This window comes from Chionomys nivalis, chromosome 1 (assembly GCF_950005125.1).
Source record: "Chionomys nivalis chromosome 1, mChiNiv1.1, whole genome shotgun sequence".
Classification (NCBI taxonomy): domain Eukaryota; kingdom Metazoa; phylum Chordata; class Mammalia; order Rodentia; family Cricetidae; genus Chionomys; species Chionomys nivalis.
Window position 1 is genome coordinate 116,690,900 of NC_080086.1, and position 288,358 is coordinate 116,979,257.

Sequence of the window (288,358 nt, forward strand, 5' to 3'; positions counted from 1 at the left end):
TAAACAATGCTTTCAAGTTTATGCAATTTTAAGTGTAAAAATCCACTTTGTACTCTGTTGAAATGTTGAACTCTGGTTTCTTGATGTCTCTCCATCAGCGCCTCGCAAATTTGAATTTTCTATAGGACCTTTTTAGAAAGAAAGAAAAAGTACTTGTGGTCTCCAATATTCCCTAACTCTGGCTCTAAACTCCTAACAAGAGTCATTAAGCCAAAGCCAGACGTACATTAAAAACACTTAATAACTAAGGTATAAGACCAATAAAATTCAAATTAAAAACATCAATTCACTCTGTTTAGGAATGTTATTCTATTGAACTTAGATTGTCACTATTGATTTTGGAGGAGATATATGAGCCCACGTCAGATTCTTTAATTTTGTGTGTATGTGGGCTTCAGTAATTCAGACAATACCTGTGAGCTTAAGTATGCTATTAATTATTCCAAGGTTTTGCTCACAAACTTAACGTAAATAGACCAAAATTTTCCAAACACTGTTAACAAACCATCTTCAAGTGTCAACTTTCATTAAGTGTTGAGTGATTACTCTGTGATGGTGTCTTACATTGAAAGACGACTCTCATCACACTGTTGTTGCAATGTTTACTAAATTAATGCTGACTGCCAGAAATTCACCTCGCTTCATGTGTCTGGCTGTGCTGATGGCAAAGACATCCAGATAATGCCTGGTGCCATTCTCTGAAAGGTGAGACCTGCAGATGATTTGTAGAGTTCGGAAGTTCCTATGCGGGACACGTGCAGTCTGATGTCTGCTATGCTTAGAATGAAGAAATGCCACGGTACATGCGTGAGGGACTGCTGTTGGCTCAACTCCTCCACCACATTTCTACCTGGGATATTTTCATTAAAGCACCTTCTTGAAGGTATTTGGTGTCCAATTGGTCACAACGACCAAACACAAAATGTAGCCAGGCAAGGCAGCGTGTTCCTGCAACTCCAGCGTTCAGGTTCTCCGGTCCTGTCTAAGCTGACCCAGGAGTTAAACGTTCACCTCACGGCTGTTGCAGCTCCTGAGAACAGCAATCTTTAGCATGGCTCATGGCATGCCTAGAAACAGATCACCACCCATAATACAGATTTTTAAATCCATTATGGAATAGTTGGATCTGAAATTTTGTTTCCCATTTGAGGAACTTGAAGCACAAGTGCTAGTGTCCCGGCATCCAGCAGGCAGGACCTGCTCTTTCAGTGATTCTCCACTGTTAAATTTTGCTGCTGGGATCATCCTCAAATTCATACAGAGGCTCTGTTTCCAGTCCTTTTCCACTGGACCATAAGCATAAACCACTATTTGTTCATGCTGTACCCATACACATAAACTACTGCTTCTCAACACCCCATTTGACCCAAGGTCCATGAACAGTTTCCATGCATCCACACTGACTTGCTCTGTAAAAGTTAGGCTTCCTGTCCTCTGGGAAGAGACAAACAATTGGATTCCACAGAATCTCCTTGTCCCAAATCGGTGATGACGTCCAGGTTCCCAGTTCATGCTTTTCTCACCAATGAACTGCTTCATTTGGGTTGCATGTGAAGAAGTTAAAGATTCTGATGTTGTTCAGATGCTTATAGAAGAAAGGTGATGAATAAAAATGAATGAAAGCCCCAAACCAGTGTCTTCATTAAGATCTGTGTTACTGGTCTTAGCACATTTTAGAGACAGACTCTTGTTCATAGCTCGGGCTGGACTCAAATTCTCCATCCTACTGTTTCCAACTCCTGAGTGCTTTATTAAGATTTAATATTTGACAAGAGTTGAGACAGAAGATTACAGACTTGAAGCCAGCCTTGGCTAGACAGCAAATGTTGACTTAAAAAGAAAAAAATAAAGAAATCAATATTGAATAATATTAGGACCTCATATTTCATGGATAATAAAGGTCACAGTAATAACACTTCTGATAATATATAATTTTAGATTAACTCCTTTGACATCTGAGGTCAGCTTAAAAGGCAATTATTTGGGGCATTTTGTTTTTCATTATGGGACTCTAAAATATACTTATTAATTCAACAAATACTTATGTAATAGTAAAGACAAACTTTACAAGTTAGCATTTTATTTTGGCAAAAACTGCAGTATTTGTTATTTGATAAAAAAAATCTCAATTTAGAAATTGTTACATATTTTGGAAGCAGAATTCTTTGTGGTGAGAGAACTCAACTGTGTGGACCCTTGAGTTACACACAGACTATGCACTTGCTGATAGTAGTTCTCAAGGAATACTTACTCCCCACCAGCACAGATGGCATAGATAAAGTTTCTATGTGTGTTTTTTCAATCGAGTAAATTGAGTGCATCCATGGCAAACCAGACTAGCCCCTTAAAGATTTAGCTAATTGTTCTAAATAGCAAGTTAAATAATTAATGCTCCTTAAATGACACTATTTAAATTAGAATATCTCAGACTTGGAAAAATATGTTGATTAGTCTTGCAACCGCCTTTTCATGGAATTGCTCCAAAACGAATGGATTATTAAAATCCAGCAAACTATTTGAAAGGGGAATAAAACCCTCTCCAAGGATTAGTGCCTGTGGGCCCTAGAGGTGACTGCTGTTTTGACCATGCACGTTACAGATGGGGCTGTTCCTCCAATATCTATAAACGATTCTGAACTTAACTGTGACTCAACAACATGGGAATGCATCACCCAGGGAAAGCTGGGATTTGCAGCAAGTTGACAGACAAGGTCACCACTTTTACCAAGCAATCTTGTCTTTGGGGTTGAGGAGCCTCTAAGCTTGCATGTGGGGCCTTCTTAGAGGAGAACTGAGGAAAAAAATTAGACTTTTCTAGAATTTCAATCTTAAAATATTTTGTACTTTAAGAGAAAAATAACCAAAACTTCCTAATTCTGAACAAAGAAGGGTAATTTAAAAATCACTACCACTCTACCTCAAACCACTTAAAATTTGGTGGGTTGTGTGTGCATGCATAAGTGTGTGTATGTGTGTGTGTGTGTGTGTGTGTGTGTGTGTGTGCATGTTGAAGGGGTAGGGGATAATAGACATGTTGGGAGAGTTTCCCTTCAATAATAGACTGTCAGAGAATAAGCTTTCTGATTTAAAATCAGACTATAGAAAAGTATTTGATTTCTCAAAAGTCTCTTTCACTGCAGTATGCCACAGGTTCACCTATAGCAATAGGCAGAAACTACAACAAAAGCTACAACAGCTTGCTCTCTCTCTCTCTCTCTCTCTCTCTCTCTCTCTCTCTCTCTCTCTGACACACACACACACACACACACACACACACACACACCCCAGAACCATTTCTCAGTCACAGACTGGTTCTTGGGAGGAAAAGACTCCTCTATGAGAGCTGTGGTTTATCCCATTCCTTAAAAACTAAATATAACTTTTTAAGACAGAAAAAGACTAAATTAGCACTTAGTTAAGGCATTAGAAGAATGCAAATGAAGAAAAGAAGAATCTTTGCAAACTGAGTGCAAAAAAGTATTAGGGAAGTATACATTTAACTCCATCAACTGGTAAGTAACAGGAAGCTTTTCCTCTGGGTTTTGACCTCTTTGGTCTCTCCATCTATATGTTTCACACCTCTCCCAGGTCGTCCTGTGTGAGGACAGCACCTATGATGTCTTTGGCAGACAGTAATGAGAAACACACCCTCTGCATCATTGTGTCTTGTGGCAAACAATGGCCCACCAAGAGAAATCAGAGAATATGATGTCTGCCTGAGGAGAAGGCCAAGCAACCCATACAGTCGAGGAAGAGGGGTTTCTTGCCCCACCTCTTTGATGTCACCATCCAATTTGTTGACAAGTTATTGAAAGCTTTTCCATTGCTTGTAACATTATGTGGTGGGAATTAGGTTCTCATGGGTTAGGATAGTGGAAAGTGAGGTTTTTGAGACCTTGCTCAACACAGTTTAAAGGAGGCAAACTCTGAATGAGGTTACCTGTTTGTTGTGGCCTTTAAGACTGCTTTGGTCCCTTAAGTGCCAGAATTCTCTCTGTATGAAATGTAGTTTCCTCAACGTTTTGGTCTCAAGAGACTAAAGAACTAAGTCAACAGATGCAATGTGATCCACTCCACCAAAGCTCATCATGGATACCCACAACATGACTTTAACACTGAATGGGCAAATATTTCCCCACATTCTGACCACTGCTAGTGTTTGTCCCCTCACATGTGCCCATTGTGAGGCATAAAGAGCCAGGGTGCCTCCATTTCCTCCTCCAACTCTCCCCATATCTCCTCCATCATATCACCCTCCAAACTTCCTATTTTCTTTTTTTCCTCAAGAAAAAAGTTTGCTTTAGAGAATAAGGTCAAAATTACACCATGATGTTTAGAGGTAGAGCCCTCAGGAGATGACTAGAATTGATAAAATTGACAGGGAGGAGCCCTATGATTGACTACTGATGGCACTGTGTGAAGAAAGAGCGAGTACTTAGGAAGTAGTTATGGAATACAACATTTGACCAGCACATATAACATTTTGGTTCCATCCCCAGCAGATGCATAAATAAGAAATCAAGAAAAAGAAAGAAAAGAAAGAGAGCACTGGGCTGTGAGATCAAATGATAAACACATGAACAGCCTTTCTTACCATATGATAACTTGTGCCATCAGAGGCATGTAAGCGTGTGCCTCCCAGCTGCTTACTAAAGAAGAAGGAGAAAAAAATAAGATGGAGAATGTTGAGAAGGAGGAGGAGATTAAGAAAGATGAGTATAGATATAAGATTATAGATAAAATCATAATAAACCCAAAGGACTATAAAGGCAAAATTGTTTCCAAGAATCTCAGAAACTTTCCCCAACTACTCCATAGATTATCCTCAATCCCAGAACATCATTCAAGCGAGTCCAGAAGTGGCTAGTGCCACTGCTCTGTATTGAGCATATGACAGACCTTGACTCTAATTCTATAGCCACACAGAATGTCAAGGCATGACTTTGTGGGAACTTCTGGCAAGATTTCAAAGAAAAGTCAGGGAGCCCAGATATAGGTCTCTTAGGATGTAACTGCCAGTGAGGTCACCCAATGGGACAAAGTTTATTAGAGCCAAGGAAGCCACTGAAAACCAGAAATACAGAACCACCAACATGCAACACCACCATGAAAGAGCCATAATCAATAGACTAAACAGAAATGTCTGAAGGCCAGCAAATCCACAGGATTATTGCAGACTTGGAACACAACCCTATACCAGCACACAATGGATGCAGATCATCCTATTTTCACAGGCTCACAGATAATAAGAAGTTCATATTTTCATCCTAAATGAGACTGGAATTTGTACTTATGAATTAGTGCTGGAAGGCCTTAAGATTTTGGAACAACCTACTTTGCACCATTGCTGTGTCCAAGAAGAATGTCAGTGTCAAAAAGGTAAAAGTCATAGAAACAATAGAAAAAAACACTAAGACAACAAATCATTCTTTTAATGTTCTCTCCTTTTGTTCCCAATCTTCTGGCTCTCTTATAAGCTCTGTGAACTTTCTGTAAATCATCTTTCACAAGGTTTTCCTTCAGTCCATTATCAGATGGTACCTCTTTGTCTCCAGTCTCTCTTCTCCTGTACTACTGATACCCATAGTGTTTACTTTCCATTCTGTTTCAGTGTAAATTGATGCAACAACGTCCATCTTGGTCCTCGTATCCATAATCACACTTCCCTACTATCCAGCTTCTACAAAGTTGCCAGAAAAATTTTCAGATTAAATCTTACCAATTGATCTTTACTTCAAAGCATTCCAGGCTTTCCATGATCCACAACACACAGTTCCTTGGCCAGGTATAAAATAATTTTATGGTCTGTCTCCTGCCTAATGTCTCAAAACCTACTTCCTACGGCCCCCAACAAATGTCTTATGATCTCAACACACAGAATTATCTGAACCTCCAAAATGCCCAATCATCTCTCTGCATCCTCTGTCCATTCTCCTCGGCCTCACTGGTCCCATAGGCCTTCACTGATGTAGGTGGGTCTTCTTTCTATGTGTTGCTTTCATTGGTTAATTAATAAAGATACTGCTTGGTCTGATAGGTCAGAACATAGGTGGGTGGAGTAGACAGAACAGAATGCTGGGAAGAAGGGAAATGAGTCAGATGCCATAGCTCTCCTCTCCGAGATGGACGCAAGTTAGAATCTTCCTGGTAAGCCACCACCTCGTGGTGCTAAACACATTAATAGAAATGGGTTAATCAAGATATGAGAGTTAGCCAAGAAGAGGGTAGATATAATGGGCCAGGCAGTGTTTAAAAGAATACAGTTTTCATGTAATTATTTTGGGTAAAGCTAGCCGGTGGCTGGGAGCCGGGTGGTGGGAAGTGGCCTGCAGCTCTTTCTACACTTCACTGACAAGGAAATAGCTGGAAACTGGCCAGATGGGATAGCATGGCCAAATGGTGGCATAGGACCCTTCAGGAGTCATAAATATTTTATTCTTTCAGAGAAAAAACAGGGAAATTAATAGGGACCCAGAGCTATTGACTGGCAGCAGCCCTGGTACTCAAAGGGCAATGGCTGCAAATAGAGATCACCTACCTAGAAACCTTTCCTTACCTACTAGACAGAGTTGACCAAAGTGTTGTTGCTTACAACTGAGCTCAGTTGTTTTTAATTATTTGTTTGCTTGTTTGTTTGTTTTTGCATGGCATGGGAAACCTAAACAGGAACTCTTATGTTTGTATTCTCTTTTCTTTTGCTTAGAGAGTTGTAGGCTTTACTTGCTTTTGATTAGAGCTGTGTCTCCTACCTAACTCAAGTAGATGCCCTAGCCAAGTCCATCTGCAACTCCTTGAATCTGATCTCATTTCTATCATTGCTGGACCCATGACCCTGACACCATTCATTTCAGATAAGATTGTGTTCCTTTCTGATTTTCTTTTGTACCCACTACTTATCTCTATTATAACAGTCTTTTGTAGTATAATAGATTCATCACAATTTACCATAAGTATCCTCTGAATTAATGATTTATTGTAGGACTCACTGCTATGAAACTCTAATTGAAGCTGAGGAAAAGCAAATCTTGAAAGCAAGGGTAGAAAGTCATAAAACTAGTCAATAGCTAATTTCCTTGTAGTTATAAATGTGAGTAGACCCAGTGGATCATTAAAGGAAATTCAAGATTCTTTCAGAGTGGGACCACAAAGGAAGAGCATATGGAGATGGACACAGAAGCTGTCTGTTTACAAAGAAGTTACCTTGGATGTCTGCACTATTCATGGGTTCTTCAGCAAGATAGTGAACCTGTGACTATGGTGAATAAATGCTGGACGATGGACAGAGGAAGAATAAGTTGGAGAACCTCAGAATCTCAGCATCTCTCTCTCCCTACATTCAATGGTGCCAACCTTCTGAGAGTAATGATCTCTGCTTCATTCCAGCCAATCAAATCTCCATTTATTCTTTTGGAAAGCCAGTAGATAAAGCTACCCTGGGAAATAACAGTTCCCAGCTTTAGCCATATTCAGCTAACATCTTTTCTGGCAAGTCCTGCTCTAGACTATGAGAGCAGATGACAGGAAATGTGATTTGTGTGGTTTATTTGTGCCTATGATATGGGAAGCAATGAATGTGTGAGCAGTGTGCAGAGTGTTTATGTGGCTGTTACAGATTTGTGTCTATAATCATTCTCAGAGCATAGGTAGCTAGGGTGTTATACATTGTAGGACTCAAAATTTCTCATGTAACAAGAAGGAATTTCAGTGACTTCAAAAATATGAAACACTTTACTGTGGTAAGCAAATTGAATTAATTTCTTATACCCATCTATTTGTTTGTAATTTTTTAAAAAAATGGAGATTGTTTCTTTAAAGTAAATTTTACCTTTCTACTTTATGCTATTAGCACTCATAATTTTTTTAGCGATTGGTTTTAGAATGGCCACTCAATTTTGTTTGTTTTCTGTTTATTGCTTCTGATGTTTTCAGGGTACTGACAGTAACACCTACAGTGAAGAATCATATTATGTGAACAGGTTTATTCTGAGGATAACTGTCCTTGTCATAAGTTAAAATGAGCAAGAAAGTCTGACCCAAAAATGCCAAAGTTCCTCCTTGTCCGTCTTACATCAGAGAAAGAAATGCAAGTTTCTCCATCAATCAAAAGAATAGAGCAATTTCAGATATGAAGAGCTTTTACTGGATAGATTCCAGAAGCATGGGGGACAGGAAATGATGCAAACATCCCATCTGGGGCTGAGCACTCCAAAGACTCTTATTGTTTGCAGTTTGATAACTCTGATAAAACTTGGGCAATACACTGATATGGATATTGTAAACTGTCATTAGGAATCATTTTATTTCTGTATTCCCTTGGAAGAAGAATAGTAGTTGATTACCTCAGGGGACATACCTATCCAACCTAAGGAAGAAGAGGTGGAAAGATTGTGAAAGTCAGAGATGGTAGATATCTTCACTGAAACTTTGTTTTCCAGACACAACAGGCCAAATGCTCATATGAGTTCACAGAGACTATACAGCATTCTCCAGATCTGTACTCCAAGTCAGACAAAATCCTAGCCTAGAGAGGGAAGGATGGAGCAAAATTTCACCGCAAGCCAATAATCTGTTGGCATTGCTGTTGAGTGAGGGCAAGTCAATTTTCTTTAATGGAATGGAATTTGGTACATCAGTCACATCCCAAGGAAGAGCCACAAACAGGACTTCATGATTTTTGCTGTTGTTTGTTTTATTTTATTGTAATTTATTTGTTGCTGTTTATTTTGAGAGGAATAAATTGATAAATTGTATGAATGAGTAAAGATATATAGAAAAATCTGGGAGTACCTGATAGTAGCAAATAAATATGACCAAAATATACTGCATTAAATTTTCAAAGAATAAAGAAAACCATTTTTAGAAGGGCTTTGAGAGGGAATGATAATATAGCTATAACCCACACACTCAAGGATGATGGAGAATGGAAATTTCAAGATCAACCTGAATTACATAATGAGACTCTCTCAAAGTAAATCTGCATAAAAATTTCTGAGTTGATTTCAATTCACTATATCTTGAAATTAGAATTTATAAATTGTGATTCTAAAGAAAATCAGTGGAATATTTAGGGATAATGGAGAATTTCTAGAGAAGCTACTTCATGTTTTTATTTGGTCAGAGATGTCTCATGCTCACCCACTTCAAAACACAGACATCCTCTTCCTGATACTTTAGTTCTTTCTCAAGGAGAAGCCAAATGTCAGGCTCCCTATTTGACCATGATGAGATCTCCATTTGGCTAACACAAGAAGTGTGTATGACATTAATTTACATTGGGGCAACATGTGTAGGGGCCCAGCCTCGATGGGGTTCATTACACACCAGGGTAGAGGCATGTAGATTAGAAAGATTAGATAGGCCAGGCAGTGGTGGTGCATGCCTTTAATCCCAGCACCTGGGAGGCAGAGGCAGGCGGATCTCTGTGAGTTCGAGACCAGCCTGGTCTACAAGAGCTAGTGCCAGGACAGGCTCCAAAAAACCACAGAGAAACCCTGTCTCAAAAAACCAAAGAAAAAAAAAGAAAGAAAGAAAGATTAGATAGGAGTAACAACAGAGATATGAAAAGATACAGAGACATAGGATAGAACTAGGAGGGCTATCCAGTCAATACTGAATACACTCTTATATTATTTTCTATATGCTTATATACCCCAATCCAAAAAGGTGGGAAGAAGGCAAAAGACTGCTTTAACATGACACAAAGAACAAACAGAGTAATTAATTGCTTCAATACTTGAAATATTAAGCAACTATATCCTTTAGTTAAGTATCCCTTCGTTTAGGAAAGACATCAGAGTGAACGTTACTATTTGCTACATTTACTGTTGAAAAAGAAATTCAAGACAAAAGATTTGTTCGCTCCCGGAGGGATTAACATGACTGGAAGTTACTATCTAAACTGTCAAGTTAACTAAAAAGCTGTACTGTTTTTCTTTTAATAAAAGATGTAACACAAGACACTGTGCAAGTCAAAAGTATAATCAAAAACCAACAATCATTTGCCAGTACCAAGAACAAACCACAGGAAGATGAAGGATTGAAGTGAGGAAGGGGCAGGAAAGGAGGCCACAGTCATATTACAATATGTTCTTGGGTCAGTCCTTTTGAGTAAAGTCATCTGGAATCTGTTGGAGCCCATGTGGGTCCAACACAGATTCCCTAACTGGACTGGAACGGAGTCGCACGGAATAATCAGACACAGCTTACACGGTCATCCTTCAAGGGCAAGATCTCTCTGCAAAGCCCTCCCATTTATTCTCCAAACACCTTGTATATCATCACATAAAATGAGCGGGAAAACACATTAGGCTGTATCCTAGGTAACCAGGTGAATGGGCTTTTAGTCATGTCCGCATCTACCTGTATGCTAGCAATCAGGTAGGCCATGAATTAGCATCTCTATAAGACATCCTCCAAATTACAAGGAAGGAAGCACCAAAACTCCTAACTCTTGAGTCATCAGCTTCAGCCAACATCTCTTCTCAGGTAATCTACATTTGTAACAAAAGAAACTAGGAGCAGCACATCCTGGCTATTGTTAAACAGAGACAGCTTGTCTGCAGAGTTCCTGGCCACCTCAGACCTGGTTAATGGCTCTTGTGCCATACAGAAATATGGGCCTACAGAATCCCTTCTCCTCACACCTCATTTCCTTGACTTCTTTATTACCCAGATCAGTAAGATGTGGTATTGGGTACATTCTTGCTAGATTGATTCTTAGGAGAAACCAGTGTTTCTTCTTTAGTACAATTTGTAAATTTTAAGGACAGATTACAAGCCAGGGAGTCAAAATGGGGGAACGCACAGACAGCTGGCCTGAGCTCATGGAAACGCGTGGACTCTGGACTAACAGAGAGCCTCCATGAGACTGACCTAGGCCTTGTGCATGTGTGTGACAATGGTGTAGCTTGTTCTATTTATAAGGCTCCTGAAAGTGAGATCAGGACCTGTCCCTGGTGCTTAGCTGGCTTTTGAGAGCCTGTTTCCCATGCTGGATTGACACAAGGGGAGAAGCTTGATCACACCTCAACTTGATGAGCCAAGCTTTGTTCAAGCCCATGGGAAGCCTGTCCCTTTCTGAATGGAGAGGGAGAAGGAGTGGATAGGGGGAGTGGTGGTGGCAAATGGGGAGGGGAGGAAGAAGGGAAACTGTGGTGGGTATATAAAATAAATGAAAAAAGTTATTTCAACAAAAAAAATGCACAAGTTAAAAAAAGAGAATTTTAAAGAATAAATGTTTAAATTAGAATACTCTAAACTCATTGCTTGGCTGTAAGCAAACTACTCCCCGCAGTTCCCCACGGCCCGCCCCAGTTTGCCCATGTCACGCTGCCACAGCAAATCAGTGATTTGGCTTACTTACAATGAGGTCAGTGAAGATTAAGAGAAAAAGTCATCTAAACCCCATTCTCTGGCATCCTGCAGGAGATAACCATTGCTAGAGCGGACAAAGTTCACTTCCTTTTGTCTGCTCCTTATCCTGAAGTTCTTTTCTGGAAAATGTGGGTCTACTTCTAGGCTGACGTTGTCTTTATCTCACGGGTAAAGTGACAGCCAAGTGCTCAGGAAGGAGGTGCTGGGCATGTCCTGGCATAATTATTGCGGGGTGCCCCTTCACCTCCAGAACTGTGCTGGTTTATACAGTGAGTTAGTTGTTAATTTGAAAGCCTCACTCTGAAAGCTGGCATTGAAGTTGAGCTATTTCAGCTAAGTCAGAGTCACAGAAAATAGAAACACACAGCTGCAATGCAGGTAACTTGGCCATAGTGAGGTTGGAATGATTCATCAGATCTCTCTGCCAGAAAAAAAAACTGAAGGATCCCATCCTCCCAGGTTCATGAGACCTCAGAAAGAGGACAGGGACACAGCCCAGTGAAGTGACCCAGGAAGCCATTTACAGCCAGCTGCTTCCTATTCTTCCTGTGGAATACCTTGTTTTCCAGAGCAGTCCTGGCCCTGATCAGGGAGTATAGGCATTAAAGCCACTGTTTCTGTTGTGCTTTGTTGTCCCTTTAAGGGACAAGCCACGCCCACTCTGACCTGCCCGCACCATCTTGGCTCTCCTTCTTCTGTTTCTTCAGCATGGCCGCGCTCTCTCTGGCTCTCTCTCTCTCTCTCTCTCTCTCTCTCTCTCTCTCTCTCTCCCTCCCTCCCTCCCTCCCTCCCTCCTTCCCCCCTTTTCTCCCCTTTTAATAAATGCTTTTATGGCTACTTTCTGTGTCCATGGGTCTGCTCACAAGCGCCACGCATTGGGAATTCTGCCGCATGGCTTCCCTCTGCCGCCGCTCGGGTGCCGGACCCTGGAGCCGGCACCCGGCACCGCTGGGGACCCGCCAGAGCTTGCTGCTCCGTGAGCCCCCCGGGGGACTCCCCCACATTGTTTTAGGAATAAGATTGGTGCCGTGACTCGGATGATTCATGCACCCCGGACTTCCACCCGGGGACAGAGTTCCGGCTTTAGGCGCTGTCCGGGACTCTGAGCTCCCTCCCGGGGCAGGATCAGGACCCGAGGACCTTCTCTACACGACCCACGTGTTCCATCTGCCTGGACGCAGCTCCTCCAAACAACACCGGCTTCTAATCGTGAGTGCCCCCATTTTGGCCAGCTTAACCATCTTTTTTAACCCAAGGGATTGACCGTTGAGCTCCCGGCAACCCTTTGCGGTTTCTAGAGATGGGGGGAACCTCCAACCGCGGGCCTTCAGGGCCTCGGTTTTTCCCTTCGCTGGCATTCAATTCGGCTTGTCTCCTGTGCTAAGCCTGTGCCTGGGAAGGCATGGCCTTAGCCTGGCCCTCAGCTCACCCGCGCCTGGAGGCCCGGGGTCTCCAGAAGTTCTCCCTCTTTTTTTTCTTCTCGTTTCATTCCTTTTCTTCCTTCTTTTCGTCGTAACTGCCGCTACGGTGCGGCACGCTGTTATGGTGCAGCCTGACCTTGGCTAAATTCGACTCAGCCAGGTTCTAGCATCCCCCTTTGAAATCGGACGCCTTTTCACAGGGCCTGGGTGTTTGTGCCATCTACATCTCGCCTTAACGGGGAGCCGTTCCCCTTGTAGGCTTGAGATGCCACGGTTTTTTGCTGGTGTTTTCACGGCCTTGACCATGGGAGCCAAGCCATCCAGACCTATCACTCCGGCCTCATGCTTTAATGCCTTACATTTATCAGTCTCTGTCCAAATAAGTGGCCCCATTAAAACCATAGACAGCCGTTTTTCGGTTCCAGCCTTTTGCCCCTCCCCACTGCAGCTTTTGTTATGGCATGGCTGCTCTCCAAGAGCAGACTACACGCGGCAGTCGCCATCTTGGCTGAGGGCCAGATGGGTCAGGTGACTTTTTCCCTCTCTCTACCTTTTTACAAATGTAAATCTTACCTGTTGAGAGCCAGTGTGGTCAAGCTCAGACCCAGCTTTCCAAACAAATTCTATACTATAGTTATACCTGATAAACAGCTCTCAACTGCTCAAAGATCTGGAGAATGTGATATTTAAGTATTTAATTATTAAAAACTTCTCACAACAACAAAAAGAGACAGGTTGGCTCCTAGCAGCAGCTCTCTGCTCCCTCCAAAGAAGACAAAAGACAGACACGCGCAGAACAACGTCCTTCTGCATTTCGCTTCAACTGCAGAGCGCTGACCATTGGGCAAACCTGCCTTTCATCTAAAGTAAAGACCTCCAGACGTGGACGAAATCGCTGGAATCGACAGCCTAGCTGCTCAGGTCAAGCCTGACAGGCCCTGCACTAAACAGCAAAGGTCAAATACAACCTTCAGCAACCACGGAGGACCCCCCAAAAAAGAGTAGCTCTGGGTGCCAATCAAGTAAGTTCTCTGTCATTTTTTAATCAGTAACTCAAGTAAAATCTTATCCTTCTCAAAGATCTCTGACAAGAAATCCATCTTAAACAGGTCAGATACCCCCTCAATTCCCTGGTCCTAGAATTTTTTTTTCTTAATTTAACTTTGTTTTTGTTCTGCCAATACCTTAGGGACACCAGACAATTCTCATGCCACAGACACCAGTCAAAGGCAAAGAGACCAGCCATGCCAGGATGCGACCAGCACCCAGCCTTCTCTCGCACCCCCCCCCCAAAGACGACGCCCACAATCAGCCGGAAGCAGTCTTGAGAGTTCGCCGCCCCAGTTCCTTTGGGCTGTGGTGTCTCGTCTCCTGCTTTTTATTATAAAGAAGACCTGGGAATGTTGTGCTTTGCTGTCCCTTTAAGGGACAAGCCACGCCCACTCTGACCTGCCCACGCCATCTGACCTCTGACCTGCCCGCACCATCTTGGCTCTCCTTCTGTTTCTTCAGCATGGCCGCGCTCTCTCTGGCTCTCTCTCTCTCTCTCTCTCTCTCTCTCTCTCCCTCCCTCCCTCCCTCCTTCCCCCCTTTTCTCCCCTTTTAATAAATGCTTTTATGGCTACTTTCTGTGTCCATGGGTCTGCTCACAACCGCCGCGCATTGGGAATTCTGCCGCATGGCTTCCCTCTGCCGTCACCGGACCCTGGAGCCGGCACCCGGCACCGCTGGGGACCCGCCAGAGCTTGCTGCTCCGTGAGCCCCCCAGGGGACTCCCCCACATTGTTTTAGGAATAAGAGTTTCTGTGTTTAAATGTTACCACTTGCTGTCTGTGGAGTCCAGTTCACATTCTTCTAACCTCCATTAGCCTCAGTCTTTCCAGCCACAAGATGAGAATAATAAGAGCTGTCTGCCAGGGTTGGAAAAAGGACAACTCACATTTAGCCTGAGATCTAATACAAAGTTGGCAACAAATAAATAGAAGCTATTTTTATAAACTATATGTAAATCCTGGCCAGTTGCACAGAAACAACTCCCTATTTCTATCTGACAGGCTCTTACTCTCATACAATACCTTAAAAGCAAAAGCTTCTATTCTTAGTCAGTATTGTGTATAGTGCCCAGTGTTGCACAGTGGGAGGCAGGAGACCCCTCTTTCAGTACTTTCCTGATCTCAATGACACAGTCAAGGCTCCCTGTCCCTGTCATTGCCAGGGAATGCTGAAGTGCTCACAGGGGAGGGGGGTGGCTATAAGGCCAAGAAAAAAGGCTCTGTGAGGAACTCCAATAAAGTATCTTTTCAAAGTAGGAAATTTTCAGTTCTTTTATTTTATATGCAATAGTCATACACAATGAGCATCTTCTTGTTTTTATTGAAAATAGATTCTTTTTTTATACAATATATCTGGATTAGAGTTTCCCCTCCCTACTCCCAGTTCCTCCCCACTTCCCCTTCCTTCCATATCTACTCCCTTTCTGTCTCTCATTAGAAAAGAACAGGCTTCTAAGAGATAACACCAAACATGACAAAACAAAACATAAGATAAAACAAAAATTATCATATTAAAGTTGAACCTGGCTACCCAACAGTCTCAAAAGCAGGCATTAGTGTCAAAGACCCACTAGTTCTAATAGTCATAGTTCCACAAAAACTATTAAAGCTAATAGCTATATTATATATGCAGAGAACCTGTGCTTGCTGCTTCAGTCTCTGTGGGCTTACATGTGTCTTCCTTAGCTGATTCAGAGAAACTTATTCTCCTGGTGTCTTCCATCCCCTCTGAATTTTAACAATTTCTCTGTCTCCTCTTCCACAGGATTTGCTGGAGGATTTGCTGGAAACCTCCAATTTAGAATATCTCTCTGCAGAATGTCTGTCTGTGGATCTCTGCATCTGTTCCCTTCTTTTGCAGAAGGAAGCCTCTGATAATGACTGAATAAGACATTGACTTATTATTAAAAATAATTTTATTGATTTTTTTAGAGCAGCTGTGTTTGTTTGTAGCCTGTGTCTCTGGGCTATCTAGTCTCCAGTTCTTGGTTACATAAGCAGTGTTGCCTATCAGTTTCTTCTCATGGAGGGGCCTTAAGTAAAATCAGACACTGGCTGGCTCCTCCCACAAGTTCTGTGCCACCATTACCATAGCATATTTTGCAGGCAGGACAGATAGTAGGTCAAAGGATTTTTACTGAGTTGGATTCCACATTTCTATTTCAATAGCCTGCAGAATATCTTCCTGCAACAAGTAGACTAGAATGTAAAGGTAAGGGCTCCAGGTAGGTGGGTGCTTGGCTTCTCCATGTTCAATGGGTTGTGTGTATGCTGTCCTCAGTTGGCATAAACCAACTCCTTTGTTTTAGCACCAACCAGTGTTGGTAGGGTGTAGTAGGTTGTTCTTTTATTCCTGGCTGCCCAGACCCAAATAATCACACAGAAACTATATTAATTACAACAGTTTAAACTATTAGCTCAGGATTCTTATTAACTAACTCTTTCATCTTAAATTAACTCATTTCTATCAATGTGTGTATTGCCATGAGTCTGTGGCCTACTGGTAAGGTTCCTGTGTGTCCTTCTTCTTCGGCACCTACAAGGCATCTCTTTAACTCTGCATTCTCTCCCTCTTCCTCCCTCCCTCCCTCCCTCCCTCCCTCCCTCCATATATATATATATATATATATATATATATGTGTGTGTGTGTGTGTGTGTGTGTGTGTATGTGTGTTTAGATTTCCTGCCATTGGCCAAAATAGCTTCTTTATTAACCAATGACAATAAAATATATTCACAGCATACAAAGGGGAATCCCACATCACTTGGGAATTTCCATGGCCAATAACTCAAGTAAGTACAACCCAGTTCTGCTACTGGAGGCACTACCTGGTGACGAAAGATGGCCTGTTGAGTCTCTGTATCCCCCATGAGTAGGAACTGTCATTAGGATCACCTTCACAAATTGCAACATTTCCACATCACTCCCCTAGGTTTCCACATCACTCCCCAAGTGCCACATAGTTACAGCTGTCTCTCTCTCCTCAATTCTCCCTCCATCCCACCCCTAGCAGATCCCTCCCACTCCTGTCCTCACTCACTCACAGTCCACCCATTAAATCTATTCTCTGCTCCCTTCCCCATGTGATCAGTGTGTCACCTTAGACACTTACCTTTACCCAACCTTTTTCCATCAATGGATTGCAGATTTTTTTTATATGGACCATCATCCTTTAATCTCTAGGGTGAAGTCTACTTAACCATGATAGATGATCTTTTTGATGTGTTTTTGGATTCGGTGTACAAGTATTTTACAGAATATATTTGCATGTGTGTTTGAAAGAGAAATTGGTCTGTAATTCTCTTTCTTTGTTGAGCCATTATGTGGTTTGTGTATCAAGGTAAGTGTGGTCTCATAAAATAATTGGATGATTCTGTTACAATTTTGTAGAAAATTTGAGCATTGGTGTTGATAATTTGGGAATTGGTATTAATTCTTCTTTGAATGTCTAGTAGAATTTTTTTCCAAGACCATCTGGGCCTGGGCTTTTTTGTGGTTTATAAACCTTTAATGATAACTTTTATTTCACTAGGGGTTATAGGTCTATTTAAATTGTTCATTTCAAAGTGATTTAAATTTCGTAAGTGGTACTTATTGAGAAAATTATGTATTTTTTTAGACTTTCCAATTTAATGGACTATAGGTTTTTTTCTTTTTTTATTTTCTATTTATTTATTTATTAAATATTTCTGCCTCCTCCCTGTCACCGCCTCCCATTTCCTTCCCTCTCCCCCAATCAAGTCCCCAGTCAAGAACAATGGCACTGGGTTTTGATCCTACTGCACGTTCTGGCTTTGTGGAAGCCTAGGCAATTTGAATGCTCACCTTACTAGACCTGGAAGGAGGTGGGAGGTCCTTGGACTATAGGTTTTTAAAGGATTTTTTTGGTTTCTCTGCATTTCCTCAGTGTCTGTTGTTATTTTTGTTTCTAATTTTTATTAGTTCAGATATTCTTTCTCCATGTTTCAGATAGGGGTTTTTCTATCTTGCTGATTTTCTCAAAGAACTATTTGTTCCATTAATACTTTGTATTTTTTCTTAGTTTCTATTTTATTGATTTCAACTTTCAATTTTATTATTCCTTGCCTTCTGCTTCACTTTAGTGCTTACTTCTTTTTGTTTTAGAGCTTTGGGTTTTGCATTTGTTGAAATAAGATATCCCATTTTTTTAAATGTAAGTGCTTATTGCTAAGAAATTTTCCCATACCGTATTTTCATGGTGTCCTATAAGTTTGGGTGTGCTATGTATAAATTTACATTCAATTCTAGAAAGTCTTTAATTATTTTCTTATTTTCGTCTTGACCCATTTTTCATTCTGTAGAGAATTGTCAGAATAAACCTTCTTCTCAGAACTTACTCCAAACTGACAATATATGTAGACACAAAGCAAGTCTCAACAGATAAAAGACCACCACAGATTAAAGCTGTACATCAACAACAACAGACTGACTTTGTGCCTTAAAATGGGGCTGTGAGCATGGCTCGTGCTAAACAGACCTCCACCCCACCATGCTGAACTAGGCAGAGCCAAAAAGAAAAGCAACCTTAGTCTTAGTAAGGACACTTAGAATTTTAAGAAGCACTCTGGTCAGAAAATAATTATAGATATGCAATAAAGACAAATCCAGATGAAAAAAACCTCTAAATGGATCACAGTGTGTTTTAAAAACGTACACAGGCTTGGAATAGAGGAGAAAAAGAGTATAGAATGTTATGAAAGAAAATAAATGGTTTATTAAAAAAAAACAACAAAGTCTTTAAGGAGAATACAGTCATAGATTAAAGGAGTAAAGATAAATAAATATAAAAAGTAGTAGAGTAAAAACAAATAGGCCACGTAAAGATGAAATATACACAGAGAGTCTGGATTATGTATATTATTGTGTTTCCTTTGAATTTTTTGATGGTGAAGGAGCTAAGAGAGACATTTCATTGTATGAGCTGCTAAGATAAAGCAACATAAAGGTATCTTGACTTTCAAATTTGGGTCTAAGGATTTGTTGATTTGTAAAAGAGGTTCGGTTTTTGTTTCCAAAGAAGATGAGAACCTGTGGAATTATTTCAAATTAATGTGGTTTGATGGACCAAGAAAGGTTGCCATGAACACCCCCAAAAATACTTTGCCCAACAAAAAGCAGGAAGCAGTTTGAAGAGAACTACACCCGAATTCCCAAATATTGTTTATAAATGTTTGTTTATAAATATTTTAAGGAGATATGATAGAGAGATGAATATTTTGCATTGGTATGAATCTTGGTTTATTGATACAAATTTAAGGTCAATTTTGTTACACATTTATTGCTGCTCTTGATTAAGGTATTGTGATTGTGCAGCTCCTTTAAAAATGCAATGTATAATTAAGAAATATAGGTCAGTAGAGAGTCATCTATAATAGTCAAGCTTGTAGTCATGTTAGTTAGGTTTTCTAGATATATAAAGATATATTTCAGTTAGATAGGTATTCTTCAAATCTTTCCGAGACCTTCAGACTATGGCATTTAAAATGTTTTAAGAACTTAGACTTTTCATGACAATGAGACACATCTGCTCCTGGCATCTGCTCCTAGTAGCAACAATCACTTTTTTCTGTGTCCTGCAGAATGTCTGTTGGACTTTTTCATGAAGCAGGAACTCCGAAGGATAGTCTCACCTTTAGGCAAGTTCAGCAGTCATTTCACTGCAAGTCCTGCATGTCCAGTTTATACAGCATTACATCAAACAGCCCAGGCAAGAGCAGTTTCTTGCCCAAATGGCTAACAAACTCCATAAGGAGCCTTTTTGATATCCATCTTCCTATTGAATGGATGCCTGCTAGAGTTGGGAGTTGGGATATAGGGATGAGTGAAGGGATAGAGATTAGAAGGGATGATCTGTAGGACCCACAGATGTGAGCAGTGGGGAAGGAGGATGCAGATGGTGATCTGGTGTATCACTAAGGCAAGACTGAGGGATTTGATCCAAGGGAACAGATATAGCACATCATTATTCTTAGTCCTGAAGTGTAAAAAAAAAAAATAATAGAAAGTAAGCCAAGTATAATTGACTTACAGGGTCCATCACAGTGGTGACAATTGATTTTAGTGCTTTCATAAAAGAAAATGCTTCCCCAAGAAATTGATACATTTTGAATATATGAGTAAGCTGGTATATTTAATTGAGGCTGCATATATATTGAAAACATTTTAAGCAAGGGGCTGCTGGAGGTATAAGTGGGTATAAGAACTAGATATGCTGGAAAACTAAAAACACATGCATCTATCACTTTATTCCATTATATCACCACGAAGTAAAGACTGCCATGTTTTTCATTCATGTTCTCAAAGCAAGTGTCCCACATCACCTCCCCTTTTCTGTTTAAGTAAAAAAGGAGATTTTAATTTTAACATAGTAAAATTACTCCAGTGTTGCAAATGAGACTTTGGGTGATTGCCCAGGTAACCAGTTGTCTCTGTCATTTGTTGAACATTTTGGAAGTTGCTTGATTGCACTTTCTGCTTACTCAAATAACATCATTTCCCTTTTCAGGTCTTTGATGAGATCAAAGACTAGATAGTCATAGTTACTTTCCTCATATGACATGACCAAGTTATTTATAATACAAGACTTAGACTCCTTAGTATAGGATAATTATTAAAACATTTATCACATTTTCTTGCTTGATATTGTATATGTTGTTTGTAATTCTAATTTTTATACTTGATGTTTGTTCTTATTGCATATAATTTTGTATTAGGCTTAGCACCCTCTTATTTAGACAAAAGGGGGAAGTGCTGTAGGAAATCCTTCAGCCAGTACCCTATAAGTTACTTACCCACTTGGGTGTGGCCTCTTACACTATAAATGCCGATGTAAAATGTGTGCTCCCTCTCTCTTTCAGCTGCCAGATTTGGTTGATGTTCCCTGTTTGAGCAGAGGATTGTGATCTGTAAGCTTAGCCCTAAATAAATAACCCTTTATTATACTCAATAATGAGCTAGTGTGGAACTTCTTTTTAGCATCCTCTTCACATTGTGGAGAATTTTCATCTACCCTGAATTTTTAATGAACTTCCCATGGTTCCTACCCTTCCCACTGTTATATGGATGTCCCTCTCAGTTCTGCTTACTGTGAAGGCTTGACATGTCAAGGATGAACTGTCCTAGAGGTCTGTCTCAAATGCATTTACTTTGACTCTATTATTAAAGGAGACTAAGACTTTCCATGAGATATTCTGAAAATCATGAATTTCAAGATCCATTTTGTTTACTCACAAGAACACCAAATCCCCCAGTAAGTTGAAAAGAACACCTTACTCTGCTTATCACTAGCAATTGTAGTAACACATTTTGTTGATATGAAGTTTCCTGTACAATCTGTTTTTCAGAGTAGTCAAGGACAAGCTAGAGAAGGCAAATTTTCACTCTATATGCATAAGTTTGCCTTGGCCTCTGCCTAGTGGCCCATGCCTTTAAAATCAGGACAGCCTGTGGGAGGCAGAGGTAGGTGGATCTCTGTGAGTTCACAGCCACCCTGGTCTAAATAATGAGTTCCAGGACAGCCAAAGATATATAATGAGACCCTGTCTTAAAAACCCTCCCAAAAAGTTTTGCCTTGAAATCCTCAGGACTTCAGTAGAGAATAAGTACAAAGAGGAAGTGCAGGTCAGTGGAGCCACATGCTATCATTTCAAGGGTCCATGCATGTATGGAAGTCAAAAACTATGTATCTGAAACTGTTCATATGCTTTTTTATCTCATAAAAAGTATGAAATTTCCATAAGACATTTGTTTTCAGCTAGGCATAGTAGCACATGAATACAAAGCAATACTTGCATGGTAAGAAGCAGGATGACCAAGAATTCAAGGTTATCCTTGGCCACATAATGTGTTTAAGACCAATTGGAGCTACATAAGATACTTGCACTAAAACAAAAGCAAAGCAAATGCTAGGTATGAAGCTTAGTTGGTAGAGTGCTTGCAGATCATGCATGAAACCCAAACTTAGTTCCAGCACTGCATAAAACTAGGTATAGTAGTGCACACTTGTGACCCAGCATTGCAGAGGTCAGGAAGATCAGAGCAGAAAGTCATCCTTGGCTGCATGAAAAGTTCAAGATCAGCATTACAACATAAGACACTTTCAAAAACGACAACAGCAAAACTTTATTCTCAAGGCGATGGACCAGCTGCCCCTCTTTTTCATCATGACAACTCTGAGGAAAATATCATACATCCCTATGAGGCTTTCTCACAGCATGGACACCTGCTATCATTCTGTCTTACTGTAAGTGTTCACACTTCTGTCTCAGAGAAAAAGAAACTGACTTCTAGATAACTGCAAATATCCTGAGATATCACGATAGTGACAAAGCTATGAACAGAGCTTGGGTCTGAAAATACTAGCATATTGCTTTTCCTTTGCAATAGAGTCCAAGGCTTGAGTTCAAAATTATAATTCTTACCACCTCCCCATACTGCCTACTTTACCAGTGCTGTTTCTCAGTCTCCATACCAGAATCGAATGAAATTTCCCTTTCCAGGTTCAGCACTTATTGCTTGCACCCATATGAGCCCCTGCTGGGAGGCTAACAGGTACAGTTGTGTGGTATATACTGCTCAGTTCAACAGACTTCATTCTTATCACAACTTACGCAACAGTCCTGTCTCAGTGTGGAAAAGCTATGCCATGAACCACCAATCATGTGTGGCTATTGGAGAGTTAGTATAATTACATAACATGTAGTATAACACATCAATATACTATTACATATTAATATACTAATAATATATTAATATCACTATACTAACAATGTATATTAATATTCTAGTACATATTAATGCATTATTACAAATATAACTTCCTTTTGTACATAATCTTTTATATGTTTATCATCCAAAACACACATAGAATATCACTTAAAAAGACTAATGTCTAAAAAGCCAGTATATGATAATAATTAAAATAATACTCTTATTTTTATAGTAATATTATGAAGTAGAAAGAAATTTGTGTCTTTATTAAGCGGAAACAGAAAATAAATTTTTTTGTATATTTTTTAATATTCATTTATTTATTATGTATATTATATTCTGTCTGTGTGCATGCCTGCAGGCCAGAAGAGGGCACCAGACCCCATTACAGATGGTTGTGAGCCACTATGTGGTTGCTGGGAATTGAACTCAGGACCTTTGGAAGAGCAGGCAATGCTCTTAACCTCTGAGCCATCTCTCCAGCCCCCAGAAAACAAATTTTTAAACAGGAAATAAATGTCTTTGGTCAATTTATAATGTTGTCATTTTTAAAAAACTGCTCAATGATATTTTTCTTCTTGGGATAGTAATATAATTAGCTAATAGTATTAGTTAAAAAACTGAGAATATCTGAAAAATCAATCTCCAACATTACCATGCCAATGTGTGAGTAAGTTTCACTTGGGCTTTGAAAAACAATAGTAGGAAAAAACAGTTACAATTACAGAGCATGGACAATGGTGTCCTACAAATGTTTCAGTACTGGAGACAAATCACTAGTTAAAATGGTCTCAATTATTTATAGCTCTATTTACAGCCCCCTTTACGTTATGGTATTGAATCATTATCATCACAATGTACACCCTGCTCCCCTTTAACCTTGAATCTAGTACAGATTTGTTACTTCATTGTGACCTAATAGGCTACAGCAAGACTGATGATGTGACAATTTGGAGTCTTTTGGAATACCATAATGTGAATAAAACCAAACCAGCTTGATAGCTGACACAGAGTAATTTTCAGTCGAGCTAAAACCATTATGGACCAACCAGACCTCCAAAGAGCCACAGTCGACTGTAAACATGCAAATGAACTTGGCTAAGCCTCAAAATACTCAGCCCAATTGAGACCAAATTGCATATCCCTACAGCAGTGAATTATTTTAAGTCGTTATTTTAAGACATAATATTTGTGGGTGGCTATTACATACTAAATCTGTCTCAATAAAAAGTGAAAACATTATCATATGCTCTTTATATTTTGTCTTCTTTTGCTGGAAGAGTCCCTGGTAGAAATTCTCCTACCCCATTTTCAGTTCTACTTAGAGAATCATGTCCACTGTGTAGCTTCTCAAAGCCTTAGGTCGGCTTTGTCTCCAGCCAGAGACACAGGGTAGTTCACCAAAGGACCCCCAGAAATGCTGTTTTCACATGACAATGCAGAAAGAAGAAAACGGTCTTGGAAATTAGTGATCAGATGTATTTGTAAGCATTGTAAATTCTGACCTATGACAGACCTCTTTTGATGAGGCATTAGATACAGTTCTGTTTAGCCACCCAAGTGCCAGAACTAAATCTGCCTGAAGAAACTGCTTTAGTCCCAAAGTTCAACAGGGCAGAGCAATGTCTACAGATTCACTACTGTTATTTGAGGCCAGTGACACTGTAGCACTGTTTAAAATCTAAGAGACATCTTAAAAGATGATTCCTAAGGTAATCATCACAATCACAGTTATGATAGCCTTACATTTATAAATTTCTTCCTCACTAAGAAATCTCTATAGAAGCCTGGGCAACCTGGAGAAGGCACCGTCTATAAAGTGTCCTTTGCAAGAAGGAGGAACTAGCAAATGTGATCCAGAAAGGGCTCTTTATGAGACAGAGTGACAGGCAGGAAAGTGATGACAGAGTGAAAATGATGAAGGTTGAGCAAGAAATTTACAGCGGGGAAAATGAGATTTGTTTTCTTCAGGGTTCAAAGTTCAAATCTCAGTAATATAGAATTTAATTTAGGTTTATCACCATTTCCCATCTGATTCCTCTTTACATTAGAGGAGGTTTTTCTCTTCTGCTGGCAATAATAGTTCCAGACACTGCTGTCACAAACGCGACTCCCCTTCTATGAATGTCATGCATAGGCTTTGTTACCACTCTATGAGAAAAATGCAAGTCTGTGCAGTTGCTTCAGGGAGTGAGCCATGTCTATTTACATCCTTAAAAACATTCCAGTCCTTCCAAAAGCACTGATGGAGCACAGAACAAAAGCCAACAGTTGTGATAAAATGCAAATGACTAACTTCATCTTTTAAAAAGAAAGAAATTACCATACTGCTACGCCAGTAGGGCAGCTCTTTCCCCCAAACCTCATGGCTGGAGACTCTGCAGCCTGTGTGAACTCAGGAACCACCTACCTCCATGCCAGCCCTGACTCTCTGAGCCTTTTTCTTCTGACTGGACTTCCTTCCTGTTATGTCACCTACTGACTTGAAGAATCACTGTCTACTAGGGACACCACAGCCACTACACTTGCCGAAGACCCAGACTGAAAATTAGTGATCAAAGAATAGAACACCAACCCACAAGATGAAAACAGATGAATACACCAAGAAACATTTTAAACATCATTACTCTGGATGCCTAGATCTCAGTGTGAAAACACAAACACAGTCGGAACAACATTTCTCCTCTAGAAGCCAGAAACCCTATTGCAATAGGCTCTGAGGAAAGCAATTCAAATGAAGCCCAAGACAAGGACTTCAGAGTAGCCATGATGAATATGTTCAAGAGCCTTACAAGGAACTGGACAGATGCCTTAATGAAGACTGTGAAAACACAAACAGTAAAACGGAATAATGAAAGCAATACAACACAAGAAAGCAGAATTTAACAAAGAAATAGAATCACTAAAGAAAACCCAAACTGAAATAAAACTAAAAATGAAGAACTTAAGATGTCAAACAAAAACCTTACAGGTAAGACTCACTAAAAGAATAATAGCTGTAGAAGAGAGGATTTCAGATCTTAACAACAACCTAGAAGAAATAGATATCCCAGTCAAAGAAAATGGGAAATACTTTTTAAGTCCAGGCACAAGATATTTAGGAAATCCAGGAAACTATAAAAAGATCAAACCTAAGAATAATAGGTATAGTGGTTAAAGAAGGAACTCAGGTCAAATGTCAGAAAATATTTTTAACAAAATCATAGAAGAAAATTTCTTCAACATAAAGAACAAGATTCATCAAGCATACAGAAGACAAAATAGACAGGATCAGAAAAGGAAGTTCCAAGAACATATAACAATTAAAACATTAAATGTACAGAATGAAGAAAGAACACTTACAGCTGCAGGGGAAAAAGACCAAGACACTTACAAAGGCAGGCCTATAAGAATAACATGTTACTTCTCAGTGGCAATTCTGAAAACCAGGAGGACCTGTAATGATACTCTACAAGCTATGAAAGACCACAAATGCCAGCCCAGACTACTGTACTGAGCAAAAGTATCAATCACAATTGATGAAGAAGGAGGAGGAGAAGAAGGAAGTGGAGGAAGAGGAGGAGGAGGAGGAAGAGAAAAAGAGAACATTCTACAATAAAATCAAATTCAAGCAATTTTTTAATCTACCAATCCAGCTCTACAGAAGGTATTAGAAGGAAAACTTCAATGTAAAGAAGTTAACTCAAGTTAACTCAATGTAAAGAAATACACTCAAGATGACACAAGAAATAAATTATTCAAGAATAGTCAATCAAAAGGTAGGGGATCCCACACAACAGTAAAATAATAGGAATCAGTAACACTGCTCATTAACTCTCACTGTTAATGATCTCAATTCCCACCCACCTTTCCCGAAATCACAGACTGACAGATTAAAAAGGAAAACATGAGCCATCTTTTTGCTGCATCCAAGAAACACATCTACCATGAAAGATAGATATCACGTTATTGTAAATGGATACAAAAAGGTATTCCAAGCAAATGAACCCAAGCAACTCCACTAAAATCAGGAACAAGAAAAAGTTGTTCACTCTTGTAATATTAAGTTGGGGGCATCACCCCAGCCCCTGGCATTCATTCTTGGGGCACTAATGGAGCAAAAAGCTCCATTTTAGGCCCCCTCCCCTGGGAGTTGCTTTGGGCTGGACTCCACCTCCAGGAAAGCTCACTAAATGCAGACCCTTCCCCAGGGAGGGTCAGGACCACTCTCAGAGGCTATTTAGGCTCCTGTAACTGTGGTTTCGGGTTTTGTGTGTGCTCTCCCTCTCTGTCTATTTCTCGCCATGCTCCCGGCCACCCGAGAGCACAACATTCATTAAACGTGGGCATTTTTGATTCAGTCTAATTTGGTTTTATTGGAGTTCTATGCACCAGTGGAGAGGCTCTTCTTAACATTTTTTCCTAACAACTCTCTTCATATATATTCAATATAGTAATTAAGTCTTAGCTAAACCAATAAGTAACTGGCGGGGATCAAAGGGGTACAAATTGTAAAGGAAGACATCAAAGTATCTTTATTTGCAAACAATATGATTTTATAGATGAAAGACCCTAAGGATTTCACAAAGAAACTTCTATCATTGATAAACATTTTCAGCATCATAACAAATTAACACACAAAAAAGCAGTAGCCTTTCTAAATACAAATGACAAAGATGTGGAGAAATAAATCAAAGAAACAGTGCCTTTGATAATAGCCTAAAAAAAAATCTTGAGATAACTCTCACCAATAAAATAAAAGGCTTTTTTAATAAAAACTTTAAGACATTGAAGAAAGAAATTGAAAACACTCAAAAAGATGGAAAGAACCCCCATACTCATGGATCAATATAATTCATATTGTGAAAAAGGCCATCCTACAAAAACAATCTGCAGGTTCAATGCAATTCCCATTAAAATTTCAACATTGAAAAAATAATCTTCAAATTCATATGGAAACACAAAAGAAATGATAGTTAAATCAATCCTGAATAATAAAAAAATTTCTGGAGGCATCACCAACCCAGATTTTCCTAGCACCCTTGCTGATTTGTGTGATAAAATAATATACTCTTAAGTAAATACAGAAACTGAATCTCTGACTCCAATCATACACGATTGTTAAAACCAAATAAGTCAAAGGCTAAAAGCTATAGAAGAAAAATTATAAAACATTTTAGAAAAAAAACAAAAAACCCTAGGAGACTATTTTTATGACTTGAGACATGACTAACTACCCAGCTGTAATTATTGTATTACAGAGCTATAGTAATAAAATCATTGTGCTATTTGTAATTGACACTCACTGGCAAAGGGAAATCAGTCTCCTCTAATAGAGTGTCACTGTGTGTGTGTCAATCCCACTCCAGGGCAGGTCCTTGCCCAGGGGTAGTTGGCCAGCACAAAGAAACATGCTGGGGATTTTTTTGTTTTGCTATGACATATTTTGTCTTATTGGTTTTTTGGTTTTTTTTGGGGGGGGGGGTTTTTTGTTGTTGTTTTTTTGATGTTCACTTTTTATTTTGTTATCTTTTTTTTTTGAAAAAGAGATAAACATAAAACATGATTGACTATCAGTACCATAGTAATATAAGACATATTGTTTAGGAATAACTTTAAAATATTAAGATGTCTGTGTAACAGAGTAACATTTTCTAAAATAACATCAAAGAAATCTTTTAAGAACATGGGGAACACCCTTAGTATGGGCTAGAGAGATGGCTCAGTGGCTAAGAGCACTGCCTGCTTGTCTAAAGGTCCTGAGTTCAATTCTCATTACAACCATCTGTAATGAGATCTGGTCCCCTCTTCTGGCCTGCAGGCATGCATGTAGGCAGAATATGGTATACACAATAAATAAATAACTTTTTAGAAAAAAAAGAACATGGAGAACGCACAATAATCCTAGGTAGGAAAATAATATGGTAAAACTGCTAATCAACATAACTTCTAATAAACTTTTATAAGAATTCTCTTTCAAGGAGTCGAATAAATTAACTCTAAAATTCTTTCTTAATGATAAAATTAGGCCTGATTCTCTTGTAAGAACTAAGCTAGAGTATTTCTTATGATTTATTAAAGTTTATTTTAAGTTTTTAGTAATTAGGACATTGTAGAATGCTAATTTCAATAATATAGATGTACTAGGACACACAGACCCACACAAAAGTTGTTTGAATTATAAGAAGACAACCTTATAAATTAGAAAATGGTCTATTAAATAAATATTCCTAGCACCATTGCTGATTTGTGTGATAAAATAATATACTCTTAAGTAAATACAGAAACTGAATCTCTGACTCCAATCATACACGGTTGTTAAAACCAAATAAGTCAAAGGCTAAAAGCTATAGAAGAAAAATTATAAAACATTTTAGAAAAAAAAACAAAAAACCCTAGGAGACTATTTTTATGACTTGAGACATGACTAACTACCCAGCTGACTCTCTGGAATGTCAAGCCAGTGTAAAATGTCACTTAGCACAAAACTACTACTCACCAAGTTCCTATAAATTCCTAAACATCAAAAATTAAATGACAAACTTTGAGTGACAACATTAACTTTTATAAATAAAGTGAACGAGAAGCACAAAATTCAGATTAATGGCACCTCTGTGCATTCGGTTGAAAAAATTGATAAAAAAGGTGCAATCAACTCAACACAGCAGAGTTGGTCATCTCTTGTGTCTTCACCTCACACTGTTTATTGTTGTGAAAAATAAGTTATTTATGTTATTATGTATATTATTTTTACATTGTCACTGCAATATAACATTTAAAAATCAAATCTCAATTTTAACAATATTTCAATTCATTATACAAAAACTGACTTAGTCCTAACTGTATACCACTGAAGATCTAAGTAGAGGTTCCTGGCTAGTGGGAGCTGTGGCAGATACAGTTTCATGTCACTGAAGTTATTCAGACATACTTTAAAATAAACCCAAGTCTGAAATGACTGAATTGTATTCTGCAACTAAAAGATGATAATTGAATGAGATATTGAGTAAAGTTTCTAAACTGTTCTTAGTCAAAATTGTTAATAGTAGAGGGCCCATATTGATACTGCTATAACTTGTTATCTCAAAATTAGAGTCATTTAACTGGAAGCAAGATCATAGCCACTCTGCCTAAATTGTTTGCCTCTATTTTTCTCAGGAAACAGAGACAGAAGGAAGGATACGATGTGTGTGTGTGTGTGTGTGTGTGTGTGTGTGTAATAATTTTCATGAGACAAAGTTTGGTGTATGCAAACACAGTATTGAAGGAAACTCTAGCAGGCAGTAAGTTGTAGACATGATCTTTGAGACAAGTATTCTTGTAGTCTCCATAGACTCTGTGTTGAAAGTAGAAAGCCACTTTACTTTTACCAAATATTTCTCAAACCCCTTATTCCTGAACCTGAAAATTCCACTGCAAATATTAAGGGCGTCACCCATTAGGATCACCTAAAATTACAAGTGTAGTCTTGATAAATTTATTAGTGCCAGTTGCCCAAAAAGGAAGGATAGTTTTCAGAGTCTGGAAAGAAAAGACAAGAGAAGCCAGAAGACTATGCATGGCTGGTGGACACCGTGACATGTGACACTCGTGACTGAGGTCACAGGGCAAATTATCTCCGCAGAGAACCCCATATCACACATGCCTCCCACCTGCAGAGACCTAGTGCTGGCTAACCCACCTCCCTGAAGTGTGCATAGTGCTTATTCATGTTTTTAATCAAGTAAGAAAGAGCATCGATGACTAGAGCCCAGGTGTGTGGTTTCTATCAGGTGTGTCACAGGAATACTATGATGTCAAACACTGAAGGTAGGTCCCATCTGCCTCCTGTCTTCCCTTCTTAGAGCTGTGTCATATGGCTGTCCTTTGCGGGGAGGGTCAATTGCATTAATGAGAGGAAGACAGTGGTGGCTAGCAGGGACCCTTGAGCAGTAAAATATTGTGAATTACTCTAAACATGCACCAAGGTTCTATTGGCTCGTTCTTGGGTAAAGGAATAAAAACTAGAGGTCTTGAAGGATAAGGGAGAAATCACTACTGACACACGTTAATTTTTCTTGCCTGCAAATGACAAAAAAAAAAAATTAAGAAAAAAAGCATCCCTTGGTGGGTCATGTGACTTCGCCTATTTTTCTGGCAGATCTCTCTTGTCGGGCAGTGTGGAGGAGGTTTTCGCTGCCCGTGCAGGAAGAAAACAGGTGGATGGATAAATAATCATGGCCTTGCTCCTGGTCTCCTTGCTGGCACTGTTGGGCTCAGGAACTGGATGTCATCACTGGCTCTGTCATTGCTCTAACAGGGTCTTCCTCTGCCAAGACAGCAAGGTGACGGAGATTCCATCCGACCTCCCCCGGAACGCCATTGAACTGTGAGTATCGCCGCGGGGACAGCTGTGTGGCTGCCATTTGTTCATCGAGTACTATTGTTATTTTCCTATTAGACTGATATCTTCCGGGCTGAAATATTTTTGACCCGACCAAAAGCCACAATAAAACAAACTCCCCCAGCCAGACAGCCAGACGCTTCTGTCCTACGCCTTTCCAAGGCGCTTTGGTGAGAGTTTATATTGGCATTTGTCAGGGAAGGCCAGTGTGGAAAGCTGAATCTGGAGGGAAACAGGGACAGTTCGGGGGACACATTTACTCCTAATCGCTGCACTCCCTAGAGAAGAAGGAAAAGTAAAAAGTAACAGAAAGTAGAAAACTTAGGAGACCTTCACCTGGAGATAGGAAGAACTTGTTGAAGCCAGCTGTACACACACCGTTCATTTCAAGGAAAGGCACCCAGGACTGTGGCTTTGAAGACAGTAGCAGATAGTACTGGAGTTCTGGGGTTACAGGGTTGTTTTTAATAGAACAAAAGGGGGAGCTTGGGGAGTGTGGAAACAGTCTGAAGAAAAGAAGAAAAATAGCTCAAAGGGAGAAAGAAAGCAGGATAATAAACTCAGCAGGGAAAATGATGCCCAACTCTAGATTTTTGCTGAAATTTATTTAAATTTCATTTAAATATTAATTAAAACTAAATTTCATTTATTTAATTTATTTAAATATTAAATAAAAAGTATTTAAATGGGATGTAGACATTCTCCTAGAGTTGGGCAAGAACTGAGACGTATCTCACCCTGTCTGTACCCTTTGCAATTTGGAATCCAGTGACCACTAAAGAAATTTTCAAACTCTTACTGCGTATCAAAAAGGAGCCAGGGCATATAAACCAGAGGATCAAGCCCACCCACTCAGTGTGTTCTCTCCTGGAACCCCAGACCTGGGCTGTGTGGTTGTCCAGGTACTGAGAAGCGAAAGTGTAACTCAGATGGCAAACAGACTCAGGTTTTCCAATCCAAGCCAGGACTGTGAATCTCAGATGATCTTCTTAGGATAATGTTTGGAATTTATCACTCTCCGGTGACCTCTTGAGTCTACAGCAACTGTGCAAAAGCAGTGGCTCAAAGAGAAAACATTGCCCAGCTCTGTGTTTTGGCTACACTACCCAGATGAGGCAGTTCTTCTTGATTACATTGAAGGATATGCTGTGCGCAGAGAGTCCTATGTATGAGGTCAGTCTAAAACAGGGAAGTCAATGCACCCTTAGCCCCACGAATTATCTGTACCCCAGGCTTTAGGTGTTTACCCCTTCCCTAAGCCTCTGCTTCCTATTTCTAAAGTGATTTTAACACTTGCTCTGGTGACTGTGACGTGTGACATGCGATTCTTTCCTTTCCACACTAATTCGCCTTTCTCTGGGTCTCCTCTACTTCTCCCTGTGACCCTATGAACCAAGCAATGGCATCCAAGTTTTGAAGCAAATATCCTCTATAGATTGAACTGTTGAGTAGTATGCCACTACCCTATGAACTCCCTTCCATGCCTGATGGTCTTCCATCTGCAATTTCTTCCTAAGTAGAGGGATTTTTTTTCCATCCTACATAGAAAAAGTTGGATAACAATAAAAATACAAGAAAGGAAAAAGGAGAAGGAAAGAAGGAAAGGAGAGACTGGGGGAAATGTATGTGTACAATGCACAAGGACCAGCAAGATGACTTTTCTCTTACACTAATGCATCAATGACTAAAGTACATCCATGTTCAAGAACATTTCATAGCTGAGACAAAAGCATGAGGTATTTATCTTCCAGAAAAGTGAGAGAACATTAGATGGAATAGCAGAAAAAGTTTTACGCTTGATTCTGGACAGCCCTACTTAGATATATACAATAGAGGAAATACATAAAACTGAAAGGGACAAAAGAAATGCTTGCTGATTGTTGGCATTCCCTATCACTGTCCCAGAGGAATGAGCCCGGTCCTTTGAAAGCTCTGGGGATCTATTCTCTCTGGAGGCCTTAGGTCAGAATGTACTAAGTAGGATAGCAATCTTCTTTACAAAGCGTGCTAATAAAAAGAAGATAAAACACAAAAATTATTTGAGGAGTGTGTGTGTGTGTGTGTGCATGCTTGCGTGTGTACAGAAGAGAAGATAAAACATCAAGAACTGACATTCCAATTGAATAAACAATTGTTTTGTTCTTCCTTATAGGGATAGATTTAGGGTAAACTGGAGTTTTGGCTAAAGAGGCGAAGTTGTGGGTTCTGTTTGGTATTTTTCATTCACCTTGTAGTGTTCTGAGTTAATTAATGATGTCAGTGACAGTCATGTCGGCTAAGGGTGGGTCGACCAGCTGAGCTTCACTGACTACAATGGCTTGACCCATCACCATGGAAAAGCTGCATTGCTCACCTAGAGAAAAACACCCGTGTTCCTCCATGTGTTTTTATCCTGCCTTCCAACCTCGTTTGCATCAGTTTCGCTTCATTTGGCGTATGCGCCACCACCACCAAAGATTACTGCTCTCATATGACATGCACATGCTTGTATAAACGGATGCGATCAGAAGTGCCACTGACAGACACGTGGATTGCATTTTCCAATCAGTTCCTGCTGCTTGCTTTATGCTTTGCATGTAGTGTTTCGCTGAAAACTCGCAACGGAAATTCAAGGGAGGCCCTGTTGTCGTTTTCAGAAGCACAGAGACATTGGACAGCTTCAGCAAAACCCCCAGTGCTGTTCCTTTGTGACAGAGCTAAGAACCAAGTTTAAGTCTGCTTTTGCATGCCCTCTGCATATTGTGAGAAACGTGTATCTTCTGACTCCTTCCTGTTCTTCTGGGGGGTAAAAAAATACCAACATGCTGTTCTTAGAGTCTGGACTAGAAGCCAGCTCTATGGGTCATTCAGCCTCTTTGGCAGCCATTTCACTCAAGTGTGGTGGCATAAAAGCAGACACAGACAGCAGGTAAATGAATGAAATTGTCCTCACAAAACATTTTTGTGCACACACTGAAATTTAAAGTTTATGTCATTTTTACAGTACAAAATCTTTTGTGGCTTTTCCAAATCCGTACATAAAAAGGGGAGGGGGGTAAAAAGATTTCTAGTTCATGGTCCTTAGAAAAGCAATCACAACAGTGTTGTTTTGGTTATATGATGACCGATTTGTCCCAATCTAGGTTGTTTGCTGCCCACTCTTGCTTCAACTGAGAGTTTCTTCTGAGTTGAGAGAATAAATTGGAATGTAAGTGGTCTAGGAACTTGAAGCATGTCACCACAGAGAAAACATTAAACTAGGCAGGGAGGGTCAAGAGTCGAGCCACACAGAGTGGGAATTAAAGGGTCATCTTTTAACTGATTCCGGCAAGTCAACAATGATAGAATATTAGTGTCTCCACTCTGAGAGACCTGAGATTAAACGTGAGCGGTGCCAATAACTTCTTACTCTATCATCTTGTGCCACTGGCTGTATGATAGAAATTACAGTGTATGCCTGACTCACAGAATTGCTCTGGGACTACATGAGACAATCCCAGTAACAAACGGCAACATGTCTCCAGTGCTGTTCTTGTGAATATTGGTGATATTAGCAAGTGTAAAATATTAGACAAAACTCACTTTCAAGCACAGGACTCTTGTGAAGATCAAGCCACTAGAGAAGGATGGGAATAATTTGGAAAACTGATTGATTTTCATAGCTAGTCTGTAACCTCCCTTTTGCTTAGCAGTGGTCTCATTCCAGTGGGTACGGCACTTAAACTTCATACGCTGAGTAGGAAAAAAATAAGCATTTCTACAGGCTGTTGGCATTTGTCAAGCACTGGGAAAGCAGGTTCATTCTGCTCATCCTGAAAACAATCATGATTTCTGACTTATCCCAGAATCTGCTTCAGTTGGACGCAGCCCTCAAACCCAGAAAAAGTCTCAGATAATCTTTCATTCTTCCTGGAGTTGAAATTCCTGGGGAAAAGGTAAACACTTAGTCTAGGTTCAAAAATTTTCAATCTAGGAGACACTCTGAATAGAATCATTTTCTTTGACACAGCCAGAGGACTGTGGTAGCTAAATGTAGTTCACTGACATTATACCTGGCTGAGGGAATGTCAGACTGGGCTCCTGTTGCAAACTGCCTGTCTTGAACTCTCTCCTCACAGTGTCCCATAACTGGTTGCAATCTCATTTGCCTAGAACTTACTTCTAATTCTCTAATTATCCTTTTTAATTATTATTCTTTTTCTTTACCTTGGATTCCTTGTATGGCTGCTTGTTCTCCACACCTACAGCCCTAGGTTATTATTTTTTTAATTAGGAGCAGGTTTTTCTGGCTTAGTCTTTGCTTGGCAAACCTTAGCTCTCAGGGATATTTCAGTGTTCCATGAGAGGGATGTCTTTGCCATGCCAATGAGTTTTGATATCCAAATAAAAGAGTTCTTGATGTTTTCAAACACAATTATGGAGCTTTTTCCCCCCCCTAGGAGCATGCTTGGGGATTAAGATCCTATAAAAGACAGATACTTTGGGAAAAAGTAGTCTATTCAACTGCCAGGGCCGGAAAGAATTCCTTCTTAAGCGTGAACCATAAGCAGGACTCCTGGCTCCTGACTCAGTACTAAAAGAGATGAGCCCTTGAATGGATTTTCATTGTGTTATATCAAAGAAATGGCAGTTGGAAGATGTCTGTTCTTATAGAAGGTAGTTCTAATATACACATTGTAACCATGTGGGAAACAGCCATTACCTCTTACAAGTTACTAGTTTCGAGCTAGTCTTATCATTTTATATTCTACTGCTCCTAGCAAACACCCTCCTAGCATTGCCCTCATCTTTACCTTTGATTGAAGCACTAGCTCTCCAGAGTCTGGTTTTTTTGTTTCTTCATTTACCCCTCTCTAATATAATAAAACCTTCTTTCCCCAAACCAGCCTGCTCAATTGTCATTTCCTCTGCAAAATGCCACCATCATCATGTTATGGGGCCCTATTTCAAAAATAATTCAATAGCTCAATAGCTTCCCTTGCTGACATTTCTCCTCATCCTTTGGTGGAGGAGTGCATTCCACAGGGTTTCTCTCAAACCGCATCTTTACCTCTCTGTCTTTATATTGACTCTTCAATTTGCCCCCAGTTTCTTCTTGACCTCTTGCTGCGTACACTGGTTACCATGGCCACACTTGAAGTTTGTGTCTTTCATGAACTCATCTATTGCTACTCACTCTTTATTTAATCCTCCTTCATCTGAACCCGGGCACAGCTCATTTCACACTTAATCTTGCTTTGTGTTTAATTTTTCATGTGTATCTTATTTCTTCAACAGCAGTGAAAATTTCCCTTATGCTACTCATTGTGCCTGGTTCAATGCAATGTACACCCTGGGTCTTCAATTATGTGTTGAACAAATGATTTAATAAATCAGGCAGAATTACATCTGTTTATTTGCTCTGCTCCTTATATTTTATATAAAGATTTCTATAAAAGATGATTATAGCTCTTTCCTGCAGTGAACTACAATAGCATTTGCTGCTGTTCTTGGTATTTGTTTTATGAAAACGTCTGTATATCACTCTGGAATCTGTTAATTTATTCAGAAAAAGCAAAACAAGTCACCTAAGTTAAAAGTTTAATATTCTGTACACTAGATATGCCGCTTACTATTTTTTACTTAAGTCAACAGCGTCTGTCTCTCTATACCTATGAATATTGAAAAGATGAAAAAAAAATCCCTAAACAAAATCACTTTCAACCAGATGGAAATATTCCAAGAAAAATATATTTTATCAAATAGTACCAGATCTCAAACATGGAATATTATTCCTTATATATTTTTTAATTGTAGCTCTGTCTGGTTATCAAAAATCCAAGAACTCTCTGTGCAGACTGTCCTGGATGCCCAGTGCAGACCCACCCACTGCCTTTCTTTGTTTAGATGACTCTGTGAGAGAAACAAGCTGTTCTGTGTTCATACTAATGCATGGACAAGACTTCCTCATAAAAAAAAAACAAACCAGTACCCACTTTAGCAAAATTGTCTATGCCAATGTTTGAAATTTAATTGGGCTGCAGGAGAGAGGTTTATATTCCCTACAGAGGAATCAGGGGGAAATGACTAAAGGAATAGCTATAGAATATAGCACCTTGAAAGAGTAGAAATCACATTCCAAGGAAAAAAAAATCTTTTAAAGCAGAAGATGAACTCTACCCTGAGAATTGGCTAAGAGCTATAATTTACAGAGTCATTATCAGCAATTGAAGAATAGGGGTTTGATAGCACAGAACTTCACTTGCTGCATGAGGATAAAATGCCGCTACTTTACCTAGGGGTACCTGCTTCCGTTCCTCAACAAGTCTTCTACTGAAGAAGCCTACATCTAAAAAAAGGACATATCATGCAAGAAGATAGGAAATTCATTTAACTTTTGATTATTTTTCTTCAAGCCACTTAATTGATTTATCCAGTCACTATAGTTGATTGTACTGTACTTTTATTTTAGCTATTAGATTTAGACTCTCCAATTTAGATTTATTTAGACTAGATTCCAGGTTACATATCCCTACAAGGTCAACTAAGAAAAAGAGTAATTATTTTTAATTGCCTAGGATCTGATTATAATAAGATTTCAATGTTTGCTCCTGATCTGACCTCTCCCTGAAATATCTGAAAGCAAGCTTTCTGTCTCTGACCTGAACATGCCATTACCTTGTTCTTTAGTATGGAATATGCCACTGATCTGCAACTCTTCAAAAGATACAAACGGATATACAAAGGATACACACACACACACACACACACACACTATTTTAAATAAAGCAGCTAAGCCTTGCCATGGAACTTAAACTCAGTAATATTTTTAGTATTAGGAGTGTTTGACTTCATTCTCTCTTAATTGTTCTCTGAAACCTCTTCCATCAATCAGTATCATAACACCCTCACACAGACTCCTGTTCCAGCAGTTTCAAGAAATGTACAACATCTCCATAATGCCACACTTGATGAAAACCTCCACAAAATAGAAACCCTGTGCCGGGCAGTGGTGACGCATGCCTTTAATCCCAACACTCAGGAGGCAGAGGCAGGTGGCTCTCTGTGAGATCAAGGCCAGTCTAGACTACAGAACTAGGTCGAGGACATCCAGGGCTACACAGAGAAACCCTGTCCCCAAGAAACAAAACAAAACAACAACAAGAAAAAAGAAAGAGAGATGGGGGAGGGAGGGATAAAGAGAGGGAGAGAGAGAGAGAGAGAGAGAGAGAACCCATAACCTCCATTAAGCATCAATGAAATAAAAGGATCGACTGGTTAAACAGACAATGCTAAGGAGATTGATGGAAGAGTGGTATAGAATGACTCTCAGTTTCCTCCAGTTCTGAAAAGCTTTCATTTTACAAATTCCATTCAGGCACCAAACTTGCCAAAACTGATAGGATTTTCTTAGTCCTCAGATTCCAAAAGCTGGGTAATAATTCTAGTTATTGGACTCAGTAGGTGAGAATTCCCTTGGGCTTAACAGACAGTTTTGTTATGTGAGAAGCAGTGTGGAGAAGACCCACACAGGCACCTAGATTGTTGTTACAGCCTGACAGAGATTTCGAACAAGAATTTGCTAAGAATCTCAGCTCTAGCAGTGACTTTGTGCCTAAATAAACAAAGACTGAACTTTGCTGAGCATGACATTCCTCTAATGCCCTCTTGGAGTAAGACTGCATAAAAAAGAGAGGCCTCTGTCAGGGAAGGTCACAGTCTGGAATTCCAGACTTATCAGGAGTGGCTTTCCCTGTTCTATCACCTCTATGAAAGTCGGTAAGATCTGACTCCCCAAAACAGGACTGCAACCCTACGAGACAGTGTGCCCTGTACTTGTGTTCTTCTTTACCTCATACTTGTCTGCCAGTTACTCTCTGAGCCCTCCTTTCCTGGGTCCCTGTACTTAGCTCTATTTTACCTTTTGTGATTCAGCTCTCAAATTCAGGGCAAAAAGCCAGACATATTTTAGCATCAAGTCAACACTCCTGTTTCCTCTCTCATCTTTTCTGACCTCAGCCCTCTTATGTCAATTTTCTCTTCTCTAGCCCTCAAATAAATCTTCCATTTCCCTACTCAAATGTAATTATTTTCTCTCACTAAATATACTCTTCTACTTCAGTATTACATAATTTTGAAAGCACAAGAAAGTGGTTCATTTTCACATGTTTTTAACAGCAAATATTTGTTGATCATATGTGTGGGAGACACTTCTTACTTGGGAAAGCAATCATAAGAGGCATCCCTTCTCCTATGAAGTTTTTTTAAAAAGCAAGTAACAACAGTAACAGTTTTCTTCACTCTTACCCACAACAATCAAATCCCCCTCAGAAGAGTCATTGCAGAAACCACTAACTTGATGCTTCATTGTATGTTGCTCTATGTGAGGTGAAAGGACAGCCCATGAGAACTAGAAGAAATGGGTGCAGGGAAACTCAGCAAGAATAGGGCTGTAGCCTAGCACAGAAAGAAAGCCAAGGAGATCTATCTACATCTTTCTTGCTGACCACCCCAAGGCTGACTTCAGGAGCTGTCTAGGGCCACTTCTCAAATGCCCATTGTTTAAAAAGCTGGAAAATGTTTTCTCTGTTTTATGTATAGTAAAAAGGAGAACACAGAAAGAAATAAAATATAATAACAAATGAATACCAGCAAATTAATGATAGGATTTAACTGGAATGTGTTCAGATATTAATTACATTTGACTTTAAGGTTTCAAATTATGAAAACTCCAGGGAGCCTCTGAGCTTGGATGAGAGAGACTGACAAAAAAAATTGGAAGGAGCATGAGGATGAGAGGAGTGAGCTGTTGCATTTCTTTTTCCAAATTCATAGTTTTCCCCAAATCTACTGGGTTCCTAAATGCTATTATGTGTCTGTTGGGTAAAAGTTTGCCTGTCAGTGAACTGCATATGCCAGATCCACTCCACCTCCACTGCCTCCACCACCACCAACATGGTATATGAATGCATTCTCTTCAGAGCTGGTAATGACACTGAACTTGCCTAACAAAAAAAGCAATACACCTTCATAACATAAAGGGGCTCTAGTAAAGGGTCACTGGGTGTGCTGAATGCATGAGGACTTTCTCTTTCTTCTCAGTTTTAAACTCTTTTGTATGGTTGTATTAGCTTTAGACTAGAAAACAAAATTAAACACAAAATAGTCACTTTCCATCTTCAGACCACAGCATGAACTGTATCCATAACCAAACCTAAGCTATTGCCACTCCTATATGCCTGCTATTGCTAGTTTTTCATCAGGTCAGGAAAAAGAACCATTATGGGTAAACAGTTGAGGCATTTCTTTAAGTCTGCATACTGGGAAAGGGAGCAAATCATGCACCAAGAATCACTGGCTTAAGTTAGAAAACAGAGACAGCCATAAAAAAATATGAGTGTCATGATAGGCAAGGGGTCATCTGGAAACCTGCCTGTCATGGCCACACTCCTTATCACACCCCTGAGCATGAGAAGCGGTGGAGCTCCTTCAAGAAGAACACACAGTCTTAGAAAGGCATCTCGTTCCCCCAAACAAATACTAGAGACGAGCGAAAGAAGAACAAACAGTTCTGATAACCAGATAGGAAGCAGCTCCTGGGAGCAGCTTGATTCTGGAGAGAGAAGAACAAGAGTGGCGAAAAGTATTATCATCGCAGCAGAAGACCCAGCTGGGTCATTAAGGTCTAGGCTCATGTTGGTCAGATTCCCTGGAGAAAATCTTTCAGACACCTGCGGGCAGGTGAAACCCTTATTGTCAGCATTCTGAAGGACAAGAAAGGGCTTTGGGGGCGGGGGTGTAACTAAGCATCTGCATTCATAACTGGTACCCATAAATGCACAAACTCTATTTATGTTCTTCTAAAGAATGTCTTTGGCAACTGAACTGCTAGCTTGTACCCATAATTCCAGCTACACCAGAGGTTGAGACAGAATTGCCATCCTGGGGAATGTAGAGAGATTCAGTCTCAAATTTTTTCTTTTTTTTTTTTTTTTTTTTTTTCTTTTATTTATTTTTTTATTCTTTTTTAATTAAAATTTCCACCTGCTCCCCGTTTCCCATTTCCCTCCCCTCCTCCCAAATATTGCCCCCTCCCCCCACTCCCCTCCCCCTATCCCCACTCCTCTTCTCCTCCCCCCACACCATTCCCCCTCCCTCTCGATACTGAAGAGCAGTCCAAATTCTCTGCCCTGCGGGAAGACGAAGGTCTTCTATCTACGTCCAGGAAGGTGAGCTTCTAAACAGGCTAAGCTCCCACAAAGCCAGTTCATGTATTAGGATTGAAACCTAGTGCCATTGTCCTTGGCTTCTCATCAGTCTTCATTGACCGCCATGCTCAGAGAGTCCGGAATCAACCCATGCTTATTCAGTCCCAGACCAGCTGGCCTTGGTGGGCTCCTAATAAATCAGTTCCACTGTCACAGTGGGTGGGTGCATCCCTCGTGGTCCTGATTTTTTGCTCTTGTTCTCCCTCCTTCTGCTCCTCATTTGGACCTTAAGAGCTCAGACCGTTGCTCCAAATTGAGAATCTGTCTCTACCTCGATCCATCGCCAGATGAAGGTTCTAAGGTGATATGCAAGAAATTCATCAGTATAGGATAGGGTCATTTCAGGTTCCCTCTCCTTAGTTGCCCAAGGAGTTTCAAATTTTTTCTTAATTTCAATGCTGGAGCAGACATTCTTAATTCTGGACTCTCTGCTGTGCATCTGTATTCTCTGTGGTAAACTCATTCATAGCGTTACATTCAAAATTTTTGTGCCATGCTCAGCTGCTTTATGGAGCCACAGGCATGGAAAATTAATCTATAGCCTGAACACCTTCACTTGGATCCCTCATTGGAGTTTCAAAATGAACAAGTAGAAAGCAGTGAACTAACCAAACTCCTTCCCCCAAGGTCCTCACAGACCCTTGTGGGCACGCTTTTCTTTACTACCCTCCAGTTCCCAAACAACCAACATGGAGACTTAATACTACTTATAAATGGTCACTGAAAGCTGTGCTTATTACTAACTAGCTCTTACAACTTAAATTAACCCATTTCTATTAATCTACGTATTACCATGTGGCTCATGTCTTTACCTATCCTCCAGAATGCCTTGCTCACTGCTTCTCCTGACAACTCGAGTGACTCTGTCCTTTTCTCAGCATTCTCTCTGCCCCCCAGATCCTGCCTAGCTGTTGGTCAATCAATTTTCCATTAACAATGAGAGTGACATATTTTCACAATGTACAAAAGGAATATTCCTCAGCAGAATCTCCTCTCCCTGTGTCACCAAGTCCAATCTCTAGTATCAGCTCATCACCTGGTGCTAGTGATTCAGTCCCTGAAGCATGGCTGTAAAGTTGACACTTCCCCTTAGTGCACCACCATCAGAGCTCCAGCCATCATCACTTTCATCTGGACTAAGCTCCCGGAAAAATCTCCCACCACTCCTCATTCTCTGGTTTCAGGTGAGTCCAGGCTCCATCCCCAGCGTTGACAGCAAGAGAGGCTTTTTAAATCAGCACAGAAGAGAGATGCTTAGGATTTCTCTTAGAGTTAAATTTATTCAGCCCACGTTTCATAACATCTGATGATGACTGACATTTTTCTAGCTGTCGGAGAGCCAACAGAAGGAAGAAAACAAAATTCTCTCTCTTGTAGAGATCACATGTTTTGACATGAGTACAAAGTCACCCCTGAACTGGCTCTGTATGCCTCTTCCATAGCCCAATGCCCCTCATGCACTCTTTCTGATCACCAATAATTCCAGACTCCATAGACCCACTTTGAATCCAAGCTTGTACTCCTTAGCTTCTTACCTTCCTTTCCTCTTGGCCAAGAATGTTTTTCCTGCTTCTCTTAGCAATTTCTCACCTTCCTACTCTACCCCAATGCTACTCCCAAAAACAGTGGTTCCAAATGTTGTGACCCTTTAATATAGTTCCTCATGTTACACTGGCATGGACCATAAAAGTATTTCCATTGCTATTTCATAGCTGTAATTTTGCTACTGTTATGAATCATGATGTAAATATCTGATATGCAGGATAGTTGATGTGCAGAACTCCCACACACACTGTGAAAATGATATTCTCCACAACTTCTGGCCCTAAAGGGTCTTTCCTGACCACTCCACCACAGCTGTATCCCGCACAGCTCTGGCCTGTGAGCCTCGCTGACTTTTCATAAACTAACTGCAATTTGAATGCTTCTTTTTTCCCTTGTCTCCCACTATTCCTACCCCTAGAAACTAGAACTGAAGTTGAACGATGGCAAGAGTTGCTGCCATGCTTGATAGTTTCTGGCATAGAACAGAAGCTTAATATGCTCGTGATTTGAATGAATAAGTCAAAGACTCCTTCAAACAAAGAATCCAACGGATGAAATGTAACCAGTATCTGCTGTGTCCCAGTGAGTGGCTAACCTCTAACAGTGTCTTACTTTACATCACCACTCTCTCCAGATTGGAAGGGAGAAGCACAGAATCAATCAGCTAGCCCCAAGACATCCTGCTTCTTTGTGTCACAACCCAAACTGGCATCGGACACAGCAGGTTTTAAAACACCTTTGTACTAAGCATGAAAGAAATACAAATGGCCTCCCAATCTCCTGAACTCAAAAAGAGAAAGTCTGAAGTCTTTATTTGAGGACTTATATATGTTCAAGTCTAGAGGTATTTTCATCTAAAATGCATATGTTGTGCTGTTTCCAGCATTCAGCAATCTCTTTGAGTGTTAGCTCTGCCCCCCCACCACCACTGCATCCCCACTATACCCAGCCCTGATAGGTACTCAAAAACTACCCAGTAAAGACAGGAAAAGGAAAATGAAGAATTATTCAATGAGATCATGACTGTATAGAATAAGGAATGAAAGGTAAATGTTATAGACATTTCCTCCAGCAATAAAATGCAAAAATAATCAGTAGTAGTTCAATGTTAAAGAGTTGTTTGAGCAATATATCTATAACTGTGAATGATGCAATTGGCAACTTTCTTTTGGCCTTTAGGCTTTCATATGATCGCAGATCCCAGAAGAATGAACTTTTGGCAGGTGGGGTAGAAAATCATGCCTAATTTTCTGCATGCATGCAGACTTCTGCTGGAAGCAAACACTGAGCAACGGACAGGGGTTGGAGGAGCCTCAGGATCATGGGAGCTGCTCTTTAAAAATTCCACATACAATTAAATGAAACACAACTCTCCACCATTTAGGAGGAAATCATATTGATCTAACATAATGTCATCACCTCCTTTCTAAGACTTATTTCTGGATTTGGGAATAGCACCTCTATTTTATCATTTGAGCTGTGATTTTAAGATCTTGGCCATAGTTGTTCCCATAGCTCACCAATCACCATGTCATCACAATTTGAGAGGTGTCAAGTTCAGTTGTCCCCAAAATATCATCTCCACAATTTGTCATAATATCATCATTAATGAATTCTCAAACCTTAAAGATTTCTCAAATTTCTATAGCTCTATGATTGAAATATAAAACTATAAAGTCATCAAAAGTGTGTGTGTGCAAGTGTGCATGCACATGTGCACGTGTACATGCGAATGTGCTCCTATATATGAATGCACTACAAAGGAAATCAGAGAGCAATTTCAGGTGTCATTCTTCAGGTTCTGGACACCTTGGTATTTTGGTGGTTGTGGCAGTTTTGTTGTTATTTTTTGTTTTTTGTTTGTTGGTTGGCTTTATAGCATCATTGATTTGGAGCTTGATAATTTGTCTAAGCTAGCTGGCCAGCAATTCCCAGGGATCTACCCATGTCTGCCTCCTGTGTACTGACATTCCAAATACAGACCATGAACCCTCGCTTCTTTATATGGGTTCTAGAGATTGATCTAGGGTCATCACACTTGTGCAGCAAACATTTTACCAGCTAAGCTTTTTCCCTGGCTTAATAATGCTAAAAGCTCTAAACCTGTAAGACCCCACACACATTTTTGTTTGTTTTGCTAGATAGTCTTTCTATTTAGTTCCAACTGGCTACCCTGGTATTTGTTACATAGCCCAGTCTATGGCCTCTGACATGTAACAATTCACCTGCCTCAACCTTCCAACTGCTGCGATTGGAAGCATGTATGATCACAGCCTACTAAAGTCAACTCCGTATCATTTTTCAAAGGGAGCTTTTCAAAACCCTAGTTTTGGGAAACATTCTATAGGAAGTAAATCTGTTGAAGTTTTTCTAAATTCAGGTTGGTTTTGAAAATGTTGCATGCTGTGCCTCTAATTCTAGACATTCACATGCACATAACTCTCAAAGGAAGTCCAACTCAACTCTTAAGTGGTTCATAGAGCACACTTCAAGATGCTGTAATAGTGATGTAGCTAACCAAGAATATGCTTGGCCAAATGAGCTCCCATGTGTCCTCAGAGGAACTGAGGGCTTGACACAGGTAGTTTGTAGGTGGCAATGGAAACTGATGGCAGCCACTATGGAAAACATTATGGAGGTTTCTCAAAGCACTAAAAGTAGAACTACCACATGACCCAACTATACCATCTGTGTATACCAAAGAGCTCAAATGCCTACTACAGAGATCTGTGTATATTAGTGTTTATTGCCTCACTGGTCACAATAGCAAAGATAGGGCATATAACCAGATGTCCACCCACATTCCTGGTTATGAAAACACCAACACAATGGAATTTCATTCATTCATAAAGGAAAACATCATCACATGCTGGGAGATGGATGGAACTGGAAATCACGCTGTTAAGCAAAATAAAACAGGCACAGAAAAAAAATAGAAATGTTTAATCTTATGTACATATTGTAGACTTCAATTTATAGATATAAATTTGTGTATATATACATACATATATGCAGGTAGATAATAGATAGATGGATGGTTAGACAGACAGATAGATAGATAGGTAGATAGGTAGATACAGTGTGGTCACAACACTAGAGAGGAGACCATAAGAGAGAAATAAAAGGCCTTAAGGAAGAAGGTAGGACAAGAGCAGATAATGAACTTTATGTGGCATAAAAACACTACTGAAGATCTGGAAAGAGACCACCCTGAAGAGACCATTAAACAGACCATGGGAGAAGGAAATGAGAATCAATAAGAACAACCTAAGTCTGAACATGCCATAATGAAACCCACTGCTTTGTATTTTTATATATAAACATAAAGTTTAATTTCAAAAAGAGATAGGAAGAATGTCAAGTCAGATAAAGGGAGCTGAATTTTACCCATGCACTCTGTATACCCATGTATAAATACCACGATGACTTTTATTACTAGGTACAATTAATTCTTGTTAGCTAGAACAGTATCTGTCATAGAAGGTAGTCATGTAACACTGGTTGAATGTGTGTGTGTGTGTGTGTGTGTGCAACTACACACATGTATTTAGATCATAAAACTAGGAGGACCCTAAGAGTAAGAGGTTTTAAGGAGGGAAAATGAAAATGGAAAGGTGATTATACAATGCAAAGCAGGTGGTTGTACCAATCTCCCCTACCTTCATTTTCTGTTTTGTTTCAGACTGTTTTATTTATTGTGACAGGGTCTCTAACTCTACCATATACCTGCTTAGGGCTCTCAATGTAGCACAGGATAGTCTCAAACGTGCTACTGTTCTCCTGAATATCAGAATTACAGGATTTTCTATGCCCAGCATCCAAAATCCTTTTTAAAATTCCATATGGAACAAGTCTTTTCCTTTGCAAACCTACTTTGTTTAACAAATCAGAGCACTTTTCAGTAGATTAACTTGACATTGCATGTGCAACTTCCCTCCCCTTGTTTTAAGATTGAAAAATACAGTCCCATGCAATGAGACGACTTAGTTGAGGTCAGGCAGATCACTGCAAATTGATCCTCTATTCCCAAAGTTAAAACCTTTAAGTATGATGTACTCAAATTCTGTGGAGGACCTGATGACTGTACCTTCCTTCCTCCATAAAACAGTCTCTTGCTACAACCTGTACCCTTTACTTCCCCAAATCAAGAACACCTTACAGATATTATAACCATTAACATTTCTTAGCATTTCATTGCCATCCTGCATTACTTTTGCCTCATTTTTAAGAGAAAGCTTTGAGATGCAGTTTAGACAGTAGGAAGTTCACCCAGTTAACAGGTGTATTTCAGTGATTATTAGTATACAGTTGTACAGGTATGTACAACCATAACCATGGTAGAGAATAAGATTTTGGTTTCCTTTTGCAGTGCAGAGGATCCATCCCAGGACACAAAAATCCAAGATGAATGTTGTACAATTGACCTACTTCTCCAGACCCTAAAGCACTTTTATTACCTCCAAGGGTGATACAGGCCATTCTTTTCTTCACCCTCAGCCCAAAGTTAATCAGCATATGTCTCTATATGTTTCTCCTTTCTGGACTCTTATGCAAGTAGAATCACATGTCCTCTTTTGATGTTTGCATCTTTCACTTAATAGTAATTTCAAGGTTCATTTAAGATGTTGAACTTCACTAATTGTAGACAGAGTGAATATTTCTAACAATCCTCTGGGGAATGAATTCCTCTACAAACAAATTCATTCAATCATGGCTCCTTCCAAGAATATTCGTGCAGAACCCAGAAGGTCTCCTCTCAATTACCTTGCAACTGCCTTCCAACTGTCTCCTGCAAAACCTATCAGCCTCCATCAGAATTTCAACAATGCACAAATCTTCCTGAGACTCTGAGTCCACCATTCGTGAAGCCGAGCTCATTGTGGAAGGTAAGATAATCACTCGAGATTTCCTCTCTCTGACTCTGCTTACATGGAACACTACCCCAAGGACTTATCCAGACTGTCAAGATCTCACTAGTTCTCGGTCATGCCCAAAGGAAGATTGAGTAAAAGTTGCCCCGAACAGCCTCAGCAACAGGAAGTTAGCAATATGATGAGAAATCCTAAAGTCCTGCAGCTTCAACTTAGACCTAAACAGAGCTATACAGGAACAATCTAAACTCTTTACCTCTCTGAGGTGGGAAGGGGAAGGAAGCAGTGTTCCTGGTTCATATTTCATGTGTTTGTGTGTGTGTGCATGTTGCATTGAATTATCATAATTTTTGAAGATACATTTTCTCACTTAATTCTTGCCTTTAGGGTCAATTCCAGGGACCCTAAATGGTTTGTTACTATTACAAAATTTTTCTTAGATTTCATCACGGGGTAGACCAGCTAGTCTCCTTGCACTGTCATGCTTGAGGTCAATCCTACTACTCTTTCCAATCAATAAAGCAAAGAAAGTGTGTGTTTTGACAGAAAGCAAAGCAGGAAGGAACCAAGATCAATCATCCCTGGCATTCCTGGTGTTCCTTTGAACAAAAGAGCAGTTGGGCAAGCAAGAAGGAACTAAAGCATTATTACAATCAAGCTATTAATCCCATTTCTTACTTTAATCTTTCCATATACATTCCTAGTTTTCAATAATTCTAGAATATATCTTTTTTGTTTTACTCACTCTTTAGTTTTTAATTCTATCAGTACAGAAAAACACATATATTCAATGACATATATATATGCAAGCAGAGATATTTTCTATGTAAATATATCACACATAATGGCTATACCAATAGTGATATGGATTACTATTATTAAAATATGTACACAGATGACAGAAAATATATTTATCATATAAATCTTATGTGAATTTGTAAAATATGATTAGTTATGAACAAGAAAGCATTTTAGGGCATATTTTTTCTTTAGATACGGTGCTTTCAAATTTCATATTCAAAAGTTTGAATGAAAGCATCATTTTAATTTAATTGTTACCTTGCTATGGAGAAACTCTTTCTTCTTTTAATAGAAAAAAATTCTTTTCTCACACACTACATACTAATTATAATTTCCCCTCCCTCTACTCCTCCTAGTTTCTCCCCACTTCCCCTCCCCTCTGGATCTACTCCCTTTTTGGTTCTCATAAAAAAAAAAGGAAAAGGCTTCTATGAAATAACAACCAAACATGACAAAATAAAATATGATAATATGAAGCAAAACTTCCATATCATAGTTAGACATGGCAATCCAACAGAAAGAAAAGAGCCTGAAGAGCAGGAAATAGAGTCAGAGACTCATTCATTCTCTCAGTCAGGAGTCCCATAAAAATGCTAAGCTAATAGCTATACTATATATCCAGAGGACCTATGTAGACCTATGCAGGCTTTATACTTGCTGTTTCAATCTCTGCGAACTAGCATATGCTTTACTTAGTTGGTTCAGAGGGCCATGTTCTCCTAATATTCTCCAGCTCCCCTACTTCTTACAAATTTTCTACTTCTGCAGGATTCTCTGATCTCTAGGGGGTGGGGAATGATAGATACCTCCAATTCAGTCTATCTATCTATCTATCTATCTATCTATCTATCTATCTATCTATCTCTGCATAATATATGGTGGAGGGTTTTTGCATCTGTTCCCATCTGCTGCAGAAGAAAGCCTTTTTGATGATGCCTGGATAAGGCATTCATCCATAAGTATGGCAGAATATCATTAAGAATCATTTTGTTGATTTACTTTTTATACCAGTCCTGTTTGGTTCTGACCTAGGTCACTGGGCTATCCAGCCTCTGGTTTTGGGTTACCCAAGCAGTGTCAGGTGTGGGTCCCTTCTCATGGAATGGACCTTAAGGCAAGTCAGACATCTACTCCTTGAAATCTATGAATGTGATCCCAATGAAGGTTTCTACTAATTGGGGACACTAAGTCTCAACTGGCCATCTCTTGTAGCCAGGCAAGACTTCCTGTAGAGGGACTAGGCTGCATTTAATTGAGTTGTTCACCAAAGTGGTCTCATAGAAATCCCCAAACACCCCAGACTGATGCTAAGACAGAGGGTTGCTTTCTACAAACTGACAGTAGGGTCCTGTTGCTGAGGACAACATCCACACCACTCATTTAACATGAGAGGCGGAACTGGTATCTACATGGAGCCTTCACCCCTGTGTTCTGGTCTCTTTGGTGAGGAAATACTCTGCAAGCTATCAAAAGAGAAATGTGAACAGCATCCCAACTACAAAACCTTTAGTGTACAATCTGTCCTTCCTGCAGAATGTAACAATGCAATAGTGGCACAAAACTTGCAGGACCCACATCCTAAACACTAGTATGGTCTACAGTAATTTTTCTGTCTCCAATAAAATAAGACCAGTAATTTGTCTTCTTGGCAGACCTAACAGTTTCTTAAACACTGTGTGAGTTGAACATGCAGAAATGGGATTACAACCAAAAAGATGCTTTCAAGGGCTGTTTCAGTCAGTTAGAACAAAGTAAAGGAAGAGATTTGTTTTTTCCTGAGAAGGACAGAGATAAAAGGACTTTCCTCCTGTGTGTTTACAATGCTGACCATTTGGCTGAAGAAATTCTATCAGAAAAGAAAATACAGATGTACCAAAAAGAAACAAGTCAAAATTTATATCAAAATCTAAGTTCAGCGAATCGTTGAGATTATAATATATATATACACCATCCAAGAACCCAAACTCGAGGCAATACATCTTTTCTGAAAATTTTCAATGGGCACAGCCATTTTATGGATGACCAATGACACAAAGACTGATGAACAGGCCATTTAAATGCAACTGAAGAAAATAGAGACTCATCAAAACATGAGCACATGACAAGTCAAGGCTGTTCAAGTTATTGTGTGATCAAGAGAGGATAAGCCAGAAAATAATAGAGTCCTGCAGTTCTTTGGAAGAAGCACACACATAAACATAGCATAAGCAAATCTGTAATGAAGTGAGATCAGGGTTGGAAATAAAGGGATTTAAATATCTGACAGTGAGGAGCTCTGTATCTGAAGATCTGGTGGAATATTAATAAAGAAACAGTTTTGCTTCTGAAGGAAATATACCCTCTGAATTATCAGTTTCTTCCCAGAAATCTCTCTTGCCCAGACCTAGGGCAGAGATGGGGAAAAATGAAGCATTTCTATTCTATATCTTTAAGGATTTTCCAGCATGAAAGAATGTGGTTCTCTTTTAATACTTTTTAGAGGTTTATGTAGAAAGAATGAAGGTAATATTCAGAGTAATGTAACAGTGTGATAAATGTATTTTTAAAAAAATTATATGACTAAATTTATAATAATTTAGGCCCTGCCTCAGTTTGCAACTGGCTTGAGTCACCACATAACTTTCAATAAAAATTTCAACTTTCATTCATATTTCAACTGTCTATAGAAATTGACTGAGATTTTACTGTATCTAGAAAAACTTCAATTGTGAAGCCACAGGTTTCTGAAATACAGTATATTTTCAGATACACTGTTGAGTTAATCAGCCTTTTACATGTAATAGTAAATCAATCTCAATGAAATGTAGAAAATTCCCCCAAAGTAACTTGAATGCACTATTTTGTTTGTCCACTCTCACCTCTTCTTTCTGCTTAAGCAAAGAACAGAATAATAAGTTGAAGAATTAACATGGAAAAATTAATATCAAGGACTAGAGAGATTGCTCAGCAGTTAAGACCTCATACCATTCTTGAAGAAGACTAGAGTTTAGCTTACAGTACCCATTATGTGACCTTACAACTACCCATAACTCCACTTTCAGGGAATCTAATACCCCTTGACCCCAGAAGCACTCATTTGTGTGTACACACAAACATACACATAATGCATAATTAAAACTTATTTTTAAACTCTTTTTAAAGTTCAAAATAAATATACTGACAAAAGAAATAAATATAAAGAAAATGCTATAACTATCCTGCCTTCATTTATTGTATTTCTCCAGCTCTGCCTCCGAGGCAAGCAGTCCAGATCCGCTAAGATCTGCAACCCATTTCATTTTCTGTTTATGTCACTCTGTTAAGTTGTCTCCCTTCCAATAATCATTACAGTGTAAGTGGCACTCCAGGGGAAATCAATTACTTTTGACTAAATAGAAAAGACTGTACCTCCCTGGAATCGTAATTGGTGTTTTTGTTTGTTTTGCTGTTCTTTGAACCTTGCAACAACCACACTCTTGTTTTCACCAAAGTTGAGTACTTTGCCTGCTGCAACCTCCAGGGAAGGCTTGCCAGCATTCAGAAACTCCTCCCTCAAGGGCAGAATAATTAGAACCACTTAGTACAAGTGAATTTTCCAGCAACTGGCTAAACATTCTTTTTTTCATGATTTAAGGAAAAATCCCTTTAAGCCCCCAAGGGGATAGTGTCTTTTTCTCTCCACTAAAAAAAATGTACAATGACAGAATGTGTTAAGGTTTGGAAGAATTTCAGAGAGGAAGATTCCCCATGCTTCCTTTCTATTTGTCTGAGGAATGCCAAGTGCTAAACAAGTCTGAAATCACAGGAGATTATTCTGAATGGGGATAATTAACCACTCACAGTGAATTGATGAGTTGTATTGAATTGGATGCTACTAAAGTGAATTTTAAGTGTGTATTTATGAACTGACAGGTGTCCACTGTGAGGATAGAAGAAGGTGTAGTAGTCTGAATGAGAAATGTTCCCCCAAAATCAGATATTTGAATACTTGATCCCCAGTTGGTGACACTGTTTGAGGGGGTTATGGGACTTTTCAGATGCTGGGCCATGCTGGAGAAAGTACATCACTGGGGTCTGGGTGGACTTTGGGAATATAGCTCTGCTCCACTTCTAGGTTGCATTCTCGTCTTCCTGTGTAAAGAGATATGATCAGACAGCACTTCCAACCTGTTGCAATGCCTTCTCCTGCCACTACTGATTTTTCCTCTGGATCCATAAACCAAAATAAACTCTTCCTTTTGGGAGTAGTTTTCAGTCATGGAGTTTTATGGCAGAAACATAGGAGAGAAGGCTAGAGTGTTGTCTATTGACTATATAATCAAGGCCAGAAGTTGGAATGGTCAGAGTGTCAGACTTCTAGGACCTTGAGGAAAATGATTTCAAGTGACTTGATCAAGGACACACAGGAAAGCAGGGGAATAGCTGAGCCTGTGGACCTGGTGATACAAGCAAGTCATTGTTCTCAATCATACTGAGAACACACTGTGTGCCAGGCTCAGCTCCAAGTACTGGAACCTGTCATCCTAAGTAGTCACAGTGACCCATAGGACAGGACTCTCTGCTACCCTGTTTTCAGCAGAAGAAACTGAAGCATGAAACATTCAAGTAACCAATTCATACACGAGGGGCAACCAGGATGCGAAGCCAGTAACAAAGACATAAAGACGTTTCTCTTAAACTTCCAAAGGCATGATGGGCAGTAGAGGAGGAGTTTGGAGCTCGGCAACTTAAAAATTCAGGATTTATTACAAAAGAAAATACTAAGACTTGAATGAAAAGGAAAAACAAAAGAAATTATTTTCCCTACTTGAAAACTTGAATTTAGAAACTTTTCCAATCTCTTGGACTTAACTTTTTAAAATATCCAGATTTCTCATATAAATTTACTGCAGTTTTGCCTGGTTGGAACTGCTAGCTCATGCTGTCCATGGTCTTTTAGCTTGCATTGGGTTCCCATTTCTGGAGATAGCATAAATAAAAGCTTCTAGGAATAATACATAATCTCTTATTTGTATTTATCCATTATTTTCAAAACAACTTTATAATAATCCAGTGTTCAGTTGTTGTTCAGGTTCAGAGACATTATCAATGTTGAACACTATAATATATATTATCTAATATGCATCATATACTATATACTAATATTATACATGATATATAAGCAATTAATATATTGTCTCTATATCATGTGGTATCCAACATTGATATGTGTGTGTATATCTCCCACATCAACAATACCCAGATATTCTGTGGACCAGTGACTTGTCTTGTACACGTGGACAGGAGAGACTTATGATGTGTGATCATATTGGATTAGAATGTAATATGGTATCACCTAGTTTTTCAGAAGGGTGGGAAATATCTGGAAACTCTTAAATACCTAACCACCAGTGAGGACTGACTGGGTGTCTCCACTGAGCCTTTACTGAGTCTTCCACATAGAGGGCACTCATCCATCTGCCAGAATCAGAACTAATCAATTGACTCTGGTCATTGACTATACTTAGTCTGAAGGTGCAAGCTCCTTAGAGTTATAAGCACATTGAAATTATTCCTTGATAAGTTGTTTGCCATCCTTTATTGATGAGTAGGGTTTTCTGGCCAGGTGGTGGCAAAAGGAAGGCAAGAGACAGCTCAGAGTCATCAGATGTTAGTAATGGAATGTGAACAAAGAAGATACTGTTTCAAGAACAGCTCCAGCTCTGTCCTCAGCAGTCCAATGAGAGGTGATGCTGCTTTCTAGGTTGAGCAAGGAATAGATTGGTAAGAAGAGAGGTAAGAAGAGAAGGAGAAGGAAAAGTACAAAAGTATAGCCTGGGACACAAATTTGAGATGTGTTTGAATATCACTGGACAGTCAGGAGTCAGTTGAAGGATCTAGGATGATGGATGTGTTCAAACCATTATCTTGGATAAGGGTAAAAATTAGGACTACGTAGGAGTTAATAATTAGTTTTTGTGATCTAGAGTTTCCAAATATTTCCCATCATTCTGAAAAACTTCGTGATATCATATTACATTCTAATCCAATATCATTACTCATCATAATTCTTCCAAGATTAAGGAGTCTCCTGTCCACTTGTGTAAGTTACTACCGAATCTTGACCTGTAAGCCATGTGCAATGTACATCTAAAAGTAGATACCCACACTTTGAAGGTTAACCCCAAAGTAACAAGATAGTGCAATGCTTCCCAGGACAGGTATCGTTGGTTAAGAAGCTAGGAAGACAACCAATGCTACTTTATGCCTCCTGTCTTCCGTGAGTATTAGTTCCAGTTTTTCCTCTTTATATGAATGTACAATGAGATATCCTTGAAAGTATTATTTCTGTTATTTCCCAAGCTTCCCTTGCTTTTCCTTTTAACTTTATTTATTCTTTGAAAATTCCTTTAATATATATAATGTGTCTTGGTAATATGCAAACCTTCTATCCCTACTTCTAACTATTTCTGGCTCATTTGTTTTATCTCCCTCCAAACTTCACGTCTTCCATATAGATAAATAGGTAGGTAGATAGATAGATAGATAGATAGATAGATAGATAGATAGAGGAAGATGAAGTGTGTGTGTGTGTTATTATGGTTATATGGTATTATAATTGTGGTCACTAAGGGAAAACCACAACGTTCCAAGAAAAATAATCTTACCAAGTATAAGGTTTTTTTGTTTGTTTTTTGTTTTGGTTTTTGAGACAGGGTTTCTCTGTAGCTATGGGGCTTCTCCTGGAACTTTGCAGACCAAGGTGGCCTCAAACTCACAAAGATCCTCCTGCCTCTGCCTCTCTAGTGCTTGGATTAAAGGCATACACCACCACAGCCCAGCCCTAGTATGAGTTCTTAATGAATACATCAAACATACATAAAACACTCATTTCATATTTTATTCCTTGTACTCTTTATAATTAACTTCTCTTGTAGTTTCTTATCTGTGCTCTTTTATATAATCAGATATTTTAATTATGTTGCCACTAGCACTCTTTTTCACCCAAGACTAGTTATTTTCTGCCTTTTAAGGATGCTTCTACCACACTTGTCCAAACAAATCTTCAGTTTGTTTCTCAGACAGCTCCACAGAAGTGGGCCATTTTTTCTTCTGTTGAATCAAGAAGCAGAAATATTAGACAAAGACCTCCTCGTGACAAAGGTCACGTACCAGTTTTGTATGGAGCAGCAAGATCCAGACACTATGAGGTGTGCCTCAGGACACAGAAGCATCATCATCATCTTAGTACAATGAGTCCATGGATGGACCAGAAAGCCTAAGTAAGGTTCCAGCACCAAATGTATGCTGTTGGATAAATGAGGAAAATCATGGACATCTTTGGGCCTGAAGTTGTTTCTCTGTAAAGTGATGAAACTGAATATACTGATCCCTTATGTCCCTTCATCCATGCAAAACAGAAGGAGAATTGGAGCACTGGGAATAAACTCTGACTGAGGAAATCATTCAGTCATTTAATGTTGGAACCAGCCGCCTATTTAGTCCATCAGCCTTCCCAGTTTACCACTTCCAGAGACCCTTTAGACCTTTGCCATTTGTGACTCTAGAAACCCTAAGTGGATCGTAAGCAGCTGGCTTATCTCCCCAGCCTCTTTCCTTCTGACTCTTTGTAACTAAGTAGCACTGAGAATAAGCTAGCAGAACCATTGTGTTTTTATTGACAGTTTGCCCTTCAGCTCTTGCTCTGGGAAGAGGAAGTACACCAGGTTAATTGACCTCATTACCTTTCCACAGTTTCTAATCTTTGGGTCTGTTAGTAACTGACATTTATCCACACCACTGCTGCAATGGTCAAGACTGGGAAATGAGGGCCACTTCCCGTGCAAGTGTATAACCACTCCTTGCTTCTCTTATCTAAATGCAACCTAGGAGACCAACAGATTTTCAGATTTAGGTCATTAATGACTTTAAAACTCTTTGAAAAATTCAACCTTATTTTCTAAAGAAATAAGTATACAAAGATTAGTTGGTACCAATTCACTCATTTATTCAAAAATATGTATTGATTGCTAATTATACACCCAATACTGTTCTATATTCTGAAAAAAATGAAGAAAAACAAAACAAGAAGGGACAATGGTTTCTCTGGAGTCTATGTTCTTCATCAGATGACTTGAAAGTACTGTCTGTCTAATTTTCTAGGCGGTGTTATACCCACTGCAAGAAATGAACAGAGAAAAGAAATAGGTAGCTCCAGAGTAGTAGATAACATTGACTAGGAGACACCTCCTAAAAAAAAAAAAAAGGAATTCACTAATGCCCTAAAGGTTAAAAAATAAAGCATGTAAAAACAAGAGAGAAGAGTATTCCAGGAGAAAAAGAAATCCAAGCTATTGATGAGACACGAGCATGTCTGTATGTACAAGGAGTCTGTATGTACAAAGATTAGAACTGAGAAGTGAAGGGACACATTAAGGCCAGAGAGCAACAGGTTTCATACAGTTAAGAGCTTATAGACTCTTACACAGTCACAAGGTATTCTTTACAAATGCTATCATTCCTGAGCTTTACAGTATTACCATAAGGGTTGCATATAGGACAGACAAGGACGAGAAAAGGGAGAGGAGCTGTGTATAGGGGAAATAAGCTCAATGTAAAACACATACTTGTATGGAATCTTTAAAAGCAGATAGAGGAGAGTAAGTTGTGGAGGCCCACACTGGTGATTCTACCACTTGAGAAATAGAAACAAAGAGATCGCTATTAGTTTAAGGCCAGACTGGGTTACATACTAAGTTCTGAGCTACCTTGAGCTACAGAGTGAGGCCGTGTCTCAAAAAGATAATAATAAAAATTTTAAAAAATACAGATGAAGGAGGCCAAGACAGAAACTGAAAGGCCTTTTAGGAAGGTCTTAAAATAATCCATCAATTAAAGAGAATAGATTTCAGGAAGTCAGTAGCAGAAAAAAAAATGGTAAGAAATAGTCTGTGTTTGGGCAAAGTTTAAAAGTAGCAACAACAACCTGATGATAAGTGTGGGATATGAGGGGAAAAAAAACATGACTATAGAGTTATGAACCTGAACACTTAGGAAAATAGAAATCTATTTCCCAGGATTAAGAAGAATCGAGGACAGTGGTTCTCAATCTTTCTAATGTTGCAACCCTTGATACAGTTTCTCGTGTTGTGCTGACCTACAGTATAATTATTTTTATTGCTAGTTCATATATGTGATCTTGCTACTGTTATGAATTGTAATGTAAATGACTGTGTCTTCTGGTGGTCTTATGTGATCCCTGTGAATGGGTCCTTCGTCCCCTCCCCAAAAGAGTTCACAACCCACAGACTAAGAATCACTGATCTAGGAGAAATGGGGCCGTATGGGAAAAATTCATGGAAAGATTTCACATTGCAGAAGACAGAGCATCAGGTCTATTAAAAAAATAACTCTATAAGCCAAAGATTATTATGGCTTGAATATTTAACTTTCCTCCTTGTCATCTGATACTACCCACACTAAACTTGCTTATCACTTGCACATAGAACACTAACAATAAAAATTTACAGTTAAAAATGTTCAAGAAAGTCTGAACAGTTGTATTATGCTCCACTAGAAGTTTTATCCCTGCCTCCTAATAGCTAAGCAACTTTCTTCAAGCTCCAAACTTATGCCATGTGCCCTGGCCCACCTAGTGATAGTACAGAAACGACCTGAAACTTGCTGGGCCTGCTCCTTTCGGCACCAGCATTCCATGCTCTTCCTCCTTACTTGCCCCCTCCCTTGCAACAGCTGTCTCCCTCCTCACCTGCTTTTCCAGGGATCAACTGTGGAGGGAGGACTCGGACACCTGAATCTTACAAGTGACACATGATTCCTCCCCCATCAATCATTACAGATACAATGAAGACAGTAGACTCCATATGACTCAAGTAAGTCAGTTTCTTCATGCCCTGAATAGTGTGTGTAGGCTGGGGAAGGGCGCTGTGCACAGATGCCATGGCATGCATATGGAGGTCAGAAGGCAATAGGATCTCTGTGCTTTCCTTCTGTGTACCAAAGCTGCTGGCCTCTATGCTTCTGAGTGTTCCTTTGTCTTCCCATCCCATCTTCTGATGCAAGCACTGAGATTACAAAGCTCAAACTTTTATCCAGATCTTCACGAGGTCACAGGGATTCAAACTCAGGTCCTTGTACTTGCACAGCAACAACTTTTACCCAGGGAGTCACCTCCCCAGCCCTACTCTGAATTTTTTTAAAATCTGAAATTGAAAGGTAGAGAAAAAAATTAAATAAAAATAGAAAGACCAATAAAGACCTTTATTACAATTCTCAGGCATGTACATAATTGTGAACCAGACAATTAGACACACACACACACACACACACACACACATATATATATATATATATATACTCTTCATTTTAGAGTAGAAGCTGAGAATTGGAACCAAGATTCGGCAAATTCAAGAACAGAATGCAAAAGGGGACCTTTTCCTTTCACAGGAATGGCTTCTTCATCAAAAGAACCTTTTAGGTCTCAGGTCTCTTATGTGCATTCTAACTGATAGTGCAACGCCATGCAAGCCCTGCATCAGAAAGGGGAAGTTGTGATTCCAAAATGTTCTTCTGAAGATCAATGTCCAAGACAGATTTAACAGGGAGAAACTGGTAGAAATGGAGACAACAAAGAAGCCTCTCTATCTAGGAAGTCATGAGACAAACAAGACTTGAACAGAGTAAAATTAGGAACAGAGAAGCTGGCTGAGTCCAAGACAAATACCCAAGGAAGCAGTTGTCTGGTTTCTGGATGGTGAGAGTTGACAGTAAGAGGAAAGTCAATGGAGACCCCAACTATTGCAATGACAGAAACTAATGAACTGCTTCAAAAGCTTATTGTCACCCCCTGGTTCCATTCTTCAAAGTAGCTAGAGCCATCTCCCACCCAAACTCCAGGACAATGACAGTTCTGTTAGCCAAATCAATGGGGGTCCAGTTCACTCCCCTGCAAGCCAGGAAAATGCCCAAGTGGGTCTGCCAATCTGCTTCTAGCAAGCTCTTTCTTTCTTGAAGGCACAAAGGGAAATGCTTAGGGCATGCTTTAGGCAAAGCACATTTTATCTCAAAACTGAGAAGCAAAAAAAGTTCACCTCTCATGCCACCCAACATCTCTGACTCTTTAGTTATGAGCAATTTCAGTGGCATGCATGTCGCCTGGCTGAAGAGACACTGGGAGGGAAAACACAACAGGGGACTTGATGGAAGTTCTTTGGAGGGCAATTTTCTTGAATAAATAAATAACTGGGAAAACATCACCTTCAAGAGAAAGGTGTTTATTTTGGTCCTCATCTTGAAGGGATGAGACAGATAGAAGTTGCTTCCTCATGGGAATTTTTCTTAAGAAAAAAACTTATTAAAAATGAAAGACATGTAGACTTTGTTGTGGTCCCAAGCCCTCTTCTAACAGACTCCAAGATAGCGGAATTGATGTTTCTATGCATGAGGCTCTTAGGAGCTTTTTTCACATGCATGGTAGAATTGGAGATGACTTTAGTCAGTCTTTGGTACCCAAGCACCTTGGCCAGGAAGTGAAAGCCTCTGAAAAAGTCTAGATGATAAAGGACAGTAAATAAATGATTGGCCGCTCCCCTGCACCCTGCCTAACCCCAGAGATGCCCATGACTGCAAGTTTTTTAAGCTAGGAAGACAGTCATGATTTCTGCTCCTAACAGATCTTTCAGCTTAACAATAGATAACCATTTCCAAAGCAATTTGGCATTATCTCATTTGGTTTTAATAATGGCTAAAGTAGAGATTATTATTCTGTACCGACAAGAATGCTGGAAGTCAGAAAAGTTAAATGATTGGGTCCTATGTACGTATATACTTCAAAAACAATAAAGCAGATTGAATCCAAAGGTTTCTTTAAGAAACTAAAACCAGACAGGCAATGGTGGCACATGCCTTTAGTTCCAGCACTTGGGAGGCAGAGGCAGGCATATTTCTGTGAGTTGGAGGCCAGCCTGCTATACAAAGTGAGCTCCAGGGCCTCCAGGACAGACATAGAAACCCTGTCTCAAAATACCAAAAATAAAATAAATAAATATAAAAATAAAATCCTATCATGGAAATCTGTCAGTGGTGAGTGACACACAGTAACTGCTCAGAAAACAGCAGCATCTGGTGCCCAAACACGTGGACCTTCCTGAACACCTAGAACCTGAGACAAATTTCATATTTTAAGGTAATGCCTCTTTAAAAGCGTGACTGTGCTCATCTTCTCCCTCCTTCTGCTCTTCAACTGGACCTTAGGGGCTCAGTCCGTTGTTCTGATGAGGGACTTTGTCTCTATCTCCATCCATTGCCTGACGAAGACTCTATGGTGATATTCGAGATAATCATCAGTGTAATAGTGGGGCAAGGCCAGTTCAGGCATCCACTACTCTGCTGCCCAAGGACCTAGATGGGGACATCCCTGTGGACACCTGGGATCCCCTCTAGAGCCAAGTCTCTTGCCAACCCTAAAATAGCTCCCTTAATGTAGATGTCTTCTTCCCTGCTCCTATATCTGTCTTTCCTCCGTCTCCACCCTCCCATTCTCCCAAACACTCTCCAGTCTTTCCCTTCTCTTTCCCACTTCCTACACCCCCCCCAATCCCCTTGCTCCCAAATTTTGCCTGGCAATCTTGTTTGCTTCCGATTTCCAGGAGGATCTATATATTTTTGGGGGGGGGGGGGATTGACCTTGTTATTTGGCTTCTCTAGGCTTGTCAACTATAGGCTTAATGTCCTCTGTTTATGGCTAGAGTCCACTAATGAGTGAGTACATTCCATATTCATCATTTTGGGTCTGGGTTATCTCCCTCAGGATAGTGTTTTCTATTTCCATTCATTTGCATGCAAAATTCAAAATGTCATTTATTTTTTTACCGCTGAGTAGTACTCTAATGTGTATATGTTCCACACTTTCTTTATCCATTCTTCCATTGAGGGACATCTAGGTTGTTTCCAGGATCTGGCAATTACAAATAATGCTGCTATGAACATAGTTGAACAAATGCTTTTGTAGTATGATTGGGCATCTCTTGGGTATATTCCCAACAGTGGTATTGCTGGATCCTGAGGTAGATTGATTCGTAATTTCCTGAGAAACTGCCACACTGATTTCCAAAGTGGTTGCACAAGATTGCATTCCCACCAGCAATGGATGAGTGTTCCCCTTGCTCCACATCCTCTCCAGCATAGGCTTTCAGGGGTTGTTCCACCCACTGAGACAGTGTGCCTGTTCTAATGGGAGCTCACCAAATCCAGCTGGACTGAAAGTGAATGAGTATGCAATCAAACCAGACTCTCTGTATGTGGCTGAAAATCGGGGCTGACTGAGAAGCCATTGATAAAGGCACTGGAACTTGTTTCTACTGCATGTACTGGCTATTTGGGACCCTAGTCTATTTGTCTATTTGGATGTAAAACTTCCTAGGAATGGATGGGAGGGAGGCTTGGACTTCTCACAGGGCAGGGTTCCCCGCCCTCTCTTAAGGAGGGAGGGGGAGGGAGGAAGGTGAGTAGGGGAGCAGGAGGGGAGTAAGAGGAGGGGAGGAAGTGTAAATTTTTTGAATGGAAAAAATAAAAAAAAAAAGGATGACTGTGGAATGCAGAATGGTGAGAGACATCATCTGGAAGTCTGGAAGTCTCAAAGAGATTCCTGGCTCCTAGAAACGAATTAAGCAAGAAGAGAAACCCCAAACCCATCACCATCCACTTTGTAGGCTACAGTGTAGCTCACTGGTATATTTTAAAACTTGACTAACTTACATTAAAGTGATACTGGTTCAGAATTTAAAGAGTAGAAGAAAAGCGCCAAGACCATCGAGGTGTGCTCTGCACCCATGTTCAGCAGCTATCGTGATAGCCCTTTGTAAAAGCCCTGGATGGTGTGCATGCTAGATGGGCTGTGTGTCTCGGAGAGTGGTGCTCAACGGCGTTTTATAAGAATCCAAAGTGTAACTTGTAGGTCCCCAAGCTAGGATTTGATGCGAGCAGCATGTCTGCTCTGAACAGCTCCTCTCCTAAGCACAGAACAAGATCTCCTTGGGGATCATTAGAGCACAGTGGGTGTGACAGAACCCACCAAAGCCAGGTGGATTCCAAGATGCACATAACTGTCATAACATGTACATATTCTTCCCTTCCTTCTTTGTAAGCACCCACCAACCACAAAAAGACAATCTTGGCTAAGGCTAGAGACTAAAATCCATCAGTTTCATCAAGAGGAAATTCATGTAACCCCCATTTTGATTCACAATGAATTTTTACCACCCTGCTAACTTCGGAGATGAGATTTGTATCTAGACGGCCGACCTATAATCACTTTCTTCTCTATTTGAGAGCTAGCACTGAGCTCCCTGTGTGCCCATTCTATCCATTTGCACGATATGGTAGTGCTCTGCCATTTAACCCTGACAATGACATATAATGTGGGCAACAGTAGTAGCCCAGCCTGCAGATATGAAGACTGAGGTGCAAGCTGTGCCAGCTACAGGTGTGAGGTCTAAGATTGGTGGTTCTTTTGGGCTTTAGATTCATTTTTATACATGGGCCCACTCATTTTATGTTAGTTACATCTTAAGATGATAACAGATGCACAGAAAGTGAAGTCCAGAGTGATAGATTTTACCTAAATATCACTTGCAATCTATTATAAATGTTTATAAAATGTTTGCACAAGAATCCTATAAGATAATTCAGTATTCAAAGATTTGGTCAAACTAAGCAAAAACAATCAGTGATTTGAAAGTTGAAAAAACAAAACTGGAACAAAATTGTGCAGGTGTGAAATAAATTACATCAATGGGATTGAAAGGGAAATTAAAACGAAACTTGTAGTGTGAAGTTTTTAGAAAAGAAACGATGATTTAATCTGAATCACTAAAACAAACAACAAAACACCAGGTGCTTCTTTTTCTCAACACTGGGCCAAACTGTGCCTTATTTGCTAATAGAACACTCCGAGCTAGTCATGTATGCAACCTGAGTTTTCTAACATGCCACCAGCATAACACCAACAAATAATTCTATAATAGTAAATCAAATACCTAGGACTCCTCTTTCTCTTCTCTGGTCCCCAGCAATGGCAAACATTATCTGATCTTCAGATGGTCCCATGAAAGTCCTGGATTGGGTTCATATGCCCAGATGTATTCTTACATCGTTTCAATCCAGGAAGCTACTTCACGTGATGCTCAGTCCTGCAGGCTGAGATGAGGACTGGAAGAAACACCTTGTCTCCCATTTGGTCCCTCTGGGCTGTCCACACACGGAAGCGCTCCTACTTTGACTGTGTCAGAAACATGTCCGTCCTCTCCCTACAGCCTCTAATAACCACCCTGAAACTCCCTCATGCCTTGAAAATGGCATTCTCCTTGCTGCTGGGGAAGGAGATATCTCCCTCAGTTTTCACTCAGTTGACAGAAGCCCACAGCCTGAGAGTGGATAGACGCCTTCCCAGCTCTTTGTTTTCCCTCCGGTGCTCCATACACAGATCTTAGGCCCAGAGGGATTCTAGCTCATCTGTCAAATTCATATTTTCAAAGAGAATTTCCAAAACAGTCTGTGCCTCACCCTGGTCCTTAGTTCAGGGAGAAGGGTTGCCACGTGATTAAATTATGGCACTGCTTCTGCACATTTCTCTACAATGAGACTGAAGTGCTCCTTTGTGTTGGGTTTTCTGTTGCTTTGCTGTAAGTAGTGAGCATCACCATGGTGCAAAGCCAAGCCTATGAAACAGACAAGAAAGTTAATATGTGACCAGATGAAGTCACCAGGAAAGCACTCCTTTCCAAGAATTATCACACAAGATAAACCGCAACGGCAGAGACAGAAGCACAAATGGGAAGAAACCGAAAAACAGAAAGATAAACAGAAATGAGAAAATCAAAATAGTGTTCCATGCCATCACCACTCTAACGCCCCACTACACAATGAGTAGACCCTTGATGCCATTGCATTTCTTTCTTCCCCTTCAGTTTCTTTTCCCAGGGCTTTCAATAAGACACCTCACTGATCTGAAATACAAGCCTACTCTGGGACTCCTACGGGTCCTCAGCAGAAACACAAGAATCTGCTAGATTTTATGAGTCAGGCTGAGCTACAGAGAAGCACAAAGTGAAATAATTATTTACTTATCTACTCACTTTCCTCTGTTACTGTCTTGCCAATAAGTTATTATGGTGTGGCCACTCCGTGGAGCCATGAAAGCGTGCACAAATGAAAGGTGTAGAGATGAGGTGATGGATTCCATGGAGGGAAAGGGTTGTTCTGATTCATAGAGAGCTGAGCTCTAACCTGGAAGAATGGACACTTGACACTTGAACTTCAGAGCTGGATGTTCTTCGACTGACCCAGAGGTTAGTTTAAATATAAAGCTGAGGTAGACATTTGCTTTGAATGCTTTTTTCTTGTCATTTTTATTGTCTTTCATTGTATATTTTGTCTACTTAAGAGCAGGCAGCCTGTAAACTCTGCCATTGCTCCAGTTATCTTCACTAGCATTTCTAGGGAGCTCATGCAGGGCCAAGGCCATGTTTGCACAGGCAAGCAGAGGGGAGCGGGTTCTTTCCCCTCCCCAAAGTTCTACTTTCCTCGCATCAATGTTTCCATCTTAACACGAAGTTGCACAGAAATAGAACAATAAGGGCAACTCCCCCCACCCCCTGTCTTCTCGTGGCCTTCTTATTGTGTCAACAAAATAGATAGTGTACAGAATTTGAATTAAACCCATGAGTCTAAGGAAAATAGTGGGAAAATGTGGGCACATAAAAAGGTATTATTGTGACAGACAAGGTGGCTCAGCAGTAAAGACACTGTTGACAAGCCTGAAAACCTACCCCAGAAGCCACACTAGAAGGAGTTAACTGACTGTCAAGATGACCTCTGATCTCCATATGAACACTCTGTAGATGCATGCCCACACCCAAATGCACACCTCCCCTTTTCTGTGAAGGCATTATGTTTCCAGACTCATTCTACTACCCCCAAGCTTTACACAGGTCCTAAGGACTAAAACTCGGGTTGACTCTGAGAGACACGGAACTGAAAGCCTCACTTGCATTCTCTTCAAACAATTAGTGCCTTCATGGGAAGACCCATTTTAGCCCCATTCACAGAGAGGAAAACTGAGGCTCAGATTTCACAGAGCTTCTAAGCAGCACCGAGATCTTAATCTGTCTAATGTTAAAACCCACATTCTCCTCATGGCCATTAAGCCTGTTAGCTCACTGTTTCTCTGTCTCACTCCCTTTCTTCCCATCTTGCTTAAAATGTTCAGTATCCCTCCTTATCCTCTTCCACTAGGAACAAAGTTCAAATTTTCCCAGCATGGCCCAGTTGTGATCCCAATCATCTCAGTGAGTGTCTTCACAGTTTGGTTCACATATCAGACTCCATTCTCATGAAGTTCTCACTCAACCCATCCTCAGCCTCCTCACAATGATTTGCCTAAAAATAAGGGTCAAGAATCACCTTCTTGGCAGAGCTGGTAAGAGATACCCTGTCTCTTTCCACAGGAGCCTTTGCTCCTTCCTTGCTTCCCTAATTGCAGCATAGTGATCCTGCAGCACAGCATAGGCTGCTCAACAGTATCCCAGCTTCAGATTGCATCAGCTACCACCGCTCTTACCTAGTGTTCTAGCTTCAGAAGACACTAGCTACCACCACTCTTCACTCATGGTGCTGTATATAACAAGAAATTGAAAATTTTGATTGTCTCTTTAAATTGAGATACTTGAGAATAGCAATTTTGTTCTGGTCATTGTTAAAGCCTGGATACTCAACATCATGACAGGCATAAACCATGGCCTCCCTAAACTGGGAGCTACAGCAGACACAACTAATGCTTCAACAAGGCCAGTGGGAGGACCCAACCTCCTCCACATCCGTGTGGTTTACAGCACAGCAACTTGCAGTAGGGTTGTGTTTCTAGAAGTATGTGCTCCCAGGTTTGAACCCAAGCTCTATCACTAACAATTCCTGAAATTACGTGCCTTCCAAGGGACGTTTCTCCTGTGATTAGCTCAGCTTCTCTCCAACAGCTTCATATTTGTTTGACTTGAGTCCCATATTTTAAGTATTCTAGCATATTATATAATCTGCAGAAATTAGAATCATGTTGGCCCTGCTCACTCTTTCCACATCTGTTGTAGTATCTGCGACACAGAAGGTGCTAAGTAAGTGTGTGTTAAGTGATCTTGATCTTGGAGGATAATCAGCTTCGAGGGTGCTTGTGTTCTGTGTGCATAAAGTGCTAGGATTAGAATCAGTGTTCAGAATATTGTAGACCCATAAACAAGAAATATACAGCGATAGCCATCTCTCTCCTTCCTCCAGGTCTCCTATTGTTTTTAAAAATTGTTTTTATTGAGCTATATATTTTTCTCCATTTCCCTCCTTTTTTCCCCTCCCCTTTCACTCTCTCCCATGATCCCCATGATTCCAATTTAATTAGGAGATCTTGATCTTCTTCTACTTCCCATGTAGATTAGATTCATGTATGTCTCTTATGGCCCTTTACGTTGCCTAGGTTCTCTGGGATTGTGTGTAGGCTGGTTTTTCTTTGCTTTATGCCTAAAAGCCACTTTTGAATGAGTACATCTGATATTTGTCTTTCTGAGTCTGAGTTATCATACTCAATATGATGTTTTCTATATCCATCCATTTGCCCACAAATTTCAGGATGTCATTATTTTTTTTAAGCTCTGTAGTACTCCATTGTGTAAATGTACCATGTTTTCCTTATCCATTCTTCGGTTGAGGGCCATTTAAGTTGTTTCCAGGTTCTGGCTATGACAACCAATGCTGCTATGAACATAGTTGAGCACATGTACTTGTGGTACAATTGAGCATCCTTTGGATATATACCCAAAAGTGGTATTGCTGGGTCTTGAAGTAGGTTGTTTACTAATTTTCTAAGAAATCACCATACTGATATCCAAAGTGGCTATACCAATTTGCACCCCCACAGCAACGAGGGAGTGTTCACTTTACCCCACATCCTCTCAAGCATAAGTTGTCATCAGTGTTTTTGATCTTGGCCATTCCTACAGGTGTAAGATGGAATCTCAGAGTCATTTTGATTTGCATTTCTCTGATGGCTAAGGATGCTAAGCACTTCCTTAAGTGTCCTTCAGCCATTTTAGATTCATCTATTGAAAGTTTTCTGTTTAAATCTGTACCCCATTTTTTATTGGAATGTTTGTTATTTTGATGACCAATTTCTTGAGAACTTAGTATATTTTGGAGATCAGCTCTCTGTCCAATGTGGGGTTGGTGAATATCTTTCCCATTCTGTAGGCTGTCGTTTTGTCTTGTTGACCATGTCCTTTGCTTCACAGAAGCTTCTTAGTTTCAGGAGGTCCCATTTATTAACTGATTCTCTCTGCTTTCATTGTGTCTCATAAATTTGGGTATGTTGTGTGGTCATTTTCATTAAATTTTAGGTAATCTTTGATTTCTTGTATCTTCATATGCATCTCTTTCATTGGGTTGGGAAAATTTTTTGATGATTTTGTTGAACAGATTTTCTGTGTTTTGAGTTGTACTTTTCCTTCTTCTATTCCTATTATTCTTAGGTTTGGTCTTTTCATGGTGTCCCATATTTCCTGGATATTTTATTTTGAGCTTTTGTTAAATTTAATATTTTCTTTAACCAATGAGCTTATTTACTCTGTCTTCAGCTCTTGTTATTCTCCCTTTCATATCTTGTATTCTGCTGTTTATGCTTGCATCTGTGCTTCCTGATCATTTTTTCATATTTTCCATTTTCAGAATTCCCTCAGTTCATGTTTTCTTTATTGTCTCTATTTTGGCGTTCAAGTTGTGAATAATTTCTTTCATCTGTTTAATTGCTTTTTCTTGTTTTTCTTTAAGGTATATGTTGATTTCTTCCAATTTTTTGTTGATCGTTTCCTCCATTTCTTTGAAGGAATTTTTCATTTCCTCTTTAAAGGCATCAAACATTCTCCTAAGTTTATCTTTTAGGTCATTTTCTTCTTCTTCCTCTATATTGGGGTGTTCAAGTCTTGCCATTGTAGAACCACTAGTTTTTATTGGTGTTGTGCTGCTCTTTGTGGTGTTGAGTGTGCTTTTAACTTGTCTACCCATTTTTTTTCTCTGATTGGTGTAGTTGGGGCTGTATCTCTGGTGATCAGTCTTTCAGGTGCCAGTGGATCCAAGGCTTAGATGGTTGTTCCTCATGGTGCAGTTAGGGCCATGGTTCCAGTCACTCTGAAGGTCACTCAGCACTCTTGGACCTTGCTCTGCAATCCCAGAGGTCGTTCAGGCCTGGTCTCAGGGAGGTAGCTTGCTTGGGGCTGCTCCCACTGAGGTTGCTGCCTTGTGCCTGCTCTAGCAAAGGTCATTAGCTCAGGTCTCCTGTAGAGGTCTCTGGCTAGGGACTGTTCCTGTAGATGTCCCTGGCTTGGGTCTCCTCCTACAGAGGTCTCTGGCTTGGGTTCAGTCCTGCAGAGGTCTTTGTCTCGGGCCTGCTTCCTAGGCAGTCACTCCCTCATACCTGATCCTGCAGAGACCACTTGCAAGGGCCTACTCCAGCAGAGGTCACTGGCTTGGGCCTGCTCCATCAGAGGTCCCTGATTCAGACCCAGTCCCACAGAGGTCTCTGGCTCAGGCCAACTTCCTCGGTGGTCACTCTCTTGTACCTGATCCTGTGGAAGTCCCTGCCTCGGGTCTGCTCTGGAGGTTGCTGGCAGAGGTCACTGGCTCTGGTCTGTTCCCACATATGTCCCTTGTTTCTCTAATACGTTCACTAACTTTAAATAGCCACATAGTGCCCATGCTATTCTACATTTTCTTCCTCTAGCAAGCCAAAGTTTCTCTGTTATAGGAGCTGAGGAGGCTGCTTTCTACACATAGATTCTAGGAATGGCCCTGCATTGGAACATTCTCTGTGGATAATAATCAGCCTGAGCTTTCAGTCAAATCAGCAGAGTTCTCACCCTGCTTTACAATATCAAGCAATGCTTTCTGTGTGACTCCTGTCTTTCAAATGATCCATTTTTCTTCATGTTGCATTCATTTTATCATAATTAATACTTGTAACAATTGTACAGTCATTACTGTAACAATATTTAGCTCTCTAAACCTAACATGGATTCATCATTCCCTCCCACCAAAAAGTTAATGTTTTTATTTTAATTCAGGGTGCTGCCTCAGTCTCTCAAGGTGTGAGAGTGAGAGGAATCACTTCAACATCAGACATCTTGAGAAATACAAAAGTAGAACAGTGAATATCGAGACTGTGCTCTATCACATATTCTGGGACATTTCACCTGCTTCTTCTGGGTGCAATGGCAACCCCACAAAGACTCCTATTCTCTTTTTGTTTTTTACTGAGACCAAAAACATTTAACCCACTCTATGTCACATAATTATTATGTACTTACTATAAGGTATTAATGAGCCAAAGTCTGAAGAAAATACTCTAAGCTAACACAAAAGCCTTCTCATTCATTGTGTGTGTGTGTATGTCTTGCATGAAATACTCTACCAAAAGCTGAGAAGACATTTTTAAACAAAGAAAAGCATAGCAGGCTTGTTCTGACATGTTAAGTGATGTCAGGAGACTGGTGCCCTGGTTTAGAATCAACGAGGGAGTACACAGGGCTCTGCAGGAGACAGAGGCAGTTTTCCCCAATCACCACATTTGGTGTTTCAATAACAACCATCTCTGTGACATGGAACTTAGTTGTCAAAGATTCTGTAAGTGTGGGTGGAAATGGGGAGATGCTGGGGTTCTGTGTATTGTCAGAAGCCATCTTCTGATAAGAAAGGAGGAGAGAGAAAAGAGCTACTTACTGGAGAACGAGTCTGCCATGAGACAGGCATCAGAGAACAGCTCTCTGGCAGATCAGGACACCAGCATGAATAAAAAAACCTAGAAAGAGGTACTGGGGTTCTACCTGAAGATCAGAAAAGCAAAGCAGCCAAGCCACTAGAGAGTTCTTACCTCTGAGGAATCATCAGACTGAAAGAGGTCAAGTTCTTGTCTCATCCCACCTTATATTCATCTCTAGTGTTAGAATTAAAGAAAAGTGTGTGACTTCCTAGTACTGTGACTGAAGGTGTGAGCCACAACCTCCTGGATCTGTCTCTACATTGATCGTGCGTAGCCCAAGGTAGTTTTGAACTCACAAAGATCAATCTGTCTCTGTCTCCCAAATCCTGGGATTAAAGGTGTGTGACACCACTGCCTGGCCTCAAGTGGCTTAGTTTTACCTTCTAGTCTTCAGGCAACCTTTATTTATAAAACATAATAAAATATCACTATAATGGTGTGACTTGGGAACTAGAAAAAGTCCACAGCTGACTCGGGTCTCCTTGTTTAATCATTCTGTGTATAAACAGGATGGTAAGGCTCAGTGGAGACAACATCAGGAACTTGAGGATCAGAGATGAATGGGTGGACACATGCAAGGCTTTTTGCGTGTGATCAGCAGAGGTAGTGCTTTCTGCCACACACCTGTCATCTATAGTTGCCCAGAAGCCAAGACTTCCCTCTGGGTGTTCAGAGTCCCTCCTTAGATCCTGCTCAGAAAACATCTGAAATGCCACTGCCAAGGTAGAAAACCCAAAACTGTATTTCTGCTGAGGCTATTCAATGCTATAAAGTAGTTTCTTGAAGGAAAAGACATGGACGAAACAATGTTCATGGGTTTAAATTACAGGGAAAAACTGCATTAGGATACAAGAAAAACAAAAATAGCCTCAAAGCGTTTCTGACTTAAAGCTTCCCCTCCCGCCTAATCTGCTGAGTTAACCGCCCTGTTCCCCTTGTCTATAGATGTGCAGTTCCCCAGCACAGAACATGAGAGATTGCCAGATTATCTGTTTACATAGTGACTCATCCACTTAAAATCCAGGAGAGAAGAATTCATGGGAGTTCCAGAATGTAGCCTTCCAGGGTACATCCTTTAACCCCCAATGAGGACCAGGCTCTCGGGGATCCTCATGAGAACATCTGCAGAGATTCCCATGCCAAGTTCTGCTATTGGGATAAACGATGCATTGAAATGGTTTAGGCCTGATAGAACTGACTCCGAGAACAAAGATACTGACAGGCGGAAGCCTCCCCAAGGTCAATGGCAGCCAGTGCTTGTAGTGAAAGGGTGAAAAACACCCTTCCCAGCATCTCTACCTTCACAGACTTTGCCTTAACTCCTCCCCTTGCGGTTCTAATATGACCTGCTAACTGCTCCCTTTCTTTCCTCTTCACACACCTCAGGACTTTTCATCTCTACGCTACTGTTCTCAGCTAACAGGGTATTTGGGACTCAGTCCAGGAATAAAGGTTCTCAGAACTGGATCTCAAGTAGCCCATTTTGCATTAATGCTCCATCCAAATAAATATGCAATACCATCCCACCAGCACATCCTGTATACACATAAATAAAGCATCACCTGCAACAATGGAAGCATGTGGGACAGCAAGGAATAGACTAACCCTTTACTCCATGACTAATGAGGATTCTCGATGCCCAGAGGAAAAATGAAACAACAAGGAGTGTTTAGCTCTAGTGGAGTTATCTAATATTCTCTTTGATTGGTCTATTGTTTCTGCCTAAAGATTCCAAAGATAGGCACTTCTCAATGTGACCAGTCTATCTTTCTAGCATTGCCATTTTGTTCTGAAAACCTTAAACGGAGAGAATAGCATATTAATCCCATTATACCAAAGGCTAATGGTGATGAATAAATGGCTACTCTTATTTCACTACAACCTCCACCTACCACTATGCGGTAATATTTTAAAGCAAGTCCAAGGCATCGTTAGCTCAACTATGAATATTTCTCTGTGTATTCTGGTAGGACAAAATGACATTTCTCTTTCCGAACCTTACGTTCTATTTAACACACATATATATTCTTCAGAAGCTCCTCGGGCATCCCTTCATGTAGTCCGGTGAATGGAAACCTAGAGATTAGGATGGATTTTTTTTTACTCTTTGCTGATCTCCAGAATACCAATAAAAGAAAAGTTCAAACACATAGCCAAAGTGTCCACCTCATGTATATGAACAGTGGCACCATGATGGCATGTATAAGCGCATCTAACTATCACAGTATTTTGGAAGCAGAGTAAATTGCTCTCTTCCCTCAGTGTCCTTTTCCATACGTTGGGGGTAATACAATCTGCTCCATGGGTTTCACACAAACCCTGTGAGAATCCCACAGGGTGATCCATGTGGAGTCACTGTAAATACAGTACACCATTCGATTGTAAGAAACAATTACTGAGCGGGAAAGGCACTGCAGAAGCAGCACTCAACAGGAATGTGTAAAGAAGATGGAGACTTCACTGCCAGCTCAACTGCCATGGTTTCTGGTGCCTCCTGTGAAAGCTCATAATGGAGACATGCTGAGGGGCCCTGGAGGGCACCGCTGCAGAGCAATGTCAGGAGAGGCTTCCTCAGTATGATCTCAATCAATAAGCCTGTCATCCAAGGCAATACAGCCTTCCTCCTCTGCTATTCAGTTACAAAAGACACCTGAAAAGCTGTACTTTTTCACCTTTGTTGAGACCTGAACAGAGAAACGAACCACTGTGTTCTTTCCCCGTAGAGGAAAGAAAAAAAAATCTAATAATAATACTTTTCTCAGCTGGCCTGATAAATGAAGGGATCAGCTGAACTGTGTGTAAATGATTATTCTTTTGTGAAGGGGAGAAAAAAAAACTGTGATCCATCTGAATTCAAAAACCAAATGCATTTTAAAGGCAAAAACACCAGGTGAGAAGAATGGACAGTGGAATTCAACACAAAGCTTTCTCTCACAGGGCTCCCCATAAAAAGCCCAAGAGGCAGAGTGACTGCTGGGAGGGAATAAAATAAGTTAGTTATACAATGGCACTTTGTCTGCAGAGACACACGAGTTTTCTCCCAACACTCAGAACATGAGTTCTGACGCATCCTAACAGCTCATTGAGGACACGATGGGGACAACTGAACTGATCAGGACAAAGGCTTTCTGCCTGTATGCAACATGGCTATAAACACATACAGAGACATGTTACATTTGTTATTATTAATTTTAAAATAATAATAACACTGTGGGGTCAGTCGTTGGAATATACAAGTTTGATCTCAGCACTCAAGACAGATCTCTGCTAGTTTGAGGCCAAACTGATCTACATGTAGAGTTCTGGGATGGTCAGGGACACATAAGAACTTGTCTCAAAAATCATCATCATCAACATCATCGTTATCAAATGTCACTATGTATTCATAAGGGAAGCATAGCAAGTGGCCTTCTTAACCAAAGTGGCTTAACACACAACATGCTTATAATAAGTTCCTTCATTAGTGAAGCCTCCATTTCTTTCTGGGTTTCTTCTACTCAATCTATTGCTAGAATTCTGAACAGCCTAGACAGGGGTTCAGAAACACTGTCCTTTGCTAAGTAGTCACTGGCCAGCAACATTCCTAAAACGTGGAAGTGTGACAGCAAGCACACTGTGCAGTGTGACACACTCTGAGTGTTTTAGTAGCTGTGGTTAGGACTGTTAAACTGGAGTGTTGTGTGCTGTGACAAATGGACTAAGGCATCTGTGAACCCTTTCTGTGAATTCTTGTCCTGTACAAAATCTTCTCCTAGTTGTTCTAATGGTAAGACCCTTGAGACTCCAAGCTGAAATCCTAGTGAACAGTATAACTATGCAATCAATCAACAACTGAAAAGATGTTGGGCTGCTACCGATCCCACTGTGTTTGAAATGTGTGAACTAATTGCCTTCTCTGTGGTATGGATGAGTGTTGTGTCTCTGCTCAGAAACAAGCCTTTTGCAATGTGGGTATTCTGAAAAGGAAGTCTTATCAAGGAGCTTGTTGTGTGCAACAGTATATTAAATGATCAAGAGAAACAGCATTAAGGTCAGACTGCAATTCAAATCCTGTGATTACCACTTTGTGGAGCGGATCTGCACTGTGTCTTTTGGCTCATCTGTGAACTGAGGAAGAAAGTCATCCTACCTTATCTGGTAATTCAGATGATGATGTAAGCTTATGAAAAGGTAAAGTCCTTAAAACAATGCTTGGCATAAAGAATGATGTTGATGTTAGCTGCCATGTTGCAGAAATGATGCATTATTACAAAGAGCATGAATAAAAATGGGGATTTGTAGGCAGAGACAACTCGTTCATTCCCAGCTGCCCAGACTCAGATAATCACACAGAAACTATGTCAATTACAACACTGCTTGGTGTATTAGCTCAGGCTTCTTATTAACTAACTCTTACATCTTAAATTGACCCATTTCTATCCATCTGTGTATCAGCACAAGGCTGTGGCTTACTGGTAAGGATCTGGCATCTGTCTCCTTCAGCAGCTACATGGTGTCACTCTGATTTTGCTTACTCTCTCTGTGTATCTCTTCCAGCCTGGCTATATTCTGCCCTGCTACAGGCCAAAGCAATTCTTTATTAACCAATGGTAATAAAACATATTCATAGCATACAGAGGGGAATCCCACATCATTCATCTCCACTTTTCTGCTTAAATAAAAAGGAAGGTTTTTAACTTTAACATAGTAAAATTACATATCCAAAACAGGTATCAACCAAGAATTGCAGTTAAAATATTTCTTTATGAGAATAAAGTTTTATATCTAATTTATCATTTATTAAAACTAAGGAAAACTATAACTATCTGTCTTCAACTCCAACAAAGACCCCAGAAATATATAATATAACCTAACTAAACAGGAAGTACATTGTAAGCAACTTCCAAAACTCTAGAATTGACAAAGATATCTTGCTGCCTGGACAGTCATCAAAAGTTCTTTTGTAACATTGGGACATCCATCTTCAGCCTATAGACCCATAATATCTGGAATACTTTTCCATGAAACAGGAAATTTGAAAGACTGTTCAGTTACTTTCTTCTGTGTCCTGCAGAATGTCTGGGAAACTCTTTCATGAAGCATGTACGCTTAAGGACTGTCTCACCTTCTTTAGACAAGTTCAGCAGTCATTTTTCCATGGATCCTGCATGTCCAGTTTATACAGCATACCATCAAGCAGAACAGGCAAGAGCAGTTTCTTGCCAAAATGGCTAGCAAGTTCCATAAGGAGTCTTTTCAATGCCCATCACCCTTTTGAAGGAATTGGTACTGCCAGAAGCAGATGTGCCTCACTGTCGAGAAAAGTCTATGTTCTTAAAACATTTTAAATTCCATATTCTGTACGTCTTTGAAATTGAAATTAAATATTATCTAACTGAAATATATCTCTGTATATCTAGAAAACCTAACTAATATAATTTAACATTTGACTATTATAGATAACTATTAATCTGAAATTTTAAATTATACATTACATTTTTAAATGAGCTGCATAAACAGAATACCTTAAACAAGAGTAGAAATATACACACAGCATAATTGACCTCAAATTTGTATCAATAAACTAAAGTACATACCAGTGCAAAGGATTTATCTCTATAAGATATCCCCCTTATTTTTATTTTTAGAAACTGACCATAAACACTTGTAATCAACCTCCTTTAAATAAAAACAAACATTTATAAACAATAATTTTGAGAATTTGAATGTTGATTTCTCCAAACTTCTTCCTGCTGTTTGTTGGGTGAAGTATTTTTAGGGTTCATGGATACTTTGGGGGGGGGCTTGTTCTATCAGACCACATTAGCCTGAAAGAAATTCACCAGTTCTCACCTTCTGTGGAAACAAAAGCAGAACCTCTTTTCTACAGCAACATATCCTTAGACCCAAAATTTGAAGTCGAGATACCTTTATGTTGGTTCAGCTTAGCAGCCCCCAGAATCAAATGTTTCTCTGCAGTCAAAATATTCAAAGGAAACACAATAATAAACACAATCCAGACTCTCTGTGTATATTCCATCTTACAGGGCATATTTTCTTTACTCATTTAATGTGACTGTACTCTTTTATATTACTTTTACTGTCTCTTTAAAGGCTTTGCTTCTTTTTATAATTTTCTATACTCTTTTTCTTCTCTCTTCCAAGACTATGTGCATTTTTTAAAACATGCTGTGTCTCATTTAGAGGTCTTTTATGTCTGAATCTGCTCAATTGTGTATCTGAAATCCTTTTATGACAAGGAGTATTTTAAAATGGTAAGCAGTGTGGTTGTGGCAGCCCTGGATGCTGCCTCTACCTCTCTTGGCCTTTCAATATGGTAGAGGTACATTTACCATCCTCTCTGGGACTGCTGGGTGGGAGCCATACTCACCATCTTACCTCTGGGAAGCATTGTGGGACACATAAACTCTTTTTGTCTGAGTAAAAGCTAAATCTGCCATGCAGCATGCTGCTTGGCCTGGAAATGTCTCCCTTTCTGGCAGGGGGAATCCACAATGCTTTTCTGTCTGTCCATGCGTAGCAGACCTGATCCAGCAGTTTGACCAGGCAGGGGTGCAGAGCAACAGTGGTGCTCTCAGCTACTTTCCTTCTAACCCCAAGTGGGTATGCAAGCACCTGGACCCCAAGTGTGTGGTTAACCATGTGGGTTAGCTCCAAAGATATGGGCACCTTTCATAGATGGGATTTCTTGTTCATTTCCTGGCTGCTCAGACCCGAATAAGCCTCTAGCCCTCTGTCTACCTTAGAATCAGATATGAAGGTACCAAAGCTCTAAGGTGGGGTTGAGCATTCAGAGTGAAACATATGAAAGAAGGAAAAGAATAAAAGACAGGTGAGATTCACAACTCATATGTGTGTGTGTAAGTGTGTGTGTGTGTGTGTGTGTGTGTGTATTTCTATTAACCAGAACTCTTCAGGAAAATAGAATCAATGGGAGGGATAGATAGGTGAAAGACAGATAAATAAAAAATAGATGACAGGTGATAGATGGATAGATGATAAATAGATACATGGATGGATAGATAGATAGATAGATAGATAGATAGATAGATAGATAGATAGATTAGATAGATACATATGTATGTAATGTAATATATATTTGCTGATAGAGATCAGTGTTTATTCTGAGAAATTGACTTGCATGATCATAAAGATTGAGAAATCCCATAAAGATTAGAGAAATCTCTCTAAGCAAGAGACCCAGGAGAAAACTCACAGTGTAATAATTTCTGTACCAATTAACCAACGGAATTGATTAAGAAAATTCCAGTCTACATTTAACACCAATGTTACAGTTCAAATAGGGCAGCAAGGGAGCAAAGATTTGACTTCATCTTGCTCTAACTCTTGGTTCTGTTCAACAGATTGGATGGTGTCCACCACAACAGAAAGAGAAATTCCACTCTACTGAATCAGATGCTAATCTTATTTCCAAACACTTTCGTAGAGCACACTCTGAAATAATGTTTCCTGATACAGTCAAATTGACTCATTAAATTAGCCATCACAGTATTGATGCACCCAGGTAAAGAATATGTTCTGAAAACAGATTTCATTGCACTTCTGAAAGCTGCGGTGATGGAGAGGAAAGAGTTCCGGCATTAGAGTCAGAAATAACCTGCCCGAAACTTATCTGTGCTGCTCAGAAATAGTATAAACTTGTGGAAGTCACATGGTCCCCTTCAGCCTCATCCCTTCATCTATAAAAATTTAGGCTAGTTGTTCTTACTTGGTATGGTTATTTTTAAAATGATTAGAAAAATGAGCCTATAAAGACTCCTTCTAGATCTTGACACACAGCAGATTCCTAACAAAAGGTAGTCATTATTAATAATTTTGTGATTAGCCATTGTCAATCTTCTCATCTTATAATCAGATGGCTTCTTTTTTTAACCATTAAAGACAGATCAATTATTCCCCAGTGTTTCCTAAACACCTATAATTTTCAAAACACCAGATGAGTGAAACACAGAGTCTGTCTCTTGGGGCTAATTATAATGAAACAAAACAGTCAGGTCAGCAAATAATCGTAGCAATGAAATAAGCACTATCAGATGGGTATGTGCAGGACAGTAAGTGGGCTTGCTCTGGGAAGAGAAAGGCTCAGGAGAGCCTGAGGAGGCCAGAGGCCTCTGCCTAGAGGAAATAAAAATGACAATGAATTATCTCAGATGAACAGAGAAAAGTCCCATGAGGTCCAGGAAGGAAGGTCATTTCAAGCTGAGGGGACAGCATGAGAGAAAAAGGCAGAGATATGAATACATGGTACATTCCAGAAGCAGCGGCTGCTTCAGAGGAAACCAGACGCTCAAAGGGGAAAACCGGCAGACAAGTCATACAGGATGTATTTATAGCCACCATCTTGGAGAATGAACTCCATTGCACAGCTAATGTGCACTGAGTCTCTCTCAGTGATGTGAGATTTTGTCCTCTCAGAGTAGCCACTGTGGAAAATGAACAGTGCTCTCTCGCATCTCAGAACACGTAGATGAGGCTGGTAAAGGATGGCTTCTTGCAGCCCTGTTTAGGGAGAGAGGCTACCCGCAGGCCCCACGGAAGTGTGCGAAGTCCGGAAGACAAGTCCCAGTTTTACACAGGCTGCCTTGTGGGAGCTCAGCAGTGTGAGGTGACCCAGAGGATGGGAAGCTCTGTGTTAGAGAGATGTGAGGTTCATTAGCCAAGGTTGAAGTTTGGTGACTCAACTACACCAAGGCGTTTCTCTAGAGGGAAGAGAAACTAGTGGGCGAAGTCTGGGTAGGCGCTGCTGCTGTAACCATAGCGTCCACAATATTTCTGCGCAAGCCTGAGGTTTGGTAGAGCTTAGTAAGATGCTCCTACAATAAGAAGTACCCGCAAAGCAGGATGACAGGAAACGTGGGGTTTTCCTTTCCTTCACTGATTTCATTTTGCACCTCTAAATTCTGAATGGCATGTCAGTCCTCAGCCTAACAGGAAAGCTGATTCACTTGAGCCTGGGAACTCTGTCTTTCCTCCTTGGTTATACTCCCCTACATTCTAACTGCCACTGTTTGGGGCCAACTGCAGGATCCCGGCCCCTGTCGAACTGGCTTACGCTTCCTCTACATCTAGTTACATCTCCCCTCTGCCCTTAAGATATCACCATATCATTTAACATGATAACCTGCCTCCTGTTAGAGGCTTTCCAGGCTTGGGAGTTCAGGAAGGAGAGGTACACACTCAGGCTTTTGTCTCCACACAGGATGCCAGCTACCCAGTAAAACTAGGATCTATCCCTGGTGAGTGAGTTAGTTTATTGGAGCCCATTCCCTATGGTGGGATGCCATGCTCAACCTTAATGCAGAAGATCTTGCTCCAACTTAATGTGCCAAACTTCATTGCCTTCCCATACCAGTTGGGAGGAGTGGATGTGGGTGTATGGGGACAGGATAGAACTGCAGATGGAAAGTAAAATGAAATTTTAAAAATTAGTACAAAAGATGCCAGCTCCCAAGAGTCTACTCTTTGGTCTTCTCTCTAGCTGGTCAGAAAGCAGAGTGAACAGCAAATGCTCATTACGGAGTAGGAACCTGTAATCCAGAATTTTATACCCACTTAATATCACTAACTTTCCAGCTAGATCTCTCTGCTCACTTGGGAATGGGCAGGAAACCTTAGCTTGCCATGGGCTCCCCTGCTGAGTTGGCATTGCTCATCTTCAGTGTATCCAGTAAACCAGGCATTGTGAAGTGAGGTCAACACATCCAGGTGACCTTCTTACAGCGAGTGCTTTGTCTGTCTGCCTAGTGGCCTTGAGTCAGCATCTCCCAGCCATCTGGAATGGGAGTGCAGCTCACAAGGACAGAGGTACATTGTTCTAGAAGACCCAATGTATCAGTGCTAAGACTAAGATGGGCTGTTTGAGAGATGGACCAAGGCCAGCTGAGTCTGCCTTCTGAGGAAGCAGAGGTCTGCCTACTTTTCCCTATTTAACTATTTTCCATTTATTTTTGTTCCAGCCTCCTGGCTCTTAAAGATATAATATTATATGAATTTAAGTAATGTGTGTGTGAATAATGTAGCAGACACAGAGAGACACACCCATGCACATATATATATATATATATATATATATGGAGAGAGAGAGAGAGAGAGAGAGAGAGAGAGAGAGAGAGAGAGAGAGAGAGAGATCCTCGTGGTTGTCAGTCTAGTATATAAAGTAACTTTTTTCTGGGACAGTAAAAGTAAGATCTCAGTGGTGAATGTGGTGGTGGCCAGTAATGGAGAAAGCTGGGGAGGCGGCTGCCATCAGAGCACCACTGAGACATGTACATACATGTGATGTAGGCAGAAACTTCCGACCTTCAACACGGGCCTTCATGCTGTCTTCAGGGATGATCCTTACAATTTGAGAAGTCAGTTACACTCCTGAAAAGCACCCCATCTATGTGCTTTGCGTCGTGTTTCAATGTCATTAGCCCCTGACATTTTCCACTTGCCCTCACTTGTCCAGAATTGATTGCTGTAACATCTTTCTCCAGAGACGTTGCTCCTACCGATTTCCTAACTGGAAACATTTAATCTGACACCTGACGTGGGTTTTCTTCACATTAATTTTTGCATATTAATTGGCACATTATTGTCACTCTCCACTTGCCCCAAACAGTGCTTTGAAAGCAGATCTTTTCCACTGCATGTGTGTTCTGTACCTCACAGACAGAACACAGTGTGTACTAGAAGGGGTGTCCCTTCAGGCTGGATAGTGGGGGGGGGGGGCTGAAGCCATCCAGCAAGGGGAAAGCTGTTCCATTCTCTCTCTACCATGGTCTATGGCAGGACAGTCAAGGGGAGGTCAAGAAGAACAAACCGAAGATACTTTGTCCCTCATTGCTTCCTTGTCCTTCCCCAGTCCGTCACACATTGTACACCTTTTGAAACAAAGTGTTGTCCAAACTGCTTTTTCCTTATTAAGTTTGAAATCAACCTGCTTCTGTTGAGATTCTAGCTGGACTGGAATTCAAAGAGAACACTGAGCAGAAATACTTTCTCGTCTTTAAGCTTTGGCCATTTTCTGTGTAAAACCCTTGATGGGTACTAAAAAGAGAGAGAGAGAGAGAGAGAGAGAGAGAGAGAGAGAGAGAGAGAGAGAGAGAACACCAGCCTTTCTCAGAACAACTTTCTGCGGTGAACTGTTTTGAACTCTAACCAAACTGGAGGACTGCGATTGTTCTGTCCCCGTGCACAGCAATTCTGTCTGAACTGGAGAAACAACGACCTGCCAGATTCTAGGGTACCCGTTAATCTGATCAGCCTACCACACCAGAGGAAAGCAACTTGCCACCCTCAATACCACCTTTTCTTGGAGGGGTCATTAAGCCCGTGGGGCATTTTTACAAAGATTAAATTTACTCTACTCTTCTCCAGCTAGAGGTTGCCTATATAATGACCTTTCCCGCTTCCCTGTCCAGCATGATTACTGATCTTATCATCTTTCCCCGGCCTCTAACAAACTGAAATTGCAAGTGAGTTCTCTCAATGTCTTGTTAAGGAACAAGGAAAGTCACAGCCCACACATTCTCAATCCCCCCCTGTCTTCAGACTTTGGAGAATCTGGTCAAGACTCAGTCCCACTAGAAAGCAGCAAGCAAGTTGCTGGCCTGACTCTTGGCTCTAGGCTCTAGGCTCATCTCTAGTCTGCATTTCTTCTTGGGCACAGCATTTTCTTAGCCTTGTCAGGAACTTCATGTGAAGCAACTAATCATATTGAGGCTGGTATTTCAGTAAAATCAAGAGAATCAAGGGCAGATGCTTAGGCATTTCAGCCAGGCCCTCTTTATTTAACAAGATATGGAAGAGGGCCACTGTTGAGGAGCCAGCAACAGAGCTGTGTAAAGCCACCATCCCCTAAAGCGACCTTTGTGCTGAGATCCACCTTTGTGCAGCCCCTGTCTTTGATCTGGGCTGAGCCCTACCACTCCTTTCCACACCTGGCTCCACAAAGCTAACTTGAGAGTTCCTGGCATTAAGAAAAGCAGTGGGGGGTGGGGCTCTCTTTGTTTCTTCCTTCTCATAGGAAATGATCCCTTTGTTTCTCCATCTAGTTTTGTGAGAATTTGCCAATGCTACTTGCCTGTCAGTCAGAATTAGCTTATAATCCTCTCATTTCCACACAAGAAAGAATATGGCAACATTTCTATATCCAGCCTTTCTCACATATCCTCAGAGGTTCCCATTTCCTCCCCCAGGAAAATCCAGTTATTTATACAGAGCATTTTCTCCCAGTAGGGTAATATTGCCTCCAAGAAGGCAAATTTGATCCATGACTTACAGGGATAGTGTGTGTGTGTGGGGGGGGTCTTATTCATTTAGGTATGAATAACATATAGTATGTAAATAAACATAAAACATATCTATAATATTAACTTTTCATAAAGGCAACTGGGGGGAGATTAAAAAAGACTTGTTGCCTACAAAGACTCTTTAGGGAAGCAATAATCAAATTCATTCCATGCTAACACTTGTGTAGAGACAGTTTCCCCAATGTTTCTTAGAATCATGTAGCCACCTGCTCACAGAACACTGGTCACTGTGCTAGTTTCTACTAGCGCCCATACAATACAACATTATAAACTAGGTAGACTGAAAACAACAGAAAGTCATTCTCTCATGGTTCTGGAAGCTGAAAGTCCTCTTTGGAATTCTGCTAGAGAACATTGGTTCCACATCTTTTTCTCATCATCTGGTGACAGCCAACAACCTTATCTCTCATTGTTTCACTTTACCCTCTCTTCTTCCCTGGTAAGTCTCTGTTTTCATGTGATTGTTCCCTTCCTGTTTCTATTTTATTCTCTTAAAACCACCAGTCATATTGGATCAGGACCACCCTCATCTCATGTGACCTAGTCTTAAGTTCTTACTTCAAAATCAGGTCAATTTATTTCAACACACCCCTTTAAAAGGGATGTATGTCAGCCCCAGTAGATTCCCCGCATAGAGCTTATAGATGCTAGTCACACGTATAAATGTTGCTGATCCTTCTCTTGTCTAACACTCCCAGTAGTCAAAGGAATAGGCAAGTGCTGGTTCTGACTTCCATGTGAGGTGGCACAGAATGCCATGGCTGTTATACTCATGTGAGTTTATGTACATGTGTATCATTCCCCCCTCTTAAATACAGAAAACATCAGTCTTTCCTTTTAATCCATTCTTCTTCTGGCCCATTCACTCTCAGGTTTTCTTGACTATTAAAATGTCAAAACCCAATATCTCTGACCTGGTATCTATCTATACCCTTCAGACCTTGAAGCCTCATCTTATTGGCTTCCACCACTCCCAAATGTTTCCTTGACATTTCCTTCTTCATTGTTCCTTTACAAGAGGTAAACTCTACTGGTCCTTTAGGATGCAACTCAAACATCACTTCACCTAGTAAACCCTCTTTTCCTCCTCCCTCCTTCCTTCCTTCTTTCCTTCCTCCTTCCTCGCTTCCAAATCCAAATCTAGTGTCCAATCCTCATTATTTTTATAATACTTTATACTTATTTCTACCAATGCTTTTTTCATGTTTCTTAAAAATTATTTTACACATGTGTCCTCCACTAACCCATGAACTTTTAGGACAAAAATACACCTTTTTCTGTGTACAAATGCTCCTTGGTGAGACTGTATTCTGATAAACCTATTCCTAGTTAATAATCTGTCCTACCAAATATTATACCTTAGCCTAACATATTTAAATATGCTTATAATACTTATACTAGCCTAAAGTTTGGGGGATCATCTAACACAAATCTATTGAATAGTTTACTAAGTATGGAATACCAGTATTTACCCTCAAGCAGTGATTCCATGATGATGACCAGCAATACAAGTATCACACCACAAATTGCTAACTTTGGAAAAGATCAAAATTCAAAAATCAAAGTACAGTTTCTACTAAGCACTCTTGTATATTATTATACTACTTTTTTAAACCATAAAAATAACCAGTGCAACTGAAGGTCATTATGAACTCATCATATTGAGTAAATAAAATATAAATTCACTTAAAATTTTGAATTTCAAAAACCCACTAAATTTTTTTTGCACATTCACTTGTATGTTGGTGTGTGTATGTGTGGACAAATGTGCACATGAATGTGTAGACCCAGAGTTTACCATAACTGTCTTTCCCCGTTATTCATAGAGTTTTGGTTTGTTTTGGTTTGACTTGGTTTACTATTTTGTTTGTATTGTTTGATTGATTTATGGAAGATTTCCCACGGAACATGGAGCTTACCAATTTGACTAATTTCAGTTGCAAGCTTAACCTGTGTCTACCTCTCTAGTCTTGGGATTATAGCAGCTTCTCCTCTGTGCAGTTATACACTTATTCTGGGGTTACAAATTCCCATCCTCATCCTCATGCTTTCTGCTACAAGTGCTTTATCCACTGAGGCATTTCTTCAGCACAAAATTAATATTTAAAATATTTCAGATTCATACATGCTTATATCTTGGCCTTATACCTAAAAACACACACAAAAAAAACAAAATTGAGAAATTCTATGGTGAGCTCAATAGAATAATTAGAATTACAGAGAAAAGAATTAATAAGCATAAAAACATGTTGACAGGAATTATTCAGTCCTCACTGTATTTTGGTAAAAACATCAGTCATCAGGTTTAAGTCAGCAAAACCCAAACAAGAAAAAGTGAAAGAAACCCATACCTAGAAAAATAGAACTGGAGAAAATAAAATAAAATTTACCAAGAGAAGAAAAAAACATTTCATATAGGAAAATGACACCAATGAATGACTTTCTTATAAAAATCAGTTCACTGGAAAGAAGTGAAAAATTTTATAATTCATTAATAATAATAATAATAATTAACAATAATAATAAAATTCATATACCAGTAAGTTCATTATCTAGTTGTAAGCAATTTAGTGCTTTAGAGTACTCACAAAGGTTTTCAATCTATCCAGTAGCTAAGTCCTGAGCATTTCTATCTAATCCCCCCAAAGAAGCCCACTACTCATCATTCTCCACCCTACCCTACCCCAATTCCCTCTGAGTTCCTCCAACCACAGATTTGCTTTTGCTTTATTGTTAACATTTCATGTAAATATAGTCATTTGACGTGCAATCTGTTGTGATTCTTTCATCTTCCAAATACTCTTGCAAGATTTTTTGTTGTATCATTTTGTCACTAATTTATTCTTCATGGCCACATCTATTATCTTCCACCAAAAGAGTGTGTTTCATTTTGTCTATCTACCTACCCAGCAATGGCCATTTAGATTCTTTTTTTTTTTTTCAATAATCAGGATTGATATTTCTGGGGGGCCTGTGTTTGTGTCTGTGTGTGTGTGTATCTGCTTTCAGGTTTTTGAAGTATGAGTTGATCAGAGAAACATGTCTTCAAATCTTTTACCCATTTTAATCTTTTATCCACTTCAAGTTGATATTTACAAATGATCCAAGATAAAGGTTGAAATTACTTCTCAGAGATGGTCTTGTCCAGTTGTCCAATTCCAGTTGATTGACTACTATGATGACATGTCTCAACATCCTTGTCAAAACAAGTCTACATCGGCCTCTGATCTCTCCATGTAATTTTACCCATTCATGTGTTTATCTTTGTATCAGTTGCTCGTGGTCTTTGTTGCTATGGCTTCATTTGAGTTTTGAAATCAGCAAGTATTGATCCTCCACATCTGTTCTTCATTTACAAGTTTATGTTGGCCGTTGTTTCCCCTTGCATTTCTGAATAAGTTGCCAGTCTCTGTAAATAACATACCTGGAATTTTGACAAGAATTCTATGGAAACTATAGATTAATTTGGGTATTATTGCTATTTTAAAGATAACTAACTCTTACACTTCCAACACAGTGATGCCTTTCCATTTATTCGGGTCTTCACTATTTCTCTCATCAATGTGTAACAGTTTTACTGACTATAAATTTAATACCAATGTGATTAAATTTATTAAGTATTTTATGCTTTTATATTCTGTGGTAAATGAAGTTGGTTTTCCCCTTACCTTTTAATGTGCTTATCACCATCATATAAAAATACCCTTGTTTTTTTGTGTGATAATTTCATATTGTACAACCTCGTTAAACATATTTATTAGTTCTAAAATTTCATAACTACCAATTCCTTAAAATTTTCTGTATTAAAGATCATGTTATCTACAAATAGATGCCATTTTAATATTTTTCAGTGTGGGTTGTTTTATTTTCATCACACTACTATTATATATGGAGCCTTCAGCATAGTTTTAAACTGAAATGATCAAAGTGGAAATCCTTGTCATGTTCCTGATCATAGGTAGAAAGCTTGCAGCCTTCAGCATTGCAAATACTTAGAGCTTCATGCTTGAATATATGACTTTTATCAAGAGTATTCATCAGATATCTTGAGAATCTTTGTTGCTGCTATTTTTTTTTTTTGAGTCAGGATCTTGTTACTAAGTAGCCCAAGCTGGGCTAGAACTATCAATTCTTCTTTCTCCACCTCCCAAATACTTTACCTGTGGCATGCATCACCATGCCTGGCATTGCTGTTTTTCTTTATTATAAAGTAGTGTATTTTTTAAAAAAATGTTTTTCAACATCTGTTGAGACAATAATATTTTGTCTTCTTTTAGTGGGGCATTGCACATTTATATTCATATGTCAAACCAATCTTGAATTTGTGGAATAAACTACATTAATCATGTTATATAATCTATTTTATATGTTGATGAATTTGGTTTTCCTGTCCCAGTTAACACAACCTGGTCGTGATCTCCCTATGTAGTCAAGAATAACTTTGATCCCTTGATCCTCCTGTCTCGACCTCCTGAATGATAGAATGACAGAGATGTATCACCATGTTCCATTCATGTCTTGCTAGGGATTAGACCAAGAGCTTCTTGTATGCTAAGCACATTACCAAATGAGTTACATCCCAGCCTAGTTTCTAGTATTTTAGTTACAATTTTTGCAACTACTGCCCTACAGGTATTCATGTATGATTCTCTTTCCTTATATAATATTTCCTGATATTACAATTAGAGTAATCATCATCTCATAGAACTAGTTCAGAACTATCCACTTCTTCTCCACACACTGGCATGTTCATCCTACAGCTCATGGACCACACACACCTGAAAATACCTATGAATGCATCTGAACATGACTATAGACACCATCATGTCACAGATCAAAAGCCTAGACACCCTCATTAGAATCTTTCCTAAATATTCAGTGCAAATCTTCCATGAATCTGGGTGTGGTATAAACACAGACAATCCTAACAACTGAGAAGAGCAGAGCAGGATAATTGTGAGTTCTTAGCCAACCTCTGCTGGATGGTGAGACTATATTTCAGAAAAATGAAACAATGCAAAATTATTATTGAAGTCATCTGGTTTAGGGATGTTCTTTGTGAGAAGTTTTTCAATTTTCTATTGCTAACTTAGACTCTATATAGTAAACCTTTTCAAATTTTTCTCATTTCTTCTGTTTGGATCTTTCTAAGAGTTTCTGTCTCTCCTAGATCACCTTTTTGTTAGAATGTGGTATGCAGCCTTCATTTCCAATGCCTTTTATTCTAATTTTGCTATTTTAAGTCAACTGTCTTTTCTTATTCGTTCTGTCCAAAATTTGGTCCAATTATCAAGTCATATTGGGCTTTTCAAAGAATCACCTTTAAGTTTTAGTATATTTTTCTATTTCCCCTTTTATATATTTATGTTGTAATTCTTATTCCTATTTATTGTTTTTTTACTTTTCTTTCTTCCTTAAGGTAAAAGTCTAGATTGTTGAGTTCTTTTTTATTGTTTTCCTTTTAATTATTCCTTTTTAATATCTTATTTTTAATAATCACTATTTTGTCTCATGTAGGTCTAGCTAACTTCTTATATAGCCAAGGATAACCTTGAACTTCTGAACCTCCGGCCTCCATCTCCCTATTGCTGGGTTTTCAGGTGTGCACAAACATGCCTGGCTTTATGTGATACTGGTATTGGACCCATAACTTCTTTCATACCAGGAAAACACTCTATCAATTTACCCTACAAAAAAAGAATGTATAGTTGCAAATTCACTCAAAACATTGTTTTCATTACACCCCATATATTTTAGTGTGTTGTGGTTTGAGTTTCATATAAAGAACAATGTTTTTAAGTTCCAAAAGATATCATTCAAGACTAGAGATGAGGAGCTGGGTGTGGTGGCATGTGCATGGAAGCGCTGCACTTAGGTGTGAGAAGCAGGGGAAAAGCAAGTATGTGGGCAGCCTGGGGCACATACATAGTGATCTGGAGGTCAGCGAAGAAACATTCTCAGAAAAAAGTAAACAATTGTTGCATAGCAATCCTGAAGAGAATTTGTCACCCAGATGACACGTCATACCAAAAACAAACTTAGAATATTGACAATAAAGTAAAAGCAACAGAAGTGGTAAATATCTAAAGTACCTGGGAAAATATAACGGTTCTTCTTTCCTCTTTCTGCATTCTTTAAATATGTATGAAGCTGTTGAAAGTAAAAATCAAAGCCATGCCTGATGGTATTTTCAATGTCTGTAAATTAAATGCACGTGGCAATTATAACATGAAGGGAGGAGGCAAAACAGACTAGAAGGTAGAAGACTTCTGCATTCCTATTGAATTCATAAAATATTCATTCTAAGTAGATTCTGAAATTTTAAGTGTGAATATTTTAAAACAACCACTTAAAAATTTATGCAATATGTATCCAAATACAAGCTGAAGAAAAACTCAAATAGTACAAAAGGAAGAACAGAGTAATAAAAACTAGAGGAAACAGAAAACAGATTAGAAATAGTCCACCCAAATCTAAATATATTAATAATTATCTCATATGTAAGTTCATCATAAGCTATTCAAAGCTACAAAACTCAACTGCATGTTTTCTAAAATGAATCTATTCTGAACTATTTATAAGTAGGGTAAATAAAATAATTTAAAAAAGGTCAAAGAAATACTAATCAAAGTAAGGATGAAGGTGCTATATGAACATTATATGAATCAGACTTTAGAACAAGGAACATTGCCACGAATAAAGAGAGACATTGTAAGGAAGCAAGAACATCAAAGATATGAACAAAGTATTGAACAAATTTACAACTACATTTGGAATTTTTAACATTTCTCTAAAAAAAATGAAAAAGGCAAGTACAGAAGTAGACAGAAAATCAGTAAGAATATCAAAGAATGAACATTAACAGACAAGTGGCCCTTACTGGTATCTTAACCTCATTTTATGAAGGCAGCATTGTTCAACTATGCAAACCAGTGCCAGCACAGCAAGAAGGAAAAGATAGGCATCTCTCCTGAACACACATGTAATTTTGTTATTGCTCACCAGCAAATCAAACTCCACAGTGTGTAACAAAACTATGCACAGTGACCAAAGAAAGTTTATTATGGAGTATAAGAATGTGTGACTATTAGGAAATAAAGTGTTATAATCTAAAGAAAGAAGCTAGAAGAATAAAGAAGAAATGTTAATATATTAATTAATATTGAAACCATATATTTCTACCAATGAACTAACAGTCAACAAACTAGAAAGAGAAGGAAACTTCTCGATTATTTGTTCATATTTTTTTCTTAATAGACTTGGTCCACCATAGCTGAGAAGCTATTGACTGCCAATTCTGGCTGGGTAAGAATAACCATTTTTCTTTGGGATTGTGTCCACTGGTAGATTTTCCATATTCCAGTAGTTAGCTGCACATACATGACCATACAGGCAGCATTAATTATATACAATGATATTACATAGCTATCTAGATAGATAGATAGATAGATAGATAGATAGATAGATAGATAGATAGATAGATTATATGTGTAACATGAAATTGAGAAGGGAATATTCCAGCTGCTCTCCTCTTATGTCCTGCCTACTCTCACTATCTCCGCTGCATCCCTACAAATCTCTTCAAAGGAAGCTTCTTTAATTTGATAAGAATACCTACAAAAAATACCACCAGCAGTAATACAAAATTGAGGAAAAATCTCACCCTGGTGAATAGAATAAGAGCGAAGATGCCCCCTGTGGTGTTTTGAATGAACATGCCCCCCCCCCCAAAGGGAGTGGCACTATTAGGAGATGTGGCCCTGCTAGAGTAAGTGTGTCACTGTTGGGGTGGGCCTTGAGGCTTTCTGTACTCAGGATAACACACAGTGTAACTGTCAGTTGAATTCCTGTTGCCTGCAAGATGTTGCACTCTCAACCCCAGAACCTCATCTGCCTATATGCTACCATGCTTTCAAGACGTAGTGGTATGGACTGAACATTGGAAACTGTAGATGTGTCACCTTCAGTTAACTGTTTTCTTTTATAAGAGTTGTCATGGTCATGGTGTCTCTCACAGCAATAGAAATCCTGACTAAGAAACCACTCTCACTACCACTATTGTGATGCACCAGCATCCCTCGCTGGTGCAATGAGACAATACAGACAAAGAGGATTCATCCCATTCTTATTAGAAGAGAAGAACAGTAAGAAATATATTTCCTCTGTTCATATGTACTATGACAACTACTTATGAGAAGACCCTGGTGACATTTATTTTAAAGTCAGTGAACTGAGTTTTAATAAAGTTGCAGGATTAAAATAAACATGTGAAAACACATTTTATTTCTAAGTTAGTGATGGGTGATTAGAAAACAAAAATAAATTTAACACAAGTTAGAGATGGTAAAATAAAATTAATAATTAGGTACAAACCTAAAACTCGACGCAAAAAGCTACAAAATGGTGAGAGAAATAAAAGAAAATTGAGAATATAGTAAATTTTTAATCCAAATTTTGAAAGTTCACTGTAGTTACAAAGCCAATTTTCTCCAAATTAATCTGCAGATTAACACCAAAATCACAGCAGGATATTTTTGTACAGAATAGCATATTAAATGCAAGGAAATTAAAATAGCCACAATAATTCTGAGAAAGATGAACAAAAATAACTTATACTGAGTCATACTAAGACTTAACATAAAAGATGTAATAAAAAGGTGCATACCAAGAGATGCACACATAGGTCAAACGGATTAGGAACACTCCGTGGAACTAATGGAAAGGCACACTCAATGCCCAAGAAAGGATTTGAGGACAGGAGAGATAGTTTGGAAGAGTAACTGCTGCTCTTCCAGATGACAGGTTTGGCTCCTAGCACCCACATTAGGCAGCTCACAACTGATTATACCTCCAACTCCAGGAGATACAATGTGTACTTCTGGCCTCCTCAGTCACCTGCACATACAAGCAAGCATGAGAATCTTCTCTCCCGCCTCTCCCAACAAAATTTACATGAGAAGGTTTGGGTCAGAAATATGAAAGCACATTCAAAACTTAAATGAAAGAAAATAAGAAAAAATTGTAAAAGTAAGGGGAAAGGCTGGGCATTTTACTCAGTATGACACAATAATGATGAATGAGTGTGTTTGCACATCAGTAATCACTAGAGAATGAATTAGAGCTGTGATGTAATATGGCTGCACATATAGATAGGACAGCTAAAAATGCAAACGAATTGATGCTTCTCTGTGAATTATTTGTTGGGGAGGGAGGAGTTGTCTGAAGCTGCTCATTTGTTCCCGACCACTCGCACTCAAAATAATCACACAGAAACTTTATTATTTAAAACGCTGCTTGGCCAATTGCTTAAGCATATTGCTAGCTAGCTCTTATATATTAAAGTAACAATTTCCATTATTTTCTATCTTATCAAGAGGCACGTGGTTTACCAGTAAAGTTCCTAGGCATCTGTCTCCTTTGGTGTTGACTACATAGTGTCTTACTGACTCTGCCTACTTTCTTCCAGCATTCAGTTTAGTTTTCCCACCTAGCTATATTCTGCCCTATCACAGGCCAACACAGCTTCTTTAATCATTAACCAATAAAAGCAACACATATGTAGAACTTTCCACACCACTTCTCCAATTCTGTTCAAATAAAAAGGAAGGTTTTAACTTTAACATAGTAAAATTACATATAACAAAGCAGGTATCAAGCAAGAATTACAGTTACAATATTTATATCTACTTTATCTTTTATCACAACTAAGGAAAACTATAATTATATCTATCTATTCTTCAACTCTAGCAAAGACCCCAAATGGATTATAATATTATGTAAGTTAACAAGAAGTGCATTGTAAGCAACTTCTAAAACTCTAGAATTGACAGAGACATCTTGCTGCCTGGATAGTCACCGAAAGTTTTCCTGTAACATTGGGGCATCCAATCTTCATCCTACAAGCCCATAGTATCTGGCATACTTTTCCAAGAATTAAGAAATTTCAAAGACAGTTCTGCCTATACTGGCAGTTTGTCAATCATTTTCTTCTGTGTCATGCAGAATGTCTGCTTCTTTCATGAAGCAGAAACCCTGAAGGATGGTCTCATCTTCTTTAGGCAACTTTGGCAGTCAATTTTACTGTGGGTCCTGCATGTCCAGTTCATATAAGTATAACATCAAGCAGTCCAGGCAAGAGCAGTTTCTGGCCCAAATGGCTAGTAAGCTCCAAAGGAGCCTTTTCAATGACCATAATCCTCTTGAAGTAGATTGTTGTGCCAGGAGCAGATGTGTCACATTGTCAGGAAAAGTCCTAAGTTCTTTAAAAATTTTAAAGGGCATAATCTAAAGTCTTTGAAAGTTTTTCAGAATAACTATCCATCTGAAATATATCTCTGTACATCTACAAAACCTAACTAAAATGACCACAAGCTTGAATGTCACAATGGACTATCTATTAAACTCTATTTCTTAATTATACATTACATTTTTAAATGAGCTGCACAAACACAATACCTTAATCAAGAGCAGAAATATACATATAACAAAATTGACCTTAAATTTGTATCAATAGACCAAGATCCATACAAATGCAATGTATTTATGTTTATAGCATATCCCCCTTTAAATGTAAACAAACATTTGTAAATGATATTTGGGAATTTGGGCATAGTTCTCTTCAAACTGCTTTCTCCTTTTTGTTGGGAAAAGTAATTTTGGGGGTTTATGGAGACCTTTTGGGGAGGTCTTGTTTCATCAAGCCACATCAGTCTGAAAGGAATATAAAGGTTCTCATCCTCTGTGGAAACAAAAGAAGAAACTCTTTTCCAAAGCAACATATTCTTAGACCCAAATTTTGAAGTCAAGATATTTTTAAAGTATATATGTTAGTTTAGCTTAGCAACCCATACAATGAGACATCTCTCTGTACTTAGCTTCTTCATAATCAAAAAATTCAAAGAGAACACAATAATATATATAATTCAGACTCTCTGTGTATATTCCATCTGCATGTGGCTTATTTTTCTGTACTCCTTTAATCTATGATTATCTGTACTGTGTCTCTTTAAAGACTTTACCTTTCTTTACCATTTACTTCTTTTTATAACTATTTCTTCTCTTTCCCAAGTCTACGTACATTTATCCAACACTGTGACCCATTTAGAGGTCTTTTTCATTCAAATTTCTCTTTATTGCATATCTGTAATCCTTTTACGACCAGGATCACTTCTTAAAATGCTAAGCGGCCTAACTAGGACTAAGGCTGCTTTCCCTTTTGGCTTCACCAAGTACAACATGGTGGAGGTTTGTTCACCGCCTTTGTGAAACATGCTCACAATCCCATTTTCAGGCATACAGCGGGTCTATGTTGCCATTAAGCATGTTGTAGCACTCTGCTCACAAACTCCATTTAAATGCTCCATAGCCGGACCTCCCAAAAGAATCAAAGTCGATCATGCTGGCAAACTGGGAATCCACCATTTTTAAAGAAGTTGTGCAGTTTTACTGCACCTCTCTTAAAGGATCTTTTGCCCCTCTTCTCACCATGAACCCATCCAGATAAAAAAGTTTGTGGCTACCAAAAAACTGTGCATGGCTCCTGTTTTTTGTGGGTCTAGAAGCCCTCTTTTTAAATGCTTTTTTAGGTCTTATGTGGACCCATGCCATAGATGGTGGGTGCCATTCTGTAGGTAGAGACTGCTCGTTTGTTCCCGGCTACTCAGACCCGAAATAAATCACATAGAAACTATGTTATTTAAAACACCACTTGACCAATAGCTTAAGCGTATTGCTACCTTGTTCTTATATCTTAAATTAACTCATTTCAATTATTTTGTATTTTACCATGAGACTCATGGTTTACCAGTAAAGTTCTCGGGTATCTGTCTCCTTACATGACAGCTTCATGGCATCTCATTGACTCTGCCTATTTTCTCCCAACATTCAGTTTCGTTTTTTCACCTAGCTCTATTCTGCCCTATCAAAGGCAAAAGCAGCTTCTTTATTCATTAGCCAATAAAAACAACACATACACAGAAGGGCTTCCCACACCAGGGATTCACCTGGACCATGTCTATATGGAAAGTGAGAAATCAGTGTGTAGCAGTTCTGGAAAACAACTCACTCCTTTTATATGTAGATAATCTGTATTTACCACATGACAGTAAGCTCACTTGAAGGTACTTATTCTGAAAAATAAGTTATAGTGATATGAAAAACAATACATAAATGTTTATAAAAAGTTCCATTTGTATTCACCCTTAAATGGGAACGGTTTAAATATCCTTCAAAAGATAAATAGGTGAACAAATTGTGGTATGCTCATATAATGAACTCCTCAGCAATAACAACAACAACAACAACATTTGCTGACCTGCACGTTAAAACAGGTGAATATCAAATGAATTATACTGACCAGAAGAATCAGACTCAAGGGATATATAGGTATAAAACTATGTATGTAAAAATTTTTAAAAGACAGAACAATAGTGATAGAGAAGAGATTAGGCAAAAGCAGTGGTTAAAGTAGGGACAGAATTTCTTCATGGAATTTTTCTGGTGAAGGAATTGTTCTACATTTCTACTATAGCAATGGCTATACAGACATACCTTCACACACACACACACACACACACACACTCCACATGCCTGAACACATGTGCAGGCATGCACACTCACACACACACACCTACATATACACATACCCACCTATACACACACATCTACACACATGTAAGTATGCCTGCACATACTGATATACACAAATGCACACACATCAGTTTTACTGTACATTATTAACTTTTAAATTTATATTGCAACACTCTACTCTGAACCAAAATCAATGTGTGGCAAAGAGTCTTGGATACTGACTGTTCATGTAGATTACTCGGTAACTTCTGTGTCATCCTCCAGCTCTTTCTTCCTCCTAATCAAGACCAAGGACCTTGTAGGTTGCCAGAGTCTTCCATAACCAGAATCCTCGTGCTTTGTAACATTTAAAATTCGAAAACCCTCAAAAAGACTGTGAATTTCTGTCAGGAGTGACTCCCAGTTCTTCCCATGCTGCAGTCAAATTAGTGCAAAGACCTCTTTTAATTAAACTGTTTATTCCTAAGTTCAATGGATGTTGTCAAATATAGGCTATGTCAAAAGCCAGAAGCAGCTTTCCCTCTTAGAGTGAAGTGGATACAATTCTGCCTTCCAGAAGTCAGGGCCACTTCTTTAGCAATTTTTAGGTGTGGTCTTCACACTGCTGCATTGCAGCCTGGCCAAGCTTTTGCTGAGTGACACACAGTCACTCTGGAGATAGAAATTATTATATAGATTTCATTTTTTTTTTACTAAAAAGTGCTTGTGTTTCATTTAGCCATCTCTATTTATGTCTACAAGTTGACTGCAGTAAAGGACAATCTTGCCAGCTGCAGTGGCTCACACCTCTAAACCCGGCACTCAAGAGGCAGAGGCAGATGGATCCCTCTAAGTTTGAGGTCAGCCTGGTCCACATGAAAGTTCCATGCTATCCAGGGCTACCTAGTGAGACCTTGTCTCAATAGATTCTTGTTCTTACTTTTAAAATGGCAGACTTTGCTTTACATGCCTTCAGTGTGTGAGCTATTTATTCAGAACCTGCTCTGCTCATGCTCAGAACCTAGAGAAACAATGTGTGCTTGATAACAACTTCATGTTCTGATGCAAAACAGACTTTCTTAGCTTGCTCTCTGCTAACACTCTGCAGCCTGGTCAGAAGAAACAGTGTTGTAAAAGATGCTTCACTTTCACCCCCACAAAGGAAATTTGGGATGAAATCATAGATGTCATTTTAAGGATGATATGTGGCTCCCATTAGGCGATCACCACAAAGCTTAAACCATTGAATACTCATTCTTCAAATCTTATAACATCTATTGTTTTAGAAGTGAGTGGGGAGACAGGACTGCATTCTGAGCACTGCACCTGGACTTTCCTTTGAGTCTATCTTAAGCAGTTTTATGTGCTTGTGCTCACCTTTACCAGAGGTCATGTCTGACATTTGCACTACACACTCACTCAAGGACAATTATTCAGCACATATGCCTTCTGATTAAATGTGAGACACATCTACACAGAAAACGGAAACTGGTTATAAGTGAATTACAGAAGACCGAAATTTATCTTTGGTTCACAGAATGATGACCAGCCTCTCCTCCGATCTCACTGGCGACTGTCAATCAACCAGAGCCACGTATCCTGGGAGAAAGCTGATTCCTGGTTAATAACCTCTTATCTGAGCAGAAGCAACCCCAAATTGACCTGCATATGACAGCTGCCTTTTATTACTGAATCTTGAGCTAAATGCTGTCAATAAAAATAACAGTTAAATCGGGTTGACATCAACCGAGAAGACCACAGGAACTGCTCAGAGGCCAAGAGTATTAGCCATTGCATCGTGGGAGTCTATAGGGATAGCGAAGTATTAAAGTAGAATTCTGTTTATTGCATAAAGGGAAGCCCTAAATTCTATCCAGATCAAAACTCAGGAGCTATAGCAGCACAAACTCCAGTCTGACTTAATTTGATTAAAAAAAAATGACTCCCTAAAAATCATTTAGGGACAGTGAGACAGCTCAGCAGGTAAAGGCACTTACCACCAAGCCTGATAACCTGAGCTCAGCCTTGGCATCCCATATCACGGAAGAAGAGAACAAATGTCTAAAAGTTGTCCTCTGACTTCCACATACATGTCTGTCCCACACACAATGGATAAGGACAACTTTTTAAAGGCTGTTTCTGAGGAGGATTTTCCAGTGAAATCTTACCTTTAATATTCTTGGGGCATCCTTGGGCATTTCGGAGTCTTTAGCCTTGGAAGCCCTTTGATTCAACTTAGTGTTTCTGTGCAGGTGCTATGTTCAACTTCATGTTTACATTAGCTGTTGCAAAACTGTATCTGTGCCGACTTACAGATGGAGACACCAAGTTTTACTTGGTCTGTTGTTTAACAACGGATATGGTTCTCAAGTAGTAGTCTATCCCCAAAGCCAGATCTACAAGCCTTCTTTATAAATTCCTAAGCTTCATTTCATTTGTTAGGCACCCCAGTTTCCTACATCGAAAACCAATCAACCCTGAATCACATCCCCTGTCTCTCTGCTCTATAGACACACAGAGGCTTGTAGATCTGGCTTTGGGGATAGACTGCTACTGGAGAACCATATCCATTGTTAAACAACAGACCAAGTAAAACTTAGTGTCTCCATCTGTAAGTGGGCACAGATACAGTTGCCCACTTCTTAAGGTGGTTCTAAGTTTTGCAACAGCTAATGTAAACATGAAGTTGAACATAGCACCTGACACAGAAGCACCAAGTTGTCGCCTTTTGTCATTTCTACTGCTCTCCACTGTCATTTTTGGCTTATGGATACACACAACAGAATTAGATCTGGTGGAGAAGGGAATGTGCCTTGCTTACTAGTTTCTCCTAGAAATTGTGAACCATGTGGTAGATGCTCAAAAAAATTTCATGTAATTAGTGGTAGCAATACCTTTTACCTCCCTCTTTCACACCCCTCCATCTCTGCATATGTATGTATTTATTTAACTCTAAAGGAATGTTTCTGTTTTTATGCAATTATATTTTGCATTATTGGGCCTATAGTTTTTCAGTTGCTTCATAACAATTTCTGCTTTGTTTTAGATTTCTTTCTCCTCATTCTTATCTCCAGTTAGAACATAAGTGCCTTATGACATATAATTTAGGTTTTATTGATTTTTGTGGTTGTTCTTTTTTGGTACTGTGTCACAGCATATACAGAAGTGTCTGATATTTGAATAGAAAAGCAATAAAAGTTTGACCAGATATTTTCTGTTATCCTTTCTGGCTTAGTGACTTTATTTTCACAGGGTGTAGTGCTCTGTTGTGCTCTCTGTGACTAGCAGTGGCACTGCACACCTAACACAGAGTGCTTCTCACCATGACCTTGACCTCATTACCCATAAACCTAGATCAGTCCATCAATGGTGGTCCCACAGCAAGATGTCTATGACTTATTCATTTATGTAGCTATCTGTGTGTCAGTTACACAGATATTAGTATATTGACTGAAGGTTCTTGATGGTTCCAGGTGTTTAGATTGTCCCTTAAGCACATTCTAACAGAAAAGGTCAGAAATAAAAGAAGCTTGATGCAACCTATCCCACCCATCACGCTCCCAGTTTCTGCTAACACCGTAACAACCCATCAGAGCTGCTTGCTGCTGACGCTTTATTTCATTGGAAGAAGGTGTTCTCAGCTTAATTATGTACCAAGTCCCCCAGCCAGCTTTAAACTAAGGATGATGATGGCCACGCCCCTTCCAGGCTGAAGCTCAGGCACAGGTGGCATGTAAAAATTTCCATTAGAGAATTATGTCACCAGAATTGGGAATCAATGGGTTCTGAAGGATTCCGACTCATTCAGAATACATCCTTCCAGACACCAGAAATCGCAAACTCTGTCTTAACATGCACAACAGAGTATCAGCAAGTCCTAACCAAACAGAACCTCTTGTTAGCATAAGGTGTCAGCCACCATTTGACCACAGGCACCTAAGAGTCTTCAGGCTGAAGCCGTGTCACTATGTCGTCTGCCTTAAACCTACGGTTTTAGATGAAATCTAACAACTGGAAGTACTGGCAAACAATTCAAACTTATTTAAAATATTGTCTGGACTGAATAAAATCACGTCTTGGCCAGGATTCCATTCATAGGCCATTGTTGTGCAGTTTTTACTTTAAACCAACTGCTCTGCTTTATCATTAAAATACTTTTTATATTTCTAGCATATCTGTATTAAATTCCAAGAAGGTTTGACTTTTCCATAACTCAGAAACATCCTCGATGCTATGCAGAGATAAGCAATCAGTACATTCAGACTAGTTTTAAGGGGTCTAGAAAGTTCTATGGTTTAGAATATGAGACAGTCAGTTTCCTGAAACATAGTTTGACTATTTCAACATAGAGCAATTGCTGGTATCATGACCCCATATCTACCAGCATTCATCTATACCTTCAGTAACTATGACATTGTCTGAGCTGTTTGGGTTCTACCAAAATGCCTGCTCTCTGGGACCATCCTAGATACCTGGAGCTATAGCATCTAAACCTATGCAATTTTGGAACAAATACAGCTCAAGACAATAAGTGGTAAAATTTGGTGAGAGGTTGATTTACACACAGGAGATATCGCCTGTCACGTGAAAGTTTTCAGTTCGGAAGAAGTGTAGTTGGATGTGGACTAAGGTCAAGGAAAAAAAGAATGTGACCAGCGGGTTTGGATTCCCAGAGGCAACTGTGAGCAGAATGAATGTGGGGCTTTGGCATTCTTTGGTTTTCTCGCCTTTTGTTCTGTCTTTCTTTAGGTTAAAGAATGTGGTGGCAAGTAGTATGGTGAACAGCTACCCGAATATGATAGGTGAGGCAGACTAGACAGATGTCAGAGAAGAGGATGTGTGCGTAGCTCCTAGCCAAGGCTGCAGGTGACGACCTGAGACAGTGTCCTGAGTAATGGCAGAAATTTTCTGACCTCAGGACAGAAAAAGAAGTATATTATTCTGTCATGTCCTAGAACAGATTCTTTCTGTGATAAGCAATTAACACGGAAGTGTTTCTTTCATTTTTACAGGGGAACTGAGGTGGAAAGAACATGAATATGATCCCATTGTAAAATTACCAGGTCCAACCTTCCGATTTACAAATGGGATTTATATGTTGTATATATGGAAGCAAAATAGAGCTCAGAGTTCTAAGGTTTTTTTGTTTTTTTTTTTTTTTTTTTTTTTTTGCTTGTTTGTTTTTGGTTTTTGTCTGTTTAGTTGGTTGGTTTTTTGGTTTTTGTTGTTGTTGTTGTTGTTTTTAACCTGTTAGCTTTTCTCTTCACTACTGTGCTTCTCCAGAGAATACTCATATATAAATGGCTTCTAAACCATACTCTCAAGCAAAAAGAGAGAAGATAGCCTGTAATAAAATACACTGATGAGAGAAATTCTGTTCCCAGTCAATGTAAACAAAGGAAAGACCAGACGGAAAGAAAGACTCCAGCCTTGCTGGGAGGTCGCCTAGAAGAGGAGATCAATTCAGGCATGATATGCAGAGATGGCACCATCCCTGTTACCAAAGAGAACAGATGTTGAGATAAGGCCACAGAAATGGAAGCAAAAGGACAGCAGATTCAGAGCAGCTGTGAGAAAATGCTTGAATGGGTGTCATGCCCTTCTCCGCTATCATCCTGGCTAACACAAGAAGTAACCATGCTTTCGTATCTTCCCATCCATTCTCCTGCTCTAGTTCAAAATACTGTTTCCTCCACAAGTAGGGCTTTCTAAATGATGATCAGGAGACAGTTTTAAGCAAGGCACATTGACATATGTCCTTAACCCCAGTTCTTGGGAGGAAGATGCAGGTGGATCTCTGTGAGTTTCGAGTCAACCTGACCTATACAGTGAGTTCTAGGACAGCCAAGAGAGAGAGACCACGTCTCTAAAAATAAATAAATAAAACTAAAAATCGAAAAGGAGAGACTTTTATCTTTTAAAAAGGGAGAGTGTTGGGATGGTTTTTAACAACCAAGAAATCAACACAGAGACAAACTTCCTCTTTTGCCTCTTATGGCAAATGCCACCACCTTCCCACTAATGTAAAAAACCTAGTGTCATCATTAGTGATAAAACTCTGCTGTTTGGATCAATTTAAGCACCACTTGTCTACTACATGTTCCTATTCCAGGCTTGAAAACCAAAAACTAGTAAAGAAAGCATGTTTCTTTTTCCGTGTTTTCCTCTGCCTCCAGTTGCTATAGTTTCTGATCTCAAATGAGTTGGGCTGTGGAGGAAACAAGATTGGAAGGAAAGGAATTCAGTTATGTCACCTACAGCCTGGTAGTCCCTCAGGGTGTGGCAGGGATCCAAATGTCAACTGTTATTCTCAGGGAGCTGCTGTGGGCTCAGCAGTCTCCTGACACTGAAGACCTCCCTCTGCCTTTCTTCCAGCATATCCTACTCGCAGCCTCACTTTTGGTACCAATTCAGTATACAGAAAAATCCACTTTCCTCAGAATAAGCTTTCTCAGATCTCTGTTTTGTTAGACCTAGGTCTACCTCATGGGAAAACTCATAGTTTTGCCCAATTGTCTGTACACCAGAAGTTTTCTCTCACAAATAGCTAGCCACTTCACAGGTCGCAGATGGTCATGTTCTAGTTCCTCTGTCCTTCAAACGACAGGAAGTGCATGTCAACCCTTACATAGCTCTCCTGCTGCCTCACACACTTGACTTGAACAAGATTCCACACCATGAAGATAGATCACATAACACTGACACCTCTTCAGAGTCCTCCCTGGGAGATGCTAAAGCCTTCATTCAATCTTGAAAGCAACTGGTGAATTCATGTTGGCTGAACCAATTTTCATGTATTTCACCATAGGCAGCATTGCATACTAAGGCATGGGACATTTGCTACTATCTTACTATTCCAGTCAGTCAGGGTTCATATAAAAATGTAATGGGGTTTTATTAAAAAAAAAATTAAGGTGAAGGCTGAAGTGGGTAAGCATGTTTGTTAAACACATGTGAAGATCTGAGTTCAGACCCTAGAACCCGCATCAATCTGGGCATTGTAATGTCATTGTAACCCCAGCACCCCAGTTACAGAGAGGTGAAAGAAAAAGATGAGAGAATCCTCAGAAGCTCGTGGGCCATCCAGCCTGGTGTATATAGCCATGGACAAGAAGAAATCTTATATCGGTGAGGTGGAAAATGAAGACTGACATCTGAGGTTGCCCTCTGACCTCCACATTCATACCTAGCATACATGTCTACATTTGCACACATGTGTGCACACATATATGCTCTGTCATAAATCGTCTGTCTCTCTATCTACCCATCTGCGAGTCAAATTACATATGCAAGCTACATATTCCTACACATCATGTGCTCTGCGTGTTTCTAAGACTCATGGATAACAACAGAGGAAATACAGCCACTTAGATACAGCCACTTAGATACCCAGATCACTTTCTAACCAGCTTGGTCATCTGCTGGGTCACGGAAAATAGTTCATCCCAGTGGTTTGTGCTGCTTTTCTTTCTAATTGCATTGTTTACTTAGTTCTCTCCACATAGTGTCCCTAAAATCATGCTCAGAAAGTTAATTAGGGTGGGCGTTTGACCTAAAGAGTGTGAGGCATGAAAGCTCGTGGCTTTATGGGGTCAGGCTGATGATCAATTCCTTCCCAGTGCATCCTTTGCCAAGCTGTTCGCACTTGAATTTTTAAACTTCTGTGAAATTCAAAGAAATTCAAAGAATATCAAGCCTAGTGTCATTTACACTTGGGTCATCATAAAAAGGCAGATTTCTCAAAAAGAGTATTGGCCATTTTCCAGACTGCCAGGAAGCTTTTTATGGAATCTTTTAACACATTTTCCTTTCAGCCAGAAAAGGGAATTAAACTTGGCCAAGGGTGAATGCTCTGCCCAAGACATGAATTTCTGTGACCAGAGACAGAGTTCAAGGAAGACCTAAAGCTCCCCAACATGGGGAAAGAAGGAATAAAAACCCACCTACCGCACTTACCACACGAGAGCACAGAATAATAACAAATAACAAAGAGCAGTTTCTTTTCAGGAGGCATTTCAGTGAATTGTGCGTGCTTGTAGCAACCTTTTGTGTGCATTCTGCGCCTAACAAAATGAGGTAAAGGAGCCACCTTCCCAAAGGAAGACTGATGGCACTTCTAACAGCCCTGCTCTAAAACAAACAAATAAATAAAAGATGCTTGGGAATCTCAGTCTTCCAAAGTTGACCATGAAATATTTCACATACAAGAAATAAAGAATGATATAAAAAATATCTATCAAACAGCCATCAGTTTTGCCGGGTTTTGACGTTTGTTTACCCTTTTTCGGGTTTTCATTAAAATAAAAAATACTTTGGATACAGTGCTGAGCGCTGCCTTACCTTGATGCAGAGATAAACTCTGTGCTGGTTCTGGGACTGACTATCCTCATTTTAACAATTATGGCGGCATCCTTATAGGTCTTGATGTGCAGGCTTTATTATTTAAATGTGGTGAAGCCAACAGGTCTAAGGACAGACCATTGAAAAGATAGCTCCTTAGACTTACAAATCCCAAGACAAAGGAAGTATAGCCTAGATGAAGGGTTTCGTTAAATGTATTTTCTATGCCTATTAGAGAAATTATGGTTTTTTTCTTTCTTTTAATATTGCAATTTTATTTGAAGAGTTGTCTAATATATGGCAACTTTGAAATTCTCGGGAAACCCAACTTGATTTATTTTTATTTAGACTGTATGGCACATCCATTATTGCTGTTATTTCAGACTGTATATTTATACTAATGAGATTTTTATCTTAATTTTTTTTCTTTTTTTATATTGTCCATGTCTGGCTTTGCTACCAGGTTACACTAAGTACACCAGACAGCTTGAAAGAAATTTTCTTTCTCACTATGGCAGTGTCTTGGGTAGTTTTTACAAAGTTGGGGTTTTCTTTTCTGATCTCAAGAGCCAGAGTACACTTCTGAAATCATATTGTTTGACCTTGATCTTGATATTTGATGAAAAGTTCTAAACTATGATCTACCAAACTATGCAGTGTCTTGTATCTACCTGAGATAGTTGTCCTAATTCTGTCTCTATGAAAACTTCCTGTGCTGTTTGATTTTGAACGAGGAATATATTATATATACCACTGAGAGGCCTTCTGTTTTCTGAAGAGAAAGAAAGAACACAGGATCTGGAATAGAGGGGAGGTAGGTGGGTTCTAGGAGAAGGGGAGTGAGGGGAAGGAGGGGAAGATACAGTTGGGATGTATATTATATGACAGAAGAATAAAGAAAACAAAAAATTAAAAAATAAAATATCTAAAAAACTTCTTGGAGTTCTCTCTTTTAAAGTTACATCTGTAGTGCCATCTCTCCAGCCATGTGTGTAGTGTGTGGGGTGTGTATGTATGTGTGGAGTGTGTGTGTGTTGTGTCTGTATGTGTGTGATATCTGGGGGGGGGTGTCCTGTACAGTATAACACATTTTATTTCTACTCTATTAATCTTTCTACAAAATCAGTTTCCATTTGATCAGTTCTCTCTATTCTCATTTTTACTTCATTGCTGCTCTTACTTTTGAATTGTTTTTTGTTTACTCTCTGAAGGCTAACTTAAACTTTGCAATGTGTTTTAAAGTTATTCTGTTAGTCTCATGTTCCTTACTCCTAAAATGAAAACTTATCAACAATAATGTTTTTATCTTTGCTCTTTACTTAGGAGAAATCTGCCCATGCCTTTGAAATTAGTTGACTATAATTAGAGTAACAAAACCATAATGAATTATCAGAAATTGTTGATTAAAATAAACTTGGTATGTTAATAAATTTTACAGCATTAGTAATTCAATTTTCTTCAATAAACATTCAAGCAAATATAATTGCCTCTAATAATTGTCATTAATGATAGAATTATGAAAGTATTTTAATTTTATGTGTATGGGTGTTTGGCCTTCATATATGTCTGTATACCACATATGTGCATAGTTCCTGCAGAGGCCAGAAGAGGGCATCAGATCCCCTAGAACTGGAGTTATAGATGGTTGTGAACCATCATATGCATCCTGGGAATTAAACCCAATTCCCTGGAACAGCAATCAGTGCCCTTAACTGCTGGGTCATTTCTTCAGCCCTAGAATTATGAGATCTTTAAACCACTACATTAAACCATAAATATTACAAAAAGAATTCCTTGCTCATTCTAGAAATAAACAGAGCAAATCTTAACTTTACAGCTATAAAATGGAAAGTTTATATAACGATTAAACTTTATGAATACAGAAGCTTTTTGACTCACCATGAATAAATCCATTAATAAGTTGATAATATTGGAATTTAAAATTTCATTTGAGGAGGTAGGGAAGATCTGGGAGGAGTTGGGGGGACCATAATCAGTTATATTTTATAAAAAGAATCTATATTCAGTTAAAAACAATTTCATTCTCACACTTAATTTACCAAACATTACAGCTTAGCCTGGCCTGTCATAAACATGCTCAAAACACTTACACTGGCCTATGACTGGACAATACCATTTAACACAAAGCCTATTTAATGACAAGGTGAATATTTAATGCAATTTATTGAATACTTATATCCCGAAGAAGAGTGACAATACATAATAGTCGGGCATCTGTACCCACATACCAAATCAACATTGGAAAGAAAGATTTTTCAATGCTAATGTCACGTTCCTCAAACCTACAGTATTTACATTATATTAGATATCATAAGTAATTAGAGATAGTTCATACAGTTGTATATAGAAAAGCATATATAAGCTAGATATGCATGTATATATGAAGTACTTACTTGAGTATTCATGACTTTTGCTATCCTTAAGGACATACCCAAGAACAAGCACCCACTGTAAAATGTCTGTCGTTTCCTCTCCTACCCTCATGGCTTTTACAGGGAGCTATGGCTCACTTTGGTGGCTCACAGTGGTAGCCAGGAAAAGACCAAAATATAAAAAGAATTACAGCTTTTCCTGAAAGCATATTGCCTTTACATCATCATAAAAAGTCAAATTTTATATGTCAAACTGCTCTCGCTCAAGGACTGTTTATCAAACTGTAGTGTCTCCTGGGTATTTCATCTTCCCCAAATTTCTCTGTTGCCAGTCTCTTGTTCCACCAATTGTATTGATATTCGCTGACAGTCTCTCATTTCCCCAATTGTATTACTAATAGTTTTCTCTTTACTGCAATCTAATACCTGACAAGGGAAGAAGAGCTTGCTCATCTTATAGTTTGAAGGGATAGTCCATTGTGGTTGTTTGAATGAGAATGGCCCCCATACTTGGTCCGGGAAGAGGCGCCATTTGAAAAGATTAGGAGGTGTGCCCTTGTTGGAGGAAGTGTATCATTGGGGGTAGGCTCTGAGTTTTTCAAAAAGCCCATTCCAAACCCAGAGTCCCTCTCTTCCTGCTGCCCGTGGATGCAGATATGGAACTGCCAGCTACTTCTCTGGGAACATGTTCCCATACATACCACCAGATTCCCCACCATGATGATAATGGACTAAGTCTCTGAAGCTTTAAATAAGCTCCAATTAAATCTTTTCTTTTATAAAAGTAGGTGTGCTCATGATATCTTTAAATAAGCTCCAATTAAATCTTTTCTTTTATAAAATAGGTGTGCTCATGATATCTTCACAGCAGTAGAACCCTGACTAAGACATCAGCTAAGGTATCAGTGGCTCATGTCGATCCTGAGGCAGCTTGTTGCCTTGTGTTCATGGCAAGGAATCCAGCAGATCAATTCTAGTGCTCAGCTTGCTTGCTACTTTTTACTCAGTCTGGGACCCCAGGCAATTAAAAGATTGCACCAACATTTAGATAAAGGACTTCTAACCGCAATTAACAGTTTAGAAACTCGCTCACTGACACATGCAGAGGATCTTCTACATGATTCTAGATCCTGTCAAGCTGACAATCAATACCAATAATCACTCCAATGTTTCTTGTCATACTGCTTTTGGGTTTCACTTTCAATTCTATCCAGGATTAGAATGAGGAAACACTGCCTTATGATTTTTCTCTTTCAACAGTTCAATCCATTTTCTGTTGGTTTTTTATGACAGAAGCTTAGCTCATTAATATTCTGTCTTTCTGTCCCTTCTAATGCTATAATAATGTAAAGCTGAAAGCTGTGTATGAGTAGCAGCTTAACTACTTATATTCTATTTTCTTATATTATCCCAAATCTTCTTATGATTGTAATTTCTTCTTTGTGTGATTTAAAGGAGTGCTAATATTTTGTGTTGATTTTCCATATGGGTGTATGTATGTTGAGGTAAAGGAGTAGATTATCTTCTACTGTTTTCTAAGTGACTGAGCAATTGCATTCTTGCCAAGAAAGTTCTTTATTTTCACACTAATTTGCTCTGTGACTTAGTTCAGGGTCGATATCTTTTAGTATTGCTTATTGACTTGGTGGGTTTTCTGACGATTATGAATTCCCACCTAGTCAATGAAGGGTACTAATTTTTAGACTCCACAGTGTGTGTATGCATATGAGTGTCTGTCTGTCTGTCTTCCTACTGAATTAAGTTTTCTTATTATCTAAAGGAATTATCTTGCTAAAAGTTTTTAGTGTTTAATTAAATTTATCTTCATGTCTTTATTTTACCCTCATATTTGAATGGTAATTTTCTAGTCACATAATTCTAAATTAACAATTGCTTTTCTCTAATAGTTTTGAAGATATTCTTACAAATTTTTCTAATTCTTTTCCTTTAAAGATATTTTGTCTTTTTCTCTCTTTTTGCTGTGACGGCGTAAATGAATGCAGACAGATTATAAAAATATATACAGCTTTAATAAGGAAATAGACTTACAGGACCACAGGTTCCCGCGGAGAACAGGAAAAGCAGAGAAAAAGGGCTGCTGGGGTCACTCCGGGCAGATTTATCTGTAAACATTAGCCCGAGGCGAACACACCCCCAATGGTTGGGGCTATATCCCTACATCTCCCCCTTTTGTCTAAATAAAATAGAACTATACCAAATAAAACTGTATACAATAATAACAAATAATAAATATAACAAACAATATTGAGAACAAAAGTTTTGCTAAACATTCTATCTCAAGGAGTCTAAATAACATAAAGAGTAACTACAATTATATAATCTTCAACTCCGTCAAAGATCTGAGAAGGGAATAAATATTACTTAACAAACGAGAGATATCCAAAATGTGCAACAATTGACAGAGACAACTGACTACCTGGGCAATCACCCAAAGTCTCGTTTGCAATGTTGAGTCAACCAACTTTGGCTAAGGCCTAACATAACTGGCATACCATTCTTAGAACTATCCTACCCTGTCTTGGCAGGATAAGACAATCCTGTTTCATCCACTTAGGGATATTCTGTATCTTTGTCAGAAGTTGAGGTATGGGCTTTTCTTAACCCAAAGGCCAGTTCTGCCAAGAAGACAAGCTCCCAGTGGAGTGTCTTTGGTGCTCAACGTTCTCTCGGGAGTAGACTGGCATTGCCAGGAGTAATTGTGTCTCGTTGGCACAGAAATTTTAGGTTAGATTAAAGGCCATTTTCTACAGCTCTTCGAAGAGGCTGAAGATCATACTATCTATACTAAATATAATCTCTATGTAACTAAAAGACCTGATTAACTTAAAAATAAATATGACAAACATATAATTCTCAATACCTATCTAACTTGAAGACTAAAAGAATAAACAACTGTGCAAAATATGAAGACAATGATCTTCAACTGTAAACAATGTCATAGTATCAGAGGTGGAAATGTACAATGTAATATGGTAGATGTATCAATACAATATAGACAAAGTTATAAGCATACTCATACAAAAATAGAGGCAGTAACACTCACATTCAATATTCAATACATCAATATACAAGAAACAGTACCAATACAATTTTCTCTAAACAGTAATTCACAAATACTAATCATCCCATAAAACCAGTTAATCCCCCTTCTTCTTCCTTTTCTTCTCCTTTTTTATATATATATATACCCCTAAGTCCATAAAAATATCACCCCATCCCCTTAATCCTAAACCAACCACTAAAAGATGTCCCTAACCCTGAGGGCAAACTCTGTTGGGAGAGGGGATGTCGTCCTCTAAGATTGCCTCTTGCTGACATGGGGGCGACGTTCTTCTTAGGGGGTCCTGTGAAAGCAAATGATGGTAAAATTCCCAATTTAACCTTTGACCTAAGAAAATTGTAACTAGTCTCAGAGAGTTTGGAGAAGGTCCGGCCAGAGTGTTGTCAAAAATGTGCACCATTCGAAATTGTTTCATGTAGTTGGTACCAAAAAACAGGTCTAATATTAGTGCTTTAAAAAAAATTTCATGACATCATAAAAACCAGATTGAGTTGATGTCGTGGGGCCCCATCTTCATCCTGGAAACTTCAAAGATTACTGTAGGAAAATTTGTTGCTTGTTATGGGAAATTTAAACATTAACAACAAGGACATATACTGACATACAAAGAAAGACACAGATATGAGGAAAGGCAAAGAAAGTTTAAGACATATGTATATAAAAAAATTAATACTTACAGAACATGTCCCTCCATCAGTAATTAAATATTCAGGGTCCCTTAAATTCTTTGAAGATGGGTATTTTCCTGTAGAGATAAGAAGAAAACCCTGCCCCCAACCTATCTGTATTACTTACCATCAGTATGATTGCCATCCATGTGACTGAATTGTTATTTATCTTTCCCAACTGGCTTCTCGTCATCAAAACGAACCTTTATCAATTTTGACGGTATCCACAATTTTTCCTCACCTGTGGAGACAAGAGCAAATCCCCTTCCCCAACGCAGCACATCTGGCTTCCATTGTGAGGTCAGCACATCCTTGAAATAAACTGGTTGATTTAGTTCAGTAGACTTTTCCATTATCCAATGTCTTTCTGCAGCCGATGTTCCCTTCTCATTAGCATTGAGAAAATTCAAGGTTAACAAAGCATTATGTAACCTATTTTTGGGGGTGTTTTCCACCCCTTTCTGTTTGTTCAACATATCCTTTATAGTTCGATTTGATCTTTCTATGACTGCTTGACCTGTAGGATTGTATGGTATACCTGTAACATGCTTGATATTGTAATAATCCAAAAACCATTTCATTTTCTAGAGACATAAGCAGGACCATTATCTGTCTTTATTTGTGTAAGTATACCCACGATAGCCATGACTTCTAATAAATGAGTGATAATTGAATCAGCTTTTTCTGAACTTAAAGCCGTTGTCCACTGAAAGCCTGAATACGTGTCAATGGTGTGATGAACATATTTTCATTTGCCAAATTGCCTCCCGAGTGCTGGGATTAAAGGCGTGTGCCACCACCACTGGGCAGATTTATCCGTAAACATTAGCCCGAGGCGAACACGCCCCCAATGGGTGGGGCTATATCCCTACATTTTGCTTTAAAAATGTTTTCTCTTATAGATCCATAGTTTTTATCCTCAGATATCTAGCAATGAAATTTGGTTTCTTTTTGTAGGATAGGTTGGGTTTTCTGAATCTGAGGATTTATAGCTTTCCACAAATTATGGAGTATTTCCTGGGTGCTATTTCAATGAAAATTGACTAGTCTTTATTTTCTGTTCATTTCTTTCTGGGATGCATATAAGATAAGGAGGAAAGAATGACTGTAAGAGCGAGGGTTGAGGGGAAGGGAGAGGAGAAGAGGAAGGGAGAGGAGAAAAGGTTGGCAGAGACTTTGCATTTACCCACTGTTACCTGGCAGACCAGTTTGGCATCCATATACAAAGTCCTTGGTTACCAAATCTGGAAATCAAACTCATTCTCCCCTCTCTCTTCAGATTCTGATTTGGACTCAAAATTGTTTAGAATAACATCTGGGATTCAGTTTCTTACTTTGGGCTTTTGAGAATTTTTTGACACTTTTGTACAAGCACAACCATACATGTTAAAGTGATATCTGTTATGATTTATTTAAGACTTCTGGAGAAAAAATGAAAATTGTTCTTTTTACAAACTGCTTTCAAGTGTAAAAGCACATAAAAATATGTTCAGAACTGAGAGTGTAAAATCCAATGTGACCCTACATAGCTTCCAAATGACTATTCAACTATATAGAAGTTCATTGAGATGTATAGACTTTGGGTCTGTTGTGTGAGTTGCTTTATGTTTTGTTTTTCAAGTCTTTAATAATAAATTTTATAGACTTTTTAAAAATCTTAATTGTTTTAATAACCTTGAACAACTTAATACAGGCGTGGTCCTTGAAACTTTTTGAAAAGAAGCCTGTTACTAGAGCTACAGAAGTGGTAGGAAACCGGAGAATTTGTCTCTCCCATGGCTCCTCATCACGAGGCAGAAGCATGCAATAGCCAAGCTCAAACAACAGGAGAGAAAAGGTCTGCATGCCCACACTGCAGCTCAGAACATCTGAAACTCCAGGCCGACTTTAAGCATGCAAGGCAGCTTGTGCTTGAAGCATTTCATAAACATTCCTTGCTTTGCTCTCCTGTCAGGCACCAGTGTTGTAAAAACCCATTCAGAGAGAGCTGTGATGTGCCAGGTCTAGCTGACAACTAGGAAAACAGTCTCTGCCCCCGTGGAACTCTCACGCCTCTCAAGGGGAAGAGACAATTATGTGAACAGGCAGGCAAGAAAGAAGAATGTACAACATGCCAGAACATCATGAAGAAAATTTTAAGCAGGGAAGTGGGCCAGGGGACATGTCAGGGGGGTTGTCATTTTACATAGAGAGGTCGGAAAAAACCCAGCTGAGAAGGTGAATTTTGAGAGAATGGAAGATGAGGAGCAAGTCAGGAGGCTGTCTGTGGGCATGATGGGAGGATGAACCTGAAAATGTTACTGAACGCATGCATTGCAGACTCTTACTATTAATTAAGCTGTTTAGCAAACTTTGAAGCAAACAAGAGGTTAAAGGAGCTAGAGAATAGAGAGCTGGAAGCTCCTGTGAGGTTCTGAATGCCGCTGAAAACAATTTGTATTTTCCCTGAGTGAGGAGAGGAGCAGGACCCTATGGGAGTTGTTTTGTCACAAGGGTGAGACAGACATTTCAAAGAAAAGAGATGTCAGAAAACCAGAAGTGGCTGCAGCAAAGAGAAGATTTCATGAACAGGGAAAACAGTGACATACTTGTATATGGATGGTGAAATTCAGCAGAGGGGGGAAATACAAGCATGAGATGTATGAAAGAGGCAGGGAGATTTGCTGGAGTGTTTTCCTGGAAGAGAGGGAAATAGTGGAATATGGGTGGGAGGGACTCTTCTTGGGCATGATGCTGGACAGCTCACCCATGGTACCAGGAGAACTGGCAGCAGGTGTGCTCACTGCAGTGAACATGTGAGAACAGTCAGAACTTTTCTCCTGATTCCCCTTTCCCCCAATGAATGGGATGGAAGGTCAACTCAGTATGAGTGGAGGACAATGTGTAGAAGGGTCTCATGACTGACAGGCAGGCCTTGGCTCCAACCCTTGCTCATCTCTGCTACTCAGTGTTTCTTGAAACAGAACCTGTCCGAGCGCTTTTCTGTGAGGAAGGGAACAATGGGAAACAATCTGAAGCCTTATTCTCATGGCAGGCATCCCATGTGTGTTTGTGTTACCTGATGGAATTCATCAAGCACTCAATTGTTTATGATCGGATGGATTATAATGCTTTATACCCACTCTCTTTTCAGGAGGTTTGTGCTTACCAAGCTTCGAGTCATCCCAAAAGGATCGTTTTCTGGATTTGGGGACCTAGAGAAAATGTAGGTATCTGATGTTGCTGTGTGAATGCCCCAGGTGGGCTATGGGTGGTGACCTTGTGCCATGTCTAGCATGATGTTCTATACATGTGTCCATCCTTATAAAGGCTCCTTATCTGTAGATTCAACAAAGCGTGGATTGAACGTATTTGGGAGAAAATATTCTGATGTGTGTATGTATGTGTATGTGTATAATTCTTATTATTGTTATTCTATAACTGATACAATAATACAACTATTTATGTAGGTTTACATTGCATTATGTATTTCAAGTAAACTAAAATTGATTTATGTTGCAGTATGCATGACTATGTGGGAAGATTATACATGTTATGTATAAGCCCTATAGTGCTATATGTAAGTCCTGAGCACCTATAGATCTGGTGGTTAAGAACACATCCTAGAACCTCTATTCCTTGGGAAGGACTGCATTTAAAAGTTACTGGGTGTTCCAAAAATCTTTTGCATGCCTTCCCTTTTCTTTTCTTATCATGCTTCCTACCAATGGTGGTTAGAAACAATTGCTAATATCCCATCACTCTTGTGTGGTTTTGCAAAATGATTTACTTTCCAGGGCCCATCGATTAGATAACTCATAAAAGAAATCATTTTTTTTTTGTTTACAGCCTTTTTCTTTTAAAGACATCTTCCTACTAGCTCTGGTTAGCTTTGAATCAACAGCAAGGGCTAACGTCTCTGTCCTTAGCGTTTAGACTTCTGGTTCCTGAGTCATATGCACAATTAATAGTCACTGATTCGCAAACATGTGTAAGTATTGAGAACATTTGCAGGACTGGCCAAGAAGTCTCCTTTGCTGTAGTAAACACTGACTTCTATTGTTGTAGTTTAACATAAAGTAGACTCCAAATGGAATTTTATCAAGGCGGGGTGCAACAGTAAACCCAGAGTGAATCCTCCCACACCACAAGTAATATGCCCTTCCTTTGAAGGCCTTTGGCTTCCCTGGAGGATTTTAGAAGGGAGACAAGCTCTCCACAATGACACAGCCAGGATTCAATACTTTCATGTCAGTAGGTACAGTCAGAGATGTACTGAGTTTTCAGAAAAAGAAATATTTTTATGTCAATAAGGTGAAAGCTACCCTCCAGCTCATGTGTTTCTCCTGGAAGCTGTAGGATTTTCCCACTTAGTTGGTCCCCCCCACTTTAAGACAATTTCTTGCTGATGGCCAGGGGAGAGAGAACATGGTCTATTCACAAATTGAACACAAAGTAGGGAGGAAAGCACTATGCTTTCATAATTAAACCATCTGCTTGTAAGACAGTGGCCAGAGTCCTGGTTAATTGCTAGCTTCTGTATAAACTGACTATGTAATCTTGAGATTGTCTTTAAGGCCTTTGCTTTCTCATCTGTATTTGAGAAAGAGACCTTCATTGTCATATTAGTTGAGAGCTCAGTTTAAAATGTTCTGTCTTCCAATGTTCTCAGCTGGTAAAGATATTCAACACAAGGACAGGTACTCATCTGAACAGAGCTTACCACAAAAGTCATAGAGTTTGCGAGATTTGTTCCTTGGTAGACTAGCCAATGCCTGGCCAATGATGTGGCATATACTAGATGATTAGAAGCACTCCTGGATCCCGCAAACATTGTACCACTCGCGTAGATACAAAAATAATGACTATCACAAATAAACCACCTCATAAAATTTCATCTGGCAAATATGGCTGGCCCCTCACAGGAGACTCTGCATCAACGAGACCATTGTATTGTCAAAGAGCTGGCCAAAGCGAGCTGACATAACAATAATACAAGCAATGAGGCAGCTGGTTCAGTAATGCAGTGTCTCCATATACAGCGTATCCATTCCTGACTCTTGTCTTTACAAGTTAACTGAGCTGCAATGAGATATAAAGTGAAACTACACTTGGCATTTAACACTTCTCACCCTGAAGCATCACCCCCATCCCACGGGCCTGGAGTGTCAAGAAGCCACTTGCTCTCGTAGTCCCCAGGATCACTGTCCCCACACTGTCTCACATCCTGTTTTGTCATGGCTAAGTTCTCATCTCCTTCCTACAACCATCCTTTTCACCTAAAGTAAAAGTCTTTATTTTTTAACTTACTTCCTACATTTAATAAATACTGGATTCATCTTCCATATCTCCCTCTCCCTAAATCTCTTTAATTCATTCTGCATATGACCATGTTTCTCTCCTATCCTTACTGAAAGGAGAAAAGGGAAACACTTTCTCCTAAATGTTCCCTTCCCGCCATGCATTTACCTCTCTTTTCACCATGAATGCCACTGAAAGAATACCCTCTCCTGCCCTCCTGCCTCCCTCCCGTTCAGTCACCTCTTCACCTGCACCCACTTGTGATTTGGCTACAGATTCTTCAAAACTGTCTAATCATCAAAGGTCTCAAGCTACAAATAATATTGCCAGATCTAATGACTTTAGGGGAGGATGGGGAAAAGTAATGATTGCAACAGGCTTCATTTGGTACCTGGCACATGGTGAAGTCCTCCACGAAAGTTAACTACAATAATTATTGCGATGAAGATGCTAATTTGAAACTCCTGCTATCCTTCAACTCTCAGTTTTCCTCGAGAAGTATTCCCCAACCACACAGAGACACTGCTCTTCTTCATGGTGGAATTTTTTTTTTCAGACCTTGTTTACCCAAGTATCAGAGTTTCTACTATGTCACACACACCCGCAGCAGAGTGGATTGTTTTGTTTGTAGGTCTTTTCTCCCTCACACTAAGTACATATGGTTGAAGGAGACATTTCCAGCTCTGGAGATGAGCTCATAACTTAGGTAGCAGGCAGTTTAAACCCCAGGACTCTTAGCTTCAGTGACTGCTAGAGGAGTGCTTCTGTAATCTGAACACGTCATAAATCTTGAGGCTTTCATTGGATTGAGCAATGAAAAAGTCAGCTCTTTTTTTAGGAATAGAACTCCACAAAGAAGTGAAGCCAGACAATTGTCACCATCTATCCACTATGGGTATTGATGAGGATAAAACTCACATAATAGAAGGAAAGACTCAGAGAGAGCCCAAGTCCTAAGGAGACTAGAACCTGAATAAAGTTGTTTCTAAAGCTGTTCTTTCTCTCTGACCATAGAGTTAAATGAACCATTAAATCCCCATCTTTTCCTTAAGCCTGTTGAGAGTTTATTTTCTTCTGCCTCTCAGAACAGAAAAGAGTCTAACAAATGTTCACAGCACAGGTTTTGCACATAACTTCTTATGTATTTTTTATCTTGGACTGTATTTTAATTTTGACCATATAATTACCAGTGTCTGCATAGACTCTCATGCTTATCTGCCTCTTGTTGTTGGGAGGTCGCTTGTTCATCCTGGCCACCTAGAACCAAAATAACCACACAGATACTGTATTAATCAAATCACTGCTTGGCCCATTAGTTCTAGCTTCTTATTGGATATTCCAAAGAGGAATGTGCTTTGTGTTCGTGGACTTAACTAGATTGCTCAGATTCTGAAATTGCACATCTTTATTTCCCTCACCCCCATGTTGTATGAGCATCTAACTATCAACCAGCTATATAAGTGTTAATTCATTCATAATGTTGTCTAGCACTTTAACCTCCCATTCTGTATCCGGAACACTGATGGACTTGCATCTCTTCCTCATTACAATTGCAAAAGATTTATGCATTTTTTTCCATCAAAAAAGAAAGGAGAGTTGGGTATACATCCTAAACCTCGCAGATGAGTCTTCCTGGTTCATTAACCCAGTTCTATTTTTGTGAAAAGTTAGCAGGAGAGTCTTCTTGGTAAAACAAAAGCTTCCCCATTAACGATGGAAGAGCCACTGTTCATGTTCTAGCCTTCATCAGCATCCTTATCTCAAGCCTCCCAACTCTTCATTGCTTTGGGACTTGCTGGGAGTAAATGGAAATCATTAAACTCTCTGCAATGTGAAGTGGCTTTGCAAAGTGTACTGTAAACTGTTTACATTGTCTTTAATTACTTTGGAGCCATATGTCAGCTTGGTATAAAGTGTGAAGACTGTACTGAATAAAGTGGGGGGAGTAGGTGACAATGTGGTGATTTATGGTAACCAGAAAAATTATGTATGGAAATGAGTACAATTTAAAAACACATCTACGTGCTATTATAACACTGGAGGGGGGAAGAAAAGCCAGTTTATAACAAAATATGTTTGAAAATAGGAGCATGATGAATATGTAAATGAGACCAATCAACATCAGCTGAGATATGGTATATGCAGATGAGACGGCAGTGAGCCAAAAAGTAAAATAGCTCCCAAACCATAAATATGAACCATATAAAATTCATTTGAAATATTCATGATAACATAAGGACAAGAAATATAATCAAGTGATTTATTTGCATATAAAAACAAGCACACTGGCCTGACACTGCAGCCTCCACGGCCAGATCACGGAGGGAAAAGTTGGTTTAACAGAGGGAATTCAGAGTGAGTACAGGTGCCCAGACATTAGACAAAGCCGAGGCTCCTCCTGATTCTCAGTCCTTGGGGCTCACTCTAGACAGATGAAAAGAAAGGAAACAAGTCAGGAAACTTCAACAGTGATGGTAACTGTGTTCTGTTGCTTTGCCCTTTCAACACTTCCTTGCAAGGGTCCTTGAGGCCCTTCCTAACCCAGCCCTTATGCTTCTTACAATTAATGAAGAAAGGCCTTAGGTCCCATTTGCTGAAATTAGCAAGAAAGAGGCAATGTTGAGTCCATTGGTGTCTGTGAAAAATGGGAGGCCAGTGTGGACTTGATAGATTCCAGATGGGGAAAGGGGTTCAGTGTCTCTAAGATACTGGTCGCATTTTACCACCACCATCCCACGGGCCTTTGGAAAACCACATACCTGAATATTTGGGAGTGTTTTTAATTCCACTTTCTATGATAGATACAAACAGTAGCCCGTTTCATGCTTCCTTAATGATGTTAATGTACCTCTAGAATAGTTATAGCCATATAATAAATTCTAATTAATAATTAAAAAGAGAAATATTGCATTGGCAAACACTTGTATATATTTACTACATTTGTCTATTCTGCATGTGTATTCATGTAGGTGCACACAAGTCATGTACACGTGTGTGACCCAGTGGCTTGAACTCATGAGGTTGTCAGGATGAATGGCAAGTACCCTTACTCAACCAACCATATCATAAGCACTGCAACCATCATTTTACAGAATTACTCTATAAAGTTAGAGATCTCAGGGGAATCAAAGGCTGTTGAAGCTTCATTTGGTGTCATGTGAAACTTACTAGTGGAGAGGGCTTCTGTTCCTGAACATCTGGACCCTCAGAAACCAAGTTTCAAGTGGTTTTGAGCTAAATGAACTTCAGAGCAAAGGAAGCCTCTCCTTGGAGTGCTCCTCTTTCCAGCTCTACTGCACCAATTCGCTTCCACTAAGAGTAACGTAGCTAGCTCTAAGAATTTATAGGCTGAGAGTTGTCTAGTAAGTTGCAAATGAACGTAGCAGTTGGGAAAAATAAGAGTGGGATCCATTAAGTTGTCATTACTAAGTCAGGTCAAGAAGAGTTAGTGTGCAGAAAATGGGTCCTATGTCATTTCTGTTCTTTGTAAATGTTCTGAAAATAAGTATCTTCTTTGTATTTATTGCTTCAAATGAGAATGCAGATGCTCTTTTCTTGCCACTTTTCCTGTTCTTGTGGTCTAGAATTTCTCATAAGTCTCCTTGCCTCCAACTGTTTCTAAGAGGGTCCTTAAAATTGACCTCTATAGTATCTAACAACTGCCAAGTTCAGGAAGGTAATAATTTATTAACTTTATATTCCTATCCAGGGGTTTTTGATCATTTGCTTTGCTTTTATTTCTTTTATATACTGGCAAAAGAACAGACAATTCTGAAAAGGAAAATGGGGTTCCTAAATTTTGAAGATAACCCAATTACTGCATTACTACTCTCCACACCTCAGTCACTTATGCTTCATCCAAGAGGCCTGAGTGGGAAGTCCTGGGATGGGAAGAATTTTAAGGGGAAAAGGTTGGGGAAGGGGAAGGGTAAGAGCTCCACAGTGGACTGTGAAGCTCTCGGTGGCCAAGGTGTGGGTTGTACATCTCTCCCTTGGGAAAGCACTATTTCCCTTAATCACATCTTCCACCTGAGATCTCCCATCTCCTGTGCCATCTCATTCTCCAACACATCCGTGATTCACTGGTTCCTTCTTGGCATCTTACATTCAGCAGCTAAAGGGGAGACTTGGCAGATACTACTCAAGGCGTTTTTAGCTTGCCAGAAAGTACACTTATCTTCCATTTTGTAATCAACAGACGAGACATCTCTAGCTTTTAAGATTTCTGCATCAGCACACTTTGCCCTCCTGACCTTTCTTGGTAAAGGTGGGCTGTGAGAGAGGCCTCAAAACAGCACTCACAGATATACAAGATAAACTGTCCTCCTTTTCTTCCCTGTCAGTAACTCGATGTTTGTATCTACCCAGAGAAGATACAGTTAAGGCAGTATGATACTCAAGTTAATAATATCCTCATGACTCTGCTCTGGAGACTCTTGCTAGTTATGTTTTAATAGGATAGTATTAAAATAAAGAAGATGTGATCTAAAGGCAAGCTAAATCAATGCACAAACTATTTATTTTTATTTCCTCATTTGGCCCATGCCCATCCCAACTACATCTGTCTGGGACATTTATATGACTTAATAAGATGCTCTAGACAGCCAAAGATTCACATGGACTCTGGGCCTACTCACCTGTCCCCTCTTCAGCAAACAAACTGACTGAGTCTAACACTTCATAATCTCCCTTGCAGGACTCAGATTCACCCTGGGCAGCCCACACAGAAACCGAATGATCACAGATGTGTTTTTATAGCTCAGTCCCTTTCAGAATTTAAATAGCCATGGAAAGAAATGCACAAAGATGAGAGATAAATTCCAGATGAGTGTTGAAGGAGCTGTGGGCTGTGTTCCTGCCGTCCCAGCTCCTGGTCGCCTAGCTAGCTTACGCCCCGAAATAATTACACGGAAACTGTATTCTTTTAAACACTGCTTGGCCCATTAGTTTCAGCCTCTTATTGGCTAGCTCTTACATATTTATCTAACCCATTTCTAATATTCTGTATAACACCATGAGATGGTGGCTTACCGGGAAAGATTCAGCATGTCTGACCTAGTGGCTTGCTTCATCGCGTCTGCTCTGGAGCACAGCGGCATGGCGTCTGTCTCTGAGAGGAGCTGCCCTGCATCTGAGCTCACTTCCTCTTCCTCCCAGCATTCTGTTCTGTTTATTCCACCCACCTATGTTCTAACCTATGAGAGCCAAGCAGTTTCTTTATTATTTAACCAATGACCTTCCTCCATCATTTCTCCTTTTTCTTTTTAAACAAAAAAGGAAAGCTTTAACTTTAACATAGCAAAATTACATATAACAAAACAGTTATCAAGTAAGAATTACAATTACAATATTTATATCTATTTTATCTTTTTTTTAAATATTTATTTATTATGTATTCAACATTCTTTCTGTGTGTATGCCTGAAGGCCAGAAGAGGGCACCAGACCTCATTACAGATGGTTGTGAGCCACCATGTGGTTGCTGGGAATTGAACTCAGGACCTTTGGAAGAGCAGGCAATGCTCTTAACCACTGAGCCATCTCTCCAGCCCCTATTTTATCTTTTATCATAACAAAGGAAAACTATAACTATCTATCTATTCGTCAACTCCACCAAAAACTCCAGAAAGATATAATACTACCTAAGTAAACGAACAATAAGCAACTTCCAAACTCTATAAATGACAGAGACATCACACTGCCTGGACAGTCACCCAAAGTTTCTCTGTACCATTGGGGCATCCATCTTCGGCCTACAGGCCCATAGTTTCCAGCAGACATTTCCATGAAGCAGGAAATTTCAAAGGCAGTTCAGTCACTATCTGCTGTTCGTGCAGAATGTCTTGTAGAATCTTTCATGAATCAGGAACCTCGAAAGATCATCTCACCTTTAGGCAAGTTCAGCAGTCCTCTCTCTCCGTGGGTTCTCTGTGTCCAGTTTATACAATAGTCCAGGCAAGAGCAGTTTCTTGCCCAAATGGATATCAAACTCCGTAAGGATCCTCTTTGATGCCCATCTTCTTCTTGAAGTAGATTGGTGCTGCCAGGAGCAGACATGTCTCATTATCATGAAAAACCCCAAGTTATTAAAACAATTAAAATGCCATAGTCTATAATCTTTGAAAGATATGAAGAATGCCTATCTAAAATATATCTATGTACATCTAGAAAATCTAACCAACATGGCTACAAACTTGACTATTATTAATGATTATCCATTAACAACCTGTATACATTACATTTTTACATGAACTACACAATCACAATACCTTAATCAAGATCAGAAATACATATACATATATACATATAACAAAATTGACCTTAAATTTATATCAACAAAGCAAAGCTTATACCAATGTAAATTATCCATATCTATATCATATCCCCCTTTAAATGTAAAAGAACATTTATAAACAATATATGGGAACATGGGTGCAGTTTTCTCTCTCCAAACTGCTTCCTGCTGAATGGGGGCGTCATTAATTAGGTCTTTCATGGTATAACCTGTGTGCTAGGTTCATCTCAGTTGGCAGTTGAATGAAGTAATTTTCTGAAGGTGTTCACAGCAACCATTCAGGAGGGCATGGTCTATCATACCATATTGGGATAGAAACAATCCACAGGGTTTCATCCTCTGTGAAAACAAAAGAAGAAACTCCTTTCCAATGCATCATGTCCTTAGATCCAAATTTTAAAGTCAAGGTATTTTCAAAATATCTGTCTTAGATTAGTTCAGCAGCATTTATAAACAAATATCTTTTAGCATCTGTTGCTCTTTCCTCAGCATTCAAACAATTCAAACAGAGCATAATAGCATATAGTATCAAAATTATCTGTGTATTTTCCATCTTTGTGCCGTTTTATTTTAACCTCTATTTCGTTTATTTTACTTTTATTTTCTGCTTTTTGAGACAGGTTCTCTGTATCTTTGACCTGGAATAACTCTGTAGACCAGGCTGTCCTTGACTTCTCAGAGATCCACCTGTCTCTGCCTCCCAGGCATTGGGATTAAAGGTGTATGCTACTATACCTTGAACTCACAGAGATCTGTTTGTCTCTGCCTTTTAGGCACTGGGATTAAAGGCATGTGCTATCACACCTTGAAGTCACAGAGATCAATCTCCCTCTGCCTCCCAAGTGTTGGGATTAAAGGTGTGTACTACCACACCCAACTATTCTCTTTCTTCCTTATTTTTTTTTACTTTTAAGTACTTTAATTTTTAGCTTGCATATATTTTTAACACACTGTAAATCATTTAAACATTTTCTTTGACTTTGAATCTTTCTTTTACTGTATATCTCTCTTTTTCTGACCACACAAGCCTTGAAATTACTGAGCAATATGGGTAGGTTTAAAGCTGTGGCTTTGATGGCTGGATCCAGCCCATTCCTTAGCTTTCTGCCATTCCAGCCTTGTGGCTGAAGTACCTGACAGAGCCCTGTTTATCGCCACAACTCTACAATGTTTCAAGGTCCTTGCCAGCAAGCAAGCTGCAACAGTATTAAGCAACACTCAAAAGCTCCATAGTCAGGACCGCCTGCTTGAAAGTCAGAGTTTGCCCTGGCCAGACGACCCAGAAAACTGGCATTTTAAATCAGCGCAGCTTTTTTCCTACTACGACTGAAAACAAACAAGCATGCAGTCAGCTTTTATCAATACCATTTAAGTGTTTCGTGGCAGGACCTCTTAATGAGCTGCAGGGTTTTGCAGCTAAAGCTGAGTCAGGAAGCCTCTCTTAGATGAGAGTGCTTGCTTGCCTCTAGTAGGCAGAGCAGACCCAAGAAATTGCTGCTACCAAGAAAACATGCTTTACTCTATTCTTTCCCAAGCTTTCTTAGGCTTTCTGTGGATATAGCTGTCCACACGTTGGGGGCCATTCTGTTGAAGGAGCTGTGGGCTGTGTTCCTGCTGCCCCAGCTCCTGGTCGCCTAGCTAGCTTACGCCCCGAAATAATTACACGGAAACTGTATTCTTTTAAACACTGCTTGGCCCATTAGTTTCAGCCTCTTATTGGCTAGCTCTTACATATTTATCTAACCCATTTCTAATATTCTGTATAGCACCATGAGATGGTGGCTTACCGGGAAAGATTCAGCATGTCTGACCTGGTGGCTTGCTTCATCGCATCTGCTCTGGAGCATAGCGGCATGGCGTCTGTCTCTGAGAGAAGCTGCCCTGCATCTAAGCTCACTTCCTCTTCCTCCCAGCATTCTGTTCTGTTTACTCCACCCACCTATGTTCTAACCTATGAGAGCCAAGCAGTTTCTTTATTATTTAACCAATGACCTTCCTCCATCAGATGAGAGTGTATGTGAATGCAGTAGAAGTCAGCCATTCCAAGGGCTCCGAAGATCTAAAGAGTCTTTGCATAGCAATGTTCGACATCAAATGCTTTGCAAACATGTAATTTGTACAAGAACGTGAGGGTTCTTTGCTAAATTAAGAGTGCAGCAAATGCAAGGTAAGAGGAATGATATCACATATGCTCCATTGTCTTAGTGGTGTCTCATTCCAATCATGCGTGCTTCTATGTTTTGCTCTTCCCAAATTTCTCCAAAGAACCTATTATGGGGCTGGGCTCAATGGAATTAGAATAACAGGCAGTTTGTCAATTTGTCATCCTTAACATCTTGGTTTCTTTTTCAACCTTACAGAGCTATATGTGCGCAAACACACACACACACACACAAACATGCACACATTTTAGTTTGGTTTTGTTATAAGAAGAAAACCACTTTAGAGCTTACAATTCTTATCCCAAAAATTTCTCTTACTATACTAAAATATGATCAATATATTTTAAATGTACTTATATGAAGTGATACTACATTATATAATTTAAAACTAGTATTAGATACACTTTAAATAATTATCACAATCAAACTCATTGCATAAGTCAGATTCTCCATTGTTTTTCTTCTTAATTTTTCTCTCTTGGCAAAAAAAACAATCTAAGAACTTAATGACCTTGAAATCCTAAGAGGCTCCTCGCAAATTCCTCTAAGACAATTGGCCTATAGAATAAGAATAAAAAGGAAAAAAAGGGGAAGAACATAGCAACTCGGAAGGACTAAATTACTAGTTGCAGGATCTTCATCCGTGTGATACAACATTTCTAGATAGACCATCCGCCCATACATGAACTTACATATGGGGAAATGGTGCTTTTCCTATGATCATGTTGATAATGCTTTTATGACTCACTTCATCAAGAAAGGACAGAGGGGACATCCAGTTGCCTGTTGTCAATCTTCACATGGCTGTTTAAAAATGTAGCCTCATCCTTTCCCTTAAATCTCCTTCCTTCTTGTCTTTGTTTGACATATAACACTCAGTGAAATCAAGTGCAATGTAAATTTTAATTTAGTAAAATAAGCATTTGATGTTGGAGGGTAAGGTAGTATAGTGAATGCAGTCCCAAGCCCTATAACACATGCATGCCCAGCACAGAGAGTAAGCCTCGCAAACTCCATGGAAGAAAGGTCAATTCAGAGATTGGTTGAGGCTTTCTGAAGGAAGGTGATTTATAGACTTCAGTCAAATGCCCAAGACAAGTACAGAAAGATGGATGACACCAGCTAATCCATCAAGTGATTCATCAGGGTTCACGGAGTGAACGATTGCAACTTCCGTCACTCCCTATTTGTCTGTGAGGATGAGGCTTATAAGGAGCATCTTCAAGCTGCAGGCACCTGCCTCTGATTAATGCATCTACTGTGTGTTTGCTCTGTTCTACTTGTGAGCAATTCTAGGAGAAGCCATGCATACCAAGAGAATAATAATCCATCCATAAAGCAATAATTCAATAAAATCCTCCTGGATCCCAAAATGAAGTCAGTACATTAGAGAGTTGTTTGACAAGGCTGATGTGCCGACCACTGCTGCCTCCTAGGGGCAATGTGTAGTCTCTGATATCAGGAGTCACCCTACAGCTGAACAACAATGACAAAAAACAATTTGTTGGCCCGTGTTTTTAGAAGACTAGAGGAATCACTTTGCATACATTATCTTGTTTAGCTATAGCAACCCTACTATCACCCCAATTCACTTTTGTAGAGAGAAGGTTGAACTTGAAGAGATTATATGCCTTTCTCAGCATCGTATGTTTGATAAATGGCGAGGCCAAAATTAGGGCCCTGGTGTTCTTATTACAAAGTTCATGCAGTGATGGTAGCTACCTGAGACATTACCAAGTGTAGAGAAGGCAACCCCTGGTATAGAAGGATATTATTTATGCTCTGTAATGGAGAGAAGTAGGATGTATATAAACGCAAACTTTCACAGTTCTCCATTTGATTTGTAGTGACAGCTGTGACGCTGCTGGGTTGTCATCCTGCTTCACGTACTCCTCTTGCTCTTGTCAATGCCTTAGCTTCCCACACCAACCCATTAACAGAAGCTAAGATAAGTGACTGTGTGGTTTGCTCAGCATTGAGCATGCTCTTGGAAAATATGGTTGTATGATCCAAACCATGACTAATCTAATGCTTCAGTAAATACATCCATTATTAAAAATTGGCCCAGCTTGACAGGGATCAAGGAGGACTTGGAGGCAGGCAGATCCCCAGAGCTCACTGATCAATTATTCTAGTCAATCAGTGAGCACCAGGTTTAGTGAGGGCCCCTGTATTAAAAAGAGGGTAGAGAGCAACACTGACCTTTGACCTTCACACATGCACACACAGGTGAACACATATGCATACCCACGAACACCACAGACACATACACACACACACACACACACACACACACACACACACCAATTTGAGCTGTCAATGTGTTTTAAAAGAAAATTTCTTAAGCAACAAAATTTATTGAGTTTGTCATTTCTTTCCTCTACTTCTGTAAACCTCTTGACCTTCTCTTAAAATTAACATTCTACTGTTATGTAGGTTTAACCAAAACATTTTGATCAAGACATAATACTTCATCCTGAAAAAATAGTCAGTTAGTGTTAGAGTCAGGGTCTTATGTAACCCAATCTAGCCTCAGAGTTGCTATGCAGACAATATTGGCCTTGATCCATGGATCCTCCTATCTTTGTTTTCCAAGTACTAAATTCTAGGTATGTGCCACCATGTCCAAGAAAGAATTCATCTAGTTAACCTCTGTGAGTACTTCATGAGCTCCTGCTTAGTTACTCCTACCATGAGACACATCAAATGTTAATGACCATTCCAACTACTGGGCTCCAACTACTATTAAAAAAGCTAATTAAAGAGGCCTGGATGGAACGTAAGAGTCAATAGAAACCAGCAGAACCCAATGCTCCTGGTCCAGGAGAAGTAAACAACAGTGAATAACAAGGCCCACCAAATACTAGTCCCATGCTAAAAAAAAGTGTGGTGTGCCATGAAAGGAACAGAGCACTCCATTCCAGGGTAGTTGATAAAACATACACAAGAATAGTAAGAAACCAAGCACCAAATGTGTGTAGAAATATGCACCTCTTGTTATCAGTTCAATGATACATTATGGGGGGAAGTGTGAATATTCGTTTTGCCAATGTCAGAGAATATTTAATAGTTGAGCAGTCCTGAGTATCTAGTCTTATTATTTCTAAAAGGCACTCTGTTGGTGCTCCAGGAATAGCTGTGCACCAAAAACTTTGATGCACATTGAGCTCTTTCCAGAGCCTGCCACTGTATGAACATCTGAGCACACTGACCAAAGCACTCCTTGTTGCTGGATATCTGTAGCTTAGGCAAGAATGGAGACTGAATACATCACTTGTGTCCTTGAAGTCTGGGGTGGGCAGAAGTCAGAGGGGAAGTGCAAGTTGGGGTAGCACCATAAGGTTTCTTCCGGAAAACGCGGCTAGAATTGTGAATGAGCTTAGTTTGGAAGGGGCACACCGGAGGAAAGTATTCAGGTTGCTGGGAAGAAACAAAGAGACCTTATTCATTCCTCCCTGCGAAGCCAAGGCCCAGTGACACTCCTGCCACAAAGCCCCAAGGGAACCCAGAGCGGAGTGAACATTGCTGGTCCATGGGCATACTTAAGGAGGAATGTGCAGAGCTAATCACTGGCCTGAGATTCCATTTCATGCCCTTCCTCCACAAGCCATTCATCATGTTTATAGCAGCAACAGTTCATTACCATGTTCCTGTTTTGCACATTCTTGAACAAGGTTATGGCTCCAATTTTAAGTGTGGTATATAAAATGAATGAGGGGAGGTGGGAGGGTGAGAGGGTTCCTGGAGGGAACAGTAATAAACAGAATAGGTGTTCCTTGCCAATTGGAAATGTGAGTTTCCCCCGCCTATTTACGACTTTATATAATCAGAAAGAACAGCACATCACTTATATTCTCAGATCCATTCCTATTAGTGGCTCCTAAGCTGTTTTTATGAATCTACCTACCTACTCATTTCTCAATCACTCTTCCATACTAAGAGCTAAAAGAAAAGGCAGGATTTGCTTCTAAGGAAGTTTATAACATGCTTGCAGAAATTAGAACTTGGGTAAAACAACACCCTGGACTCTGAAAGTTGCTGTCCAGATACCAGGTGCTGAATCACTTGAGTTAGAGACATAAGAGGACCTCTGTGGCAAACATAGGATTTCTATAACCAAAGAGGAGTGGGGAACATATTCTTTGCAGCAGATACTAATGAAACAAATTCAAAGTTATATAGGCATTTGGGGTCTTCCTCAACACAAGCAATGTTTGATCACATTACACACAATGAACTCCCACTGAGCTCTGAAAGTTCAAAGAGAAACTGAAACAAAGAAGTTACGCACACTGGGACCATGACATCAGAAGTCACAGTTCCTTTGTTTCTGTGCTCCTGGATGCTGTGGACAAGAGACAGGAATATTGTCAATGAATGTCCTGATCGTGTAGGGACTTGTGTCAAATAGACAGACTTAAATTTTACCTAAAAGCACTTAGTGTCACTGATTTCGAGAAGACAGTGTTTAAAAGTTGAATGCTCTCATAGAATAGATATCCTTCACATAGGACTTACAAGAACCAAAGGAAACGTGAGTCTACATGTACCCACTTATCTCTTATTAAACCCATATTATCTCAGTGTAAATTGCATAGCAAAATCAAGGCAAGTAAAAAGTTTACTTTAATTTTCTTCTACCTCTGGCTCTGTAGACAATTTGCTGTGTACGTGATGAATTCTCACACTGCTTCTCATCGTAACCATATGTTGAAAGAATAAGTCATGTCTGGTGAATCTTAGCACGGTCACTCTTGATTCTAAGAAGTAGTTCTTTCTAGCAAGAGTAAGTTTCTTTAATGCCCCTTTACTAGAATAGGAATGAAGTCAGAAATGCAAAATTGTACTACAGCCCAGAAAACAATGACAGCAATTTTTCCACTCTCCACTAGGGACAGCTAAGTGAATGCTCACTATTCTCAAGTCTGTGTTCCTGAGATAGAACAATCTGATTTTCTAAGTTTTCTGAGATCTACCATGTTTTTTCCTTTCTCATAAATTGCTGTCAGCGTCAGATATGTGAAATAAGCAGTCTGGTCAGTGAGTTCATGGATGCTGTAACACCACGGCTGGCCTCTGCCTCTTGGCAGTCCTCTACTTAAACAATGCACAAGGCAGGTTTTGAGTGAATTGAATATGCCACAACCAGCGGCCTTCCTCATTAACTCTGTCTCCCTGGTTCTAACCTTATTCCGCCTCTGGAGTGTAGAAATGACCAGCTTTACAGACACATTCGGCCCTTTCAAGCTTTATATGTCACACTGAAAGCCATGGAAAAAGGAAATCTCTGCAACTCTGTTCACTAATGTGTGCTTAAAAGCAGAACTGGATCCTTTGAATGACTTCAAAGATGCAGCAATGCAAACATGTTGAGGTTTCATGGTGATCAGGCAGGGGAAAGACTATAAATGCAGTCAAGTTTTTAACTTATTATCAAAGACATTGGTAGATTTTCAAATTCCTCTTCTCTGACCTGAGACTTATTTCATGGTCCAGATGAACCAGTTATGAGGTCATTATAGTTCTTTGTTCTTGTTTTATCTTGTCTATTCAACCCCCCAGATGTCCCCAGGCCCCCTTGACATCTAATCTGGCTTTATTCTTATTCCTGAAAAGGTTAGGAGCAAGGATAACTGACCACCTTTGAGCCCCTGGTTCAAAATTCCAGAGCCAGATCACTGGGCCAAAACTGGACAGATAGGATTTCAAAAGCACCAGCTGTGAACTGCACTAGCAGCTGTGATAGGGAGGAATGCACATTTGTCATATCTATGTCCCTTAAAATATCCCCAAAGTGAATGAATATGTGCTCCTTAGTCAGGGAAACACTTTGGGCTGCCCTCATTGCCTTCTTCTTATGATTTTCCTTTGGTCCCAAGCTGAGATGGAAAGTTCCTTCTAGGACGGAAGGAATTGGCCTTTGGTTCTCAGACAAGGGAATGAGTTCAAAGAAACAATGCATCACTTAGTCTAATCCTTCTCAGACTGCATTTCCATTCTTTGTTTTAAGGTTTCTAGGTTATTCCATTGTGAAGTCTGCCAATGACACTTCTTTTGTGCTTCCTTGGAATAATCTAGAAATATTAAAATAAAATACCCTGGGGCCATCAATCAAACAACACTATCTGAAAGGAATATAGGAGCTCAGTTCTGCCCTACCTAATTATAATTTCAATTTTCTAGTATAATTCATGGTTTCCGCCTGGCAGGAGGAGCTCCTGACATGTCACCCTCAGAAGCTGGACGAAGCAAAAAATGTCATCTCTCTTCAGACACAGCAAAGGCGTGCTCACTGTAGTGTGTAAACATTTTATACTAAATGAATTCCATTCATATCCATCCTTGTCACAAATGAGAACCACCAAAACACTCAAATACATATTCACAGTGTGCTTCCCAAATGCACTGTAGGAGAAAAAAAAAACAGTTAAAGCACAGGGAACAGATCCATTTCATTTAATTAGAGCTTCAGAGAAGCCCAAAGAAAAAGATCAGTGTCTCCTTAAGTGTTCTATTTCTGCTCGAGTGTATTTGTCCGATATCATCAGGTGGTTTGAAATGAAGTGATGCCAAGGGCAAAGACTAAAACCCACTGATTGGCTGCCACTGCAGACAGAGGAAAACACTGATTGGCTGAGGTACTGCCGTCACAGAGAGAGGGAAAAACTGATTGGCTGCAGTACTGCCATCACAGAGAGAAGGAAACACTGATTGACTGAGGTACTGCCTTCATAGACAGAGGAAAACACTGATTGGATGCGGTACTGTCCTCCACAGACAGAGGAAAACACTGAGTGGCTGAAGTACTGCCCTCACGGACAGAGGGACAGGAACCAGGTTCTGCTGTTATGAATTTTGGGCAGGCATACACATTCCCTTTACTGTATTATAGGGTGAGATTCACTGCCCTGCCTTCATCAATGCTGGAGCCTGGTTTAGTGGCCTGTGAGGAAGGCCTGCCTGGCTTTCAGCTCAGGGTGCTCACATTTTATTTTGATTCTCCTATCTTATTTCAAGCCTTGGCTACCATTTCTTCTCAATCCAACCATCCAACTGCTTAATGGGACTCTTCTGGATATTCTGCCTGCTGCTCTTGAGAGTCCTCAAAGGCCCACATAAAATGTCATTCCCTTTGTCAGCTCATTTCTGCTCCTATGCTCTCTGCACTGCACTGTACCTCCACTCATAAAAACATAGCTATTTGTGTGCATTTCCGCCTTACACATACATCTTTTGCTATAGAGATATTACTGATCAAAATAGATGCAGAGCCTTGCCCTTATGGGGTCAAGGTAGTGGGGAAAAGAAACAAATGATAAGGCTTTGTTTAAAAAATATTCAAGGGCCGGGCGGTGGTGACGCACACCTTTAATCCCAGCACTCGGGAGGCAGAGGCAGGCAGATCTCTGGAGTTCGAGGCCAGCCTGGTCTACAAGAGCTAGTTCCGGGACAGGCACCAAAGCTACAGAGAAACCCTGTCACGAAAAACCAAAAAAAAAAAAAAAAAAAAAAAAAAAAGAAAAGAAAAAGAAAAAAAAATATTCAAGGATTCCCAAGGTAGCAGGCTGAACCAATAACCTCCATGGAAGGAGGCATGAGGCAGCGAACTCCACAGAAGCAGGTCCAAGGGAGCAACAGCTGGGGGAGCAGGCCTGAGCCAGAGACATCTGTGAGACTGGACACAACTCAGGGACCTCTGAGGGAGCATGTCTAAGGCAGGGACATCTGTGGGAACAGACTTGAGCCAGCGACCTTCACCCAACCTCTACCTGAGCAGGTCCAAGCCAGGGACCTCCACAAGAACAAACTTGGTCCAGTAATCTCTGCCAGAAGAGGCCTGAGGCAATGACCTCCACAGGAGCAGGACTGAACCAGCGACCCACCAGAAGAGGCCTAACCCAGTAACTTCCGCCAGAGCAGGCCTAAACCAGTGACCTCTGCCAGAGCAGGCCCAAGGCAGCAACCTCAGAAGTAGCAACCCCAAACAAGCAACCTCCATGGGACCAGGCCCCTATGACACCCAGTATTGCAGAGCGACACCAGGGGCCGCTGAGCGACCTCCAGGAACACTAGTGACCTTTGGGGACACTGGTGACCTCCAGGGTTACTGGAACCATGGCCATAACCGTACCACACAGAGCAACCATCTGAGCCTTGGATCCACTGGCACCTGGAAGATTGACCACTAGAGACATAGCCCCAACAACACCAATCAGAGGAAAAGATAGGTAGACAAGGTAAGAGCACACTCGACACCACAAAGAGCAAATTGACACCAACAAAAACTAGTGGGCCTACAACAGCATGACTTAAACAGCCAAATATAGATGAAACAGAATAAAATGACTAAAAAATAACTTTACAAGAATGTCTGAGACCCTTAAACAGGAAATGGAAATGATCACTCAAAGAAATGGAGAAAAACCAAACAAAATTGGAAGAAATCAACTTATCCCTTAAAGAAAACCAAGAAAAAGCAATCAAACAGATGAAATGAAAATCAAAATAGAGAAAATAAAGAAAACATAAACTTTTCTCAGGAAATTCGGGATCAACCTACCCCTGCACCCGGCAATACCACTCTTGGGAATATACCCAAGAGATGCCCTAACATACAACAAAAGTATATGCTCAACTATGTTCATAGCAGCATTGTTTGTAATAGCCAGAACCTGGAAACAACCTAGATGCCCTTCAATGGAAGAATGGATGAAGAAAGTATGGAAGATATACATATTAGAGTACTACTCAGCACTAAAAAACAATGACTTCTTGAATTTTGCATGCAAATGGGCAGAAATAGAAAACATGATCCTGAGTGAGTTAAGCCAGACCCAAAAAAAGAGGAACATGGGATGTACTCACTCATAATGGGTTTCTAGCCATAAATAAAGGACATCGAGCCTATAATTTGTGATCCTAGAGAAGCTGAATAAGAAGGTGAACCCAAAGAAAAACATATAGTTATCCTCCTGGATATTAACCTTCATCAGGCGATGAAAGGAGACAGAGACAGAGACCCACATTAGAGCACCGGACTGAAATCCCAAGGCCCAAATGATGAGCAGAAGGAGAGAGAGCACCAGCAAGAAACGCAGGACCACAAAGGGTGCACCCACACACTGAGACAATGGGGATGTTCTATCGGGAACTCATCAAGGCCAGTTGGACTGGGTCTGAAAAAGCATGGGATAAAACCAGACTCGCTGAACATGGAGGACAATGAGGGCTGCCTAGAAGTCAAGAACAATGGCACTGGGTTTTGATCCTACTGCACGTACTGGCTTTGTGGGAGCCTAGGCTGTTTGGATGTTCACCTTACTAGACCTGGAAGGAGGTGGGAGATCCTTGGACTTCCCACAGGGCAGGGAACCCAGACTTCTCTTTGGGCTGCTGAGGGAGGGGGAATTGATTGGGGGAGGGGGAGGGAAATAGGAGGCGGTGGCGGGGAGGAGGCAGAAATCTGAAAGAAAGAAAGAAAGAAAGAAAGAAAGAAAGAAAGAAAGAAAGAAAGAAAGAAAATTTTAAAAAAAGAAAATAAAACATAAACTGAGGGATTTATAGAAACATGAATTATAAGAAAATGATCAGGAACCACATGCAAGCATAAACATCAGAATACAAGAGATGGAAAAGAGAATCTCAAGCCCTGAAGATAAAATAGAGGAAATAGACTTATTTGTCAAAAAAAAAAAAAAAAACATTAAATCTAACAAAAGCTTAACACAAAATATCCGGGAAATATGGAACATTATGAAAAGACCAAACCTAAGAATAATGGGAATAAAAGAAGGAGAAAAAGTCCAACTCAAAAGCTCAGAAAATATATTCAAAATATATATAAAATCATAGAAGACAACTTTTCCAACCTAAAGAAAGATATGCATATAAAGATACAAAAAGCTTACAGAACATCAAACAAACTAGATCAAAAAAGTTCCCTCACTGCATAATAATCAAAACACTAAATATAAAGAAAAAAGAAAGAATATTAAGAGCTGCAAACGAAAAAGGCCAAATAACATATAAAGGCAGACCTATCAGAATTAGACTGAATTCTCAGTGGAGACAATGAAAGCCAGAAGGTCCTGTTCAAGCATTATGCAGACATTAAGAGACCACAGATGCCAGCCCAGACTACTAAACCCAGCAAAACTTTCAATCACAATAGAGAGACAAAACAAGATATTCCATGACAGAACTAGATTTAACAAATACCTAGTCCTAAACCGGGCCCTACACAAATTGCGAGAAGAAAAACTCCAACATTTTGTGGCTACATCCACAAAAACACAGATAATAGATGATCTTACAGCAGCAAATCCCAAAGAAGGGGAAAACACATGCAATAACATAACCAACAATGAAAACTAAAAGAAACAGGAGGTAGCAATCACTTGTCATTAATACTCCTTAAAGTAAATGGACCCAACTCACCTATATAAAGATACAGGGTAACAGATTAGATATAAAACCAGAATTAATTCTTCACAGACCTTGAAAGAACAATATTCAACTTCATATGGAAAAGAAATATAAAAATAAAAACCCAGGATAACCAAAACAATCATGTAGAAAAAAGGAATTTCTGGAAGCATCACAATCCCTCACTTCAAACTCTACTACAGAGCTCCAGTACTGAAAACAGCCTGGTATTGGCATAAAAACAGACAGGAGGACCAATGGAACCAAGCTGAAGACCCAGATATCAATCCACACACCTACAAACAGATGATTTTCAACAAAAAGCAAAAAAAAAATATAAAATAGAAAAAGTCTGACATTGCAAAAATAAGAAGACCCTGGACCTTTTCAAACACTGACAAGAACACAAAAATGAGAAAGACCCTTTAAATCCCCCTACAATGATGAAAAATACTGGCCATAGATATTTATGCAATGTTACTTGCAACAAAATAGCCTGAAAGTGTCATTCTTGGTCTGTGATGATGTTTAAACTTGGTTTTGTATTTGTGGTTAGGACAGATGCAATGTGTAAAAGAAACATAAATTTGTAAGCAATGAAAAGCATCTATCATCCAGCACTTACACTTTGACACACGTACATTGCATACATACATGCATTCACACAATGCACACATTATAACATACATACACACATGTATCTACATACAGTAAAGCTTCTCTTTGCAATGCTTTAAATGGCATTAGAATGCCTCTAGTTCTCAAAATGGCTTAGAAAGCCATCTACATAGTTCTTAGCTCTCATTGTGCACCATTTCAATGGACCCCCAAATTAACCATTAGGGTCATTAATTCTTACTACAGCAGTAAGACACTTTATAATGTGTCAGCTCTGATCTTCATTTGCAATTCTCCATGTTTCTTTTGTTTAGGACTTCAACTCTATCTTGCTCTTAAGTTCCCCCGAATTGTTATTAGACCTGTGCTTGAATATCTTATTAATTAAATCAGGATTCAATTCAGTTAAGTTTAGGTCAATTCAATTCAAATCAACTCAGTTTGGATTACTGTTATTTACCAAAGATTTTGATCCTTAAATTCAACTTTTCCTTCTGAGTTAAATTTCTTCATGCTAAAAAGATATCCTTTAGCTATGATTTAGGTAAGGTCTTGATGTAGACAAAACAAGATAGAATTTAGCTGGAAACTCTATTTTTGAGCTAACTTTCATAGTTCCAGAAAACACTATGGTGGCTGTTGGAGGAGTAAAAGCATCAGTGGTCTTGCCCAGCTGTCAATCCTACAATCTGTCTTTAAGAGGAGACTAACCTGCCAAGTAAGATGGGCCTACTTGTATCACTACTCTCTGGTTAAATGTGAGATCTATTTCACAAAAGAGAATACATGCCTGCCATAACAGAGCAGATCACAACCTGAGGAGAAAACCAAATAGCAGTGTTTAGATAAGTTTATGTAGCATTGATCTGTCTTCTTAATATGTATATTTCTACCCATAGATAAACACTCCTCTGTCTTTATCAGAGAAGTTTCTTTCCAGTGGTCAGGGGTAAATAAAAACAGTGAGTTTTGACTATACAACGTGCTGAGACTATGCAATGAATGAGTACTTAGCCCTAAACAACCCATTTATACCATACTTTTCTAAGACTCAGAAAACATAGTGGAAGAAGGAGTGGAAGAATATAAGAGCTAGAAATAAGGAGAAGGGTTGTGAAACAACATCTTCTGGGTAAGACATGGCCACTGCAATCACAAAGTCACACAAGCCTCAGGTGGTTAAAATGAGCCTGAACGCGCCCTTAGTGGCATTCAGGCATGGAGGAAGAATTCAGAGGCTGGCTGGACTTCGTTGCATAACTATTTGCCATCAGTAGATACAGAAAGACAGGAAAGAACTAAGGGCCTTCAGTTGTGTACCAACCGATGACTCCCATCATGCTCCAATAGATAGTCTTAGGACAATTGTCACAGAAATTGCCCTGATTAAACTAAATGAGTCACAAAACAAAACCTGAAGTCAAGGATTTGGGGGAAAAAATGGCAGGAATGGTTGTGAGGGGGGAGAGTTGACAGGGATGGGAGGTAACAAAGATGGTGGTGAAGGGGGGAGTTGACAGGTGATGTGGGAGTGATTTCTTTCTAATCTGTTGCTTTTATTGGTTAATTAATAAAGAAACTGCCTAGGCCAACCCTTAGGTGGGTGGAGTAAACAGAACAGAATGCTGGGAGAAAGAAGCCGAGTCAGTCAGTCGCCATGATTCTCCCACTTCAGACAGATGCAGGTTAAGATCTTTCCTGGTAAGCCAGCTCGTGGTGCTACACAGAATATTAGAAATGGGTTAGATCAATATGTAAGAGCTAGCCTAAGCCGGGTGGTGGTGGCGCATGCCTTTAATCCCAGCACTCGGGAGGCAGAGGCAGGCGGATCTCTGTGAGTTCGAGGCCAGCCTGGTCTACAAAGGGAGTTCCAGGACAGGCTCTAAAGATACAGAGAAACCCTGTCTCGAAAAAACAAACAAACAAAAAAAAGAGGCTAAAACTAATGGGCCAGACAGTGTTCAAAAGACTACAGTTTCTGTGTAATTATTCCAGGTAAAGCTAACCGGGTGGCGGGACGCAGCCCCGCCGCTCCACCAAAAGACAGGAATGGGAGGAAGATAAGTGGGGGTAGTGTGAAATTAATCTGAATACATTATATACTTCTATTAAATTATTAAATGACCAAAAGAATCAATAAAAATAGGTAAGGATCCTCTTGTTGTCTTGGTTCTCTGGGATTGTGATTTGTAGGCTGGCTTTCTTTGCTTTATGTTTAAAAACCACTTATGAGTGACTACATAAGATAATTGTCCTTCTGGGTCTGGGTTACCTCACTCAATATGTTTTCTAGCTCCATCCATTTGCCTGAAAATTTCAAGATCTCATTATTGTTTTTTGTTGTGTAGTACTCCATTGTGTAAATGTACCACATTTTCCCTAAGAGAAACTTACATGGATTTAATCTACATGGGAAGTAGAAAAACACAAGATCTTCTGAGTAAATTGGGAGCATGGGAACCATGGGAGATGGTAGAAGGGGAGGGGAGAGGAAGTGAGGGTAACAGAGAAAAATGTATAGCCCAATAAAATCAAAAATTAAAAAAACAAAAAGTGGATAAAGATAAGCACTTTTTAGTCTTCATGTGTCTGATAATGTCATCCTTGCCCCTGCCAATATAGTAATAATATACTAGGTAAGCTTTTAAATATTATTTGACCATAATTTCCATTCAGCAAATAGAACTATTGTTTTTTTGGTATTTATTTCTACTTGTCTAAATTATTCAGCAGAAATCTAGTGTTTGGCCCTCGATTCTTCCTATATGATAGGTTTTCTATTGTTTTTCTTGTCTTTGATAATGGTTTTGTTTTTTAATTTTCATTCTTGTGGTTTAGTAGCTTCCTTACACACAAACAGATTTTTCTTGATTATGAAAGGGATTTTTGTTGCTGCTGCTGCTGCTGTTGTTTTTATATATACTCAATTCATTATTCTTGTCTGTCCTCCTGGATCTCCTATTAGGCCTTTATTAGAATTTCCTATAATAATCTCTGTCTTTCTGTTCTAATTACTGTGACAGAAACAACTTAAGAGACGAAGGATTTAGATTGGTTCACACTCTAGGGATCCAGACCACTGTGACAGGAAGGCATGGTGACAGACTTGGTTCCCAGGAACCTGGAGGCAGGAGCTGGTGCCTAAATCTAACCATGCATTTTTAAATGTGTTGTAAATATCTGACATGTTTTACCATTGATCCATGCCTAGAGAGGTAGACAAGCCCTCATCTAAGACTTCAGGATCACTATGACATCCCAGCAATGCTGTTTCATTCTTTGGGATGCTACACCATCCTGTTCTGCTTCTCCTTTGAAGGCAGAAAGTTTTGCAAAGGACCTGAAGAGACTGTGATTTAGACTACCTTCTGTGTTGCAGCTTGGCTTGCCTAATGGCACTAAGCATCTAAACAATCAGGGAACAATGGAAGTTGGAGTAAGCTGTGGAAAGGAGATGCTTGGGACACTAGAGCCAAATTTCCAAATAAAAAACATAAAGAAAGATGTATAATATACAGATACAACATATCTAGACAAAACATAGATGTTTATGTTATATAAAATATGTGAATTGAAAGCTTCCAGATAAGCAATATCTACATATAAAGTAGTAGCCAACAACTGAAACAAAGCTAAATTTGGTCATCCGTCTGACTGTAGTGTAGAATATCTTTAAGTTATAGAATGAAAGGGAGCTGTAAAAAAATGTCTTTAAGAACAAGAATTGAGTGAGTCTGACTATACACAAGACAATTCCTACCACCACATCAACTCCACAACCCGGTAATGCATTATAGCCACTTTATTCACACATAGATTATCACATAGATTCACACACGTTATTTCTGTAAGGTGTGTAGCTAACTTTTCAAAGCATTTTGCCACCTTCTATTCACTCATCTTCCCAGCTCATGTTGCTAAGTTGGTTTTCACATTATCCTAGAGAGGTAATGAAATAGGTATTATCTTCATATGAACCAAGAGCCGTTTATAATCCATCTAATTTGGTATCCCACGAGCCAAAAGCTAGTGTATGGGAAAGACAGGGCTAAAATGCCAGATCCTGGCTGCATCTGTATAGAGTCTCCTATTCCACTACCTTCACCAGTTTACATATCAGCAGCACTCAAGTAAAGTTGATTTAGACATTGGACAGCGGAGTTTCTGGTCCCTATTCTTCTAAACTTGATCTTTAGGCCAGTGTTCTCAGAATCAAGCTTGGTCTGGTGCTCCCCTCCCATGAGCACCGGATTAGTGCATTATGAGGACTTTTTATTTGAAGGATTCAGTATGCAGTTCATTACCCCTTCATCTTCTAATAAGATGAAGTTTCAAAACAAGACCACTCTGAATTGATGGCCGTCTAAAAGAACCCTCGGTAAGAAACATACTTTATCCAATATGAGGAAAGTTTGGGGATGGCCAAGGCTAGGGTTATGATATTAAGTGCAAAGTAGACTGTAAACAAACAAAAACTGAACACAAAGGATAGCTGGAGATGATGACCAAAGACAAAGAGTTTAATCCTTTCTTGACAACGGAAAAAAGGAGGAAACTGATTTCCTTGACTAAAGTGGTGTCAGCCACTGTTTCCTCCATCAAAATGTTTAACATGGTTCCCATGGGAAATAAGGAAATGCTTGAATGTCAAGTAGTATAAATAACTGTGGTGAAAGGTGTTGTTTGCATCTTCATAGCAAATAATCCAAACGCACACACATAGATATAGATAGATACAGAAAGACAGATGATAGATAGATAGATAGATAGATAGATAGATAGATAGATAGATAGATAGATAGATAGATAGATATAGATATAGATATAGATATAGATATAGATATAGATGTAGATATAGATATAGATACAGATATAGATATAGATATGTGTGTGCCCAGGATAGATATCTACCTTTTCTTATTTGAATCTAGCATATGCAATATCTGTATTTCCTTATCCATGTTATGGTCAGAGACATGCAGAGAGAAAGAGAGGGAGGGTAAGACAAGTTCCCTTTCTAAATAACATCTATATGATGGAACTTGCAAGTGATATTCGCCAAGGACAATAGGTACCAAGTCCTTTGACTTGTGACCTAAAGAAAACGTAGATAAATCTCTATCACTCTGAAATCCCTTCTTCTACTGGCCTGCTAAAGTGCCTGAAATTTTTTCTAGCCCATAATGCAAGGGTGGCAGTTTCTTACTAAAACTCAAAGCTGTTGCCTGGAAACAGTAATGCATAAACACTAGCACTTGTGAATGACTTCAACAGATGGGGTTCTTTCTGTGGCCTCAAATTCCTTAGAGGGCCTAAATCTCTCCTCTCATTCACTAGTCGAATTCTGCAATATGATGTCACTGTGGATAAACTTTGGCAGGGGGACCAGAAATCAGGAAGGACAGGGAGTCTTTGATGTTTCATGAGGTATTTGAGGTGCATGGATGCTTAAGAGCTGAAAAAAGCAGGTCTGTCGATGTCTCAGTCCCAAATTCTTCCGTGGTGGAAGCAGACGGGAGGATACCGTTGTGGAGTGACCCTTCACAGTCTTGCCTCCTAGAGGGGGTTCTGTTCGTGTATATAGAATGTTCATTGCCCTTGGTCCCTTCTCTTGCTAGCAAAGGCTCCTAAAAGAGTGAAATGAAGTATGAGATCAAATAAGAAGTTTGAGACAATCGTGCCTACTTGAGAAACAGTGACCTCCATAGCACACCAGGAGTATCTCTGTTCCCTTCCTTCTCCTATAATTTTCAGTTACTGTCTTCTTTAAAAAGATATGTCTGTCTATGTATGTATGTATGTATGTATGTATCTATCTATCTATCCATCATCTATCTATCTATCTATTTATCTATCTATCTATCATCTATCTATCTCTTCCTCAGGAATCAAACTCATTTCCTGAGGCTTGGCAATGAGCACCTGAACTAACTGAGCCATCTCACCCTCCCATATTACAGTATATCTATCTTTTTAAGATTTTTAAAAAACTTTTATTTATGTATGTGTGTTTTGTGTGGATGTATGCCATGTGTATTTAGGTACTCACTAAAAAATGCATTGAATCACATACAGCTGGAATTGTTTGCAATTGTGAGTCTCCAGTCTTCTGGAAGCACAAGTGATCTTATCCTTTGAGCCCTCTCACCAACCCAAAGTATGTCTTTCACCCAGTCATCCCCACTTCTGGGAAAGCAATGCTTTGTATGACATGTGCTGCCTATGAAGGCCAGTCTCGATGTGGAACAACACTGAAGTATGTGGAATGTGGCACTGATTTTATGTGCTCAGGAAAAAGCCCTAGTCGCCGCAGTATTTGAGTGCTGTGAAGAGTCATTGCCATGAAACACTTCTAAAATAAAACGTTTCTCTGGTTTACCCTAATGCCTGCATTCTTCCTCCGATCACCTTTTACACATTAACTATTACCTTGTATCTATAACTATATTTAATAGGGAAAAGAAATGCTAAGTCTAAAGAAATAACTCTAGGGGTGAATTTATCAACCTACTTAAAAGTTCCATGTTTTTATAAATGTATATCTTGAGGAAAAGCATAATAGAAAAGAGGAAGAAGGGCCCGTAACTGATGTGAGATTCCCTTCTGTATGCTGTGAATATCATTAGTTAAAAAAGAAGCTGTTTTGGGCCTGTGGTAGTGTAAAACAAAGCTAAGAGGCAAAACTAAACAGAATGGGAGAAAAGAAGTGGAGTCAAGGAGAAGCCACGGAGCCACCACCAGAGACAGAGAGGCTGGAACCTTGCTGGTAGGCCAGGACCCTAGTGGCAAAATATAAAATATTGGAAATGGGTTAATAATAGATGAAAGAGCTAGCTAGCAATACACTAAGTAATTGGCAAAGCAGTGATTTAAATAATATAGTTTCTGTGTGATTATTTCAAGAGTCTGGGTGGCTGGGAAAACAAGCAAGCAGCTCCTTACTACACATAACATGTCAAGAAATAATAATATCCTCAAAGAAAAATAATGATATAGCTGCATCTACCGTGTGCAGTTCTACTTTCTTTTGTTCCAGGTACCCATAGTCAAAGCAGCTTGAAATTATAAGCTGGAAAATACAGACATAAATAGTTAATAAATTTTAAATTTTACATTACTCAAATAGTGTGATTAAATCTTATGCCTTCCCATTAAGTCTTTTCCAGGATCTGAATCTCCCTGTCCAGTGTTTCTATGCTACATATATTGCCCATCCATTAGTCACTAGTAGACTCTTGCTGGAACAGCAACTGCTATTGTTGTGTGTGTGTGTGTGTGTGTGTGTGTGTGTGTATGCATGAGTAAGAGACAGGGAGAGACAGATAGATGAACATCATATAACTTTTATTATAATACTTTCAATTATTTTACAAGTAATCATAGTTGTTAGTCTTATTTGATTAACTCATGAGTTATACTTCATCATAAATTGTAGACAGAGGCTGCTTGTTCATTTCCGACCACTCAGACTTGAATAATCACACAAAAACTATATTAATTATAACACTGTTTAGCCAATAACTTAGGCATATTCCAAACTGGCTTTTACATCTTGATTTCACCCATTTCTATTATTAAGTATATCATCACAAGGCTGAGGCTTACTGGGTAAGGTTCTGGTGTCTGTCTCCTTCCTCAGCTACATGGCAGCTCTTTGACTCTGCCTAAACTCTCTATATATCTCTTACAGCCTTACTATATTCTGGCCTGCTATAAACCAAAGCATATTCTTTATTAACCAATGGCAATAAAACATATTTATAACATACAGAAGGGAATTCCACGTCAATAAATATGTGTAGAAAATCAAAGTATATATAGGATCAGTACTATCTACAGCTCCAGACATCCTTTTAAGAGTCTAGAAGCATAAACATCACTGACAAGGGGAGGACATTGTAGTAACAGGACTCTTAGAATAATCATTTTACCCATTCTAAATTGTATGTTCAATGCTTTGGAGTTTGCTGGATGCTTTCATAGATGTCATTTTTATCATGAGGACATAAGTGAGATTTTTTTTAAATTAGTATTGCATGTGACATTTGTAAATGTCTACAAGATGAAAAAAAGTATAAAACTAGATGTCAGCTCTTGACTGCCTCATACCTTGCTTTGATTGTCATTATGTGGCATGTACTGCATACCAAGGTTTCTGGATAGGTACAGACACTATGTAATAGCGGAAAGATATTTGGGAAATTCAGCCACAGGCTTCACATGCCAAACGTTGTTTAAGGATTTTGTTGGGATGAGGCAGAGAATGCTCTGATATTCCAAGGCCTTCCTCATATGATGCCCACTGACATATGATGTACCAGATGAAGTGATCAATTATCTGGTACATCATATATTGTTCTGTTATTAAATAAAACTCAGAAGTCAGATAGTGAAGTAAAATCCTGGTAGATCCAAGAGTGAGAGTGGAACAATCAGCTTACCCTGATTCTTGACACTTTCAGATCAACAGGGCCCATGAATATTTCTATGACCTCTCTATTCCTTCCCGTGTCTCTCTCTATCCTAACATGGGTACCCCCAAAACTTCATGGCTAATTATAACCAGCTGAATGTTAACTCCACCCTCTGAGTCAAGGTTTAATTCTATTCACAGTCTCAGGAGTGTCAGAGTATGATCAAAATATCATACAACCTTTCCCCCTTGTTCTCTAAATAAAAAGGAAATGTTTTAACTCTAACATAAAAAATTATATACAATAATGACAATTATCAGCTATTGTCTAAATAAAAAGGGAAGGTTTTAAAATTTAAAAAGTAAAACATGTACAATATGAATAATTATCATGTAAGAATTACATTCACAGTATCCAGTCTATTTGCATTTGCCAAATTCAGAGAAATTACTGTATTATTCATCCTATCTTGGTGAATCCAAAGATTTGTAACTAATTCACTTTCTTAACTTGAATTACCAACTAAAAACTATTCAAAACATTTTCTTAGATAAATAACTTAAGCTTTTATGATTCTCAACATTATATATTTTATTATCTTTTTATGAGATTTTTTTTCTGAATTTGGTAACAAGAAAAGTTGTAGCTATAACTATCTAGTCTTCAAACACATCAAAGTCCTGATAAGGATGTAATATTACCTGAGTAGACAGAAAGTGCACAGCAAACAACTTCCAAAACTATTGAAACAACAGAATGTCTGACTGCCTGGACAGTCACCCAAGTTTCCTCTGCAATGCTGGGGAAGCCAGATTTGGCTTATAGGCCCAGAATATCTGAAAGACATTTTGGGAAGCAGGAATTTTGAAAGACTCTTCTACCTTGCATTAGCAAAGTTCAGCCTTTTTGTAGCCTGCTTGTCCAATTTGGACACCATACTGTGAAGAGTCAAGGCAAGGGCAGTTTTTTGCCCAGTGGCTAACTTTGCCACAGTGAAAGTAAACTCCCAATGGAGCTTCTTTGATGCCTATCATCCTTTTTTGAAGTAATTTGATGCTGCCAGGAGCACATGTATCTCACTGTCATGAAAAGCCTAATGTTATTAAAATATCTTAATGCCATATTCTGTAGATCTCTGAAGTGTTTGGAGACCATCTGTCTACCTAAAATGTATCTCTATTTGACTTAGAAAGCATTCCTAACATGGTTACAAATATGATTGTTATGTGACTATTAACCTATATTTCTTAATTATCATAAATAGTATATAATAATAACTTACAAGGACTAGAAATTTACATTACATTGTTAAATTAGCTGCAGAGATACAATTCCTTAAACAAGAGTAGAAACATGTATGCAGTATAACAAAAACTTTACATTTTTATAGATATATAAAAACCCATATCAATTTAAAATAATAATTAAATAAAAAGCAGTTGCTTTTTTAGTTTTAAAGTAGATTCAATAATCTACCATTTTAGCCTATCATTCCTATCTCCCCCTATTTTCTTTTCAGAAAAAGACCCCTGAACCTAAACTTTGCTAAGTTTTTCCCCTGCCCATGACAGTAACAATTTGAAATCCTCCATCCCTAAACAATGACAAACATCCATAATCCACCAAACAACCAAAAGCACCCACTCCACCTCTTGAAAATATGGGCATCATGTTATTAAAGTTACTTCTTGTTGTCTGGGGGTGATGGCAGTTTCTGGGGACCCTGAGAAAATTGAGATAATGATAAAGTCCTAAGAGAGCTATCTGTGATGGGAAAGTCCAGAGCTTATCTGAAGTCTCAACTGGAGTAGTCAGTCATAAGGTTGGATCATCTTAACTAACTACCTTGAAGCTGTCCTGAGTAGTTTGTAGACCAAAGCTCTTATTTGGGTGCTGTTTATCAGCTTAGTGGCATTGCCACAGTCCAGGCTCATTGTCATTGTGGGTCCCCATCATTTTCTTAGAGACCTCAAAGGTCTCTGCCTCAAATGATCACAGATCACTGCAGAATATTTAAACACTTTAAATCTCATATGCAGCAGATCTCCAAGAGGTTAAAGGACCACAATCTATTAAATACATCTGGTGTACACAAACTTCATTCCTAGTTGCCTACCTCAAACTCAAGCCTGAAATCACATAAGGAAGCTAGATGAAACATATTTGTAGAATTAGTCTTCTCTATGACCATTAGTATCATTACAGAATATATATTACAAATTTTGAGATAACATTTATACCTTAAGAAAAGTTTTAAAGATCAAAATAAAATCAAAGGATTATAAAATTGATGAGAATATAATCATCCATTAATTTTGAATTTCTTCTGTCTCATACCAGGTGGCTCTTCTGACATGAATAGAGATTTTTAATTTTGTTTTAACAAGCATGCTTGGTTTTAGAGGAGAGAGCCATGCTCCAACTCTAAAGCCAGTTTTAATTTTTAATTTAATTGGGACTAAAAAGATCATTTGCCTTAAATTTCTGTAGAGAACAGTAGAAACAAATGTTTGGGAAAGTTTATGAAATGTTTTCCTGTTGGAAATTTGCTATACCATTAGGTCAGTTTACTCTTTTCTTGTGACGTTTTCTCTAGATGATTTGTCTTTCCTTTTTAGATAGCTCATTTGTTCAGTGGTCTTCAGATTTCTTACTTGGATGATTTTATTCTTCTGGAAAAACAAAAACAATACCCTGCCCCAATCCTAACTTAGAGGAGTTTCCCTTTTTGGTAGGTTACATCTGATCAAACAAAAGACATTTAATAGTCTTAGTTAGTTTAGATTAAATGACCATACTGTTTGAACTATTGCTTCCCTACTCAAGAGGCCTCTCTTGTTCTTAAAAAATCCTTACCAATCTTGTTGGTATCCATAGCTTTTCTTCTCCCGTGAAAACAAAAGCAAAACCTCTTTCTGAATGTAACACATACCCTGGTTTCTATTCTGTGGTCAATACATTCTTAAACTATACAGGCTGATTTAATTCAACAGTTATTTTTCTGTTATCCAATGTCTCTCAACAGCTGTTGTTCCTTCCTTATTAGCATTTAAAAATTTAAAGTTATTAAAGCATTGTGTAATCTGTCACTAAGGGGTCTTTATTTCCTCTTTATGTTTATTTTAAAAGTGCTCCTTTAAACAGCAATTAGATCTTTCTATAACTCCTCGTCCTGTAGGATTGTGTTGGTATACCTATAAAATGCTTTATATTTTAATATTCAAAAACTGTTTCATTTTACTAAAGACATATGCTGGAACACTGTCAGTCTTAATTTGTATAGTTGTTCCCACAATGGCTATAACTTCTAATATATGTGTAATTACAGAATCAACCTTTTCATAACTCAAAGCAGTTGCCAATTGAAATCCTAAATATGTATCTATGGTATGGTATACATAGTTCAATTTTCCAAACTCTGTAAAATGATATATCCATTTCCCAAATTTCCTTTCTTTCAATATCCTTGGGGTTACTTTTAGAAGGTAGTATAGTTTGATTGTACAAACATCAAGTAAGAAATTTCCTTATAATTTCATTGACTTGTTGCCAAGTGATAGAAAAAAATCTTTTTTCAAACCCTTGTTGTTAATGTGGTGTTTCTTATGAAGGCTTTGAACACATTTCCTACCAATAGCTGATCAACTCCATCATTACCTCATGGTGGGGACCTGGTAAACCCACATGGGATCTGATATGTGTTAGATACAAGGGATGATTTCTATTTATGATTTTATTTCTCATAATTAAATAAATAACAAAGTTAATTCTGAATAATTATAAATAAGTTCAGGGGTTTCAATATGTAAAACACCTTTTTCTGAATATTGAAAGTCAGTAACTATATTAAGAGGTTCTGTAAAATCTAATAATACCATAAGACTAGCTTATAATTTTGACTTTTGAAGGGAATCATCTATGCCTGTGAATAGTAGACTTTTAATTACAATGCCATTTATTTGTATTTTTAGCTATGATCTTTGATCATTTATAGAAGTTTTACAAAATACTTGTTCTATGGTCTTTCCTGATAATTTTGTTTTATCTACTGAAGGTGTTCTGTTATCAAGAACAATGTGTTTTTTAACAACGGGCATTAAGTCTTTTAATTGCTCTGTGGAGGAACTTCCCCAATGCCTACAGAAAATGATCAAACCAAATTTGACATTGGGGCTTGTGAGAGGCCTTCTAAGGCATTTCCTGCTGCAAAGTGTTATCTTGCCTGTCCATGTTGATCTGCACTTCAATATCGGCCTTTGCCAAACCATGTTCATATTCCAAAAGGCTGAGCCTTCTGTTTGGATTATGTCCAAAAAAAACATTGCTTCTAGGAATGCCTCATCTAAAATCCCTTTTTAGATGGCCATGTTTACCACAATTAAAACCACCTGAACTTTTGATTTTTCATAAAATCTTAGAAATCATTTCTTCTACCCAAGTATCTTCATGAATGTGAGATTCAATATCAATTGTATTTTGGATCCATTCATTTATGGATGCTGATCCTACTTTTAAAATTCTGATCACGCTTTTGCATTCTGAATTAGTATTTTAAAACACAAAGTATATTCAATTAATACTTGTCTAACTTCTGGATATGATATCATTCTATTTTCAGCTGAAGTAAATCTTTCTAAAAAATCAGTGAAGTCTTCTTTTGGACCCTGTATAATTTTAGTAAATGACTCAGTCCTCTTTTCTGATTCTTCAACCTTGTTCCAAGCATTCAGAGCTGCTATATGGCATAGAGCCAAGGTGTGATCTTCAAATGTAATCTGTCTTTGCAAATCAACATACTGGCCTTCACCAAGGAGCTGATCTTGGGAAATTTACTACCTCTAATCCTACTTAATTGTTCTCTCTCCACATTTTCCATTGTAACTGAGGACCAGCTTTCAATGCTGATGTAGTTAAATCTTTCTAGTCTTGTGGAATAATTCTGTTATGAGTTGCCCATGAATTTAACACTTCTTCACAAAAAGGGTGAATGCATACCATGTGAAATAATTGCTTCCTTGATCTCTTCAAATCTCACCTTTATACAGGATCCCAGTTAACTTCTGCATAACCTGGAGGCTGCCTATCATCTGGTGGTCAATCCTGTATAGTAACTGGATAAATTAAGGTTGATTTTCTAATACAGAGGAGTGGTTGGGTTACTCCTCTTCAGGTTCATACTGCAGTGATGTGGTAGGTTCTGCTCTAATTTCCTCTGTGTGTGTGTGTGTGAATATTTTTCTTAATTTCGTTAGTAGGTCTTTCTGAGAATTGTATCTTATTAGCCAGTTTGTAATATTTGGCATCAATATCAAATCACTTTTAAAGGATAAAATATGAATTACCAAACTTATAATAATTATAATTGGCTTTATGTCAGGCCCAACTAAACTGATTACCCCTTCATTTAATTTTTCCATTTTCAAGCCATCCATTGTAGAACTATACAGACTCTTAACTCTCTGCATCATAATTTTGTTCCCCATTATTAATGCGAGGAAGACATTTTTTTTTTCTAAAACCTAATTGTACCCATTAAGAATCACCAGATCTGCTAACTTTCCATTTTTCCCACAACTTTCCACTTTTCTCAGCAACAGCAGAGCTTTTGGGACAGTTGGGGGAGTAGCCCGCCAGCTGCAACAACAGTGCCCTCTTCTTCAGGCAGGGAGGGCAGGCCTGGCACGATGCCCAGAGCTGTACTAGCACAGTGCAGCAATCTATTGCTGTGCTGCACGCCTGGGGTAAGGATAGCTGCGGCTGTTCATGAGCTGCATGTGGAGGGAGAGTGAGCTACCTGAAAAGCAGACATAGGGAGATGGCTAGGACTTTGCCTGGGATGGCAGCAGGCCACCTAAATGACAGAGTTGTGATGAGTGGCTGACTCAGGCAGGTGCAGAACAGGCAGGAGGCTGCAGCGGCAGCATTTGGGGCCCAGGTACACAACCCGGAGTACGCAGCCCAGGGTACAGCTATTGCAGGAAGACAGCAATGGGAAAAGGCCCTGGTGGGAAAAGCCAGTGACCTGTTACAGAACAGAGAAATGGCAGCTTTAAAGGCCTTCATGTGATCTCACACTGCATTGGACACCAGATGATGTGCCAGATGAAATGATGACTTATATTGTTCTACTATTATATAAAATTCAGGAGACAGATATTGGGGTAAAAACCCTGATAGATGCAAAAAGCAACAACAACAAAAAAAATGATCAGCTGACCCTGCCTTTCCACACTTCCAGATTGACAAGCCCATGAATCTTTCTAAGCCCCTCCATATTCCTTACTGTGTCTTTCTAGCCTAATATGTGTCCCCCAAAAAACTCTATGGTTAATTCTGACCAACTGAATGTTGACTCTACTCTCTGATTCAAGGTTTAATTTTATTGTTAAACCTCAGGAGTGTCAGAGTGCGAACAAGATATCCCACAACAGACAAACTCTCTCTAGTGAGAATTGCTTCTTCCACTCATTCTTGAAGTTGAGAAAATCCAGGAAAGTCGAGAGGAGAAAGAAAGAGAAGGGGGTATTCATAAGAAAGTCTGTCACTCTGTGTTCCCTACTGGATAAAAATAAACACTTCAGTGCTCCAAACTGGGTTTTTATTCTCAACATTAGTGTTCCCAGACAATACTCTTTCTGCCTGCCTCCCTCAGGTTTGCACCATGACCAAGACCCTTTGACTTCTAGGACAATGACCTCAGTTTCTCTTTTTCTACAATGGTAAGGAGCTGAAGCTCATTTACATCTAACTGACTACGACATCACAGCAGACCAAAGATGTGACTTAGGGTGTTGTAGAAAACGTTCAAGGGTTCCCAGAACATTTCCACTACCTGCTCCCTTGTGTCTTGTTTTCTCAGACTTTTTTATTAAGGTTCTTCTCTCTATGAAAAGACATACTTCCCCCACTGCGGTCAAACTCCCCTTGGTTTTCAGACACTAACTGTAGTTGGTTAAGTGTGAATGAGTCTCTCTTCTTTGGAACAGAGACCTGTAGAGGGAAAGAAAACAAAGGAAGGCATTGAGCAGGTCCAGAGTAGGCTGTAAAGTGAACTAAGCTTCCCATGATGCTTAGAGCCCAGCTGAGGCTCTTAGCCCCAGAGGGGAAAGATGAGCACAGACCACTCCTCTCCCCACAGGGCTTTCTCCCTATTTTAGCTGCAAACAGTTCCCTGCATCTGTCTCTTTATTAACCTCCCTTCTGTTGCCATTTATCTTCCCTTTCAAATCGGTGATTTTCCATCTTTAGTTTATGAAGTGTTTGAGGACCAGCCTCCTGCTGGCAGATTATAAACTATTGCACCTATAAGAGGTATCCTTAGGTTCCACAGACGAAGAGCAGCAAAGAAATCTCATGAAACTCTGGGTGAAATTTGCAATAGGTTACCATGCGCTCACTGCACATCGGGCGTGCTCTTTAAACACTGCGGGGCTTACACCGTTGCAGACCTTGTCTAATCATATTGATTGTCAGCAATTGCAGTCTACTTGGAAAGCAAGTTGCTATGGTAATCCCCTCGTCTTATGTCTTACATTTAAAGACACAATGATCCTAAAGTGTGGGGGTAGGGAACTACTTGTAGTTGGTGACAGAGAAAAACATAATTATATATGCAAATTATAAAACTAATGAATTTAGATGAATTCTGAAAGAAAAATCAGGATTTGATATAAAAAATTAGCCCCACAATTTCTACCAAAAGCACATTTATTCTGAATATATTTATTCCCCTTCCCCAAACACTCATTTTTTAGGAAAAGAAAATGGAGTAAGAATAAATGGCCAATTACTCAGTTGCTGAGAATAAGGTGCTAATGTCATGAGTTGGTCCTGTAGGGTTCCTTGTTGTATAGGAAAGCTGATCTCTTTAGAATGGGGATGCAGCTCAGTTAGTAGAGTGTTTATGTAGCATGTTCAAAGTACCGGGTTCAATTTATAGCACTGTATAAATCAGGCATATGATATTTATTTGCAATCCCAGCACTCAGAAGGTAGAGGCAGGAGAGAAGGAAGTAAAGGCCAATCCTAGTTACACAGAAAGTGGAAGTCAGTCAATCTTGTCTAGACAAACAAGAGAGTGGGCTGCAGAAACTGCTCAACTCCAAAGAGTACTTGTTGCTCTTGCAGAGGACCAGAGTTCAGGTCCCAACACCATCTTGGGGGGTTTACAGCTAACACCCATGTTGGGGAGCTTACAGCTACATGTAATTCCAGCTCCAGAGGGCTGAATATCCTTTTCTGGTTTTGTGGGCATGCACTGCACATACACATAAACTCAGATAGACATACACATAAAATAAACAGAAGGAAGAAGACAAAATATCCCATGAATAAGTAGAATGAGCAAAACTGAAAGTCAGGCACACAGGGAGCCGGTAACAATGGGACACAGCACCGTGGCTGAAAGAAAACCAGCATGGAGTTAGTTATCCAGTTGTTCCTCCTTTCTGTTTCAATTTTCTGGGAAAATCAGCTGGTCTTCATGTTTTCTGCCAGTTCTTGGGTAAGCTTAATTCTGGGTGACTAGAGAAATTTGTCCTGGAATTATTTGAAGAGATGCCTCATAATGAGCCCAATTTCCCTTTGCTCCACTTCTCAAGAGTGGGGGAAGTCTAGTCTTACTCCACATAATTTCAGGCCGAAGGGCTTCATGCCCTGCAGATGCCAAATGCCCACTCAACACACATATTCACTGAATGCCTAGGGACTGACTATATAGGTCCACCCTACGAATACAACAAAGACACCTTGGCAATTGGCTCTAGATTAGACTCCAAAAATTATGACAATAAATATCAGGGCTGGGACTGGAGAGATGACTCAGTATTTAAGAGAGAGTGCTTGTTGCTCTTGCAGAGGACCTGAGGTTTGTTCCCAGCACCCACATCAAGCAGCTCACAATTGTCCATAATTCCAGTTTCAAGGGGATCTGACATTTCTGGGCTCTGCAGGCTTCTACATGCACATACACACACCTTCCCTCACCTGACACACCACACACACACACATGCCTACATAGGCACCAAGCTGACCTCTGTGTTTCTGAAGGGTCACAAAGGAGAGCTTGAACAACAGTTGCATTACATGAGCATTCCAGAGAGGAAAATAAGACCACTGATGTGACTCAAATTCAGAAGTAGCCAAGTACAGTTCCTCCACTGTGACTCATAGGGGAAGCACTTTCATGCCAAGTGTAAGAGTTAATAAGGTAGAAAATGGAAGGGCATAAAATATGGAGTAATTATGAATTACAGAGTAAAAGCAGAGGATTAAAGAGGAAGAAAGTCAGTTGGTGAAGGGGATGGTGTTTTAGGTGTGGCATAGGAGGCAAAGACACCATAAATGTGAAATTATTAAGGAAGATTTTGGGGGTACAGTGAGGTGAGAATGGTGAACAGGATGGCCTTTAGTAATTATTACACGCATACACCTACAGGCACATAAATCTGCACACTTGTTCTTCTGGTAAAAAGGCTCAGGATATGTGTCATTCCCTTAAAGTGGCTTACTAGAGGTACCGATGGAAAACTCACTAAGCTGACAATAAAATCGTCTTCAAGAGAATGATGGTTCATGCTGTTGGTTCTCACCTAGCCCAGGGCTTTGAAAGAATGGCTGCTGCTGAGACCTGGTGCTGTTCTTTCACGGGTATACCCCAGGAGAGCTCTCAAGAGAACAGCTGCCGGCTCTTGAGAAAGGCTGCTTCCTGGAGGCCTTCCTCACTCCAGCCCATTAGAGATGGAAGCTGGCTGTCATGGAGGACTGCCCGCGACGTGGTTGACTGCCTTTTAATAACAGAAATAATTAAAATCACAAAATTCTGGGGCTAGAAGAGACCCTAGAGATTATTTGAATCAACAGTGTTGTTTTATAGATGAGGAGCAGAGGCTCGGAGAAGATAACTGATCTGACTCCAGGAAGGTGGATAATTAGTGGCAAAGTCAGGAGTGGAGCCTAGGTCTCCTGACTCTGTGAAGCTATGAAAATGACAGTAAGCACTGTGACCTCCGCATACTGCCATGTGTCTTGTTCTAGTGCTGGCTATGCATTATTCATGTAATCTTCAATATCCAGGCCCTGCCAATAAAAAGGATTAAAGACACATGCATTAAAGGAAGAGGACCTTTGCAACATTTTACAGATGAAAATGGACCTTCAATAGCTCCAGTGATTTGGCAAAGTGATGAAGAGCTTCCTTTCACCTGTCTGTTCAAGACACCTTGCCTCGTGCAGCCCTGCATCTTCAGATTTAGACAGCTGGAGACTCAGATCTCTTCACCCTAACACCCAACTTCCTCCTCAAGGTGTTCAGTAGTGAATTTAGTAGCCCTCACTCTTGAAAAGTTGTTTTATTAGCAAAGAGTTTTGTTGTTGCTGTTCTGCTTTGCTTTACTTTTTTGTAAAATAATTGAACAGGGAAGAAAAGATGCTAAAATCCTCTATATAATTCAATGAGCGGCAACCACTTCCTGTGTTCACCATAAGTGGCCAGGCAACTCAATCATGGGTAGTAAATACTGTCACTAAGGGAGAGTGGCTTCTGCCTAAATGAGGCCAGACACAAATTTAGTCAAGAGAATTTGCCATTGCTTGTTTTCTTCTAATTGGCTAGACAGTCCTCCTGTATGATTTCTAATTAACCATCAAATAAGAAGCTATTTCACTCCACTGGCTGCGCTGTTTTTCTTTTTATTAGGGGTAGATGCAAAACTCTTCCCCAGCCCTCACAGGAAGAGCACTGGTCAATTACACACGAGGCTTCAGCCTGCTTGCTAGCCTCTTAACTTAGGTACGGTGAAAGACCACAGCAAGCATCAGAGTGTCTGACACTTCTTTCCTACCAAGTGGCCCAAGATGGTTCCTTTGCATTCTATTTAGAATCCCAGGGCAACAGCAACTTCAGTTCTGGGTCCTGGCTCCTCTAGGCGTCCAGGGGAAGGAGGCAGAGTATGAAGATACATCTCTTCTGTTCATATCACTAGGGAGGGGGAGGGGCTTTCTTCTCTCAAAGCAACAATCTGACTGCAGGATTGGCTAAAAAATAGAGTCTAGGACTTAGCATCGAGACACATTCCTGCAATCTGAGCTAGTTGGAAAGCTGAAACTGTGGGTATCCTAATAAGACCTTGTGTCAAATATATACATTGTTTAAGAAGCTAGGAATACAACTTAGTGGTACAGTCTTCAATCTCCAGTACTACTGGGAGGTGGAAAAGCAGGGAGGGAGGGGAGACAGGGCAAAAGGCAAGGAGAGTATGTTATGTAGCTGAGCATTAATAGGCAAGAAGGAGTGGATAGATTTTTAGATGACAGCTGGAAATATATTCCACACCATATATTATCTCCATAATTCTCACAAAATCTCTAAATGGCTGTATATCTGTCACTCTTGAAATAAACAAGTGTCATGAGTGTTGGCTGACTTTTCCCTGGTCGCATGCACACTAAGCCATGATAGGAGAACAAGCCTCTGGCCAGACCCATCTCTGGCCTCCCAGTGCATATTGTCATTCATCTATGACTATGACCTCGACAAGTACAAGCCAGCAGAGCCATTTAGTGAGATTGCCTCTGCTGAACATTTAGTGCTATGTTTACTATGCAGCAAATGTCCAATAAAGGTTAATTATTATCAGCAGCACCATTGCTCAAGTTTACAAGTGTGGAACCTGACTACTACTTTCTGTGACCTGGCGTGTGTCTGACTGCTCCAATCTCCCATTCCCATGCCCAACACTGGCCTCTAATGAAGCCAAGAAGCCATGCTAGCAACAAGTAATCGAATGAATGTCTCTTTCCTTTTGGTTCTGCACAGCTGTCTCCTTTACTACCCTCATTTTTCATCGCTAAGAACACAATAGATTCCTGTTTAAACCATTTCTGACAGGCACACACAGTAATAAAATAATTGTCACCCTTGCTAGCTTCCCGATCTAATCTGGTCCTACCTGCAGAAAGTCTAGCTCCTACCTTAAACTCTTATGTTCTCCCCAGACAACTCCACAGATGGTTTCCATAAACAGGCACCATCCATACTCCTGTTTGCAGATGGATAGCAATATAGAGCACCAACTTCCCCTCTACCCTTTTCACCACTCAATACTCTGGTGTTACTATTGCAGGAGCTAATTCAACCCAAAGACGCACAAAACCCTCCTAAAGCCAAATAGCAAGTCTGGACTGTCAACCAGTGGCCACATGGGAACTTACCTAAACCATGCTGCCCAAGCCTCACTATTCTTTTTCTTTTAGGCACAAAAAGCACATCCTTTCAGTTAGCAAGAATCAAAACTATAGAAGTCATAAAGAAAGGTTAGCAAGTTTAGGGACATTCCTGGATTCTGAAAGTATGGGCCAGGCTTTTGACGTAGTAAGTCTTTGTTCCTGTTTTGGAGGGTGTTGGGGCCTATGTGTTGAGTTCTAGGGTCAGAATGTTGCCTCCAACATGGTGTCAGTTATGCTAAGGTCCAGGGACCCATTATAGTGTCATACTTATCACATACCTAACCCTAACCCTGAGTCTACTCCAACTTCTTAAATCAATCAAATGGGCACACTCGATTTGCTTTAAAAAAAAAAAAAGTACCCACAACTCCCATCAAATCACTCCCAAATTAACACAGACTTTCATAGACACCTGAATGAAAGAAACAGTGAAGAACCATAAAGAGGATAATGGTGACAGGAAATGGGGGACATTTATAAGAAATAGTGAAAAGGGCAATAAAAAAGACTCAATATCTGATTGAGTATTAAATGACAAAGAGGTCATAAGGAAGCCTAGGATTGAAGGGTTGAGTTGATCCAATAAACCAGTACTGCTATTAGATTGGGTTGTTATCTCCATGTTGGGATTGATGAGAAAGGTCATAGATGAGGGAATCATTCTAAATTCACTAGACTAGTCAAGACAAACGGTAAGCAAGAGAGGCAGCAAGCATGCCCTGGGCAGCATCAGGAGTGGGGCCAAAGTGGTCCAAGACGGAAGAGTACCCCAATATGTGATTCATCAGCAAAGACGTTGTGCCTAAAGGAGTGTGAGAACGAATCAGGCCAAGAGAACTTTAACAAGAAAAGATTGAAAGAGTGGGGGCAGAGAATTAATAACACAGGAGAACACTCACCAAACTCTGTGCTGGGCCTTGGCACCCTTTCTTCTCTTCCCCCACTTCTGTACTACTGACTTTGCATTCTCTGTTTTTTATAATATGACTTTTATCCAATTAAACTGCAGATTCTTAGAAGACAATTGTGCATCTTTTTACTACTTTATATGCTTTATACTTGCATAAAAATGTGCTACAAAAGCACTTATATGGGTTGCTGCTTTAATTTATGTGTAGAGGGAAAATTTGCATGTGAACTTGTATATCGACTTGTCAGAACTCAAGTGCTCTTCATCATAGAGGGAGGGAGGGAGGGAAAGAAGGAAGGAGGGATGGAGGGAGAGAGGGAGAGACGGAGGGAGGGAGAGAGAGAGGGAGGAAGCGAGGGGGAGAGAGAGGGAGGAAGGGGTGATGTGTTACTATTTTATAGGCCTGTGGTTCCCCCCAAAAAGTATCTATTCTTAGAGATTACAATGGCAATAATGGGATTTCCTGGAGTGGAAAGGTTTTAGGCACTGGCAATGTGGTCCCCTATTCTACTACCCTCTGAGGCTTCATAGAGGAGGGATCAGGGTAACCTCCTTGTGCCTCTTTTCTCTTCTGTAAGATGGCACTTACTTTGTGGGGCTGCTGTGAGCTTTAAACACAGTGGGCGGGGAGGCTGGTACATAATGAACACTTATTAGATATTAACTGCTATTATTATGATTTTCCTAACCCCTTCTTCCTCTGCTGGGAGAAGCATGAGAAATATGCCAATATGTGCATGACCACATTCAAGATAAAATCCAAGTGGGTACAATTAGGCTGAGCCAGTGAGGATGATTTTATCTCTGTGTCCCCTTGGGATGTCTTTAGAGCAACTTCAGAAAACACTGGCCATACCCAGGATAAGGCGAAAATTTTGGGAATGAACCTGTCCTAAACATGCTAGGAAGCAAAAGGACTTACCTGCTATCACCTGAGCGGTCAGTGGAGCCCTTTGATGGTGCCCGTAACTCCCTCTGGAGATGGCTTGCTGCACCTAGACTGACCCTCTTCTTTGTTGTGGAATATTTGTTTAGCTACACAAAGCTGTATTACATTTGTTTATGCAACTGTGTAAAGGTGTGTTGCTTTACCTGCCTAAGGTACTTGATTGGCCTAATAAAAAAGGTAAAAAGCCAATAGTTTGGCAGGAGAGGGATAGGCAGGGCTGGTAGGCAGAGAGAATAATTAGGAAGAAGAATCTAGGTGTGAGAGAGAATGAGGAAGAAAAAGAAGCAGATGTCCAGGACCAGTCAGACAGGGAGAAAGCAGGAAAGTAGGACTCACAGAATGAAAGGTCAAAAGCCCCGAGTCAAAATGTAGATAAAGAGATTAAATTAAGTTATAAGAGCTAGTGGGAAAAGCATAAGAAAAGGCTGAACATTCATGACTAACATTAAGTCTCTGTGTCATTATTTGGAGTCTGGTGTTCCAAGAAAGCCTGCTACACTTCCTCAGGGAACAGCGCACTTCTTTGGTTATAGCTTTGGTAATAGCATAGCCACCCATGCCAAGGCATCCTGTGAAGGGTCCATGAGATAGATGAGCACTCGCCGTGCAAATCAGAATGGAGCTGGGGTTTGGAGTAAGATCACAGCCTAGTTGAAGAATGAGGAACCTATAGATAGGAGTAGGAATTGACCTGGATTTCTTCGTGCAAGTTTTCTTAGGACATTTGCCAGCAGCTGTTCCCCCAGTATGGTGGTGACCCATGTCAGCAACTCATGAATTCATCAACCTACATGAATTCAGTCTTAAACACCAGGAGAGGGAGTTACATGGTCCAGCAGCGTGGTGGTGTTTGAATTTGCTATCAGACAAGCATTTCCTTTCATTACTCAGTCCCTTTGGAACCCCAGAGGTGGCTATTGTCAATGTCTTACACAGGGAACCTCTGTAACATTCCAGTAGTCAGATGAAGAAGTTCAAATCCTTGTAAATGTAAAATCTCAGAATCAACCTTAAGAGATTTTAACAGGGTATGAATGTGAATTTGAGGCATTTTATAAACTTCTCTGGAAGGCATTTTCATCAGTGTTTTCACTGATGTTTCCTAATTTTACACACATAGTGTGTGGTTCATCTCCAGAACTGGGATAGTAGAAAATACAGGAAATGACAGGATGAGTGTACCATATACACATTATCATAAATGATATGTAACCTGTATTCATACTAATATGTAATAATATATATATATAGTTACAACCACATTAAACTTTCTATCATGATACTCATTTATAGTCCTGTATATTATAAAGATGAATATTGTGTAACTCATATATACTTTTAGCATGTGCATTATATGTGTGTATATAATATGTGAGGATTACCAATAGAGGATATACGATTGCCTAGGTTATGGGAGGGACAGATAGTTAAACTTATTCTTCAAATAAATTATAATGTTATTAAAGAAATTGAATTTTATTCCAAATATATTATTTTTGTTTTTTTGAGACAGGGTTTCTCTGTGTAACAGTCCTAGCTGTCCTGGAACTAGCTCTGTAGATCAGGCTGGCTTTGAAGTCGCAGAGATCCCCCTGCCTCTGTCTTATGGGCCCTAGGATTAAAGGCATGCACCACTACTACCTGGCTTATTCTGAATATTTTAATGCCATTGGTTGCCTTAACATACACAATCAAAGGAAAGCAAACTGCACAAATTGGAGAAAGATCCTGAATGGAATGGGAGGAAAGGGAATAAGATGGTTTCTCACTAGAGTTTATTTCCTATATTTAAAGGAAAAAAATGTAGAATGCCCAACATGAGTAGTTAGAAAATCATATTTGTCTCACAATTCTGATGACTAGAATGTCAAACCATCATGACACCACCATCTGGCTGACTCATAACATGGCAGAGGAGGAGAAAGGAAACCCACCATGCACAGAAGGGCATCCTTTCCAGTAAGGCTGGGGAGACACAAGACTCTGTGTTGTAACAACTCACACTGGAGGAAGCTAATGCAACTTTACAAGACCTAATGCACTCAACTTAGACTATAAACAATACTTATTGTCATTTGCTAGGTTTGGGCATGGGGCCAGTCAACAAAGGTACAAAGAAAAACCTTGGACAAACCTCATTTCTTGCAATTCAGCAGATGTCACGCCTCAGATTGGACACTTCCGTTTTCTATCTTTTCATCTACCCACTAGTCATTCACTGAGCGCTAAATGCATACCAAATCACTGCTAGGCCCTGTTAATATAGAGTTGAATATATAACTGAAATATAGTTGAAACCAGCATTAAATCCTTCACACAGGCAATTATGACTCAATCAATCACTTCCCATTAAATACCAGCTATTTACAGTTACATCTTCTCTTACCCTGAGCATAGTGGAAATCAAATTTCCAACATATGAACCTTGGGACATTTGAACCTATTTAAGCCATAGTTCTGACTCGTTCAAATGTTAACACAGGAGCAGTCACTCAGACATTTTATAAAACACAGGTTATCATTAGAAAGGCCTGAATAGAGACTTGGGCTCTACACTTCTAAAAGCCTGTGTGTCAGTGTGGGTCTTTCTTCAAAGCAAGACAATATAGTACCCCACCAGGCTTTTCTTCTGACAGTCACACACTGTGGAGATTAAAGCATGATAGAATAATTCAATTATATCAGCTCAATGGGGTGAAGTTCTTGATTAAAAAATCTGTACTCCCCAAAAAAGTTTATAGACATTTCAGCTTGTCTAGTCCCTAAATTCTCATGAGACTTTTGCCCTTGAAGCAACTATCACATCATTGTTCTGCCACTGCTTTGCTATTATCATTATTTCATTTTCTGTCCCCCAGTCTGGTGTCACTGAGTTTCTGGAAAGTATCTTATTCATCTGCCTCTATATTGACAAATCTAGAGGTGATTTGGTATGAATTTAGCACTCAGTAAATGACTATTGGGCAGATAAAAAAATAAAAAAAAGGAAGAGCTCAGTCTCCAGGTGTAGCATCTACTGAACTGCAACAGAGATGAGTTTTGCCCAAGGATTTCCTTTGTCACCATGACCAAACCCACCAAATGGCAAAATGTCTCATCTGTGGGCTAAGCATTTGTCCTGGAGTTTTGTTGTTGTTCTTGCTCTTGTTATTTTTCTAATCAACAAATACAAGAAGTCCTTGACTGTATTAGTTCTGCTGAACTAAAGCATCAGGGCATCTTTCTCCACACTTCTCGTTGCCAATGCTTCCCGAGACATTGTTTTTATACAATGAGGTCCTTGAATCGACAGAACAGTCATAACTGAGAAAGAAGGAAAGCCTAGTGACCACAGAAGATTATAAATCATTTGATTGGGGATTAAGGAAAGTTGATTTTTAAGTCCTATCTGTACAGGAAATGAATATTTGTCTACAGAAAGGGAAATATGCTTGCATGAGGCCTGGATGCAGGTGGGGAGGAGGACACATGCTCTACAGAGTTCAGAATGCAATTGTATTCTTCTGTTTAAAGGAGTGGTGGTCACGTTCAGTACTTTTACAGGAAAAGGTAGGGTTCAATCAATGTTCCTAGTAGATAAACTTTTTTAAAAAATTGTATTTTTTATTTTTATTACTTTTAATTTTATGTATGCCTGTGTGTCTGTACTTGGATAAGAGTATGAAAATGCAGGTACATGCAAAGGCTAGAAGAAGGTGGTGGATGCCCTAGAGCTAGAGTTATAGGAGGGTGTGAGATTCCTATCATAGGCACTGGAAAACAAACTCCAGTCCTCTGAAAAAGCAGAAAGTGTTCTTAATCATTTAGTCATTTTTCCACCCCTTACTAGAGGGAATGCTAGGGAATAACTGAGCATTTTGGATGTAGCTAGAGATCCAGCATAACTGTTTTTAGCCTGTTATAGAGTGATGCTAATGTGTCTGTGGCCATATGTATTCACTCTTACCTGATCTTGGAAGCCAAGCTGGATTGAGTCTGGTTAGTACTTGATGTGGCAGTGTTGTGACCATTCCCACTATTACACCTTATACGAATTTGTGAAATCCTGGGGCTATTCATTTTGAGCTGAGTTACCACAGTTTTATAGAATAACAATACCAGTCTGTAAGTAGAGGCTAAAAACCTGACTGATGCTATAATCAAATAAATTAGAGGAAAAGATATAATACGAAATCAGATGCTCAGCACTATGGTTTAGATGTGACTCAATTGTCGAAGGGTTCACTGCTAAAAATTTGATTTCTGTGATGCTCATGGTAAGTGATGATAGGCCCTAAGAGTCTATGAGCTTCCTTACCTCTGAAAATTAGACTCTGAAAACAGAGTTGTGATTGTAGATGTGACCCTGTTGCACTAATCTGGAAAGGGCTTAGCAAACTCTGTCTTCAGCTAAGTCCCAGGACAGCAGACAGCATTTCTACCTCTGTCTATTTGAATTCATGCTACCTGTGAGATTTCCTGAGACAGTCAACTGAAGCATTAAAACTGCATGAAAGTCTTCCTGAGAAGCCTAACAATAGCATGTTTCATATGTGAGTCCCATCATAAGCACCAAGTCACCCTGTCTCCTCACAGGCTCTGATTTCTGCATAGTGGACTCCATTTTCCACAGCCTTCATACTTCTCCAGAAGGAGAAAAGCTAGGGTCTGAAACATAGGGTGTATTATGCTGAACCATTATTATACCAAAGACAGACTTCACTTCAGTAATATCATGGAGGAGGGCAAGTTTTAATCCATGCTTATTTTTAAAGTAATTGATTAAAAGAATAAAACCATATCCACAATACCACACATAACCATCAATTCAACTAAAAAAAAAATTAATAATCTGAATGTGAGACCTGAAACTTTGAAACTGTTAGATGAAAACACAGGTAAAACACACCAAGATACGGAACTCCAAAAGCACCAAAGCCAGCCCCAAAACTAACACCAAGTCGCCATGAACTTAATTAGTTGTCACAACAAAGAAAACAATGGTTAGGGTGAGGAGAGACTGGAGACTGGGAGAAAAACTTGGCTGCCTGTCCATCTGTTATAAGATTAATATCTAAAACTGAACAAGACCTAGAAAAGAACCCTCCAGTCAATGAATGGACTAATCAACCAGATAGTTTGCAAAGAAAAATGCAAATTATTAATACATACTTTTAAATATTCAAATTTTTAAACCATCAGGGAAATTCAAATTATTAAAGATTTAATATTCCATCTCACTCCAATCAAAATCACTATCCTCAAAAAACAATTAACTAATTCTGGCAAGGATGTGGAAAATATGGAAACCTTATACATTACTATGATCATGTAAACTGGTGCCATCACTATGGAAATCAATATGTAGGTTCCTCAAAAGAATTAAAAATATAAATACACTAAAAATAGAAATAAAGCATGATCCAGAGAGGCTGCTCACTTCTGGGGTATGCCTGAAAGGTCCTAAGTCAACATGTAGTAGAGATATTCAATCATCCATATTCATTGATACAGTATTCCTCAGAGTCAAGGTCAGGAACCAGTCTAGAGTCCAGGAATGGATGAAGAAAATGTGGTACAGATATACAATGGAATTTTTCCCAATGTAAAAAGTGACGTGAAAATACAGACATCACCAGAAAATGAAGTTCATTGTGCTAAGGGAAGTAAATCAGACTCAGGAAGACAAATATCACATGATTTCTCTCATATGTAGTATGTAGATTAAATTTGTGTTTGTGTGTGTATGTATCTCTTGTGTGTATCTCTCTCTCTCTCTCTCTCTCTCTCTGTGTGTGTGTGTGTGTGTGTGTGTGTGTGTGTGTGTGTGTAGTTATAAGACAAGAAAGGACAAATGAGACCAGGAGAGGAGAGAAAATGTCTAAAGCAGGAGATAGGGACAAGTGAGGGTGGCAGAATATTTGTGCTATGAAAGCACAAAATGGTCTACCTTGGGAGAGGAAGAAGACCTTCAGAAAAGGGGAGGGACAATGAAGGGTATGGGAATGAGGTAAGAATGATATATATGCATATACATCATATGTCTCTGATTCTCTCCCTCTCTCTCTCTCTCATATATATATATATATATATATATATATATACCAAAATGCCATTTTGAAAATGTCATTTATATTATTCTAACAAAAAAATGTAAAAATATTTTTAAAATAAGGAGGAGAGCAAGAATGACAAGGGAAAGCCAGGGTAAAAGGGAAATAGAGATCAAGAATGAACATCTACATTCTCCCACACCACAGCCAGTTTAACAGAGAACCTGGTTTCATAGTCCAGAAAAGGTTTAATAAATTGCAGTCCACTGGCCAGATTCATTCCCATTCTTAATAAAGTTTTATTGGCACACATTCATTTCCTATAGGTTCTTTGGATCTTCAGTCTTTATAGTAGTTTCAACATACTATCCACAAAGTAATTACTATCTGGACCTGAGAAACTTTGCTGACCCCTGACCTACGGAACTTAGTTTCATTTCAAACCTGTATGTTTCCCTAAATACCTTTGAGTAAGTCTCCTTCACGCTTTAGTTTCTTTAGCTGAAGAGTGTTTAATCACCTAATGCCCCACTACCTCAGATTTATTTTCCCACTGTTCTGTAAGCATTAGCATCTAGTGTGTTGGTTTAGACTTATTACTATAACTGACTCGAGAAAAGGAAAGTGGTTTGGGGTCTTATGAATTCTCCTCGGCCCGAGGCTCTAGTTGAGTCCTTAGAAGGTCTATGGAGGGAAACTGAACTAATCTGATTTATCTTTCTTTTGCTACAGAGAGATCTCTCAAAATGATGTCTTGGAAGTAATAGAAGCAGATGTGTTCTCCAACCTACCCAAGTTGCATGAAATGTAAGCAACAGTACAGTGTGTGTGTGTGTGTGTGTGTGTGTGTGTGTGCATGCGTGTGCTTGCAGAAGAGGGTCATGATATCATAAAAATCCCTAAAGTTCTTTTGAACTCCTGGGAAGCTTTGGCTCCGTTCTGTCCTCAGATCCATAGATCATCATTACAAGATACCAGAGGCAGCCTAAAAGGGACTGTCATTTGTCTCTGGCTGGAGACACAGGCACCAGTCTCTACTTTAGCTTTATTATGTTTGCTGACTCCCTGAGTTGGTTTTCTTCTCGTTGTTTTATGTCACAGGCTCTAGAACCCCTGTCCTATAACGATGGGAAAACTCCTCCATCCCATTACCTTATTCGATGTTACAACCACAAAAGCCAAAATAAATCCCACTCAATGTGACTGAGGCTGGATAAGCATATACTGATAACTGCCTCTGCATAGGCATGCAGGCTCAACCAAGACACAGAACCATCTGAGACGTCAGTTTCTCATCTGCAAAACCAGAGTGAAATCCACACTCCCAGACTTGCTGTGATGAATAAAGTATATGATAAACATCAGTTCAATCTAGCGTATCAACCAGCAAAGCAGCTATATTGTAGTGGCCCTTGGTAGTTCTACTAGTATGGACAAACTTACTTTCTCTTGACATTCTAGTTGTATGCAATGCATAGATCTAATTATGTTCTACACCAGTGTCTAATTACTGGAAGATAATTTATTGACTCTGTGGCCTTGAGACTCTCAAGACTGTCAGTTCAAAGAATGTTCAAAGTATGTTCTATCTTTGACTATGAATGCAGGAAATTATTTGATATTCAATAAGGAAGAGAGAAAAATATTTTATGATCAAAAAAGTTTAGGAAATAAGAGGAAATAATCTCATTCACCAGTAGAAAAACTTTGAAGCTATGTAATGCTAAGATATATTTGAGATTGCCAAGAAAATTTTGTGCAGTCTATATGTATGCATGCATGCATGTGTGCATGCATGTATGTGTGTGTGCGTGTGTGTGTGTGTGTTTTAATGAGTTTATTTAGAAATCACAACCTGCCCATTTTGACTGACTCTTTTTTTCTTCTGTCTACCCATTCTGCCTGCTTTCTGATTCCACCTCATTTTCATTAAAGTCTTGTTCCCTTATTTTCTCTCCACCTGGCCTAATCTTACCCTAGTTAGAAAAAAAGACCTTATAGGGCCTCAAAGTCCACAAAGACTGTCAGAGAAATGAACCAAAGCCACAGTGTGAAGCACCCCGTGTTGCCATCCAGTGGGCAGTGGGGCTAATGAAACAGGTCTTGCATCTGTTCCTTACATGGAGAGGCACTCAACCCCATACAGCACTAACTGTCTTTAAAATGATTAATTGCCTTGCACTTGGCTCTGGTTAGCTACAGGTTACTGCAACATAAAAGCTAATGAAACAGGAAGGAAGTAATTAACAACAGTATCTCAGCAAATATACATTGATCCCACAAGATGAGAAAAAAGACAGGTTCTCTGCGGAATCTCAATGTGAATAGTCTCACTTCCAGACTATTGATCAAGACACAACACAGGCTAAAAGCACCGTGCATAAGTCACCATTCCCCATCTGCTGTGAAGAGCCAATTCAGTCTACAGAATGAGGGTGGAGGGGGGGACTGGCCTCCTGCCAGGTGCTAGAACTTGGTGCTTTAAATCAGAGATGGAAGTGGCTTTTCTCCCAGATTTTGTTTTTCTTTGCCATTTCATTTCCATTTCTCTGGTCTCTTTGCTGCCTCACCTGTAGCCCTCCCGCCCCCTCTCACCTTCTGTTCACCCTTTCTGGCTGGTCTGAACGCCCTTCTCTCGGTTTCAGAGCTGTCACTAGTTCAGTTCCCCCATGTTGGTGTCGCTTGTCCCTTCTTAGTTCACCCCGGTTCTAGGAGATTCTTACTAGTAAAATCCTCAGCTCTCTTCATGGTTAAAAAAAGGATTGGAGGATGGGTGCCAAGAGATGAGTGTTAAATGGACAGGGTTGGTACTCAATTTACAGAGATTTATACAATAAAGGGTCCTGCATGCTCGCTCAATATTTGCTGAAATGACAGCTGGATAGATGGATAAATGGGTAGATGGACGGATGAATGACTTGATTATTTACTGGCAGGCTCTACATAATATGAAAAATACCATGATACTCCTTGCTGTTCAAGTCACTTACACGTATCTCCCTCTTTTACAGTAGAATTGAAAAGGCCAACATGCTGCTACACATCAATCCCGAGGCCTTCCAGAACCTCCCCAGTCTACGATATCTGTAAGAGCTCATACATTATGACCTACCTTCTGTTATTAAATTATGCATTCATATTTTAGCAAAATATCCAGTTGCTACTGTAGGAATAATCAATCACTTTTTCATCAAGAATGGGCAAGGGTTACCAAAGCAAAGGTGGGGGACAGATGGTAGTGAGTTTGGCTTTATTTAATGAGAAAATTCCACTAATGTAATTGCATTTTGTTTTCATTTTCAAATGAGGAATATCTTTCTTTCACACTTACAGGATTGTCGTCCAGGCCTCTTACAGAACTAGGTCATAACTTATGGTTAATGAGATGCAATCAAACTTGCTACTACCTTTCATTTTGCAACTTTGACTTCTAAGATATTGTTTGTCTCACTTGTTTTGTATTTAAATATTTTTTTTCTCAGAGAGATTGGAGCGTTTTATTTTGTACATCTTGGTCAATAACTGTCATGGTATTTTATCAGCAGAGAGATTCCTGATGTCTAAACTCCATCCTACAACCTGTCCCCATCAGCAGACACAGTTTCCTACACTTGAATGACTTTTACATTAGCCAAGGGCTTGGCAGATCCTTGAGTGTTATGATGAGGTCTTACAAAGCAGCAGACAAGAATCTAGACCATGGAGTCGAGCTTCCTGAGTCCATTTGCTAGCTGTTTATCAAAAGCAAGAAATTAACCTCACATGTTACTTCCTCATCAAAAGAATGGAAATAACAATGCATATAGGTTATTAATGTAACAATACTGAATAGAGGCTTAAAGCAACAACCATCTATCATTTTTTTTTACCTATCTTGGTTGTTCAATCAAATCAGTCTGCTGACCAGGACTTGGTTTGCCTGACCTCAGCTAAGCTTACTCATGCTAGTCAGCAAGTCCCTCTGGAGTAAGCCATTCTCATTGGTCCCTGTGGACTCAGCTATCCTTTCAGGAATCATCATCTCCACCATGCTAGTGCAGGTTTATTGTCACTGAGATCTCAGAGTTCCAAGAGAGACATCTGAAGAATTCACGTTTCTTTGGCGTACACCCTGAATATCACACCATCTCTTCTGGTGCATTTTATTAGATACAGAAGTGAAAAGAACCAGCCTGAATTCAAGAGGTAAAGAAATAGGTGTCACTTCTTGATAGTAGAAACTGTAATTGTGATATAGGGGGTGTGGACACAGGAAAGTAAAATACGCTTGAGGCCACCTTTGCAATCAATTCAGAGTATATAAAAAGTTTTCCATTGTGCCTATGACATGGGGCAAAAATTCCAAGGACCGCTCAACAAAACCAGTGTCGAATTTGAGATTCCTCTAAGGGCAGCCTGTGATTGACTGGAGAGGAACAGTTTTCATGCAGCGCCCCTCATTGATTTCTTTTGGGAGCTTTTAAAAGCAAAAACCATATCGTTGTTGACAGTTGCAGGGAGAGGAAGGGGAGCAAGCAAGCAGTTCAGTGGAAGCATAAAGCAGAAGTTAACTATACCAGTTTGACCTCAAGTCCCTAGGACAAGGTTGGGCAGTTTTCTAGGGGATTTTCCCATAAGAAGGCATGTAAGAGGGGTGGGTATCAGTTGTGAATCAGACCTTAGATGGTTGAAGCAGGGACAAGATGGAAGGACCTTGGCCCGGTATCACCTATCATTCAATAAATATCATCTGCCAATAATATCATTCTCTGGCCCTAAATTTTGGCTCACACTAACTAGAGTGAGTAATTATGGTAAAAGGTACTGAGCCATTTGTGGACCTCAGCTCTCTGAGTGGGAACTAAGGAATAAGAATCAGCAAACGAGGGTCCATCTACTCTTCCATCCCTTATCTATGGCAAGAGTCCAAGGAAGGTTCTAGAGAAGAAAGAAGGTTGATTTCTTCAGAATTCATACCACAGGCAGGGTAGCTTCATGGGCACACAGTACATGCAGTTACATGGCTGCTTTCGTTCTTCCTTCTTCCTCCTTTCTCTAGAATATAACTGAGCATAATGTGGGATCGTAGACTCTGCCGGAACCGAACAAAGGAATTCTACAAGGTGGAAAGGAGTTCCTGGGATAGATCAGTTGGCAAACTACTCCAGTATGAGCCCAGCTGCAGGGGATAGTTTCCCGAAGAAAACCTCATGCACACATTTCCTAGCTCCTCACACAATAAATAGCCTGTGCAAAAAGAGCATAGCATAGCGAGAGAATGAGGACGGAGAGGTCAGCTCCAAACTCTGAAACTCAGTGTCCGGAATTTGACTCTGGGGTTGGAATTAGAGCTCAGTTGTAGAGTGCTTGCCTAATGTGTGTAAGGGCTTAGATTGGTCCTAAGTTTCAGAAGAAAAAACTAGAATTTGACTGGTATTGGTCCACACATCATGGCCAGCACCATTCATTCTTCATAAAGAGGACCCTGACGAACTAGGAGGATGTACATATGGAGGTCACTGCACAGCAAGGGAAGCGGCCAGGGGACCTTCAGTAGAAAAGATGAAGTTCTACCTTTGATTTCAGAGGAAGATAAAAATCTGGATCACTTGTCATCAAATCCAGCCTCCTCTTAGTGCCCTTTCTCACTTTGAGGTAAGCAGTTCTCTTGAATCAGTATCAGGGAAAAGCTAGCTTCATGGACACACAACATGGGAATTTGCTCAAATCCCTGTGTCCTATATTGATCCTCCCTGGTTCCTGTGGCTGCGGGCAGAGAGATAGCTGTAGCTGGTTCCAGGCACATTGTATTTAGGGGGATCATTCCTCACAGCATTTTAAACCTGCTTACTGAGGAAAAAAAATAGCTAGTAAGAGATTGGGAAAGATTTCATTTTATTGTCAAAAGATCCTCTTTTACTACTCAAAAAATAAAAAACCCACAGCAAAATGTTGTTGTCTTAATCAGTTCACAATACTAAACAGTATACCTATGTAGGCTTAAATCACAAGTTAATATTTCTCAATTGTCTGGAGGTTAAATCTAATATCAGGTGCTCCCTGGTGAAGTCCTTCGAGAGGGTCCTCTTCGTGGTGTATAGACAGCAGTCTTCCCACTGTGTCTTCGCATGACCTCATAGGAATCTATAGGAAAAGAAGAGAAAATCCCACGTCTATACCTGCTTTTATGGCATACTGTGGTTTAGGGTTTCAAAATAAGTTAAGGGAAAACACCCAGTGCATAGGAATGACATAATCACCACAGAATCATCTCACATCTGGAGTCCTGTGGCTCCCCCATAAGGAATTTGAGATTAGCAAGTGTATGTCTTAAGCCTTTTGACTTCTGGCTAAACTAAACCTTCCCCAGATGTGCATACCACTTCAGCATGCAGCACAAGATACAACTCTCCCCTGCAACAGCACTTCAGCCAACAATACACCTACCTCTTCATGACTCAGACAGCTGCTCTTTGGAAAGATTTTCCAGGCCACTAGGACAGAGCAAAAATGCACAGCGGGTCCTCTTGTCTGAAAGTTTCTATCAGAGAAGCTATGTACAGCTAAGCTCCCGTTCTGCATTACTCAAAACCTGGTAACCACAGCAAACCACACAAGATAGGGGATTCAACAAAGGAGATTCATTTCAAGCACAGAGGCTGGGAAGCCCAAAATCAAGACACTGGAAGATTATGCCGCTGTAGCAAGTCTCTTCCTGACTTGAAGATGGCCATCTTCATCCTCACAGAGAGTGTGGCCACGCACCTAAAAACGCAAGAATGAACACAAGTAAGCCTCTGATGTTGATTCTTACAGAGACTAACCCAGTAAGATTAGGGTCCCACTCTTATCATCTCACCAACGTGTAACCCTCTCCTAAGTATTTTCTCCAGATACAGTCACGGGAGGATTGGGAATTGATGTTATGAGCAGTAGAGGGACACGTGTTAGATCTTTGTGCCCCTCCTTCCTTGCTTATTCCTCTCATCACAGCAGCCATCCATACAGCTTTATGATTCTGCAGCCAGGGAAAAACAGAGATAAAAATTTTACATATTCTTTGGGATGGTGAAAAAGGAGAAGCACAAAATGAATGAGGAAATCCAGTAGTGATGAGCCGCTGTTTGTCTGTTTCTAACAGTGTTGTCGTCATTCTGGTTCTTGCTTTAGTAAGCCAGGATAAATATTTAGCAACAGAGCAACCAAAAGCAGAAAATTACCAGGGGGCGGAGATGAGGCACCATTTGACTTGAGCATCCTAATTGCTGCACACACACACAGAAATGTTGTGCTCGAGCTCTACGTGTTGATTCCATTCCATGCTGTTCTCTTGATAGCATAGAATTCGGGACAACTAGAAATCAGCACTCTTCATCAACGCCTTCATGCTTCACAGAGGACCCTGACAGTAGTTAAGAAAGAAAGCTTAGAAATAGTGAAATGCTCTTAAACCAGGAGAATATGCACCAAGAGATCCATCTGAATGGACTGTTAAGGCAATATTTTATTTTCAGGCAATCTTTTTCTGTTTTGCCTTCCTGGAGCTGATCTTTTATGTATGAAAGATTATCTATTGATCTGTAAATAAGGTTTATACAAGATTCTCTTGCCTTTGCATCCTGTCAATGTAATTCCCAGGCAGCTGGGTGCTGTTGTTCACTACTCAATAAAGTATAATTCCATTTAGTAAGCATGTCACACTGATCCACAGCAGTGTTGTCCCCTCCCCCAAGCCACCACTGACAGCCATCTTCCTCTCAGACATTAGCCATTAGACCTTCTCTAGAATACCCCGTGATGTTGCTGGGCCATTTGCTATCTACAGTGAGAACCATCCTAGGAGACACCTTCCAGAGACACCCCTCAGTAATCAGGCTGTTTTACCCCAGCCTTGGTAATAGGGCTTTTCTGACATGAATATGCATTGTTCCTGCAAAATTGATCCCTTCTGGTCCCCAGTCAGGCTCTCATCTCCGTGATGGCTGGGAAAGAGTCATACAAATATCCAATTTTAGAAACCATGGCTAACATATGCATGATCCTTCTCCATTTGTTCCATCCTTTGGGTTATAAATTGTCCAGTGAGGAAGAATTCCTTCAGTAATTCATTAAAAAATAAGTGAGGACATACTACATACAAGGCTTTCTTGTGCAGACCAAATATGACAGGACAGATGAAGCTTCTGCCTTCATGGAGCTCACATTCTCATTATAGAGATAAATAATGTTAAATTGTGTCAGATGATGAGGATGAGGAATATATATAGCAATATATATCAAAGAAAGTAGTATTTGGGGAATTCTGGCTGAGAAAGCCCAGAGTAGACAGCTCTGTGCAAGATTGAAAGATATAGGAGATATCTATAGAGCACTCTTATTTCAAAGAAAAAACCACACTTCTGATAGGACAATATCTGTAGAGCTTGCAGCACTGGTCATGCATTAAAGGACTGAGCCAGTGCCCTGAGCCAGATAAGTCATGGAATGACACATTGGAGTAGTACAATCACATGCTTTAGAAAGGTAGAAGAGAAAAGAGTGGAAGAAATGTCCTGTGTGAGAGAGATATCAAATAAATACATGCAATATGCAAAGATCACAGCTAGGGAAAAACTGAACCCAGCGGGAAAAAAACTTACTCGTTGAGGGAATGTGACTAGATTTTGTTGTATGTGGCTAAGTAAAATGGGAGGGGAACTGAGGCAGGAATTTTTAGCCCTAACAAAGTAGGAAACATAAGCTATTCAAGACTGTTGAGCAGCAGGTTGGCAAAAAGGTAGTGATTGGATTGTAGAATATTCCATAGTGAACTGTACTCAAAAGAAGTCTGCTAAGGAACAATAGCCATAAGACAGAGGGAGAGTAACGGTGACAAAGGCGAAAGTCAATGAAAATCACAGCTGTCTGTTATTTACCTTTGTGCCACATAGGGGAACACATATTGAGATTATTTGGTGCACTCACTTCATTACCCTGGCCTCCCACACAGCCATGTGATAGATGAGACTCATCAAGAACCTAGGCATCTTTCATGGACTGGGATTATTAAGATGAAATTATTAGCTATCTTCTGAGATGTCAGCATTGCATCTCAGAATGTTGCCATGACTACCAAGATGCTTGGACACAATAAAGACTACAGAATTGCTTATTTTATCAGTAACCTGTCTTCTGAAGCTGACTCTGCTCTAGCATTGTCAACTCTAGGATAACACAGCTGTTCGAGGTGAGATTTCCATCTGAGCATGACTGCTCCCCGAGGCAAGGAGCCCTTGTGTTTGCAAATTTGACAATATTTTTATGTTGCTAACCTTTCCTCCCTGTTCAGAAAGCATTCTTCTGCAGGGACTCAAATCCTTTCCATCAGAGAGGAAATCAATTGATCCAACAATTCCTAACAATGTGCTCAGGTCTTGTATTCTTCCCAGAGTAGTTAGCATTTTTCTGTGTTTATTTCTGCTGTATGTGTTTAGTGGTAATGTGTGAGTACATATGAGTGCATATGTGTGCACACGGGTGTACATGGGTGTGAATGCACATGTGAGTGTGGAAACCAAAGGTCACTGTCTAACATCTTCCTTGATGTTCTCCAATTTGTTTTTTGAGACACAGTCTCTCAACCCAGAGTCACAAATTTGGCTAGACTGCCCAGTGATCTCTGTGCTTCAACTATCTACCTTACTACACACACACACACACACACACACACACACACACCTGCATATTCTGTGTAATGTAATTTGCTCGAAAAAATTCTTAAAGTCAGGTGTGTCTGCCTGTCACTAAGTCTGAAGTAAAACTGGCCTCTCTCTCCTCACTAAAATCAGATACAAGAAAGAACAAGTCCAGGGAAGGACTCAGTGGACACAGTTCTCAAGTTAGCTGAGGAGAGCTTAGCCCTCCATTTCTTCCTCATTGCGAATGTCGTCTTCCCCACCCCACCCCAGGAAATGATGCATTAATCCTTCCAAGTTTCTCCAAACTTCAAAAGACTGGCCATGGGAGAAAAGGCCTCAAACTGCTCTATGGTCTCTTTCAGCTGTCAAGAGCTTGATTACACAGACCAGTAAGCTTCACAATCTGGGGCTTTCAATGTTAGACCTGTCCTCAACCCAGAAGGGCAGAATCCGCCTGTAAGACAATGAAACCTACAACATGACAGACCCCTTCACTTCCAAATGAAGCTCCTTTCCCTGGGCAATAAACGTCACAGTCCTGGTGGTACAGTGAGAGACTCTAGCCAGCTGAAGCCCAGCTCCTGTGCTAAAGGGCAATCGTAGGATGCATTCTTGCTATATTGGTCCCTCACAAATAAACAAAACTACCTCATCAAAGCCCTGAGAGTCACTGGCTAAGGGGACAGGTTTTTAGAGGCAGATAGCACCCAGGAATGATTGGAGGTGGCCTGATATGGCCTGCCTCAGACTCAGACAGAACCAGAGACACCTTGAACAATAGAGTAAAGAAGGGCAGTAGCAAAGCTCACACCAGAGGACCTAGAAATTATTGCGTCTCACTCCAGTTCCAGCTGTGACTTTAGGCTTGCAGTTATCCTTGGGAGAAGACACACAATAGCACCACTATCTTCCTAAGAATTGGCCAGAGCATGGTGTGAGCATGGAACAAAGGCACAGAGTCAGACAAGTGGATTCCTTTCTTCCCTCTTTCTCTCCCTTTCTCCTTGCCTGCCTGTCTTTCTCCTTTTTTTCCATTTTTCCAGGATGGGAACGAAGTTTCCTTTAGCACCAAATCTCCAATGCATAAAAAGAAAAGTCCCAAGTGCACTGTAGCAGAGAGGGAAGGACAGGAAGAGGAAGAAAGAAGGAAAGGGGGAAGGGTCATTTCTGTCTTAGAGCAGCCTCCTGTGATGCAGACTTACTGGTTAGGCTCTCGCCTCTTTCTTAGCGTTTGTCAGGGGAGATCTATGTTTTTTCCTTGCTTCCAAATACTCACTCCTGTCATCCACATTAACATTCAGAGTATGTTAGGCTCCTACAACAAAAGTGTTCTAGCCAGGGTCTCAAGGCCCTGGCTTTACCTGGGAAGGTTGATCTTCTCTGTGAGGGCATGACTGTATGAGGAATGTATCCTTTGGCTGTGTAGATAGCAGAATCGGTTGGCTCATGAATGAAGAGCAATAAATTGTTAGATGACTCTTGCCCTGTTGTACCCACACCCTAACTAGAGCAAGCACTAGATGATGTCCCAGACATCTCTTAGTCTGCATGGAAGCAAGATCAGCACATAGTAGGCCCTTAACAGGAGTATGGGCCTGGCATGTGAGAGAGGAGCAGCTGTTGTTTTTTGGGAAATATCTCCGGGCTCTGCAGAGTGTGAACACCGAAGTGACAAACGCTCTAAGGAGGACAATTTTCATCTTCAGCAGACATTGCATAAATGCTCCAGTGCAATTCAATCACAAACTCACCCACGGTGAGCAAGCTGCAGATAATGCCTACTTCAGGAGGCGCTGAGCTCTTCCCTCACCTAGTTGGGATGCAGAGATGTGCAGAGAGCAGATGGTTGGTGGGTCTATGAGGGTGGATTCTTGGCAATCTCCTTATAAAGTTCACTCTCCACCATCTTCCTGGCAAGGGTCTGACCACACAGATTCACTCACCAGACCGTGAGGAAAAACCCTGACAGAAGTACCCAAGAGCCAGGTTCCAGCCCTGGCTTTACTTCTGAAAACAGAAACCCCTCTCCAGGTCTCAAGAGGAGTGGGAAGAAGGAGCTGGGGTGGGGTGAGGGATCTCAATGATTAAAGTGCTTGAAGCATGAGCAAAATGACCAGAGTGTGGGTCTCCAGAAGCTCCTGCACTAGTCCCTTTGTCTGGCTGATAAAACACTCAAAGGGGAGTAACTTAGGAGAAAAGAGCTCATGGTTCCAGCTCACAGCCCACAGTTGTAGGGAGGTCAAACCTGAGACCTCAAACAGCTTCTCACATCACATGCAGTCAAGAGCAGAGGTAAAGGAAAGCATACATGTTCACTCGCTTACTTGTTTTCTGCCCTATTTATCCACCGTGGTACAGTTCAGGACAGCCTAGGGAATGGTGTCCCCCATACTGGGCTGAATCTTCCCACATCAATTAACTCAATTTAAGCCATCACCCAGACAGACAGTGTATGACAAAACTAACCATATCACCAAACTTCAGGTCTCATTAAGAGAACCCATCCCAGAAAAACAAGGGGGAAAGCAACTGAAGAAAATTCCCCACATCAACCCCAGGCCTCTGCATGTGCACATTTGCATGAGCATGCATAGGCTTATGTGAGCACACATACACATACATGTATCTTTGTACACAGTGTATCTACACCATGCCTGCATACATAGCAAACAAAGACAACAGAAAAAGACAGCTGGAGAGAAGTGTAGCTGTCTCGTCTCCTACAAAAGTCTACCATGATAAAGGGAAGGTGAAAATGAAGAAATGCAGCATTTTAATGTCAAAAGGCATGGGTCACCAGTGTGGGGGACAGGAATCTGACTTTAAGAACCACTTTCACTTTCACTCCTTTGCTTACCAAAGTCCTGTGGACTGTTTAGCGACACATCTATGTCATAGATAGAAGCCTAAGGTTCTGAGACAATTACTGAATTGAACAGGGCCAAAATTTGAATGACAAAACTGTTTGGAAGCAAGAGACCCAAGGAAATTCTTATTGAGCATGATCACATGACAGATTCTGGAATGGGCATTTTGTTCACACATGTTGTCTTGCCCTTGATAATTTCAAAACAGTAGGCAAGATACCTTTTCCAAGCCATATGATGGATAGGAAGAAGAACCGAAGCCGTCAATATGTGATTCTCAGTCTGTCCATCCCAGAATCAGAGAAGTGCTCAAAACAGAGGAAGTTGGTGTAAGTCTGCCCAGTGTTCAGAGCACACTGACACCTCAATAATGTGTTTACCATTTGGAATCTGTGATCATCCACCCGAGCAAAGTTGAAATGTACTGAAGAAATAGCGTCCTAAATAATTTATCTTGGAAATGAGATGTGGGAGAGGGTGTGCAAACTGTTTAAAATATTAACTGTTTTGGCGGCTCCCAAATGTGATGTAAGAGTAACTGCTTGCCACAAATTGGTCATTTGATTAAACTTACTCTCTCCTCAGCATCCAAGAAGGTCTCCAAAGGTTGGTGCTTGGCAACAGCATCAGCTGTGACTCTAATGAGGGATACTGAGGTTTCGCGAGTTTCTCTGTCGAAAACATAGTGTACTGGGAAGAGTGTAATTGAGAGGGTGCCAGCCAAAAGCCTGGCTTCAGGAGGTGTCACCTGTCTATTTTCTGTCAGACAGAACACCTGGAAGTCTTTCAGCCTGTTTCCTTATCTGTAAAATGTGGTTCATAATAGTACCTTCTCCACAGGCTTTAAGGAAAGTGATACATTTGCCCTGGCATGGCACAGGCTAAGATAACAGGTGGATTTTAATAATTGTTTCTTCCTGGTGCAGGTGCAGAACTTCAGTTGTGTCCAAGTCTTGCCCCTCCCAGCTATAAAAATGGGAATTATAAAGAAGCTTATGTTATATGTGCTCCAAAAATAATAAGACATAGTAACTTCTGTGTTCTCTGCTCTGCGAGGACTCTTGGGACTGTGACTTGTGTAACAAGCCTTGGAGTCCACTTTCCTCCCTAGGCGGAGCATCTTGATCTATGACAATCACAGGCGGCTTCTTACACAGGCCCAAATCTACATAGTGTATAAAAGTTGGCACGTGGCCTCCTATATCTCTTCTTTCAACCTAAATGGAACAACAAGTGGCCCACCTTTGCCAGAATGGGCTGTCAAGAAGGAGAAACTCACAATTGCCTTCAGAAATGCTTCTCAAAAGATGTAGTCCAAATTCATTCTTCACTCAGCTTTTATGGTCACTGTGTGTGAGAGATGTTTCCAGAAACCTAGACTATAGTATCCCTTGTGTCATAGCAACTCTGTGATCTCAGGTTACAAGATCTGTCTTAGCCATGATGGTACCCTGTAGCACACTCTACATAAAAGAGCAAGTGACATCAACAGCAAGAGCTGCAGGCACCCGTCACCAGTTTCAGCTTTGTTGTTTCATTATAAATAGCCCTGAAGTAGCCACCTATGGAAGTCTTGGATCTTATTTATTAAGGGATGAAATAACACACTCGTGAATACAGAATGAAGCATGCCAGTGCCTCGTTGTCCACCAGAGAAGGATGAGGAAAGCTCTGGACGAGGTCACCTAGCCATGGCATCAGGAAGCCTTCCACATCCCCGGGGGGGGGGCACATGACCCTCCTCCCTCGCTTCTTAAGAGGTCACATATTCCCAGAGAAGACCACACCCATCAGGCCAACCCACTCCATTCCATTGATCATTAGACCAAATGGCCAAATTCCCACAACATAGGCCCACTTACCAGGGATTGCTTCTCAGGTTAGGTCTTTTGGCTCAGTTCTCCGTGATTTATTTTCTTTTACTCAGATAAACACAGTCATAGATGGACTGCTGAGGTAGGGGTGAGGCTCCCTCCCGAGGCTGACAGTCTCCACAGCTGTGGATGAGTTTGCAGAGGCTCCTGACTTATCTGTCCTGATCACAGTCTAGAGGAGCCACGAAACAGTATCCACTAACACTGGTAGAAAGTAACTCAAACTGTATCTGAGAATCTACCCTCTCACTAATGCAGTTCTACTTTTCTGTACTATCAAGTTCAGATCTCCATCACAGGCTAGGAACAGACGAACCAACTGAGTGCTTCGTGTAAGAGAGCTTCATCAGCTATGCCCTCACAATAATGGTGTTTTTAGCCACTAATCTGTAGTTAAAGAAATTTGTATAGATTCTTTGCTTTCTGTTAGGGCCTCCAAGGTTGAGTAGAACACACCAAACTCCAGAAAAGGAGGGTATCTAAAGTTTAGAGAAAGAAAGCTAGCACGTGTTTTCCTGCTCATAGACATTTCTAGTGAAGGCTACGGGCTTGGAGATGTCTGTAGAAAGAACAGCTCAGCCCTGATAACCCAGCACTACATTTGCTCACCATTGTAGCTTTTCAGTTTTAGACAAAGGAGTCCTGTCCTCCAATGCTTCTAAAATGGACACCATTTTAATGATGGTTTAGAGATCATATTTCAGTTCTCTCTCACCAAGAAACCTTTCCACATTTGAACATTTGCCAGGGGTAGGAAACCCAGAACTTATCTGTACAATCTTTTCTTCTCATGGACAGCTCTCATAATAAGACTCACTTAATTTAGATTAAGAAAGTCCTGGTCCCACCTCCCGTTCAGCCTCTCTTTGTGTGGCTTTGAGAAACATCATGGTCTCTCAGTCTGTCTCCTAAGGTGATACAGAGGAATAAATAAAATGATCAATGGTAAGTGCTTAGTGTGGTACCTGGCTCATAGGAAGTGTTCAATAAACATTGCCATTATTATTGAGTAAATGCCTATTTTATATAACATCACGGCACAATCTATTGCCATTTCCACTTGGCTACTCTTCAGAATCACAGGTTGCTTTTTCCAAGCAAATACCCTACATGTTAGAATGGGTGGTCCTAATTCCACACCGTAACTTCCCCAACACAAATGTGTTCTAAAATAACTTGATTTAATTATAAAGTAGATATGTATACAACTACAGTATCATGTGCTTTATAAGTTTCCAAACTAATGAGGGTTGAAATATAGATAAATAAACTAATAAATTTCTACACTTTTGGCTTCCTTATATAGTGTTCTACATGGTACAAATGTTGGTTGGTTTTGATTCACTACCAATACCTATAGAAGGGAAAACAGTGTCTTGGAATATCATTTTTATAATGCTTACTTTACCTCTGGTTGGCATATGATATCATATCATCATATCGTATCTATACTGGATCTTAATGGCTGCAAAACCAAAACAAACCAGTAAAATAGGCTGATCCAATAGAAGAGCTCTGTAACTGCAGCCCCTGGGTTATCACACTTAGTATTCTATCTCATGCCTCTTTTATGCAAGGGTGTTTTTTTTTTTTCAAAATTCAGCTAGTAAATTTTCTTTCTTAATGTCAATCAGATGTTTTTTTCAAACTACCTGGGAGATGTTGCATTTTCATGTTTTTAATGAAAAGATCCCAAATCACATGTAAAAAGTTTAAACTGGTTAGAAAAGGTATATTTTCTTATTTTTAAAATATGCACCATGAGACTTTTCACATATAGTGACATACATCATTTTTTGTAGTAAAATAGCCATTTTCATACAAATATACATAAATGCATACATGTTTTTCCTGTAACTCCCTGTGTAGCACAGGTTATTTTCAAATGCTAATGCATTATTCATTTTTAATATATTCCTTGCCCTTAAAGAATTTTTTAAATGTATCTAATTTGAAAATATCTGCTTTATAGTATTAATACATAATATTTATAATATGGTCACTTGTCACCACAGAAAAAGTCACACTTGAGTCACTGGGCTCTTAAAGTGAGAAAGTCATATAAATCATCTCTAATCTCTGTCAACTCTATAATATTCTTTAATATGTTGTATTAGTTACTTTCTGTTTCTATTACAAAATACTGACTTGGGGAGGAGTGGATCTATTTCACTTATATTTCACCTCACAGTCCATTTTTGAGGGAATTCAGAGCAGGACCTGAACAAAAACTAAGACTGAGACATGGAGATGATTTACTTACTGACTTGCTCTCTGGCCTTGTGCTCACCTTGCTTTAACAGCCTAGAACCACCTGCCCAGGAGTGGCACCATCCACAATGAGCTGAACCTGTCCACATCAATCATTAATCAAAAAGATGCCCACACATGGCCACAGGCCAATGTGATAAAACCAGTTTCTCCGTTGAGAATCCCTCTTCGCAGGCGACTCTCGTGCTGTAGTGGGTGTCAAGTTGACAAAAAAAGAACCAGCACACATGTAGAAATTTTAAATGATAGTGTGATATTGATCCAAAAAAAAAAAAAAAACCACACAAAAGCCAAAAGCCAAGACTCAGAGACTAAACAAAATCAGGCAGGTAGAAGGGTGATTGTTGCATTAGGTACATCATGTGGAAGCAGAAGATAGTAGTAAAGAAGTAAAGAAAGAATCTGAGAAACTGGTGTGGCCAGATACTTGGATGCCACAGAGGTCAAGGGAATTGCATGTTATCACCCCAGAAAGTTAGGGAAAATAGAACCTAGGACTGAGAGAAATAAGTCAGTCTTAGTGCGGCAATAGAAGAGAAGGCTGGCACCTGGCCACAGAGGTAACAAACACTGTTGAGAAAGTGATGAAGTTCACTTACAAGGCAAATTTATTCCCCTGGACAAATGAAGGAAGTAAGATAACCACTGTGGCTAAACCAGGACTTCTTGCCAGATTATAAGGTGATAGTCAGTTCCTTGAGACGATACTACAAGTCCTCACCCAAAGCAGAAGCTCGCTATGTACCTGGAGCACTGGGTTAGAACAATCTCTAGCCACATAGGGCTAAACTCTTGGACTTGAACTAATCAGATTCCCCATATATACTACAGAGCCTTGTTTCCATGGAGATTAAGGCATATTTGAATTGAACATGGGAGTTAGATAGTCCCAGTTTTGAAGGTATAAAATTGGAATGGCAGAAAGTGAGACTTTACAATATTTTATGCACAGCCATCTTATAGAGAGAAGGTAAGATTCTACAAAGGTCAATCCATTATTTGGAAATCTGCCTAGGTATAGTCTCTATCCTTGAGTTCAGGGTCCTATACATTGTACTAAAACAACTTATACATTTTTCCATCTGGCACAAAGATTCTGTGATACTCAACTGGGCCAGAAAGTGATTCAGAAAGCAGGTATCAACATCTGTTGTCACACTGATGACTGAGATACAAATCCCTCAACTAATCAAGATTTTCAGTTAAAACTCAATGTAACATCAGAAACTTTCATAAGTAATAGCTTCTTTGCAATACACTTGGTCCTTCTTTGCAGATTCCATATCTGCTGGTTCACTCACTGGCTAACATTTATTTCCAGCCCCAATTCAGTAGTTGTGAAATAGCTGACAGAATTTGCTCCATAAAAAAATATTCCCTAAAGCACTTTATGGAATGTTCAAGCCAAGGCATGAGCTCTGCCCTTTCCTCATGTCCTCATGAGCTGGTTCACATAGTCTCATAGTTGCTCATTCTATATCATGCTGTATTGAGAATAATATGAAGAAGTATATGATTGGTGGGCAGAAGTGAAGTCATGAATATCTTGTCATTTTTAGAGTTACTTTGCCCAGTTTGGCCGGATAAGCATTTGCTTCTCAGTTGCCCCCATTAGTTCGGCTTGACTAGTACTATTGAAAGCTTGAGGCGACGAGATAGTGAAAATACGAGCCTGCTCTGCTAGGAAAAACCTCAAGGATTCTTCTCCTTTTCGTATACAGAAGGGGCTTCCTATATTTACCATCAAACCTACACTTCTCTTTGTACTGTCAACAGTTCTTGAGATAGAGCTTCTCCCTTCCCTTTTCTACCTTCTTCTGCTTTTCATCCTCCCATAATCCTCTTCCCATGGCCCATGAGCAAACTGTACACATTGCTACACTTAGCTCAGACCAAGGCTCTTTACTCTCTAAACATCTGGCTGGTTGTTCTTTCTAAATGTAGTCCTAACTGGTTATTCCAGCTCACTCTGGTTCCTCCAGTCTTTTGAACATATAAGACATTAGTGATCAATAGCATACAATTTAGTACTAGTCCATTCCTTGAATGTTTCACCTGTGTTTATCTTAATCTGGTTCACCTTCAAACTCCCTGAAGCCAAGACATTGTCTCTGGTTTAGTCTCTGGAGAATAATGATGCTTTAGTGATAAGATAATGCTTATACTGGTATAAGTAACAGATCCTGTAAACTTAAGGAAAAAAAAAAAAAACAGGAACCCATGAGGGCTATTGGAGATTAGTGAAAGTATCAGTGATGCAAGGGGCTTTGGAGTCACAGGGTGATCTGTTTGTGAATGGCAGGTATATTATCTTGTGGCAGTAGAGGTGAGGATTATTCCCACCAGCTGCAAGGACCCCACTAAGCTTATCCTGAAATGAATGACAATTTTATTAATGCAGCCTAAAGATTAAGGGAAATCAATATAGGAAGGCAATAACACCAGATTGGGATGTGGAGCTGGCTATTGCAAGTTACTTTTCTTTGAAAGACCCATTTGCAGAACTTAAATTTGCTGACATTTTACCCTTAGGCCTTTAACTGTTCCAGAAGATAAAACACAGTTGAGTGAATCAAAATAATTTGCAGCAAACAACCATTTGACCAAAACAAACCCATTGAGACACAGAGCTCCTAGCCGATTACCCACTTCTAGACTCTGCCAGACATGAATTTATTGATCAGAAGGAAAAAAATGAATTGAAAAGTAAGTGTTCATCAGAATTCCATTTCCTGCCTTATCATGTGGTTATAGAGAATCTCAGCTACAGAGTTATAAGCGATAATCCATCCAGAGAGATGGTCACTAGATCTTCTTAAGTGTCTTAAACCCAGGACTACTGGGGTAATTTTAGCTACTTTCACTGTGTATTTTCTTTTCTATAAAGACCAGAGATTTAAATGTGCTGCTGTGGGTGTCTGTATACTCCATACCATGGGTATGGGGGCTCATTCTGCTGGCATTCTGTTATGTCATCCACGTTGAAAAACATATCCTCTCACTTCTTCAATTACACAAAACTCATAGCCATTTGCAGCTGCTTAGAGAATGTCAAATCTGTGTGTGTGCTATGATTGTAGGTAGTACATAATTTCTCATTGCTAGCACACAGCACATCACCTTCTTAAAAGCTTGGTGGGATGCACACCTTTAATCCCAGCACTAAGGAGGCTGAGGCAGGTGGATCTCTGAGTTTAAGACCAGACTAGTCTACAGAGAGAGTTCCAGGACAGCCAGGGATACACAGCAAGACAAAAAAGAAACCAACAAAGCTTGGCAAGCATCAAGCGCAGTCTGTGTTCCATCAGTATGGTGGAAATGTTAAGTTTTCAGTGCAAACACAAATCCTGCCTTTATACCATCCACAATGATTAATATATGCTTGGTAATTTTTAAAATTTATTTGTACTTCACTTGTATGAGCATTTTACCTGCAGGCATGTGTATGTACCTCATACATGTCTCGTGCCTATAGAGGCCAGAAGAAGGCATCAACTTACCAGGAAGAGGAGTTACAGACAACTGCGTGCAGCTGTTTGGTGCTGGGAATCAGATCCAGGTCCTCTTCTGAAGTAGCAAGTGGTCTTAACCACTGAGCCATCTTTATAGGCCCTGGTTGGGAATTTTGATGAACAGCTAAGAAGAAAATTTTTAGACAGGATGAAATTGTTCTGGGAGTAAATCAGGAGACTTAGTTTACTTTTCTTCTTTGGCAGAATATATTTTGCTTATTTTTTGATAGTTCCACATGTGTAAACAACGAATCCTGATCATATGCACCCTGAATTCCCCTTTCACAGCCCCCAGATGCCCCCATCTCATCCTTCTCACCCTTCTGTGGCGTTTCCTGTTAAAATTAATAGGTCAGTAAGTCCAGTTAGCTGTTGCCTGTTGGGATGCTGAGGGCTCTTCTTCTGCAGTGTGTTCACAGGCGCAACTGCCATGTTGCATACAGAAGACAGCATTTTACAGCACTGCTACCCATCCTTCAGCTTTTGTTCCTCCCCCAGCCACAAGTTACCTGAGCCTTGGAGGGAAGTGAGGATGATATTAATATATCATTTAGGGCTGAGCACTTAATGGTCACTTATTTTCAGTTATTTGATCAGATCCAAATCTCTGTATTAAGTGTTAACCAACACAGTCAGAAGTTCTCTGGTCAAGGTTGACAGTTACATTAATATAGGGGTATAAGCATAAATATTTAGAAGGCAATTTGACAGCATGTTCTTTAGTAAAAAAAAAAATCAGTAGTAGGTCCCTCCTTAGACCCTCTGACCTCCTGAAACATGGAGTTTTGGCCTGTTTTAGAGTGTTATACCTGAATCCCTTCCTGTGAATCAAAATTGGCTACCCCTATGACCTTAGTGCCATTATTACACATCAGTACTGTAGGTCCCTCCTTAGACCCTCTGACCTCCTGAGACATGGAGTTTTGGCCTGTTTTAGAGTGTTATACCTGAATCCCTTCCTGTGAATCAAAATTGGCTACCCCTATGACCTTAGTGCCATTATTACACATCAGTACTGTAGGTCCCTCCTTAGACCCTCTGACCTCCTGAGACATGGAGTTTTGGCCTGTTTTAGAGTGTTATACCTGAATCCCTTCCTGTGAATCAAAATTGGCTACCCCTATGACCTTAGTGCCATTATTACACATCAGTACTGTGTATGCAGGGATACCATTGATGGATTTTCTCCACCAGTGGTCTGCACAACATCTTCCAGATCTGTGAAAACTAGTCAGCAGGGAAGAAGTTTTCAAAGACTGGATTTCTCTTTACCCTGCAATGAACGTAAAATGCATGGAATCTTTAACAACAGAGTCTTACTATCTACTTTTGATGGACAACCAAAAGCAATGGAAATAGCCTATGTTGTTTTAGGTTCTTTGAGTCTTCCACAACCAATAACTTTTAAGAAAGTATCACACACCTGACACTGAAATTTTCATTTAATTACCTATAACTTTTAGGAGAAGCATTGTCCACACATTTTGCAAGGTACCTTGCAAATTGGGGTATGTTCAGGGCCCCAATTTAGTTCTATAGTCAGGTCTCCTCTCTGAAGAATTCCATTTGTAACTGATTAAATTAGCCTCGTGAAGAATGGATGAGAGCCCTCCAGATGAAACACATGTAGATAACGAAAAGGCAGGGAGGAGCAAAGAGAAAGACACTGAAGTTGAAGGGCAGGAGCATCAGAATTGGTAGTACAGAATATGAATTTCACATTTGGTCATATGGGAAAAAATAAACCTTTTACATCAAGGGAGCAAAGCAGCCCAGTTTATGTGTCTTAGAAAAATGTGATGCATGCTTCACAGAGAAGGGATTGGAAAAGAACAAGACGAAGTGTGGGGCCAAACAGAAACTATTTAATAAATGTAGGGGATGGTAGTACTTGTTTTAGAATGTTTTGATGGATGTAGACAGAATTACATAGAATCAAGATAAGGATCGAAGAAGACTTTGAGATGGCCTAGCCATTGGAAGATGAGAACTAAGCAGCCAATTTTTATCAGTTTTCCCATAAATTATTGATAAACACCAATGTACTTCTTGGGAAAGAATCATGGAGGAAAGGTTTGATGCCAGGAGAAATTTTTAGCTGTTACAGTGGACCATTCAGGAGGATGTGGGAAGTAAAATCTCATTCCTGGCAAACTAGAGAGGTCAGATTGGCGGTGTAAACCTTGAACTCGTCATAATCACAGTCAGGAACCACAGAAAGCAAAATCTACTTAGCTGGAACTATAGAAGAATATGACAAAGGTTCCAAATATTAACAGAGAAAGGAATAAAAACAACACAATCAAAAGGAGTAAAAAGGAAAAAAATGAGTATGACATAATAGAAATGGAAGAGAGACTGGCAAAGACCACTGGATGATCCAAAAGTTCTAATGAAATATGAACTTGAACGCTCATTATATTTGGTACCTGGTGGATTGGTGAATTTGGGACCCAAAACGACTTTTTTGGTGAAGATATGTAAGTCGAATAATCAGGTTGGAGCAGATTGGACCATATAAATGAGATAAGGGACTACAAAAATAGTATTGCAGATAATACTTTCTGAAAGTTTTTCTGAAAAAAGAAGGAATAGAAATATGACTGGACTGCACTTAAAGACAGCCATGAAGACAGGAGAGAAAGCAACTACCTGTGAATCTATGCAGAATGTGAAATCCATTGCAAGCTGGTGTCTGTCTTAACCTAGGGTCTCCAAATGCCTGAGCAAGGGCATGCATGCAAGTGGTTTATGTCTGCATATAAAATCAGAGAAAGGATATGGATGACTGAAAGGAAAGAAATGGAGAAAGGATAAAATCTAAATAGTATATTATCATGGCCAGACTTGGTGGTATAAGTCTATGTTCCCAGATACTCAGAGGGCTAAGGTAGCTTCAAAGGCCTTTCTGGACTACAACCTAAGTTCAAAGTCAGCCTGGGAAGCTTAGAGACAATGCCTCAAAACAGATAGAGAAAAACCATGCAGGACAAAACCAAGTGATAAGGCTACTGCATAGGATTCATGAGGCCCTAAGTTGGTCAAGCCCAAGTACTAAAGGGGTGAGGGGATGCATTCTCAAACCCTGTATTCCAAACATATGTGCTATAGTATACTACCAGACAGTTGGAGCTCAGTAATGCTACAGTCCTCTAAGATATAATATAAAATATATTTAGAATCGTTCACAGATGAAACAGAAGAGTAGAGGGCCACACCAACCAGGAATTGTCAACTTCAGTGTTAACTCCCACGCATTTCTGGACTTGTCAAGGCCTCAGAGTGGCTTAACAGGATTCGAAAAATGCCAGCCTTAAAAGCAGCATTGAAGTCCAGGACAGAAAATGAAAGCCCATTCAGTACAGCTGAGGCAAGCATCTGCCACGTTAAATCTAACAGCAGCCTATTGCCATGGCAACTGCTAGAGTAAAAGTTGAGCCAAGAGGAGGTGAAACGGCAAAGCAGTGCTTGATAGAATGCCTACCTTGCTGACCACAGTCCACACTTTCTAGTCTAGAGAGATCAACTGACTTGTGTCTAGTTCATGCCAGAGGTGACATGTAGACTCTCATGACTACTGGCCTCCAGACCTTCCTGCTTCTGCTTAAGACTAATTACCCCAGACAGCAGGGATACCTGACAAGCAAATTAGCCAAATTAGAGTTTTGATATAGTCCTGGTGACAGAAACAAGAAATGTTGTAGAAACATCAAGCAATTAGCCCAGTATTTTATGAGCACATGCTGCATTGCAGACCTATGCACAGAAGAAGATTGTCAGAAAATACTAGCTATGGTGGCCGCTGTGATGTCTCATTAGGAGAATACTGGAAGAATGCCGAGGGACAAGATCTAAAGGGCTAGATCTGATATATAGGACTGTGTGGAATTGTGGGTCTCTTAAATTACTACAGTGTTCCTGGCAGCACTGAGAAGAATCTCAGGGGTTCATGGAGAGCAATAATGAAAATTATTTTGGTAGACACTTCCAATTTCAAATACCAGCAGAAGTTAACACTGGGTCATAAGGTGACTTTTATTTTCTTCTGTAAATGTCTCTCTATATTTTTCATAAGCCCCATATTAAGCAAATATATTACTTTGGTATGAAAAGAATATGTATAGTTTTTGAATAACCAAAGTATATAGAGCAACTGGTACTCTCACACATTGCTGGTAAATATAAAATGGTATAGTTGTTTTTTAAAAAATGCTAAACTGCTTTCTGTTTAAACAGATCCTGGCCATCTGACCCAGAAATCACACTCTAAGGCATTTACCCAAGAAAAGGAAGAACCTATGTTGTCTCTCTCTATCTCTATCTATCTATTGATCTATCTGTATGTCTGTCTGTCCATCTGTTTATCTATCTAGGTCTCTCTCTCCCGCTACCTCTCCCTTACCTGATAGACATCAGTCATATACTAGCATTTAAAGCACCTTTTATGTGGGTGTGATACACTATATGAACATATGACCATTGATGCACTTAACCACATTTTTTCCACAAAACTGAAGAAGCCTCAACTGGAGAATAGATAAGCAATGAAATCCTATCTAGCACCAAAAACACAGAAAACACACAGAAAAACACAACATGGGATGTTTTCAAATACATCATGCTTAGTGAAAATCCAGCCAGACTCAAAAGTTATGCATTCTCTGATTCTATTTTGGAAAATGTGATCTTTTAGAAAAGACAAAAATCATAGCTACAGAAAACTGATGACTGACTATTGGGATCTGGAGGTTAGGGAGAGGTTAAATGTGACATGAAAATAGAGGGCAACCAGGGTCATGGCATCGCACTGTATCTAGGATGTGGTGGTGGCCACATTTCTCTGTGTACTTAATTTTACTCATTGACCTCAATGCCAAAATGCTCATTTCTCCATGTGGAAATTCCATAGAGTCTCACCTCTGCAACTCTGGCTGGCCACGAATCTCAATTCTCCTGCATCAAATTTCTAAGTACTAGGATTCCAGGCCTGTGCCATCATAGTTGGATTTTTTTAAAAGAGAAATTAATGTCGTAACAAATCCTCTAAAAGAGTACATGAATAATCTGTTTGGTCTTTGATTTTTATGGAAGTATTCAAAAGAAAAGCTTATCAAGGTAAGTTCTACATCCAATGTTATGAGCCAAGTGGGAACACAGCCTCTAAAATCATTGCAACAGTTCATAGACAGGATTTACTATCTCTCTGAACATAGACACAGGGAACAAAACATCAATTCTAGTCCAGAGCTTTGGCCCTTCACAACGATGTGTATATGAATAGGGTTCTTCAAGATGAAAGCAACAAATACTAGCTGTCCATTAGCCAAGAAACACACATTAAGAAAGTGGGAGCAGAGTTGCACTGGAAAGGCTTGGAGCATGTCACACTAGGGAAATTCTAAAAAGTGTTGTGTCTGATAACTTTCATGGGTCTCTAGACAGCTCAAGCCACTGGTGTAGCAGCCACTTCCTCCAGAATGTCACCCAGCTTAGTGAAGGTGCAGCTGGGTACCACCACCTCACCTAGCACACCCTATGACTCGCTTTCTACTCTGGAGTGCCATCAGCACAGGAAAAGAGATACCCATCCAAAACTCACTGGATACTCATAAATATCTCAGATGAATGGAGGGCATTAGTAACATGCTGCTACCTTTGACCACCAGGAGATATGGATCCAGATCCCTCACTGCACACCCTTCCATCAGAGCAATAGTTCTGATGCATGTTCTGTAGATCTCCTAAATCAGGTCCTTGAGATCAAGGAATCAGCACCAGTAACAGTGGCCAACATCATCACTCGTCCTGGTGCTGACTAGCTTTCCCCTCTTCTGCTTCAGGCTCCCTGCCTCCGGTGCTCCAAACTTATAGGATCCGTTACATTATTCATAGGTAGCTTTCATATCAGATTCTCAGATTCTGATTCCCAAGAAACTGAACGCTGAGAAGGATCCAGGGTACAAGTGCTGTTATGAGATGGAGGGATTTTTTTTAAAACCATCTCCCCACTTGTGAGAGCAGAAAACTTGTCTCTGATCAACTGCAACCACTTTCCAGGAGGGAGTCAAACTGACACTTCTTGGTTTACTTGTACACCCTGAAGTCAAAGAATGTGGACTCTCACACTGTAACCCCAACATAACTTCTTTGAAAGAAGAAATGCTATTTCTTCATCAAGTATGCCAAGACTGAAAACTGGGGTAACATGGGAAATTGTGTTATCTCATTGTAAGTTACTTCTCAATAGAGCTAACTTGTCAATGTTCAAACATAAAACGGTATATGAATGACAGTAGAATATCCCCACCTTGTAATAAACAATTGTAAATATCTTTGCTCCAATGAATCAACAACTGATTCGATCCTGGTTAGATTCTTAAAACATAAAACAGATAGTAAAAGTACTATTTAGATGTACTGGAGTACTCTAACAGGTTTTTCTGGCTGTATATAATTGGTATTTTGAATTTGGAAAGTCCAGGTTCTGACAGATGTTTGCTTTATGTCTCGTCACTCTCACTTTGTCTCTCCTCTCTCTAGGTTAATATCCAACACGGGCATTAAGCACCTGCCAGTGGTTCATAAGATTCAGTCTCTTCAAAAGGTTCTATTGTAAGTTTTGATTGATAGGATGTCAATCAGCTCTCCATCTAACAAATGCCTGAGGTAATAGACTTACAAAGAGAAAAAAGGGTATCTTTATTCACATGTTACCTAGTTTCAGTAAATGGCTGGTTGGTGCCTGACCTTGGGTTTATTATGACCTTCTGAACCTCTAGCATCCATCGCATAGTACGTCCTCCAAATACGTGGCTCTGGGTGAGCAGAGGGAGGAAGACGAATAGCAAGGTGGACTGACAATGCTTCATTTGTGTTGTCGGAGACTGCTTGTTCATTCCCAGCTATTCTGACCCGAAATAATCACACAGAAACTATTTAATTACAATACTGTTTGGTCTATAGCTTAAACATATTTCTAACTAGCTCTAACATCTTAAATTAACCTGTTACTACTAATCTGTAAATCACCAAGAGGCTGTGGCTTACCGGCAGGGCTCCTTACAACATCTGTCTCCTGTAGCAGATACATGGTTTCTCCCCGACTCCGCCTACTTTCACCCAGCATTCAGTTTAGTTTTCTCTGCCTAGCTCTATTTTGCCCTATCACAAGCCAAAAAAAAAAGGCTTCTTTATTCATTAACCAATAAAAGCAACACATATACAGAAGGACTTCCCACACCACATTTGAATGAAGTTAGCAGGCTCTGCACCAAGTATTATTAACAAACAAGCTTAGAACCAAATCACAGTCTCTTTACTCCAAGGCTTTAGTATTAGATTCCTGCAACTCTGCATATTCCTCCATCATTTCTCCTTCCTTCTAGAGTCCCTTATTGTTCATAAAGTATTAATAGCAACTGTTTTCCCTCTTCCCATGAATCCTGTAGTTTAAAAGAGGAGGAGAGAAAGGCAATGTGTAAAGCTAAGACAGAGCTCAGTGGCAGAATATTTGTCTAGTAGGCATGAGTATCTGGACTTGATCCCCAGCACAGAAAAAAAGAAGGAAGGAGGAAGAAGGAAGGACAGTGGGAAGGAAGAAAAAAGAAAGATAGGAAAGAAGGAAGGAAAGAAGGAAGGAAGGAAGGAAGGAGGGAGGGAGGGAGGGAGGGAGGGAGGGAGGGAGGGAGGGAGGGAGGGAGGGAAGGAAGGAAGGAAGGAAGGAAGGAAGGAAGGAAGGAAGGAAGGAAGGAAGGGAGGGAGAACTTTATTTCCAATAGTAAACTTGTAAGATTCTGAGCAGATCCCAAAGGAAAAGGTCATTATGTGTACAAGGAGTTGGGAACAGAGGATGAAGAGAATCCTCTAGACCTCTTGAGTTGTAACCAGCTTTTAGCACTTCTACTGTTATATGTTCACCAGACCTAGGTCAGTCTGATGGAAGGATAAATAAAAAAAAATTCTTTAATGTGGGAAGTAAAAAAAAAATCAGTAATAATTTCTTATGTGACTCAAAAAAAATGATGGGAAAAACAATACATAAGAAAAAATAATTAACTCAAATATAAGTGATTGACTTATAAGCATGAGGGCCTGATCATGACCTTTCTCCCCGCAACCCAAACCCCTGCCTTTTTAAAAGCTGAGCATGTACCACCATGCTTATAGTCCCAGCACTAGGGAGAAAGAGGCAGGACACGAGATTTGCTGGCTGGTTGGTCTTTTCTACTAGTCTAGTTTGAGGCCAATGGCAGATGTGTCTCAAAAAAAAGGGTGGGTGCTATCTAAGGAATGACCTGAGATTGACCTCTGGCCTACACACACATACAAAGAAAGTACTAGAAGAATGAAAAAAGAGGAGCCAACACAAATAAAATGAGTAGAAAGGTTGGTCTGTAGGTAACAGGTCAGTTTCTGTGTCCATCCTGGGCAGAGTCCAACTGTAGAAACAAGGCTAAAAAGGAAATATATTGAAGAGAACCTCAATACAGTAACATCCTCTAAGGAATTCTCCAAAGAGATAAGATTCTATGGTTGTGCAATTTCATCTGTGAGAAGAACTAACACACTGCAGATAAGCAGACCGTTTGTTGCCCAAACTTTGAGCTGTTATCCTCTGGACAGAAATTCCATCAAACTGTTATTGCAGCTGCAGATCCCTTGGTGCCAGCAAATGGAAAGGTTGCGCAGGTGGAGCCCACACAAACATCTAATTTGTCTGTTCTTTCTTCTTAGAGACGTTCAAGATAACATAAACATCCACACCATTGCCAGGAATTCCTTCAGGGGACTGAGTTTTGAAAGCGTGATTCTGTAAGTAAGGGGGGAAACCCAATGGCCTGGGTCTTGATTCTTCACTTATCAATCTCTGGCTTTCTCATAACGGCCTAGGCCTTTGTTTGTATAATAACATTGGCATTTCACCGTTTAAATCACTCTATGGCTCCTGTGTTTTCCTTTCATTTTTATATCTCAGAATCGCAACATGGAGTATGTTAATAATGCATGATTCTGTATTGTGATTCAAGTATTTAAAATTGCTCTTTGAATGATTGTCGCCATGATGCAACATCTGCTCCAAAGGACAGACTAGTTAGTGTGTCACTAAAACTGATTATTGCCTGGCAAGGCTTCTGTTGCCTACGAAGAATGATAGGGAAGGAAGTGTACTCAGGAGATAGGACTCCTTCCTCATAATCACAGGAAGCAGCTCCCATTTGGGCCCATGCTGAGCTCACAATGACCATCATCTCTGCTCAGAATAATCACACTTGCTAATAAGCTTGAGTTAATCTGTCTGAATTCTGGGGAAGTTTTTAAATGCCCTCAGTGTCATCAATGAATGACCTTCTAATCCTCTGTGCTAGTGGCCAACATGGCAGTTCACCTGCTCCTCAGGATAGCCAGAAAACAAGATGTTGTAAACCTTCCAAATGCCCACAGGATCCTTGCAATAGGACAGTGACATCTAGAGAATCACTGATTGTGATTATACCTGGAAGAAAAGAAATTCATCATCCTGTTTTACAAATTGTTATGAGCTCATTTTATAACATGATTTCTCATGGTTTTGTTTGGAGTAGACTCACTGTGTGCAGTTTCTCCTGAAGCAGCAACAGCCATACAGACCCTCTCTCTTCACCGCTTGGTTTAGAAGCACTTTGGGATTCCTCAGAGCTCAGCAAAACACTTTTCAAAACAGAATGCTTTTCTCTTGAGAGTCAACATTTTTCAGACATGTCTCTGGAAGATAAATTCACACTTGTGAGAACAGCATCTATTTCCTTACGTTGTCTGCTCGTTAATCCATAGATAATAGAGTCAGAAGACTCCTACTGCACACAGCTGTAAGTCTCCAGTTGTGCTTCATCCAGATACTTGTAATACAGAGATGCTTTCTCCTAAGAGAGCCATCCAGTGCACTCGAGGAAAATGTAAGAAAACGGTGCTGAGCACTGGCAAGCTCTACCTCATCACATCTTCAAAACTTTGGAACTCTTTTCTAAAGACAAATGTACATATTTATTTTTCCTAAACATCCTAAGATTATCAGGCCCTTGGTAACTGACTCAAAAAAAATGAGCAATAAAAACACATTTTGTAGGGCCTTTGAGCCCTTTCTCACCTACCTGTGTCACAATGAGCAGAGGGGCTACTGGGTAAAGTACCTAATGAATGGCTTAATTCAGGGGATGAGAGGTGAGGTTATAATTGGGACCATGGTTCCTAGCATTCTCTGGCCCCAGTTTTCTGGAAAGGATTGTGTCTTTTATGTTTTCTCTCTTCCTTAACTAGCTCCCATCTACCTTGTCCATGATTCATGAGTTTTAATGGGCAAGGCTTCATATTTTCAAGAGAAGTCTCTCTTGAGTGTCCTTATCATTTGACTCTAGGGATGACACAGGACCTAAAAAACCCTGAGGGATTTTTCTTCAACAGGATAACTTCACAGAGGGCTGTCATTCTCATCATCATCCTAACATCATCATCACCAGATTTTAAAGTGGGCACTCTCTATCTTAGGATATTTGGAACCTGGCCTAATGACACAGGCCTATAATCCCAGCTACTTAGGAGGCTAAAACAGGAAGTTTGTAAATTCAAGCCTGCCTGGATTGTAGGATGAGATCAAGGCTAGCATAAACAACTTATGTAAAATTTCAAATATATGTATATTTAAGTATAAATACCTATTACATATTTATAAATGGCTGAGGATATATACCAGATGTAGAGAATATGTCTAGGATGATCAAGGTCTTGGGTTCATCACAAAAGAACCAGAGAAATAGATTATAAATGTACTTTATAGTTGTTGGTTTCTCTGTGTTAGTAGAGTCCAACAGCCTAATAGGAAGTCAAGAGGAAGGGGTTTTGACATAACTCTATTTTGTGTAATGATGTACCATTGACATAAAATATCCTCCTGCATGTTGTGGCCTGCTAACCAAGAAAACAATAAAGAAAATGGGCTTCTTTGAAAATAGCAATTATTGTAGTCAATGTATTATTTCATTATATTAACATCTTTCACAGGGCAATCTTGTGCAAGAAAGATTAATTATCTAATCTACAGACAAGTAGGTAATGCCTAATATAGGCCTACAAAGTCCTGGGAAAAGGTACAAGACCAATAACCAAAAATGCACAGGTCAAATCCAGCTTGTAGCTAAGATTGGCTTTTATAATTGACATGCAAAAAAGAAAAACAATTTTATTTAACTACTATATTCTGTAATTGTTCAATAAAATGTGTGCCATCACTTTGTGGACCCTATATAAAGCAAATGTCATCTTTAATCTTGCCTTTTGGTCCGTAAAATACAGAAAGTTTGTTGACACTTGTGGTTGATGTCAAAACCCCAGGGATAAGCAACCCACGGGTTGGAGGCTGCTGTCCCAGTCACTTTCACCACAGAGGATAGGCTGATGTATCTGCATTCTAAATGTTTTTGGGAGAGACCTTTCAGGGCAGTGACAGTAGAGAATGGGAGGTGGGGAGCAAGATGGAATGCACAGTCACCCCCTTGTCACCAGATGCTACCTGCTGACTGCTAATGGTCGAAAAGATTTACTTTTCTTCTCTCTAGACTTCCTAGCTCACTGGATTTCAGAAAGAGGGGAGAAAAAGGCACACAGTTGTTTGCCTGTGGGTTTTTGGAAAACATCTTCTACCTGCTCATCACAGCTAAAGGAGTTTCTGGAGTCCCCCTATAGTTTCTCTTGGTCAGATCTCAGAATACTGCTGTCAGGAAACCCACCAAGTCCAAGTCAAGTCCAGCAGGGGAAGAAGCTGTAAGCAGACAAGGGCACATAGCCAGAGGCTCAACGCTGGGCTGTCCTGACCTTGGGGAGTTGATTTTGTTTGAAAGTCCACTCAGGAGAAGAACAGGGCAGAGTTGATGGCCCACGGTGGCCTGAGACACCCCTTTCCAAACATACCTGCTTCTCAGCATCTTCATACAGTGAGCATGACAATGTACACCAACCCCACCCCACCCCAAAGCTCTGCTACAGCCACACACACAAACTCAAGCTGCCACAGTCCGCAGTCGGTATAATTAATTTCTCTTCTTTTCTGCCTTAACCCAGAGCCACCTCCACAAACCTCCAATAACCAGGGCCCCACGGGTCACTGGAGATGTTCAGGTTGTCTGACAACTTAATTAGATCATTTTTTGATGGCAGCCAGGCCTGCTGCTGTAGGTGAAGAGCACAAATCCTTAGAGAAAGGTGACATAAAATGTCTTTTCTCTGTCTTAGAAATATTTGCTCAATAATTACAATTTCCATCCTTCAAGGCAGGGAGATCTTTGGTTTTCCTGTAGAATTTTCTCTATACCTGGGCAGAGTGTGCAAAGGTCTTATAGGTACAGTATCCAGAGAGTGTCCTTTTAAAAAACAACTAAATTCCATTTATTCATTCTTTTCTGTGAAGCTCAGTTATTCCTGTGAATAGATAATATGCAGAAATAATACAAACTTCAAAACTTACTAAAGGTTCCAGAGCAATAAACCAGCCTCGGTCTCCCTTCCCTCCCACCCCTGAGCTTAAGGGTTGCATCTTATTTATGCCACTAACTGTGCTGTCTGACCTTGCCCCAGTGCTTCCAATTACAAACCCCTGCATTGGCTGCATCTGACATTATTATGTTTTTAATGGGCTTTTATTTCAGATGGCTGAATAAGAATGGGATTCAAGAAATACACAACTGTGCATTTAACGGGACCCAGCTAGATGAGCTGTAAGTAGCCCTGACTATTCTTCCAGGCCATTTAGAGGGAAATGGCTCTTACAACAGGGATATTGATGTGACTTTCTTTGTCTTATTCTTTCTCCAACTCCATCCCCAGGAATCTAAGCGATAACAATAATTTGGAAGAATTGCCCAATGATGTTTTCCAGGGAGCCTCTGGGCCAGTCATTTTGTGAGTAACTTTGTCTGTTTCCATGTAGAAGAGCTCAGCTTATACAAGTTAAAAGCAAATTTTAAAGAAGGGGCAGCCAACAAGATCAATTTTAATTCACAATACTTGCAAAGACTTGTGGGGATAATTCAGGGTTATTTATAGTATGACTTTAAATAAAGTGAAAACAATAATAACGTGTAATGAGCATGTTCTGAGTGCCAGTGTTCTAATGGGTTAAAATGTGCTCTCAGTTCTTATAAAACCCCTCTGGGGTAAGAGTTCTTATTGCCATTTTGAAGAAAGAAAAACTGGATGATCTGGAAGAATTAAGCAACTCACTCAACAGTAATACAAGTTTTATATAAGGGGATTCAAAACAAACTGTCTGGCTCACAGCAGACACCAACCACTCTGCCTTGTGTCTCTCCCTTGACAGGGAAAGACTGGTTCCCCTTCCTTTGCTCTGTACCCAGGATACATATATACATGTCTTCATTGCAGTGAGATGCACACATTGTTCTTGGATCCTCTTTCCAGATCCAGCAAGATGCATCAGTGTCTCACTCACTCCCTGGATCCGGACTCTTTGCCCCACCAGCACTTCCCTACTTGTAACCTTCATCAAAAGTGGCCCTGTCCTCTTCTCTTCTTACCCAGGCCCCCTTTCCTTGAGGCTCTCTTAAGTCCTCTAAAGAACTCAGCCAAGAGTGACTTCCCCCTGTGACTCCCATTGCCTTTGTGGGTGGGGAGGGGAGGGGCTCTGTATCACAATTTCCAAAGGTCTTCTTTGATGTGTTTTCCTGGACTCTAAGCAAGAGATCCACTGAATTAACTAGAGAATATTCCTCAAGAAGAACGGGACTTAAAAGAAATAAAAATGTGCAGGAAGGCAGGTGAACAAATAGATAGGCTTATACCACACCTCAGACCATCCCCACCCCATCTAATGCAGACATTTGGTAGCCACACTCCTGCCCTCTTATTTGCCAGCTACCATAGGCACCCATGCATCATCATTTACCTGCTTCGCTACCATCCACCAATCATTTTCACCTTCACAAATGGCTTGTGTTCTCTTTTGTGATAGAATCTTTGTATTTCCAGAGTCACTCTCTGTAAGGCAGAACGGGAACTCCACAAATGTTTGTTATTGATGACAAGGGGCATGCTGTAATTCTGAAACAGGCTCTCCCCTTTGAAGAAAGGAAAGTATGTGCTGAGATAGATTTATCATCCTGAGGAAGTTCAAACATTAATCCAAAGTGCCTGAGTTGAGACAAGCACCACTAGCCAATAGTCCGTGTTAAGGCAGAGGTGTCAGCGCAGACGACCCTGGTTAAAACTGAGTTCTTTTCATCCCCAAGCATCAGCTTCCTCATCCAAAGAGCAGTGGTGTCTATCTCTTATTACTATCTGAGACTTAAAGGCATAAGTTAATAGATATGTCCAAATACATGTGTATACATGGATATATGTCTTTCACTCGTGGTATCTAACAGAACACCACCCAGTACTACAGAAAACCGAGAGTTCTTCATCCCAAGGGCATTATATTTTCATGGAAGGGAAATCAGGTCATAATCGTATAGCTTAATATATCTGATTATGATATTCGTTTTGAAGTACAATGTAGGACACAGGGGATAGTGGCGGGAAGAGAGTCTAAGTGCTCAAGCACATGGCGTATTCAGAACCCATAAGGCTTAATGTTTCCTGTTCTGAGAGCTCTTGGAAAACAAGTGGACAAAGTACTTCTGGGGCTCTATGGATGGGTAGAAGTTTGTCCATTTCACTTAGCTAATAGCCCTGAATGCTTTGGATGCTCTTACATGGGCTCTGCTATCTGTTCTTGGCAGAACATGTCAGTGGTTAGAAACGCTTTCAATATGCCACCTACTGGATCTGTAAAGCTATAACCAATTGCATGCTCCTGAAACTGTAGCATTGCGTATGGTCCACAGCTGTTCATTATACAGCTGAGACATCCAGGACCAGGGGAGGAAAGCGGCCCACGGAAGGTCATCCCAAAGATAAAAATAACACAACTTGAGGCGTAAACTTGCCTTCGCTTCTCACATTCCCATGTGTTTGCACCATAAATGAATGTACTAAGACATCTGAAAACTATTCATCAGAACCCCAACAACTGGTATCGAATTGAAATAGAAGGGAACGCCAGTCTGTGATACAGAAACATGCCACAATTGAGCATGCGCTGAAGTTGCATAGACAGGATCCAGGCCAGGCACTGACAATGTGTCTCCTCAGAATTTAACGGAGATCACAAAATACAAGTATCCCATCCATCCCTGCTGTGAAAGAAGGCAGAAGGAGAAGCAATGCTGCAGGGCCCTTACAAGCCTGTCTTTCCATCCACTTTGCTACGTAACACATATGCTCACAATAAAGGGAATGATATTTGTAGAAAAATCCAGTGGAATTAAGAAACACTTTGATTGATTCAAACTGACTGGGAATCCTGGTGTGGCGACACACCTATCATCCCAGAACTCTGGAGGCAGACACAGGAGGATTTCTGTGAGTTGTAGTTGGCCTGGGTTGGTCACATAGTAAGTTTTAGGCCAGCCTGAGCTACAGAGTGAGGCATTGTCTCAAAAAGCATCCCCAAATGGTAGTAAACAAGAATAATATTCCATATACCCCATGCCTTTTTGTGTCAAGACATAAGGATATGTGTGCAGAAACCTGGCTGAAATCACAGCATGTGGCTGCAAATTTCCTTCTGTCCCTTCAAGGACAAGTTAGCACTTAACTTCCAGCCTCCCCTTCTGGGGCTTTCAGGTTATTCCAAATGTCGTTCAAACTGCTCTGCCTGATAACTGGGATTTGGGCAGATGACAGCCTATCTTATTTCCTACTTCTGCAATGTTGTGCAGCAACTCAATTAAACCTTCCCAGTGGGTGCCTTGTTTGGCTGACCAGCTTCCTCCAGTGCTTTAAACAAGTGAGTAGACACAGGATTGTGCTCAGACAGCCCAGAGCACAGCAGCTGCTGCTCAAGCTACGACTGTAGCTGTGTCTTGGGTCAGATCCCCAACTCCCACCCCAAATAAGAGTGCTATAAGCTCCTGAATTCAGGAGATTCACTACAAAATGCTGAGTATATGGGGAATACTTGATGGAAGCCCAGTCTGGCTGAGTCAACAACTGAATGGCAAAGCATCTCTAAAACGTCAGTGGATCCCACAGTGAGCCCAAGAATTAAGATGGGTCCTCAAAGCTGTATTGAAATACAGCAAGGAAGCATGCCTCTACATAAGCAGTCATCGGGTATGGTTGACCCCAGGTGGGAGCCGGATCATATAAGTCAGCCTAGGGCAGGTCTCAGAGTACAACACAGCTATGAACCATCTCAGCTGTGAGTGGGTTTCAGCCGAGTTGCAGTGGGGTTTATAAATATGATTAAGCATCACAATCATCTGGAAGTTTTTTAAACCACATATTGATAATTTGTACCCTAAGAATGTTTGCTTCATTGACTCTGGGCACAAATCAGTTAGTAGTGAGCTTGTCTACCAGACACAAAGCCCTAGGTTTGATCCCCAGCACTCCATGAGATCACGCATGCTGACACACAATTGCAATTGTTGAACCAAAGCTGAAATAGAGACAGGAGAATAGCTGAAATAGAGAAGTAAAGGCAGAAGGATCAGAAGTTCAGGTTCATCTTTGGTTGCATGAGTCACAGGAGACCATGGCTTAAAGGTGGGGAAGGAGGTGATTCACCATCTGAGGACCAGAGCTTAAGAACTGGTATCTCTAACAATGTCCCCCAGTGGTGCTGATGTTGGTAGACCCAAAAGGACTCTAAACATCCCTGCTCTAGAGCCAGTGTTGAGAACTGAAAAGCCTTGCTCAGCCTCAACAGACTGCACTATGTGTGGCTTCCTCTCCCATAGCCTTTCCCTTTATCTCTAGCAGAAAAGTCCAAAAGCTTCTAAGGAAATTGAGAGAGCTCACCCAAACTGTTGGCTGCTTTTTCCTGAAGGTGAAATTTCTAGCTACATGAAGAACAGTGAGCCTCTGAACACAGGAGTCTAAGCTGTTTGATTGCAAAGAGGAAAGGGTGTAGGAAGCCGGGGGCATGCCGACAAGCTCCATCACGTTTCAAAGGCACAGCATCCTCAATCCTCCTTATGAATCTTGACCTTGAACATCAGCAGCCATCTAAGTTTTCACCTGATAGCATTAACTCACTCGAGCTTTTTTTTCTAAGCAATCAAGCGATTGCTGTTTCCTTGGGAAACAGTTTCCTGTGGGGAACATTTAATGTATTGCCTTTGCAGGTTGGAGCCAGTACAATCATATTCTGATGGTTTATCAAATTGATTTGGCTATAGCTCAGATTCATTTGATAGTTCAGATTCAAACACTGAGTTATTTGTATAAGAATGATTCTCTTCCATTACCAGTGTACCCACAGTCCTATAGATAGTAAATTGCCTTTTTATCCCACCTGGGATCATGAAAGAGCGGTCTTCTAGCCATCTGTCAATGTAGAATACACCAGAAATGTGCTCTCACTTATGGAAATGATTGACCTGTAATAACGTCTTTGCTGGGAAAAAATAGAAATTGTTCAAATGAAATTTGTGGCGGTGGCTCTAACAGACTTTATTAAAGAGGCATGGAGCATGATTTAACTCCTGCCTCTCCTATCCCCATGCCGTTACCAACTGCCCTCTCCTTTGCCACTCTGTAACTCAGTGCCAAGAATCATAGCACTGTTGAAACAATTTAGGATTACTAAATCTCTGGGGACCCAGCCATGAGCCTGTAGTGTCTCTCTTGGTACTTTGATGGGTATAAAATTTCAAAATCATCCATTGCCAAAATATAGCATGCACTGAAATATTTAACCAAGATGGTACTTTAAGGTGGGAAACAATAGTCGTTCAACTGAACCATACTAAAAGACAAGGATTAGACAAAGCAGTCCACAGCTCCTGCCACCTTGTCCAGCCACCAGGAACAAAAGCAGACCTTTCTGTTATTTTTTCCCTTTTCTTTAGGCATGCCTTCTTTTGGCCAGCTCTGCTACTGACATGGGTGCTCTATTCTCTGAAAAATTTTTCATTCCCCTCTCCTTTGGGCTCTTCTTTTTCCTCTCAAATGTAGAAGGGTCACAGGCAGCAATCCAGGCCCTATTCTTTACGTTCAAAGATCTGCCCATGGAATGAGAGGGAAGCCTTAAAGTTGATCAGGGACAATTTAAACTTGGGTAATAGTTATTTGTCAAGGACATTTCCCAAAAGCAAGCAATATGAAACTGAAGACCAGTTTTTTGCTTAGTTATGTCTTCCCACTTGAGTTTGGACCATGTTTTTAATTCAGATTAGTTTTAGATATCCAGTGAAATGAACTTTTATATTCCAAAGAATATTGTCCTGTTATTTAATATAGTTGTTGGTAGATTAAAGATGATTGCAAATTCTTTAATTGTCTTTCTATTAACCATCTATTTGTCCTTATGTGGAACCTAAGCTGAATTGTGAAGCTTTGAGGCAACAGAATATGAAAGTGTTGCTACTTGAATTCTGGACATAGATTCTAAGAGCATCATTAGCTTCTGCATTTGTTTTGGGCAGTCCAGGACTGCCATCGAAGAGCTCTGAACATCCAGGGGCAGTGCGTGTGTCTAACCTTTAGATGCTGCCATTCGACATTGTTGCCTGCAAATTTCACATGCAAAAACTACACAACTAAGCTTTTTAAAATCTACAGAAAGTGCCATAATGTTTTGAATAAGTTTATATATACATTTCTATCAGCAGGGACAAAGTAAGAAGTAAATCTTGTTCAATGTTGTTTGAGACATAACTATTCCCATTTTTGCCCTGTTCTACTACTACAACACACACATACACCCACACACACACACACACAATTTCCTGACTATGAGTTTCCCAGGTAACTTAGAAATATGTTGTTTGATTTTATAATTCCTTTATAAAAATGCTTTTCACTTCTACATGGCAATCACCTATAGACTGAAATAAAATAGACACCAGTTTTCAGGTCTCCATGAAAGTAGGCATGTGCAATTATGACTAAACTGGCTGACTTTAGCTCTTACTAGGGGATCTGAGGGATACCCAGTCATCTCAGAGAGCATTATCTCTGAACATCTGTGGGATAGTCCAGAAGACTGCACTTGATTCAGTGGAATATAGGGGGATATTTTCCTTAATCAGTGTGTGTGGGCATCATCCAGCTGACTGGTGTCTTGACTTGAGCAAATAAAAGAAGACAAATTCACACTGTCTCTCATTTCTGGAGCTACTACACCCTTCTTTTTCTACCCCCATATAGCAAAAGTCCAGGTTCAACAGCCTTTGGACTTGTACCACTTGTACCAGTAACTCCTTGGGCCCTCTGAGGGCTGAGGACTCTAACTTGACTATGCCATACTGCCATGTTCTTTGGTCCTCTCTGCTGAAGATGGCCTATGGTGGACTGCTCAGCTTTCACACTCACGTGAACTAACTCCCGTGATGAATCTCATCTCCTGTATCTCTACATCTCCCTATGTTATAGGTTATGTGTCTCTGGAGAATTGTGATTAATGCAATCGCTATGTGCTTAGGGACATTTTAGTTAGTATTTCAAGATAGCTCAGAATACAAAGCAAAACACGGTGAGGGTTATTCTGAGCAAGCATGTTTTAAAGAATACAGGGACCACGGGATGGGATTTAGAACTCTGAGCTTTGAAAACCAGACAGAAATTTAGAATTTATATAAGAAGGAAACATGGCTCATTGAAATCTGGAGATTTTTAGTCTTGAGTACCTGGAGACCTTCACATAGTATGTATTCAACAAATTGTATATTAAATAGACTGTAAAAAAAAAGGGGGGGATTAAAGACAGAAAGGACATGGAGTGGCTATTACAAAATCAGGTCTGGACTAATGAATTGTCTTTTCATACTGTTGCTTCACTGGTCACAGTCATCATGCTGTCCTTACGGTGACCCATGCCTGTAACCTCATAGTTGAGTGGCTGAATCAGGAGGACCACTAGGATTTTAACGGTAGCCTGACTTATATAGTGAGTTCCAGGCCAGCCTGTAACAGAAGCTAGGACACTCTGAAACAATGAGCAGAAATGGTAAGCTGGCCAGCACAGCTGACTTACTTAGCAACAGAGTCAAGGCTCTTCGGTGGGCAATAGTTTATGCACCAGACTTGCATCTGCAAGGACCATGGATCTAAGGAATTATAACTCAAAGATGAAGACTATAAATCATACCTGGAACACCTGAACTTGTTCCTTATAGGTGATAATAATGGGGGAGGAAGAAGCATTTAAATCCAGAATCACAAATGGAGACCATGGTGTCCTTCCCTCCATGATTATAGAATTGGGGGAGGTGGGGGAGTCAGTAAGTATAGAGGATTAGAATTGGAATGAACAATTTTGATTTAATTGGCAAGAGGGAAATTTTAACATAGTTAAGTTCTACCTAAAGGCAATTACTAAAGGTTTTGAAGATGTCCATCTATCTGAATGTCTAATAAGGAATCAGAGGCCTGGAGATTATCAGGGGTAGATAACAACTTCTGAGCTCAGGACTCAAAGAGCAAGTGAGAAGTAGACACCCTGTAGTCAAAGAACAAGAGAAAGTTAAAGAACTAGATCTTAACCAGATCTGCTCAGTAGTGTCTAGAGGAGATGCAGATGCTGCCAGAGGCAGAAGGGATAAGAGGACGTGCTCTCTTGCCATCTCCCAGGACTCCCACCCACAGTTAAGAAGATGATTATGAAAAATAGACCTGGCAGGGGTCATCCCTCCTGCAGTGCAGAGAGGAGCACAGATAATGGCATGAACTATATATAATATAAACCAGGCAGGGGAAAGGAGTACAGTATACAGTGATTGGTCCTTTGTCATAAGAACCATGGGAACTTGTTGAAGAATTTGAGGTCATAATTTGATTGGCATGGTAAAAATTTTTGTTCAAGTTATGGTCAGAAGATTGTACTGGAAAGGGGAGTAGACGACCATGAAAGAAGTTATAGGTCCATTTCATCTGTCCATGCAAAGACTCAAGTGACCCTTACTCAAGTAACAAAAACAAATTAAAGGCCAGTTGAGATGATAGACTGTGTCCAAGTGAAGAAGGAGAGAGAATCCAAGATAACTCCCAGGTCTCTATCTTGAATAACAGAGGAAGAATACAGGAAAAACATACTGAAATAGAAAATACCAACTCATACCAGACCCATGGTAACTTACTCAGTCAGAGACAATCTTTCAAAGTTGGCCTCTGTGTGAGCATGTGCATGTGTGACCATGCATGTGTGTGATACTTATGTCTAATAACAGCCAGGCATTAAGTAGTGCCTGCATACCCTTCACTGTGGGTAGGTATGATTTCTGTCCTCTCACTTTAGAGCTGAGGAAATCAAGACATAGAAAACACAGTTTAACCAGGGTCACGGATCTAATAGGCACAGGGGCAGGCTATGTCTGCCATGAAAGTCAAGTTCATGTCCCCTCTCTTCCTGCCCCCAGCCATCAGGCTGAGGCTGCCTCTATTGACTACCAGACTCCTCTTCACTGAATGACATGTTCCCTTCTTATCATTTTCTATGATTCAGGCCACAGATACTTAAAAAAAAAATCTTTTCTCATTTTACATACTAATCCCGGTTCTCTCTCCCTCCCCTCCTCCCACTCTTCCCACCTCACCTTTTAATTACCTCACCCATCCATCTACTCTTCAGAGAGGGTAAGACTCCATGGGGAGTCAACAAAGTCTACAGGCCACAGATTCTACCACAGTTCACTAGAGATAGCTTTATAGCTGGCCTCACCGTGGAGGAAAATGGTTTCGGTCAGGCACAAATGATATACAGAAGAGAAATAACTGATTCTACTCACCAGCAAAAAAATGTGCCCAAACCAATCAGGATGCAGGTCTGTCCAGTTATTAGAGCAGCCTGTTAGCTAAATCCTCCCATCAGGAGCAATAGGATCAGGACTCTTCCTATGCAAGCCAAATGTCTTTTTAAGCTGAATATTGACAGGACCCAGGTGTGCTGCTAAGCTGTAGTCTCCTTTCTCACCCATTTAAAAACAAACAAACAAACAAAAATCATGTTACTAGAATGTCTGCTAGTTTGTCTATTATCTGGAAGCAAAAAAAAAAAACCTTTGAACCAAGGTGATTGGAGTATTGTATTTTCTCCTTATAGAGACATCTCAAGGACAAAGGTCCATTCCCTGCCCAGCCATGGCTTAGAAAATCTGAAGAAGCTGAGGGCCAGATCCACTTACAGTCTGAAGAAGCTTCCTAGTCTGGAAAAGTTTGTCACCCTTGTGGAGGCCAGCCTTACCTACCCCAGCCACTGCTGTGCCTTCGCACACTGGAGACGGCAAATGTGAGTCCTTCTATGTCCGCGCTGAAGTCTGGCATGGGCATCCCCACAGTGGAGAACCTTTATACACTGGTGGCATGAAAATCCACACACAGGGAAAGTTTGAAGGAAGTCCTGAGGCGTGTTCTGGGTCAAAGAGTCAGTTTGTAGAGGGTGAGAGTGGCTGGGTTCACAAGTTCTTTGAAAAGTAATCTCAGAGGAGAGAGTGAGTCCACCAAACATTAAATGAGAAAACATGAGAACCTTCCAGCATGGTCTCTGACTCAGACTGATACTTAACCCCCTGCCCTTTCCTTGGTATCAATATGAATTTTTCCTTCCCGTGTCAAACTCTATACATCATAAATATCCCCATCACATAAAGTAACTAAATGCTTGTCCTACTCACATCAAAGTCAGCAAGGGAGGAGAGATGCAAAGATGCCTTCCATAGAGTGTGTCTGGCGTGTGCACACTCCATAGAGTGCGTGCACACCTGTAACTTCCATAGAGTGCATACACACCTGTAACTTCTCCCAAGCCCAGTAAGTCACTCAGGTCCAGCGCAGAATTCAGCAACTCAGAGAGAGGGCAAAGTTTAAGACATCTCTTAGCTTAAACAGGATAACCAAAGCAGAGCCAGGTCCCAGTGGCAACTCTTTCGAAGGTTGCAGTGATCATAGGCAGGATCTGGAAAGGAAAGAGATGGCATTTTTAGAGAGAAAGTCCACAAGCCTCAGACACTAAAAGGGTCTATTGGAGGAAAGACGTTACCAAACCTCTCATTTTCCCCTAACCTCACCATAGGAGCCACTCTGCACGGTCTCACTCAGCTGGATGAGGTCTTTCCAGTGTCCTTAAATGGTAGCCCAGCACCAAGGCAGCTCCCAAGCAGTGCTATTTTACCATTTAGTGCACTCTCCTCAGTTAGCCAGGCTTTAACAGATGCTAAGCAGCAACAGCCAACTCACTTGCTCAAAACAAAAGAAAGGCAAGAAAATGAGCATCAAGACAGTCTACGCCCTGCAGTGCTCCCAAAGTAATGGAAAGTACCTAGCCCCTCATGAAGGACCAGCAGAGAAGGGGCTGCTTCTTAGAATTAGTGTACATCACTGAGAAACTGTAGCACAATGCCTGCTCTATGCGCTACGGTACGGTTCGCAAGTCCGACAAGAAGCTGGAGACTGAGACACACAGACAGAGACGGGTCATCCTTGAAACAAGAATGCCCCCTTGAATCAAGAATGACCACTTTATTGTGTTCCAGGGCAGCTTATGTAAGGTCTTCTTGACTAAATGACCACACCCCAACTCTCAGCTGTAAGCCCACCAGAAACCACTCCCCTACCATCAGGGAGGGTCTCACCCTCAGAGCAGCTGCAAGCACAGGAAAACAAGTTGTTCGCTCAGAGCAGCTGCAGGCATAAGAAATCAAGTTGTTTACAGGAAATTCAGGGTCTGGGCGTCCACAGTTCCCAACAGAAAACTATCCAGATTTAGGGACATCCCATAGATGGACCTAACAGCTGGAGGATTTCTTCCCAACAGTTACAGTTCCCAAGGCAAATGGCTTCCCTCGTTCACATCCAGACAAGAATTCTTCTAGCCAATTTACTGCAAAAACCCTACAACAGAGAACCCTCAGGAGAAATCTCAAAAATATTAAGATCACTATAACAGTGGCTGCTGTATGCCCTATGGTCCTATGCCAGTGAGCCACAGGAAAGACTCTCTTACTTTGTTGCTAAGAAATCTCTGACTTTGTCACATTCTGGTTATATGGACATGGCTTTAGGACTCTAAACCAGAAACCTCAAGTTGCCTTAGGTGTTCCATGCCATAAAGCTTTCTCTGGTCCCTCCAGGTCATATGGTGTTTGTGCCTCCTGGGTTCCTGTTATAATAATTTTCATTAGTGGTCTGTAGGTCTCCCATCACGTACCAAAACATAGGTGTTTGTTTCCTTTGGTTTTTTTTTTCACCTAATGGATTCACATGTGCGCAGGCACATGTGCGCGCGTGCATGCACACACACACACACACACACAAAGATAATGGTTGGCAGAATTTTTCCTAAAATAGTGTCATTTCATTACTTATTTGAACAGAGGTTTGCTAATAAGATTTGTCTTCTAAACTGTCTTATGAAGCTGTACTTCTTGTCCTGGTTGGGAAATAATGCCCACTATATAAATACAAGCCCCATGATCCCATGGGGTTTGGACTCTTGTTGAAATGCTGGGTCAATCATATCCCTTAATTGTCATTGAGTCAGCTATTTCCTATACACAGCTAACTTTGTTTTGTTTCTCTTTTGTTCTTTAAGTTTTCTTGTCTATAGGCCATTTCCTCACATCTGTATTTTAACCAATGCACCGTGACACATCCTTCCTGGTACCCAACATGACGTCAGTAAGCACCATCAGCTGCTCTGCACACTGCTGGCAGAGCAGAGCGCTCCCTACCACCCATGAGATCACATTTCTTCTTTATTGTTGGTATTGCAGAGGTGAATCATCATTATCAGCATGATTCCCTTCTGCGACAGGCAGAGACTAGGGCCCAGACCTACTGATAGCTGCATCATCATTGACCAAAGGAAGCTCCAAAGCTTCAGCTTTGCCTGCTTCCATAGCTCAGGCCCTGGGGTACCCTCTGATGCCATCTACTTAGCATCTGTCCATCAATAGCTTGACTCCTCAAGTTCCACTTTTAAACTGTCCCTGTGCTAATTCCCCTTTCCTTATTCTACTGAGGATTTATTTGCTGAGACACTGCAAGGCAACACTTATTTTCTTTAGCTCAGTCTACGGCACTGGACAAGCATGCTCACATCCTGTAGAAGCAAATGAGAGCTGCTCCTCCCCCAGCCACCAGCCTCTTTGTGTTATCTCGAGGGACGTGAGTGCCTCTAGTCAGTGGGTGCCTTCTGTTTCAAGAAAAGGAGAGCTCACTATTAAGTAGGTCGGTGGTAGCATCAGTGATGAGAATTTTCTTTACTAAAGCCAGAAACTCCAGAAGAGGAGATATTCTTGACATAGTGAAGTCAGCTCCTAATCCCCTGAACCAGATGCAATTCTCAAGCACCAGAGAAGTTACCTTCTGCTCCCATGGCTGGATTGCGACTAACCCAGAGATTGGATTCAAACTCAGCACCACAGAATGGGCCCCTGTCCGCTCCACACCTGTCTTAGGGCTTGCCCCACTTCAGCTCACGGACTAAACTCGATGATTTCCTGGGGATTCCCATTCCAGCCATTTTCAGTTTTGTGTGTTAACTGTCCTTATTAGTGTAGCTAGGACAGAACTGAAAAATCTTTTCCGGTTTCTAAAATAAAAGATGATACTCCAGAAATAAAGTAAGAAAGAAAAACAGAATCTCTAAAGTCAACATAAAAGACCTCTGGCCATTTTGTCCATTTCCCATTGGTGAGAGAGAAGAGAGCAGGGTTCTCCATGACGTCCCTTCTCACTGGGCAGAGGAGGAGGGGAAAACTCAGTCTGTGGTACTGGACACACTGCTCCTCCTGCCCTGCCCAGCCACCTGCCTCTTCGTATTGGGGCTTTTGAGGGGCTTGAATGCTCTTTCTTTCTTTCCTATTGGTCTGAGACTGTGTTAAATTTGAGAAAATGCTAATTTAACATTTCTGTGACCTTTCCCCTTGAGCAGGAAAAGAAGAGTAAAGATATATATTTGAAGGCAAAAGATACATTTGATTTCTTTTTTCTATCAAGAATTCTCCCTGTGTGAAAAAGTCACACTGGGAAAAAAAAAGTCACACTGGTTAAGTCTTTACATTACAGAAGTATCTCTTCTCTCCACGTGAGAGTCTGAGTAGAAAATTATGCATACACTTGTAGGTTGAATATTTACCACCCGGGTTTCATTCAATTCTTTCTGAAAGTGCTTCTATCCTGCTGACAAGATCTATTATATATTTGGGCTTACAGGGGAAATAAAAGACAGGAGAGTACCCTAAGAGGACTCTGTGGCTCCTGGGATATGTAACAACCTGCCAACAAACTAGGCTCCTTTAAAGTCTGTATTTGCTCCGCTGGCCGCCCACGGGGGAACTATTTCATATAACAGAACTCGGCTTATTTTGCAGGGCAAATGAATGCCTGAGACCTATTGTCACCTCTGGGGAGTGAGACAATAAAGCCCAACATCCTGGTAGCATTTCAGGAATATTAGCTGGACTCTCAACAGCCTGAGCACCCAAGAGCCAAAGGATGGGGCTGCACACTCATACTCTGGTTTGTGCAGATAACACAAGCAAATAAACTCTCGTTCGTGTCAGAGAACAGAATCTTCCAGTGATTAGAGTAGAGAAATAGGAGTACGTCCACCCAGGCATGCTAGAAGATGCCTGAATGGAGGCAGGCAGGACTGGAGTGGAGATAATATCAAGTCTGTAAATTATTTGTACTTAACAGCCAGGGTTAGCCCCAGGCGCCTTCCTTCCCACATACAGGTTGTGGCCAGATGGCTTCCCCCATGGGCCATCCAGCCCAAGGATTATATATACACACATTCTTCTCTTCATTTACAGTAAGCAGCATTAACCCATGAGTCAGCCTCAAGGGCAGACAAGATGTTGGGAAGTAAAGCATTCTCAAAAAGAACCCTATTATTTCTACTCTGTACAAAGATGACAATATAGTTGCCATTTTGAACCCAGGATGTTGATTCTATTCCTTTTTGTGTTTTTCTAGCTCTGAACTTCATCCGATTTGTAACAAATCTATTTTAAGGCAAGATATTGATTATGTGACTCAGGCTAGGGAACAGGGCATCTCTCTGATAGACGATGACCCCAGTTATGGAAAAGAATCCGACATGATGTATAGTGAATTTGACTACGACTTATGTAATGAAGTCGTTGACGTGACCTGCTCTCCAAAGCCAGATGCATTCAATCCATGTGAAGATATCATGGGGTACAACATCCTCAGAGTCTTGATATGGTTTATTAGCATCCTGGCCATCACTGGGAACATCACAGTGCTGGTGATCCTAACCACTAGCCAATACAAACTCACCGTGCCCAGGTTCCTGATGTGTAACCTTGCCTTTGCTGATCTCTGCATTGGAATCTACTTGCTATTCATAGCATCCGTTGATATCCATACCAAGAGCCAGTACCACAATTATGCCATCGACTGGCAGACAGGAGCGGGCTGTGATGCCGCTGGCTTTTTCACCGTCTTTGCCAGTGAACTATCGGTCTATACACTGACAGCCATCACCCTGGAAAGGTGGCACACCATCACTCATGCCATGCAACTGGAACGCAAGGTGCAGCTCCGCCATGCTGCCAGCGTCATGGTGATGGGCTGGATCTTTGCCTTCGCAGCTGCTCTCCTCCCCATCTTCGGAATCAGTAGCTACATGAAAGTGAGCATCTGCCTACCCATGGATATTGACAGCCCTTTGTCCCAGCTGTATGTGATGGCCCTGCTTGTCCTCAATGTTCTGGCCTTTGTAGTCATCTGTGGCTGCTATACCCACATCTACCTCACAGTCAGGAACCCTAACATCGTGTCCTCATCAAGTGACACCAAGATTGCCAAACGCATGGCTACACTCATCTTCACTGACTTTCTCTGCATGGCTCCCATTTCTTTCTTTGCTATTTCTGCCTCCCTCAAGGTGCCCCTCATCACTGTGTCCAAGGCCAAGATCCTCCTCGTTCTGTTCTACCCCATCAATTCCTGTGCCAATCCTTTCCTTTATGCCATCTTCACCAAGAACTTCCGCAGGGATTTCTTCATCCTGATGAGCAAGTTTGGCTGTTATGAAATGCAAGCCCAGATTTATAGGACAGAAACCTCATCCACTGCCCACAACTTCCATGCAAGGAAGGGCCATTGCCCCTCGGCTCCCAGAGTCACCAATAACTCCAGTTACATGCTTGTTCCTCTAAGTCATTCGGCCCGGCAATAAAATGCAATGTGAAAATGGATCACCACCTTGAATGGCAATGACTTCCTTCTAAAGTAGGCCAGGGAATAGCTGGCAGTATTTCTATACTTGCATCTAATTTTCATCTTCCTGGCTCTGCACATGGCAAATTGATCAGGAACTGAACTCACATGACTCTTTTAAGAACTGAATTATTGGTAAAGACAATTAAAGTAAAGTCATTCTGCAGCACGCTTGTTCCCCGCTTCTGTTTGGACTGTCTCCATTGATTTTGTAAAAATCATGTTCAGGAGGCTAAGTGGAGACTTGTCCTGGAATTGTACAGTGAGGAAAACAAGACTCTCAACAACTTGTCTGAAACTGCTTGAAGTATTAGAGGCAAAGCCAGGATGAGGCAACCTGACTCTTCTGGAATTTCCAAGAGAAATGTCGAAGCGTCGTGCAAATATTTATTGAATGCTATGACAGCTTTGTAATGGGTCAGTGTGTATGGGCTTAACTACATCATCCAGAAACCCTTCCTTTGGAGTTCTGAGTTAGGGTGGGCCACCCAGAGAATTCTTAGGAAGACATAACATAAAAAAAAAAAAGCAGCAGCTGTACTGTGGTCAACACTACATTGCTGAAACTGATTCCACCAAGCTGTCAAGGCCTCATGGTGGGGGATCACTCTACTTTCCCCTGGATCCTCCCTTGAACTCTCTGAGTGAGTTCTGGGACACCTGTGTATTTTCAGTAGCATAATGAAGCACAAAACTTCTGTAGGATATTTTATCACCAAGGTCACAAGCAACAAGAACAGAAACTGGGTTCAGTTTGTTTCCCTGGGGCTATACCCTGTGTCTGTTGAGTGTATGCTTATGATCTTTCCTTTATGAGAACGAACGCCCTGAGGACACTGAGCTCCAGCATCAGATGTGAGGACAGCATCCTTCCCCACCCAGCTTAGGCAGCATCCCAAATGTGGAAGAGACAATTCCCCGTAACAAATATTTACCACCTACACATTTTTGCATTCATACATATGTATGATTGCTTCTGCTGCTCTGGCTGAACATTTTCTAATGGAAAATACACCTATTATATGGCATGCATATAGATTACAATGTTAAGGACGCAGCAGCTTTGAAATCAGAGTGAAGATTTTATTCAGATTCTGTAATAAGCCAGGACCCAAGGTCTTTAGGCTCAGCTTCTTCCCCTGCAAATGCACCAGCTGTATCTCGAACCTTTAGTTGACAATGAGGAGGAAGCAAGCACTTACAAAGTGCCTCGTGCCGCAGCAACTTCAACATCTATTAGTTTGCTTCTCGCCTCTCCTACCAGTTCCTAAGCGTAACCAGCTCCCCTGGTCCTCAGTCTAGAATTCCTTCTGTCACCATCTAAGGTCTTGACGAGGTTCGTTTCCTCTACCCCTGAAAGAATAAAAAGGACAGGAAAAATCTTGAGTACTACAGGTAGCGACAGAGGAAGTCTCGGACACGGCAGACAGAGTCAGCCTGTGGAGAAAGACTTTTAGTGGGGGTGGGGGGAAAAGCATACACAGCAAACATGTGAGAGAAAGACCCTCTGTGGATCAGAGGAGACACTCAGAAGCCTGGGGTTCAGTGTATCCTTGGGCCAGGAGGTTTAAGGATCTTTGAGGTTTTCCTCCCCTAACTTAGGGTTGATTTGTTTGAACCTAAAGACAGAGCGGGTAACAGACCCAGAACTTTGGGATAAGCATGTCTTGATCTGTCTAACTCCTAGCTCTTGCAGTCTATTGTACTACAGCAGTTCTGAAAACTGAACATGCTACCACACCTGTCCACAGAAATAAGCCTACTGGCGTAACTAGACCATACAGAATTACCACAAATCCCTCCAAGCATTGTGCAGGTCCACGAAGGTCTGAGCACCATGAATAGCTGGGCATGGCAGGGGGAGTGGCCTCTAAGGAAAAAACAATGTGCTGTCCTTGTGAGGTCACTGCCTGTCTGCCTTCTTGTGCCCGGGGAGAAAGGACCTTGTTGCTCCTCCCAGTCATCACTCCTCTCCCCTTCCCTACCCTTTCTTCTCCTCTTTTCTCTTCTCCTCTCCTCTCTTTTTCCATCCCTTCCTCTCCCCTCTCCTCCCCTCCTCTCCTCTCCTCTCCTCTTCCATCTATGGATTCTCCCATCAGCAATCCGGTCTTCTCTTCTTAGGCCAGTTGCACATGGTCCTTTAGGATTTCCCAGTTTAGATTAATGGTGTAAAATGTTCCTGTCTCTCCCTCCTTCCTGGGCTCCACTTCTGCAGGAGCCAATTGTTAATTTTTCTTCTCGATTCTTCTCAAGTAGGTTTGTTTTTCCTACTCTCTAAACCTCTGAGCCAGAGTGAGTGGGGTTTATACTTCTAACCCCTGAGTGCCCAGCCTCCCCCTGTTGAGTTTTTGGTCTCTGGTGGCACCTGGGCTGGAGATGATGTTTCCCTGTCTTGGTTTTTATAAATGTCTTTTCAAGTTTGAACCTCCAGGTCGAGAATCCCCCGTGTCTCTTCGACTTGGCAAGCAAGGATCAGGCGTTGGGGTGGGCAGGAGGACTGCAATGTGAAAAACCTTTCGTCTCTTTTTCTACCAGTGTTGTAGATGACTTTCAATAGCCAAAGCCCCATTTGTACTTTGGATTGTTTTGTTTTGCTTTGTTTCCTGCTAAAATCATTCTCTTACACACAGATTTGCTGTAACATTTGGAAAAGGAATAAATGTCCCTTAAAAAGAAGAAATATTTGCCAAACAGGAAGAGGGAAACAAATTGCCTACCACACTGTCAAGGATCTTCAGAACTTTGAGAACTGTGAACAGTGTTTATAAAAATTTGAAAGCTTTCGTGAAAGAGAATTTTTTCTTCTCAGGGATCTTCTCGGGGAACCCTCCTTGGCTAAGGTAGTGCTGACTCAATGGTTCCACTGCCGCCTTTGGGGTGCTGACCTTATACATTGGCCTTCTCAAGGGTGTACGGAAGCCCCTATTCCTCCTTAGCAGTCACATCTCCCTGGGAGCCTTGTAGCTCTGGCTGCTCATGGTGGGGTCTACTAGAGAAAGCTACCCCCGGAGCTTCCTTGAAAAGGAAAGTTCAGTGAGGATGACCCAGCAGCTTGAGGGATGGAGCTGAGCCCCAGTGCTATGGAGGCAAAGTCAGTTGCACTCCTGCTCTGCAGCTGCCCCTCAACCCCCTGCATGCAAGAATGCACTGGCCAACAATTTAATGGTTGTTCCAAAATGCATTAACAAGGACATCCTGTTGAAGCCAGGCAAAAATACAAGTCACCTCTGTCCATGGCATCATTTCAATATATTGTGAGTGGAAAAATGAAAAATTGAACAATATTTCTTGCAAATATTTTAGAGCATGAAGAAAGAGACAAGGGGAGAGGCAGAGTGGAAGGGGCAAAGAGAGAGAAAGAAGGGGCAGGAAGAAAAGAAAAGGAGGGGGAAGAAAGACAGGCATCCCACTTTCAAAACTGGTGTCTGCACCAGTAAGGTGGTTCTGAGGACAAAGGACTAAGCTAAGCCCTCCAGTTTTACCCTCAACTCCATGTCTGAGACACAACTACACTAATATGTTCCAATTTTTGCTGTTATATTAAACACTACATGCACACACACGCATACAATCATCACTATCATCCACATAATATTTAAATATCAAATGCAATCCTGGAATTCTTCCAACAGTGTATATGTATCTAGACCGTTACTGTCTAATTCAGCAGCCGTAGCTACATGTCACTACACAACACTCAAAAGTGACCAACCTGAACTAAAATGACTGGAAAGTGTAAAATGCACTCTGAATTAGAAGGATGCAAACAAGTGAGAGAAAGAGAGAGAGAGAAAGAGAGAGAGAGAAATAAAAAGTAGTTTAATAATTCTTATATTGGTTACATGTGCTTGGACATATTGAGAAAAATAAAGCACAATTAAAAATTAATTTCAGCTATTTTTACTGTGGCTTCTACGAAATTTAAATTTCTCATGTGACTGGCTTTCAATTTCTGTGGGAGAACTGATCTCAAACCCCAAGAAAGCATAGTTTTCTCCTTTCACCCTCCCGCCACTCCCTGACTCCTAACTTCTACAATTCCCACCCAGCACATCAATTTGCTATACAATGGGCTGTCCCAGCACCATTGGCAATAATTATTCTTCCTTGCTTGTGGCCAGAGGTGGTATATTTCTGAATTTAGAATCAAAAGTAGAAGCTAAATTATAAATATGATGGAGGAATAATCACCTCACAGCATAGCTGCTAAGGACATGCTGGTTTAAGACTTGCTCTGACAGGCAAGAAGATGTTCACAGATAAATATACAACAGAAGACGCTCAGAAGATGCTCTGCCCGTAACTGTCACCACAACACTTCCTGCCACGAGATGGGTCAGTTCTTAAACAAGCAAACATATTCTGGGGTTACTAAGCTCAGGACTTCTAAACCCTTAGACAAGTCTCAAGGTTAAAGAAACACTGCCTTCACTTCCTGCTCTTTAACAGAACCAGGTAGAATCCTGCTCACCATTCCTCTGCTGAGAGGGGTTGTTCAGGCAGCCCTTCTGAAACTGTGCCTCGTAGGTGGGGTTCAGTCCCAGGAATGGGTCCTGAACACACACATGCAATTCAGAGAACTTTCAGGTAGGGCTGAGACCATAATTCAAACAGGATGGACTCAGTAAGAACTGGAGAGGTGGGGGGGGGGGTCCCATAATAAACTACAAGTTCCTTTCAGTTCATTTTTTAACATTTTCTTTTAATTCTTAAATGCCATGAAGAGGATTAGTTGCTTCCAGAGATTTCTTAACATACCCACACGTCCAGCATTGCTATTTAAAATAATAAAGAACTGGTACAGCCCAGGCACTAACCTCTGAGGGTGGATACTGACTGCGAGCTTCAGCTCGGCATGCTGGCACACAGTGGGTGATGCCAGTTCTGCATGCTTCATTGAAGCCCTAAACTTACCCTGGGACTGTTCATATCTTCAAATGTAAACCCCATAAACATCCTTCAAAACCAGCATTGCAGGCCTCTATTTCCTTTCTCCTTCCCCTTTTCTCCAGATACTCCCTTATTGAATACCAGGAAGCAGACAGACATGGTAGGAGCCATCATGGAAGGGTGCAGTCAGAGAAACTAGGTAACCCCGAAGTTTGTAGACAGCTGGTAAAGAGCGAACTCATTCACTGGATTTTGTCTTGCCGTTCAAGCAATTACAAGAATAGGAAACAGATAGCGTTGTTTCACCAAGAACCCTGTATACTGAAAGACGGAATCCTTTAGTTCCCTTTTCCAGTAGGAAGAGAAAAATCTACAAAAAGAAACATTCCACCCCCCCCATATTTAGTTTTTACTTAGATCTGCAATCCAGATAAAAATGAATAAGTGAAATTTGAACCCAAAATGCTGCAGGGAGGGCACAATGATCAAGAACTACATGAGCAGATGGATGCACTGCCCTCCAGCTGCAGCTGCAAGGGTCTCATGGTCAAGGAGCATGCAAGGCAGAACTCAGCACTGTCCATAGTCAGCAGCAGTCAACTCCTTGCCAGATCTGCTGTTCCTGGACACAAGATGCTCTGCGACTACCACAATGATCATGCTGCCTTCTGCCATCCCAAAGACCACGTTTGTCATCCAATCACTCAGTCTCAACAGTTCAGACTGCAAACTGGGAACTGTTTATGTCTGGCCCATCACTTGCCATGGACAAGCTATAGGAACTGTATGCTCAGGATGAAGTTCTCAACCTCAAAATTCACCCTGAAGATGAACTTCACCACTAGTGTGTGTCATTATGCCATGTGAAGTCACCACCCTGGCACATGAATCCTGGAATAATTAGGTGAGTAGGGGAATCCTTGTAACCAAATCCTTTCTCTTAATTGTCTGGAGCAGCAACATTTTCTGCTGTTTCTGAAACGCTGTCTGTAAACAATTCAAAGGAGATAAGACCCTAGGGACTCATCATTAACAATGGTATCTAAAATCACAGCATAGTTGACCATGGCAGCCAGCAAGCATCTACAGGGCACAGCAGAATCTTCACAGCCACCAGAGGAAATCTTGCATAGCCCAGAAGACTTAGCTCTTGCCACGCATGATACTTGCTTTATTTAACTTGGCATCACACCGTATTCATTAGAACATTAGAAGAGCTGTTGCCATTAATGACTTCAATCTCTGGGTTCACAAAGTTTCATTCCTGTCATTGCTAATGAAGCTGAGAACTAGAGATGAGACATGTCATAGGCCCTAGGGGAAAACCTACAACTATTATTCTGATAAATGAACATAGCAATAAAATAACTCCTGATGATACCCATAGATCAGAATATCATTTGGCCCTCACCAGAGGAACTTCTTGCAATAGATGACCATTAACATAGAAACTCACAACTGGATGACGTGCAGAGAGTGAGGGACTTTGGAGCACTCATTCCTGTATGGGATATCTATGTGGGAGAAAAAGTGGGAGGATTATAACAACCAAAGGTAATAGACAATTTTAAGGAAACACAATTTTCTGGACAGAGCCAAGCAGATGCACATATTAACTCATAGATACCATAATGGGCTTGAGCCAAACAAAAGCTCAGCACAGAAGAGGCAAAGTGGGCATAAAATTTCCACCCCTAATCAAGAGACTATTCATAAATAATAGCCCCTGGGAGAAGAAAAAAAATCCATTTTCTTCAATTAAGTGACACTGGGTATATCAACCACACTCCAGCACAGACCTCATGGTCAGGAGAAGTTGGCCGTGTGTTGTGGCTCCTTCGCTTTTTGTTTGTTTGTTTTGTTTTTGTTTTTGATTCAAAAAGAGAGGTGTGAAAATTAACTTGGGTGACTCGGAGTGAGCAGAACCTAGGAGCTGTTGGAGGATGGGAAAGAATATGATTAAAAGTATGAAGTTCTTAAAGAATAGACAATAAAAATAAAAATTAAATTAAAAGGCACATACTTTTTCATAGGAAGGAGTGCTAGAGAGAAGAGACAAGCACACAGTGCTTTGTTTGGTTAAAATACAAGCTAGTTTATTCTAGAACCTTCGTGCCCTTTAGTGCCACCATCCTGAGAATGCAGTCATGATGTCCCTCCTTGTACCAAGGTTGCTGCAGCAGGTCCACATGCCTTTCAGGATCTCTCTGTAAATCTCTTTTCAATGGGAAAAAAATCTCCCTAAAGACTAAGAGAGCATGATTTCCTACCCAGTATCCAAGATTGGTACTCTGGCTGCAAAGGATATGACAAATTTAGCTTCTGTCATGGAAGGAAGGCTCTTCAGTCATGAAGGTGGAAAAGGGACGTGGATTACGGTAATGGATGGAACCTCACCCTCCAAACTGGAACATCTGAAATCCCCTCTTGGGGAGGTGAAGCCAATGAGGCTCAAGGTCAAGATACAGAACTTCCCCACCTGTCATGTCTTTATGTTCCACTGTCCCCTCCAGTTCCACCATCCTGTGCTAGTCTGTCCCATCCCTCTAGGAACAAACCCTAGAATGTAATCACTCGAGGCAGACACTGCCTAAGAATGCAAAGGGAAAGTGAAGTAATAAATAAAAGAAGCTGTAAAGAAAGAAATAGACTAGGGGAGGAAGAGGAGAGGCCTGAGGAACGGAGAGAGAGAGAAGGGACAGGCATACCAAAGAAAGGTGGTATGGAAGGAAGTCAGCCCTTAGTTCTGTTCCTCTGTCACCCCACCCCCAGTACTTCTTCATCTGGGACTTAAGCAAACCCTGTCAACTTGCTGCAGGGTAGCCAGAACTGAATGAGATCAACCCAGCTCCACAGAAAGGCACAAGGACCGTGAAGCTGCAGGTTCCCTTCTCATGACATAGAGGGAGTCTCCAGGTGGGGTGGGAAGGGTGGATAACTGGGAATACTACTGAAGGTCTCCAAAGCCTCCTCACCTCTGATACTGCAAAGCCTGGTCAGTTCTGTTCATGGTCCAAGATCTTCACCATATTCTCTCTTCTCCCCCACTGCAGCGGGGGGGGGGGGGTGGGAACAGCCCAAGTGTTCTGTTCTCCAACAGATGGGGCTCAGAGTGGGCTGATCCCAAAGTCTGTCAGAGTATCCTCTATTTCCTCTTACTTTCTCTAGTTTTATCTGCAATATAGAATTCATCGAATCCTGAAACATTTCTCACAAACACACACACACAAAGACTATCATTAAAGAGCATCTTATTTTTAGTGCTATTCTCTACATAATAAGATGCAAAGAACATTTTCAACTTGGAATTTGGAAAGCTTTCAGGCAGTCTTCCCCCCACGTATCATTAGCCAGGGTCATTTAAACCACCAGGTATTAATGTGTTACATAAAAATATTGTTTGGCCAAGGAAGGTTTGAAGTTGTTCACAAGCAGCAGGAGCTTCTCGTCTCCCAAGAATGTACCTACCAAGCAGCTTTGCTCCTTTAATTAAAACTTGGAAGTTGAGGGAAGGCAAAAGCCAAGGGCAGAGAGGGCTCTTAGTAAGACTTTGGATTCCACCAAAAGTCCTTGCTTCGTGCATTTCCAAGTCCAGAAGGCTTTGTACTCTGGGGACTGGATGAGTCACTGCCTTCTGGCATTGCAGCAGACTGGAGAAGGTACTTGAACAGTGTGGAGATTGTACAGCATCCAGTGTACAGTTTGACTTCCCTTTCTGTTATGAGCAGTTATGGAAGACAAAGCCTAGGGAAACCATGGAATTATTTATGCAAAAACTTCATTCAAAAATGGAAAAACAAAGAGAAAAGGCTTGTGAAATTCAGCTATAATCTAGCTTAGCCCTTTTCTCATAATTCCCTCCTTAAACCAAGGAAATTTGCAGCAGGAACACTCACAGGTGCACACAAGTGTACCCGCACTTGAGAAGAGTCAGTTTGGGAGTGGAGAGATGAGTGAGTCTCAGCTCACTTGATGCTCATGCAGAGGTCTTGGGTTCTGCTCATAGCTCTGGAGCAGTAACTTACAACTGCCTGTTTCTACAGTTCCAGGGAATCTAGCACCTTCTTCTAGTCTCTTCAGGCTTGATATATGCACACAGTACTCCTGCACACATGCATGCAAAACATTCATGCACATAAAATAAAAATTAATAGCTTTTTGAAAAAAGAACAAAAAGGCAGCTTCCCTGAACTGACGGAACAGCCTCTAAACTAACTATCTGCAGTGATTAAATATCAAGGTCGATTTTAAAATATCTGTAAGAATTCCCAGTTCTACCCTTCCATTTATATTGATTTTCTGGTTTTGTTTACTGAAAAGTCAGGTGCCCTAACCTTGGAGACAACTACAAAGAGATACAGGGTGTCTCTCTCTATCTCCTTACCAGCATGTGCTTGTAAGTCTCCTAGAGGCAACTGCAGACCCTCTACATCCAAAATAGGCCATTCCTTCTGCACAAAAAAAAGGAAGCAAATAGAATGAAATGTTTCTGAAGTTCCCAGAAATTCATAACTCATTAAATAATTTTGAAGCCTGACTGAACTGAGCTTCAGTGATTAGGTTATTACAAACTAAGAACCAAATCATGGGGCTACCTTAGCTATACAAATAGTCATTTATTGACCACCTCTGTGTGTGATGTAAAATCCTTGTGGCTATAACGTGAATTCTTTTGCAATGTACAAACAGAACCCTAACTTTCAGCAACACAAAAGCTAAGAATGTTATCCAATAACATCTGATGCCTATAGCAAAGATTTCCGTGCTTTATTGTATCCAGTTTTCTGGTATTCCAGAGATACAAGCCCAGACTCACTACCCAACAGACCTTTCAGTCACAATAGATGATAAAATATGTGCCATCATAAAATAAAATTCAAGCAATATCTAATTAGCCCTGTAGAAAATACTGGAAGGACATTGCTATCTCTCAGCATCAATGGTCTCAATTTCCCAATCAAAAGACAAACTAACAGAATGAATACAAAAAACAGGATCCTTCCTGCTTCATCCAAGCAACACACCTCAACATCAAGCATAGACATCACCTCAGGACAAAGGAATTGAAAAGGATATTCAAAGCAAATGGACCTAAAAGCAAGCTGGTATAGCCATTTTAATATCTGACAAAATAGACTTCATACCAAATCTAATCAGAACTGATAGAGAAAAGCACAAATTCATCGAAGAAAAATATCCAACAAGAGAGCATTACAATTCTTAGTATCTATGCACCAAACCCAAGGGCACCGGACTTTGTAAAAGAAACACTGCTAAAGCTTAAATCACATATTGACTCTCACACACTGATAGTGGAAGTCTTTAACACCCTACTATAACCAACATACAGGCCATCCAAACCAAAATTAAACAGAAATTCTACAGCGAAAAGATGTTATAAAAACAAATGGACCTAACAGATATTTACAGAATATTTCACCCAAACACAAAAGAATATACCTTCTTCTCAGCACTCCAACAAATTTTCTCCAAAATTGACCACATAACTGAACACAAACCAAGTCTCAACAGATGCAAGAAAACGGAAATAACACCCCGCATCTTATCTGACCACCATGGACTAAAGCTAGATATCAAAAACAGAAAGCTTACAGCTCTTGAAAACTGAACAACTCTCTAATAAATGAGAAATAGGTCAAGACAGACATTAATAAAAGAGTTAAAGACTTTCTTTAATTTAATGAAAATGAAAGCACAATATACACAAACTTACAGGATTCGATGAAAGTGTTTTTTAAAAGCCAAGTTCACAGCACTAAGTGCCTTCATAAAAATTTAGAAAGATCTCATACTAGCAACTCAAAAACACACCTGAAGGAACAAAAACAAAAAGAAGAAATCACACCCAAAAGGAATAGATGGCAAGAATTATCAAACTGGGGACTGAAATCAATAAAAATAGAAGCAAAATAAAACAATACAAAGAATCAACGTAATAAAAAGCTCATTCATTGAGAAAATCAATAAAATAGACAAATCCATATCCAAGTTAACTAAAAGGCAAAGAGAGAATATCCAAAGTAACAATATTAGAGACATAACAACAGATACCAAGGAAATCCAGGAAATCATAAGGATAGCATTTAAAAACATGTATCCTAACAAATAAAAAAATTTTAAAAAAATGGATAATTTTCCTGATTCCATTTACCAAAGCTAAAGTAAGATCAGATTATCAATTTAGAAAGACATATAACCCTAATGAAATAGAACCAGTAATTAAAACCCTACCAACCAAAAAAATCCCAGGGACAGATATTTAAGGAAAAAATTATACCAGAGTTTCAAAGTACACTTAATGTCAATACTTCTTAAATTATTCCACAAAATAAAAACAGTAGAAATTGCCCAACTTTTCTTCTGAGGCCATAGTTACCATGATACCCAAACCACAAAAAGACTAAAAAAAAATCAAATTAAAGACCAAATTTCATTATGGACATTCACAGAAAACTTTTCAATAAAATACCCCAAAACTGAATCCAAGAAATCATCCACCATGATTAAGTAGGCTTCATCCAAGAGATATATAAATAGGTCAACTACATAAATCCATAAATGAAATCCACCAGGTGAACAAACTGAAAGAAGAGACCACACTGATGTGGGATTCCCTTCTGTATGTTGTGAATATACTTTATTACCATTGGTTAATAAAGAAGCTTTTTTGGCCGATGGTAGGGCAGAATATAGCAAGGCAGAAAATCCAAGCAGAAATAGAGGAGGAAAGAAGGTAGAATCAGGCAGATGCCATGTAGCAGCCTAAGGAGACAGATGCCAGAAACTTACTGGTAAGCCATAGCCTCATGGTGATACACAGATCAGTAGAAATGGGTTAATTTAAGATATAAGAGCTAGTTAGGAATATGCTTGAGCCACTGGCCAAACAGTGTTGTAATTAATATCCTTTTGTGTGATTATTCAGGTCTGGGTGTCCAAGAAACGAAAGCACAGTCTCCATTTACACCACATGATCATCCCATTGGATGCAGAAATGAACTTTTTTTTAAAAGTCCTGTAGATATTAAAGACACAAGAGACAGACCTCAACATAATAAAGGCTGTTTACAGAAAGCATCTTCAACAAATGGTACTGGGAAAAAATGGACATTCACAGAAAACTTCTCAATAAAATACCCGAAAACTGAATCCAAGAACACATCCAAGAAATCATCCACCATGATTAAGTAGGCTTCATCCAAGAGATGTATAAATAGGTCAACTACATAAATTCATAAATGAAATCCACCATGTGAACAAACTGAAAGAAGAGAAAAAAATGACTCCTAATGACACTCTGATATTCTCATAGATTAGTGCGTTGCTCAGCCATCATCTGAGAAGCTTCCTCCTGAAGCAAATGGGAACAAACATAGCGACCCACATCTAGACATTATGCAAGGATAAAAAACCTTGGAACACTCAGCTCTAAATGGGATGTCTCCATCAAATACCTCCTGTCAAGGCTCAGGGAACCCTAGGTAGAGGAGGCAGAAAGAGTGTAAGAGTCAGAGGGGATGAAGGACACTAGGAGAACAATGCCATCTAAGTCAACAGTCAATGCACATATGAATTCACAGAGACTGAGGCAGCCCACACAGGGCCTGCACTGGCCTGCCCCAGAGGAGTCCTAGAGCAGAAAAGAGGTGGGCATGTGCCCCATATCTAACCCACACTCTATCTCTGGTTGACAACCACTTATAGTGAAATTTTTTTTTCCTCCAAAGGAGTCTCACTGGGGAAACAAACTACTCTTAAGGGAAGGTTGCAAGATCAGAAGTAGATGGCCAAGAGGAACTGAATTCAGCAGCATCATTAGAGGTTCTTTTTTTCATAATGTCCTGTCCAGGCTTTTTGTTTTTTAATTTCATTCATATATTTTTCAATTTTTTTTTAACCTTCATGTATATATCATGGCCCCAAGTTTAGTGTTTCTATGGGATCCCTGACTCTGCATCCATACCTGCTTCACCTGCCTTTTCCTGAGCTCTTTCCTTCTGTCTGTTTTTTTTTTTTCCTATTCTGATTTATTGGGTTTTTACCTTATTTTATTGTATCTTATTATTATTTCTTAGAAGTCTTTGTTTTCTAACTGGGGTGGATCTTGATGGGGAAGGTGAAGAGGGTATGAGAGGAATAGACAGAAAACATAATCAAGATATATTACGTTAAGGAAAAAACTAGCTTCAAAATAAGAAGAAAAAAAGAAACTTGAAACCCTTCATAGACTGCAGTTCAGAGACATCCACAGAACTCTCCTCACCATGAATTTCTTGTTCTGTTTCCAGTGTAGTTTGCTGGTATCACAAGCTAAGGGACACTTCTTCAGGAAATGACCCAAAATGGCTTCCTCTGTCTTCAGCTGTGGCAGCGTTGGCTGTGAGTTAACCAACCCCGGAAGCTCACAGTTCTCAATGAGGCTTAGATTTTTGTGTACTTCAGTGAACAGCTTTAGATAAAAATTCAAGAACAAATTATTTGTATAAAAGAGTCTATTCAAGAGACATAAGGGCTAGCATTTGGAATTGTGAAAATATTTGGTGTTGAGATTAAATTTTATCACTGGTGGCCACCTCCAGAAATCAAATCTTACTCTGAAGAAGCCCACACAGTTCTGGCTTCCACTCACTCACTCAATAAATATTTAGCAAGTATCTACAAAACAGTGTCCTTCCTACAGCTGGAAGTGCAATAGTCAAGGAGACAGACACTCTGCCCTCAGAGACTTGACAATCCAACCACAGCAGCAGATGCAGTACAAGCTGCATGGTTAAAATTCGTTCACACTAAATAGAGACGAGGGCTGGTGACAAAAAAGTGATGATGATGCTGATGCTGATGATAATAAATTAGGGAACAGGTACTGAGATGAAAATTCAGAGTTAACGTTGAGTTCAACAGATTTTCTTGTTTCTTGGTAAACTGTTTTGGGGACTAAGATTCTAGAAAATTCAAAATCTCAAACCATTCTGAGTTTGGAGTTCTTGTCTCACAGAGCACATGGGGTAAGCTGTAGAAAGAGGTTTATTGTAGATTCGCAGGTGGGAGCATGAGAGAAAGGGAGAAGGCAGGAAACAACCTGTGCGGCAGGAAACAACCAAGGATACTGGCTGCAGGTCCACTGCTCTTCTGAGAGGGCTCAAACACCTCATGGCAGGACCTGGGGTGAAACATGGGAGGAGGCTGACCTTGTCAGTGCCAATGGCCTGGCCATAGGTGTCCAGGTGTCTCCTTTCTGCTTTAACCACATCGTTATGTAAGTCTTCCAGGCAGCGTAAGAGGTGACATGAAACCAGGAGCTGGTACTCTCTTCTGGCACCCTGGCCTCTAGCAAGAATATTATCAGAACTCCCCCACCTGGCCAGTTTCTGTGTCCTATTCTCAACAGGACGGTGAGAAGAGAAATGTCAGAAAGCTGTTGAAGGCAGCAGCTTCTCTAAAGATATGTGTCTCTCAATGGACCTTAGAGAATAGGAGGTGAGACACATGCGAGCTGAAAGGAGGGGTTCCAGAGGGGAAAGAAGGACCGTGAAAGCCCTCTGAATGAGATGAGTGAGCCTCGGGAGTCCTGGAAAAACATCATGACTGAGGAAAAAAGGTCAAGGAAAGTACAGAAGTGAGACACAAAAGACCTAGAAAGCTAGATCATTTGGGTTTCTTTATCCCTATAAGGGTGGTAAAATAGTAAACTTAACTTTAAAAAAAATAACCCTGAATGGTGCTGTATTCATTATTCTGGTCTATGAATTGTCCCGCCTGGTATTTACTGGAAGTCCAGTCTTCCTTCTTTTCTTCTAACAGCTTGTTCCACCTCTTTCTTTCCCTCCTGCTTCCTATTGGCTTGCAGGTTCCCATCTTAATCCTCTGCACCTTCATCTCTCCACCCTTCCCAGAGAAAAGCCCTCCTCCATGAAGCTGTCAATGGCTCATACTACAGGGCGAATACTCTCCTTTTACATTCCAGTGGGAGGATGTGGCTTTGCAATGGCACGTTAGATCCTTAAAACAGTCCACTGAAGTAGGACACAGGGTTCTCTTTTTACAGAAGAAGTCACCCTCCACAACCAAGTGGCCTAGCTAGATCAGTGCAGCTGAGCTATGGGGTAACCGCTGAGCTATGAAGGAACGGCAGAGTCCATTTTAGGCCATCTCCTTAGTGACTACCACGACTGATGGGTCTGTTTTAAAGAGTTACAAATACCAGCGTTAGCAAGAAGAAAGGGACACAACCTAGACCAGACACCACCAACAGCAAGACCGGGCCACAGCAGATCAGCAGCTGTGTCCTCTCTTGGTCCCTGCTCCATGGTCATGCTGAGGCCTCTGAGGGTTAGATTTAATCAAGAGAACAAGGAAAATGCAGTAGAAAAGCACCACACAGCATAACACTCAGGTGGCAGCCTTCTTACTAATTCCCTAGAATATCATTTCTCCTGATCTTGAGTGTCCCCCTGACTGGCATGCAGCTGAGCTCAGCAAAAGTCAGGGAAAGAGAAAAATGAAGGCTATGAAATAGGCTCTGGCCCAGGAGAACACTAACTCCGGGGCCAAGCTTGGCTCTGGGCCGATGCAGTCAAGAAAGGGTTTTGCCAACACTGAGGTGTTTCCTCCAGAGGAGAATAACCTTTAATTCAAATGTATCTTTTTTCATCTTTAGAAGAGCCCGTTTATTGGAAGAAAGCAGATAATCACCCGGATTTTTTTTTTCTGCTGTAATCATTCATTTCACAAATGAGTGCTGAGAGGTAGTAAAGCAGACTAAGAGGGGAACCACTCAGGCCTAAGAAGGTAGACACAGTACTGTAGAGAGCCCCACCCTGGCCCTCTGAGGTATACTGTCCCACTCACCAAGGACTCTGAAAGCCCATGTGGCCAAGGAAACACGACTACCCAACTGTACACCCAATACAGTCTGTCACAAAATCAAATTGTGGTCATCCTTGTCACCCCGGAGGACTTCAATCCTAGTGTTCATACGACAGAATGGCTGGAGTGTTGAGGGGGCTCAGAGGTACAGAGGAAGGCCAGGCCAGACCCTTGGATGGTGAATGCAGTTGGGTGGAAAGAGAATGCTGTGGGTTAGAACTTCCATCTTCAGAGTCGCTTGAGTCTGACGGATCTGCCTGATGGAATTCCTGAAGGAGAGGATGTGAGCTCCTATTGCTGAGCACATCCATGAAGCCTGCATTATCACCTTCTCCTGAAGCATACCCCTGTTTGTCCTGCCCTCCTTTTACACCATACCACCATGTTCATCTCACTGCACCATATTAATCATAACCCGTATGCTATGTGTTTGGATCTTATCTGTTCCCAGAAACCCAAGCGAGGGTTGGAGAGATGGTTGAGTGATTGATGGTAGACTCTTCACTTCCCAAAACTTCAGATGACTGAAGCTTCCTCTTGCATGTGGTGCTGTTGGGAGGCTATGAAAACATAAAGAAATGGAACATAGTAAATAGGTCTTTCGAAATTTGTAAGCATGCCTTTGAAGGGGTGTGGTCCCCTCTTCCTTGTTCTCTTTTGTTCCCCAGCCAGAGGGTGAGTGGTTTCTACTGTGACACATGCTGCCACTGTGTGTGCTGCCCTGCCACAGACCCAGAAAACAGGGCCAACCATGCATGTTCTGCAACCTTCACAATTGTGACCCAAAACAAAATGTATCCTTTATAACATTTTGGGAGTTCTGATAGAGTAAAAAGAGGCGACTATGATGCCAGTGGCGCTCACTCAGCCACCATCTCCTTCTTCCTACCTGCGCCTCCCAGTGTCTTCAGCATCTTTCAGCCAGACTTAGTTTTAGCCTCCTACTGCTGCTCATTTCCAGAGTCCTACACTTCCATACACTTTGGTATACTGTGACCAAATCCTGCTCTTGAAGTTTCTAGAAACAGCCCTTTCTCTTCTAGAGTGTTTGCCTGAAGAAACACTCCCCAAATCTGTTCATTCAGCCACCTACTCAGGCTTCTCTCCTCAGCCCAACGTTTCCAGCTGTCAGACCTCTGTGCACCATGCTCTCTGCCTAGAAGCCACTCCCTGCATTTGTGCACTCGGCAAAGCTCCTGCTCTGTACAAATGCAGCTGAAGCTTCACCTCTCATTCAAGGTGCAACAGTTAGGCACCCACTAGAAAGGAGCCATGTTACAAAGTTTAGTCAATGGCCAGATGTGAGCTAACCGAGGACGGCACCGATGAGCACACCAAACTGACTTAGAAAACCCCAGGATGCCTAAACACCATGAAAAAAACTATAAGTAATTGAGGAAAGCTGGGAGCTTAAAAGGTGGCTCCCCTTAGGGAAGAGTACACCAACTGATTGTCCAGTGCCAAACAGCCCTAAAAACATATATACAAGTAACAGTATATGGACTTAATAAGTTATATTTAGGGTGTGCGTGTGTGTGTGTGTATGTGTGCGCGCGCGCACTCAAGCAAAGAAGCAAGATATGATCATTCTACCTGATTTCTTGTATTGACTACTTGAAACAACACCTATCTTGGGACTGGAGAAATGTCTCGCCAGTTAAGAGCATGTACTACTCTTGTGGGGAACCCAAGTTCAATTCCCAGCACCCACATCTGAGGACTCAAAACTTCCTATAACTCCAATTCCAGAGGGATCTGACACCTTTGGCTTCCGAGACATCAGGAATCACATGTACATACCCATATGCAGATACACCCACATACTCAGTATTTAAAATAATAAAAATAAATTCTAAAGAGCAGTTTATCTTAAACACTGGAGTGCATATCAGTTCAGTGCTGGCTTTCTGTCTGCTGCTACTCTATGACTTACACCTGAATTTCAGGACACTCTTCCAGTAATTCTACAACACAAGAATTTTGGTGCTATCCAATTATATATATTCAAGAACTGAAGTTTTAATCAGTTCTCCAAGATGGCATGGTGAATAATTGATCACTAAGGGTGTAACAGGCTTGCCATTGATATGATTGATGCTCGAGAGAAATAACTTAAAGGAAAATGTTTCCTTTTGCTCATAATCAGTGGTTGCACTGCTGTGGACACTGTTGAGGCAGAATGCAATCTGGCAGCAGCATGTGGTAGAGGAACCTCAAGGCAGCCAGGAAGGAAAGAGGGACAGGGATTGACCAGGGTCAAAATATTGACAGTGAAAAGAGCCTCGCCCAAGCCTGCCTTGTCTGCAAGGTCCTTAGCTGTGGAACAGTTTCCTGCCCTTTCACTAAGGCTACCAGCCCAGAGCAGTGAGGGCCTGACTAGAGGGCAGGCCTCAAGGTCCCCACCAGGGAAAGCGGGCCCCTGCTGCTGGGGTTGCAGTCTCTGGTTGTGATCTCCTGGACCTGCTCTCCCTGCCCCCTATTTCCCTTGGTCCCTGGCTCATTGGGGCCACCAGGAATCCCTGCATAGGTGCTGAGAAGTCCCATCTGGATGGGTGAGTGTGTGCTATCCTGGGGCGCACTGTCCTGGTAGAGAGCACAAACGCCCCTCCCAAAGCTCCTGCTGCAGGGCTTTCTCTCCTACACACCCGCCCCCACCCCCACCCCCAAGCCTGCCTTGTCTGCAAGGTCCTTAGCTGTGGAACAGTTTCCTGCCCTTTCACTAAGGCTACCAGCCCAGAGCAGTGAGTGCCTGACTAGAGGGCAGGCCTCAAGGTCCCCGCCAGGGAAAGCGGGGCCCCTGCTGCTGGGGCTGCAGTCTCTGCTGTGATCTCCTGGACCTGCTCTGCCTGCGCCCTACTTCCCTTAGTCCCTGGCTCATTGGGGCATCCAGGAGTTCCTGTGTAGGTGCCGAGAAGTTTCATCGGGACGGGTGAGTGTGTGCTATCCTGGGGCGGACGGTCCGGTAGAGAGCACAAACGCCCCTACACTAAAGCTACCCAACCAGAGCAGTGAGTGCCTGCCTAGCGGGCAGGCCTCAGCAACCCCCGAAAGGGAGTGCAGGCACCTCCAGCTTGTACTTTAGTGTCGCCTGTGTTCTACTCGACCCCGCCCAACACCTTGCATTCGGCCTTCTTTACGCGGGTCATTGGAATACCACGGTCATTGGAATACCACGCATCCATGTTTTGGTGTTGAGGAGTTCATCTGGAAGGGAACGGTTCCTGCCCCTACACTGAGGAGATACACCTAGAGAGTTAGTCACAGCAAAGACTGGTCCAAGACATCAGGCCTCTCCTGGCTCCATTTGAAGGAAAAGATGGGCAGGCGCCAATGCAAGAATTCCCCCAACAACTTGAAAGGCAACGTGACATCACCAGGATCCAGGAATCCCGAAATGAGAAGTGTACACCCTAATCCAGAAGAATTAGAAGAATTCGACTCAAAAGTGAATTTTATGAAAATAATAGAGGACCTTAAACAGGAGGTGAAAAACTGCCACAACCAATTAGAGATTACAAACAAAAAGGTAGAGGAAATGAATAAATCTCTCAAAGATACCCAAGAAAACCAAGAGAAACAAGAAAAAGTAATCAAACAGGTAAGGGAAACGGTTCAAGACTTGAAGAATGAAGTGGAAGTAATAAAGAAAACACAAACCGAGGGAAGGATGGAGATGGAAAATTTGAATAAACGAACAGGAACTACAGAGACAAGTACCACCAACAGATTACAAGAGATAGAAGAAAGAATCTCAGACACTGAAGATACCATAGAGAAAATAAACACTCTCATCAAAGAAAACAGCATAACCAACAAATTCTCATCACAAAACATTCAGGAAATCTGGGACACAATAAAAAGACCAAACCTAAGAATAATAGGGATAGAAGAAGGAGAAGATCTACAGCTCAATGGTCCAGAAAATATATTTAATAAAATTATAGAAGAAAACTTTCCCAACCTTAAGAAAGATATTCCTTTGAAGGTCCAAGAAGCATACAGAACACCAAATCGACTGGATCAAAAAAAAACATCTCCTCGTCATATAATAATCAAAACACAAAACATACAGAATAAAGAAAGAATATTAAGAGCTGCAAAGGAAAAAGGTCAAGTTACCTATAAAGGTAAACCTATCAGACTTACACCTGATTTCTCTATGGAAACCATGAAAGCCAGAAGGTCCTGGATAGATATACTGCAGAAACTACGAGACCATGGATGCAAGCCCAGACTACTATACCCAGCCAAGCTTTCGTTCACTATAAATGGAGAAAACAAAATTTTCCAGGATAAAAACAAATTTAAACAATACGTAGCCACAAATCCAGCCCTTCAGAAAGTAATTGAAGGAAAATCACAAACCAAGGAGTCCAACAATGCCCACAATAACTCAGACATCTAATGACCCTTCACCAGCACAACTTGAAGAAGGGAAACACACAAACTCTACTACCGAAAGAAAGAAAGAAAGAAAGAAAGAAAGAAAGAAAGAAAGAAAGAAAGAAAAAATGACCGGAGTTAACAACCACTGGTCATTAATATCACTTAATATCAATGGACTCAACTCACCTATAAAGAGGCACAGGCTAAGAGATTGGATACGAAAACAGGATCCAACATTCTGTTGCTTACAAGAAACACACCTCAACCACAAAGACAGACATCTACTCAAAGTAAAGGGCTGGGAAAAGGTTTATCAAGCAAATGGACCTAAGAAACAAGCAGGTGTGGCCATACTAATTTCTAAGAAAGTTGACTTCAAACTAAAATCAATCAAAAGAGATGGAGATGGACATTTTTTACTCATAACAGGAACAATTCACCAGGATGAAGTCTCAATCCTGAATATATATGCCCCTAATATAAAAGCACCCACTTATGTAAAAGAAACGTTACTAAAACTCAAGGCAGTCATCAAACCACACACACTAATAGTAGGAGATTTCAACACTCCTCTCTCACCAATGGACAGGTCAATCAGACAGAAACCTAACAGAGAAATAAGAGGATTAAGGGAGGTAATGAATCAAATGGACTTAACAGACATCTATAGAACATTCCACTCAAATAAGAAAGAATATACCTTCTTCTCTGCAGCTCATGGAACCTTCTCGAAAATAGACCACATACTCGGTAACAAAGCAAACTTACACAGTTACAAAAAAATATCGGTAACCACCTGTGTCTTATCAGATCACCATGGATTAAAGTTAGAATTCAACAACAATGCTATCCCCAGAAAGCCTATGAACTCATGGAAATTGGACAGTCAATTACTGAACCACACCTGGATCAAGGAAGAAATAAAGAAAGAAATTAAAGTCTTTCTTGAATTCAATGAAAACGAAGACTCAACATACTCAAACCTATGGGACACTATGAAAGCAGTGCTAAGAGGAAAGTTCATAGCATTAAGTGCCCACATAAAGAAAACGGAGAAAGCACACATTGGAGACCTAATAGCCCACCTTAAAGCTTTAGAAAGAAAAGAAGCAGACTCACCTAGGAGAAGTAGAAGACTGGAAATAATCAAATTGAGGGCTGAAATCAACAAAATAGAAACACAGAAAACAATCCACAGAATCAATGAAACAAAAAGCTGGTTCTTGGAGAAAATCAATAAGATTGATAAACCCCTATCCAAACTAATCAAACGGCGGAGATAGAATACGCAAATTAACAAAATCAGAAACGAAAAGGGAGACATAACCACAGACACAGACGAAATTCAGAGAATCATTAGATCTTACTACAAAAACCTGTATGCCACAAAATTGGAAAATGTAAAAGAAATGGACACTTTTTTAGATAAGTACCATATACCAAAGTTAAACCAGGACCAGGTGAACAATCTAAATAGACCTGTTAGTCGCGAAGAATTAGAAGTTGTTATAAAAAACCTTCCCACCAAAAAAAGCCCAGGTCCAGACGGCTTTAATGCAGAATTCTACCAGAACTTCCAAGAAGACCTAATACCTATATTCCTTAATGTATTTCACAATATTGAAACAGAGAAGTCATTGCCAAATTCCTTTTATGAAGCTGAAGTTACTCTGATACCAAAACCACACAAAGACACAACCAAGAAAGAGAACTACAGGCCAATCTCACTCATGAACATCGACGCAAAAATACTCAATAAAATACTGGCAAACCGAATCCAAGAACACATTAGAAAAATTATCCATTATGATCAAGTAGGCTTCATCCCAGAGATGCAGGGCTGGTTCAACATACGAAAATCTATCAATGTAATCCATCATATAAATAATCTGAAAGAAAAAAACCATATGATCATTTCATTAGATGCGGAAAAAGCATTTGACAAAATTCAACATCCCTTTATGATAAAGGTCTTAGAGACATTAGGAATACAAGGGTCGTTCCTAAATATAATAAAAGCTATTTATAGCAAGCCGTCAGCTAACATCAAATTAAATGGAGAGAAACTCAAAGCTATTCCACTAAAATCAGGAACACGACAAGGTTGTCCACTCTCTCCATACCTCTTTAATATAGTGCTTGAAATTCTAGCAATAGCAATAAGACAACATAAGGGGATCAAAGGGATTCAAATCGGAAAGGAAGAAGTTAAACTTTCATTATTTGCAGACGATATGATAGTGTACATAAGCGACCCCAAAAACTCCAGCAAAGAACTCCTTCAGCTGATAAACACCTTTAGTAGCGTTGCAGGATACAAGATCAATTCCAAAAAATCAGTTGCCCTCCTATACACAAAGGATAAGGAAGCAGAGATGGAAATCAGAGAAGCATCACCCTTCACGATAGCCACAAATAGCATAAAATATCTTGGGGTAACCCTAACCAAGGAAGTAAAGGATCTATTTGACAAGAACTTTAAGTCAATGAAGAAAGAAATTGAGGAGGATACCAGAAAATGGAAGGATCTCCCTTGCTCTTGGATAGGGAGGATCAACATAGTAAAAATGGCAATTCTACCAAGGGCAATTTATAGATTCAATGCAATCCCCATTAAAATCCCATCAAAATTCTTCACAGATCTTGAGAGGACAATAATCAACTTTATATGGAGAAACAAAAAACCCAGGATAGCCAAAACAATCTTATATAATAAAGGATCGTCTGGAGGCATTACCATCCCTGACCTCAAACTCTATTACAGAGCCTCAGTATTGAAAACAGCTTGGTATTGGCATAAAAACAGAGAAGTCGATCAATGGAACCGAGTAGAAGACCCTGATTTTAACCCACAAACTTATGAACACCTAATTTTTGATAAAGGAGCTAAAAGTATTCAATGGAAAAAAGAGAGCATCTTCAACAAATGGTGCTGGCAGAACTGGTTGTCAACGTGTAGAAGAATGAAATTAGATCCATATCTATCACCATGCACAAAACTCAAGTCCAAATGGATTAAAGACCTCAATATTAGTCTGAACACACTGAACCTGATAGAAGAAAAAGTTGGAAGTACTCTACAACATATGGGTACAGGAGATCACTTCCTACGTTTATCCCCAGCAGCACAGACATTAAGGGCAACATTGAATAAATGGGACCTCCTGAAACTGAGTAGCTTCTGTAAAGCAAAGGACACTGTCACTAAGACAAAAAGGCAACCCACTGACTGGGAGAAGATCTTCACCAACCCTGCAACAGACAAAGGTCTGATCACCAAAATATATAAAGAACTCAAGAAACTAAACTTTAAAATGCTAATGAACCCAATAAAAAAATGGGGCACTGATCTGAACAGAGAATTCTCAACAGAAGAAATTCAAATGGCCAAAAGACACCTAAGGTCATGCTCAACCTCCTTAGCGATAAGGGAAATGCAAATTAAAACAACTTTGAGATACCATCTTACACCTGTCAGAATGGCTAAAATCAAAAACACCAATGATAGCCTTTGCTGGAGAGGTTGTGGAGAAAGAGGCACACTCATTCATTGCTGGTGGGAATGCAAACTTGTGCAACCACTTTGGAAAGCAGTGTGGCGATTTCTCAGGAAATTTGGGATCAACCTACCCCAAGATCCAGTAATACCACTATTGGGAATATACCCAAGAGATGCCACATCAAATGACAAAAGTATCTGTTCAACTATGTTCATAGCAGCATTGTTTGTAATAGCCAAAACCTGGAAACAACCTAGATGCCCTTCAATGGAGGAATGGATGAAGAAAGTGTGGAATATATACATATTAGAGTACTACTCAGCAGTAAAAAACAATGACTTCTCGAATTTTGCGTGCAAATGGATGGAAATAGAAAACACTATCCTGAGTGAGGTATCCCAGACCCAAAAAGAGGAACATGGGATGTACTCACTCATAATCGGTTTCTAGCCATAAATAAAAGACATTAAGCATATAATGTGTGATCCTATAGAAGTTAAATAAGAAAGTGAACCCAAAGAAAATCATATAGTCATCCGCATGGAGAGGGGGAAGTAGACAAGATTGCAGGGCAAAAACTGGGAACTTGCGGGTGAGGTGGCATGGGGCAAAGGGGAAATGGGATGAGAAATATGAGAAGGGGAGGATGGGAGGAGCTCGGGGGATTGGGATGGTTGGGATATAGGAAGGATGGATACGGGAGCAGCGAAGTATATATCCTATCTAAGGGAGCCATCTTAGGGTTGGCAAGAGACTTGACTCTAGAGGGGTTCGCAGGTGTCCAGGAATATGTCCCCAGCTGGTACCTTGGGCAACTAAGGAGAGGGAACCTGAAATGACCCTATCCTATACTGATGAATATCTTGCATATCACCTTAGAACCTTCATCTGGCGATGGATCGAGGTAGAGACAGATTCTCAATTTGGAGCAACGGTCTGAGCTCTTAAGGTCCAAATGAGGAGCAGAAGGAGGGAGAACAAGAGCAAAAAATCAGGACCACGAGGGATGCACCCACCCACTGTGACAGTGGAACTGATTTATTAGGAGCCCACCAAGGCCGGCTGGTCTGGGACTGAATAAGCATGGGCTGATTCCGGACTCTCTGAGCATGGCGGTCAATGAAGACTGATGAGAAGCCAAGGACAATGGCACTAGGTTTCAATCCTAATACATGACCTGGCTTTGTGGGAGCTTAGCCTGTTTAGAAGCTCACCTTCCTGGACGTAGATAGAAGACCTTCGTCTTCCCGCAGGGCAGAGAATTTGGACTGCTCTTCAGTATCGAGAGGGAGGGGGAATGGTGTGGGGGGAGGAGAAGAGGAGTGGGGATAGGGGGAGGGGAGTGGGGGGAGGGGGCAATATTTGGGAGGAGGGGAGGGAAATGAGAAACGGGGAGCAGGTGGAAATTTTAATTAAAAAAGAATAAAAAATAAATAAAAGAAAAAAAAAAGAAAAGAGCCTCGTCTACAACCTCTTCTCTCTAATGAACTATAACTATCCATTCTTCAACTCCATCAAAGACTCCAGAAGGATATAATATTAGAAATGACAGAGACATCTCGCTGCCTGGACAGTCACCCAAAGTTCTTTTGTACCGTTGGGGCATCCATCTTCAGCCTTCAGGCCCATAGTATCCAGCAGACATTTTCATCAAGCAGGAAATTCCAAAGACAGTTCAGTCACTTTTTGCTGTGTTGTGCAGAATGTCTCACAGACTCTTTCATGAATCGGGAACCCCAAAAGACCATCTCACCTTTAGGTAAGTTCAGCAGTCTTCTTTCTGTGGGTTCTTTGTGTCCAGTTTATGCAACAGTCCAGGCAAGAGCAGTTTCTTGCCCAAATGGCTGAACAACTCCCTAAGGAGCCTCTTCGATGCCCATCTTCCTCTTGAAGTAGATTGGTACTGCCAGGAGCAGACATGTCTCATTGTCATGAAAAACCCTAAGTTATTAAAACATTAAATGTCCTATTCTGTACTCTTTGAAAGATATGAAGAATGTCTATCTAAAATATATCTATGTACATCTAAAAAATCTAACATAACTACAAGCTTGACTATTATTAATGATTATCCATTAACAACCTATATACATTACATTTTTAAATGAACTACACAATCACAATATCTTAATCCATATCAGAAATATATATACATATAACAAAATTGACCTTAAATTTAAATCACTAAAGCAAAATCTGTATCAATGCAAATTATTCATATGACTATCATATCCCCCTTTAAATGTAAAAGAACATTTATAAACAATATTTGGGAATATGGGCACAGTTTTTTCTCTCCAAACTGCTTCCTGCTGTATGGGGGCACTGTTATTCAGGTCTTTCATGGTATAATCGGTGTGCTAGATTCATTTCAGTCAGCAGTCGAGTGAAGTAATTTTTTGAAGGTGTTCACAGCAACCTTTCAGGAGGGCATGGTCTATCATACCATATTGGGATGGAAGCAATCCACAGGGTCTCATCGTCTGTGAAAACAAAAGAAGAATCTCTTTTTCAAAGTATCATATCCTTAGATCCAAATCTGAGGTCAAGGTATTTTCAAAATATCTATGTTGGATTAGTTCAGCATCATTTATAAACAAATATCTCTTAGCAGCTGTTGCTCCTTCCTCAGCATTCAAACAATTCAAACATAGCATAATAGCATACAGTATCAAAATTCTCTGTGTATTTTCCATCTTTGTGTGCTTTATTTTAACCTCTATTTTGTTTATTTTTACTTTTATTTTTTGCTTTTTGAGACAGGTTCTCTGTATATCTTTGACCTGGAATAACTCTGTAGACCAGGCTGTCCTTGACCTCTCAGAGATCCATCTGTCTCTGCCTCCCAGGCATTGGGATTAAAGGCGTGTGCTACCACACCCAACTACTCTCTTTCTTCCTTTTTTTTTTTTTTGTTTTTTACTTTAAGAACTTTAACTTTTAGCCTGCATATATTTTTAACACACTGTAAATCATTTAAAGGTTTTCTTTGTCTTTGAATCTCTCTTTACAGCTTATCTCTCTTTTTCTGACCACACGAGCCTTTAAATTACTGAGCAATATGGGTAGGATTAAAGCCGTGGCTTTGCCGGCTAGATCCAGCCCATTCCTTAGCTTTCCATCCTCATGGCTGAGGTACCAACTGTAGCCATTTTTATTGCCACAACTGTATGGCGTTTCAGAGTCCCTGCCAGTAAGCAAGCTGCAGCACTGCACTCAGAAACCACACTTAAACTCTCTGTAGTTGGATCGAGTGTATGAAACAGTCAGAGTTTGTCCTGGCAGGACAGCCCAGAAAGCTGGCATTTTTAAACAGCGCAGCTTTTTTCCTGCTACAGCTGAAAACCGAAAAGCATGCATTCAGCTTTTCATCAACACCGTTTAAGTATTTCATGGCAGGCCCTCTTAAAAGAGCTGCAGGGTTTTGCAGCTAAAGCTGAGTCAGGAAGCGTCTCTTAGATGAGAGCGCTTGCTTGCCTCTAGCAAGCAGAGCAGACCCAAGAAATTGTTGCTACCAAGAAAACTGGCGCAATGCTTTCATTTTGTTCTAGAATTACTTCCCAAGTTGTCTCAGACTTTATGTGGATACAGTTATCCACATCTGGGCGCCATTCTGTTGAAGGACTGGGTGGCAGAAACGCAGCCCGCAGCTTCTTCAACACACTGGGCTTCTGCCTCCCCTACCTAGCAGCTGGCACTAGCTGGCCCGGGTCCTTTATAGATTATCTTAGCATTGGAAAATTATACGCTGCTTTGTGGCTAAGACCAATAACAAAAAAAAAAAAAAAGAGGGAATCTTCTTCCCCGGACAGATGGACAGATGGGAAGTCTTGGGGGAAGACTATGCTAAACACATGGTAAAGATTGTACCTCTCCAAAAATCTCAGCCAATGGGGAACCAGGGTCAAGGAGATGCAGATAAGAATGTATAAACAACTGTTTTTCTCCAAATCAGCATAGCAGTCATTTTTACCTTTTGTCCAGGCAGATGCCCAACTTCTACAAAGTCAAAAATGCATCTGTCTGCCAAAAATGCAACTGTCTTGCTTCTGCTACTCAGTCTCCAGCATTATTATAAAGTGAGAATCAGTGTTTTCCACAGGACGCTCACTGCACAAGGGGAGAATTAACTCTTACAAGTTGTCCTCTGACCTCTGCTAAGACAAAAAGGCAACCCACTGACTGGGAGAAGATCTTCACCAACCCTGCAATGACAAAGGTCTGATCTCCAAAATATATAAAGAACTCAAGAAACTAGACCGTAAAAAGCTAATCAACCCAATTATAAAATGGGGGCACTGAGCTGAACAGAGAATTCTCAACAGAAGAAGTTCAAATGGCCAAAAGACACTTAAGATCGTGCTCAACTTCCTTAGCAATCAGGGAAATGCAAATCAAGACAACTTTAAGATACCATCTTACACCTGTCAGAATGGCTAAAATCAAAAACACCAAGATAGCCTTTGCTGGAGAGGTTGTGGAGAAAGGGGTACACTCATCCATTGCTGGTGGGAATGCAAACTTGTGCAACCACTTTGGAAAGCAGTGTGGTGGTTTCTCAGGAAATTTGGGATCAACCTACCCCTGGACCAAGCAATACCACTCTTGGGAATATACCCAAGAGATGCCCTATCATACAACAAAAGTATATGTTCAACTATGTTCATAGCAGCATCGTTTGTAATAGCCAGAACCTGGAAACAACCTAGATGCCCTTCAATGGAAGAATGGATGAAGAAAGTATGGAATATATACATATTAGAGTACCACTCAGCAGTAAAAAACAATGACTTCTTGAATTTTGCATGCAAATGGACGGAAATAGAAAACACTATCCTGAGTGAGGTAAGCCAGACCCAAAAAGAGGAACATGGGATGTACTCACTCATATTTGGTTTCTAGCCATAAATAAAGGACATTGAGCCTATAATTCGTGATCCTAGAGAAGCTAAATAAGAAGGTGAACCCAAAGAAAAGCATATAGGCATCCTCCTGAATATTAACCTTCATCAGGAGATAAAAGGAGACAGAGACAGAGACCCACATTGAAGCACCGGACTGAAATCTCAAGGTCCAAATCAGGAGCAGAAGGAGAGAGAGCACGAGCAAGGAACTCAGGATGGCCAGGGGCGTACCCACACACTGAGACAATGGGGATGTTCTATGGGGAACTCACCAAGGCCAGCTGGCCTGGGTCTGAAAAAGCATGGGATAAAACAGGACTCGCTGAACATAGCGGATAATGAGGACTACTGAGAACTCAAGATCAATGGCAATGGGTTTTTGATCCTACTGCACGTACTTGCTTTGTGGGAGCCTAGGCAGTTTGGATGCTCACCTTACTAGACCTGGATGGAGGTGGGTGGTCCTTGGACTTCCCACAGGGCAGGGAACCCTGATTGCTCTTAGGGCTGACGAGGGAGGGGGACTTGATTAAGGGAGGGGGAGGGAAATAGGAGGAGGTGGCAGGGAGGAGGCAGAAATCTTTAATAAATAAATAAATAAATTTAAAAAAAACAAGTACACACACAAATGTGATAAATAAGTTGAAGATAAAATATATTTGACTTAAAATTTTGGAGTTTCTATAACAAGACTAGGCGAGTCTTCTTGTTGCATAGAAAAAGCACTTATAACATGAGCCATGGGGCATAAAGGCAGAGCAGGCAATGGGTACACACAAGCTGCTTTGGGGGTTTGCCTCCAGTGACCTAAGGCTCTCATGGACCCTGTCTCCTAAAGGTGCTGCCCCTGTAGCACCTCCCTGCAAAGCAAAGTCCTGACCCATGCCCTAGGGATGAGGCCTCGATGCAGATGTAACATGCCATTACCCAATCAGTCAGATACCTTGTGCTGCAGAGAACACAATATAATGTGCCCAAAGATCCAGCTTGAAGTTGAAAATTTCCTGGACTAACAACCTTGAAGAAGTCACTGGCTGCTTATGTAACTCAATTTCTGTAACTGTGAATGGGGACAACACCCTGCTGAGAAAGGATGAGTGAGTCAGCGTGTGAGAAAGAATGCCTGAAACCGCCTCTTTGTCAATACTGGTCCAGTGGAAATGGCAAAGGTTTCTTGGGAAGGTGTCAATCCATCTGATTTAATCAGCTGACCTCCTTGCACCCATGACTGCGTTTTTGCCCTTGGAAAAAATAGAACTTACAGGCTGTCTGGTTGCAGGAAGGAAGGCAGGGGTCAAGAGCCAGGCTGGAAATACAGAATCAGCACTTGTGGTGCGCACCGAGTTTTGTGAACACTTGAGAAGTACCCTAAAGAAAGTGAAAGACCACTGAAGAGTAGGTTAGCTCAGGTCACCTGATTTGGACCATTCCATTGGAAATAAGACATGCAAGTATAGGGCTAGCTTAGAAGCCCAGGGCCCCAACTAGCTTGAGATCACACACACACCTCTCTTCCTACAGAGTACTTAGGAACCCGGGCTCCCCCTGAATCTCTCTGCACATACAACTCTCTCCAAACAAAAGTACCAATTATGCCTGCCTGTAATTCCCTAGAAAACCTTAGAAACCCCTTTCCTGAAGAAACCTAGAAGAAGGGGTAGTCTGATACAGTCAAACTGGTTTGGCACACATACTCAGTACTCAATAAGGCAAACTGTGTCTCTATGAACCTTTAGGGGAAAAGTCCTTACCATCTTGGAGTTATGTGTGACTGAGCATGCGTCAACTGTATCATGGACCCAGGCTTGAACAGTGGACAAAGGTCTACATAGTCCAAGACCAACAAACAAAACTGACAACCACCTGTGTTCTACCAAACAGCTCACCCTTTTCCAGGGCTCACAGAAGGAAGACCCAGGCAGGCTCCCGGCACTCCGGTGCTTCGTGCTTCCTCGGGGCCCGCTTCCATCTCGCAGCGTTTCTAGTCTGTACTTCATTTCACTTCTGACTAACATCTTTTGCTGCTCTGCATTTTGTATGTACTTCTTCAGTTCTTTGAGCAAGAGGCCAAGAACCTGAAAACATCTGGTATAGAGACCACCAGCAGAAGCAGGGCATCTCCCAGGAGAAAGCTGGAGCTCTGCGCCAGCCCCTGTTACAGTCAGCCCTGAGAGATCCACAGACAGCGCTATTGCCCGAGAGTGTGCATCTGTGACTCTGTCATCCACAGTGTGGATATGGGGCACCTTTCAGTAATCCATAGGCAAAGTGGGCTGTCTAGAGTGGTGCTACGCAGAGAAACAGAATGTGTTTAAGTATAGTTTCTCTTTAACTCTGTAGACCAGGCTGGCCTCAAACCACCAGGAGAGCCAGGGTCACACAGAGGACCCCTGTTTTGGAAAACCAAAACTAAGTAAATGAATAAATTGTTGAACAAACAATACCAAGATGGTGGAACTGCATGGAATATTAAGACCTTGTGATGTTTTTGATAAGATAGAAGAAATGATTTGAAATACAAAATAAAATAATTTAGTTTAAAATCCAAGAGAAATCATTGACTAGGTATGGGAATACATATACAGGTTTGAGCTCCTGAAAGGCAAAATCTTAAAGAAACAAAACAAAAATGACCTTAGGTAAGACAATTTTGTTTTGTTTGGGAGGTTTTGTTTGTTTGTTTTTTGAGACGGAGTCTCTCTGTGTAGACCTAGCTGTCCTGAAACTCACTTTGTAAAATAGGCTGGAGTCAAACTCACAAAGATTCCCCTGCCTCTCCTCTGCTTCTTGATGCTGGAATTAAAGGTGTGTGCCACCATGCCCAACAAGACAAAATTTTCTAATTAGTATCCCCAAAGCTCTAGGCATTAAAAAAATAAACATAATAAAAATTCAACATGTATGCTCTTCAATATACACATCTACCAAAATAAAAGGCAAACTAAACCCTAGAAAAGGTTTTTCTCAAGGTGCGTATCTGACAGTGATCTCATGTCTAGGACACATAAAGAATGTCTACAAATGCCAACACTGAAGAAAGTGTAGCAGGGACTGTGGAGGCAGCTCAGCAGTTAAAAGCACTCATTGCTCTTCTAGAAGACCTGAGTTCCGTTCCCAGCACCCACATCAGGCAGCTCACAACTGCTTATGACTCCAATTCCAAGGGATATGATGCCCTCTCCTGGCCTCAGAGGGCACCTGCTCACATGTATGCGTTGTATGTATGTATGTATGTGTAAATAAAAATCATTATTTTTCAAAATATGCACAATAAAGGGAAGATAACACCATCTACCATTTAATCCAGAAACCCCACTTCTAGTTTCACAAGGGGAGTTTTGAAATACATCACAAAACAGAGATGAATACAGTATCCATATTTCTAAAAATGACAAATTGTAAATGACCCTCAGAAAGTGAGTGGATGAATTGCGGTATGTTTAGACAATGAGATATTTATTTATATGTTCTTTGTTTTTATGGGTTTTTTTTTACAGTCTCTGAAGTAGTCTAATTGTGCTCCTTTACTAACAAGTAGAATTTAGAGTAGAGAGGGTAGGGAAATCACACAACAGCCATGGAAACTCTCAGGTATACAGAAGTAAATACAGCAGACAGACAGCAAGACTTTCACAGTTAGAAAACCCAAAATAAAACCTAGGTAAATAGAGAGAGGGACAATGCGGTCATGTTAACCTTTGCACATCTTAGACAACAGCTCTATTGCTGAACTATAGTCTTTGATTTTTTTGATACAGGGTTTCACTATGCCATATAGACTGACCTTGAATTTGTAATTCTTCTGTCTCTGCCTCCCAAATACAAGAATTGCTGGGCAACTACAGGCACACCAGAATACCCAGCCGGGCTGTTCTAAACAACCAATAAATAGTAAGTTGCTTTTAATTATGTCTGAGTACTGAACTGTTTTATAGTTTGTGAACTGGTCTGGATGAGGTTGGATCTTCATGGTGAAATGATAAATTTTCTGGAGGCTAATCTCACAGCTGACTTGTTTAAAAATAATCTTTGTGTACTCCAAACAACATGCATTCTGTGTTTATTCTTGAATCATTGAATCCCAGCCTGGTAATTGCATCCCACAAGCCTCACTTTCCTACTGTCTGGAACACAACCTTCAGACACTCTCCAAGTGTTAGTCAGTACTCCCCATATAGCAGTCATGTGAGACCATGGATGCCTCCCCCAAATCCTGTTTCAACCCCTACATTTGAATAATAATTTTGCTGTGGACTACTGGTAGCTCAGTGATTGAAATGGTTCATATCAGGATCTAGAGTCACATAGGAGACAAATCTAGGGGTACAACTATGGGGCAGTTTCTAGTTTGAGTGAACTGAGGTGAGAAGACCCACTATAACTATGGGTACAACCATCCCAGACTAAATAAAAATGAGAAAGTAAGCTGAACAGCAGCATCGCCCTCTCTCTGCCTCCTTTCCTGATGGCAGACACAATGCCACCAAACGCCTTTTGCCAGCCGCACCATGCCTTCTCCACCAAGAGAGACTGTGTGCCCTACAACCGTAAGCCAAAATGAAAGCTTCTTGCCTTGTTTCATGTCAAGTGTTTTGTGATGGCAACAAGAAAAGGCAAGGTTTGTGTGGCTTACCCCAGGACTTTCAAGAAAGCTCCAATCTTGTATATAAAAATTTTCCTCACTACACAATTCTGGGTTTACTGGGTTTACAGCCTGCTCCTCGACACTTTGAACATCTTAATTCACTGCACTACCACATCCAGTGCTGCTTTGTAAAGGAAGGTTGTAATCTGATTTTCTCGTTCCTTTGGGTAATATGCTTTTTATCTTTGAAAGCTTGTAAAAAAAAATTCCTCTTTTTCTTTGATATCCTTTAATGTTACTGAAGAATGTCTCTGTGTGAGGTCACCTCCCCTGCTCAGCACTCTGTGTCCTTTCAGTACAGAATCCCTTTTCCTTCTGTGATCTTCTTAGGTAGATATTATAGCCACTTCAACCCTCCATATATGCTCGCTGTACTCCTCACATATCTATATCCTACTCCAGGGCCTTCTAACAAAGTTTCTTCTTCCAGAATCTCAAACTGTTAGCATGTTCTTTGGCTGTCATCATTTTGAAAGGCAGCCCATCCACGGAATTCTTCGTGTAAATTATTTATAGCTACTCCGTGGCTCTAGTTGTGTCTGTTTCTCTTTGTTTTGTTTTTCAGTGGTCTCTTATCTCTTTAAAGATAATTGCTAAGCTCAGTTTTTAATTATGTTCATTCTGTTTCCTCTGGTTTACCTTTTTTTTTCAATGCATTTCTCCCAAAGAATTCCTTTTCCTAGCATATCTAGCTAATTTTTTTTCTTATTAGCTAATCTTTTATTCCCCTAGGACTACTAACCTCTTTCAAAGGTAACATCTGCCTTGGAGAAGAGCTGGGCTTGTGCTTTTTCTTCTTCTTCAGGTGAATTGAAGGAAAATGGTTTCAAGGTTGCAAACGTACACTCCTATTCTCAAGCCTCCCCTGCTCAGCACAGCCCTGGCCTCATGCTTGTACCTTCTCAGGCTCTCAGAAGATAGACAGACTCTGTGAACACTGATGTTGAGTGGAGCAGGAAGGCGGGATGACAGAATGCTCAGGGCCATTCAGTTATCTTGACACTGGCCTCTCCTCTGGGCTGGACTCCTCCCTGGTGCCCTACCACTGCATCCTGGTCTTGTTGCTTTCCTTCCCAAGAAACAGGCAACACCCAAACTCAACCCAGAAAAAAGAAGGGACATGCCAGAAAGCTGTCTCAGCTGATCGCTGCATGTCACTGACTTCCTCATCTCCTGAATCAGAACACCTCAGAATGCATCAGATGGGGGAACACAAATCAAATAATCCTACACTAGCTCCAAATATGGTATATTAATGATTTTCTTTATTAAAAAGGAAAATGCACAGAACAGGAAAGGGGTCAAACATTCAAGTGGAAAGCACAAAAAGAAAGGGGCGAGTAGGTGGAATCATAGCTTTTTGGTACACGAAGGCCATGCCTCAACCTGGATCAGCCTCTCAAAAGCCATTGGCTGAAGGAAGTTCCACATCATTTCTGACTTTTGTCTAAATAAGAGAGTTTCAAACCCAATACAAAACTATAAACAATAAGAACAGATATAAAGTTTAAAAATTAGAATTACAACTAGCATAAACAATATTAAGCAAGGAACATATGCTAAACATTTCAATAAACATTCTATCCTCAGGAGTCTAAGTCTTGTATTTAGAAATGGCTTGGCTAAATCATATGACTATTAATTAATCTTCAACTCCATCAAAGGTCTGAAAAAGGAGATAATATTACTTGAGTAGGCAGGAGCACAATCAAGCAGCTTCCAAAATGTGCAGTTGATGACGGAGACAACTGGCTACCTGGGCAATCACCCAAAGTCTCAATTGCAATGTTGAAGCAACCAACTTTGTCTAAGGCCTAGAGTAACTAACAGATCATTTTTCAGAGGCAGAAAAAATTTTCGAAACTGTCTTACCCTGTCTTGGCAAGGTGTTGAAGGCTGCAGATCTCCAGCCCCTTGATTTTCTTTGCCTGCCTCAGACCCTTTGCCTGCTGGAGTGAACTGAGCAAAACAACTTGTTTTCCTGTGCCTGCAGCTACTCTGAGTATGAGACCCTCATGAGCTTCTGATGGCAGGGGAGTGGGTTTTACAGTTGGAAATCCCAAGAGCTGGGGTATGGCTATCAGTTAAGGATCCCTATATAAGCTTCCCTGGAGCACAATAAAGTTGGCATTCTTGTTTCAAGGATGACCCGTGTCCCCACATCTCTGTCTGTGTGTGTATGTTTTGAAACCTCTAGCCTAGTTCCTGGCTCATATACTATCCTGTACTGCAGGCGCTATAGCAAGGATTGGAAGTCTTTTTTTCTTGTATCCTGCTTGACAAGTCCAGACACCATGCATTTTGTCAGTGGTCAAGGCATGGGCAGTTCCTTGCCCAAAGGCCAGCTTTGCCAAGAAGAAAACAATCTCCAAGTAGAGTGTCTTCGGTGCTCACCATTCTCTCAGGAATAGATTAGTTCTGCCAAGAGCAAACGTATCTCATGTCAATAGAACCCTAAGTTATTTAAATGCCATGTTCTACAGTTCCTTGAAGTGGTTGAAGATTACCTGTCTATACATAATACAATCTCTATGGATCTAAAGAACCTGATTAGTCTAACTATATGTATAACAAACATAAATGACTATTGACCTATAATACTTAATAACTATATAACTTAAAAAATAAGACTTCATATTAGAATATTAAACAAACTTTAAACAACTGTGAAGTAAATGAGGACAATGACAACAAAATGTAAGCAATGTATAAGAATCTTGATCAGAGGTAGAAATGTATAGCACAATATGATAAATATATCATAAAATTGTATCAATATACAAAATGTCTTAAACAGAGATAGAAACATGCATGCACACAATCTGACAAAATAGGAGCATATTCAATATAACAAATATAATTTGAAATTGTTTCAATATACAAGAATCTATGCCAATGTAAATTATCCATAAATAATAACTCACAAGTATTCACTTTATTACTATTATTATTATTAGTGTGAGTAAGCTTACACTAATATGCCTATTATCCCTTTCAATTTTTTTCATTAATTTTTCCAAAGAGGTCTCTGAGCATACATAATTTCTACCCTAACCCCCAACCCTATACCAATAATAATCAATCCCTAAATAATGTCCTTAACCCCGTGGACAAACTTTGTTGGGAGAAGGGCCATCATTTTCTAAAATTACTTGCAGTTGTCATAGGGGCTTTGTTCTTTCTATGGGATTCTATAAAACTAAAATAATGGTTAAGTTTCAAGATTACTGTTTGGTATAATTGCAAATGGTCTCTGAGTCCCAAAGTTCTTATTTGGAGTGCTGTCCAGAACACTGTAAGGTTACATCATTTCAAGTAACCGAGTTAGAACCATCTTGACCCACTGGTACCCAAAACTGGTCTTATAGTAGCACTATCAGCATCATGACATCATATCAACCAGGTGGAGTCGTTGTTGTGGGGCCCCATCTTCTTCCTGGAAACTTCAAAGATTACTGTAAAAAAGTTTATTGTTTACTGTTATTAAGTTTACTGTTTTTAAGTTATTAAGTTTGCTGTTTTTTGTAGAAAACTTAAGCATTATTTATACAGGCATATATTCAGTGAAAGATATGATATAGACAAAATAGGTATGGAGAAAAGTAAAATTTTTTCTAATGTCTTTTTTCTTTCTGTTCTGTACCAGATGGCTCCTGATGTGAAACAGAAACTCTGAATTTTTTTAACAACATGCTTATATTTAGAGGATAACCATTGTTCAACTCCAAAGCCAGCTATGTGATATATATATATATATATATATATATATATATATATATATATATATTACCCTCAGATGACCTGTCCTCATAAGTCATATTTCTTTTTGTTTGGTGATTGTTTATGGATAGTTATTTTTCCTCTTTAGACATCCAAATGTCCAGGGTCTCTTGACTTTTTGAAGATGTGTATTTTCCTGCAAAGACAAGAACAGAACCCTGCCCTAACCCTTATGAGGTTTTCTTACCACCTGTATGATTGTCACCTCTGTGAATGAGCTGCGGAAACAAGAACAAACCCCTTCCTTAATGTAACACACTCCTGGTTTTCATCCTGAAGTCAATACATCCTTGAAATACACTGGCTGATTTAATTCAGAAGTCTTTTCTATTATCCAATGTCTCTCTGCTGTCATTGTTCCTTTCTCATTAGCATTAAGAGAATTCAAGGTTAATAAAGCATTATGCAATCTATTTCTGAAGGTATTTTCCATCCCTTTCTGTTTGTTTAGCTTATCCTTTATAGTTTGATTTGACCTTTCTATAATTGCCTGACCTGTAGGATTGTTTGGTATACCTGTAATATGCTCTATATTATAATAAACAAAAAAGTTTCATTTTTTTAGATATATATGCTGGACCATTGTGTGTCTTTATTTGTGCGGGAAAACACATGATGGTCATAACTTCAAATAAATGTATGATTACTAAATAAGCCTTTTCCAAGCTAAAGGCAGTTGTCCATTGAAAACCTGAATATGGTCTATGGTGTGTTGCATATATTTTAATTTTCCAAATTCCGTAAAGTGGAACACATCCATCTGCCAGATCTCATTCCTTTGAGTACCCTTTGGGTTATTCCCTTCAGGCAATGGTATTTGGTTATAGAAAGAGCATGTAGGACATCTCTTTATAATCTCCTTAGCTTGTTGCCATGTAATAGGAAACTCTTTCTTTAAACCTTTGCTATTGACATGCTGTTTTTCATGAAATTCTGAGGCAACATACTTCCAATCAATAATTGATCAATTTCTGCATTACCTTGTGCTAGAGGACCTGGCAGACCTGTATGGGATCAGACGTGTGTTATGTATATGATACAAAGTCTATTTCTGATTATATCTTGAACCTGAATGAATTATGAAGTCAATTCTGTATCATCTGTTATAAATTCAGCTGTTTCAATATGCAAGACAACACTTTCTGCATATTGCAAATAAGTAACTATATTGAGAAGTTTTGAAAATTCCTTAGTACTATGATAATAGCATATAGCTCTGCCTTTCGGACAGAATAATGAGGGCTTTGTTCCACCTTACTTAAATCTTCTGATTTGTAACCTACCTTTTATATTTATTTGCATCACTACAAAATGTATGGCTCCAGTTATTGGTATGTCATGTACAATTCAGGGAAGAATTCAAGTAGCTTTCTTTATAAAGTTAATTCTATTGAGTTTGGGATAATTGCTATTAATCTCTCCTAAAAAATTAGAACAAGCTCTTTGCCAGGGTTCATTGTTTTCTCATATTTTTTTTAAAATTCATCAGTAGAAAAACACACAATAATCTCTGCTGGGTATATACATGGTAGTCAACAAAGTCTCAATTTTCCTTTTATTCAGAGAACTTTTCCACGTAAGATATTTTTAATTTTTTACTTTATGGTTTATGTGGTAAAAAGATTCTTTCTAAGATAATATCTTTTCTCTGCATTAAAATTCCTGTAGGGAAAATTCTGGAAGGCAATATACTATATTGCAATTAAGATTTGGATCTATCCTATCAACATAGTTTCCTGTAATTTCTCATCAACCACCATTAATTCTTTCTCAGCTTCAGCTGTTAATTCCCTGGGATTATTTAAGTCTCTGTCACCATCTAAGGTTTTGTTTAAATGAATTATTAGATCAAGTGTTATCCAGTCATGAACTGGAACTATATAATTGACTGAATCACCTCTCTGTATTTTTTTCAGGAGCAATTTGTAAACCCCATTTAGGCAAAACATTCTTTACTTCTTCAAACAATCTTTCTAAAGTATCTGCATTTGAATCAGATAGCAAAATGTCATCCATGAAATGATAAATTACAGACGTAAGAAATTGCTTACATATTATTTCCAATGGCTGACTTATGAAGTATTGGTACCAGGTGGGGATATTGAACATTCCCTGTGGGATGAAAGTACATTGATATCTCCTAGTAGGCTGAGAATTATTATAAATAGTCACTGTGAAGGCAAATTTTTGATCCCTTTCTTGTAAAGGTATAATGAAGAAACAATCTTTTAAATCAATAACTATAAGAGGCCATCCTTTTGATAATAGAGAAGGCAGAGAAATTCCAGATTGTAGAGGGCCCATAGGTTGAATAACCTTGCTGACAGCTCTTAGATCTGTCACCATTCTCCATTTTTCCAGATTGCTTTTTAACAAAAATACAGTAGAATTCCAAGGGCTGGTTGATTCTTTAATATGGTGAGCATCTAGTTGCTTCTGTACCAGTTGGTCTAAAGTCTGCAGTTTGTCTTCTGTTAAAGGTCATTGTTTAACCCATATTGGTTTCTCAGTTAACCATTTTAAAGGCAGGGCTGTTAGTACCTCTGAAGATTTGCTAGTTGCTTTGTGTTCTTGTATATCCTTCTTGTATATCATTCTTGTATGAATGGATGGTAACCTTTGTTTATAATAGCTTATAATATCCTTCCCAGAAACATGAGTTTTGGGGACTGCAGGAATGTTAATCTGGGTATTCCACTGCTGCAATGGGTCATGACCCCATAAATTCACTACAGTATTTGCTTCAGCCTTCCTCTCTGTCTCTCTGGCTCTATGCATTCAACCCATCTCATGCTTTGTTTCAATTGAGATAGGGTTCCAATTCCTAGGAATTGAACATCTGCCTCTTGAAGAGACCAAATCAGATGCCAAGATTCTGGAGCAATGATACTCACATCTGTACCCATGTCTAGTAATCCCTCAATTACAATGTTATTTATACACCCTCTTAGCTTTGATCTTTGATCACTTATAGAAGTCTGACAAAATATATATTTTTCTATTTCCTATTATAGTTTTTGATTCATCTTTCATGTCTATTCCATCATCCAGAACAGTATGGTTTCTTACAGTAGGCACTGGATTTTTAAATTTTCCTTGTTAAACATGCTCTCCACAGTTTGTAGTAATAAGAGCGGCAGGGCTGCGTCCCCTACACCCGGCCGCCCGCATGGCTAGCTTATGCCCCCAAATAATTACACGGAAACTGTATTCTTTTAATCACTGCCTGGCCCATTAGTTCCAGCCTCTTATTGGCTAGCTCTTACATATTGATCTAACCCATTTCTAATATTCTGTGTAGTACCACGAGCTGGCTTACCAGGAAAGATCTTAACCTGCATCTGTCTGGAGTGGGAGAATCATGGCAACTCCTTTACTCGGCTTCTTTCTCCCAGCATTCTATCTGTTTACTCCACCCACCTAATTTTCTGTCCTATTAAAGGGGCCAAGGCAGTGAAAGATGACCCACCTCCATCAACAGTTACTGGGAATGATTGGACCATATTGGACATGGGGGCCTGTGAGAGGCCCCCAAGGAATTTCTCAGTGGTATCAGGTTGCCTTGTCTGTCTTTCATTGACCTACATTCATTTGTTCAATGTCGGTCTTTGCCAAACCTCCTACATATTCCAGAAGATTGAGACCTTTTATTCTCGCCATTCTCAAAAAAGAGATTATTTCTAAGAATTCCTTGTCTACAATCCATTTTCTGATATCCTGCTCTGCCACAATTAATGCATTTGGCATTTTGATGTCTCCTTATACCACTGGAAATCACTTCTCCTACCCAAGTCTCAGTACTATAATCAAATTTACCAACATTCATTGTATGCAAGATCCATTCATTTATTGGTGCTGATCTGACCTTTAAAGGCCCAAGGATCTTTTTGCATTCTAAGTTGGCATTTTCAAAAGTCAGAGGTTCAATAAGTACACATCTAGCTTCTGGGTCTGTTACTTCTACTTCTATAGCCATAGTTAATCTTTGTAAAAAGTCACTAAATGGTTTGCCCACCTTGGGCACCAGATGTAGCAGAACGCAACAGAACACATCATATTGGGGGGGGGGGGATAAATGTGAATTAAATAATCTTACACTAGCTCTGAATAGGACATATTAAGTTTTTCTTTATTAAAAGGGAAAATTCACAGAACAGTAACAGAGATCCAACAACTAGGTATGGAGCATGAGGAGAGAAGGGCAAGCAGGTGAGACCACAGCTTTTTGGTACCTCAAAGCCACACCTCAACATGGTTCAGTCTCTCAAAGACCATTGGCTTAAGGAGGTTCCCTGTCAATCTCCTATCTGATCTTTCCCTCATCCAAACATGTCTGTGAGGATGCTAATGTTTTTGTTAGCTAATGAAAACTTTTATCATTGGGTTCAGTAAAGAAAATCAATACCATGCAAAGATTGAGCCACATGGAACTTTAGGAATACTAAGGTTATACAACAACTACTTAGTAAAGAATACTTAAATTAAATTACAAGAGAAAGGCGATGTGACTAGGTGGAGTTAGATCAAATAAAGGCTCTCAACTCAGGCAGCACAGCGTTCCTGACCCTTTTCAAACCAAAGAGAGGTTTTCAGAATCAATTTAATTCAAATGATGTTCACAAGGGACACTAGAGAGAAAATAGTTCACACTTTTGACAATTACTTAGAAGCACTGAAATCTGAATATGTAATCACAGACACACACTCTCCTGGACACAGCCCCTATTCTCATCTAGTGTACCTTTTCTCCTCTAAAAAAGTTATTTTATGTGCATGAGTATTTTGTTTGCATGAGCACCTTGTGTAGAGGTGCAGTTCTTGTAGAGGCCAGAAGTGGGAGTCAGATGCACTGGAACTGGAGTCAGAGAAGAGATGGGCCACCATGTGGTGCTGGGAAGTAACCCTGAGTTCTCTGCAAGAACAAGAACTCTGAAGAACAGCGTTCTCTCTCCAGTTCCATCTCTTCTTATCTCAGGTCACCCCACACACATTCTCTACCCCTTCTTCCCTTTCTTTCCCTCTCTTCTTTCACCTCCCCTTCTCTAAAACATCAGCTCCTCCACTGCTCTAATTTTATTGTTTTTGTGTCAGTACAAAGATACAGACACAGTAGGGTAAGACTCTTTGATAAGTCCTACCAGAAAAGCTATACTTTAATTGCTTCGGTGAATTCTGAGTGATCAATAATTACTCTAAGATAAAGCAAAACACTTCTTGTGGCTCACTTAGGGAAATTCTGGACTGGAGAAGAAAGAACCAAGTCCTTTCTGTGCCAACAGCAGCTCAGCATCTCTATGGAATTAATTTACCCTTCTTTCTTTGAGTAAAATACCATCAGGGTTTAAGGCAAATCATTTTTGAGTAAATGGATGGGGTGTCCTACACGCAAGACTCTTGGTCTAATTATGAGACAAAAATCACTGCTCACACTAATTATACAGCTGTCATTGGACCTACACTAAGTCTCTCTGAGATGCAAGACCATTATCATGAGTTGTTCTGGGGACTTTAGGACAATTAAGACTGATAAATCAACAATATTAAGCCAATTCCTAGTGATAACTGGCATTTCCTACTTCACACCTTTCTGTGGTCCTAGACCTGAGTATACACACATGTAGACATGCACACATCCCATAGGACTTTTTTTCTCAATTTACCCATCTTCCTTCTTTACTCTCTGCCTATAGCAAACACCCATACATCTCCCAAGGGGAAAGATGTCTTTTACAAAAACTCTTTCCACCTGACCTGGAAAGTGAGTTATTTAAGGTATACAAGAACCAACTAAGAATACTTGGTGCCCTCAGACCAAAGAACCTTTCTCCATCACAGACAGAACAAAGAAGGATTGTGGGGGAAAGTGGCCCAGTTCTTAAGTTGAGGGCTATCATTCCCAATTTTGTAGGTGAAGCTATTGGCACCCTGTGAAGTTCTATGCCTTGCCAAATACACCACAAGCAAGTGTGAGCAGGTGAACTAGAATGTGGGTTTTATGCTCCTGAAACCATGATTTGCAAACTTTTAACCCATGCTCATATAGTGTCGACACATCACATTCTGTATGAACAGGTCAGAAAGATACTAGAATCCCTCAAGTTTTATTACTTCAAATCTCACCAACCTTTTCACAACTCCAGTAAAGCTTCCCAATTTCACTCTCCTGGGTTTCAGCTACCTAGAGTTGACTATGCCATCCACGATCAGTGGGCAGATCACCAAGCAAGCACAAGATCGCCATCTTGTGGTGAATGTAGTAACTGCAGGTTACCCAGCACGTCCTAGATTCTTCCACACCCTTTCATCCCTAAATGCACTTATCTCAGACAGCTTATTTTCAGCAAATTTCCAAAAATAATTTTCAAAGCTAATCAAGATTTTCCTATTTTATAAGATATGAAGTAAGTTTATTTTTAAATGTAGGCATTGACAAAGCCAGTACAGTATTCAGCCTCATGCTTCCAGATAGACCATGCTGCAGATAATTGCAGCAAGTGAAATCTGTAGGTAAATGTTAGTCTGCTTTCATTAAAGTGGCTCTAGAGTCAACATTAGCAAGTTCCTGGAAAATGCATGTCAGACGAAAATAGCTACATGTAAAATATATGAATACTGGTTCTCAAACAAGTATTAACTACAGGGTAGACTGTAATAGTATGATTATTTGCTACACACACATGCACATGCCCACACACACGTGCACTCGCGCCCACGCGCGCGCGCACACACACACAATGCGAGGAACACTATGGAAAGACTGTAGGAGCCCCAGGTCGCGGGGACATTGTCTTATGCACGTAGTAGGACCAGTACAGTCAAGAACTCACAATGGCTATGGTTGCCTGCACAAGACTGAGCAAAGCAACATCCCAGAATGTATGGGAAGAGACTTGCAGCTATGGGCAGTTGATGACTGCTAGGGAAGGTCATTTCTCTTCAGAGGTGTGGTCCCTTAAGGTCCTCCATGTTCCATTGGATGGCCCTACACTGGTGCACAGATGAGCCGTACTAACTGGATACTGTGTGTTACTACAAAATGGAAGAGGACAAGAAATTGGAAGGGGCCCATGTAGAGGGCCTAGGAAAACCTGGAGAAGGAAGAAGTGTATGCCATCAAAATACATTGTATACATATATGGAACTCTATAAATAAAAACATTACAAAAATAACGTGAAAATTATGACTGATTAGGATACTTTTTAGTGATAATGGACATTACCTAGTGTGCACACATGTGAAGGTGCATGTGCACCTCACAATAGTGCAAAGGCTTTTTCCTCTCCACTCTCAACTATCCCTCCCTCTACCCTCTGTCTACAGGAAGACTCATGCCGTTCCCCCAGTGGGACAGATGGCTTTTACAAAGAGCCCCCCATCTGCTCCCAATACCACTTAAACAGTCCTCCAGCAACCTCGCTTCTACTCACTAAACATCTGTGAGAAACTTCTCTAGGCTCCCATTTCACATTTTCCACTGCCTAGAATATATTACCCTCTGCAGCTTCCCAGTCATTGCTGCTAAATCAGAGACGAACAGCTTCACCTCCAAGCTCCACGTCCCCTCGTTCCTGCCCAAATCCACACTCAGCAGTGACTCTTCTCCCTGGTGTGCTCGTTCTAACCAGACCCAGGGGCAGCCCAACTCTGCACTGACAGAGGCCTCATCATCCCACCCATCCCCCACCCCATCCCATCACTCTAGGGATCAAGCGCCCCCTCTCTTCCACTCTGACCGCAGTTTCCAGTGCATGTTTGTTCTAGATGTGTTTGGTGGGAGCCTTTCGTGTGCCAGGTGCTGAGTGGGTCCTGAAAGAGCAACAGAAACATCAAGGTGAAATTTCAGGGCTTTTGAGCGATTACAGGGAGACGAAATAAAAATGGGTATTTGAAAAGAAAGAACACATAAAGAAGAACTGGACATTCTCACCTCTATCAACGCCATCAGAGTCTCTGCTACCCAAGGAACGAGTGGTAGTGAAACTCAGAGAGCCTGTGAGGAGTCTGACACGGGTCGATTGCAAACCAAGGAAAAGCAAATACCTAATTGTTTCCCACAATCTCAGGTCTTATGTAACTTTTTGAAGTCGTTTTCATAAATTAACAACTCCTAAACTTTTGAGGGGAAAGAGAATTAATTAGGCAAAAGAAAAATGGTACGTGTGCCTCGCCACAGCCAAAGCTGCGAAACAAAACCAGCTTTTGTTACTGGGAGGCAAATGAGCAATGCATCCCTGTTTTGATCATTTTGCTAGAAACCTAAAAATTTAAATTACACTTATTATACCTGGAAGAATTAGCTCATCAAATTGATGCTTATAGAGCTTAAGAAGCAATCAGTAAATCTTGTGCTTATTCATAGTCTCAATATTAACTGCTAATTTATAAGGCTTTCTATAACTGATTGATTGATTGATTCAGTTTTTCTCGCTGGTTGTTTGCACAATAGTCCCCTATGGGCCAGGCATGGGTGAACTTCGGAGTATAGAAAAATAATATCATAATTGTCCTCAAGAAATCTGCATTCTAGCATAACAAGAATTTGAAAAATCATAAGAGATGAGCCGTCTAAATTGAAATTCAGATGAGGTTCTGTGTGGAAGGTTCTGTAAAACAGGGCAGGTGGGAGCCAGACAGATTTCACCAAACGAAAGTGCTCAGCTTGGGTTTAGGGTTTTGTGGGTGCTTCTGCTGGAGTTGGGGAAAAGAAAAGTATGACAGACAGAAGGATGCTCCCAGAGTGTGACACTCCACGCTGAAACAAGTTCCAACACATTTCCACTTAAGAGCCCCACTCCAGAAGACAAAGAGAGAATGAACCTGCTCTAAACGAGTACAGTTATCAACACAGTGGCGCGCTCTCCCATACCGAACAGATGTCAGACAGTTTCCCATCCCAGCTTGTTGGACATGAACTCAAATGGCCAAAGATCATATGTACAATATGGGCAGACATATGTCCGAATCGACTCCAAACAGAAAACCACTCCGCAGTTCCCCTAAGGTCTGAAATTAACATACTCTGAGTGTGCCTAGCTGTCCACAGCAGCCACGAGTTTATTAAAAAGAAATTCTGCTTGCCCGTTGTGTTATCTGGTGTTTGACTCGTTGTGCGGTTACCACAGCAACATATGGAGGGATAAATTTGGCACAGAGCATGCGGTAATGCTAGAAAAGATTTGCTGTGTGGGGAACTTTATGATACTATTTCCTCCAAAAGAGTTAAAGATAACGCGCAGAGCCACTGTGTGAGTCACAGTCGACACAGAAGAGGAGGTGAGATGGGGTGTGTCAGGAAAGGGCTTCACGGACTCTGCCCCGGCAAGTAATTATTAGTTCTAAATGGACCGTTTCCGAGGCAACAGTGGGTTTAAAGTAAAATACTAATAACTCTACTGTGAACCTGACTCCCCTGAAGGAGAAATCTAATTGGTCATGAGTTACTTTAAAAACACTAACATATTTTTGTCCTTGGAGATTACAATGTAATTACGTCATTTCCTCCTTTCCTTCCCACTGCCCCCATATATTTTCACTTGTAAATTCATGGCTTCTTTTTCTTGTTTATGTGTACATGTATTCCTAAATATACAAATACAGCCTTATCAGTCACATAATGTTGCTCATATATCAACAAGAGGGAAATCATGCCTATTACTGGAAATCTAGTCAACTATCCAGGGCTAGTAAAGTTATTGATCTTGGAGCAGAACCTACAACTGCCATTTTACTAAACCAGCATAACCCCTAACTACATTCTAAATATTTTGGGGTGTGTATATGTGCACATGTGCATTTGTGTGTGTGTGTGTTTGAGACAGGGTTTTTCTGTGTAACAACTTTGGCTATCCTAGATAATCCTTGATAAACCAAATCAGCCTCAAACTCTTAGAGATTTGCCTGCCTCTACTTCCCGAGTGCTGGGATTAAGGCTTGTACCATCACATGCACCCTAAATATTTGATTTTGTATACCAACACACAAGTGTAGTCTTTACTCTTCATCAAGGAAACATCTCCTTACAATAGATGGACACCATTAGAGAAAACCACAACCAATTGAAATGCAGTTGTGGATCCCAGTACCAGTGGATACATCTACAAAACATTCCCACTGCTAAGGCTCAGAGACAATGACAGAAGAGGGGACATAGAGAGCACGAGGATTAAGGAGTTTGCTGTGAGATAAATGTTCAAAGACATGAAATTTCAGCACAAGAGAGCTTGAGGCAGGAGGATTATTAGTTCCAGGGCAGAATAGGCTAAAGAGAAGAAACCTACATTAATCAACCTGCCTTTTAGACTCCCTTGTATTCTAAGCAGCAAAACTTTAGAATTAAAGTCCATCCCTAAACCATGATCCTGAATTTCGCTTCTCTACATAGTGAGAACAGGGCATGGCTCATGCTAAAAACAGAAAGGACAGAAATCCTGATTCATAAATACAAAGAGTTTGAGGTACTCTTGATAATAAGACAAAATATAGATAGATAGATAGATAGATAGATAGATAGATAGATAGATAGATAGATAGATAGATAGATATTGATAGACATGAGGCATTGGGATGATACAGTGAGCTAACTAATATTTACTGGGTTCACTCCGTGTGTATCTAGTAAGCACAGTGGTGGGGTTAGGTACTTAGTAATCATTCATGGACTTTTTCTTTATGGTATTGACAGTGTGTGGGGGGAATATTAAATCAGCAAGAATACAAGCAAGCCTATACATGGTGGGTATCATAGACAGGAGCACATGTTACACAACCTTGCAGACAGGAGCACATGTTACACAATACAGATCACACTTGGGTCTGGTACAGAATGCTTTTCTGTAGAAGTGTTGTCCACCCATCAAAATGTCAAGAAAGCAGAATATGGAACAGAGAAAGAGCACATGAGAAGTCAGCACATGGCAAAGAAGAGAGTGAATGATTGGGGAGTGGAGAACCTAGCAGGGTGCAGGCTGCAGGGCCCTGCAGGTAGTAGAGTAAGTTGTAGAATGTGGAGGGCTTTTCAAGGCTGGGAGGGAAGCATCATAACCTGATTGATAATTTATCTGCATAGGATGAGTGAATTGGGACTTACTCGGCACACTTGAGGCTTCAGTCAATGAGCCATTCTTTGATGACACGGGAAACCAGAAAAAGAGAAAGCAGCTTGAGTTGAAGTTTAAACTCAGCCTCAGCCAAAAACCACAGCTGCAGTAGGAGAGCTACTTAGGATCCTGCAGTTAATTACCAGAGACTCCTAACTGATTTCATCGTGCAGTGTTTGTGCGTAAGTAGGTGGTAGGAGAGGGACATGCTGGCTTCCGTGCACAACCTGACTTAAGCTTGCTAAAGAGAATCACCAAGAGAAAAACCTAACTCATTCATTCCTCAGTTCCTGAGAGCCACTTTTGTACCCAAGCCTCTCCTGTGTTCACAGCATATACTATGAGAACTGTGATACTATCCATCACTGAGTTGCTGTCATGCCTTGGCCAAGATTAGTTAATAGCCAACTGAAAGCAAAGTAAGCTAATAGAGCCCACAGGAGTGGAACTCTGATGAGGAATGTGGTATTTGAATAAGAATGGCTCTCATAGGCTCACATATTTACCTTCTTAGTACCAAGGAGTGGCATTACTGGAAAGGATTAGAAGAACTCCGTGTGGGGGTCCTCTATTCCTCAGCCTGTCAACCACCAGGCCAAGAGGTAGAAAGGGAGACAGAAAGTTTTGTATGCAACCCATGAGCACAAATAGAGACAGCCCTCTGGGAGACAAATTTTGGAGAATCAGCTCAATTTTATTCCATATATAAATCTATAAAGATTGTATAGGATTGGGGAGCTGGGAACAAACCTTAATTTGCATTAAATGGTGCATTCCTATCCCAAGGCTTAGTATGTGGCAGCAGGATCTTATAGCAGAGCTCTTAGCATAAGTCTTCTTAACAGGGATCTGTGCCAAGGGTCAAGCTAAAGATGAATCAGGTGTCTAGTTTAGAGACAGACATCTGGTTTAGAGACAGCTTTTAGATAAGGTTAGTCCTCCAGGCAGGGAGGGAGTTCCATATTGCCAGGCTTAGAGAAAGCTGCTGGGCTTATGGCAGACTGACACCTCTAACCAACCAGCAATGTCTTCCAACAAATTAGGAGCTATGACCTTGTTGGAGCAGGTATGGCCATGATAGAGGAAGTGTGTCACTTGGGATGGGTCTGCCTGCATGCTGCCATATTCCCCACCATTATGATAATGAACTAAGCGTCTGAAACTGAAATTACCTGGCTGGGGGTGGGAGAACCTTCCGAGTCACGGCACCAATGAAAGTACCTGGTGTGAGTGAGAAGGAAACAAGGAACACACAAAAAAAACTCGCTTAGTAGTTTATTAGAAGGGGCATGTACAGGCCTGTGGATGTCAGTGTGCAGAGGGGGGGGAGATAACGCATCCAGCTTTTTTTATTTATTTATTAAAGATTTCTGCCTCCTCCTCGCCACCGCCTCCCAGTTCCCTCCCCCTGCCCCGATCAAGTCCCCCTCCCTCGTCATCATCCAGCTTTTAAAAGTTGCCTAGTGCATGTGCACAGGAGGTTGACATGACTATGTCATATGCAGATAACAGGGCTCATGCATGTGCGCAAGGGCTTAGCTGAGTCATCTGTGGATGATGTAATCCATGCCGCACATGTGTCACACAGGGCCCTTTACCATCCCCAGGGTCATTAGGCACTTCTGCCTGAGGACTTGTCCAGGCCCTAGAACCTGGAAGTGTCAGTTTTATTGTAGCTGAAATCATAACAGAAACTGTAAGCAAGTCCCCAGTTAAATGCTTTCTCTTATAAGAGCTGCCTTGGTCCTAGTGTCTCTTCACAGCAATAGAACACTGACTAAGACAGGGAGAAATGGCAGCCAGAGACATGGTGCAGGTTTTTGTTCCACATTATCTCCTCACTAATTGTGAAGGTCCAAAAATGTGAGCCTGTTTCCATGTTGACCAAAGGTCAGAGTTCAAACTTACCTCTATCCTTTCAAGGTTATTGTGCTACTACCTCAGATGAAGGTACCACCTAGATGAAGACCAGAGAGTTCTGCTCTCTCAAGGTTATTGTCAACAGGTGTGGTTAACAGCCAGACCTTGCATTTTAGGAATGGAGAAGTAGATATGTTTCTACCTCAGACAAAAGTCTATGGATCCAACTAAGTTCCAGGTCCCTGAAGGAGATAACCTTGGATTCCACGCAGGGAGTGGTTTGCCTACAGAATGTTTTGTGAGCATGACTTGTTTTGTTCTAGTAACACAATGTTTAGCTATGGATGTAGCTGCTACCTTCAACTGGTCTGTCAATTTCCTTGTATCATGTTAATGCAGTTTTTGTCTTACTCTTATCTTTTGTGGTCAGGGGTATTTTAAGCAATTGGAAACTAAATTCAGGTGAATTCCAGTACACACTGGAACTCCCTCCTCAATACTATTCTATATATTTCTCCATTTTATTATTTTCATTTACATCTTCGTTTTCTTTACTAATATTGTCTAAATCTACCCTGGCAAGAGGTACTTTTGTCAAGACTGGTCCTTGACACTAAGGTTAAAGTCAGAATAAGGAGTCTAAGGTCCCACTCTGTTGTCTCTGAGCTGTGTGGCCATGTGTTGGTCATCAGTCCTGGAGCCTTTTGTCTTGTCACCTGTGAACTCTGAGCACTGAGCCATGTGTTCAGGAAGGCCTCCTCTCACACTGGAAGTAAAAATATGCAGATTTCTGGGCTTGCTGGCTAAAAAATAAAAAACCCATAGAGCATTCAATGAGCAGTCTTATCTCAAAAAACAAGGATAGCTCCTGAGTACTGCACTCAACTTTGACCTCTAGCCTTCATGTGTATGCACACACACACGCACATACGCATGCATGCACACATGCACATACATTCCATAAGCACATGCATCTACACACATAAACATACACACAGCCCCCATATCACATACATATATAACATGCACAAACTATGTAACTAAAGAATCAAAATTTGTTATTAGTTGTGGAAAATATCAAAAGCCAGACAACATGTAGCTTGTTACAGATGAAAAGATTTCCCTATTTTATTAGATGATGTTTGAAACAGTTAGACCCAATCTTCCCATGAATTTAAAGAATATAATGGAGGATGTCAAAATAAGATTTGCTTTTGCTTTGTTTTAGTAATTGTTGGAAGCAGGCAATAGGTCCATTCATTATATCACATATCATAAATGTAATTATTGTCTTTACTTGCATATCTGCTGAAGCTAACTGGAAGAGACACTGGAAGAAATTCCAGACAGCATGAATTGCACGCAGAAAGGTTGAGAGCCTAAGAATGTGTAGTCTGTGAGGATGACACCACATGTCCTTGTTCATCTGGGATTTCCTGATTTGTCCTGTGCTGTGGGACAATTGTCTGCACCCTGTCACTTGTATTTTAATAAAATCTTGATTGGCCAGTCGCCAGGCAGGAAGTATAAGCTGGGTGATGAAAATAGGAGAATTCTGGGAAGAGGAAAGCTCAGTCTGCAGTCATCACCCAGACAGAGAGAAAGCAAGGTGGGAATGCCTTGCTGATGAAAGGTACCAAGCCACATGGCTAACACAGACAAGAATAATGAGTTAATGTAAACTTTAAGTATTAGTTAATAAGAAGCCTGAGCTAATAGACCAACCAGTTTATAATTAATGTAGACCTCTGTGTGTTTCTTTGGGGCTGAACAGTTGTGGGACTGGGAGGGACAGAAACCTCTGCCAACAGTCCTGTTATCCCTATGTACCTACCAACAGATAAAAAAGTGTCCCGATTTTGGACAACTTATGTCAGCTTTCTATTTTGTGATATAACTTGGAGGTAGGTAATCACAAAGAACAAGACACTGGCCAGTTCCCACAACCATTTATTCTTGGTGGCAAAAGGCATCTACAATTAGTCTCCAGGCCTGACAGTAATTCAGGGTGTTCTCAGAAAGGTAGAGAGGCCAGAATGAAAACCGGCACACCCAATGAAGACCAAGCTCTGCCATATAGAGAAATGAACAGAAAGAATAAGACTGAAGGGAAGGGTAAATGTTTCTGAAATTCTGAACCAAGGTGGACAGTTAAACCCTGATACTTGAAGAACAACTTGTGAAGGCTCCTGGGCAGAAGCAGAGCAACCTCACAGTGTAGATGCACTGGTTAGGGATGTTGACCCTCTACCCAAGTTACTGGAGGAACCTTACAGAGAAGTTTTAACTTTCACAATGGACAAAGAAACAGGTCCAGAGTGCCTTCCCCAATAAACACACTGCAGGTAGGGATAGGGACACCGGAGTTCCTAAAGCATCCTGATGCTGTCACAACAGAAGAGAACAGAGCCTCTTCATTGATGGAGCAGGCAGTTTCCGAATGGGCTTTGAAACCTAAGCCCTTTTGTGAGTTGGAGTTGAGGGAACAATAATGAAAGAAAGACAATTCTTTTCTCACCAGGAAATAAGTGTTAGTTTTTACACATTTACACATCTCAGAGTCTGGGTGAGAGTTTTTAGTAACCACTGGCAGCTTTGGAAGAAAAGTCATGTCACCGTGTTCAGGATTACCTGGGGCTGGTCTTGTCCCCAGGGCTCATGTTGGTAGAGCCATCCTGGGGTGGACTAGTTGTACTCAAGAGTGTCCTGGGCCATTGGTTTCTGATAACACTGTCCTCTGCAAAGGCAGAGGCAGTTTTTCACATTAACACCTTTGTCTACATTCTTACCGAACTTCTGTGTTATTTGGACTCCCATCCTGGGTTCCCTGTGTTACAGTACTATCATACTTTCAGTTTTCCCTCGCTACTGCTGTACTCATATATGGAAAGAACTCACGTGGCCTGTACCTAGAGCTGGTCTCACCCTCTCCTGCTATTCCACTAAACTCTACTGACTTTGACCTGCCCTATTTTCGTGACCATATCCTCTTCCACTAGATGGTTGGGAGAAATGTGAGCAGTTGTGTGGTAACTGCCAAAATCTCTTATTGCTTTTGATGTGCTGTTATTTGCCAAAGGTGTGACTAATGGCCCTAGTGTGTACTCAAGTCAGGAGGCAAGGATGCTGATGTCCTGATGGACCAAGATGAGAAGTCAAGTCAGGAGGCATGGTTGCTGATGTCCTAATGACCCTAATAAAGTCAGAAGGCATGGATGCTGGTATCCTAATGGACTCTGATATACTTCAAGTTAGAAGACATGAATGCTGGTGTCCTGGTAGACCCAAGAGTGTAGTCAAGTGTACAAATTACACATTTTGTTACTATTACAGGGACTTGGCCAGAATAGAAACACTGTCTATCATAGAAAGAGATAGTCACATTTGGTTGCTTCTGGTAACAGCCACAATCTCTTATTACTTTCGATATTATTGAGGTACAGATGACAATACCTGGATGAAAACGTGGCCTAGGGATCACTTATTCCAGCCTCATTTAGAAATTCTTCAATTTGAACTAAAACTATATTTTTCTGTGGGACTGGAATATCTAAATGGAGACTGGGGAGGATATTAGTCCTAGTCCTTTATTTTTGGTTAGTCTAAGAAAAGGACAAAATTGTCCTCTGCCTCCCTCCTTAGCAGGCATTGTGTGTTTAGTGAAGTCATCATTTAGGAGAAAGTGGGCAGCAACAAACATGTACAATTTGCTTTTGCATTATAACACCAAGTAGCATCGCCATAAAGAGTGAGAAAACAGGAAACAAGGCACTGGGAATTGAAAAGGAAACAAGTGTCTTGCATTCCAGATTTTGTGAGGTTTCTTGTCTCCAACCATTTAAGTAATTAAATTCTTTGGCCTGTTTTCTTAGCTTAAAAAGGAAATATGCCCATGCAATAACAATAAAATGGTTCCTAATGACACACTGTTATAGTCATAGAGCAGAGCATCTCCCAGTCGACATCAAGGAAGCTTCTTCTGGCAGTACATGGAAATTAATACAGAAACCCACAACTAGATAAGGTGCAGAGAATGAAAGACTTTGGAGCACTCACACCAAATTAAATGTTTTTTGCCAAAGCTCAGAGAGCTATGAGGAAGAGGATGCAGAAAGATTATAAAACCCAGAGGTGATAGATGACTCCAAAGAAACTATCTCATAGACACAATTGGACTGATGTATGTGTAACACACAGAGACTATATCAGCATCACAAGCCCTATCAGGTTCAAGCCAGTTGGAAAATCATTTTTCTCCAATGGAGTGTCACTAGGTATATCATGCCCTCCAAGGTGGGTCCCACACCCAACAGTAGTTGGCCAACATAAAATGGACTCCATGTTTTCATTTTGGTTTTGTCTTACTGATTTCATTTCTCAGTTTTGATCTTCAGGGGTTTTGTGGTTGTTTTTCCTAGTTTTTTTATTTGTTTGTTTGTTTGGCAGTATTTTAAAGAGAGAACATTGAATGGGTAGAGAAGTGGGGAAGTTTTGGGAGGAGTTAAGGGGGGAAGGATATGATGAAATATTATACAGAAGAATTAAAAATTACATAAAAACTTAAGATGCTTGTTTATTCTAAAGTATACGGTAGGCATGTCATCTTAAAAGTTATCATGGCCAAGATCAAAGTTGCTAGTTTAAAACTACAAAAGCATGGCTTCCCAGCAGACATCTCAGGGAAATCTGTTAAGGCAACATTCCAGAAAGCTCAAGTACATTATAAATAACCTCACTTGTCCTGCGACAAGAGAGAGTTCTTGGATTTGAGGTTGCTGTGGAGATAAAAAAAAGAAAGAAATAGTGTATGTAAAAGACTCTTCCAGGATATCAGGATACCTGTTATTTTTATTTTCATTTTTGTCGTGGTCACCAGCAGCACTGTGAGCTGCCCTGGCCCTTCCTCTCATGAGAGTCTGCTGTCAGCTGTATTCTGCCTCTCATGTCTGGAGCAGGCCTTTGCTGTCCCCCTCCAGGCGACTGGTGGATATGGTCCCTCTCTCCCCTTGCTCTGGCACTCAGGTTCTCCACCTCAGTCACTAATGGGATTGAGAGCACCATCATGATCATCCACCTGCACTGATGCTAATCCTTGGGAGTTGTGTGTGCCTATCAGGAAGATGCTCACACCGCTTTCATCCAGGCCCACAATGCCTGCCCTGAGTCCATGAAAATCACACTGTTTCGGAAGGAAGTTTTTCAGGATCCTCATACACAGTTCACTACAAACAGACTTGTCTAGAAAGGACAGCGTTGGTGAAATACATGGATTAGAAGAGCAAAGCCTAGCTATTTAGCAATCAAACATGTATACTTTCATTAGATTGAGACCTTCATAGCAAACTACAATAATAATATATAAGGCAGATTATAAAAGTTCAAAAACATCTGATTCACAGCATCAGAAGTGTAGACCATCTGAGAATGGCATGTAGTGTGCCAGAATCTGCAACAGGAGCCTCTTTAAATCTCATCTCTTCCCATAAACAAGCTTTCTCCTTCCTCCAATGTCAGTTCTGAATGGGTCTTGTGGTGGCCAGTGATGTCTGTTCTCTAAGACAGATGGGGCACTGATCTGAACAGAGAATTCTCAACAGAAGAAATTCAAATGGCCAAAAGACACCTAAGGTCATGCTCAACCTCCTTAGCGATAAGGGAAATGCAAATTAAAACAACTTTGAGATACCATCTTACACCTGTCAGAATGGCTAAAATCAAAAACACCAATGATAGCCTTTGCTGGAGAGGTTGTGGAGAAAGAGGCACACTCATTCATTGCTGGTGGGAATGCAAACTTGTGCAACCACTTTGGAAATCAGTGTGGCGATTTCTCAGGAAATTAGGGATCAACCTACCCCAAGATCCAGTAATACCACTATTGGGAATATACCCAAGAGATGCCACATCAAATGACAAAAGTATCTGTTCAACTATGTTCATAGCAGCATTGTTTGTAATAGCCAAAACCTGGAAACAACCTAGATGCCCTTCAATGGAGGAATGGATGAAGAAAGTGTGGAATATATACATATTAGAGTACTACTCAGCAGTAAAAAACAATGACTTCTCGAATTTTGCGTGCAAATGGATGGAAATAGAAAACACTATCCTGAGTGAGGTATCCCAGACCCAAAAAGAGGAACATGGGATGTACTCACTCATAATCGGTTTCTAGCCATAAGTAAAAGACATTAAGCATATAATGTGCGATCCTATAGAAGTTAAATAAGAAAGTGAACCCAAAGAAAATCATATAGTCATCCGCATGGAGAGGGGGAAGTAGACAAGATTGCAGGGCAAAAAATGGGAACTTGCGGGTGAGGTGGCATGGGGCAAAGGGGAAATGGGATGAGAAATATGAGAAGGGGAGGATGGGAGGAGCTCGGGGGATTGGGATGGTTGGGATATAGGAAGGATGGATACGGGAGCAGCGAAGTATATATCCTATCTAAGGGAGCCATCTTAGGGTTGGCAAGAGACTTGACTCTAGAGGGGTTCGCAGGTGTCCAGGAATATGTCCCCAGCTGGTACCTTGGGCAACTAAGGAGAGGGAACCTGAAATGACCCTATCCTATACTGATGAATATCTTGCATATCACCTTAGAACCTTCATCTGGCGATGGATCAAGGTAGAGACAGAGTCTCAATTTGGAGCAACGGTCTGAGCTCTTAAGGTCCAAATGAGGAGCAGAAGGAGGGAGAACAAGAGCAAAAAATCAGGACCACGAGGGATGCACCCACCCACTGTGACAGTGGAACTGATTTATTAGGAGCCCACCAAGGCCAGCTGGTCTGGGACTGAATAAGCATGGGTTGATTCCGGACTCTCTGAGCATGGCGGTCAACGAAGACTGATGAGAAGCCAAGGACAATGGCACTAGGTTTCAATCCTAATACATGAACTGGCTTTGTGGGAGCTTAGCCTGTTTAGAAGCTCACCTTCCTGGACGTAGATAGAAGACCTTCGTCTTCCCGCAGGGCAGAGAATTTGGACTGCTCTTCAGTATCGAGAGGGAGGGGGAATGGTGTGGGGGGAGGAGAAGAGGAGTGGGGATAGGGGGAGGGGAGTGGGGGGAGGGGGCAATATTTGGGAGGAGGGGAGGGAAATGGGAAACGGGGAGCAGGTGGAAATTTTAATTAAAAAAGAATAAAAAATAAAAAAAAAAAAAAAAAAAAAAAAAAACTTTAAAATAATGTAAAAACCTCTCTCAATGAATCACGGTGTCTTTTGCTTCTATACCACATGCAATAAATTACTTGATATTCAACTTTTTATAAAAAAAAAAAAAAAAAAAAAAAAAAAAAAAAAAAGAAACAGACAGGGAACTCAGTGGGCAAGAAATGGGGCCCATGAAAGTCCCTGACATGCACAGCTCATAATTTGTTTCCCTACTCACATCTTCCCACCCCCAGAATAGCTGTTTGCTCTTCCACCAAACCCAGCTCAGGTACTTAGCATATTATCTAAAGACTTCTCCAGGCCAGAGTCTCTGTCTGCTGCTCTACCTACAAACTCCTCCCCCACCACCTCACCTCTCTTCTCACTATGCTCACAGTCACCTTTGCCAATCCGCACTGATGCCTCACTTACCGTAGTGCACCAGTGCTTTGATTTGCTCAGATCCATTCACAACGATCTCCTTAATATGACTGTCATTCATTGAAATGGAGGTCAGGATGTATTCATTACAAGAAACCCCAGTGTTCCCAAATAGGAATGGATTCCTAAATGTTCAATTAAGATCACTAAACTTTGACTCTCTTCTAGGTAAATGGAATTGGCTATAAATGATGTTCCTCCATTTTAAATGAGAAAAAGGAGAAAGAAAAGAAAGAAGAAATAATATTTGATGAATAGTTCCTTAGAGCTATATGGTATGTTTCAGTTGTAATAGCCTGAGATTGTGCTGCCCAGTTGTATGAATTTCTTTTTCATGACAAGGAAGTCAAACAGTTTCCCAAAATGTGCATGATTTGTCAATTGATGTGGGACTTTCCTCTGTACGCTGTGATTACCATTTATGAATAAAGAACTGCTTTGCACCTATAGCAGAGCAGGGCAGGGTGGAGCAGAGCTAGGTGGGGTGAACTGGACTGAATGCTGGGAAAAAGAAGGGCAGAGATAGAGAAAAGCCATGTAGCCCCGCCAGAGACAGGCACAGGAACTTTAGCTGGTAAGCCTCAGCCACGTGGCGATACTCAGATTAATAGAAATGGGTTAAATGAGTATTGAGAGTTAGCCAATAAGAAGCTAGAGCTAAAGGGCCAAGCAGTGATAGAAATAATATGGTTTCTGTGTGATTATTTTGGTTCTGGGCGGACCGGAACAAACAAGTGACCTCTCTTCATACTACAGTCAATGATGGAGCATAATTAAAACTCAAGTTGAGCCGGGCGATGGTGGCGCACGCCTTTAATCCCAGCACTTGGGAGGCAGAGGCAGGCGGATCTCTGTGAGTTCGAGACCAGCCTGGTCTACAGAGCTAGTTCCAGGACAGGCTCCAAAGCCACAGAGAAACCCTGTCTCGAAAAAAAAACCAAAAAAATAAAAATAAAACTCAAGTTGTCTGAGTCCAAACCATACCCTTGCCAAGACCTTTATCACCAGCACCATTGACCCCATGGCCGTGTCTGTGGTAGTGGCATAAGCAGCTTACCTACAAAGAAATCTTGTGAAGTCAGCTCTGCCCACACATAGCAAAAGTCTTAATGTCTTCCCTGATGTCTGTGCAGAATGTGTCATCAAACAGGCAAACAGCGCCACTTCTGCAGGCCCCTCCTTAGGTGTCTGTCCTCCATCACTGGCCAATTCATGATTAGGTCAATGACCAGGCTTGAGTCATTCACACTTGCAAAGACTTAAGAGGATGTATGAGGGGGTGGACAGGGGCCTTGCTTACTACCTCCTGTCCACGTGCCTCTAGGCAAATATCTTCAGTTTCCCCAGATTTAATTGCTTCATCATTAACTCTGGACTCTTTCAAAGCTCCTCAAAATTCTCTGGCACTAAATGTTAAGCAAATGATAAAAAATGACAATCCTGAATTTTCACATTAAATAGAAGTGTCAATCTTATCTCCTTGGGGACAAGCTATTTAGCCAAATAATTGAAGTTATTCTTAAAGAATGATTTTTAAGAGAACCATTTACAACCCTTGAACAAAAATTAAATATAAAGCAAATATGTGCTAAATATTTTATCAGCCCATTAATTAACATGAGAATCTGCAAGACATTATAATGTATTCAAAAGAAAATTTAAAACACATACACACCCCCAGCTCTGAGATGAATTTACAAACAGTTGTGGTCAATATATAGCAACACTTGGATTTCACAGGGCAGACTGTTTGCATTTCAACAGTCAGGAACCACATTTGTGACACATAGAGGTCACCGACTTACAGAAACTGAACAAAAATTAGAAAAGGAGTCATTGGTGCTTGCAAGAAGACTCCGGAGTTAAGGATGCTTGTCAGGCCTGGTGAACTGAGTTCCTTCCCTAAACCACAGAGTGGATGGATAGACTAGACCCAGTAAGTTGCCAGCTGACTTCCAAATGCATGTCTCAATGCATGCTCTATACACACAACATAACTTGAAATTGTGTAAAGTAGCCATGACAGCAATGAAATAATCCAGGTAGACCTGCTAGGCAATACTTTGAATAATACTGTGTATTCTCCTTCCTCCCACACCACTGCAAAATCTTTTGTTATTTTGAAGTATAATTTACATATTAGACCCTGAGCAAGGAGAGAAGTAAGAAAATTATAATAAAGTACTCCTATGCAATGCTCTCCATTTTTTACAACCAAATCTTCAGTACTAAGGAATTAGATACAGGATTCTTGCTAACTAACTAAAATTTAAATAAAAAGAGAAAATCCAGTGCTTCGCAAAGAAGAAGAACATAAAACACCACAAGGGAACACATTAGGAATGCAGAGTCACAGGCCACATTTCTACTCTCCTAGGTTGGAACCTACATTTTAACTATAATCCTCATGTGTTTTACATGAAAATAAATTTTAGAGAAGCCACGGTTCTCAAATCAGTGTTTCAGTTCTACTAGGCTTCAGGCAGCTGTGTCATTTAAGCAAGTCAATCCACTTCTCCGGGCCTTGGTTCCCTCACTGTCAAGTAAAATGGATCTTTGGTCTTGACCTCCCTCCTGCTTGCTAAGTTCATTTACAAAGGCTCTCTCTGTGACATCAAGCTCCAGAGCCTACCCCATGCCATCAGCCTGGAATAGGAACGGATTTAGTTAAGTCTGATTTGCAGTTTTCTCTTGTGTCCTTCTCTGAGAAGAATAAATTGACACAGTGACCCTAATGACATTAACGCCATCTCTAGAGCACCAACAATGTGCCAGGCTTCCCTGGGAGCCAAATGAGTATGAAATCTCGCCATCCGCTTTCAAGCCAGGGCTTTCCACAGCTTGGCTGCCTGATTGGGTGTATTCCTGTTGGCGTCCCAAAATAATCAATTCTGACAAGGAAGATTCAGATATGCTTCAAATTATAAAAACACACAAATTTCCTGACAACCTGAGAAAGTGAGAAAGTGAATTACAGCTTGTTATTTTTTAACTTATTTGGTTTCTGCAGTCAAGCTGGCCTGTTCCACAGGGAACCTCTGACCCCAGGGCTGTGGATACCAGCCCAGCACTTCTCAGAGCCCTCCCCTCACCATAGCAACACAGAGCCCCCTCTGCAATGAGCTGGGATTACAGTCAACTCTGGGGAGAACTCTAGGGGAGTCTTATGAGGAAACGTTCACATTCCGATGCAGATGGTGCTGCCTCTTTTTATGTTACCCTGTTTGTACCTGAAATCTAGGTAAAGAACACAGAATTCTGAACTCAGGGTTCCCAAGGCAACATCCAAATGCTCAGGGATCCTGTAAGCATTGCACATTCACCAGAGAGAATTAGCAGCAGCCTCAGTCCTTTGTCCTTCGCTCGTACATATTGAGGTCCTCCTTGATGACTCAGGGTCTCCTCAGATTACTCAACCACTAGTTGAATCTGACGTCAGTGCTTAGGCTGTGAGTTTGGATGGTAAGCCAGGCTGACAGTTGCAAACCCCACCTGAGGCCCAGAGGATGCACAGATGACTCTAGCCTGACAGAGCCATGAGCGGCTTCCACATGTCATTCCACAGTGGCACCTAACCTGACCCTGACAGTGAAGGACGCTTGGAAATAAAGCACTGCTCTCCACATCCCTCTATTTCTCGTGGCTACTCGGCTCTGCACAGTCAGGAACATTTGACGCTCAGAAAAGAAATGACTTTTATAGCAAGAATATAAAGACAAAAAAAAAGTTACCCGAGCTATTTGCAGCTTTTGAATTTCAGAACAGATTTTTCAGTCTACTATCAGAGCAAACTGGTTTGAGAGCCAAAGCCTTCACTGGGGATAATGGCCTTCCTAAGAAATAAGAGATAACAGGATTACAAATGCCCAACAAGGCTCAACTGGAAAGTTTTGAAAGAATCAGGGTCTTGGGAATCAAAATGATGAGGAAAGCTGAAGAATTTGTTTGCATATTTACATGATCTGGGCATTAGCAACAAGGGAGAAAGTGAGACTCAGCGAGTTTTGATTATGAATTTGACGAAGAGTCACTTGGAAGGAGTTTCAGTGAGGGATTTGCCTTTGCAAATGAGATGTTGGTGGAGATTACCTTCACTACATTAATTGGAGTGGGAAGCTCTGACCACTGTGGGCAGCACCATTCCCTAGGTAGGGGATGGGGAAAGTGAGCTAAGCACAGATGTACTAATTCACCCCTTTCTGTTCTTATCTGTGATGCAATATGACTAGCTGTTTGGGGGGTTAATTTTGATTTTTATTTATTTGGGGTTTCTTGTTGCTGCTGTTTTTCGAGAAAGGGTTTCTCTGTGTAGCCCTGGCTGTCATGGAACTCACTTCGTATACTAGGCTGGCCTCAAACTCACAGAGATCCATCTGCCTCTACCTCCTAAGAGCTGGGATTAAAGGCATGTGCTACCACCACTCGAGTTGCTTCGAGTTCTTGTCTTGATTTCCTGAAACGATAGACTGCAAAGTAAAATTCTGACGTAAAATAAATCCTTTCTCCCATAAGTTGCATTTATGAGAGTGCTTTATCATGGCAACGGGAAATGAGATGAAGGCAGACCCCAATGGTAAGTCACACCTTGGTGTTTAATGGAGACCAGTGGTAGACAGCCTTGCCCCAGTAGTGCAGAACTTGGCCAATTTCTTGCTAATACCCTTCCCACACTGTGAGACAAGGCATCAAATCTTGATAAAAGCCTACAAGTGTCATAATGGAAAATGGCCAAAAGCAGTCATAGACACAGAGACAAAGACTTGACATTCTTTCAAGCAAACACACCCATACATTAGATACGTGGAGACCCAAAGTTGGGTGAAATATCTAAACTGGGTAAATTTAACTCAAAATAACTGAAAAACACACTGCAATTGATAAGATTTAATGAGTTAACAAAATTGCTGGCTTTTCTGCCTTTAGACAAAGTCTTTAAAGTAGGATGATTGACATGTAAAATGCCATCCCTATTCTGTCGCATGCCTGCGCTAAGCAAATATCCGCTGTAGTTTTCTGAGTCTAAGCGAGGGCATATTGGACGAGAAAGTAGCCACCAGCTGAGTCAGGAAAGATGCCATGTATGCTTCAGCTAACACCACTATAGCAGTGGGGCTGACGAAGCCCACTGGTGCCCACTTGGTGACACCTTGTGCCCCAGCTTTCACCCTGCTAGGCTGCAGTATTGCTTGATACTGTCTTTCCTTGCTGCTCTCTTGGGCCATCTGTTTGGAGTGTGGATTTTGTGTGTGTGTGTGTGTCTCTCTCTCTGTGTATGTGATTTATACACTGAATATTTGCAACTTTCTTTTTTCTTTTTTCTTTTGATGTTTAAGAGTTTTCCTTAGATATTGGAAAATACTTTAGAATTTTGAACAGCATTTGGAACTGCTAAAACTTTGAAGACTTTCGGTTGGTTGGTTGGTTGATTTTGGTTTTTTCGAGACGGGTTTTTCTGCAGCTTTGGAGCCTGTCCTGGAACTAGCTCTTGTAGCCCAGTCTGGCCTCGAACTCACAGAGATCTGCCTGCCTCTACCTTCTGAATGTTGTGATTAAAGGCGTGCGCTACCACTGCCTGGCATAAAGACTTTTAAGGTTAGACTAAATGTGTGTTTATGTTATAGGATGGCCATAAGCCTACGGAAGCCACTGCATAATGTAGTTTAAAAGTGATACGCCCCCAGAGGTTGCTGTTTTGAACACTTGTTTCCAATTAGGTAGCGATATTTTAGAAGGTTGTGGAACTCTTAGGAAATAGGATATCATTGATAGAAATGGGTCACAAGGGACAGACCTTTGAAGTCACAGGCTGGCCCCTAGTTTTTACCACTTTCTGTATCCTTATCTGCACCGGGTTATAGTGGTCACATGAACAGCAGCTACCAACATAAACTCTATCATGCCTTCCCCACTGTGGAAAATTCAAGTATCAACAGCCAACAGCCAAACATCATTTCTTTCCTTAAGTAGCTACTATTAGGCCTTTGACTACAATGATTCAAAACTCACTAATACACACACCATGCTGGTCTGATTCACACCACACAACACAGGCCCACAAGCATGAGCCTGTACTGTAACCTCCCCAAAGCCAAAGTAAGGTTTTCTCTTTACAGTCAATTAATGATCTGTGTTTGCTACTAGAGCAGTCAACATAAGGTGTGGCATGACATGAGATAAGGGCTACATCAGACAAAGGTTTCTGTGTGAGAGGTTGCTAATTTTTTATCCTCAGAGAAGTAATGGGGGGGTGTGAAGGGCTGTAAACAAAATAATTGTAGCGTCACTTTTACACTTGTCATTGTTTTGTGTTTACATCCTTTCTCTGCTGCCACCACCCCAATCCTCACACACATTCATCTGCTCCAAAGGCCCCCATAGTCCGCTGTCCAATATTCCAGGAGTCATCAGCTGGTGACCTTTCCCCATCACTTCAGAGTGTTCTCTGCCTGTGGTCTGCACAGCACCTCAAGAAGATTACCTTAGAAGCGAAAATCAGAATAGTAGCTACTAGTTTAATGAGGTTGTGGTCAAAGACAAAGAAGTGCCTAGTCCTGCCTGTTAATTACCCCACCTCTCCTAGGGAAGTCCTAGACAGGTGCGCACAGAGAGCAAGTGCTGGTCTCCAGGCTTTATTGATAGCCACAATGCAGACACACGACTCTGTTGAAAGACTGAGTTCAGTGAGGTCTCCTATTTGCCTCCTCCCTCTCACTTCTAAAAGTTGTGGCTGTGATAGGGCTGCATACTGGGAAAGAGAGAAATGGCTAAGCTCATAAAAGGAACATTAGAATCTAGGTCTGACCCTTTTTAGGCATAATTAACATCAGCCCTCTTAGTGGTCCAGCAAAGTCTCCGGCACTGCCTACTAACCTTAGCAGAAGGGGTTTGTGGCTTGAAATTCCAGAGTTGTCAAGGAAAGTGAGAGGCAGAAAAAGGTAAAACACCACCATTGCTGTACTTCGGGCTTTATCCACTAGCCTAAAATCGATCAAATGGCTGTCAACCGCAGAAGGAGAGGCAGGGAGTCCTTTAAAAGACGGCTGTGAGACTCTTGAGTAAAGGAATGGCCCAGGGAGCTAGGCACTGCTTAGATTTGTCCTTGAGGTGTTGCCTGACATGGGGAAATCTGGAAGACAGCTGTAGGAGCACGCTCCAGACGGGTTGCCCTACACTTATAAATTCAAGAATTAAGAAGGCTGCAGAGGACACATTGTTCCCTGAGGAGGGGTGTAATGGAGGACTTTAGAGATCGCCTCAAAATTTACATCCAAGAGAATGCTTTCATCTCTCTCTTCAGAGATCCTCTCTATGATGATTTTTTATAAACAGTCAGTTCAAGCAGAAATTACAAAGATTTCCATCACCATACTACAGTTAAGGGGACACGCAGTTTAAATTCTATTATGAAACTTCTCCCTCCAACACTGGCTTGTAGGCTGCTTTATAATATTTAACAATGAAAACTTACATCCAGCTTTCTTAGGTAAATGACACATTATTGTTGCATCTGATTATTATTTTTAAAATGAAAAGCTACTGACGCTGCGATGTAAATGACAGCTGAAGCATGGGAACAGATCAGTTGAGAAACAGGTGGGTGTGACCTGAATGTCTGGGCTCCCTTCTTCCAAATCCACCATGCTGAGACATCCCTGGTCACTACCAGGTGCCACTGTTACCTTTGCCTCCATGGCACAGCCTTGGAATGCTAATTTGAACATGATGGCAAAGAATCAATATTTTCTCATTATATTTTGAAAAATTATTTGAACCTTCTTTTTGGAAAATTATCCAGAAGTAGCAAAAGGAGGAAAAATCTAAAAGATAAGATTTATTTTTGGTAAAATTAGATCATTAAAATCTCAACTCGCCACTGTTACACTTGGAACTCTTGTGTCACTTCAAAACTCATGTTGAAACTTACTCCCCGGCGTGATAGTGCTAAGAGGCGAGCTGTTTGGTGGGTGGTTAGGCCAAGAGAGAAATTAGCAGGTTTACACGGAGCTCTACAAAAGAACAAGGCAGGCCCTCTTTCTCTTTTGCCACCTGTGGGCACAACACCCGAAAACCATTTTGAAAGCACAAATGGCACCTTCACCAGATCCCGGACTCCACCTCTAGAACCGCAGGACATAAATCTCCACTAATTATAGATCATTCACTGTTAGGTATTCTCCTATAGTAGTTCACGTGGATTAACACATTCACCCTGCCCCCTGCAAAAACACAGCAGCTGCACACAAACATAACTGAGAAGAACGCCCTCAAGAAGAAACCGAGAGAATAAAGCTAGGATGTGTTCCTCCTGGAACTTCCAGAAGTTCTGAGGTAACAGACATGCTCCTTGAAAGAGAAGGGTATGTGTATGTGTGTGCGTGCATACACACACATACACACACACACACATTATGATACAAGTTGTAGTTTAAGATCTCCAAGCTGGGGATGAACCTCTAAAAATCCAAGAATCACATGCCATATTCTCAGCCTGTGTTTGTAGTATCAGATGGAAAGAAATGCAAATATTTATTTGCATATACTAATATATAACATAATATATAATAATAAAATAAATAACTAATAAAAGCAACAGATATGATTGCCTCTACCAAGTGAAATCTAAATAAATTCACACATAAAACATAAACCAGTGAAAATTCATCTATTCTGAATAGCTTTGACTACTCCTATACATATAAGTAGGTAAAAGACATTTATCTTTAGCTGAACATGGCAACACATGCACACACAAACACACAAACTTCTGAGGCTTGACACGGATACATAATGTCATTCTGTCTCAAAAAGAAGGAAAGAAAAGAAAAAAGAAAACCAAAAATAGATCTCTTTGTCTCAGCTGCATTCCTGGGAACCCACACTGGCCAGGAATGGCAATCTTGATCTGCTTTCCTTCCTCTTGGGAACTCCTTAAGCACCTCTCCCCCCCCCCTCTTTCTCAAATCCCTACACTCATCACCATTCCTAAGTGTCAGCTCCCAATACCTAGAAACACATTCTATCCAGAACTCTCAGTGGCCACACCTAATAAGATCCCAGAAGAATTTCCTACCAAGCAACTTACAGCTCTTACCGCAACCCTAAGAGCCAGAGAGGACAACAAAAGCCAAGGAAACAAAACACCCACCCAACAAAAACAAGACCAGATATCAGCAACCAGGATTACAATCATCCCAAACACAGATGCCTAGACTCTAACACACACACACACACACACACACACACACACAGCACAGCACAATAATAGCTAGGAGAATATGTTTCCTCTAGAGCCTAGAAATCCTACTGTCGCTATATATGTATTGCAACATAGCTGAAGCATAAGACAAGCCTTTATGAATATGTTAGAGGTACATAAAGAGGATATGAATAAATCTATTAATAAAGTCTATGAAAACACAAGCAAGCAGTAAAACAGTTCAAGGCATGAAAGTGAAAATAGAATCAATAAAGAAAACCCAAACTGAAGGAAACCTGGAAAGGAAAAATTTAAGAACTAAAACAGTAACCTCAGAAGCAAACCTCACCAACAGAATAGAAGAGATGGAAGAGAGAATCTCAGACAGTGAAGACAAGATAGAAGAAATGGATACCCTGATCAAAGAAAATGTAAAACTGAAAAAAATCCTGGCACAAAACATCAAGGAACTCTGGGACACTGAAAAAAGATGAAATCTACAAATAACAGAAATGCAGGAAGAAGAAACTTAGGTCAAAAATGAAATCTACAAATAACAGAAATGCAGGAAGAAGAAGCTTAGATCAGAGGTACAGAAAATATTTTCAGCAAAATCTTAGAAAAAAATTTTTCTAACCTAAAAAAGGAGGAGTCTGTCAAGAGACAAGAAGCATACAGAACACCAAATAGACTTGACCAGAAGAGAAATTCCCCCATCATACATAATAACCAAAAAATATACAGAACAAAGAAAGAATATTGAAAACTGCAAGGGAAAGGGATCAATTAACATATAAGGGCAGAAATATTAGAAGAAAACCTGGCTTTTTAATGAAGACTGTAAAAGTCAGAAAGGCATGGGCAGTTGTTCTACAGACTCAAGAGCACAAAGGACAGCCCAGACTACTATATCCAGCAAAACTTTCATTCACAATCAATGAAAAAAGAAAGATGTTCCATGAAAAAGAAAAAATCCAAGCAGTATCTATCTCAAACTCAGATCTACAAAAGGTGCTAGAAGGAAAACTTCAATCTAAAGAGGTTAATTACACCCAAGAAAACAAAGGAATAAATAATTCCAGATCACACCACAACAGTGAATAACAAGAAACAACAAACACTGCTCACTGACATCTCTCAACATCAATGGTCTTAATTTCCCAATAGAAAGACACAAATTAACAGAGTGGACTCTAATAACAGAATACATCCTTCTACTGCATCCAAGAAACATACAATAATATCAAGAATAGACATCACGTACAGGGTAAAGAATGGGAAAAGGTATTTGATAAAAATAGAATTAAAAAACAATCTGATATATCCATTTTAATATCGGACAAAAAGAGACCATACCAAAACTAATCAGAATAGAAAGGGAAAGATACTACACATTTATCAAGGAAAAATCCATCAAAAGGATATTGCAATTCTTAACATCTGAGCAGGGAACACAAAGGAAACCAAGTTCATAAAAGAAGCATTAGCTCAGCTAAAATCACATATTAATCCTAACACAGTAATAAGGGTGACTTTAATCTCCCACTCTTAGCAAAAGACGTCATCTGAACAAAAGCTAAACAGAGATATGCTAGAGTTAACTGATGTCATAAACCAAATGAACCTAACAGATATTTACAGAACATTTCACCCAAACACAAGAGAACATAATTTCTTCTTAGTACCGGATCAAACTTTCTCCAAAATTGACCACATAACTGGACACAAAGCAAATCTCAATAGATACAAGAAAAGGATCGTCTGGAGGCATTACCGTCCCTGACTTCAAACTCTATTACAGAGCTACAGTATTGAAAACAGCTTGGTATTGGTATAGAAACAGAGAAGTCAACCAATGGAATCTAAAAGAAGACCCAGACTTTAACCCACAAACCTATGAACACCTGATTTTCGATAAAGGAGCTAAAAGTATACAATGGAAGAAAGAGAGCATCTTCAACAAATGGTGCTGGCAGAACTGGTTGTCAACCTGTAGAAAAATGAAAATAGATCCATATCTATCACCTTGTACAAAACTCAAGTCCAAAAGGATTAAAGACCTCAATATCAGTCTGAACACACCGAAGCTGATAAAAGAGAAAGTGGGAAGTACTCTACAACATATGGGCACAGGAGATCACTTCCTACATATAACCCCAGCATCACAGACATTAAGGGCAACATTGAATAAATGCGAACTCCTGAAACTGAGAAGCTTCTGTAAAGCAAAGGACACTGTCACTAAGACAAAAAGGCAACCCACTGACTGGGAGAAGATCTTCACCAACCCCGCAACTGACAAAGGTCTGATCTCCAAAATATATAAAGAACTCAAGAAACTAGACGTTAAAATGCTAATTAACCCAATTAAAAAAAATGGGGCACTGAACTGAACAGAGAATTCTCAACAGAAGAAGTTCAAATGGCCAAAAGACACTTAAGGTCATGCTCAACCTCCTTAGCGATCAGGGAACTGCAAATCAAAACAACTTTGAGATACCATCTTACACCTGTCAGAATGGCTAAAATCAAAAACACCAAGATAGCCTTTGCTGGAGAGGTTGTGGAGAAAAGGGTACACTCATCCATTGCTGGTGGGAATGCAAACTTGTGCAACCACTTTGGAAAGCAGTGTTGTGGTTTCTCAGGAAATTTGGGATCAACCTACCCCTGGACCAAGCAATACCACTCTTGGGAATATACCCAAGAGATGCCCTATCATACAACAAAAGTATATGCTCAACTATGTTCATAGCAGCATTGTTTGTAATAGCCAGAACCTGGAAACAACCTAGATGCCCTTCAATGAAAGAATGGATGAAGAAAGTATGGAATATATACATATTAGAGTACCACTCAGCAGTAAAAAACAATGACTTCTTGAATTTTGCATGCAAATGGACGGAAATAGAAAACACTATCCTGAGTGAGGTAAGCCAGACCCACAAAGAGGAACATGGGATGTACTCACTCATAATGGGTTTTTAGCGATAAATAAAGAGCATTGAGCCTATAATTCGTGATCCTAGAGAAGCTAAATAAGAAGGTGGACCCAAAGAAAAACATATAGTTATCCTCCTGGATATTAACCTGCATCAGGCAATGAAAGGAGACAGACAGAGACCCACATTGGAGCACCGGACTGAAATCCCAAGGCCCAAATGAGGATCAGGAGAGAGAGCACAAGCAAGGAACTCAGGACCGAGAGGGGTGCACCCACACACTGAGTCAATGGGGATGTTCTATCGGGAACTCACCAAGGCCAGCTGGACTGGGTCTAAAAAAGCATGGGATAAAACCAGACTTGCTGAACATAGCAGACAATGAGGGCTGCTGAGAAGTCAAGAACAATGGCACTGGGTTTTGATCCTACTGCACGTACTGGCTTTGTGGGAGCCTAGGCAGTTTGGATGCTCACCTTACTAGACCTGGAAGGAGGTGGAAGATCCTTGGACTTTCCACAAGGCAGGGAACCCTGACTGCTCTTTGGGCTGCTGAGGGAGGGGGAGTTGATTCGGGGAGGGGGAGGGAAATGGGAGGCGGTGGTGGGGAGGAGGCAGAAATCTTTAATAAATAAATAAAAGAGAAAGAAAATTGAAATAACACCATCGATCTTACCTGACCATCATGGATTAAAGCTGGATATCAACCACAACAGAATCTCATGGAAACTTAACAAATATCTACTGATTGAAAAATGGGGCAAGACAGAAATTAAAGACTTTCTAGAATAGAATTAAAATGAATACACAACATCTCCAAACTTATGGGACACAATGACACTTATGGGACACTTCTAAGAGCCACGTTCAAAGCACAAAGTGCCTATATAAAATAATTGGAGAAATCTCATACTAGCAACTTAACAGCACAACTGGAAGCTCTAGAACAAAAAGAAGAAACCTCACTCAAAAGGAGAAGATGGCAAGAAATAATCAAATTCAGATATGAAAATAATAAAATAGAAAAATACAAATAATAAATTAATAAACAGCTCATTCTTTGAAAAAATTAACAGGATTCACAAACTCATATCCAAATTAACTAAAAAGCAGTGAGAGACTATCCAAATTATTAAAATTAAAGACAAAAAGGGTGATGTAACAAGAAATACTGGAGGCAATTCAGAGAATCATTAAGAATATACTTTAAAAACCTGTACTCCACCAAACCAGATAATCTAAAAAAAATGGATAATTTTATTGACAAATACCACTTTCCAAACTCCAGTCAAGATCAGATAAGCAACTTAAACAAACTTATAACCTCTAGTGAAATAAAAGCAATAATCAAAAGATTAACAACCAAAAAAAAAGTCCCAGGACCAGATGGTTTTAGAGCAGAATTATACCAAATTTCAAAGAAAAAATAATATCAATAGTCTAAATTTTTCTGCAAACTAGGAATAAAATGAAATTTCCTAATTCCTTTTTATTAGTCCACAGTTACAGATAAATTTCCTTTATAAGCACAGATGCAAAAATTCCCACTAAAATACTTGCAAACCAAATCCAAGAACACATCAAAAAGATCATCCATCATGAGCAAGTAGGCTTTATCCCAGAGATGCAGGGATGATTTGACTTATGTAAACTGATAAATGCACCATAATATAAAAACAAACTGATTGGCAAAAACCATATAATTATCTCATTAGATGAAGAAAGGCCTTTGATAAAATCCATCACCCTTTCACAATAAAAGTCCTGGAAAGAATACAGATGCAAGAGATATACCTCAACAAAATAAAGCAATTTCTAGAGAATCCATAGCTAACATCAACTTAAATGAAGAGAAACCCAAAGCAATTCTACTAAAATCAGGAACAAGACATTGTTTTTTATTCTCTCCATGTCTATTCAATATACTTCAAGTCTTAGCTAAAGCAATAAGACAACTGAAAAGGATCAAGAGTATGCAAATAAGAAGGGAAGTCAAAGCATTTTTATTTGCAGATGATACGATGGTATACAAAATGACCTTAAAACTCCACCAGAAAACTCCTACAGCTGATAAATATTTTCAGCAAAGTAGCAGGATACAAAATTAACACATAAAAGTCAGTAGCATTCTTATATACAAGCAGACTGAGAAAGAAATCAAGAAAACATGTTTTTCAATAACTTCAAATAATATAAAGCAAGTGGAAGACTTGTAAAATAAAAACTTTAAAACACTGAAGAAATTGAAGAAGACATCAGAATATGAAAAGCTCCTCCATGCTCATATATCAGTAGGATTAATACAGTAAAAATGGGTGTGCTACCAAAAGCAATCTACAGATTCAAAGCAATCTTCATCAAAATTACAGCACAATTCTTCCCAGATTTTGAAAGGGTACTTTTTTCTTTGGGTTTTATTAATCATGCTACACAATTTCATATGAAAACATAAAAAACAAAAAATTGCTAAAACAATCCTGAATGATAAAAGAACTTCCAAAGGTATCACCAGCCCTGATCTCAAATTGTTCTACAGACTTATAGTAATAAAAACAACATAATACTGGCACAAAATCAGACACATTGATCAATGTAATTAAATTGAAGACCTAGACATAAACGCACACATGTATGGACACCTGACTTTTCTTAAAGAAGTGAGAAATACACACCAGAGAAAAGACAGCATCTACAACAAGGGTGCTGGCATCTCTTATGTAGAAGAATCCAAACAGATCCATACTTATCACCTTGAACAAAACTCAACACCATGTGGATAAAAAACTTTAGCATAAAATCAAATACATGAGTCTGATAAAATGAAAAGAGGGGAATAGCCTTGAACTCATTGGCACAAGAAAAGACTTTCTGAACATTAGCACAAGTACTAAGATCAACAATTAATAAATGGGACCTCATGCAACTGAAAAGCTTCTGCCCAGCAAAGAACACCAACATTTGGACAAAGCAGCAGCCTACAGCATAGGAAAATATTTTTATCAACTACATATCCAATAGAGGACTAATATCCATGATATATAAAGAACTCAAAAAACTGGACATCAAAAACCAAATAACTCAATTTAAAAATATGATACACATCTAAACAGAATTTTCAAAAGCAGAATCTCACATTGCTGAGAAGCACTTAAGGAAAAGTTCAACATCATCAGAGAAACACAAATCAAATCACCTTATATTCATCAGAATGGCCAAGATAATAAAATAAACGTCAGCTCAAAGGGGTAAGTATGCAACGTTTGCTCGTAGAAATGCAAACTTGTACAGCCACTATGGAAATTGGCGTGGTGGTTCCTTCGAAGCTGGAATCTACCTCAAGACCTAGTTATACCACTCTTGAGCATATAAACACAAAGGATGCTTCATCCTACCACAAAGACATTTGCCCAGCTATATTCATTATTGCTCTATTAATAATATCGAGAAACAACCTACATGTCAAATGTGGTACATTCACACAATGGAATATTACTCAACCCTTAAAAACCAAAATAAAATCACAGGTAAATGGATGGAACTAGAAAAAATAACCATTCTGAGTCAGGTAATTCAGACTCAGAAACACTGCTATGGTATGTATTTGCTTATATTTGGATGTTAGCTGTTAAGTAATTGGTAAGCAATTATAATCCACGTAAACACAGAAGTTGGGTAGAGAGTAAGGAAGAGGTAGAGGAATGAATTTCTTAGGAAGGGGAAATAGAATAGACAGTTATGAATGGTGGAGTGGGGGCTGAAATAAGAGGATCAAACAGGGAGGGGAGGAGAAGGGGGGGAGGACATGGGAGAGACAGCTAAAACTAAGGGCCATTTTAGGGGTTATGTAGAAATTTAATACAGTAGAAGCTTCCTAAAATATATATTTATATGAAAGGTAACTAAATAAAATCCGATAATAGGGAGGCAGAGCCCAACTGTATATATCTTATTTACAAATGAAACTTTTAGTGCCAGAAATGGGCACATACAATCAAGTTGTTGACTAAAGAGGTGACAGGGGAACCCCTAAATGACTCAGGTTATTGCCAAGGCAATTGATTGTTCTCTACAAACTGATGGTAAGACACTCTTGCCAAACACAACACCTACATAACTCATTGAACGTGAAAAGCCTTTAGCAATTTGGAGGGGAGCAATTGGACTTTAGAATGTGTTGAGTTGCAGATTTTAGAGGTTTGTTTTCTCATAGCCTAATTGACCTACAAAGCTTTTGGTTTGCACATTTTTTTTAGCTTTTTAAGCTATATTTTAACTTTAAAAACCTTCTAAAAGGAAAAATGTCAGCAGAAATATTTTTTAAATGTATTCTCTTTGTGTTAAGCCACTGGAATTGTAGGATTTCTTACAACATCTAAAGCCGCCCTGACAGATGTAGAAATTCAAAGGTCATCATTATTCATATTACAGGTAAGATATCTGCTGTTGAGAAAATTAGGAAACTCAGTCAGGGTCACAGAACTGTTAAGTGACTAGCTCATGTGCACTGATCTCCAAATGCAACTTCTTCTTCTCCTCCTCCTCCTTCTCCTCTTTCTCCTCTATGTCTCACTCCCACTTCTACCCACACCACTTAACATTCTCATTCCTTTTGGCTTCCAACAAATAAACCATAATAATAGGAAGGGAAATACACCTACTTGGCAATTTCATGTGATAGCGCCTGCCCTGAGATTATCCCCAAATTACCCAAATGACTTTCTACAAAACGTGCTCGTGGTTTGACACATAACACCTTTACAAAGAAATAATGCCTTTCCACAGCTGAAAAGTCCACTAGCTAATTCCAGTACTTGCTTGACTATCCAAATATCATGTGGACATTTTGCAGTATTTTTAAATCTGTAAATGTTGAAACAGAGTAGATGAGGGTGATTGAGTGGAGGGGTATAAATGGAAAAATATATATGTTTCTTAAAAAACCAAACATGCCTATACAAAAATCAAATATATGAACAAAGAAAATCACTCTCAGTCACTCAAAAAATGCAAACCATATAATTTTAAAGAGCCATAGTAGTGCTTGCTGGCACAGAATTTAGGATGCTTCACTCCTGGTTTTAGCTTAAGTGAAACACCAGGTACAGGAGGCTGGGAAAATGTGAGGAAAGAATCCAGTCTCATATATCCTCATTTCCAGTTAGGACTGGCCTGAGGGAGGGACAGCACCAATGACAATTTAATCTGTCTACTAACAGACTTCCAGTGACTATCTCCAATGTCAGGGACTGTCTGTTCTCTCTAATAATGACACGGGGGCTGTTAAAGACGTCATGCATGGCGGAAACTCCTGATCACTCCCTTTTACATACTTCTTAGACTGCAGATTTGCAAAAGAAGTTGCTCTCAGCCTTCCTAAACAAAATCATAAGGTGCTCACACATGCCCTCACACAAGAACCTACTGGTCTCTCAAGATAGATAGTCTTCATCACACCAAACTATGATTGCCTCTTTAATTGTTTATATCACCTAACAAAATGTGATTCTACAAAGAGAGAAACACAGCATGCTGAAGATGATCTATAAAGGCCTAGAGAGTGTTGAGGGCATGGATGCCACCTCGGGCGACCCTCGGCTCCAGCAGCATTTAGTGAGAAGCAGACTGAACAGGCAAGTCTCCTAAACTTCCCAAAGCCACAGTTTCTAAAAGAAATGAAATGTTCCCCCTTGGGACTAGCATTTCCCCAAGGCCAAATACATTCCAAAAGAACAAATTAAGTGTTTCAGAAAATTGTTTACCAGATTGCAGCCACCCAGGAAGCCACTCAGTTCTGCTTTCCTGGAGATCCATGGGGAACACTCTACCCTTGGCTGTGCTTTCAGGAAATGCTAGCAGACAGGCCTTTGGTTGAGGCTGGCAGGGGGAATAACTCTGACCCAAAATCCCTCTCCTGCCTCTTCTGTTTAGGTGCTGGGCACTGCTTCTGACTCTGAGAACTCATTTAACCCTGGTGAAGACTCTGAAATAGCTGCTGCTATATAAATGTCCCTGCTTTAGCAAAGAAGAAAGTGAGACACAGAAAGAGGGAGAAACCCACCAAGTTCATTCAACAAGTATGTGGTGGAGCTGAAATTCAAAGCTAGAGTCTTAGTTTTTACGTGTGCCAAGGACCATATCGGACCTCACCAGTTTGGGACTGGTGATCCTAAATCAGGTAAAATTCTACCAGGCTTCTTCTTTGGTCCCCCAGCAACTATTTTCAGTGTTTTTAATCAACTGTTTACCTGGCATTCTTGTATGAAAGTCAAGGCTAAAAGACGACCCTGATCATCCCTCAGCTCTAAATGGAGTTTTCCTCCTGCAAAGTATGTTGTCTTTACAAAAGCAACAGAGACATTGCTCAAGAGAAGATGTCCTGGGACATACAAAAAGAAAGTTAATTGGTAACTAAGAGAACACCTGCCACTCAGCAGAGGAAAGGGCTGGGCATACTTCTAACAAAAGATTTGCTACCTAGTCAACAAGCTCTAAGAACAAGGAAACCCAGACAGTCTCACCGATAAAGGACAACAGCAAAAACGAAACATCTCATTTTCTGTCACGTGTAAGCAGAGTCACGCAGCAGTCATCCAGAGGTAGTAGAATGCAGAGTTAAGCTCTGAGCTCCAGAGCCCGAGTCTTCATTTTATAAGTGCTTCATAATTAATGATGCCGAGATGGCAATTTGTATTCTACTAGGCTGATTCTTTTGCAGAAATCGATGGTCTGACAGAGGAAATCCTTTTGGGAAGAGACTATTTAATCATCTTCATTATAATCATCATTATCATTGTGATAAATGGCATTTATTGAATTCTTAAGATGTGCAAGGCTTTGAATATGAATGACCACATCTCATCCCTTCTCTAGCTTTGAAAGATAAGTTTACTAAATATTAGAAGGCACCCAGCATTGACTCCTCACAATAGCCCCATCCAGTACTTAACCTCAAATGAGTTTATTTCTGGCAACCTGGCGGAGGACCCACATAGTAGAATAGCCATACCTCTGTAGTACACATTAGTGGCGAACAAAGCTTTCACATAAATGCAGATGTGGTTTGTAAAGGTATGTCAAGAATCTTCAGATCCTTTTTCAGCAGTGTGACAACAAATAACTAATTTCCATGGTCCTCAGCTTCTCCAGCATACAAATGCAATGAGACCACCTCACTAGAGTTTGTGGTAAATGATCCCTTTTATATCTGAGAGCACCTGACAGAGAGAGGAGCTTCTGGAGAGACAGGCTTCCTTCTGCCCCTAGTATGCAGCTAAAATGCCCTCTGACTTGCCCATGTATTCTCCCTTAACTAATTAAACAGAACAA

At 40.3% G+C, this 288,358-nt stretch overlaps 1 protein-coding gene across 2 annotated transcripts; it reads left to right on the forward strand.

The window, feature by feature from the left end:
* Nucleotides 1–30,772: 30,772 nt before the first annotated feature.
* On the forward strand, nucleotides 30,773–211,447 carry Fshr (follicle stimulating hormone receptor). 2 transcript variants are annotated; one of them, XM_057782301.1, is made up of 10 exons: nucleotides 30,773–30,924; nucleotides 112,709–112,780; nucleotides 163,617–163,691; nucleotides 165,896–165,970; nucleotides 189,605–189,676; nucleotides 191,798–191,875; nucleotides 195,739–195,807; nucleotides 195,917–195,991; nucleotides 205,197–205,382; nucleotides 210,074–211,447. In XM_057782301.1, exons 1-10 carry the CDS (start codon nucleotides 30,773–30,775, stop codon nucleotides 211,302–211,304), a joined length of 2,085 nt encoding a protein of 694 aa, XP_057638284.1. In that variant the 3' UTR covers nucleotides 211,305–211,447. The 2 variants fall into 2 exon arrangements, with proteins under 2 accessions (XP_057638284.1, XP_057638292.1); XM_057782309.1 differs by lacking the exon at nucleotides 191,798–191,875.
* The last annotated feature ends 76,911 nt before the right edge of the window (nucleotides 211,448–288,358 follow it).

What these genes read in the sequence shown, in the direction of transcription:
- Fshr (XM_057782301.1), top strand. Translation starts at nt 30,773, where the DNA reads ATGGCCTTGCTCCTGGTCTCCTTGCTGGCACTGTTGGGCTCAGGAACT. An exon ending in TTTGGGGACCTAGAGAAAAT is followed by an intron (nt 112,781 to 163,616) that starts GTAGGTATCTGA and finishes CTTTTGCTACAG; the next exon opens with AGAGATCTCTCAAAATGATG. An exon ending in CTCCCCAGTCTACGATATCT is followed by an intron (nt 165,971 to 189,604) that starts GTAAGAGCTCAT and finishes TCCTCTCTCTAG; the next exon opens with GTTAATATCCAACACGGGCA.